The 288,358-nt window shown below is 43.1% G+C and overlaps 1 protein-coding gene across 1 annotated transcript; it reads left to right on the forward strand.

Annotated features, from left to right (window-relative positions):
• Positions 1-3,083: 3,083 nt before the first annotated feature.
• CEP192 (centrosomal protein 192) lies at positions 3,084-222,485 on the forward strand. Its single transcript, XM_077808693.1, has 56 exons — positions 3,084-3,418; positions 5,716-5,766; positions 7,656-7,802; positions 9,454-9,665; positions 11,886-11,984; positions 13,387-13,527; positions 13,893-14,050; positions 14,859-15,009; positions 18,268-18,454; positions 24,644-24,782; positions 25,930-26,005; positions 27,993-28,178; positions 35,047-35,172; positions 42,923-43,080; positions 51,636-51,685; positions 52,779-52,911; positions 60,214-60,368; positions 72,710-72,844; positions 73,136-73,280; positions 84,979-85,169; positions 88,548-88,905; positions 89,564-89,728; positions 92,732-92,796; positions 92,890-93,093; positions 94,379-94,499; positions 105,836-105,951; positions 110,986-112,075; positions 112,174-112,300; positions 113,775-113,949; positions 117,263-118,163; positions 120,830-120,978; positions 123,288-123,518; positions 126,528-126,653; positions 127,098-127,241; positions 127,830-127,893; positions 128,253-128,392; positions 128,504-128,596; positions 141,618-141,736; positions 145,764-145,940; positions 150,773-150,863; positions 151,357-151,533; positions 152,758-153,018; positions 153,276-153,397; positions 157,868-157,977; positions 167,335-167,485; positions 181,787-181,959; positions 182,340-182,463; positions 190,285-190,390; positions 197,115-197,316; positions 200,169-200,248; positions 200,907-201,002; positions 204,117-204,236; positions 211,188-211,309; positions 212,676-212,799; positions 213,376-213,434; positions 221,982-222,485. The coding sequence occupies exons 1-56, from the start codon at positions 3,308-3,310 to the stop codon at positions 222,118-222,120; spliced, it is 9,573 nt and encodes a 3,190-aa protein (XP_077664819.1). The 5' UTR covers positions 3,084-3,307; the 3' UTR covers positions 222,121-222,485.
• The last annotated feature ends 65,873 nt before the right edge of the window (positions 222,486-288,358 follow it).

Here is a 288,358-nt window from a genome sequence, read left to right on the forward strand (position 1 = left end):
CAGTGAGGGTAATTAACCATTTGAACAACTTACTGAGGGTCATGGTGGAATCTCCATTACAGGAAATTTTGAAATTAAGATTGTATGTTTTTCTAAATTGATGTGTGTACGAATTCTTTTGGGATAGTTACAGCTTGTGTTACATAGGTCAGGCCAGATGATTACAATTGTCACTTCTGGTCTTGGACTATAGGAACATCATTCACCCCAAGCTCCATGTGCCACCCTCCCATCCTCCTTTATTTTGGGGGCTCTCTGCAACTTGTCCCACCCCCTTCCTCAAGACTTGGGCTTTGTGTGGCCCCCATTTTTCCCTCCCCTTATAGCAGAATCCCCCATTCTTCCCATCCTATCAATAAAAGAAAAGGAGTACTTGTGGCACCTTAGAGACTAACCAATTTATTTGGTTAGTCTCTAAGGTGCCACAAGTACTCCTTTTCTTTTTGCGAATACAGACTAACACGGCTGTTACTCTGAAACCCATCCTATCAATGGTTGTGTGCATATCCACATTACTCCTAAACCATTATTCTGCTTTCTGTCAGGTGATAAATAATTCAGCATGTCAGCATATGAAACTCTGTTGTGAGGATGAGAAGATATGAGGAGTTATGCTAGAAAACAGTAACTGGTGTTCTCAACCTGTTCTTTGAGCTAGACTATTGCAAGTGCTTAAATCCTGTTGTGCTAATTCAGGGGTTCTCAAACTGGGGGTTGGGACCCCTCAGGGGTCACAAGGTTATTACATGTGGGGTCGTGAGCTGTCAGCCTCCACCCCAAACCCCACTTTGCCTCCAGCATTTATAATGGTGTTATTTATGTAAAGAAATGTTTTTAATTGAAAAGGGGAGTCACACTCAGAGGCTTGCTATGTGAAAGGAGTCACCAGTACAAAAGCTTGAGAACTACTGTGCTAATCATAGGGCAGGGGCTCCATGTGTCCACCACTTTTCCCCTTTCAGTTTTCCAGTGGCCCCCCAAATCAATGGGATTCTGACCATTGATACTTTGAACAATCCCTGACCATTTGGAATTGGTCAAATGTGGTGCTAAAAAGTCACCGCATTACAGACAATTACTGCGGAGTCTAAGGCCTTCGGGAGCTAGGCCACTTATATTAACAACAATAAGCTTTGAGATGGAAGATGCATCCTTGGGCTGGTGCCTGGGCAAGGGTCAGTGGCGACACAACCCTGGTGTGAATGTAATGGGCCACATCCACCCTGATTGAATTGGCCTCATTAGCCCTACAAAAAGCAATTTTCCCTCTATTGATATTCACCCCTTCTTGTCAGCTGTTGGGAATGGGCCACATCAACCCTGATTGAACTGGCCTCTTTAGCACTGACCCCCCCACACTGGCCTCTTTAGCACTGACCCCCTCCTATCTTTTCATGTGCTGTATATTTATACCTGCCTACTGTATTTTTCATTCCATGCATCTGATGAAGTGAGTTATAGCCAGTGGTGCAAGCAGAAATCATTTCTTGCTGGTACTGCACTCATGGGAGGAACACGGTGGGGGACACGTGACCCTCCATGTGACTGCTTCCCACCCCGGGGCCCTCACGCTCTCCCTGTCCCCTCCGACATGCCTTACCTGTCTAAAATTTTAACAGATGCAGTTGTAAAATGATGCTTTGGGCCCCTGGAGCCACCGGTACTTCCTGGATTTGATGGAAAAGAGGCATAGAACAGTGTGTGCCATATGCATCTTGACAGAACTTTAGCCAAATTGTTTTTTTATTTTCCTCAACATGATATACAGGAGGGGCAATCAAAATCAGCCTGGCAGAATGTGCATGAGAACTGTCTCTTCAGGACAAATCTTGTTCCAATTGAAATAAAAAAAAAGTTTTGCTGTTGAGTTCAATGGGAACAGGCTTTGACATTTGGAGAGGAAAGAACAAAACCACTCAAGCAAGGGCTATGTTGCTTATACCACAGATCTCAAAGGCTGCTGACTTATATGAGAAAATCAGACGATATCTGATCTTTGTCCATTGCAAGGGACGAATCAGCAATCAATGAGGCTAGAACAGTCTGTGTACCTATCAAACTCATAAGTCCATCTGCAAAGGATCAAGGAAATATGAAGGCTCCAGATTACCTTGAAGTCCTCAGTCCCTTGGTTAGAATGCTTCCATCAGTCTATGTTCATAGTCCCAAGCAGGTGTGGACAAGCTGTGGCTCCAGAACCACATGCGGCTCTTCAGAAGTTAATATGCGTCTCCTTGTACAGGCACCGACTCCAGGGCTAGAGCTACAGGCGCCAACTTTCCAATGTGCCGGGGGGGGGGGTGCTCACTGCTCAACCCCTAGCTCTGCCCCAGGCCCTGCCCCCACTCCACCCCTTCCCACCCCCTCCTCTGAGCCTGCCATGCCCTTGCTCCTCCCCCTCCGTGGCCCCCCCCAGCCTCCTGCACCCCAGGAAACAACTGATTGGGAGGCAGGGGGAGGCGCTGATTGGGGGGGCTGCCCTTGAGTGGGAAGCGCTGGGAGAGGGGTGGGGAGGGGAGCTGTTTGGGGGCTGCTGACATATTACTGTGGCTCTTCCGCAATGTACATTGGTAAATTCTGGCTCCTTCTCAGGCCCAGGTTGGCCACCCCTGGTCCAGAGGCTTGAGCAGGAATCAAAACCTGCCTTTTAAACACCTTCCGTCCCCGCACGGCTTCTCTCGAGGACTCCTGGCCACTTTAATAGCACAATACATACGCTAACAAACTTTAAAAAAGGGTTCAAGTTTGTTAGCATATGTAGTGTGCCGTGAAACCCATATAAAGAATGAATGCCCTCCCTAGCCACATTCTGCTCCTCTAAAGACTGAGTGCAGCTCCGGCCCCCCGCGGGGCTAGCCTCTCCAAATCCTTCCAGTACCCCATACCCGCTAAAACCCTCTTGCTGGTACTGCATACCGGAGGGTACCCCCCACCTGCACTCCTAGTGCTCGCCCACGAACGCTTGTGCCCAAATAAATGTGTTAGTCCCTAAAGTGCCACAAGGCCTCCTTGTGGTGTTCGCCTTAGACCCGCGCAGCCGCAGTAGGAGGCGGCGGGGCAGGGCCACGTTGCGCTCGCGCAGATTCCCAAGGGCTTGGCAACAGCCTTCCCTGCGCCGCGCGAGACGCCTCGGCTCGCCCCTGGTGGAGCGCGAGGGACGCTCCCTGGTGCGCACGCGCTGGGAGCAGATGCACGCGCGAGCCACCCTCGCTCTGGCGCGGGGCTGAGAGCGAGGCGCGCTTGCCCCGCGCCAGGGGAAGCCGTAGCGGCGCGCTCGGAGGGAAGCCGCTGCCGCCCAGGCCGGGGGATGTTCGTGGCGCGCAGCATCGCGGCCGATCACCGCGACCTCATCCACGATGTCTCCTTCGACTTCCACGGGCGGCGCATGGCGACCTGCTCCAGCGACCAGAGCGTCAAGGTGCGGGGGCCCCGCCGCTGCGTTCCTGCCGGGCGTCAGGGCGCGCCAGCCGCTCAGTCCCGGGGAGGGCGGGAAGCGGGGTCCCGGGCGGCGGGCGGGAAGCACCAGGCTCAGCCGTGCCGTGGGAGCTCCCGCTCCCCACCACCCGCCGTGTGCGGCCCTGAGGCGCGGCCAGGACTGGGCCGCCACGCGTTCCCAGTGCGGCGAGATCGCCTCTGCCGCCCTGGGCCGGGCCTGCCGCTCCCCGCCACGGCCTCCGCGGGGAGGTGCCCAGCGTTGATGTTTTGTTCGTCTCCGCCTGGCAGTTCCCTCAGAGCCACGGTGAGGGGGGCAGCCAGCCAGCCTTTAACCCCTGGCACGTGTGTCGCGCACCAACTAACTAGCGAGCCCTTAGTCCTGGTAAAAGCGTCAAAGGCAGCCGGTGTGAGAGTCTGCGGGCAAAAGAAAGGTAGTGTCCGAGCACCTTACTGCGTTATTACCAGAGCAGTGAGGAGGAAGCCACAATGAGGAAGGTCCGAGTTTTGTTGTAATTCCTGTAATAAGTAAACGTACGAATTGTCAATTGTTAAAACTAAGAAATCAAACACACAAGTCAAGAAATGGCAAGTAGTCAGGGTTCTCCTGCCCAGGTTTAACCACAGTGCACTATGATGCTGTATTCTATTTGCGATTTTCTACCTTGCCCTAATATATTATGAATGATACATATTATTACACATGCCATAAAAATATACACTATAAAAAGACTAAGTTTTACACTTTGCAGAGGAAACAAGAATAGAAAATATTTTGCATGTTGTTGTGTTCATATTGCTTTTGGAACTGTCAACTTTTGGCATTTCCTGACTTGCAAATACATGATTTTTCAGGCTTTCTTTTATATAGTTAAGATTAACATATTGCATTTACCTTTATTCTTTTTAAAGAAAAGAAAATGTTAACAGGTTCCTGTAGAGGATGGATGTGACAGTAAACTTAACTTTTCTATATTGTTTGGAAGATTTAATAGTACTACTATATGTGATGTAAAATTAAGCTGAGGTAACATAAAATAATGAGTTAAATGTTCTATCATGTATGCTCAGACAGGTACTTTTATAATTCCCACAATTTTAAAAAAATACTCAACTTTCACATTTAATTTGCTTTTTCCTCCCTAAGTGAGGATTAAAATCATGGCAAATTGGAAATGTATAGTATCAGTTGCTTTTAAGTTATGTGAAGTTAATGGAATGCTGGTCAAAGTCTTGAAGTCATATGCTTTTGCTGCTCAAAAATAACTTGACCAGTTTACCTCAAACTTAAAAAAACAACCAACCTTTGATCTGAGAACAAGTTTGTAAAACTTCTGCCTGAAGAAAATGCGCTTGAGGAAGTTACAGGTGATTGATAAAAGTGGGAAATATGCTTGAGAATAGAACAGGGTTCTCAAACTGTGGGTCGGGATCCCTCAGGGGTCGCAAGGGTTATTACATGGGGGGTCATGAGCTGTCAGCCTCCAACCCAAACCCCGCTTTGTCTCCAGCATTTATAATGGTGTTAAATATATTAAAAAATGTTTTTAATTTATTAAGCGGGGGGGTCGCACTCAGGCTTGCTATGTGAAAAGGATCACCAGTACAAAAGTTTGAGAACCACTGGAATAGAAGGTTTAGCTCTAGAGTTCATTGCGTGAACACTAAAATACTACTTTCCATTTATAATAGTACCTTTTTATCAATGTTAAGCTACAACTTTCAGCACTGTATTTGGAATGCTAAGATTTTGCCATTTTAAAGTTTTGTTTACAGTTATGTAGTTATCTTTCTGCTTGGACACAGTGGAACATTTTGGATTTTTCTTTGCACAAAGTAGCCTTACAGTAGTAACCTTTAATTATAATATTTTACACACATGAAGGCAGTCATAATTTCACATCTTAGTTATTATAAGCTTTTTACCCTGTGTGTAACAGAGTGTGAAACTAAGATTTTTTGGAATTCTCATGCTCTTCTCAGATTAAGATGAAGTGAGCAGGCTGTGTACCTTTATTAATAAACTCTTTTATACAAAAATAAATAAGGCTCCTATTTTTCAAATGGCTTTTATGACCTTAGTCCTGCAACTGCCTCCATGTAGATACAAGGGTATGTAGGAATGGGCAGGGTTTTCAGGGGGAAAAGGTTACTACCTGGTATATGTGGATTGTGCCTCTGTGTACAAGGACTGTCTTGTAAGCTTTGCTTACCTTCCATTTCTTGCAGGAAGAAAATGCTTAGATTAACAAAGTATATGTTTGCATTTTGGTTTCTTAATAGGTTTGGGACAAAAGTGAAAATGGGGATTGGCACTGTACTGCCAGCTGGAAGGTAAGCATTATTATTTCAGTATAACTATGAATGGTTATGCCAGTATTTTGTCAGTAAATCATTTTACTGAAGTATTTGCTGGCTCATAGTTTTGTACAGTAGAAACTCCCTGATTATCATCTTGCTAATCTGCAAATCCAGTTGTTCTCATTTTAAAAAGTCCACCAGTCTCACCTCACTTCTCAAAGTTTTAAAGAGCAGAAGCTGTAGTGAGGTCTTTTACTATAGACTTTATTACATTTACAGATATGTTTAGTAAATGTGCAGTAACTTCAGGAGCCAGAAGGGAGAAAATACAATAGAGAGTTTTGGTTATTGTTGCTCAGACTTTGCAGTGTGTCGCTGGAACTGTTTTCTAGCTCAGGGGAGGGCAAACTATGGCCTGCGGGCCGGATTGCCAGTCCTGTGGCGCAGCAGGGCTCAGGGAGGCTCCCTGGCCCCACACCGCTCCTGGAAGCGGCCGGCACCATGTCCCTGTGGTCCCTGGGGGCAGAGGGTTCAGCGCGCTGCCCTCGCCTGCAGGTACCGCCCCCTGCAGCTCCCATTGGCTGGGAACGGGGAACCGTGGCCACTGGGAGCTTTGGGGGAGGTACCTGCAGGTGAGGGCAGTGCATGGAGCCCTCTGGCCACCTGCCCGGGCTGTAGGGATGTGGTGCTGGCCACTTCTGGGAGCGGCGGGGAGCTAAGGCAGGCAGGGAGCCTGCCTTAGCCCTGTTGTGCGCTGCTGCCACCCTGCAGCTGCTCAGGGTAAGTGGTGCTGGGCCGGAGGCCACACCCTGTACCCCACCGCACCTCTCCTGCACCCTGAGCCCTCTGTCACACCCTGCACCCCTCCTGCATCCCAACCCCCTGCCCTGAGCCCCCACCTGGACCCCCTCCCGCATCTCTACCCCAGCCCTATATTCATGGCCCTGCATGCAATTTTCCCACCCAGATGTGGCCCTTAGGCCAAAAAGTTTGCCTACCCCTGTTCTAGTCTCATTATGGGACATGAAAATGAAAGTGGCAAAAAGTCATTTTATCAACTCTTATCTCTTATAGGTAGAGAGCCCTGCGGAGATACAAAATTTATCTCCGCATCCAATCTGCAAAAATGGTCTGCGGGTGTCCGCATCCACAGATGTATTGCAGATATCCATGGATTTGAAGGAGTCTAGTATTAGGACATGACTTTTCCGTATTTTTTTTCTGAGAAGAGCTTCTCAGTGAGGCCAATCCACATAGTTACAAAAGAGTACTGAGGTGGTCAACTTTTGAGTTGTACTGTAGTTTGTATTATAGGAATTAGTGCATCAAAATCTTGTAATTCTAAAGTTGGAAATCCAAGTGAAGCTTTTGGAGTCCTTTCCTCTTAAGAAAAGAAGTAGGCAGTCTGAGAGACTTGAAAAAGGAGCAGCAGGCAGGAAGTAAAATCAGCTGTATTCAGTATGGACTTTGGAGAAGTGCCCATGAAGTCAGAGATGATGGCAGCAGCATATGGCAGTTTAAAATATAGCTTTAATTTCTATGTTAAGACATATTCTTTAGCTTTTTAACCACTTCTTCAAATTTAGGGGTATAGTAGTAATTTCTAAACTGGAGAAATAAACCCATATACCTTATTGGTTAACTTATAGTAGTTAATCTTTCCAGGTATTAAGGAATTTTGAACATGGTTTTCAATAAGTAGTGTAGCTGATGTAGAATTTGGAGCCTTGTCAGTGAGGATTCACTTCAAAGAAGTACTCTAAAAGCCTTTTAGATTTGTTACTTTTTGCTTTTATAGCTGTAATTTCTTACTTCCCTAGAAAACTTGATATACTTAAAAATAAGATATTAACTTTAAATTTCCCATGATTGCAAGTGAAATATGCATTCTGTAGGCTACAATGTTTTTTTTTATTTCCCAGACACACAGTGGGTCCGTGTGGCGTGTGACATGGGCTCATCCTGAGTTTGGACAGGTCCTGGCCTCCTGCTCTTTTGACAGAACTGCTGTAGTGTGGGAAGAGATAGTGGGAGAGTCGAATGATAAACTTCGAGGGCAGAGTCACTGGGTGAGACCTGAAATGTTGTTGTTAGTTTTGAGACGCACATACTTTAATTCTCCTATATTTTATGCCTCATCTATTGATAGTTAAGTATTAAGGACCACAGATTTCAGCTGCTAAAACTCCAGAATTAAATAGAGGACTGAACTTGGCTAAATTAGAAATTGTTCCAAACTGCAAGTTATTGTAATCTGGTGGGAGTTCTCTTTTCTTCAACCCATTTTCGATTCCCAAATAGAGCTAGAGAGAGTTTGTCCTTTTCTATGGAGCTTTTCTGTTAATATAAAATAATAGTCATTTATTTGACAGTTTCCCTTGTTAATTTAGGATTGTACTTTGTCTAGGCTCGTTTTAAATGACTGGCATGGTTTTCAGCGTGCAACCTGACAAATAGATGTCGCTATTAAGTGTTTCCTAACATCAAGCGAAAATGTTTCCTTTTGTCAACTTCGTTATAGAGTGATGTCTGCAGCTATAAATTTGGAATCTTTTATATTATACATTTTACTTTGGTATCCCCTCTCTCTGTTCAAAAAATATCCACTGAGGAAAAAGTGTTTACCTCAAAATTCTAATGTTCCGTATTGCACAGTAGACCCTTTCTATGCAGCAGGAATCCCAGAATTATGTAGGACTGTTCCCACCTACCCCCACAGACAGTGCAGCATGTAACAATAAGTATGGTATCCTTTATTATGATATTCAGCCCATTTTAGGCTGTTACCAATTTTATCGTGCAAAATTTTTGTATTGAAAATGTATAATTACACTAAATATGATGGGCGGGGATAAAGTTGAAGGTTTGACTTCTGCATAGGGGATATTTATGGCTTTTGGCCCTCAAAAACAGGGGTGGAAGCTGATTTTGGTGGTTTTTTGGTGCACAGGAAACAGGCTTTGATACAGGTGAGGAAATGTATCTCTGTGTGCATGCATATGCGCTCTCACCTTTTTGGCAGAAGGGGTGATTACTCTAAATATGGGGGAAGGAATTGAAATTTCTCATCCCAATAAACCTTAACAAATTATCTGCCCCACTGTAGCTACCTGAAACTATCTCCAAGAACAAAGTAGTATATTATCTTGATGTTTCTGCTGAAATGATCAACAGTGAAATAGTTAACAATATTGATATTTGAAAGCATCGTCATTAGACCTCAGAGTCAACATATGAACAGAGCATTTCACGTCTCCCGGACACATGGTTTCAAGATGTCTGCAAATTCAGGCATATATACTTGTCAGTGCACATTTGTTCCACATTTTCAAGATTGTTTCCAAACTTAGAGCTTGACGGTATTTGCTGGCCTTCATACATAGTTTGTACACTGATTTAACTATTTGGTTAGAAACTGGTTTTGGTAAACTTGCCAAATCAAGCTATATCAGTATTAACACTTTTATATGGATATAACTGTGCCCACAATAGATTGGACTAATTTAACTGTATATGTTTCTTAACCAGTATAGTTACACTGGTGCTGAAGGTGTCTGTAGGCAAGCCATTAGGGATTTTTAAGATTAAACTCTAGACCTTGGAGCACTAGTATATGACAATTTATATGGCCACATAATTGCATCCTAAACTGGTGACTAAATAATTGATGGACGCTCAGAAGCGTTTTTTTTCTTTAACGATTACTGCCTTTACTTTCAGGTAAAAAGGACCACTCTGGTAGACAGTAGGACATCTGTTACAGATGTGAAGTTTGCTCCCAAGCATATGGGTCTTATGTTAGCAACCTGTTCGGCAGATGGCGTAGTGAGAATATATGAAGCTCCAGATGTTATGAATCTCAGTCAGTGGTCACTGCAGCATGAAATCTCATGTAAGCTAAGCTGCAGTTGCATTTCTTGGAATCCATCAAGGTAAATTATACAGTATCACTTAAACAGGTTTAAAGAATGAATGGAAGAAAAGTCCAAAGATTAGTTTGTCTAAAACTTATTAATGCAGAAAAAATACAAAAGATTTTGTCAGGTCTAGAAGAAAACTTTACTAAAGACTTTGATCTAGTTTGGTTGGATCAAATCATAAGTGTCTGAGTGTTTGAGAATGAATGATAATTGTGGGGTTGGGGGAGTAGTGACCTCTACATTAAGCTTGCCTAATTTTGTTATAAAGGATTCTTGAGAGCTTTCTTTGAGAAACTCTCCTTTTTTGTTTTCAGCAGGCTGTTGATATTTAACAGGAGGAATCTGTTTGGGCTACACAAGTCTTTTCTTTGTTTCATGAAACAGCATTCAGATTTACCTGAGATACAGTGTTAAATATTACCATTTCCTTTCTGTCACTTGTATTCTTCAGGAAAATGTTATAAGACTTCCCAAGTCACTGAACATTGAGGCCAGGTTGATGCTACTGCTAAAGCAGTAACACATGCTGAACAGGGAATACCCAGTGACCTGTCAAAGCCGCCTTTGGGGAACGAGGGGAACTTAAAAGAGACGTGGTTTGGGCTCACTCCGTAAACCCTATATGGCCCCATGGGGGAAGCGGCTCCTCCATCTCTTAGGGAGGGACGGAATGGAAGACAGGATGGGTCCCTAGCAGGCTACCCCTAGACCCAGTGCATGACACCAGTCTCCTCTATGGGGGGGAAACACTTGGGACAAGAGTTCCCCCAACACCAGGATTGGGGCAAGGGCACACAGACAGGGCTACAGTTCCTTGGATTTTTCACCTTTGGACCTGGCAACCCACCCCTTCTTTTGAAACAATAGTCTTCTCCTGGAGACAGCGAATGTGTTTAGCTCACATAGTAGTAATCTGTGCTTCAGTACTGAAGGTTCAGGTTCAGACATTCCTGATTCATTATGTGAGGTGGAAGCTGTTAAAAGTTATACAGTTTATTTTACCTTTGACTTTACTTAAAAACACTAAGAAATTACACATCAAATTAGTAGTTAAAAATGTTATTTAGGTTGCAAAGACAAACACTTGCAAGTTAGGAAATGCCCAATTTATGATTACAACCCCAATTCTATCTCCATGTTTATATGCATTTGTCATAAATATAAAGGGAAGGGTAACCACCTTTCTGTATACAGTGCTATAAAATCCCTCCTGGCCAGACGCAAAACCCTTTCACCTGTAAAGGGTTAAGAAGCTAAGGTAACCTCACTGGCACCTGACCCAAAATGACCAATGAGGGGACAAGATACTTTCAAATCTTGAGTGGGGGGTGGAACAAAGGATCTATCTGGTGATGCTTTTGCCTGGAACAGATTAGAAATGCAGCCTTTCAACTCCTGTTTAGTAAGTAAGTAATCTAGCTAGAACATGCCTTAGATTTCCTTTCGTTTAATGGCTGGTAAAATAAGCTGTGCTGGATGGAATGTATATTCCTGTTTGTGTCTTTTTGTAACTTAAGGTTTTGCCTAGAGGGATTCTCTATGTTTTGAATCTGATTACTGCCTTTTTCTTTATTTCTGTATTTACCATCCTGATTTTACAGAGGTGATTCTTTTATCTTTTTTTTAATTAAAATTCTTCTTTTAAGAACCTGATTGATTTTTTGTTGTTCTTAAGATCCAAGGGTTTGGGTCTGCGTTCACCTGTACAAATTGGTGAGGATTCTTATCAAGCGTTCCCCAGGAAGGGGAGTGTAGGGCTTGGGGGTATATTTTGCGGGAAGACGTCTCCAAGTGGGCTCTTTCCCTGTTCTTTGTTTAAAACGCTTGGTGGTAGCAGCATACGGTTCAAGCACAGGGCAAAGTTTGTACCTTGGGGAAGCTATTTAACCTAAGCTGTTAAGAATAAGCTTAGGGGGTCTTTCATGCAGGTCCCCACATCTGTACCCTAGAGTTCAGGGTGGGGAAGGAACCTTGACAGCATTATATGATAGTCTTCAGTTTCATGCTGTTTTTTCCACAGTCTCATTCACTGAGGAGGATGGTCATTCTGGAGGACAGAATGATGGTTGCACGGCCAGCTGAAAATCTGCCATTTCTTAACTTTCGAGTGCTTGACTTTGCAATCTAATTAACATTTTTAATTTTTTAAATCTGTAATACTTAAAATAGCTTAAATTGTGTTACACATGATAGTAATTTGTAAATGTAATGGCACTTATTTTTCACTTGTAGCTCTCGAGCTCATTCTCCGATGATAGCTGTAGGAAGTGATGACAACAGTCCAAATATACTGGCTAAGGTTCAGATTTATGAATACAATGAAAACACCAGGTAAACTAAGGAATTAACCAATACAGTAGAACTTCAGAGTTACAAACTGACCATTCAACCACACACGTCCTTTGGAACCAGAGGTACAGGATCAGGCAGCAGCAGAAACCAAAAGAGGAAAAAAAGCAAATACAGTACTGTTAAAAGTAAACTACTAATAAAATGGAAAGCTTTTTTCTTCTGTATTGTAGAGTTTCAAAGCTGTATTAAGTTAATGTTCAGTTGCAAACTTTTGAAAGAACGACCATAACGCTTTGTTTAGAGTTACAACACATTTATGAACGGCCTCCATTCCCAAGATGTTCGTAACTCTGAGGTTGTCCTGTATAATCTTTATAATGGGTTTAGAATGGCTATTTGCTGGTTTATAACAACATGGTGATTAAATAATTCTTACTGTTGTGCATGGATAGAAGTATAAAACATACTTGTGAGTAATAAAACATGTACATTGTGAGAAGTTTGAAATGATGTTTGAAATACTGCCTCATTGTAGTTGCTGCATATATTCCTGTATCATGGAATGGGTAGAAGGAGAAGAATCTCAGAATGTTGGCTGATGTTGCATATCATGGTTATGGACCATGGCTAGTGGTGCCATTCCGAACACACAAACCCAATGAGTGTCGCTAGGATTTTCACGCAGAGATCTGAGGCCCCAGTCCCATGGCCCCAGTCCTGCAAAGATTTACTTAATGTGCTTAAAGTTAAGCATATATATATATATAACTCTTAGCAGGATTGGGGCCAAGGTTGGTACAGTCCAATGTTCATTGTGCTTGAATACCATTTTTTAAATGCTAATATGAACAATGATTGTTACTCCATGACCTTTTAAAAAATTTATTTACCTGTAAAATATTTTCAAAGTTGATGGTAGAAAATCCTGTGAATCATCAGCATTCTTTGAAATCTATTAAGAAAGCATTAGATTTGTTAAATTTATGCACTCCAGTAAGAAAATGCACAGATGTGCATATGAAACCTTAATTTTATGATAAACTATTTATGTGATCACATTAGAATCCTGCTTTATTCAGTGTGCCTGTTGAATAGTGCATGAGGCAGGAAAATCCTGGGGATTCATACCTCATTCTGGGCCAGATTCTGTCTGCAATGACAGTAGAGCAAATCTAATATAATTTACTCTGATAAAGCAGAATTGGACCATAGTACAAAAGATGCTTATTATATAGCAAATGAGGCAGACAATTGAACACAGATTACATTAATTAAAAGATATTATTTTGTAACTATAAAATTAATAATTTTTCTTTTTAATTTATATTTGATTGCTGGACCCTTCTCTGTACAGTAATTCCCTCTGTCTACTCCATTTATTTGCATCACTGGCTATGATGTCAGCACTCATCAAACGAATAACCTGTCTGTTGCTCCTCAGGAAGTATGCAAAAGCAGAAACTCTTATGACAGTCACTGATCCTGTACATGATATTGCATTTGCTCCGAATCTGGGAAGATCCTTCCATATTTTAGCTGTAGCTACCAAAGATGTACGAATTTTCACACTGAAACCCGTAAGGTGAGCTTTTGAAGCAGATTTCTTAACATGAAACCATATAGTTGTGTAGTCTAACGCTAATATGCTCTGGAGATAAAACAAAACATTATCAGTGCTTACTACTTTAATAAGCCTATCCAGAAAGGGTTGCTCTTAGCAGTCTATTAAAGGCAACCAATGAACTAGCACAACAAAATTTTCTTTCACCATCATTTACTATTAGTTGTTTGAGAAAATATTGTCACAAACCTTCTTGGAAAACATAGCTCCCCTTTGTTGTTGCACATTCAAGACAATTTGTATTTTCTTTGGTCAGAATTAGTAATGTTTGTTGTCTTAAAATACAGATGCATGTAGAAATTTTACCTGCTTTTTTTTCTTAACAGGAAAGAATTGACTTCTTCTGGAGGACTAACAAAATTTGAAATTCAGATAGTAGCTCAGTTTGATAATCACAATTCCCAGGTCTGGCGAGTGAGTTGGAACATTACAGGCACAGTGCTTGCATCATCTGGTGATGATGGCTGTGTTAGACTATGGAAAGGTAAGAGTTCTGTGGGGCACACATTAAGCTATTTTAGGTTGCTCTGTCAATGCTGAAAGATTAAAGATTGACCTGTACTTATGGGAAAACTTAATTGTTTTCTGGAATGCAAGTTCCTTTGAACTGGTTCGTGGACTGTAAGACTTTCTGTTGCTGCATGCATTTGGAAAAGAAAATAAATCTTTTGTTTGCTGGCCCTCAGAGGGCACTTGCTTTGTTTGGTTTAGAATACAGTAATAGCCAACAGAACTTGTCTTCTGAATTGCTCAGTTTGTTCTAACTAAGGTAGTAGAAGTTAATGTGACCTTTTCTCATGAACATGTCTACTGCAGTCAGGAATAAATGTGAGATGTACACAAAACTCTAAAATACCAAAGTTACAATTTCTGTCTTCGCCTCATGGCAGAAGAGTGAAAAATCTACAATCCCCAGATCCTGCTCAGGGAACAGTACAGATACTTAATCTTTAATGTGTCCAACTAATACTTGGTAATGTTATCAGTACTAACATTTTTGTACGTAATTACTTACAGGAAGGTTGAACTTTACAACTTTGTATTTTACTGATTTACTGTACAGTGAAGTTTTCAAGCTTAATAAAGAGGAAATTGCAAAAAATAGTGTGGGAAGAGAATGTCAACAGTTAAAGAGCAAGATCCTCAGCTGTCTTAAATTGTCTCCTTTGACTTTGGTGGCACTTCACTGACTTACACCAGCTGAGAATCTGTCCAAAATGTTGTAACCTTATCAAATGTTCTTGGAGATTAGGGATGGAAATAAAAACTATTTTTTTTTGGTAATTTTGCAGCTAATTACATGGACAACTGGAAGTGTACTGGTATACTGAAAGGTAATGGGAGTCCAGTCAATGGTAGTGCTCAGCAGGGAATGTTTAATGCTTCTCTAGGTTCAGCCAATACAAGCCTACAGAATTCATTAAATGGATCAGCTGTTGGCAGGTAGGCTAATTTATACATAGTGTATTCAAAATTCCTAGAGTCTATCTTTTGTGTACCTATTTCACTCTTAGTTTCACTCAGTTCTGATGCGTCTCTTATGGTTTTTAGGTGTGGTAATATTTGTTTTTTATTATTGCACTAGTGTTTTTTCCTGTTATGCTAAAATTTAGAAAAGTGCTTACTAAATTCTTTAATTTTGCATTTGTAAGGCAATCATAGATTCCAGCATATAGCAGGTACCCTTTTTCAGGGCTCTGTGTACTCTGCAGCACAATGGGACCAAATTCCACAGCAGAAATTTCCAAATTCTTCAGCAAACATTATTTTATACTATCATTGTGAAATAACCTTCATTTCCATTCTTAAGCAAATACAACTGTGGTTCATAGTTCAAAATATTCATTCACATAAAATTCAGTAATTATTTTTATGGCGATTATTTTTGAGGATGGGTATCTTTCCTGTGCTCTCCAGGTGGCCTGGCTCCACAACCCAAGCCTTGGCTCCCGCGATGTTGTCCAGGAGGCCCAGCTCAGAAGCTCCTTCCCTTGTGTGTACGAGGGAAGGGGGAAGCTTGTAGCCGGCTTCAGCCGGTTATCTCCCTGATTTCCCAAGTGTCGGCTGCTACTCTGCTATCCTGGCAGCCCAGCTGGCCAGCCTATGCTTCTGGCTCCTCCTTCTCTTGGCTGTAAGCTGAACTCCAGCTCTGGCCCTCAATGGAACAGTGCAGGGATCATGCACTATAACCTAATTAACTCTCCTTTGTGGGGAAAGCTAGAGAGCCAAGAGGCAGCTGCAGACCAAATCCCAGGAGGACAGGAAGACAAAAGTCAGCTGGTTGCAGCAAAAATGTTGAACTCGATATCATCTTGCAAAAATGCTGTATTCTACAGCTGTGGAATTGTAGACGCCACAGGGCCCTGACTGTGATGGATGGGACAGTTTACACCTCTTAGAGCTATTGTTTCAGGCTCTCGGCAGACTCAGGCAGCCACCACTTCATTGATGTATGTTTCCAAGGTTATCTCCACAATTCTAAGGACTAGAAACATACTTTTAAAAAAAGAGAAATGTAAGATTCTTGTTCACAATTCTGCAGCGGGGTGAATTCCACTGTGAAGTCTTCGGCCATGGAATCTCTGACTATACTGGGTCCTGTCCTTTATGATAGAGCCTTACTGTGTGAGAAAGTATTTACCTACCTATTTTGCTTTGTGATTACATTGGTTTGAAAGTTAGTGTAAAAATCATAGCTATAATGTGCTTTAGTGAATTTTAAGTTTAAAACAAAGCTTATATTAACTATTGACCAAATTGGATTGGACCACCATTAGATTGCTTTTTAGGCTGATGTTCAATGCATTGTACATTTAAGCAGCTAAGGGACAGTTAAACTATAATAAGATTTCAATCTTTGGAAAATCAAATTTATCAGAATAAGTACATCATACCACTTATGCTTTCCAAACTGTGGGTTAGTGATAAAAATAGTTTTGGAATGATTGAAACATGAAAATAAATAACTAGAAACACTCAGTAGTGCTGTGTTCTTATTGTGTTGATAACCACGTGTGCCTAGATTTGTGATGCATTTTCCCTTCTCCATTTGTATTATGTCCTTTTTAACAGAAAACAGAGCTGATATCAACCTAACTGGAGTAACTTTGCTGTTTTGCTGCTTGTTGCATGCACACAGGAATGGAAAGAGAACTTTTTTCCCCTCCCCAACGCCGTTTGACCTCTCCCAAGACACCAGCAGCTTGATAACTACTAAACGCAATTCAAAAGGCCTTTTAAAAAATACACTGTATACCTTTTTGTACTAGCCATTGCAGTTCGACACTGTTGGAACTTCTGAAAGAAGGATAACTGGAGAGGGTTCTTGTTGAGACAGATTTCCACAAAAATAGGTTCTCTCCCTCCCCTCCCTCCCAGAAAGCTCATGAAACTAATGGACTAGTATATGGGTTAAGAGGATTTGTTGTCCTTAGCTGGGGTGTGAGGAGGGAAAAGACTGCTTAATGACCATTAAAGTCAATTAATTTTCATTAAAATTGTTTTGAGTGTTGATTTGTTTTCCATTTTGTAGTGTTCAAATATATAATTGATTCCTAAACATTACAGCTTTGTAATTACTTTGTAATATACTGAAACTGTTAATCTTAAAGGAATAAGAGAACAGTGTGATTTGACAACTGTACAGATAATAGCTTAACTTAGTGTGGTGTTACAAAACATTTCTTTGAAATGAAGCAAATGCTGTCATTCTTTCTTTTGATATGTGCTTGTATGTTCCTGTGGTGTAATTCCAGGGAGTAGTTATGATTCCCTCTGAGCACAACATTCTGAAATTGACAGTAATCTAGAAAACACACAAATTTAGATCAACATGCATCTTTAAATATGGATTGTCCCAGGATTTTATTAATTACTTGGCCATGCCATTCTGTAAATATTCTCAGAGCAAAAAGTAAGATAGATAATGTCTACAAATATTTTAATAGTTCTAGTAAAATGCATAAATGTTACGGGTAAGTCTTAATAGAAGTTGGCAAAACAATTACATGAAATGGCATACTCTGAGCATTGTGTTGAACAGAAATCTTAAGCTTGTTCTGAGGTTTCTGCAGAAATATGTAAATACATATAAAGATTGTATTTAATTGAAAAGAGTAGTCCTTCCTTGTAAATGTGTATTGTGATATCTAAATATTATAAAAACAATCTCATGTTTTTACATCTGATCTAGAAACTTGCAGTAAAATTGATCTGAGTTGGATGCAAATGCAGCATGTGTACTTGCATAATATTTAATGTCTGCCTGGTGTTGCAAATGAAGCATTATTAAAGTCTCTGTTAATAAGTTGCATGAAATTCTAGGAGAACTGTGTGCATCAAAGATGTTGATAGCTGTGTTAGAAAATCCTTTTAATTTACAAAGTAACTTGTTTCTGTGTAAAATGCATATTAGGAATGTATTTATAATCTTTTTTATGAGGCTTTCAGTGGAAAAGAGTATACTTTTTTTCCTTAAAGAACAGTTTCCAGACTTGTTCAATCAATCTTGTTTTGAATGAGGGCCTTGATTTCTGCTGTTATGTTTCATTGGTTTTGGCATGGATATACTGAAGCTTTTTTTTTCCAGCATGTCTTTTCTCCCCTTTGGTTCTCCTTGTATTTACTACTTTTCTCTTTTTCTTCTGTTTTTTTTGTTTTGTTTTTTGTTTTGGTGTTTTGTTCCTGTCTTAATTGTTTCAGGTATTTCTTTCCCCCTCTGGATTCCCCACGGGCTGGATCGAGATGGTCCAGTTATGCCCAGCTCCTACCTCCTCCTCCTCTGATAGAGCACTCTTGCGATGCTGACACTGCCAACCACCAGTATCCTCACCCAAGCAGACGATATATCTCTCAGCCTCTTAACCTTTTACCTGAGAACGAAGGGGTTTAATATACGTATTTAAAATAAATCCTAAAGGGCCTTACTCAGATGCTTGTAAATGCTTCAGTTTTTGGCTGCTTTCATTTTTCACTTTTCCTCCAAAAGATTTTCAAAAATCAGGGCTTTCTTGCATGTTTTGCAAACATCACAGTATTTGGAACCTAATGTTTGTGCTTGTGCATCAAAGGGATATTAGCTCTATTGTTTTGTATCCTTTGATGAACTGTGACTACACACAAGCAGCATTAACTGTGAGCTCTATATATATATAGAGAGAGAGGGTTGACTTTAAAGTGCCTATCTAAAAGTTGGGTTTTTTTTGTATTCTGTTTATTTTGGTGGTGAGTTTGTTATACAATATATCACATCGATAAATGTGTCATCAAAGTTCAACATGCCTTCAAGAAACTGTTCTAGAGCTTTAACAGATAATTGGAATTGACATCTAAAATAAAAGAAAATATTCCTGTATATACTACAGTAGAAGTTTAATTAGGCATGTTTGGTCACTTAGAATTTTCCATCTCATTGCATAAAATAAATTTTATAATTAGGTAGATCAATTAAACTTATTTTAAAAGATTTGTATTTGCTTTTTTTATCAAAGGAATACTATTATGATAAAAGAGCCTTTCTGATGCAAATATCTAATCTAATACACACTTACAGTGGGGCACATGTGGGTGAATTAAGCAACTTTTTCTTCAGAAGGCTTAAAACTCAAATTTAGTGTATTGTTTCCTTTGAATACATACTAACAGCCAAATCTTGTTTAAAAATAAGACAGCTTGCTGATTGTGACTACTATAGTTGAGTGACCACGAAAAGTCTTATCTGGTACACTTTTACTGGCTTATGATATATAAAGAACTGAAAGTAAGTTTTTTTTCCCCCCTCATTTTTAAATTGGAAATACAGGTTTTGTATGAAATTACATTAAAAGGGGCCAAATGTTTGAAAGGTAAGGAAGTGAGAGGGGAACTTTTTAAAATGATTGTCACTGACTTTTGTATACTCAGTGATAAGCATTTTACATCACAGATGTCTTAAGATTCAATGCCTCCTGCCCTTTCAGTTGAGGTGCAAGGCACTGATACACATCCTCAGAGCCCCTGCTGTGTTCACGAGCAAAAGAACAGCGGAGCCTGGTGTTGCCATTCCCAATATCGAAAATTTTTTAAAAAGCAGAAAAAAAAGTTTGACCTTTGTGCTAAATACCAAAAATGGTCCAAGCCCAATTGCTCAAAAATCAATAACAGATTATCTTTAAGACTGCGAAACAGTTGCTGTTCTACCCCTTATTTTAACATACTACAACTTTACACAAGATTTGAATTGAAATTTCCCAATATTCTGCAACACTCAAGCACATGCTTTAACAGTGTGAGAGTATTCCCATTCACTTCAGCGGGTCTGCTCCCCTTTTAAAGTTAACCACGTGCAGAAGTGTTGGTAGAATTGAGAACTGCTTGAAGTTGACTGGTTTCTGTTCTATTTTAAGTTACAGCTTCTGGTTAGTGGCCTGAGAGTGAGGAGTAAAAAGCTTGTGCAGTGTGCAGTTGGGAAAAACAAACAAAACCCCAAAGCACTTCTCTTTGCCTAACCAGTATTCAGTGTTACATCTTCATGATAACTGAAATGCCTGAATGTCAGAGTTTAAAGTGTGGTATGTAAATTAACCTTTATGATTATTTTTAAAATAAAGTATAAACATTTGAAACTGCAGGACTAAAAATATGCACTAGCATAACATTTTCTGTTATCTCATACTTTCACTGTAGATGTGTATGCACAGGTGCTTGTGCAGCTATTTGGTATAAGGAATTTACAAGCTCAGCTGCTGAAGCAAGAGAAGATTGTTCCACATGGCATGGGTTGTTTAAAAAAATTTCTGCACAAACAAATGCAGAATAACTGTAGTGAAAGAGTGAATCCAGATGATTTGTGGTGGTTGTGGATCATTGTATCCACCCAACTCTGGGTATTTTTTAAATACCTATACATCATTTTGGGCAGATAGCCCATTGTGAAGTGGCTCCAATCCAAATGCATTTATGGAGAAGGGACACTGCCACTTTTCCCCTATGCAGCAGCAGGAAGCCATATTGTAGCAGGACAGTCCCCTCCAAGTGGAAGGTTTATGCTTAGGGGAATTTTGTGCCCTACAATGAAAAATTCTACACACAATATTTAAAAATTAGTACACTATAACCATGGCAGCTTGTTATTTTGGGAATTTATTTCAAAATACTTGTCAGCAAGTATATAACAATACAAAGTCAATGACGGTTTTCTGACAAATAAGGTTTCTTACTAGGCATACTAATGCAGAACTCTGCATAATTCATTTAAACTACGCTACAGAAACTTATTTCCGTTACCCCTCAGAAGCAGTGCAAAGGCTTGGGGGAGTTGGGGATAATGGAGTAGCTGAGGAAGAGGGAAGTTATTTCTAGGAAAGAGCCTGGGAGTGAACCTGGAGGGCTGTTAGGTGTGGACAGGAGAACCAGGGAACTGGGTTTTTTGGGGGGAGAAGGCTTGTTAAGGACGGGAGGAGCCTCCCCTAGGCCGTGCCCCTGGCTGACCCCTAGTCTCTCCCATTCAGTCAGGCACATCTGCCTGTGTCCCCATGTGCCCCTACTCCCCCACTCAACCACCTCTCCTTCCTGTCCCAGTGTGTCCCTGCACCTCCCTCTCCCCATGTGTTTGTGCGCCCGCACTTAGCCACCCTTCTCCCCCTATCCTCATGTGTTGCTGCACCCCATGTACCTGCCCATCTTCCTGTATCCTTGCAGTCCTACACCTGTGGCTTAATGCTGTCATCCTTCTAGCTGCTGTGCCCCCACCGCAGACCGTGACCACCCAGCAGACCTGTGTGCCCCATCTTCCTGGTAACCCATGCCTCCTAACCTGGCCCCAAAAGCAGGGCGCAGTGAGGAAAGCAGCCTCTCCATGGCTGGCTGCTCGGGCCCAGAGCAGACTGCCGTCTTTTCTGGTATCACAGCAGCCCGTGGTGGTCAAAAGGTGTAATTGCAGCACATCCGAGGCAGAATGTATTTCCAGGGGGCCTTAATTCTCTGTGTGTGCAGTGTCCAGGAGTAAAGTTGCTACTGCTATCAGCATAGGTGCAATGGCCACATCACATCAATGCTACAGTATGGGGCTGTGGCTATGGCCTCTAGCAGGGGTGGGCAAACTTTTTGGCCCAAGGGCCACATCAGGGTATGGAAATTGTGTGGTGGGCCATGAATGCTCATGAAATTGGGGGTTGGGGTGCGGGAGGGGGTGAGGGTACTGGGGATGAAGGGTTGGGGAAGCAGGAGCATGTTCTGGGCTGGGACCGAGGGGTTTAGAGGGCAGGAGGGGGATCAGAGCTGGGGCAGGGGTGCAGGCTCTGGGCGGTGCTTACCTCCAGCAGCTGCCAGGAGCAGCAGCATGTTTCCTCTCTGGCTCTGAAGCGGAGGCACAGCCAGGCAGCTGTGCTTGCTGTCCCCTCCGCTGGCACTGCCCCTACAGCTCCCATTGGCTGCAGTTCCTGGCCAATGGGAGCTGCGCGGGTGGTGCTTCGGGCAGGGGCAGCATGCAGAGTCCCCTGGCTGCCCCTACGCGTAGGAGCTGGAGGGGGGGACATGCTTCTGCTTCCAGGAGCCGTGCGGAGCGGAGCAAGTCCCCGGCTGGTGCATCGGAGGGAGCAAGCCCTGGTCCCTTCTCCCCAACGGGATCTTGAGGGCTGGATTAATATGTCTGGAGGGACGGATGCGGCCCCTGGGCCGTAGTTTGCCCACCCTGACTTATAGTGTCTAAGAGCAGAAGGGGTGAGTGTGAGTAAGGTAGTCGATAGCGGAGACTGTGCTCTTCCAAAACTATAGTAACTTCCAAGGATAAGCTTTTTTTTTCTGTTGTCCTAAATAGTATTTTGCTTGCTCTTCATACGTAATGGCTGCAGACGCTGCTTCTTATGTGCGTTGCACCTTCTCTTCTCAGTTCTCTTAGTGTTGCTTAATTTTTGAGTGTTTTCTATTAATTTAGTCCTAAAAATACAATATTCAGGTTACTAATCTAGTCCAAGAAGCACTTTCTGGTGGTACACAGAAAGTTGGCTGCTCACAGGGTGCTGGCTCTTATTTTCAGCTAAGAGAAATTAAAGTAGAAGGAGGGGGAAATGAAATGACCAAAAGTAAACAGTGAGGTTTATTTTCTTTAAAAAAAAGACAAAACACATGGAACTGAGACAAATAAAAATATGGTAAGTACTTTTGAAATACTATTTTTCTATGTAATTGCTGTAGCAGCCAACCAGACGTTATGTCCTTATGAAGAGGGGGGAAATGTCCGGGAATGGAAAACTAGAGTCAAAGTGTTCGTGAAAAAATTGGTCTAGTAACATAGGGCGTGCATTATGAAAAAGTTGGGGAACCACTCAACTAATAGCATCTACCTACCTAGCAGCTCCATGATCTGTTATTCTAGTATAGATTCTCAACCTGTTCCAGACTGTAACCCCAAGAACATTTGGAATTACCCTCCCTTCTAGCCCTCAAGAAAAGGACAGGGGATGGGACATCCCATGCCCCCCAATTCAGTTTTGTAAATGTGTTCTTGTATGTTTGTACTATTACTGCCCAGTACTGGAGGGAAGGCCAGGCTTATGATTGTACAGTCATGTTGCCCATTAAAGCATGTGGCTTATGGAAGATAAGCTCTAACTATAGTACTACCACACAAACATAAATCAGTCATGGCAAAATAGGTGCTCAGAGGAACCTACAAAACAGAATTCAAAACCTGACATGAAATTTTCCTTTAAAATATAACTTTGGGAAGAGAAAAGCCTTAATCTAAAACAGGAATGCTAAAGGAAAGACTTCAACTAGTATTTTTCTGACAAAAAAGAGAACGTGTTGACGATTGTGCTTCTGGGATTCACTACCTATATGTGGTAGCCACTGAACTAGTAGCAATTTTTCATTATCTTGGGTATTTTTTAGAGCTTCTATGGTTTTATTTAGGCACTTGTCCAAAAGTCATCTTATTTTCCTACCTATAGGAGGAAGTACTGCTATTCCGTATTTTCCATTAACAATCCACCAGTCACACTTTTTCCTCAAAAGAAGCTGTATTTATAGCTCTCCAGCATGAAAGTCACTATTCTATCCAGTGAATAATGTATGTTAGAAATATCTCCTTTAAAAGCCTTGGAAGTTTAATATCTGTATTTTGATAGTAATGAAAAGTTTATGTGTACACAATAAGATATTTGAAACATTTATCCCATAACTTTTTTTTACTGTTAATTCAGTGTTAATGCAAAATAAACGTATTGCAGGCTCAGGGTCTCAGATAAGATGTTTTTGCGTGGTTGTTCTATGCATATTGTTGAATTGTGTGTGGAAATTTTTTTAACTTTTTTAACTTTTAGATAACAATCAGGTATGCCAGTTAGCCATCTGCAGTGTGTGTGAATTCTGGCCCATCTCATGATTCACACTGTATCTATGACAGGTTTCAGAGTAGCAGCCGTGTTAGTCTGTGTCCGCAAAAAGAAAAGGAGTATTTGTGGCACCTTAGAGACTAACAAATTTATCTGACCATAAGTGTGCTCAGGAAAGCTTATGCTCAAATAAATTTGTTAGTCTCTAAGGTGCCACAAGTCCTCCTTGTTGCTGTATCTGTGGTATCCCAAAACAGCTATTTCACACAACTGGGTCACTAATGCAGCAGGTGCAGCTAGACAGCTCTAGAAGTGTATTTAATTAAGTACCATGTGTCATAACAACTGCTCCCAGCAGGAACTCAGAGGCTGTCCATAGGGCAACCTGCCTTATGCTTCGCATGCTAGGCTCTCAGGGAACGCAGTGTGGTAGGGCCCCCTGCTTGACCTCAGCCTTCATAGGAAGGCGCACATTGCTTCTGAGGAGCCCTTGCGAGCGAAGGTGGGTGGGCCCAAGTCTCCCCCTCCCTCCCACCGCCCCGACGGGCTGGGCTGGGTGTCACTCATAGCAGCCGGGGGAGGGGTTAGTGACGTCATGCCTCTTTCCCCCCAATCACAAACCCAGTCCCGGCTTTTATTTTTATCCTGAGCGGCCTAATACTGCTGGCCAGCTCCCGCTTTTTTTTTTTATTTTCCCGGTTCCTTTGGCCTAGCCCCCAGACTAGCACGCGCAGCCTTGCGCTGCGAATGCGCGCCCCCCGAAGGGAGAGAAAGAGTCGCAGGGCTTGGTGGGAGCGTGCGCGCGCAGGTGCGCGCGCGCCCTGGGCGGGTCTCGCGCTACAGCCATTCTCGCGCACAAATCCGGCGGAGCGGTTGTCGCCCCCGCGTTCTGCTCTGGGGCTGGTGAGTGAACTAGAGAGCGCGGCGCCTGCGGGAGGAGGCGGAGGGAAGCGGAGCGACGGTTTGAAGTTGTGGCGGTTGGGTGGCCGGGCTGCTCCTGTCTCCGTTTCTGTCCGTGCGGGGGGAGGTGCCGGTGCTGGGTCCCGGCTGTTTCCTGCTCCCCCGCCCCAGGCAGACGCGGCAGGGCCAGGCACTCAGGTGCGTGGGAGGAGGAGGGGGAGTGAGGCTCGCTCTCTGCCCCGCTCCCCAGCCGTCCGGGGGAAGCTGTGCCCCGGGCCCCGCGAGGCGCCCCCGCAGGGAGGCTCCCGTCCTAGCTCCGCAGAACTCCGTGTCCCTGCCCACTGCCCCTGCCCCGCTGCCCGGGGCTGTCTCTGGGGCTGGCGGACTCGGTTGTAGCTTGTGGCTGGCTGTTGAATGGGCAAAGTGATACGAACTAACCCAGGAAAGGGCGCCCTTATTCTGGAGTGAGCGTGTCCGCACGGGGAGCGGTACCGGTGTGAGCCTCCTGGGGTCATTAGGCTGGACAGATGAGCCCTCACTCTAGCTCAAAGGTAGGCAAACATTTTGGCTCAAGGGCCACATCTGGGTATGGAAATTGTATGGCCGTGAACGCTCATGACATTGGGGTTGGGGTGCAGGAGGGGGTGAGGGCTCTGGCGGGGGGGTGCAGGCTCTGGGTGGCATTTACCTCAAGCAGCTCCTGGAAGCAGCAGCATGTTCTGGCTTTGGCTCCTATGCAGAGGTGTGGCCAGGTGGCTCTGTGCACTGTCTTGCCTGCAGGTGCTGCCCTTGCAGCTTCCATTGGCCAGGAACTGCAGGCAATGGGAGCTGCAGCAGTGTTCTGCAGAGCCAGTTGGCTGTGCCTCTGTGTAGGAGCAGGATGGGGGGACATGCCACTGATTCTGGGAGCTGTGTGGAGTGGCCCCTGACCCCACTCCCCAGCTGGAGTGCAGCAAGCCCCAGTACCCAGTGGGAACTTGAGGGCTTGATTAAATAGGCTGGCAGGCTGAATGTGGCCTGCGGCTGTAGTTCGCCCTCCCCTGCTCCGTACCCTTCCCCGTCCCCTGTGCAAGGAGCCTCTGATTCAGCCAGTTTAATGACGCCTAATGAAGGTGATGCTTTACATAGGTTTTTTTTTTTTTTTTTTTAGGCTCCATCGAGTGCTTGAGGCCTGTAGAAACAGGAAGATGCTGTCTGCTCCAAGCAACTTTACAAGCTAAATACAGGTCAGGCACTTGAGGGCTCTAACTTGTAGGAGTTAATGTCTCTTTTAAGAAAAAAAAAAAGTCTTGATCTGTGCCTTCTTGCTCAAAATACTGAGGAAGAAGTTTAAATGAGTTTGTAGATATAGTTGTGCTTATGTCAGTAAAGGATATGGTCAGTGTATTGTCTATTTTTTTTATCGGAAACAAACAGGGAGCTGTAACAAATTACTTATGTTATTGTAAATGCAGTTGATTTGCTCTTGTATTCAGATGTTCCTTTATCAGGATGAGTTCTGCTGTCAAACAGTCTCTTCTGTGGCACCTGTCACAGTCAAGTAAATTTACTATCTGTTGCTCTTGACGTTTTGAGATCATCCTACTTGGAAAGTACAAGATGACTTCTTGTCCCACCGTGATGCTTTTTGGTAGTAGTAAAATTGATGTTTAGTGGCTTCCCAGTTAAACTTCAGTACCTATTCCAGTGCCAGAATGTGATCCTGTTGGGCGATAGTTATTTTCTTACCTTAAATAACAGGGGCTGGTTGTACAACTGAGGGTGTTTTCTCTGTGCACCTTGAAAAAAATCACCAGTCTTACACTCTTCTATTGATTTTTTTTTTTTTAAAGACTTTATTAATATGGTGTTGAAGATCTTGGATGGAGTGCGGTGAACAGTGAAGGAGATAGAAGCACAAGGAAACTAGCTTTTTACTTTAATTGGGTATTCTAAATTTTTTTTTAGTGGATGTGAATCTGAAAATTTTTGAAATTGAGTTTAAATCTCCCAAACGCTTAGATAAAGCACACTTTAAATAACATGCCGTAAACTTGAAGGTGAATGTTTACAGCTCCCTTGTTGAATTTTTATGAGGGGCTTTTCCGCATAGGAGACATTGATTATAAAAAGTAATAGTGAAACTGATTATATTCAGAGCTGTGAAATGCATGTTCTCACTAGCATTCTGTAACTCCTTTCAGTTCTGACATTGCTGTGTATTAACGACAGTAGGTATAAAATTTAAACAAATGTGACTTTTTAAAAACAGTGGTTTTATTTGGATTTGGAAGTAAATTGGCTTGAAGACTAACAAATGGATAAAATGTCAGTTGCTTTTTTTGGTGAAAGCCAAAGAAGGAAGCATACTGTCAGCTCTTAGACTTTTCTGATTTTATTTTGAGTGAGTGTTAGAACATTTGGACTCAACTACTGGTTTAAAGAATACATTTTTTTGCTATACATGCAATATTTTAGCCAACTGTATATCTATGCTAGATTTTTTAAAAAATATATGAAGAGTACTGTTGCAGTTGGCAGTCAGCAAAACCACCTCTAGACCTTGTGTGTACTGGTGATTTTAGGGAAATCTAGCACTGTTTAGCCCCCAGTGGTGCTAGTAATAGTGTGGTCTGGTTACCAGTGATTTTGTCATTATTTAACTTTGTGGTATAGATGACATTTTGGAGTAACACTGCTGACTTGATAAGCTTAAGCTAATGCTGTTAAAGTAACTACTGTTAGTAGTAAGAAAAGGAGTACTTGTGGCACCTTAGAGACTAACCAATTTATTTGAGCATGAGCTTTTGTGAGCTACAGCTCTGCTCAAATAAATTGGTTAGTCTCTAAGGTGCCACAAGTACTCCCTTTTCTTTTTGCGAATACAGACTAACACGGCTGTTACTCTGAATACTGTTAGTAGTGCTGGTGAAGCTTCAGTGCTAGTACAATGGAGGTAGATGGCTCTAAAATTGTTGCTTTTTAGGTCATGCATAATTATGAACTGTAGTACATAATTCAGAATGAGGACTACTTTTGTGAAAGTCATGTAACTGGACTTGGAGTCCTTCCATCCTGGTCTGTGAAAATAAAATCTTTCTATATCTGCAGTGTGAAGCATCTGGCTATGTTGTTTCCAATGGGAGTTTACGTGACTTTAGTGACCAGTGAATTCTTTGAGTATCATCTTGTTTGTTATGCTGAAATGACTTATTTCAATTCATTTTTAAGCAGTGTTCTGTTGTATGGCAGCATGGAAGACTTTCGAAATATTGCAGATGAGACGTTTCCCAGCTTTTTGGCTAACTCACTGAACAGTAATACCAGTGGGATTTTGGAAAATGTCACCATTTCATCAAACCTTGGCTTACCTGTTGCAGCTTCAACTGTTGCCAGGAATAAAACCAGTTGTGACAACAGGTAAGACTGTCCTCATAATAGTCTTTCATAGCCTAAAATACACTTGCATTATGGGGAAGAGTGGAGGTGTCTGATCTCCTCCAGAAGGATTCCTCTTACATGCTGTATGCTCAGAAAGCTGAAACTGGTTATTCGGATACGTCTGTAACGTGGTGTGAATTCGTGATGTGCTGAAAAATGTCAGTGTGTTGCTGAATGATCTTCTGATGATTGCTACAAAATGAGTGACAAGGTAGATGAGGTAATACCTTTTCTTGGACCAACTTCTGATGGTGAAAGAGACAAGTTTTAAAGCTACACAGAGCTCTTCTTCCATCTGGGGAAAGGTATTCAGTGTGTCAAGTGGGAAGTTAACACCTCTGCAGTCATAGGACAAAAAAGGGGGGTTTTTAAGGTTACAGATTGTTGTAATAATAAGCCATACATCCGGTGTCTTAAAGACCAATATTAAGTCTCTAATGAAGTTATGGATTTAAGCTCCTTGGCTTGTCCTTTGAAGGCGTTTTGTACTTTTCCCAGACTTAAGAGCTCTGTGTATCCCAAAAGCTTGTCTCTTTCACAACAGAAGTTAGTTCCATAAAAGATATTACCTCATCTACCTTGTGCCTCTAATATCCAGGAAGTAACACAGGTACAACACTGCATGCTATAAAATAAAGCATTTTGTCAAAGAAAACTTAAGTTGCCACGCTTCGTTACAAAATGTTAACTTGGGATTTAGACTAGAGTTTTAAAAGTATACTGAGTCAATATCCTTTGACATGAACAGTAATCTAATTGGAGCATCCTATATTTCTTGCACATAACATCAATAGTTACTAAATTTAGTAGTTATTCAGAGAATAATGGTTCTGTAGTACTTTTCTTGAAACCAGAAAGATTAATTATGTACAATTAACTTACAGTAGTTTGAACCGATACTATAGTGGGAAAACAGTTAGGAGATACTTAAGCTACTGTTGTATTTTTGGTCACAATTATTGTTTTTTGTTCAAGGTGACTATTACACTATACTGACTCAGTGGTTGGAACAAATTTTGGTACCAAAGATAAAACCTGTGTAGTTGTGAATAAAGCATATGATCCAACCTTAAAATTTAGCCAAATGGCACATAGTATCTGTTGCCCCCTCTATGGATGTAAAGTCAAACTGAGTTTGGGATCATTGGGCATTACTGCTTCCAGGAGAGTGTGATGTAGAGTCTGCAGAGTTAAATTGTGTCGTTTTCCCATAATTCTCTTCTCCTGGAGTCTTTGTGTTGGTCTATAATATCGTACTCCAGCCCAGTCTTGTCTGGCTCTTGGCTTCTGGCACCATCTGTTTTTTTTTTTTTTTTTTTTTTACCAGTGGGTTTATCTGAGATGTCAGACATTTGAGCTACATTACATTCCTTAAAAAGAAAAGGAGTACTTGTGGCACCTTAGAGACTAACCAATTTATTTGAGCATAAGCTTTCGTGAGCTACAGCTCACTTCATCGGATGCATTCAGTGGAAAATACAGTGGGGAGATTTATATACACGCAGAACATGAAAAAATGGGTGTTGTCATACACACTGTAACGAGAGTGATCACTTAAGGTGAAAGAAAAGGAGTACTTGTGGCACCTTAGAGACTAACGAATTTATTTGAGCATGAGCTTTCGTGAGCTACAGCTCACTTCATCAGATGCATACCGTGGAAACTGCAGCAGACTCTATATATACACAGAGAATATGAAACAATACCTCCTCCCACCCCACTGTCCTGCTGGTAATAGCTTATCTAAAAGCCATTTCCAGCACAAATCCAGGTTTTCTCACCCTCCACCCCCCCACACAAATTCACTCTCCTGCTGGTGATAGCCCATCCAAAGTGACAACTCTTTACACAATGTGCATGATAATGAAGTTAGGCCATTTCCTGCACAAATCCAGGTTCTCTCACTCCCTCACCCCCCTCCAAAAACCCACCCCCATACACACACAAACTCACTCTCCTGCTGGTAATAGCTCATCCAAACTGGCCACTCTCCAAGTTTAAATCCAAGTTAAACCAGAACATCGGGGGGGGGGGTAGGAAAAAACAAGAGGAAATAGGCTACCTTGCATAATGACTTAGCCACTCCCAGTCTCTATTTAAGCCTAAATTAATAGTATCCAATTTGCAAATGAATTCCAATTCAGCAGTTTCTCGCTGGAGTCTGGATTTGAAGTTTTTTTGTTTTAAGATAGCGACCTTCATGTCTGTGATTGCGTGACCAGAGAGATTGAAGTGTTCTCCGACTGGTTTATGAATGTTATAATTCTTGACATCTGATTTGTGTCCATTTATTCTTTTACGTAGAGACTGTCCAGTTTGACCAATGTACATGGCAGAGGGGCATTGCTGGCACATGATGGCATAAATCACATTGGTGGATGTGCAGGTGAACGAGCCTCTGATAGTGTGGCTGATGTTATTAGGCCCTGTGATGGTGTCCCCTGAATAGATATGTGGGCACAATTGGCAACGGGCTTTGTTGCAAGGATAAGTTCCTGGGTTAGTGGTTCTGTTGTGTGGTATGTGGTTGTTGGTGAGTATTTGCTTCAGGTTGCGGGGCTGTCTGTAGGCAAGGACTGGCCTGTCTCCCAAGATTTGTGAGAGTGTTGGGTCATCCTTTAGGATAGGTTGTAGATCCTTAATAATGCGTTGGAGGGGTTTTAGTTGGGGGCTGAAGGTGACGGCTAGTGGCGTTCTGTTATTTTCTTTGTTAGGCCTGTCCTGTAGTAGGTAACTTCTGGGAACTCTTCTGGCTCTATCAATCTGTTTCTTTACTTCCGCAGGTGGGTATTGTAGTTGTAAGAAAGCTTGACAGAGATCTTGTAGGTGTTTGTCTCTGTCTAAACTACTACATGCTACAAGGGGCCACAGCAATGGTTCCCTCAACCCACCTAGCAATATTGTTAACCTATCCAACTATACTCTCAGCCCAGCAGAAGCAGCTGTTCTATCCCGGGGCCTCTCCTTCTGCCCCTCCACCCCTACGAACATGATACAGTTCTGTGGTGACCTAGAATCCTATTTTCGACGTCTCCGACTCAAGGAATATTTCCAAAATACCTCTGAACAACATACTAATCCACAGAGGTCTCCCTACCAACACTACAGAAAGAAGGATTCTAGGTGGACTCCTCCTGAAGGTCGAAACAGCAGACTGGACTTCTACATAGAGTGCTTCCGCCGACGTGCACGGGCTGAAATTGTGGAAAAGCAGCATCACTTGCCCCATAATCTCAGCCATGCGGAACGCAATGCCATCCACAGCCTCAGAAACAACTCTGACATCATAATCAAAAAGGCTGACAAAGGAGGTGCTGTTGTCATCATGAATAGGTCGGAATATGAACAAGAGGCTGCTCGGCAGCTCTCCAACACGAGTTTCTACAAGCCATTACCCTCTGATCCCACTGAGAGTTACCACAAGCAACTACAGCATTTGCTCAAGAAACTTCCTGAAAAAGCACAGGATCAAATCCGCACAGACACACCCCTGGAACCCCGACCTGGGATATTCTATCTACTACCCAAGATCCATAAACCTGGAACTCCTGGGCACCCCATCATTTCAGGCATTGGCACCCTGACAGCAGGATTGTCTGGCTATGTAGACTCCCTCCTCAGGCCCTACGCTACCAGCACTCCCAGCTACCTTCGAGACACCACTGACTTCCTGAGGAAACTTCAATCCATCGGTGATCTTCCTGATAACACCATCCTGGCCACTATGGATGTAGAAGCCCTCTACACCAACATTCCACACAAAGATGGACTACAAGCCGTCAGGAACACTATCCCCGATAATGTCACGGCTAACCTGGTGGCTGAACTTTGTGACTTTGTCCTTACCCATAACTATTTCACATTTGGGGACAATGTATACCTTCAGATCAGCGGCACTGCTATGGGTACCCGCATGGCCCCACAGTATGCCAACATTTTTATGGCTGATTTAGAACAACGCTTCCTCAGCTCTCGTCCCCTAAAGCCCCTACTCTACTTGCGCTATATTGATGACATCTTCATCATCTGGACCCATGGAAAAGAAGCCCTTGAGGAATTCCACCATGATTTCAACAATTTCCATCCCACCACCAACCTCAGCCTGGTCCAGTCCACACAAGAGATCCACTTCCTGGACACTACAGTGCTAATAAACAATGGTCACATAAACACCACCCTATACCGGAAACCTACTGACCGCTATTCCTACCTGCATGCCTCCAGCTTTCACCCTGACCACACCACACGATCCATCGTCTACAGCCAAGCTCTGCGATACAACCGCATTTGCTCCAACCCCTCAGACAGAGACAAACACCTACAAGATCTCTGTCAAGCTTTCTTACAACTACAATACCCACCTGCGGAAGTAAAGAAACAGATTGATAGAGCCAGAAGAGTTCCCAGAAGTTACCTACTACAGGACAGGCCTAACAAAGAAAATAACAGAACGCCACTAGCCGTCACCTTCAGCCCCCAACTAAAACCCCTCCAACGCATTATTAAGGATCTACAACCTATCCTAAAGGATGACCCAACACTCTCACAAATCTTGGGAGACAGGCCAGTCCTTGCCTACAGACAGCCCCGCAACCTGAAGCAAATACTCACCAACAACCACATACCACACAACAGAACCACTAACCCAGGAACTTATCCTTGCAACAAAGCCCGTTGCCAATTGTGCCCACATATCTATTCAGGGGACACCATCACAGGGCCTAATAACATCAGCCACACTATCAGAGGCTCGTTCACCTGCACATCCACCAATGTGATTTATGCCATCATGTGCCAGCAATGCCCCTCTGCCATGTACATTGGTCAAACTGGACAGTCTCTACGTAAAAGAATAAATGGACACAAATCAGATGTCAAGAATTATAACATTCATAAACCAGTCGGAGAACACTTCAATCTCTCTGGTCACGCAATCACAGACATGAAGGTCGCTATCTTAAAACAAAAAAACTTCAAATCCAGACTCCAGCGAGAAACTGCTGAATTGGAATTCATTTGCAAATTGGATACTATTAATTTAGGCTTAAATAGAGACTGGGAGTGGCTAAGTCATTATGCAAGGTAGCCTATTTCCTCTTGTTTTTTCCTACCCCCCCCCCGATGTTCTGGTTTAACTTGGATTTAAACTTGGAGAGTGGCCAGTTTGGATGAGCTATTACCAGCAGGAGAGTGAGTTTGTGTGTGTATGGGGGTGGGTTTTTGGAGGGGGGTGAGGGAGTGAGAGAACCTGGATTTGTGCAGGAAATGGCCTAACTTCATTATCATGCACATTGTGTAAAGAGTTGTCACTTTGGATGGGCTATCACCAGCAGGAGAGTGAATTTGTGTGGGGGGGTGGAGGGTGAGAAAACCTGGATTTGTGCTGGAAATGGCTTTTAGATAAGCTATTACCAGCAGGACAGTGGGGTGGGAGGAGGTATTGTTTCATATTCTCTGTGTATATATAGAGTCTGCTGCAGTTTCCACGGTATGCATCTGATGAAGTGAGCTGTAGCTCACGAAAGCTCATGCTCAAATAAATTCGTTAGTCTCTAAGGTGCCACAAGTACTCCTTTTCTTTCTGCGAATACAGACTAACACGGCTGTTACTCTGAAACCTGTCACTTAAGGTGAGCTATTGCCAGCGGGGGGGTGGGGGGGGAACCTTTTATAGTGATAGTCAAGTTGGGCCATTTCCAGCAGTTGACAAGAACCTCTGAGGAATGGGGGTTGGGTGTGTGTGTAAACATGGGGAAATAGTTTTACTTTGTGTAATGACCCATCCACTCCCAGTCTTTATTCAAGCCTAAGGTATTTGTATCCAGTTTGCAAGTGTCTCATTGGAGTCTGTTTTTGCAGTTTTTTTGTTGAAGAATTGCAACTTTTAGGTCTGTAATAGAGTGACCAAAGAGATTGAACTGTTCTCCGGCTGGTTTTTGAGTGTTATAATTCTTGACGTCTGATTTGTGTCCATTTATTCTTTTATTTAGAGACTGTCCAGTTTGACCAATGTACATGGCAGAGGGGCATTGCAATGTATATAAATCTCCCCACTGTATTTTCCACTGAATTCATCCGATGAAGTGAGCTGTACCTCATGAAAGCTTGTGCTCAGATAAACTGGTTAGTCTCTAAGGTGCCACAAGTACTCCTTTTGTTTTTGCGAATACAGACTAACACGATTGCTACTCTGAAACCTAACATTACATTCCTTGCAACTATATGTGATAGCTTATGGACAGAATGTAAGTTCCTGTAGTATATTGACCCATTCCACCAGCTGTTCATTGGCTGTGCAGCTGGCCATAATGATGGAGTATAAGAATTGTTAGTCTAGTGACTGAGAATTATCTGTAACTGGTTAATTGATTCCTATATCAGCCAGATATCTAGGTTGGCTCAAGAAGGTTATTTGAGAACACTTCTATCGCAGTTTTATTTTCTTTAAACTACCAGAGTTGCTCATAGTTGCTTATAGTGAACAGTTCTTTGATCATTACAAGCCAATAACCGTCTAATAAAATTAATTTTTTTGAGTTTAAATTTATAAAATGCAAAAATAAAAACTAAAAGTCTACACAGCATGAATTATGGATGGACTTGTATTAAATTAAACCACTTGTTTTTCTTGCCAAATAAGTACTCAGAGAAAATCAGAGTAGCCATTTAGCCTGATGAACCCCTGACTAAGCTGGAAATCCCTTTGCCATCCCTTTTTATATGGGATTGAATTCCTACAATCCTTTTGTGGTACTCAGGTAGTATTCAGATACTCTACAAAAAACAAGTTACGAGTTGAAAAGATGCAAATTTGAGCAGTTAAAATGATTGGGCTTTTTTCCAACAGGCTTTCTGATATTCAAGCTTCTTATCTAGAAGAAGGGAGATTTTCACCGCCATCAGCATCTTGTCATAGTGGTCAGTCTGCTTCGGAGCCAAGGGGGAAGTTAGCTCTTAGCTTTCAGGGTGACTTGTAAGTGATATTGCTGTTTAATCCTTTAAAAAAGATTGGAAAAATTACTTATAGCAAATTCTGTGTTATAATTGTACATATCAATGACTTTACTCTGAATTTTTTCTTTATGAAATAACGGGATTGGCTGCCGTTAAATGCTTTATTTTGCTCCCACCTACTTGTCAATAAAATTTGTAGAGTTTTTGATGATTCATTAGAATTTGTTGCTTAAATCCAAGATCTGAAGAATATATTTCCTTTAAAAGGAATGTCTGAAGACAGTGAAGTTATTAGAGCTTAATTCTAGCTCAGTGGTTCTTTAAACTTTTTTCATTTGCTGGATAACTTCATAAGGAGAACGAGGAGTTCCTCCAGTTTTGTCACTTGTGCCCATTTCAAAACAGTTTTTGCTCTGGAGATATTTCCTTCCTTATAGTTTGTGCAAATATTTCAATTTATTCTTCTGTAGTCTTGCTACAGGATTCTATAAGCTTTCTAGGTAGAGCTCCAGTGCCATGCATGTGAGGTTCATAGAGTAGTTTGTGAATTGGTAATCACAATTAAGTCATAAGTGCAAGCACATATAGCTTTTACAGGTTTTCAAACTGTGTGAAGTGACTTCAGAAGAAATAGCTTACGAGTATCTTATCTAACGGTCAATATTCTGCAGAACACAGGGAAGTGGGAGATCACTGCTTTTTGATATCTTAACAAGAATTTACATGGGTTGTGAGCAGATTATAAAAGCCTCAATAGCAACTCCATGGTTGAGATGGAGTTTTTCACTTAAAGCAGGGATTCAACCTCTTAAGTGTGAAGAGTGTAATTTTGAAGAATACATAATTTACTTTGAATACAGAATAAATTTTCTGAGAATTCCAAGTAAATCTCTTATTTAGTTTAAGAAATAAAATTAAAAATAGGCCTCTTGAGAAATCTGGTACTTTTGTGTCAGACCTCTTTTTGCCCCGAATAATTGCAGTAACAGAATAATACAAATGCTATAGCAGCACAGCTGTAGTGTAGACGCTTTTCATAGCGATGGAAAAAAGTCTTGCATCACCATAATTAATCCACTCCTCCAACAGGTGGTAGTTAGGTTGGCTTTACCTTCTCTGACAGATGTGAAATTTTCACATCTCTGAGTGATGGAGCTAGATTAACTTAAATTTTAGGTGTAGATCAGGCATGAATTCTCTAAAATCCATATAGTTACTCAGATTGCCTTGAAATGTGGTGTGTCTCCTGGGGAGGTAGGGTTTGATTTATGACCCAAATTTGAGGCTGTTTGATCAAGGGGTTCCTCAGAGACAGCCTCATGGGGGGGAAAAACACCTAGCTTTTCTTTAAAGTTGATATATTTTGGCAACTCTTGGATGTACAGGGATCGCACTAGGGTGTCGGTTGCTTGAGAGTTACGCCACCACTAGCTCTTTGGGGGAAATCAAATTAAAATATTGTTAGCAAAAGTTTGGTCCCCCAGTCCTAAAGCTCTTGCCCCAAACCAATTAGACTGTACATGTGCAGAGAGGCTAAGGGTAAATCTAGTTATGATTTACAGGAGCTGAGTAGCTCCAGGAGGAATGTTTCCCCCATGGAACCTCAGCAACATCCAGGCACTGAGAGTTCAAATCCAACCCTATGTGTAGAAATCTGAAGGGTGGGGAAAAATCAGAGGCAGATTGTAGCAATATGGGATTTTTGTATTTTGGGGAATTGTATTCTGAGGACAGCAGAATATATAGAAGGAGCTGAAACTGCTTTTGAAAAGAACAATTTGCACATGCAAATGCTTGTTGGAAGAGGACAGTGATTGGAGGTGGAAGAGTAAGTGGGAATAGGAGGAGATGGGTTTAGGGTACAGTGCAGGGATGGGGGATAAATGGTGATGGGTGGATAGGAGAGGCTTGCGGGGGGTCAGGTGATGGAGGGGATGGGGCTAAGTGAAGTGGGAGGACACCTGAGGAGAGGAAAAGAGGGTGAGTTTTAGGGGGACTGGGAGAATAGAGGCAGGGGTCCCTGACAGCAAACATTACAGTCCTCTCCCATTTTGTGCTGGGATCTGGAAGTGGGGAGGAGAGCAAGGGGACTGCCTATCTCTCTGTCTTTGTGCATGTGCCAGGCCCTGGGGGGCTGGGTGTCTAATCCCCCCATTGGCTTTCCCTCTCAAATGAGCTGATATATGGGGGACTCTCCCTTCCAGGGGTATCTGATCCCCTTTCCTTGCCTTGTGTATGGCAGGATTTTTAGAGGCCCCTGCCCATCTACAGGTGTCTGACCCCCTGGCAACTAGGGTCCTTACCTGCCATATGGGCCTGGGTCAGGAGAAGCCCTGCCATTTGGATGTGAAGCTGAGAACTGGCATAAGTACCAAGAACACACTGCTGACACTGAGGCAAAGAGTTGAGAATAGGCATGCTTGATCCATATCACAGGCTCTGCAGCATTGGGTGAGGAGGGAATGGGAACACCTACTGACATGAATAGAACACTTTACACATATTAGGGCTGTTGTTTCAGGTGTATCCATCTACATCCAATGGTCTCACTCAGCTGAGATTAGCTTATTGAGATGAATGGGCCACTTAACACGGCTCAGAGCTTCTTATATTTTCAGGATTATCCTTTGCTGGGGAATCTGCACACAGCAAAGCAGTTATTAATAATTAATTTTAATATATGTTATGGCTAAGGCCCTACTTAATTTGTAATACTGTGGAAATTACAGATCCCGCAATATTAAGCATCCTCTACAATTTTGTCAGCTGGGTGGCTGGTGGCCCGAGTCCCGCTGCTGGACTCGGGCGGCTGGTGTCACGAATCCTGCTGCTGACCCCAGGCATTAATGACTGTAATATAGTTGCAGCAAAATGTCTGGGTATCTCCCCCCCCCCCCCCCCCAAAAATAAAAAAAATTAGCAGGCATAACATGATGCTTGAGTGTTTAAATTGTTCCAGCAAGTTTTTCGTAAGCAAATAGGTCTTCTCTGGCTTTTCCACATTTCTGTAGAACCTCAGAATTATGAACACTTCGGGATAGTTCCTAACTCTAAAATGTTTGTAATTGAACAAAATATTATGGTTGTGCTTTCAGAAGTTTACAACTGAATATTGACTTAATACAGCTTTGAAACTTCACTATGCAGAAGAATAATGCTGCTTTTAACTGTCTTAATTTAAATGAAACAGACACAGAAACATTTTCCTTACCATGTCAAATCTTTTTTTAAATTTTCCCTTCCTTTTTTATTAGTTTACATTTAACACAGTACTGTACTGTATCTGCTTTTTGGGGGGTGGGGGTGGGTCGTCTCTGCTGCTGCTTGATTGCGTACTTCCGGTTCCAAATTAAGTGTGTGATTGACTGGTCAGTTCATAATATTGGTAAGTGTCACTCTGAAGTTCTACTGTAATAAATAACTGTTATTACTTTTCCATGATTTTCCATGTCTTGTCTGCAACTCAGCTACAATTATTTGACAATCATCCCACAATTCAAGTAGTGCCATAGTTATGGTAGAATGCCAGCTCTGCTACTCTTAAGATTGAGAAGTTTTTTTTCTGTTGAAAGGACAACGTTTCTAAATATTCCAAAATTCTAAGATGTATCCGAGTTGTCTTGAAATTTGCTGTGCCTTTGTTAGTTAGTGATGCAAATTTGGGATCATTTGAGCAAGAGGTTCCTGAGATGCAGGAACAGTGTTTTTTGTTTGTTTTTTGTTTTTAAGTTCACAGATTCTCCAGACTTGCTTTGTGAATACCTGGCTTCTAAGATGCTAATTACTTAATGAGACAGGAACAGGAGGATGAGCTGGAAATGAAGTTGGTGTGTGTTTTGAGGGAAATAGTGGGAGGAGAGACCAGTCTTCCTTAGTATACTTAGTTGCTGTAACCATGAGGTAATAAAACTGTCCCGTTCTTGGGATGTAGACTATGTCTGAGACTTCTCTTATTGGCTCTGTTAGCAGTTACAGACTCCAAAAATTTTAAAGCCTGACTGTTACCTCCATTTCAGTACAACAGAGCATACAGAGATAGGGGGAATCACATAACAGGGTGGCCTACTGAAGAGAACAATCAAAGAAACCTGGGCTCTATTCCTGGCTCTGCCATTGTACTTCTGGGTAACTTTAGCCAAGTCATTTCACCTCTGTGCCTCAGTTTCCCCATCTCTAAGGGGAAAGTTTCCTTTTTTTGAGATCTACTGATGAAAGACTGCGTTGTAAGAACTAGATATTATCATTACTTGTCCACAGGACCATCTGATCTGCACACCTAGGTGATAATTATAACTGCCTAGATTACCACCAACTACTCCCAATAACCGTTCTTCCTGTTTTGTTTTTTTTGTTTTTTGTTTTTAACATAACCAAACCTTAGTAATTCACCCTTATGGTTGCCTGGTGATAGCTCATTCCTTTCCCGAACATAAAATTCAGCAAGACTCAAAAGTTGTGAAAAACAGGGAATATAAAGTTAATGTATGCTCCCACAAAACTTTAACTGCCTTCTTTTGAGCAGTGTCCTAATATGTCTATAACACATACTTGCTCTCTGCCTTTTTTCTCTCCTGAGCAGGAGCCCCTTACACTCATACCTCCTTGCAGTCCTACACATCTATTGCATTTTACAATTCCATCAATCCCTCTTACAACCATATGATTCCCAGTGGCTATTGCTAGTTGCGAGAGGGGGCATAGCCTGGGCATGTTCTGTAACTCTGTATTTCCTTGGTTTCACAAGTTTATTTTGCTGAACTCTGCAAAGAGCACAAGCTATCACCAGTCAACTTTAACTTGGCATTCACAAATGTTTTTGCCATTTAATAAAAACTTGCTCAGATCTTGTGCAATATAGGTTACGTTTGAGTAGTTTTCTACAAGGTGTTAATGGTCGTTTTCTCCCCTCACCCCTTCAGGTTTTAACTGAAGAATTAACTCTGCTCTGTAGTGACACCATGCCAAAACAAATGATGATGATTAAAGCATTTTAGTGTTTGTGGAGTCAAAATAGATGAAGTAGGTTTTCAAAGACAAAGCAGACACCAACATTTTTTGATTCATGGTTTTGTGGTACGGCAGAATTAAGCTTTCTGCTGAAGGAAAAAAGACCATTAATCCTTGTAAAGAAAAGAAAATCAAATGTATCCTATTCATAAGATTTTCAGTGAGTTTTAAGAGTATATGGGAAGCTTGAAGAATGTGACATGGTGGAGTTTTGGGTGCCCTAATTGCATTTTCATACATTAACATGTTTGGATTTCTTTTAAGTTTCCTGATTTTTATAATGGTTTGCTTTGTGAGAACTACAATATCCCTGTTTATGTAGCATCACATAAGTTATTAACTCTCCAACCTTAACTCCATTTTAGCAATGATTGACTGAGACTATTAATAGTACCTTAAATAAGGTCACAAACGTAAGCGTGGTGTAAACAGTTGTACCAATTTAACTAAACTTGTGTCTTAAGCTAGTTCAGAACCTTGTGTTGATTTGAATTTGGCTTCTATTGGTTTAACTCACATTGGTTCAGAGTTAAACTGCTGTAAATCAGGCTCACACAGGTAGAAGGATTTGCACTGGTTTAAAATCTATCTGTAGAGAAGGCCATACATTGTTACAATTTTCAGTTTCATCGTAAGTACAGTTAATTGCCTAGGAAGTACCTCAAATAGGTTTTTCTATACTCTGACAAAAATAATGCGTATAATGTTTCATCAGTACAACAAGTGTAGTGCCATTACTGGTAGAAATAGCGGAAGCAGTAGCATAGGTGGGTATCGTATATGTACCAACTCATTTTATAATCTTGCTCAGAGTATTATTAAATACAACTGTGGTAAAAATGCAGAGACCTATCTGTGCTACAGCTTCTACTGTTTACTCCTGGGGGAAATTCTGAGTGACTGCGTCTGTAGAATATGCCCACCTCCCCCACAAACTTACTGTGATTCTGTGCAGAAAATGGCAGGGAAGCAAAGGGAAACTGCATGGGTGGGGGGCCAGAGCGGGACGACCACGGACACAGTTTTTTGGGGCGGATTGTTCCCCCAAACAGAGGTGAGGCATGGGCGGGGGCTCATGGGGTTATGTGCCGCTGGCCTCCCACTCCCCGCCCATTTCTGCAAGCGCAGAGCTGCCCAGCTGAAGGAGGCTGTGTCTGGGTTCCACTGACTCTGCAGCTGAACACCGCCTCCTGGGTCGTAGTGCCAGTCCAGTTCCCCTTCTGTGTGCTGGGAGCCTTCCTGTTTTCTGTGCAAACGTGAGTGCCCGCAGTGGGAGAAATGAGGAAAGGAGATGTGGGGGGAAGAGGCAGTGGGGAAGGAAGTGGGGTGGAACAGGGCAAGGGGAGGGGAAAGTTGGGAGTAAACGGAGGGGGATGGACATGAAAAGGGAATAGGGGAATCGCAGGGAGGAAGCGGGAGCTCAGCATGCAATGTCATTTGGCAGCAGCTGGAGCTCCCCCATTAAGCAGGTCTATCAAGCCTTCACCCTGACAAGCTCTATCCCCTATACCTGGACCCCTCTGAGCCCCCCCCCAAGACCCCTATCCCACTGATCCCCCAATCAGCTGCACCCAGACCTCCATCCCATCAAACCCCACTCCCCCAGCACCCTGACCCCCAACTGAGCCCCCCAAACCCATACCTCCCCACTGAGCCCATCTTCCCACACCCAGAACCCCTTGCTGAGTACCAACCACCTTCACCTGGATCCCCCTGCAGAGTCCCATTGCGTCTGCACCTGGAACCCCCAACGAGCCCCTATGCATTCAGAGCCACCTGCACTGAGCCGCCCGCACCCAGATTGCACCACACAGAAACCTCTCACTCCATACCTGGATCCCCCCACACTTGGATCCTGCTGGGCTGAGCCTGCCCACCCACACCTGGTGTGCCTGGCGCAGAGGGGCAGGGCCCTGGTGTGTTTCTGGGGCAGGCCCAGCCTTTGCACAGGGTCAGGTGCAGCCTCACTGCCAAGTCCCTGTACTGGAGGGAAGTGGGGGCTTGAGGGTGATCGCCCACATCAATACAGCCAGTGGCCTATGCTCCCCACTGCCATGTTGGAGCCACATTTATTTGACAAACAAAATTTGCAGAACTTTAAAATGTGCGCATGTTTTTTATTGTTTTGCGTATAATTTTTAGTGTTTTGGTGCAGAATTCCCTCAGGAGTAACCGTTGATGCCACTGGTGGAGGTGCAGTAGTGGTGATTTGTGTGCACTTTGACTGGTGTAGACAAGACCTAGGCCTAAAGGCTTCTACCTGACAACCAGAAGCAAGAGGGTAATTTGAAACTGGGGTAGGAGAATGTTATTTAAACCTTAGATTAAAACCTAATACTATATCTGAAAGACTAAAGGAATAAATACCTCTTTATTTTAATTATTTTAAGCATTTAACAGTGTTTTGTATAGCCAGTCTTTTCACACAGCTACAGTAAAGAGAAACACTTGTAATACATTTTCCTATTTGTCAAAACCACAGATGATTAGCGGGAACTCGGTGACAAGTAGTACCTTGAACTACTTCTTTGGAAGTGATTAGATTTTTAAAGTTGAGTATTCTTTTAATAGGTAGCAGATATTTCTTGCCATTTTAGAATAATCTGTAAATCTATCAGGACTAGGATAGTCAGCAGTGTTTGTACTCGGGGTACAAAGGAAATAAAGACATACTTATATGTCCACAAAGTAAGAGAAATTGTATACTGATTGTGATCAAACTTTGGCTTAAGCAAAGTGTCACTAAAATTATTTTTTTCTAGGGGAGTTACTACACTAATTACAGAAGCTCATCCTGTTTCTGATGGCTTGAAAGAGTCCAACTTAATACAGAGAGGGCACAACCAGAATGCCATCGCTGAGTGTTCAAGTCTCAGTCAAGATACTTCGTTTGACATATTACCAATTGAATACTTGGAAGGTATTAACTTTTAGAAACTCTTGTACTTAGTGGTCCAGTGTACTTGCATCTTTGTTATGGTGTATTTTGTTTTGGTATGACGTAAATAAGAATAGCTCTTCTCTACTGGCAATCTTTAAGTGACTTGTAGAGAATGGAAATTGAAGTAGTCTTTGGTCTGGGACTTGTTATATTAAGTCTAAATCTGTGGTAAAAAGACAAAGTAACTCTAGGGAGCCAGTGACAAATCTAAGGTCTGATGTCTTACAAACAATGAACTAGAAACAAATCCTGAACACTACGGGGGAAAATTGTGGGTTTCAGTATTCCAGTGGTATAGGTCATTTATTTATCAGGTATGAAACCACAAAATTATATATTTTTATTAGCATGTTTCCTTTTTCCTCTTCCACTCTGACCTGAATTCAGTGACCGTTACCTTCAGTTGCACTGACTTTGGGATCTTGCTTTATATCGTCTAAAAACATTTAGTGTAGTTCTTCTTTGAGTGATTGCTCATGTGTATTCTACAATAGGTGTGTGTGCTCACCATGTGCACCGGTGCTGGAAGTTTTCCCCCTAGCAGTACCTGTATGGGGAGCACCCCAGCGACCCCTGGAGTGGCGCTGGCCTGGCACGCTATAGGGGGAGCTGCGTGCTCCCCTCCCCCTCAGTTCCTTCTTGCCGCCAGTGACGGTGCGTCAGAACTACTCTGCTCCAGCTTTGCTGTAGCTCATCCCCAGAACTGTTCGTTCATTCAGAGTTAGTACCTGTAGTTAGTTAGCTGTTTAGTTAGTCAGTGAGCCCAGGCCGGGGCATGCCCCGCGCCCCAGGGTTTAAGTCATGTGGCTCTTGTAGGCATTCTATGCCAAGAAGTGACCCGCACGCAGACTGTGCTGTTCGGGAGAAACCCATATCAGCGAAAGGTGCAAGATTTGCAAGTCGTTTAAGCCTCTGACCAAAACAGAAAGGGACATTAGGCTCTGGGCCATCCTGATGGAGTCGGCGCTGACCCCGACTCCGGCATGCTGCTCCGAACTGGTACCCAGCTCTGCAGCGTCGGTACACAGTGACCCTCTGATGCCATCAACCAGTCAGCCCTGCTCCCCGTCCACAGGGCACACCAAGAGGGCCAGGAAGACTCCCTCTTTGCAGTGGCACTGAGGGAAGTCTGGGACAGAGGCTAGGCCCATATTGGGCAGTCCTTGATCCCCACCAGGCCCCAGACCTCCGACTCACGTTGAGTGGAGTAGCCCAGCCCCTTCAGAACAGGCCTCTCCAGATGTCTGGACACCATCCACGCCTGAAGCCTCCCAGGCGGCCTGGGACGTTATGTTCATGCCGGTGCCCGGAGCGCTGCCGATGTTGGCCCCACGCTCCAGAGGCAAGCCGCCGCTGGGATCTACGCAGTTGCCTCCGGCCCAGTACCGGCCTCGGTCGAGGGTTCCTGACGCCGTTCACCGCCCAGCGACCGTTTGGGGCAGAGTCCGTGTGGATTGCCCTCGATGCCGACCAGACTGTCTGTCTGGGTTCCATCCATCCGGCACTCTCGGCATCGATCGTCCTCAAAAAGCGAATATTGACGGGACCACAGCAGGCGTCGCCAATGGTCCTAGCCTCAGAGAGGGTACCGCAGTCAGTCTCGGCAGTTGTCAATGCCATTCCTGCTCGGATTCCCGCCCCAAGTCTCCACCAAGACATCACAGCCCTCGGTGTCAATTGCCAGCATCTCGCTGTTGCGGGTCCGCCCATCAAGGCCATATGCGGAGCAGTGGTTACCGTAGGTACTGGTCCTCCATGTCGAGATTACGGTCCCATGGCCCATGTGGATCCTGGCACCGCCGCTCCTCCTGGTCCAGAAACAGCAGCAGATCTTACGCCAGCCCAACTTCCATTCGTAGCTGTCCTTCAATTGGCCAGGCCAGCCAACCAGAACAGCTGGCCCTGCTGGTGCCAAGGCAGGTGCAGTGGCACCGACCATTGTGGCTGGCCCAATGGTACCAGTGGGCACCGTGGCCACCGGCGCAGCCCCCAGCGGGAGCTTGCTCGGCGGCCGGAGCTTCAGAAGCACCGTCGGCCTCCCTCTCCAGACCCCTGAGAAAGGAGTCGGTGGGACGTACGTCCTCTGCACCGTGCTTGGAGTCTGACCAGGTGGTGGACTCTCCAGTGCTGGCCGATACCCAGAGCACAGCATTGACCTCCTTGCTCCATCCGAAGGAGGTGATTGCAGCTCCACCCCCTCTGCCCCGCAGGAGGAGTTCAGGGCCCATCAAGAACTCTTAAAGAGGGTGGCAGCAAGGCTCCACCTCCAGGCAGTGGAGATGGAGGAGCCTTCAGACTTCCTGTTCAATGTGCTATCCCCATCAGCACTGGGTAGGGTGGCCTTGCCTCCCCATGAGGGGGTGGCTAAGATTTCAAATGCCCTGTGGCAAATACCAGCCTCGTTGGCCCCCATCTCTAAGAAGGCGCAATGCAAGTACTTTATATCCACTAAGGGGCATGAGTACTTGTATACCCACCCGGCACCCAACTCCCTTGTGGTTGAGTTGGTCAACCACAGGGAATGGCAGGGTCAGCCATCCCTGACCCCAAGCACAAAGACTCTCGGAGACTGGACTCTTTCAGAAGGAAAATTTATTTGGCTTCGAGCTTCCAGTTATGAATGGCAAACCATCAGGCTCTCCTGGGCTGGTATGAATTCAATCTGTGGGGCTCCCTGCCCAAGTTTGAGGACTCCCTCCAGGAGCATGGTAGGAAGGAATTCAAGGTGCTAGGGCGTCCCTGCAGGCAGCCTTGGATGCTGCGGGCACAGCCGCTCGATCCATGGCCTCCGCGGTGTGCATGAGATGGGCATCATGGCTCCTGCTCTCTGGACTGTCGAGTGAGGCGCAGTCTTCCATGCAGGATCTCCCGTTTGATGGGAAAGCTCTGTTTGCAGCAGAAACGGATACAAGGCTGCATGGCATGAAAGACTCCCGCACGACCCTCCAGACTCTGGGCCTCTCTGTCCCGGCTCTGGCAAAACCTAAGTTCAAGCCGCAGCAGACTCCCGCCCAGGCCACCCTCCCGAAGTACGAGGCCTCCCATAAGAAGCTGCGGGACTACAAGAGACGCTCTCAGAGGCAGTCTTGGTCTGACCCCCAGCCTGGGTCCCCCAAGGGCAAGCAGGAGGGGAAAAGGCGCTTTTGATGGGACGTTTGTGGGCACCACGGTGGTCCTCATCAGGGATCCACCCCCAATAAAAACTCCCCTTCTCCAACTGGTTGTGTGCTTTCCTCCCAGATTGGTCACAACTAATCTCAGACCGATGGGTCCTCAACACCATTTCCTGGGGTTACATTCTCCATTTTACTTCCTCCCTGCCCAACTATCCTCGTCTCTCTTGGGGGACCCCTCGCACGAAGCTCTGCTCGAGCAGGAGGTGGGGCAGCTCCTAGGACTAGGAGCGGTAGAAGCGGTGCCTGAGGTTCATGGGCAAGGGGTATTACTCCAGTTATTTCCTTATCCCGAAGGCCAAAGGGAGGCCCAGGCCCATCCTGGACCTGTGAGGTCTGAACCAGTACATGGTGAAACTCAAGTTCCGCATGGTTTCCCTGGCCTCCATCATCCCCTCCCTGGATCCTGGGGACTGGTATGCTACCCTCGATCTACAGGATGCATACTTCCACATCCATATATTCGAGGGGCCCAGGTGCTTCCTCCATTTTGTGGCGGGATAGAATCACTACCAATTCACAGTCCTCCCGTTAGGTCTGTCCCCTGCCCCAGGGTGTTTACAAAATGCCTGTCAGTGGTAGTGGCCTACCTCAGCGCGGCGGTTCCAGATATTTCCCTATCTGGACGATTGGCTTGTCAAGGGCACCTCCTAGTTGCAGGTGAGGGATCATGTAGCGCTCATCCTGTCCACGTGCACCTCCTTGGCCTGTTGGTAAACAACACCAAGTCCATGTTAGTCCCGGTCCAAAGCATAGACTTTATCGGGGCGCTCCTGGACACAGCGTTGGCCAGGGCCTCTCTCCAGACAGATTTGAGACCCTGAAAGGTCTCATCGACTCGATCACAAGGTTCCCTGTGACAACTGCCAGGGTTTTTCTGCAGCTCTTGGGTCACATGTCGGCGTGCATGTACGTGGTCTGTCATGCCAGACTCAGGATGAGGCCCCTCCAGCTCTGGTTGGCCTCGAAGTTTTCCCAGGCCACGGACAGGATGGACAAGGGCCTCACCATGCCGGACTCTGTGATCACCTCCATATGGTGGTGGTCCGCCCCAAACAACATGCTCCAAAGGGTCCTGTTCAGGGATAGGGCCCCGTCGTTGGAGTTGGTGGCTGATGCGTTGGACCTAGCTTGGGGGGCCCATGTGGCGAACTTTCAGACCCAAGGCCTGTGGTTGGCTCAAGACCTGACCCTACATATAAATGTCAAGGAGCTCAGGGTGGTGCGGCTGGCGTGTATGGCCTTCCGCTAGCACCTGGAAGGCAAGGTAGTCAGGGTCCTCACGGGCAACATGGCCTTGATGTTATATATCAACAGGCAAGGTGGGGCCTGATCCTCTGCCCTCTGCCACGAAGCCCTGAGGCTGTGGGACTTCTGTATAGCCCACAACATCCACCTGAAGGCCTTCCACCTGCTGGGCACCCGGAACAAGAGGGCGGATGCTTGAGCAGGAACTTTTCCTTGCAACACGAGTGGTCCCTCCACCTGGAAGTGTCCCACCAGCTCTTGCGAAGGTGGGGAACTCCCCAGCTGGACCTATTTGCGACTCGGCAGAACCAGCGATGCCCCTGATTCTGCTCCAGGTGGGACCTGGGGAGGGGAGCTATCTCTGATTCCTTTATCCTGTCCTGGTCAGGCTGGCTTTTCTACACCTTTCCCCTGTTCCCTCTAATCAGCAGAGTCCTGGAGAAGATAAAGACGGACAAGGCCCGGGTCCTCCTGATTGCCCTGGTGTGGCCCAGGCAGCATTGGTATGGGACCCTAATGGGCCTGGCGGTAGCTCTGTCATGGCCGTTGCCGCTCTGCGTGGACCTTCTTTCTCAGGACCAGGGCTGCCTCCTCCATCCCAACCTAGCGGCTCTTCACCTCACGGTGTGGCTGCTTAGTGGTTAGGTGGAGAGGAAAGGATGTGCTCAGAACAGGTTCAGCACCTCCTCCTCGATAGTAGACGGCCCTCCACTCACCGTGCTTATTTGGCAAAGTGGTCCCGGTTTTCTAGGTGGGCAGCGGACCAGGGTATCTCCCCTGTGGCCACCCCGATCCAGCTTATCCTTGATTACCTCCTCCACCTGAGGGCCCAGGGCCTGGTGCCCTCGTCACTCAAGATGCACTTGGCAGCCATATCTGCCTTCCATCTGCCGGTGCAAGGGCACGCAGTATTTTCCCATGCTATGACTGGCCAGTTCCTTAAGGGTTTGGTCTGTCTTTTTCTGTATTCTAGACTCGCGGTCCCACAGTAGGACCTAAACCTGGTGTTGGCTCGTCTCATGGGGCCCCCGTTTGAACCACTGGCCACATGCTCCTAGTCTCACCTCTCGTGGAAGGTGGCCTTCCTGGTTGCAATCACGTCGGCCAGGCGAGTCTTGGAGCTCAGGGCCCTGATCTCCGAGCCGCCGTACACGGCCTTTCATAAGGACAAGGTCCAGCTCCGCCCACACCCTGCGTTCCTACTGAAGGTGGTCTCCGCCTACCACATGGGTCGGGACATTTTTCTACTGTTCCTCTGCCCCAAGCCTCCTGTGTCCAGTGCGGAGCGCTGTCTCCACACGCTCGATGTGCAGTGCGCTCTGGCTTTCTACCTCGAGCAGACTAAGCCATTCAGAAAGTCCTTGCAACTGTTTGTCGTCTCGGCTGAGCGCGCAAGGGGCCAGCCGATTTCCACTCAGTGGCTTTCCAGTTGGATCATTTCGTGCATCCGTTCCTGTTATGAGCAGGCGGGTGTTCCCTCGCCACCCATTGTGAGGGCACACTCGACTCAGGTGCTGGCCTCTTCGGCTGCCTTCGTGGCCCACGTCCCCATCCAGGACATTTGTAGGGCTGCCAAGTGGTCTTTGGTTCACACGTTCACCTAGCACTGTGTGATTGTCCCTCAAACCAGGGATGATGCCAGGTTTGGTAGGGCTGTCCTCTGTGCTGGAAACTTGTGAACACCTACCCACCTTCAACAGATATAGCTTGGAATCACCTATTGTGGAATACACATGAGCAATCACTTGAAGAAAAGACAGTTACCTTTTCCGTAACTGGTGTTCTTTGAGATGTGTTGCTCATGTCTATTCCACACCCCGCCCTCCTTCCCCTCTGTCGGAGTTGTCTGGCAAGAAGGAACTGAGGGTGGGGGTAGCGTGCAGCTCTCCTTATACCGTGCCAGGCAGGCGCCACTCCAGGGGTCGCCGGGGGTGCTCCCCCCACTATGTGTACGTGCTAGGGGAAAAATTTCCAGCACCAGTGCACGTGGCGAGCATGCACACCTATTGTGGAATAGACATGAGCAACACATTTCGAAAAACACCAGTTACGGAAAAGGTAACTCTCTTTTTTTTTTTTCAAATGACATGATACATTAATACCTAAATCCTGTGGTTTGAAATACCAGCTGCTAAAATCATGCTGCCTTGAAATAAGAATAGAGAGTTAAGGGAAGTAAGATAGTAATAAGTAACCTGATCTTAAACTGTTGTCAGTATTTTATTAAACTAGCTTTCCAGTAGTTGAGTGCAAATATTAGGAAACCCCAGGGACTCCATAAAATGCTCTATTTGTACTTTGGTTCCCCGTCCAAATACCCCCCCGCCCCAACCAAACAAAAACCCACCGAAAAAACTGCAAGGAAATTTGCATTCCTCATAGCTGCTGAAGTTCTGTGGGGTAGAAGGGGTAAGTTTAAATTGTTAGAAGTAAGGTAATTTTATTTTATAAACTACTAAAAATATTTAGTTTAGAACAGCAAGAAATGGTAAGCCAGCTCTTACTAGGAGCACTTTATCCCTATATTTTATGGTTTGATAGGGAGCTTCAGTGTTACTTCTCTTTGAAGTCCTTTTTGTGATTTCAGTTGGTCTTTACAGTTAAAACTCCCATCAAATATTCTATATAAAGCAACTGTTACAACAACCAAGCTTACATCCATTTTTCAATACCTAGTGTAAAAGAAATTGGCCCAAAAGTTAAAAGCAAGATAGTTTAAACTACAGACTTTTTTGAATTTATATAAACCCTTTTAGAGGTAAGTAGGGAAATTTTAGGGAAATCTTAGAGAAATTTGCTTGTTCTTGGACAGAAAGGAGAAACCTCCTGCAATTTCTTTAATCAGTCTGAATGTTTTCTAACGTAACTAGAATATACACAGATATTGTTATATTTTCAGTAGGGCTGTCAAATGATTAAAAAAATTAATCATGATTAATTGCACTGTAAAACAATATTAATATTTTTAATAAATATTATTTTATGCATCAATAGTGAGATCTCGCTCCTATATTCCTGTTTCTCCATTCAATGGGAAATAGTAGCTAGTTGCTGTTCAAAAGAATATCAGACTGGAAAAGATGCATCCACTTTAGTGGCCTAATGAAATTAGAAAATAGTTCCTCTTGAACATAAAACACATTTCTTGAGATTTCAGCAGTAGTTGTGGACTAAAATACCCATTCGTATTTTATAGGGAGACGTAACCATTGCAAAAATGCCAAGACAAATTGAGCTTGTGTGGTTTTTTGTTTTTGGAACCGGGAAGCTTGCAAAGTTAACTGTCCAGTATTCTTGAATTATTATATTAGGTGATACTAATGCTTTCCGGTAGCATCTCATGATCCACTAGGGCTTGAAACATTTTTGTAGACCAATAAGAATAAATTCTGGATTAGTGAATTTCATGTCAAGTTGTTGGTGGGTGGTTTTTGTTTTTGTTTTTGTTTTCTATTGCAGTGGTACCTAGAGAGCCCACTTGGGGTTCAGGGCTCTAATGTGCTAGGTACTGTACAAAGACAAAAAGAAAGGACCCTCTGCTCACTAAGAGCTTAAAATACAGCAATTGAAACAATGTGCGGGTAACGTATGGAGGAAACACAAGGTAATTGTAAGTGATGAAAGAAACAGTGTGGCTCAGTGGCTAGAACACAGCACTAAGACTCAGAAGACCTGTTATTTCAGTGTCTGCCACTGACAGACTCTGTGATCTTCAGCACGTCACTTCAGCCCTCTGTTTCCCTCCCATCCTATCTTGTCTAAGTAGATTCTAAGACCTTGGAACAGACATTCTCTTGTTCACTTTGTGCACTGCCACCCACTATGAAGCCCCAATTTCTACTGGGGTATCTTGATATTGGTGTAATAAGAATAATGATCAGAAATACATAATCCCATAAATGTGGATTTTGTCTTTACAGTACCATAAAATAAGCTACTTTAAGTGTGCATAATACTTGACAAACTAAATAACAAGTCCTTGGCCAAAGAAGCTTAGTCTGTTGTAGTTATAATTATTCCTTGTTCGCAAGGAAAGTGTGAATATACAAATTAAGTAGCCTAATATAGGAACAAATTCAAGGTGCTGTTAAATAACACACTTCTTTGTTACAGACTTGTCCACTGGAATATGTTCACTGCCACAAAGTAAAAAGGAAAACCAGGTAAATCTGTTCCACGTGCTGGGAAACAAAAGAACTGATTTTATAAAAAACAAACAAAAAAACACCCCCAAAAAACTGTATTAACATAAATAAGGGGATAAGTTTTCTGTAGAGCGAAACAAACTCTACTGGCTGAGTGTTTTACCTTCTGTGTCCCTTAAATTTGTAACATCCTCCACATTGCAACATAATGCAGAGTACGAAAGGCGGAAATAACTTGCTACTGTCATTTTGCAGCTTTGCCAAATAATGGCTTGATGGCTTTCCCCTTGACCCCTGGAAAAAGGGATATTGATCTTGCAATGAGTTACCCAGATAATTTTATTTTTGTCCTAGGTGGTTTAATCTTTCATTTTAGAGGGGACTACTAATTGCCTTTAAACTCCTAAAAATTGATTCCTTATTCATAAGGCCCTATTTGAATTGCATCCAAGAAGTTTTGTCATTTCTGTGTGTGTTGATAGTCTTACAAGTGAAATTAGAATGAATCATCTGCTTGTTATGGTGGTGTTGATATCATGTAAATGTATGTGTGTATGTAGATCTCAAAGGTATAGAATTTTTAAAATACTTTATTTTTAGTTAACTGGATTCAGCTGAAACAAAATTTCAAAACTAACATTTCAATAATTGTGTGAAGTTCCTCACATGCAACAATTTCAATTGGGTTGGTGTATGAGGCCCACAGGGGCTGGAGTTTTGCTTTAACAGGTCATGAGCCTTGTTCAAGCGAGTCCTTCTGCATGCTTCAATGTAGGATATGGGAGTAACGGATCTTTTTCACATGGAAAACTTCAAGTGCTTAGCTTTCCCTCTAAAAATCTTTAAATATGGTTGAGTCAGCCTTTTCCTCTCTACTTTCCAAGCTCCTGTCTTCCTTGTACCTATCTCTATTACTCTTTCTGGGAATGGCTGCAAGGAGAACACATAGTGCCTCACAACCAGAACTCATGGTGAGGGAATGCAAAGAGAAGGAAGAGTTGTGGTCAAATTACTAAAGAAAGTGACTAACATATGAAGAAGCTGTTTTCACTATTGATTTATACAGTAGTTGGAAACTCTTAAGCACTTACATGTGTTAATTTTTTCATAGATTGGTGCACCTGAACCTGGAGAAAAAATTTCACCTTCCACCAACTTAAGTGACCATTTCAGCACAAGTCTTTCAGGTTTCTTAGAAAATGAGAAACTGCTCTCTCTTGCAAGCCTAGAAGGAAACTCAACTGGTACAGTATATTTAACTTGTAGCATGTTTTCATGTATATTGGTTCCAGCAGAACTTTTTTAATGACATGAATCCACTATCACTACTAATCCTGCATGAGAGGAGCATAAACTTGGATGGAAATGAAGTACCTCTAAAATTTAGAAGGCTAGATTTTTCTGAAGTCGTGCTTAAAATGAGTAACTAAACTTCTACAATTAAAGGTATCTTCCCCGAGACACCCTATGGTTGTTAAAATATTGGTGCATAGAGAATTCAATGCTGAACTTGGTATTAATTGACATGATCTTAGCTAGTTAGAAATTAAAAGCTGAACTGAACTCTGTCGGTGCTGTGAAACAAATAGAAGTTTAAGGAGAAAAGCAGTCAACTTACGTAGAGACTAGCAACTCTGGGTAGGGAATACAACTAAAATTAGTTGTCTGTCGTGACAGAACAACTGAGCATTTAAGCCTGAGTTGTAGACTTAGAAGTGTACACTTGAAACCTTCTAGTTCTTTATTTCTGTTTGTGTGACTTCTAACCTTATTTGTATATTGCATTAAAAAAAAAGTTAAAAGAAAGTTACTTAAATTGCAGTGTCAGGAGTTTTAAATTTGCAAAAGTTCAGTCAACCTTAATTCTATCGTCTGTTCTGATATGCAATTAAAGACTTTCTTCATCTCAGCATCTCCCACAGTTCTTGAGGTGTGGGCTGGTCTCCTCTCTCTGAAGTTCATGGAGGCAAATCAGAGTTTTGGAGTCGTATCGTCTGGCCACAGCTCCTGCTTGCTTCCAGTTTCTCTGCCTCTGGCAGCGTGCAGAAGGTGATTTTTACAGCTTTCATCTTCATATCTGCTGGCTCCCCTGCACTTCCAGGTATGGCAGAGCAGCCTAAAAAGCACTAAGTGAAATCCAAACAGTGCTCCATTTGTAAGACTGCCCTCCCAGACTTGGCAGATGGTGAGTTGTGCCCAGCCTACACCCAGCATTCTGTCCCTGACTCTGTTCGGTCCCTTGCCTATTAGTCAGACTGGCACACGGGATCCTGTAAATGTAGAAGCAGCCACAACTCTGACACAGGAAAAACGGACCGGAAGTCTAGAGCCTCTCCCTGCTCTGGCCAAGGATGAGGAGGACCATGGTCTGCCAGCTCAAGAGGAAAGTTCCAAGGAGCCACTGGAGAACACAGATGGCACGTATAAGGGGTCACAATCCCCCTTTCCTCTCTCCCCCCGCCCAGTCCTAAAATGGTTCCTGAGCGCTCTTCTTGAAAAGCAGGGTTCATCAGCTCTCCTCTCCTTCCCAATTTGGCCAGGAGGGTTCTGGAAGTGTTTCCCTCCCTCCCTGGGAATTGGGCAAATGGTTGCCTGCGGCAGATATTCTTCACATTAACCTCCTTGAACTCAGAACAGTCAGAAATGCTTGCGCTCACTTCCTTCCATTGATCAGAGGTATACAAACAAAAGTCATGACAGACAACACCATGTGCACGTGCTACATAAATTGTTGGGAGCGCCAGATCATCTGCCCTCTGTGCAGAAGTGCTAAAGCTTTGGAACGGATGTATTTCCCAAATGTTCTAATATCAGTGACCTATCTACCAGGAGTGCAGAACACAACAACAGTCCATCTGAGTCACAAGTTCTCATACAACCACAGGTGGGAAATGAACCTAGCAGTACTTGACAACATATTCTGTCAATGGGGGATACAGATGATAGGCTTGTTTGCCACTTACCTGAACAAGAAATGCCTATGCTACTGTTCCAGGGCAGGCCTTTGACAGCACTCATTTGGGGATGCTCTCCTCCTTCCATGGAACGAGGTCCTTCTACATGCCTTTCCCCCGTTCCCTCTGCTGTTGAAGGACCTGTTAAAAATAAAAAGAGAAAAAGCAAATGTCATACTGACTGCGTCCACCTGGCACAGCTGGCGGTGTCCACGGATCCCTTTTCAACCCACTCCTTACCTCCTCTTGCGGAACGAAGAACCCACTCTTCATCCCAACCTGCAGATACTCCGGCTCAAGGCCTGATTCCAACACAGCTCCTGCTCTGAGGAGGTACAAGAAGTGTTACTACACAGTAGGAAATCAGCTACCTGTCAAATTTACCGACAAAAGTGGACCAGGTTTCAAGTTTGGTGCAATTCCCAGTCAAATTACCCTGGCATCTGCTACTCTCCCCATGGTTTTAGACAACAAACTGACTCACGAAATCAGGATTATCTCTCCATTCACTCAGTGTACATCTGATAGCCATCTACAAATAAAGAGATACTATGTTTTCTCACACTCAACTACAAAGAGGTTGCTCAAGAGCATAGCAAACCTCTTTCCCCAACCCAGACATCCTACTCTAACATGGGACCTGAACTTAATTTTAAAAAGCCTGACTAGATCCTCCTTTGAACCTATGATCACTTGTTCACTCACACCCCTGTCAATGAAAACAGCATTTCTGGTCGCCATCACCTTGGTGAGGAGAATAGGGGAGATAGCGGCACTTATTGTGCACCCCCGTTTTAGTTTTCTTTAATGACAAGGTTACTCTCAGGCCACACCCAAAGTTCATATCCTAGATGACCTCATCTTTTCACATAAACTAACCAGTTCACCTCCTGACCTTTTATCCTAAAGCTCACCGTGATAAGAAGCCATACTACGCTCGGTGTTAGGAGAGCCCTGGCCTTCTGGATAAAAGGCTTTTAGGAAATCTCCTAAGCTCTTCCTTTCCATTGCAGATCCGACTAAAAGTACGGCAATATCAGCCAGAGGCTTTCCAAATGGGTCTCTTAGCGTATTAAACACTGCTATCAGGTTCGCAGTGTAGTATCTCCATCTGGAACTGCACACACTCAAGGAGATTGGTTGCCTCCTCGGTTGCCTTCCTCAAGAATGTCCCAACTTGAAAATCTGCAGAGCAGCCACTTGGGTGTCCATGCAGACCTTTGCATAACATAATGCAATTACTGGGAACTCTGCTTCTTACACTAGTTTTAGCTGTTTAGTATTATCCAAACAGTCTCAACTCTGAAGCCCCAAACTCCTATCTGGGTACTGCTCATAGAATCATAGAATATCAGGGTTGGAAGGGACCCGTGAAGGTCATCTAGTCCAACCCCCTGCTCGAAGCAGGACCAATTCCCAGTTAAATCATCCCAGCCAGGGCTTTGTCAAGCCTGACCTTAAAAACCTCTAAGGAAGGAGATTCTACCACCATCAGGAGTCACCTACACTGGAGCACCCATAGGTATGTGTACCACTGGTTGAGAACTACTGGTGTACATCACCATGGTCTCCAAAGCTTGCAAACATTCGCTTATCTTGATGGTTACCTTGTGAGATAGATCATTATTCCCAAATGTGTACCAATAGGGAATTGAGACTTAGGGAGACCGAGGCCAGATTATGCGAATGTAACCACTAATTGGAGGTCCTAAGTTGAGACACCTAGTGCCTGACTTTTCAAAGTACTTCAGCACTATATAGCACTAATGTTCAAAGTACTATACAAATATTAATTAATGGGTTAGTACAGGGTTCAGCAACCTATGGCATGCATGCCAAAGACTGCATGCAAACCTATTTTTAATGGCACGCTGCTGCCTGCTGGGTCCCAACCACCAGCCCTGCTCAGCCCACTGCCGAACCCAGGCCAGGACCCCGGCAGGCAGCAGTGTTCCATTAAAAATCTTTCCTGCCCCAGCCTGCTCTTCTCCATGCCTCTGCCCCCTCCCCCTCGCAGGATGAAGAAGCTTGCTCCTGCCGGCTGCTGCTGCAGGGTAAGCAAGCTTCCCCCTCCCCCGCCTCTTCCCCCAGCGTGCTGGGTTCCTGCTCCTCCTCCTCTTCCTCCCTGCTACCGATCAGCTGATGGCCCTTACATAGGAGGGAGAGAAGCGGAGCCGCAGCGTGCTTGCTGCTCTGGGGAGGAGGCAGAGAAGAGGTTGGGACGGGATCTTGGGGAAGCGGGGTGGAATCAGGGCATATTTCCTCCAGTCCCCTGCTGTGAGCCGCTCTGGGCAGGGGGTTGGGAGCACCTCCACAACTATAGCCTCCCAGCCCCCTGCCCTGACCCCTGCATCTCCCCCACACTCCCAGCCCTCTACCCTGACCCTTGCACCCCCCCCCACTCCATGCCCTGACTCCTGCACCCTCCTCACACACCCGCAGCCCCCTGCCCTGACTCTTGCACTCCCCACATTCCCACCCCCTCCCTGAGCACCAAATGGGAGCTCCTGCACCCCCCCCCCCATAAATTCCCATCTGCACTGCTCGCACCAAATGGGAGCTGCCCAGGTAAGCACTCCACACCCAAATCTTTTGCCCCAACCCTGAGCCCTCTCCCTCATTCTAGCTCCTGACCAGATCCTGCACCCTAACCCTCAGCCTGCTCCTTCACCCACAGCCCTGTGCTCAGTGCACTCCCACCCTTAGCTCAGTGCAGAGAGAGGAAGAGAATGGGCTAGAACCAGGGAGATGGTAGGTACCTGCTCTATGTGGGCAGGGCCGGGATCCCAGACAGGCAGCAGGCTGAGAGGGGCCGGCAGAGAGGACTGCAGGCTGAGAGGGGCCAGCAGCTGGCTGGCCGGAGCCAGCGTATGGAACTCCAGACCGGCAGCGGGCTGAGCCACTCAGCCCACTGCCAGTCTGGGGTTCTGGTTGCCAGCCCCTTGCCAGCTGGGGTACCAGCCACAGGCCTTGCTCAGCCTCCTGGTGGCCTAGGTGAATGGAACCCCAGGCTGGCAGCGGGCTGAGCGGGCCAGCGGCGTAAGATCAGCATTTTAATTTAATTTTAAATGAAGCTTCTTAAACATTTTGAAAACGTTGTTTACTTTACATACAACAATAGTTTAGTTATATAGACTTTTAGAGAGACCTTCTAAAAAAGGTTAAAATGTATTACTGGCATGCGAAACCTTAAATTAAAGTGAATAAATGAAGACTCGGCACACCAATTCTGAAAGGTTGCCGACCCCTGGGTTAGTATATCCCCATTTTACAGATTGAGCGGGAATTGACAAAGGCAGTATGAACTTGCCCAGAGTCACACAGGAGAGTCTGTGGCAGAGTGATTATTAGGACTTTGGACCTCTTGGCTCTCAACTCTAGGCTCATTCGTCTAGGCAATGTTGCTTTACTACCAAAGTTGCTGAGCATTCACATTTTGCATTTGACTTCATTTGCTGGTGTTTAGTGCTCAGCATTTCTGTGGATCAGGCCCCAGGTGTCTCAAGTTGGCCATCCAGAAACAGAGAATTAGAGGCCAACTGTGAAAAGCTTGGTTTAAGTGACTTGTCCAGCTTTTTAGAAGTAAGGATAGAATACAGTTCTCCAGGGAGGCATTCTACTGCTTATACATGAGACCATACTTTATTATCCTGCAATCCTTTGTCTTATTCACGGCACACTTTCCAACTTCTGCAGCAGATAAAACGGGGGTCCACAGGCCAAGGCCTCCTTTGACCAAAAGAGCTAATATGGTCTTTGGATATATAAATAGGGAAATGTTGAGTAGGAATAGAGAGGTTATTTTACCTCAGTATTTGGCACTGCTGCTGGAATACTGTGTCCAATTCGGTGTCCACAATTCAAGAAGGATATTGATAAAATGGAGATGGCCCAGAGAAGAGCCACGAGAATGACTGAAGGGTTAGAAAACATAACTTTTAGTGACAAACAGATTGAGCTCTTTCAGCCTAATTTAACTAAGAAGGTTGAGGTGATTATGATTAGTCTTCAAGCATATACATGGGGAATAAATATTTGATAATGGGCTCTTCAATAAACTGTTGTGATGGTCTCCATCGCTGACTACTTTTAAATCAAGATTGGATGCCTTTCTAAAAGATATGCTTTAGAAATTATTTTGTAAGTTCTGTGGCCTGTTATACAGGAGGTCAAACAAATCATAATGACTCTTCTGACCTCAGAATCTATTAAGCTGTGTGACTACCCTGAGGACTGTCCATTCTGTTCACTGAACGAGAATGGCTCTGTGGGGAGTTTGGGGTGGGTGTGGAATGTAAGTAATGAGTAAAGACTAATGCATACCCACAAAGGGGCAGAGTTGGTTTTACGGCATTCCTAACTGTTTCCATTGTGAAGATAATTTTGCCAGAAAATCTCCAAAGTGTCCAAATCAATTTGAAGACAAACTTTCTTTCGTCTGAACACAAACTCTTTGCTTAATATCTGTATGCAACTCCTTTAGGAGACTATCTTCTTACGCATTTTTAGAAAAAATATAGTGTAGCATAAAATGTTCTCATGACTGCAATGAAATAAGAGCAAATCTTAGTGTTAATTTAATACTTAAAATATATTTTGCAGCAGTTCTGAAAGTTGTACCTTTGTCATGCCTTAAGATACTGAGTTGCAGTTAGAGTAGCAGACTATATTATCAGCTTTCTAGTAGGAGACCACCCAAGTGTAAAGGGCGTGGGTCTCTTAAGGTATGTCTGCACTGCAATTACACACGTATGGCTGGCCTGTGCCAGCTGACTCAGGCTGTTTAATTGCAATGTAGCCATTCAGGCTCGGGCTGCAGCCCAAGTTCTGAGACCCTTCCATCTTGCAGGGTCCTAGAGCCCAGGTTCTAGCTCAAGCCCAAACATCTATACTGGAACTAAACAACTCCTTAGCATAGGCTTTTTGGTTTGTGAGAGCATTTGAAATTTTAATTTTTCATCCTGATTCAGGAATAGGAAGAATTTCCAAAATTTTTATGAGATAGGAAAACAGTCTCTTAAATTGACAGATGTGCGGCTGTTGATCAACTTTACTAGGTTTCAATTTTGACCATTTTTATTTAAAAAAAGGCTTTGTACTATAATTAGCTTACGTTTCAAAATACTGTAAAAGTTTATAATTCATTTTGTTTAGAAAATGTTAAAACATCTTGTTGAAACAACTTTGAAACTTTTTTCAAATTTTTTGAGTTGAGAATCTGATAACCAATCCCTTCCTGCAAAATTTTTGTTTTGAGTAATTGGCATTTTTCAATGAGAAGACATTTTATAAAAAAAAAAAAGAAATCCTGATTAGCTGTACTTTGCAGATCCAGGTCCAGTTGCTTGCTTCACCAGTTTTCTTGTGTAACATTTGGGTAAGTCATAATCTCTTTGCCTCAGTTCTCTGTTGATAACATAGGGACAATAATAATTCCCTGCCTCATTATGGTGTTGTGATTTTCAGTACATTGGGTATTATGAGGTGCACCGATGCTATGGTAACAGGGATAATTTTTATCGCGTGCGCGCGCTCTCCTTTAATATATCTATAGCAATGCAAACTTTAAATGCATTTTCTCTATATCAATAGATGACGATATTGATGATGAAGAGTTCTATGACAACCAACTGGAAGCCTATTTCAAGCAGCTGGTGCCACCAGAAGTGCCAAGAGGTGATTGTGAAAGACAGCAACTTTCAGAATATAGTACAGCATTGAAGCTGTCTGAAAATAGATTAAAACAGGTAAGCCAAAGGCATAATTCCAGGCTCCATATGCTTAAAGGCTTTTTAAATCTGTGTGGTAATTGACTGTTAGTGCTCTTTTTAGCACATGTTAGGTTTTCACCTCTTCCAGCAGTCCAGACTTTTTCAGAAATAGTCCTTCAGTAAAAGGAGGATTTGTCTTCAGTATATTAATGTAAAGGCCTAATACAAAAATATAAATTAATAGTTTTGTTCTAAATTTATGTCTTGTTTCCGCCTCCATTTAGGTTTCCCTTCAAGACAAAAAGATACAAAAGGGGCAAGCAGCCTGCTAGTCAGACTCTCCTGCTTCGCTTGCTTGCTTTCTCTTCCTAGTGCATAGAGCTAAGAGCAGATGCAGTAGTCAGTTATACTAGTTCCTCTATGTACAGGATTGTGGCAGGGAAGAGGAGTTCACTCAGGCTATGGCTACACTAGAGAGCTTACAGCAGCACAGCTGTACCAATGCAGCTGTGCCACTGTAGTTCTCTAGTGTAGCTGCTGAGTCAATGGGAGAAGCTCTCCTGCTGACATAGCGCTGTCCACTCTGGAGCTTGTGTGATAAATGAAGTGTGGGGAGGGGAGGGGTGGGGTAGCTCCCTTTGATGGACAGCCAGCCAGTTAGCTGAGAGATCTTTCTTGGTAGCTGTTCTCTACTTGCTTTACCTGTAAAGGGTTAAAAATTCCCGCAGGTTTAAAAAAAAAAAAAAAAAAAAGCATGGGCACCTGACCAAAAGAGCCAATGGGAAGGCTAGAACTTCTTAAAATTGGGAAAGAAACTTTTCCCTTTGTCTGTTGTTCTCTCTGGGCTGAAGAGACAGGGTAGCAGGAATGCTGTGTAAAGTTTAAACCAGATATGAAAATAATCAGATCATATCTAGAACTAATTTTAACAACCCAAATATGTAAGTAAATTAGGAATGTTTCGGAAGACGCGATTAGGTTTATTTCGGTTTGTTTTTTAAGGATTGTGAACTCCTTTGTGCTAACCCCAAGTGTTTTTGTTTGCTTGTAACGTTTAAGCTAACTCCAAAGAAAGCTATTTTGGGTGCTTAATTTTTGGAATTGCTCTTTTAAAATAGAGCAAAAGCCTAAGTTCCAGATGTATTTTCTTCCTTTTTGTTTTTAATAAAATTTACCTTTTTTAAGAACAGGATTGGATTTTCCTAAGAGGCTTGTGCATGTTGTTTGATTTGCTGGTAGCAACAGCTAATTCTTCTTTGAATGCTTGCTCATCTCAATTCCAGTTGTGTGTGTGAGTGCGCCGCGTGCACGGCTGTCGGAAGTTTTTGCCTTGCAGCTACCTGTTGGGCCGGCTATGGACCCCCCTGAAGTGGTGCCAGTATGGCGCTCTATGTACAACCTGCCGGCCCGAACCCCCCCCCTTCAGTTCCTTCTTACCGCCGGTGACGGTTGTTGGAACAGTGGCTTCTTGCTTTGCAAGTGTCCGACTAATCCCTAGCTCCTCTGTTATCTTCTGTAAATAGTTCTCTTTAATTGTTAATCGTTAGTGGTTAGTCTTGCTATTTAGCAGGTTGGCATATTTAGCATCCAGCACACGCCCCACTGGGGATTCAGGGCATGCGTCTCAGGGCTTCAAACTCTGTAGTTGCTGTGCGAAGCCTATGCCCATGGGTGACCCCCACGACTCCTATCTGTGTTATCTGGGAGAAGCCCACCGGTTGGACAAGTGTAAGATCTGCAAGGCTTTCAAACCTTGCACCAGGAAGGAGAGGGGCATTCCTCTGAAGCAACTCCTAATGGAGTCAGTCCTCCATCCTCAGCAGGACCTGACCCTGAGTGCCTCGGTGAAGAGCACTCCCCCTTCAGTCCCATCTATGGTGCTGAGAAAGGACCCGGCGCGCCAACCCAGGAGCCGCCGCTTCCCCCAGGCTCCAGAAGCGTTCTCGCTGGCACCGCTTTCATTCCCCGGCTGCCTGCAAGAAACAGGCAAAGAAGAAATACTCCCCTCGGGTTGTTACCACAACTGTACCCCTGGAAGCGAACAGTGCAGGGGACAGGCCTATGGCTGGCAGACCATCGGGCCGCATACAGCCAACGCGGGTCCCATCTCTCCAGAGGGTCCTATTTTCCTGGACTCCCAATGGCTGCATGTGGGGGAAGTTACGATGCCTTCCACCCTGGAAACCTTTGAAGCCACTAGGGACCTCATTGAGATGGCAGCACCTAAGTCTCCAACTATGAGGGACAAGCCTCCACTCGCTCGGAGCATGGCACCATCCAGAGGCAAGCCTGCCATGTTCATAGAATCATAGACATTGAGGTCAGAAGGGACCATTATGATCATCTAGTCTGATCTCCTGTGCAACCCAGGCCACAGAATCTCACCCACCCACTCCTGTAACAAACCTCTAACCTATGTCTGAGCTATTGAAGTCCTCAAATCGTGGTTTAAAGACTTCAGGGTGCAGAGAATCCTCCAGCAAGTGACCCGTGCCTTACGCTGCAGAGGAAGACGAAAACCCCCCCCAGGGCCTCTGCCAATCTGCCCTGGAGGAAAATTCCTTCCCGACCTCAAATATGGCAATCAGCTAAACCCTGAGCATGTGGGCAAGACTCACCAGCCAGACACCCTGGAAAGAATTCTCTATAATAACTCTGATCCCACCACATTGAACGTCCCATCACAGGCCATTGGGCATATCCACTGCTAATAGTCGAAGATCAGTTTAATTGCCAACATTAGGCTATCCCATCGTATGGTCCCTTCCATAAACTTATCAACTTTTCTCTTGAAGCCAGATATGTCTTTTGCCCCACTGCTTCCCTTGAAAGGCTGTTCCAGAACTCTACTCCTCTGACGGTTAGAAACCTTCGTCTAATTTGAAGTGTAAACTTCCTGATGGCCAGTTGATATCCGTTTGTTCTCATGTCTACGTTGCTACTGAGCTTAAATAATTCTTCTCCCTCCGTGGTATTTATTCCTCTGATATATTTATAGAGAGCAATCCTGTCTCCTCTCAGCCTTCTTTGGGTTAGGCTAAAGAAGCCAAGCTCTTTGAGTCTCCTTTCATAAGACAGGTTTTCCATTCCTCGGATCATCCTAGTAGCCCTTCTCTGTGCCTGTTCCGGTTTGAATTCATCTTTCTTAAACATGGGAGACCAGAACTGCACCCACTATTCTAGATGAGGTCTTACCAGTGCCTTGTATAACGGTACTGACACCTCCTTATCTCTACTGGAAATACCTCGCCTGATGCATCCCAAAATCGCATTAGGTTTTTGCACGGCCATATCGCATTGGCGGCTCAGTCATCCTGTGATCAACCAATACTCGGAGGTCCTTCTCATCCTCTGTTACTTCCAAGTTATGCGTCCCCAGTTTATAACAGAAATTCTTGTTGTTAATCCCTAAATGCATGACCTTGCACTTTTCACTATTAAATTTCATCCTATTACTATTACTCCAGTTTACAAGGTCATCCAGATCTTCCTGTATGATATCCCGATCCTTCTCTGTATTGGCAATACCTCCCAGCTTTGTGTTATCCGCAAACTTTATTAGCACATTCCCACTTTTTGTGCCAAGGTCAGTAATAAAAAGATTGGTCCCAAAGCCGATCCCTGAGGAACTCCACTAGTAACCTCCTTCCAGTCTGACAGTTCACCTTTCGGTGTGACCCGTTGTAGTCTCCCCTTTAACCAATTCCTTATCCACCTTTCAATTTTCATATTGATCCCCATCTTTTCCAATTTAGCTAATAATTCCCCATGTGGAACCATATCAAATGCCTTACTGAAATTGAGGTAAATTAGATCCACTTCGTTTCCTTTGTCTAAAAAATCTGTTACTTTCTCAAAGAAGGAGATCAGGTTGGTTTGACACGATCTACCTTTTGTAAAACCATGTTGTATTTTGTCCCAATTACCATTGACCTCAATGTCCTTAACTACTTTCTCCTTCAAAATTTTTTCCAAGACCTTGCATCCTACAGCTGTCAAACTAACAGGCCTGTAGTTAGCCGGGTCACTTTTTTTACCTTTCTTAAAAATAGGAACAATGTTAGCAATTCTCCAGTCATATGGTACAACCCCTGAGTTTAAAGAGTGATTAAAATTTTTTTGCTAATGGACTTGCAATTTCATGTGCCAGTTCTTTTAATATTCTTGGATGAAGATTATCTGGGCCCCCAATTTAGTCCCGTTAAGATGTTCTGATATCAATAAGGTAGCTTTCCTTGCTAATCCCTCCCGTCTTCCACTCCTTGTAGGCTTTCTGCTTTTTCTTAATCACCTTTCTAAGGTGCTTGCTCATCCATCTTGGTCTACAATTCCTGCCTATGAATTTTTTCCTCTTTCTTGAGTTGCAGGCTTCTGATAGTTTCTGCAACTTTGACCTGAAGTAATTCCAGGTCTCCTCCGCCTTTAGATCTACAAGTTCTTCAGTCCAATCCACTTCCCTAATTAATTTCCTTAATTTTTAAAGTTAGCTCTTTTGAAATCAAAAACCCTAGTCACAGATCTATTTTTGTTTATCCTTCCATTTAGTTTAAACTGAATTAGCTCATGATCGCTCGAACCAAGGTTGTCCCCTACAACTATTTCTTCTGTGAGGTTCTCACTACTCACCAAAACCAAATCTAAAATGACATCCCCTCTTGTCGGTTCAGCAACTACGTGGTGAAGGAATCCATCAGCTGTTGCATCCAGGAAAATCTGAGCCCTATTATTATTACTAGCACTCGTCCTCTAGTCTATATCTGGGAAGTTATTCTCCCATGATCACACAATTCCCATTAGTATTTGCTTAATTCAAAAACATTAAAGAGGGCTCTATCCATATCCAGATAGGATCCCGGCAGTCTATAGCACACCCCAAGCACTTTCCCAGGGGAGGCTTTAGTATCTTTTTCTTCCCCAATGTGATTTTTGCCCAGACAGACTTTCTTATCCATTCCATCACTTTTATTTCTTTACAGTCTACCTCATCATTGATATACAGTGCTACTCCACCACCTTTGCCTTTATTTCTGTGTTTCCTGAACAGCACATACCCTTCAATACCTGTGTCTAGTCATAACTACTATTCCACCATGTTTCTGTTATCCCTATAATATCTGGTTTCGCTTCCTGCACCAGTAGCTCTAGTTCCTCCATTTTGTTACCTAAGCTCCTCACATTAGTGTACAAACACCTTAATTTTTGCTGTTTGGCCTCGCTCACATTCTTCACCCAATTAGACACAGACATTCTACTGCCAGCATCACCTATTAGACTGGTATGTACACTACCCTTCCTCCTTATATACATTCTCCTACCCATGGCTGTATCCTTTCTTTCTTCATTTTCTTCTCTCTCGATGTTAAAATCTGGCTTGGAGATGACCTGGACATCTCCCAACCATCGCCCCATCAGCCATACGCTCTGAGTCCTGGCGCCGGTCGAGTTGGTCGTCAGCATACAGGTCATGGTCCCATTTGAGATCCAGGTCTTGTTCTGTGACCTCGCAGCACCACTCCTGGCACCGGCCCCAGTCTGCACGCCGCTCAGCTTCCAGGCATCGCATGGCTGACTGGCACCGCTGTACATTGTGGCGCCATTCTTGATCGCAGCATTGTTCCACACTGCGGCACCACTCTACATAGTGGCATGACTACGGCTCACGGCACGCATCCCGTCCATCGGACAGCCGCCACTCGCCCTCTCAGGAGGGTGCATCTCCGGTGCAGTCTTGCGCCGCTCCCCCTTGGCTGTCCCACTCAAGGTTGTCCTTTTGCTCAGGCAGGACATCGGGGGCATCTGAGGCACCCAGATCAGCGGGGAGTTTAAGGCAGGACCCCAGTGGAGGACTTCAGCACCCCAATGGCCACCACAATGGCAGTTTTGGATCCCATGGATGTACCATCAGTCCCAGGGCGTCCCACCCGGAATCCTTCCACCACCCCAATCAGGACCTTGCCTCCCAGAGGCAACTCTGAGCTGCCCACCCCAGGATCTTTTGCAAAACCCGGCTCCAGCACCACATTCACCGACCACGGCTGCACCCAGTACCCATGAGGACCCAACCCTTAAGGAACAAGTGGTCACTATGGAAGCGACCCTGCTGGCGGTTTCCTCATCGTCGTCCCCTGATGAGGCAGTGGCAGGCACCTCAACATCTGGGTCACCACCCATGGATTATAGGGTGCTGCAGGACCTCCTCTGTCAAGTATCCCTAAATATGAACCTTTAGGTGGAGGAAGTGGTAGAACAGGAGGATCCAGTGGTGGACATCTTGGCACCAGAGGGTCCCTCTAGGGTAGCTTTACGCCTCATAAAGACCATCCAGTCCAATGCAAAGTCCATACGGCAAACTCCCGATACTTCCTCGTTCCCAAAGCGAAGGGGGCCTCAGGCCCATTCTGGACCTGCGAAAACTCAACAAGTTCATAGTCAGCTTGAAGTTCTGCATGGTCTCCCTGAGCACAATCATCCTTTCCCTAGACCCGGGAGACTGGTACACCACCCTCGATATGAAGGATGCCTATTTTCACATATCCATCACGCCCGCTCACAGACGGTTCCTTCGCTTCGTAGCGAACAAGGTGCACTGCCAGTTCACAGTCCTTCCACAGCACCTTGTGTCTTCACCAAGTGCATGGCAGTTGTAGCAGCTTTTCTCTGTCGCCGCCACAGACATGACTGGCTCCTCTGTGGCTGCTCCTGTCAGCAGGTGGAGAAACAGGTGAATATATTCAGAGACACATTCTCCCAACTAGGTCTCATAATCGGTATCAGCAAATCTGTGCTCACTCCAACTCAAAGAATAGAGTTCATTTGAGCTGTCCTGGACATGACTCAAGCGAGAGCATTCCTGCCAGAGTTGCACCACCTGTCCCCCTCACAAATAATCAGCCTTTCCAGCTTTCCCACCACTACAGCGAGGCAGTCTCAGCCTGCTAAGCCATATGGCGGCCTGTACATACGTGGTTCAACACGCCAGGCTGTCACTCAGACCCTTGCAAGTATGGCTCGCGTTGGTGAATCGCCTGGGCTGCAACAGTCTGGACACAGTGTTAATTATCCCTCGGCATACCCTCGATTGGCTACAGTGGTGGCTGAATCCTCACACAGTAGGCGCTGGAGTTTTTTCCACCCCCCAACCCACCCTGACCTGAGTTACAGAAGCTTCCGTGTTGGGCTGGGGAGTGCATTTCGGGAGCTTAACAACTTGGGGCTTGTGGCAAGTAGAGGAACTGGCCCTAAATATCAACATCAAAGAACTCGGGGTGATCTGCCTACCCTGCCAGGCATTCTTGCCTCATTTGCAGGGCCACTGCATAGCGGTGATGATGGACAACACCACAGCTATGTTTTATAATAAACAAGCAAGGTGGAGCCCGCTAGTCTCCTCTCTGTCAGAAAACCTTCCTACTATGGGAATTTTGCTTAGCCAACTCTATTCTCCTCCAGGTTTCCTAGCTGCTAGGCACTCAGAACATGCTGGTGGACAGACTGAGCAGATGCTTCTTCACACATGAGTGGTCGATCTGCCATTTCATCTTCTGCAGTTAGGGGTTTCCCCAAATTGACCTGTTCGCCCCATGGGCCAACAGGAAGTGCCCAACCGTTTGCTCCTTCAGGAGTCTCAGTCCAGGCTCGATAGCAAATGCATTCATGATCCCATGGAATGGGCAGCTGCTGTATGCCTTCCCGCCATTTCCACTGATCCACAAAGTGCTCCTCAAAATCCGCAGGGACAAGGCAGACATTATTTTGGTGGCCCCAGCTTGGCCTTGCCAGTAGTGGTACCCCACCCTCATGGACTTATCGGTCCAACCGCCGATACGGCTACCACTCCTTTCCGACCTCATTACGCAGGACCATGGTCTCCTGCTTCACCCAAACCTTCAGTCCCTCCATCTCACGGCCTGGAGAATCCGTGGCTAAATCAGGCAGAGCTTGCCTGCTCGGATCAGGCAGGTACTTCTGGAAAGCTGCACACCGTCTACTAGGGCCACATACAGGGTGAAACAGAAAAGATTCTCCAGCTCATAGGTGTGCTCGTAGGCAGGTTCTCCCATCCCAGTCCAGTATAGAAGGAACGGGGGCTTATCTCATGTACCTAAAGGACCAGCGTCTTGTATTTTGGTTCTGTCAAAAGTCCACTTCTCGGCCTCTCATCCAGGCGATTCTGGTTGTTCAGTGTTCGCTAATCCCATTGTGGGATGTTTCTTGATACATCCCCCGATAAAGCACCCCATCCCGGCTTGGGACCTTAACCTAGTCCTCTCCCACTCATGGATCCTCCCTTTGAGCCCATAGCTTCCTGTCCACTCCTTTACCTCTATTGGAAAAGAGCTTTTCTGGTGGCTATCACCTCGGTCCAACATGTGTCTGAGCTGCGGGCCCTCATCTCAGAGCCCCCGTACATGATTTTTCATAAAGACAAGGTGCAACTTAGACCTCATCCAGCTTTCCTTCCCAAGGTGGTGTCCCGTTTTCATATTAGCCAGGACATATTCCTGCCTGTCTTTTACCCAAAGCTGCACAACAGATCTCAGGAACAAAAACTGCACTCGCTGGATGTCAGGAGAGCGCTCACTTTCTACATCGAGTGAACAAGGCCGTTCCGAAAGACAACTCAGTTGTTTGTTTGCAATAGCAGAACAGATGAAGGGATTACCGTTCTCTTCCCAGCAGATCTCCTCCTGGATCACCTGTTATGACTTGGCAGAAGTTCCTCCACTTGCTATTACAGCTCATTCCACGAGGGCACAGGCCTCGTCGGCAGCCTTTCTAGCCCAAGTACCTCGCCAGGAAATCTGCAGGGCTGCAACATGGTCTTCTGTGTGTACTTTCACGTCTCACTACGCCATCGTTCACCAATTCAGAAATGATGCAGTCTTCGGTAGAGCGGTACTACGGTCAGCAATTTCTCGATTCTGACCCCACCTCCTAGGTAAGTCTTGGAAGTCACCTAACTGGAATCGATATGAGCAAGCACTCGAAGAAGAAGAAAAGGCGGTTACTTGCCTTTGTAACTGTTGTTCTTCAAGATGTGTTTCTCATACCTATTCCATTCCCCACACCTTCCCCTCTGTCGGAGTAGCCGGCAAGAAGAAACTGAAGGGGAGTCGGGTTGTATATAGAGCACCATACTGGTGCCACTCCAGGGCTCCATCGCCAGCCCGATGGGTAGCTGCTAGGGAAGAAACTTCTGACAGCTGTGCACGCAGTGCGCGTGCATACCTGACTGGAATAGATATGAGCAACACATTTCAAAGAACAACAGTTACAAAGGTGAGTAGCCGTCTTTTTCCTTTGTTTTCTTTCTCAGCTCTTCCTCAGAGGGAGTGTGTGAGAAAGGGCTTGAGGGTACCCCATAAGGAGGAATTCCCAAGTGCTGCTTCCTGGATCCAAGTGGGTTTTTTGCGTTTGGGTGGTGGCAGAGTTACCAAGCCAAGGTCAGAGAAAAGCTGTAACCTTGGGAGTTTAATACAAGCCTGGAGTGGCAAGTATTAATTTTTAAAATTTTTGCAGGCCTCCACCTTCTGTACTCAAAGTGACAGAGTGGGGATTCAGCCTTGGCAACTTAGGTCAGTGTAACTTTTATGTCGCTTGGGGGGTGGCTTATTCACACCCCTGAGTGACATAAGTTATACTGACATAAGTGACAGTGGTGTAGACACAGCCTTTCAGGGTTATGGGAAATAGGTTGGGATAACTGGTGAGACATAAGCATGTCATTTCCAACAGGGTAGGGCACTGTCTTGGAGTGTAGGCTTTGCTTTGTTCACATTTTTTTTCTTTTATATCATTCCTTCCTCTCTCTCCTTTTGTGCATTTTCCTAGCATTCTTCTTACCACTGGTGGGCACTAGTGGCAGAGAAGCCTGTGGGTTCAGTTCTGTTACTGCTGCTGTGTCTCCTAAAGAACAAAACTATAAGCATCCATGTCTAGGTCTTTTTTTCTCCTGTGGGATGGCTTGGAGCTTATAATTAGGGAAGGGGTTGTTCTCTGACTTTTGCAAAAAAAAGTGATGTTAGTAGAAGATAAACCTTTCCACCAGACTGTCTGAGCCTTCTAAATTTGCCTTTGCAATATGGACCAAGAATTAAGACTTCCTCAAAACAAAGTCCTTTGCTTAAATGAAAGGACTACATTTCTGAACAGCCCAGGACGAAGTCCTTAAAGGCTTAATTTTTATACTAGGATTTGAATATATGAAATTGGATCATCTTGGTTAGCTTGATCTAATGCATTCTGAAATGTTACGGAGAACAGGGCAAGTTTTTAATTTAGCTAAACTGGACAAATTGAAGCCAACTTGCCAGTTCGGCATGTGCAGAAGTACAACTTGCGTTGGCTATAGCAGTGTTTTAAATAGATTTTTAGATTGACCAAGCTAGCTAAGGTGATCTAACATCATACCTTTTTGAGGCATTGTCTTGACTAGGATTTAGAGACTTAGTTTAGAGAGAGGTGTAACCATTTTTCTGTCTATTATAGTCTTCTCTACAAATTCCTCATTCCATCCCAAATGCCTGTTTCAAGATAGTGAGATATTTTTCAGGCTAAGGGTTCAGGGTCCTCTGAAGACTTCTGGAAGGAGCTCTTCAACTGTGACTAAGCAAATTTATAGTGGACTGCCAACTCTACTGTAGTTAAGGTTCAGACCAGCTTTCTGTTTAAAGCTCAATTCCTAGGTCCTTTAAAATCTACATGGTTGCTTGAATTGCCTTGAAATTTGATGTGCCCCATGGGGCCTGCAGGATAGAGGTAATGATCCAAATAATTTCATCAGGGGATTCCGAAGATACAGCCTCCCGAGAAAAAAAAAAAGGCTTTTTTGAAGGCTCATGGTTTTTACCAACATATTTTTTTAACAAGATAAGATTCAAACCAGAGCTGTGATCATTGCATCAGAGTCTCAGTTGCTTGAGAGTTGCCCCCTAAGACTGCATGCCACCTAGTAGCCCTTTGGAGAAGCAAAATTCACATGATTAGCAAAAGTTTAAGCACACCTAACACTTTTGAACTAAACTGAGTATGTTGAGCATGCATAGAGGCACAAGAGTGTTTGTAGCCTTGAAAGCTTCACAGAAGCTGGGGAGAGCTCAAGGGTCCTTTGTGTCAATAGTGTGGCACAGAGCTGGCCTTGCTAATGGGATTGTCAGCAGTGAGGTGTGGCATGAGAGCAGTCTGTGAATGACAGGTTAGTGGAAGTATAATGTTAAATGGAATCCTGTAAGGGTGGGGGGCTGTAAGATTTAACAAGTGTGCAGTTGTTTCTGGGGAGAAAGCTTAGTGTTTTGAGTGTAGAACAGGTGTAGGCAGCTCCTGTTCAGTACAGCTTACCTAAAAATGGTAAAATAACTATCACTTTTAATCCCAGGAGTCTCTGGGGACTGTATGCCATTCAAACTAACATTGGGGAAATCAATCGGGGTTTGTCTGATTTTTCTGAATGCAGAGGAAAATTTCCCTTACAGGAAGCGATCCTTCCTCTGAAACTACCTATTACCCACGAATTACTTGCCTTTATGACCTTAGTTTTGAATTTAACAGTCCCTACAACGTCTCTTGTCTCATAGTAGTGGTTAAGCCTGTTTCCTATTCTTTCCATTTTCATCTTGGACATAGTCTCCCATTCCATTTTTCCACATTTACCTTGGCTTGATATTTAAAGGTCTTTGAAGTAACTTAAGAACATTTTCATATTCTAAAGGGCTTTGAATCATTTGTTCAGTATATTGGGGGGCACAGGAAGGCCATTACAGTCTCCAAGTGCACATCTTCGTGTTGTTTAAGGCAGTATTTTGGACATCTCTCTACCCCCAGAAAGAGAGATCCCTTCTTGGGGGAATTAAAGGCTGCTCCAGGGAAGGGTCTGCACACTACCTTACAGTAACTACAGAACAGTCAACTGGCCCTATTTCATGTTTCATTATGTTGAATGTTGCTGCACTTGCTGATTCAGCATTTAGAATGACATTACTGTTAAATAGCTCTACTTAGGGTTCTGTGAGGATGGAATGAGAATATTTGAAGAAACTCAATTAGCAGACAAGCAAAAACCTTGCTGATCTACCAAGCCTTGTTCCACTGCTTTTCTAAAGTTTAAGGAAATGCATGTTTGTTTGTTTTTTGCACAGTATTTTCATAATATTTACCACATTAATCTGCAAGACCCTTAGCTAAAGAATCTTGTAATATTTGTCTGCAGAAACTATTGTAGTTGTAATATCAGATTATCGGGGATTATAACACGAAAGTGAACAGTGTACTTCTGGTCAAAGGAGGTACTTTGCTTCACACAATTCAATATTATGGAGGCAGTGACTGTTTAAGAATAATCAAATGTTACTAGAGCTGAATTCTAAATGTTAATGTGTTAGGAGAATTTCCAAGTGCCTCACATTCACCAAGCTGCCTCAGGAATGGATTCTGCAACTGCTAGTGATGAAGATTCACATGAATTGGAGGAAGCTGGATATCATGTACAAAGAGAACCATTCTTCTTGCCAAAAATGGTAAGACAACTGGTATGTATGACTGTTTGATGACTAAATCTTATTAAACTGTCTTCTTTGGTATCTAAATAACCTCCTTTGGAACCGAAGTCTGAAAGTAAGTTTGAAAGCTGATAAGTGACTAAGCTAACAGAGGGATAGTACTTTTCCTCATCAGAAAGTTTATTAAAATTGAATAACTCTTAATCTTAAATATTTGCACAACAGATGTTGTTTTGTAAATGGTTTACTGTTAACTTGAACAACTCTGTAGATGTACCTGTTGTAGCTCTGCACCTATTTCTTCAACAGATAAGCGAAACTGACAAGCCAAGTTTTAGACCTGGACTAGAAGGCAGTAGTTCTGATGAGACTTCTGTTGGAACAGTCGCCAATAATTCCAAAATAGAATACAGTCAGTCTGCAGAGGATCAGGTTGTTGGTTTACCGGTAACAGGTATGTGTTGTGTACTTCTTTTTGGTAAGTTTGGAGCTTATGTTCATAAATTGCTAATGTGCACTACTTGAAAACTTTGTCACAGGGAAGACACTAGAATATAGTTGAGATTGCACTTCCTTTTCAACCTCCTTTTTAAAAAAAAAAGGCTAGGCAACTCTCCCCGAAAAATGAATACAGAAAATTAGTGTGACTACCTAAATCAAAATAAAAATGGATTGACCTCAATGTTACTCCATGTGTCTTGTAATTTAGACTCTTCCCAAAACAGTATTTTTACTAATTTAAAATGATACAGTTATGGTTCCAGAACTTCTCTGGTGACTAAGTACTCAGCTGTGTCCATCCACTTTTTGAGGCTGGGGAAAACAAAGCCCACAATGAGTAAACTTAGCAAACTGGGACAGTGATAGAGCACTCTTAAAGGTTGTTCATCCAAGAAATCAAGTTATATAGAAGGTTTTGGAATTCAATTGGTGCTGGGCATTCTTGCTGGGAAGGAGATGGGGGTAAAAAAGCACAAAATACACATTTTCTTAAGGTTAGCTCTCAATAGTTCAGTTCCTATCCCTCACCTCAATCTTGTCTGGCAAAGTTTTTAGTTAGCAATTTAAGAACATTCAGATCCTGAATCTGAGGAATTATATCCCTTCCATAACTCTCTTGTTTTAGGGCCTGATTCAAAACACTCCTGTTAACTTAATGGGCTTTGGATCAGAACAGAGTCCATTCATGGGTGGAGCAGCCATTTCTGCTGAGCTAATCCACTAAATCATTTTGGATGCCTGATAAGTGAAGGACTATTAGGCTGATCCGATGAAGGATACAATGTTCATCTGGCCAAAGATGTCCGGTTTGATGCTGCTGTCAAGACAGTGGACTGATTTTTGGGGATCATTTCCTTTTCTTTCGTCCTTTTGGCAACTCCTTTCTTTTTTTGAGGCTGCACAGAGTGCAGTTACTACTGACCAATGAGTCTTAAAAGTTATCTAGAAGGGACATGCAAGTCAACTCCTCTGCCGTCTCCTGTCTCTCTTCAGGGACCCCTCTCAGAATTGCCTGCTGCGTTCAGCGGGACTCTTTTTTTTCTGTTGAGTGCAGAGGAGATGATGCCTCAAGTTCTGCAGCAAGGGATTCTATTCCCATTACTTCATTATTCAGAAGAAGAAAGGAGGATGTTATCCTGTTCATTTGTCACTTCAGGCGTCCGATGTTCATCCTTTCTTCTATAATCCCCACTTTAGATCCCATGAATTTTCATGAATTTTCAGTTTGTAGATACTTCCATGTGTGCATTCGTTCAGCGAACAAATATCTGTTCTTCATGGTCAATGACCTTCACTATCCGTTCAGAATCTGACCATTTGGACTGTCAACATCTCCAAGGGTTTTTACCAAATCTCTCTTGGTGGTAGCAACTCACCTGAGGAGACAAGGCCTTTACTTGTACCCATATCTTGATAACAGGTTGATTCGGGGGCCACTGATCGCAGCAGGTCACAAAAGGAGGTTCAAATAGTTGTCCATCTATTCTCCTGGCTAGGCCTGAGGCTTAATACAGCCAAAATCCACCTTCACCCCAACCATTTTATAGTTTATATGGGTAGTGGTGGATGCCATAGCTGTAAAAGCGTACCTTCCTCAAGGAAAGTTTTGCGCATTGTCATTTCACTTCACACCACTCTTCTCTGCCAAAAATCTCAGTGAAGAGTCTGCCTCAGTTTGCTGTGACACATGTTTTTGTGACTCTGTGTGCAAGGAGGAGTCTCTACCCTCTTTAAGGATGGGTGAAATCTGTTTACCAGCTGATCAGGCACAGCATGGACTTACCTGTAGAGGTCCCACAAAAGTGCTGGAATCTCTGCTGTGGTGGACAGACCTTTAAAATGTCTGCTATGGTGTAATGTTTTAATTCTCTCCCCCGCCCCTCAAACCCTTCTTACAGACTCATTCAAACAGGGCTGAGGCATCTAGACAACCTTTAAGTATAGGTCCTGTGGTCCCGGGAGGAGCACGTTGCACATAATCATACTAGAATTCAGGGTTATCCCTCATGCAGGGCATCACAACCCAAATCCTGATGAACAGTAGTGTGTTACAGAAACAGATGGAGTGAGATTGTCTCCCTTAAATCAGGAAGTGGTATTGGTCCATCCTTCTTCATCTTCATCCTAATGGTCTTTCACTTACCAGGCATCCAAAACGATTTAGTGGATTAGCTCAGCAGAAATGGCTGCGCCACCTATAAATGGAATCTTGGAACTCCATCCTTGATCAGAACTTCCTAGAGTGGTGGGTCCCCACCACCACAGATCTTTTTGTGTTGACTTCGGTAGCATAGTGTCCTATATTTTTGCTTCTGGGGAGAAGTCTGAGTTCTCTGGCAAATACATTCCTGATTCAGTCGGAGGAGAACTCCTATATGTTTCCTCCCATCTTGTTAAATCCCAGAATCCTGAGGAAAGTATGACAGGACAGGGGCCAGCTGATAGTTCTGGCATTGGTGCATCAGTTCCGGTACTCCAGTGGGATGCTCCTGACATTCTCCCCCACTTCCAAACTTTCCAGGCATCATTTCTCAGAACCAGGGTTGTATTTGGACCAGGCAACTCAGTATCTAACAGCATGAAGACTAGCTGGCTAGCTGTTGACAGGAGCTGTTCCAAGCCAGTAAAGGACATTTTGACACAGTACAGGAAGGGTTCTAAAAGACTGACACAGAGCTAAGTGGAGGTTTTTTTCAGTGTGGTCAATTAAAAGATCTCTTCAACCCATGGATTCCTCTTTCCTTGTTACCTTGGACAATCTACTGTCTTTGAAGCACTCAGGTCTGTCTGTTAGCTCTGTTGCAGTGCACTTACTGTCACCACATCATCCACCTTTTGAGGGTCATTCAGTTTTTGCTGCCCCACTGTATTAGGGTTTCAGGTGGGTCTGCTTCATATGTTTCCACCAGTCAGTGGGTCCTTTCTTATCTAAGACTTGAATGTGGTGCTTCTATCATTGATATAACCTCTTTATTTAACCTATGTCATGTTCATTGTACCACCTTTCCATTAAGGCAGTGTTTTTGGTGGCTATTAATTTGGCTCACTGTGTATGAAATCCAGCTGTTGGTAGGAGGCCCTGTATACACCATATTTCCCAAGGACAGTGTTGTTGTTATACTGTATCTGAAACTTTTACCAGAAGTGGTTTCAGATTTTTCTTATTAAGCAATTTATATACTTACCTGTGTTTTTGTTCCTAATTCTCATAGTTGTTCTGCATTGGCTATGTTCGGACACTGAACGTTCTTAGATTGTCTTTTTGACTGTGAACAGCACAGACATTTTGTAAATAGGCGCTTTGTGACTTTTGAAAATCAATCTGAGGCAAACTGTTTCCTCTCAGACTCTTGAAGTGGGTCTCAAACAGTAGTAGGGTCTCCAATGTGTTGAACAAACAACCTCCTCTCATGTTAGGTTGTCGTCTGTGAAGGAACACTAATCCACACCATGTAGAGTCGAGCACAGGAGTTTATTACACACAGCGCTGGCGGAGTGTCACTTTCCTTATTAGGCTCAGAGACACTGCAGAACAGTTAATTACAATAGATTATATTGGGTGCTCGTTGGGAGGAGAGAAGCGACAGCTATGGGTTTTCCCAAGCCCCTGGATTGGTTCTAGCAGCAAGACAAGATAAGCACAATAAGCCAATGGTCTAAAAGATTACATAATGGCTCCACCCTAGACTCAAATTAACATATTGCTGACACGTAAGTAATTACCCCAAACTATGTCTATTAAAGTGTATGGGTTAAATCAAAATTTTGGGGTCCAGGGGAATGAGGTAGCAGCTCTCCTGGTTGACCAACAGGTACATTCCTGGAGATTCAAAGCACAAAAGCAGTAATTAGTACTTAACAATAACAATTGTTTATAAGTTTATCCTTGCATTTCTGTGGGCTAGGATTGGCATACATCTGAGAGAGAGGAGGGTATCATAACTCGTGTCAGTCATATTAGGCCTCTCCCCGAACTCTGTCTGGGATCTGAGGGGTGTTGTACCACTATCTCCTCCCTGCATTAGGGAGTAACCATGAGGCCTTTCTCAGCGCTTCATGTGTCTTTACCTCGTGGTAAGGACGCCCAGTTACACTCTGAGTTATGCTGACTTCGCATACTGACTTGAAACACAGAAGGTTATATGTTTACCCCAGCTTTCTCTTAGCCATGTATTGCTCTCTGTTAGCCAGCCCCCATGGCCCAGGCCAAGCTGTGGACTCCGGGTCTGTATGAAAAGTTCTGAGCAGAAACTGTAGTTAAGATCTTACATCCACAGCAAATGGATTTTGGCCCTTCAGTCTGCTAAAGGTCAGGTAACCTCAGTAGTAGCATGCTTCCATGGGATTCCCTCTTTCAGAAATTTATAGGTAAGCTACTTGGGGTTTGTCATACGTTCACTAATCGTTACTTCATTGTTCAGCCTGTAGAAGAGACCCAGTTTGGCAAGCTGCCGTACAGTTATTTAGATAGGACTCCTATCACTTTCCTCCTCTAGGAGGTAAATTGATGGGATCCATGTAGAAAATACTAAAAGAGCAGACCATTATTTATGTTACAGCAGCTGTTTCTTCAAGATGCTTTTGGCCAGATAGATCCCACAACCTATCCTCCTCCTCTGTTGACACAGAGCACGGTATAGTTTTGGTGAGGGTCCTGACTGGTGGTTGGGATACTCTGCCCTGTATATCTTCGCTAGAAGTGGCGCAAATGTGGATGTGCAGCTACTGCAAATGCTGCTGGCCAAAAGGATTCTATGTCCATGTGCATAGGATGTATACACTGCAGTAGGATACGTGTGGACAAGAGCATCCTGAACAACAGTTACTGTAAGGTAACTATTTATTTTTTCTTTTTTCTTACGTCCTAAAACTAAGTTGGGGAAAAAATGGATTGTCTCCCTTTGCTTTATTTAGTATTAAATATCTTTCCTTCTGTGAAAAATCAATTAGTATCACTACTGTCAGTACTTAAATGTTTATCTTTTATATTGTCCTCATAGGAATTTTGTAGCTCCTTTCTGTGTAAATGGATCTAATGTCCAGCTCTTTGAGTGCCTGCACGTCGATTGCACTTCAGTTGTATGCACACCCAAAGCCACAGAGTCAAAGATTTTTTTTCCCTTAGCTGTAGCTGTCAGTGTGGTACACATGTCCTCTATTGCCTTCTGCTGCTGTATGATGGTTTAAAGGGCGGAGCAGCCCCAGACCTCACCTCAGTTCTTTCTTACTGCCCTGATCAGTAGTCGGAGTGCTTTGTCTTGCTTTTGAGAGTTTTTCCCCTTACAGGGAATTTTATATTCTTTCAGTAAATAGTTTGTGGTATTTATTAAATTAGTATAGGTTTTCTTTATTTTTCTTTATTTCTCGCAGTGTTGGTTCTCTCATTTACCAGGTGACCGATGCCTGGTACCAGGTTATGCCTTTGTCTCCAGGGTTTAAGCCTTGTGTAGGATGCAAGAAATCTGTGCTGGTGAGTGACCCTCATTCCAGCTGCTTAAAGTACCTCAGCATGGGTAGCATTAGAGACCACTGCCAAATTTGCAGGGATTTCAAGTCCCAAACAAAAAAGGACAGAGGTGAAACTGACACCTCCTCATAGAGCCCACTCTGTGTCCATCTTCTGAACCTTCTCACTTGGGGCACACACTGAGTTCTTCAGTATCGATGAGTAGTGTCCCTCCAGACACAGCGTCAGAATCTCGGCAATAATCCCCTTTCCTGGTGCCAAGAAAGAAGCACCAACCTCTTTGCATCAGGAGTTGTTGACTCCAGTACTGGTGCCCTGGCTGTTGAGACCAACTTCCACACATGGTACTGTCTGTTTCCATGCAACATCATCTGCACCAGAAAAATCTCTTGGTACCAATGCTGCTGGAGGCCTATGCAGCAGGAAAAGACCTACTTTGCCTTTTGGTGCTGGACTCCCCAATGGTACCAACACAGCTTGGGCAGTACTGGTGTATCCTCAGGCTCCAGTTATGGACTTAACCTCTGGGTCTTGATCAGGCCTTGGTACAATGGGCGGCTAAAGCCTCAGGGCATCTGGTGTCGTCTTGAATGGTGCAGTCCAGGGGTAAATCCATCATCATGTCCCTAGTAGCGATATCTCTAGTGTGATGTCCCCAGACCTTGGCACCACCTGGCACAGTACCACAGTGGTTGGGCTATTCAGGGTTCATCTGGGAGTGTGAGCTGGGCTCATATGCCTCTCCTTCCTGAGACAGACAGCGGCACTCCCATTCTTCTTTATTGAGGGTGTTTTGTTATTGGTACCCACTGGATGTCTAGAGACAGGAACCTTTGTTTCCAGTAAAGCCCAGGGTATGGCATAACTGCTGCAATCTTCCCGGGTTCCTCAGACTTTTAGATCTCCTAGCAGGAGGGATGCTAGTTCACATGAGGAGGTCCAGGACGCTTTTGTTGCTACCGATGTCAGTTCCAAGCAAAACCCTCATGGCTTGCAAATTTCAGAACCTCCATCCTGTGCAGTGCAGGAGTATCAGCCTCTGTCTCCTTTGTGTTCTTCCTCGTCACCAAATGATACCATAGGTCCTTGGGATACCGCAACTGTCCACGGTGGCTACAGGGCTTACCAAGATCTTTTAAAGAGAGTAGCTACGTATCTTGATATCCCTGTTAAGGTGGTCCAGGAGATTTCTCATAGACTTGTGGACGTTCTGGGTTCGGCAGGCAGAACTATGCTAGAAGGCCATATTAATGACAACATACTAGAGCCTGCCAAATCCTCGTGGCAGATGCCATCTTCTCTGCCTCCGACAGCTAAAAGAACAGAGAGGATGTACCATGTCTGTTTTCAAGGATATGAGCATTTATATACCCATCCTTCTCAAGGTTCTGTAGTTATTTCAGCAGTGGATGAAAGAGTGCGTCAGGGTTGTCCCTCTTCTGTCCCAAAGGACAAAGAGGTAACGAAGTTAGACCTGTTTGGTAGAAAAATTTATTCTGCATCTTGTCTACAATTCCACATTGCTAATCCACAAGCATTATTGAATAGATACATCTCCCTCTCGGACAATATGCTTAAGTTCTCAGACCAGTTGCCAGAGGATGACAGACAGGAATTCCAGGCTCAGTTAGATGAGTGCAAGATGATTGCTCGCACCTCTCTGCAATCATCCTTAGGTGGGGCAGATTCAGGGGCCGGAGCCCTGGCATCTGCAATATGTGCAGATGTTCATGGCTTCAATCCTCAGGCTGTCAGCGGGAGGTCTAGCAGCCTGTGCATGATCTCCTTTTTGAAGGTTCTATCTTTTTTCGCAGAAATTGGATGAGATGTTCCACGGTCTCAAAGATTCAAAAGCCTTGTTGAAATTGTTGAGAATTGGCACGCCTTTCCCTAAAAGAAAGCAATTCTGGCTTAATCTCTGCAGAGATACCTACCTTTCCCACTGAGACAGCCTGATTAATATAGAAAACAAGATGAAACTGGAGAAGATGAACTCTTTCACTTCAGCTGGTTCTCCCAGACTGTTAGGAAATCCCCAATAGTCTGTGTGCCTGCTTTGTCAAAGTACCAGATTGCAATGTACCAGTTTCTCAATCCCTTTTTCTTTTGTAGAAGATTACCCATTTCCTATGTGCTTGGTCCCATATTACCACAGTTTGATAAATCCTAAGTACTGTGAAACAGGGATACACCTTGCAGTTTTTCTTCTCCACACACCATGTTCCTCTTTAGGGACCACTCATGAAGATGTCTTCATCTGAAAAGTGCGGTCTCTTCTCAGTTTGAGAGCTACTGAAGAGGTTCCCACTCTTAAGCGAAAGAAAGGTTTCTATTCACGCTATTTCCTGATTCCAAAGGCAAAAAGAGGTCTTGGCACCAGCCTTGACTGGAAAAATTTGAACAGATGTTTTGCATGGTCACCCTAGACTTCGTTATCCCCCTCACTGGGTCCCGGCAAATGGTACGCTACCCTCAACTTGAAGGATGGTTATTTTCATGTGGCAATCCATCAAAGCTGCAGGAGAGTCCTAAGATTTCTGGTCATCAGCACCCATTATCAGTTTACCTTTGGCCTGTCTGCTGCCCCACAAGTGTTTACAAAATGCATGGTGGTAGCTGTGTTCCTAAGGAAAGCAGGGGTGCAAGTATTTCCTTACCTAGATGACTGGCTGATACAAGGTCAATCCAAGCTCCAAGGAGTAGACAGTGTGTTCAGGATCCAACACAAGTCAGTGTTCTGGGGCTGATTAATGAAGATAAGTCAGCCTTCTACCCAGTTCAGAAATTAGAATTTATAGGAGTGATCCTGGATTCTATAGTAACCAGAGTGTTTGTACATCAAGCCAGATTCTAGACCTTGTTAAACATTTCTATAGATCTCCAAGCCCATCTATTTACAACAATAAGAAACTGCCTCACTGGCACGTGGCCTACTTACATGTATGTGGTTTGGTATGCCAGACTTCGTCTCAAAGTTGCAGTTGCAAGGCTGGTGAAGTTATGTACTTTCTGGCTAGTCACCCATTGGGCATGCTGATTTGAGTGTCTGCAGGAGTGCTGTACACCTTGCACTGGCGGCTGGATCTGGCCAAAATATGTATGGGATTTATTTACACTGTATGGGAGTTCCATCTGCCCTGCCCTTTTATCCATGTTGACTCTGTTCACAGATGCTTTTCTAGGTTGGAGAGCTCACTAGGAAACCTACCAACTCAGGGTCTATGGTTTCATCAAAGTTTGGCTCTCCACATAAATGTGCGGGAGTTGCAGGCAATGCATCTGGCTTGTCAGGATTTTCGTCCTCACAGGTTGAAGTTCTGTGTGAACAGAGGGAGGGGCCACATCAGACCACGTTTGTCAGAAGGCAATACATCTTTGGAAGTTTTGTATGTCCAAAGTAAATCTCGTAAAGGCTTCCTACCTTTCTGGTGTTCAGAACAGCTTGGTGGATCACCTGAGCAGATCACTCGGACTGGGGGGAAATCATGAATGGTCCCTTAGCTCAGATATTGTGAGATTCACTTTTCAAAGATGGGGTATTCCTCACTTAGACTTGTTTTTGCTCCTTGGTTGGTTAACCTTTTAAAAAATAAATAAATAAATTGAGGAATCAATTCCTTGAAGCTAGACAGGTCATTGGGTTCTCTTCTTAGGGATTCCTACCACTTGAACATTCCTTGATCTCATCTAATTCTTCTAGGTTTTTTCTGTCTGTAAAGACAGTTTTTGAGGTTAGTGTCACTGTTTTGTTTTTACAACTTCTGTGTGATCTATTGCTAACTCTAATCTCATATTTATTAGATATGGTCTCTGTTACCTAATCATAATTTAGATTTTTGTAATGAACATACTTCATGATACAGTTATAAATCAAAAGAATCCAATACATTTTTATTTGCTTCCCGTGCTTTATGCCCTTCTATTTTAAGATGGTTTAGGCATATTTTGCTATAGCCTTGAGACAATGACTTAAAGAAATGTCCCTCTACTTTCTCTCTTCCCTTTCTAAGTAACTAACTTTTATGTGTATTTGTAACACTTTTTTGTTTGACAAATTTTCAATTTTCTATAGCATATTAGGATTTTTCTCTTTTTGGCTGGGCACTTAATTGGGTAGTTCTAATGTGTCCTTTTCTCAGTGCTAGGGCCTTTCTTAGTTTCTAATTTTTAATTGCTTAACTTTGTCAGATTACTTTGCATGAAACTTATCAAGGGTTTTGACCCAGAAGTAGCTTTTTATAGAAATCTTTGTGACTGAGATACTCATGTAACTTTAATTCAACCACTTCCTGATTAGAGTGTTTAAGTGTGTAGCTGTTGGTGTGGTTATAAACATGACTTCAAAAATTTACCCAACACCTACTAGCCCAAGTAATAAGTCTGCTTGCTATGTCAAAGTATGTGGGTGCCTTGAGTTACACCTCTTCTGCTTAGTCTTTTGTTGACTAGGTTGGGCCTGAACAGTAGTCTCCTGGTAACTTAAGTCTTGACGCGTTCCCCCAGTAATGTTGCCCCCTCCATATACCGATCAGTTAATGGTGGGCCACCCTAATAACTAATCCTGGGCTGCCTCCCCTCAATAGGGCTAACTTTGGTAGGCTCTGCCCAGAGCCTTCCTCTGGATGGGGAAGGGCAGAGGTGTCTCCTTCTTGGAACATACCCCCAGCCTGCCCAAATACAGGGAACAACAGACTGAGGAACAGAATCCACAGCCATCCAAAAACCAGCAGTGGTGGGTACCCTGCCTTTCATTGTAGCAGGGCCCTCTTTTCTAAGGAGTTGGCCCTGTTAACAGCACCCTAATAGGCAGAAGAGTCTTAAGGTTTAAGGGAGTCCCTACCATACTAGCTAAGATTTCTGCATGTGGGGCTCTGAGGGAGGCAGAAGTAAGTGCAGTGAGATACAGTCATCTGCTGGGGTGGTGGTGGTGTCATTAAGGGGCTCCCACATGCACACAGACCTTGGATGGGGTAGGTTGGATCCCTAAGGCCCTCTACTACAATGGTGAGCATCCACCTAGTACACCTTACTCTGGCTGCTCTACCCTTAGCTCCTCTAATAGTGGCAGTACTGGCTGTCTCTGCATACTTAGTAAGACATTACTGCATTAGTTGCATTCAGTTCATGTTCCATAACCGCATAAAGCTTGAGCAGTTTTTTAAATAAATTAAACTGCAGAAGGTGATGATGCTTGCCTGGCAAAAATGTCTACTTGTCAGTTCTGCTTATAATGCATGCTTTAGACTCATTTACAGACTGTAAATTTTAATAGAATCACTTGATGATTTGCACCTGCAAATAGCTTGTTTGAGCAACTTGCCTAGTAACCTAACCTTCAAAAATCATACTCTTGCAAATAGTTCCAACTTCAGGATTATTTCCTTAGTAGACAGAATGGACAGAGAAACGGCAACCATTGTTCAGACTGAGACTCAAAAGCAGTAAACTAAAAGGCAAATTGCCATTCCCTACTGATATTCAGATAGCACTGAAACAGATAAATTATGGCATACAGAGAAAAATGGGAAACATCAGAGAGGAGGCCTTGAAATGGCTTATGGACCTACAACTACATCCGTAGGATGTTGCTCTGCAGATGCCATAAGCGAGAGAGAGATGGCATGTTGTATTCACAATGATCTCTCCATCAAGGAGAGAATTCCAGTAGAAAGTAATTATACAATTTTGGACTGTTCATTAGCTGCTAATGAATTGAACATAATCAGACCTAACTTCTGTTAGAAAGAATATGAGAAAGTAACTCATGGCACATTTTCTGGAACCGCTGTTACACAAATGTTTTAATGTGTCATGTACATAAAATATTAGAGAAATCCTTTGACATATATTGATTTTTTTTATTCCATGTCACAATCCCTAATCTATTGACTCCTCTTTTGTAATATTAATACCAGCAAGGAGCAAACCATCACCTGTCCATATCGGTCAAGTAAAAACCCTACACTTCTATGTTTTGCTTAGCAACGTAAGATATAACACTCCAGTTCAGATTAGACCATTCAAAGATCAGTTTTTAAAATCATTGGACGTTAGTCAGTGAGTTACAAGAGAGCCAAAATTACCTCATGGTAAGTCTTTCCAAAGTGAACTACTTTGTGGGTGTTCTCACAGCAGAAAACTTAAATTAATACTAGTAAACCACTTTATTTCTCTCATGCTGCAGGAAATGGTTGTGGCTTTGGAGATCTTGGTAGTGGAAATGAAGAAGCAGCTTTGGTACCATTATTTCCCCCTAACATGCAGAGTTTTGATACAGGGGGAATTGGAAGAAATATAACTGGAGAAAAAAATGAAGTCTTAGTCCAGGCTTCTTCCAAATATATAACTCTTGATGATATTCCTACTCACAATGAGGTAATAAAAGTTTGAGGAACTGCTTGTTGTACAACAAAGAAAAAATTCAAACTTTTTTGTGGTTGAATGCTTCCAATAAGTCTGTATTAAAATTTCGGTCTTAATTTTCTGAGGACTTACGTATTACCGATGTGTGGGGTCTTTTGCAATGCGTCTGTAACTCCAGGTGTCAATAAACATAGTGACAGGTTTCAGAGTAACAGCCGTGTTAGTCTGTATTTGCAAAAAGAAAAGGAGTACTGGTGGCACCTTAGAGACTAACCAATTTATTTGAGCATGAGCTTTCGTGAACTACAGCTCACTTCATCAGATGCATACCGTGGAAACTGCAGCAGACTTTGCTCTGTAGTGGGATGTGAAGCAGAAGGGCTATTGCTCCTCTAGCGACGAGCAGGGAGGAGATCTATACGAAGTCTATAAGAACTCTTTCTTTCCCCCTCCTCCAAGACAGTGCTGAATGGGCTGATGTGTACAGATTTCTGAAACTGTACTTCTGGAGTCTTCTCTCTGCTGTAAGGACTGACGCAGAAGAGGGGAAGCAGAGTTGGTTGAGATGGGTCCTCTTTTGGTGGCCATATAATAGACTAGTATATCTCCTACTCCTGAGGGCATTCTGTGCCAAAAAATTAAAAATCTGCACAGAAAAAATAAAAAGTTATGCGCACAATATTTTAAAATTCTGCAAATGTTGTTTGTCCAATAAATGTGGAGGCTCCAGTGTGGCATTGGGGAGCACAGGCCACTGCCTGCACAGAGGTGGAAGATGTCTGTGCAGTTCCCCAGCACGTGAACTCAGTGGTGAGGCTGCATCCAACCCTGACACAGTGCAATAAATGGGCCTGCCCCAGAAACACCCAGGACCCTCCCCCTCTGTGCCAGGTGCACCAGGGTGGGCTGGCAAGGTCAGCAAGGAAGGATCAAAGTATGGAGGGGCTTAGTGTGGAGGGATCCAGATGTGGGTTGAGAGAGTTCTGTGTGGGGCAGTTTGGTGCGTGTGGCTCAGTGGGGAATCTGGGTGCAGTGGGTGGGTCTGGATGCACAGGAGCTTGTTGGGGGGTTCTAGGTGCAACTGTAATGGGACTCCGTAGAGGGGTCCAGGTGAAGGTGGTTGGCGCTCAGTGGTGGGTAGGGAGAATCTGGTGTGTGGGAGGATAGAGCTTGGCGGAGGTGAGGGGGGTTGGGTGTGGAGTGCTCATGGGATGGGGGGTTTCAGGTCCTGGGGGAGTGGGGCTCAGTGGTGTGGTGATCCAGGTGCAGCTGGTTGGGGCTTGGTGGGGTGGGATGGGGATCCTGGTGCGGGTGGCTTGTCGGGGTGGTTCAGGTACAAGGGGAGTGGTGCTCATCAGGGAGGGTTCTGAGTGCATGGGTGGGGTGAGGCTCAGTGAGAGGGTCTCAGTATGAGGGGGTCGGATGCCTCGGGGTTGGGTAAATGGGGGAGCAGCTCCCTGTACAGGGATCCTTCCCCTGAAGCTGAGGAGTGATGGGTTCAGGAAGCAGGGGGCAGATGTGTGTGTTTTTGCAGAGCTTCCTGTAGCTGGGGGAGAAATCTGGGGGTGGGTCTGACCCGGCCCCAGGTGCCCTGCAGGGGAAGAGGAAGTCCCATCCTCCCCAGCCCAGTTGGGACTAGCAGTTGAGCCCGTCACAGGGTCGGAGCCATCAACTGGGTCTTCCCCAGTCCCACCCCCTGCCCCATAGCGATTTACCTCTCTGCTGGCTGCCCTGGGCACCCGAAACATACTGGTGGGGCGGGTCGTATGACCACTCTTGTGGGTTCCCTTTGCTTCCCTGTCAGTCATGTTTCTGCAGGGAAGCAAAGAGGTCTGCAGGGACATAAATTCTGTGCATGCGCAGTGGTGCAAAATTCCCCCAGGAGTAATCTTCCTTGAGTATTTCAGGGTGGTTTCAAAATAGCTTTCCTAGAGTTTTCGTGGGCTCAAGCCCATTTCATCAAATGCATGTACTGGAAAACACAGAAGAGACACACACACACACACACACACACACACACACACACCATGAAAAAATGGGGGTTGCCATACCAACTCTTAACGAGACCAATCAATTAAGGTGGGCTATTAGCAGGAGAAAAAAAACTTGTAGTGATAATCAGGATGGCCCATTTCAAACAGTTTACAGGAAGGTGTGAGTAACAGTAGGGGGAAAATTAGCATGGGGAAATAGTTTTTAGTTGGTGTAATGACTCATCCATTTCAGTCTTTATTCAAGCCTAATTTAATGGTGTCCAGTTTGCAAATTAATTCCAATTCTTCAGTTTCTCATTGGAGTCTATTTTTGAAGTTTTTTTGTTGAATAATTCCGACTTTTAGGTCTGTAATTGAGTGTCCAGGGAGGCTGAAGTGTTCTCTGACTGGTTTTTGAATGTTATAATTTTTGATGTCTGATTTGTGTCCATTTATTTTTTTAAGTAGAGATTGTCCAGTTGGGCCAATGTACGTGGCACAGGGGCATTGTTGGCACATGATGGCATATATCACATTGGTAGAAGTGCAGGTAAACGAGCCTCTGATGGTGTGGCTGATGTGATTAGGTCCTATGATGGTGTCCCTTGAATAGATATGTGGATATAGTTGGCAGCGGGCTTTATTGCAAGGATAGGTTCCTGGGTTAGTGTTTTTGTTGTTTGGTGTGTGGTTGCTGGTGAGTATTTGCTTCAGGTTGGGGGGCTGTCTGTAAGTGAGGACTGGCCTGTCTCACAAGATCTGTGAGAGTGAGGGATCGTCCTTCAGGATTGGTTGTAGATCTTTGATGTTGCGCTGGAGAGGTTTTAGTTGGGGGCTAAGGGTTGGCTAGTGGCGTTCTGTTACTTTCTTTGTTGGGCCTCTTCTGGCTCTGTCCACCTGTTTCTTCACTTCAGCAGGTGGGTAGTCTTGAATAAAGACTGGGTGTGGATGAGTCATTACACTACACTAACTAAAAACTATTTCCCCATGGTAATTTTCCCCCTACTGTTACTTGCACCTTCTTGTCAGCTGTTTGAAATGGGCCATCCTGATTATCACTACAAAAGTTATTTTTTCTCCTGCTGATAATAATCCACCTTAATGGATTGGCAACCCCATTTTTTCATGTTCTATGTGTGTGTGTGTGCGTGTACATATATCTATCTTCCTATTGTATTTTCCACTGCATGCATCTGATGAAGTGGGCTTTAGCCCACGAAAGCTTATGCTCAAATAAATTTGTTAGTCTCTAAGGTGCCACAAGTACTTCTCGCTTTCTGCTGATACAGACTAACACAGCTACTACTCTGAGACCTAATCTGTGTAAACTGGACTAGAATCTAACTAGAAACACTTGCTAGTTTTGTTTGTGTACAAAGTGCGAACTACTTAGTTAATTTTTTTTTTTGTTCTTAAGGATGCCATAAATGGTGAAGATGTACTAGATTCCATCAGTCTTGCTGAATTCAAACTAGATTCATTATACCTTCAGCACATGGGCATCAATAAGACGGTGGCTGATCTCTCCGATGCCATTTTAGAGCAGAGAACACAATCCTCTAACTTGTGTCATGCTTTTTCATCTGAGGCTGAAGTATTGCACTTGACAGATGGAGTATTTGTGTATGGCACAGGTCCTCAAAGTCCTGTTAATGAAAATGCAGTTGTGACTGATACAAATCCAGCTGATGATTGTGAACTTGGTCTGGCTGATACTTACCTGTCTCCAACTGCTGGTGGTAGAGCAAATGAATATCAAGATACAACAGAGGAAGGTCAGTTGCTGTAGAAATAGCCCATTAGGGCAAATGAGACAAGATTAGTTTGTGTGGCGAGGGAACTAAAATTGCAAGTTAAGCTTTTTTCTAAATATACCAGAAGCTTATAAGAAAAGATCTAAGGGTACGTCTACACGGGCGGGTAGTGATCCATCTATCAGGGATCAATTTTATCGTGTCCAGTGTAAATAAATCGCGATAAATCGATCCCTGATCGCTCTGCCGTCGACTCCTGTACTCCTCTGCAGTGACAGACGGAAGTAGAGTTGATGGGGGAGCGGCGGCAGTCAATCCCATGCTGTGAGGTAAGTCAACCTAAGATACGTCGACTTCAGGTACGCTATTCTTGTAGCTGAAGTTGCATATCTTAGGTCGCTCTCCCTCCGCCCAGCCCCCAGTGTAGACCAGGCCTAAGTCTAACTTAACTAGAAGAAATTTCTAGTTCAGTTTTGAATACCGTTGTTTATTGATATTTAATATATTAAATCACACAGTAAAGCTTAAATTGTGGAGTGTCTGTACAGTTCATAAAAATGTTATTTCAATGAAGGTAACTAATATAAATTACAAGTCAGAAAATGTAGCTAACCAGCAAACAAATTGCTAAAATTTAAGAGACTACTTTTTTTTTGTACCCCTTTATCTTGATCTAAAGTAAATTCAGTATTTTATGGCCTGGATGACCCACCACACAGTGTTGTCTATCAAAATGAAGAGGGAAAATGGGTGACTGATCTGGCATATTATACCTCATTTGATAAAGAGCAAGACTTAAATCTGCCTGCAGACAATAAAATAAGTGAAGACTTCATAACCGCATGTAAGTAACCTTTTTTTCTTCTTCTATTGACGACTCAGTTGCTTATAATTAAGACTGCTTTCTTTCCTATACATGAACATGGGAATGATTGGTGCTAACATGACCCCTGGCGTCAAGTATAAGCCTCTGGTCCTGGGAATTTATGGATTTTCCAAGAATGGATCATATGGTTAAGACTATGTTTATGTCATGGAGGTCACGGAAGCCACAGAATCCGTGACTTCCAGAGACCTCCGTGACATTCTCTGCTTTAGTCCCAGGGGCTGGAGGACTCTGGAGGTAACAGTAGGGTGACCAAATAGTAAGTGTGGAAAATTGGGACGGGGTGGGGAGGGGTAATTGGCACCTATATAAGAAAAGCCCTAAATATCGGGACTGTCCCTATAAAATTGGGACATCTGGTCACCCTAGGTGACAGCCAGTGGGGCCATGGCTGGGGTCCGGTGACAGCAGCGACAAGTGACAGGGGCCCCCTGCAAAGTTTCAGAGACAGGTGACAGACGCCTGAAGGGGTACTCCTCAGGGTTCCAGTGATGGGTGACAGCCTCATGTGGAGGGAGGGGGATGCCTCAGCGATCAGCTGGGGTGTCCCGTTTTCTCTTTGGGAAATATGCTCATATATGTTTTCAAATATGTTTTCTCTTTGGGAAACCTGCAGCTCCCAGATGCCCTAGGTGGAAGGTGGAACCCCACAGATCCCAGCCACCATGGTGATGGGAGAAACTATGGAGTTGCAGCAGCAAAAGTCAGACAGGTCACGGCTTCCGTGAATTTTTGTTTGTTGCCTGTGACCTGGCCATGACTTCTACTAAAAATAACCAAGACAAAATCTTAGCCTTAGATATAGCTAATGGTTCTTTCCCATGTCTTCTCCCTCCATCCTCCAGTGAGGATTGTGGTTTAAAGGATCTGTTAACTCTCTCACAGATGTCTGATTACTGTTGTGTAAGTGAACTGAGACAGGATGTCCCAATGGTACAGGAGTGTAGAACAAAATTGCTTTTGGAAATTGGTCACTGCCACCCTATGATCCCACAGAGAGGCTATTATAGTCATTCTGTATCACCCTGTGGATATGGAAGTCTCCCAAAACTACAGGAAACTCCCTTGCAAAATGTTTCTTCTCCCTTTTAACGTCCATAGTTCTACGGGAAGCTGCATTTTCTGAACTGTATATATTCTAATTTCTTACTAAATGCTTTATTAAATATTTAAAGGTTGCAAAGTCAATTTCTAAGTTAGGAAAAAACCTTAATTGCTTTCCCTTTTGAGTGTGCGTGCATTCAGATGGTCTTAGTTCTATGAGTCCTTTTCCACAGGACACAACCCTTACTCACTTCATGGGATATATGGTGCTCAGCAAATGAGGCTGACATTCACTGCTGCATCCTTATTCAGTGGATGGTCATATTTACTACGTGCCAGTCAAATGTTGAACTGAATGTGGAATATTTTATTTCTGCACGGGTATTCTTATTTTGGTCACCAGCAGAGTGAATGTCTCACAAACCATTTATTTTTTTATCATCACTTTGGTAATTAATAGAAGTAATATCCTTATTTTGCAGCCAGGAACAGAGTACAAACAGACTTGGGCAGAATTGTAAGCATTCATTAACTTTGGGTGCACAACTTGACCTCTAGGGGATGCTTTTTCCAAAGGTACTGGGCATTTGCAACTTCTATAAACTTCAGGGCTGAATGCTTAGCATTTCCGAAAGCAAGGTCCTAGATGTCTAAGTGTTGCGCACAGAATTGTAGGAACACAAAACTAACTAGAATCTTCAAAAGTAGTTGCTATAGTGACTTAATTTTTAGAAGTCTGTGGCAGAGCAAGGATAGGAGTTATCCTAGTTGCCAGTTCTGTACTTAACCACCAGATCATCTCCCCGCCCCCCCCCCCCCCCCCGTACTACCTGGTGTTCCCCTTGTTCATTTACTAAACACCTTTCAACTTCTGCTTCAAATGAGTCAAGGGTCATGTGGAAAACAGCCTTACTTCACAACACAGCCCTGTAACATTCTCAATTCATTCTGTGCCCTGAATGAACAGGGTTGTTACAGTCTCTAATTCTATGATCACACAATGTATCATAATGCACATGTACTAGGAGACAAGTAAGCTTGCATGGTAACCTTACGATAGACCTATGTTCTCAGTCACAACTGCTTATTGTAGGGACCAACGCATTTATTATTTTGTAATAATAGTAATGCAGTGCAATTCAAGCATGTAAATCTGAAAAATAAAGCTGTTAAATTTACCATATTGGTTATTGTATATGGGTGTTGCAAAAACTGGTACACTACAACTCTGAAATCCTTTAATTCATGGGAGGCATTTTAAAAGTTTGAAAAATTTTCATGGAGGATACATGGGTTTGAAAGTCAAAAGCTAGTTCAGAGGTCTGTTTGAGATAGTCTTCAACACTGTAGGGCCTATTTCTACAGACACTGTACCAAAAAAGTATTCGCAAAAAGAAAAGGAGTACTTGTGGCTCCTTAAAGACTAACAAATTTATTTGAGCATAAGCTTTTGTGAGCTACAGCTCACTTCATTGGATGCTCAGGAAAGCTTATGCTCAAATTTGTTAGTCTCTAAGGTGCCACAAGTACTCTTTTTCTTTTTGCGAATACAGATCAACATGGCTGCTACTCTGAAACCTGTCAAAAAAAAGTATTGACAGCTATGGCTTTTTTAGCTGCCAGGACGACTAAATTACATCTAAAATGAAAGCTTAATTTTTTTACACTTAAGGAGTAGGGACTATATTTACAAAGGTATTCAAAGCAGGGGCTTTTGTAAATCCCGCACTTGCATCTTTGTGTGTCTATATACCTTTGTAAATCTGGCCCTTGCTGCCTTGTATGCATAGTTACACATGCTTTAGTATAAAGCATCTGTCATTGACTTGGAAAAATGCTGCAAACTTAGAAATTTTAATTTCAAATCAGTTTTATATCAATGGCTATGTTGTAGTTAATTATTTTCATTTTTTAAAGCTGAAGCAATAGCTAAGATTGCACAAGATCAAGAAGAATTTGAGAGGGATCACAGGTTTTTGCAGGTTAGTGACTTTATAAAAAGTTAACTTTCTGAGAACTGCAGAAGGGTGATCTACTTATTTTGAACAACTTTCAAAATGATTTTTTATTCACAGGAAGAGAAAATAGACACGCACAATACATCTGAAATAGAGGATACATCATGGAAATCTGCCAATAGCTATAACCTGCTGAGAGCGTCCCATACAACATCTGATCTTAGTAAAGATGCTAGCTACTTACGTTTGTCTTTGGGGGAGTTCTTTGGTCAGAGATCAGAAGCTCTTGGCTGTCTTGGCGGAGGCACTGATGTGAGAAGGGTATGTGGCTGACTAGCATTTTCATGCAAAGAACTGAAGGAAAGGACAAGAGGACCATAGCTGGAACTCTTGTTCTTCTGTTGCATTGGTAACTAATGCTTCCAGAAGAGTCTGATCTTCTAGATACTCTGTTCTAGCATGTGAGAGATATTGGATGAGTTTTGTTTCCCAGGTTGGGAGTTATTAGAGAGCGGGTATAGGGCATGCCTTGTGTTTATTTAAGGGGCCACTTTGACTACCAGTGAGTTTCAATTTCCACCTTTTGAAGAAGTGATATTGTACATCGGGCTATAGCAGCGGTGGGCAAAATACGTTCCCACGGTCCGCATCTGGCCCATCTAACATTTCTGTCCGGCCTCCTCTGCCCCCTCGCAATTTCAAAGTCTGGGCCACTAAAAGTCTCACTACGCAGCAGGGTGCTCAAGCAGGCTACCTGCTTGTCACGGCCTCACGCCGCTCCCAGAAGTGGCTGGCTCCTGCTGACATAACTCTGCATGTCCCTGGCGGGTGGGGAGGCGGCTCCAATCACTGCCCCTGCCCTCAGCACTGTCCTCACAGCTCCCATTGGCCAGAAACTGGCCAATGGGAGCTGTGAGGGTGGTGCTTGCGGGCATGGGCAGTGCATGGAGACCCGCTGCTCCACTTTCCCCCTGAGAGGTGTGCAGAAATGCTTCTGGGAGCGATGTGGGGCCACGGCATGCATGCAGCCTGCCTGAACCCTGCTATACCATAGGCTGGGAGCCTCCTGTGGTAAGTGCCTCCCAGCCAGAGCCTGCACCTTGCAACCCCTCCTGCACCCAAACTCCCTCCCAGACACTGCAACTCCTCCTGCACCCCAACCCCCAGCCTGGAGCCCCCTCCTGCACCCAACTCCCTCCGAGAACCCACACCCTTCACCGCAAAACTTTGTACCAGCCTGGAGCTCCCTCCTGCACCCAAACTCCCTCCCAGACCTGGCACCCCCTCCATTAATAAAGTAGAAATGTGCGGCCTCTGATAACTTCCCAAAATTTGTGGAGTGGTCCTCCTGTGAAAATTATTGCCCACCCCTGGGCTATAGTATGTAGTAAAAGTAGGCCAGATACAGAGGATTATTGGAGGTCTGTGGTGATTATCCTCTTTTGGGGTAGAGTGAGAAAAATCTGTTTAACTAAACAAAAATGTTTTAACGATGAGAAAAATTACGTAGTGTGTTTTTTTGGTATGCTACCTAAACACACTCTACAGACAATTTTTAGGGTGTTACAATACTTGAGGAAAAAAATCACTGACTTATTTTTTACAGCCATCTTTTGGTTACCATATTACATCTCCAGAGAAAAGGCAACCTGTAGCTTTGTTGAGGCAGTCTGATGCATCAAGAGGCAACTCTGAGCGTTCACAGACTTCTGATACGTTTTTTCCAGGTACTATAAAATGGGTAAAATAGCAGGATCAATTTAGAGAATTGGTAGCTATATGTGAATATTCCTAACCATTAAAATTAGTGAAGACTGTTATGAATGAATTGTCAGAGGGGGCAATCACTGAAATGTTTTTCACCAATAGTTATTTTCTTTTCTAAGATTAAAGAACATAAAATCTTTATAAGGACTACATAAGGTTCTAATGCCTGAGAGAAAATTGATTTGTTCTGGCCATCTCAGCATCTGTCATGAACACTGGAAAATTGCAGGAAATTACATTTTCAAGTCTTGCGGATCACTTTGGGACACTTAGCACTTATTTAGCCTATTACTAGTTAAATACTATTTACACAACAACATCTAGATGTCTACTTTTGTACAGGAATACAAGACTAGGTCCCTACCTGGAGAGACAGTAGACATTGAGTGGGCAAGGTAAGGGTGAGGGTCATAACCTAGAACTTGCAGTAATTTGTTTACTTCAATTTTTTGAAGTGGTGGGAAGAACAAGCTTTTGCTTGTGAGTAGAGGGTAAGTGTTGTGGGGGTGGGACATTTCTGTGAACCTACTCTGGACATCACCCTTAAAGGAAAAAATCCCATAATTCAGTTATCTAATAAAATAGATTATTGTCTGGGGAGCAGAGTGGGGAGTCAGGCATCCTGAGGTTCCCTCCTCACTGCAGAATTAAGGTCCCAGAGACCTACGCTGTTAGAGCTCAGGGGAGGAAAAGCCTCCAGAATCTTCAAGAAGTTTCATACTCTTTTTTGTCATGGTGCAGCACTCAAACTTCCTCTTAATACTTCCCTCTGCAGCCCCTTTCACCAGGAGCAGCACAATGTCAGCCAAAAACATATCTCCTCTCAGGAAGACAATACCCTTTTGGAATCCCACCATAAAGGTGAGGAACCCAATAAACAACACGCCCACACTCTCCAAAATTGCTTGAGAAAATGACCAGGAGAATCATAGTAGCTATTGAAATGATGAAAGTGAATCAAAACTAAAGAAAACTATTGTGGACTTCATTATTCCCTTCCATGCTTCATTGGAATAAGTCTTATAGGAAGAGAGGAAAATTCGAAGTGAAGGAAAGAGACTGCCAAAAAGCCCTGAAATTTGAACGTATCCAGGAATAAACTCCATGTTGTTGGTGGCATCTGTTTTTGTCATTCACAAGATATGGCAGTCTCCCATGCAGCAGTTACTAACCCAAAGAACCTCTGACCAAAAGATCAAGAGCACACTATAAAAGGACTTGAAAGCATCCTCTATCTCTCTCGAAGCAGTGCTGGCTACAGTACTCTTTGGGAGGTCCACTAACAGGGCCTCTGTTCTGGTGCATTGACCTCAAAACCCACGGACGTGTACACCAATGAAAAGCTCCAATATCAGACTTTTCGACAACATGAATTTTTTTTGATGATGGTTCTAAGGATGTCATGCTCTCCGCAACAAGAGCTGTGGTCCCCAGTACCATCATCAAGTGACAGCTCTGGCTTCCACCTTGGAGAGCAAACAACTATTCTAAACTAATTCTGTACCTCATATAGGAGGGCCGTTTGAGGGAAAACTGGCAAAAGTACACATCTAGAGTCCACCAGCTTGAATTAATAAATTTCAACTGCCCTAAATTACCAGGTTCAGAAACCTACCACTGACTTCTTTAAAGTGCCCTTATGGGGATTTAGCATGTGTGTTATAATGAAGTAAACTTTGTAGCAATTAGGCCTACTTTACGGCAACACATCCTGTTACTTGCTGTTTAGGGTTTGAAATAAATTAAGTACCATACATTAATATCTCCACCCCCAAACAACTCTGATTTCCTCTTAATCCACAAGGCCTAGTACTGTGAGCTGTCAGCCAGCGAACATGAGTAACAACATGATTCACTAATCTAAAACCTTCATCACTTCTCTTTTTTCAGTGATACTTACTTTCTGTTGCACAGTTTCTCTCATTCATTCATTCATTGTGCTAATGCTGTGACCTGTAGAATTGTGGTCCAGTGTTGTTTTTGGAGGCTTCAGGACTAAGTTCTGCCCTTCAGTTCAGGAACCCAGATTTTCTGTTCTGGCAGTGGAACAAGTTGGTCAGTTTCTCCTGACCATTTTGTTCTAAAATTTTTATTTTTGTTTCATGAAGTTGTGATTTACAATCTTCCTTCTCCTCCTCCTTTTTCTGGATTGGATAAATAGTACGTGCATCGGATCTGCTGCTGCGGTGCCTCCCTGCTGGACTCCTTTGTGCTCATTCAGGCATGGCAGCGCTGTCCTGCAAACACCTGGCTTAAATTCAAGTGGTATTCCTATGTGAAACAGCATTTACAGGTTCTACAATGGGTGAATTATGCCCTGCCTGTTCCCTGCCAGCCAAACACTGGTATAGGGCTAAGTTGGACTGGCACATTGTGGGCCCACCCTGGCCTGAAGAACTGCAACTCCAACACAAAAAAGGTGTTCCCTGACTGGATGAAGTTCTTGCTTCAAGTTCTACAGGTACAGTGTGGATTCTTGGGTATCTAGCAAGCACAAAACACCTTCTGGGCCAGTGGAGAACTAGGAGGAGGACTTGAACTCCTTCTTTTTTGTATCCTTTATGTGAACTGTCTTGAAAGTTAGTCTTCTCTACCCAGGACTTTATTTCCATGGTCACAGAAAAGTTTTGACTTGCTATTTCTTGCTTTTGGAAGGGATATAAATACTTAAGCCTCAATTATAAGCCAACCTCCAATGGGAGATAGAAGGAGTCTTCCTCTGTGAGTATTGTAATTTCTCACTCTGATTTCTTGCACCTTCTACTGATGCAGTTAGTACTGATCACTGTCAGACAGAACAATGGACTTGATGAACCACTAGCCATGTTTGTGGGTTTTGCTTTTATTTTAAATTTTTTTAAGTGAGAGACTGTGTTGAAATGAACTAAAATGATGTATACTATGAATCTGAGCCTCGGTGACTTTTCAGGAATTAGTGAGGCAGGTTGTGCCTTCTCTTTTTCCTCCTTCCTTGTTGATGGCAGGAGAGGAAGTAGCCTGGTCCAGGCCCAACATACACACCTTCTCAATCAAAGGACTATTGGGTCAGATATCAACACGTTCTTAAACACCAATACGGACAATGATTGAAGCCCCAGTTGGCTACTGCCCAGAAGGCTCTTCAACAGCAGGAAAAGTAGCTAAAATTCTCACTCTTTTCAAATGCAAAGGCTAAAACCAAGCTTCCTTTTTTCCTGGACAGTAGCAGGATTTTTAATATGCTTTCCTGGCTATACATCTAGGTGAAAGGATCATCAGGAAGATCTGACAAGACAAAGCTCATGGGACATTAATAGCTTTAACTTGAATGTCCTTTTTAATTCTCCCTTTGTCATGGTTTCAGTACCTCCAGTTTGGCTTCCAATTCTACCAGATGATTTTGCTCTTAGAAACAATTTATTCTGTGGTTCGATCTGAAACCACTGTAGTGGCATGCACAGTGATTTGAGTTTAGGCACTGAGTCACCTTAGGAAGTTCAAGATAATTCTTTTGCATAGTTAAAAGCCTTCAATAACAAAAATCTTGAGGTGCAACTTTTTTATTGCAGATGTTCTGTTGATTTCCATAGTTCCTTTCATTTTGGTTTTACTCAGTTTGGTTGTCTTTCAATGCTGTTTCAAGCATGTCTGAATATTGGCTTTTCAGTTGGAGCTGTACCCGTCTCTCTCCAGTGCATGGTTCTTCCATCTTTTTACTACTCCTTTTATGAAGAGAGATTTTTGAATGATCTTTTCTTGTGAACCAGCACCTTCTTGGGACACAGACTTGGAAACCAAACAACTGCCTTTGAGCTGTTAGCTAATAAAAGTGTTTTCCTATGCTTTTAAAAAAATTGTATTCTTAGAGCAGAGGTTTGAGAAGGAATTTGAAGGTAGATAATGTAGCTTTGTGGATGTTTACAGGACGTACCTCCCAAGCGTGTGGGGTAGCATGGGGAGAAAGCAGGAAGCTGCTTGTTTGTAGGAGGCTGCATCATGGACTGATCAGAAGCGAGCATTGACAGTTTGATAGCAAATGAGAGAGATGGTGGGGATTGACTGTGAAGGGCCTAGAAAATGAATACAAGTAGCTTGTGTTTGATGTGATATGGAAATAAGGGAAGGGAGTGGAGGGATTCAAGAGGGGTGGAATAGTCAAAGCACCAGGTTAGGAAAATGATCTTTGTTGCAGCGTTCTGAATGGATATGAGATGGGTAAGATTGGATTTGTCATGTTCATGGAGAAGGACATTTTAGTAATCAAGATGCAAGATAAGAATTTGGGTAAGATCTATTTACTTGTGTAGATAGATAGGAAAGGCCATGTCTAAAGGATTTTACTCAGAATTGGCAAGTTACAGAAAGGACATAGGACCTAGAGAGACGTCAGTTGAAGATGGCAATGTCTGAGTAATAGGCAGGATGATGGTGTCCACAATGATCGAGTGGAGGTAACAGGCAGGGTTTTGGGGACAAGATTAGGAGCTGTTTTAGCGCAATGTTGAGGTTAAGCTGGCAGTTAGGAATCCAGGAGGAGATGTCTGAGAGACCGACCAAGAATTATATTGTGCAGAAGGTGACGGATCTGAAGCAGTGAGTCAGATCAGTGAATTGTCCACACAGGAATGGTAATTGAACTTGTGGTTGCAATATTACTCAAAGGTAAGATGTAGAGTAAGAAGAGAAGGTGACCGTGGACAGAGTCCTGTGAAACCTCCAAGGAAAGCTGGAGCATGAGGAGGGTCATCCAAAGCACATGCTAAGGAGCGATTGGAGAGAGGGAGAACCAGGACAAAGATTTCAAGAAGAGTATGATCAGTGTTGTTGAAGGCAGCTGACAGGTCAGCGAGGATGAAGAACTGGTTCTGAGCTTTAGCGAGGAAGAGGTCATTAGTGATTTTTGGTAAGTGGTTTCTGTGGAGTGCAGGAAGTGGAGGCTGGATTGGAGAACGTCTAGGATGGAACTGCAAGAGAGCAGCTCCAGATAGTGATTGTAGATTCCATATTCAATGAGCTTAGATATCAAAGGAAGATGTGGTGGTAGTTGGAGAGGCAAGTGGAGTCCAAGGTGGGATTTTAAGATGAGAGAGACTAGAACATGCCTGTATTATGAGGGGAAAGAGCCAGGGGAAAACAAGAGCTTAAGGAGAACAGTAAGGGAGTGGATATGAGAGGGCACAAGGGAGATCTAGAGATGGGGTGAGGTCACTGCAGGAAGTGAAGGGGTTAGGATAGGGGAGCAGACTGACTTCTGCATCCATGATGGGAGAAGAGAGAGTTGGAGGAGGAGAAGGAAAGGCAAGCTGAGGAGAGGGAGGAACGTTTTTTGTCAGTTTTCTTTTGGAAGATATACGTGAGATCCTGTTAGGAGAGAAAAGTGCAAGCAGGAGGAGTAGAGGGTCTGAAGAGGGAGTCAAAAGGTGGCTGCGTGTGCTGTTTCTCAAGGTACCAAAGAGTGAGATTCACTTTGTTGCCACCTGCCTACAGTGTGAGGTGTTGTTTCTGTAACACAACCAGACTGTCAGCCACTCAAGCACTCTCCTCTGGGCTATAAGAGCCCTGCCTTTACCCTGCAGATTAAGAATAGATGCACCCTTGTGGACACTACTTAAGTGTTCCTCTGTGATATTCAGCCCCGATCACTGGATAGTCACAGAAATCCCATATCTTCCATTCCTAAAGTCCCTTAGTCCAGTGCTGCTTGGTCTCACACACCAGTTGAGTTCAATTTTAGTAAAACAAAAAAACAGTTACTTGAGAAAGAATAGAGATTCAAGTGAAAGCAAGTGTGAATGATGGAAACACAGTTATGTACAAAACAAAATCATAAAACTAGGGCCTATACTTACTAATAGTTACCTTTCCTATCTCCTAAAGTAGATTCTCACCCCAAAGTTCAGTCTTTTGCAATGTTTGCTAGCTCAAAGGAGCTAGGAGCACAGCTTCTTTCATGCACACTGGCGTTAGCAAGATACCTTCTCGGTGAGTGGCTCCAGGGGGTCTTTCTCCATCCTATGATATATTGAGTCAGTGTTCTGTCTTCATTCACAGACAGGGCAGTCCCCTTGCTGTCATATCACTTCCATGTCATTTTCATTTCCAAGTGGTTTTGATGTTTATGGTTTGTCTTTGATGGTTTTCCATTGACTTTTCTGGGTTGGTGAAAAGGTAAACAATTGAACACCACATTATGTAATCAGCTAGTCAGGAAGGGTTGACAATTCCCTCCTACCTGAATGGGCCCTCAACAAGACTTATTCCCTGATGACTTACTTTCACTCAGTATTATAGGGCGTAACTTTCAACATAGTTATATTATTGTATACATATCTCACAATGATGAGTATCAGTAAGTTACAAAACTTCAGTAGAGACCTCACATGCTGCCCTTTATAAATGAATACCATGACAGTGGTGCTTTGGATGTAGTGAGTTTGTCAGGTCTGAGATAGGAGTTACTTCCAAAGAACAGTGAACCCTTTGCCAGTTGGCACCAATGGGCCTCTGTGCCAAACTGGTATTGTGTGGTAAGATTCAATTAAATTGGAGAAATAGAGTTGTTTAGCAGGGAAGATAGCAGAACTGAGGGAGGAGAGAACAAATTTGTAGTGTAAGTCAGTTGGATGTTGGGATGCTCTGCAGTGTGAGAGCAGGATCATAGGAAGCAGATGGGGGTGAGCTAGTATTGGGGATTGGCAGGTTTGCATCTTGTGATGCGGGAGAGGGGCAAGAGTCAGGGGTGGAGGAGAGAAGCATACAGAGACTCAACAATCGTGTTAAGGGAGGAGAGAGCTGAGAGCAGACACAAGAAAGTAATCAATACTGGTGGACTGGAAATCATGGAAAGGCCGAGTGACAGGTTGTGAGGAGGGGATGGGGCTGATGAGCAATGCTGAACGAGACCAAGTGATGGTCAGAAAAGGTAAATTCTGTAGCAGAGAGAGAGCACACAATGGTTCGTGAAGAACCAGCCAAGTGAACAGCCTTCTTAGTGAGCATGGGAATTGAATGAGGATTGCAGGTTGAATGGAGAGATGAGGGTGAGAAAGTGAGTAGCGAAGGGGTTGAATGGAAGTTGGTGTCCCTGAGGGTTACTATGGGAGATCGGAGAGGAAAAGAGAGCCAGGTGTTAATCAGAGGATGGATGATGTGGAGAAGTTGGATGGATGGTAGATGAGAGCAAAATGGAGGGTGAGAGGAGTTGTACTTTTTCAAAAGAGGAGAAAGAATGAGAAGGGAAAGGAGTTGGGGGGAGGTGTTGGACTTGGATTGGAAGAGAAGCCCAGCACCCCCACCACAGCCTGATCTGGGGTGCGAGGGGGAGAGAAAGGAATGTGGTGCTTCCCAGGAGTATCTAGGGTTGTGAGGCATCTCGCCACCAGCCACAGGCAATACAAGCAGCCCCTCTAGGTCTATGCAGGCCCTGCTCTCTCTCTCTCGCCAGGTTAGTGATAGGCACACTCTAACCACCAAGCTCTCCAAGTATTTCCCTAGAGCAGGGGTCCCCAACGCAGTGCCCGCGGGCGCCATGGCACCTGCTGGAGCATTGTTGTGCACCCGCAGGACACCCTGCTGCCAAAATGCCACCAAGAAGCGTTGCTGTTTCTTGGCGGCATTTTGGTGGCGATGCTTCTTATCGCTGCTGCTTGCTTGTGGCAGCATTTCAGCAGCGGGATGTTTGGTGCCTGCCAGAGTCTTTTGGGAATAGCAATATGCTATTGCTATTGCTATATGCAAGAAAGGTTGGGGACCACTGCCCAAGAGTGTCTGGCCCCTGTTCCACTGGATACTCTCAATATTTGCCAATTCACTGCTTCCAAAGAAGCTGTAAAAACCAGTTTACAGGTTACACCTCAGATCACAGCTCCACAAAACTTTGATGTGTTTGTAGTGAAAACAAATAAGCTTATTAACAAAGTATAGAGATTCCTGTGATGGCAAGTAGAAAGGGTTACATGTAAAATGGAAACAAAGGGTTACATGTAAAATGAAATCACTCTCATTCTGGTGCCTAGACTGTATTAGACATGAGAGTATCTTATTAATTAAGTAATGCTCATCAGTGCTTTTCAGCCAGGCAGGCTGTGTGATCTTTTTTTTATGAAACAAGGCATAGAATCAGAAGTGTAGGACTGGAAGGGACCTCAATAGGTCATCTAGTCTGGCTCCCTGCACTCAAAGCAGGACTACATAATAACTAGACCATTCCTGATAGGTGTTTGTCTAACCTCTGTTCTTAAAAACCCCCCAGTGACAGAGATTCTACAATGTCCCTAGGCAATTTGTTCCAGTTCTTAACTACCCTTACAGTTAGCAAGCTTTTCCTAATGTCCAAACTAACCCTCCCTGCTGCAATTTAAGCCAATTGCTTCTTGTCCTATCTTCAGAGGTTAACAAGAACTATTTTTCACCCTCTTCCTTGTTACAACCTTTTATATTACTAAAACTGTTATGTCCTCAGTCTTCTCCATACCAAACAAACCCAATTTTTTTTATCTTTCCTCATATGTCATGTTTTCTAGACCTTTAATTATTTTTGTTGCTGTCCTTTGGACTTTGTCGTATTTGTCCATATCTTTCCTGAATTGTAGCACCCAGAGGTGGACACAGTACTCCAGCTGAGGCTTTATCAGCATGGAGAAGAGCGAAAGAATTACTTCTCGGGTCTTGCTTACAACACTCCTGCTAATACATCCCAGAATATTTGCTTTTTTTTTTTTTTTTTTTTTTTTTTTGCAACTGTTGACTCATATTTAGCTTGTGGTCCAGTACGACCCCCAGATCCCTTTCCGCAGTACTCCTTCCTAGGCAATCATTTCCCATTTTGTATGTGTGCAACCGATTGTTCCATCCTAAGTAGATTACTTTGCATTTGTCCTTTGTGAATTTCATCCTGTTTACTTCAGACCATTTCTTCAATTTGTCCAGATCATTTTGAATTTTAATGCTATCTTCCAAAGCACTTGCAACGCCACTCCCCTTGGTATTGTCCGCAAACTTTATAAGTGTACTCTCTGCCATTATTATTATTACTCTCTGAATCATTTATTAAAATATTGAGCAGAACCAGGATCGATCCCAGTGGGACTGCACTTGATATGTCCTCCTAGCTTGAGTGTGAGCCACTAGTATCTAGTCTCTGGAAATGGTTTTCCAACCAGTTATGCTCCCAGTTTTATAGTAGCACCATCTAGGCTGTATTTCCCTAGTTTTGTTTGTGAGATGGTCATGTGAGACGATATCAAAAACCTTACTAAAGTCAAGATATACTTCAACTACCGCTTCCCCCCACCCAAAAGGCTTGTTATCCTGTCAAAAAACGCTTAGGTTGGTTTGATATTTCTTCTTGATAAATCCATGTTGACTGTTACGTATCTTATTATCTTCTAGGTATTTGCAAATTGATTGCTTGATTATTTGCTCCATTATCTTTCCGGGTACTGAAGTTAAGCGGACTGGTCTGTAATTCTCTGGGTTGTCCTTATTCCCCTTATGATAGATGGGCACTGTATTTGCCCTCTTGTAGTCCTCTGGAATCTCTTCTGTATTCCATGAGTTTTTGAAGATAATTCCTAATGGCTCAGATATCTTCTCGGTCGGTTCCTTGAGTATTCTAGGATGTATTTCATCAGGCCTTGCTGGCTTGAAGACATCTAATTTGTCTAGGTAATTTTTAACTTGTTCTTTCCCTATTTTAGCCTCAGATCCTACCTCATTTTCACTGGTGTTCAGTAGGTTAGCTGTCCAGTCATTACTAACCTTTTTGGTGAAAACTGAAACAAAAAAGTCATTTAGCATTTCTGCCACTTCCACATTTTTCTGTTATTGTTTCCCCTTCCAATTGCGTAAATGGCCTGTCCTGTCGTTGGTTTTCCTCTTGCTTCTAATGTTTCTAGAATGTTTCCTTGTTACCCTTTGTCTTTAGCAAGTTTAATCTCATTTTGTGCCTTGGTCTTTCCAATTTTGTCCCTACATGCTTGTGGTGTTTATATTCATCCTTCATAATTTGATCTCGTTTCTACTTTCTGTATGACTTTCTTTTGAGTTTCAAATTGAACATCTCCTGGTTAAGCCAGGGTGGTCTCTTGCCATACTTCCTGTCTTTCATACACAGTGGGATAGTTTGCTCTTGTGCCATTAATAATGTCTCTTTAAAAAACTGCTTGAGCTTGAGCTGTTTTTTCCCTTAGACTTGCTTCCCATGGGATCTTACCTACCAACTCCCCAAGTTTGCTGAAGTCTGCTTTCTTGAAATCCATTATCTGCATCGTTCTGTTTTTCTTTGTACCATTCATTAGAATCATGAACTCTGTCATTTCATGATCACTTTGACCCAAGCTGCCTTCCACTTTCAAGTTCTCGGCCAGCTCCTCCTATTTGTCAAAATCAAATCTAAAAGAGCCTCCCCCACCCCCTCCCAGTTGCTTTCTGCACCTTCTGAAATAAAAAAATTTCCAGTGGACTCCAAGAACTTGTTGGATAATCTGTGTCCTGCCGTCAGCTTGTTTCCTAGGTGAAAGAAGCTGTTTCCTTGTGTTACCTGATATACCAGACCAATCCTTTGATCTTACCCATAAAGAGAATACCCTTGTGCTGATTTTCCTATAGGTTTCCTTGTAGATTTCACCATCTGGCACCTGGTATCTGGCTTGGTATGCAAATAGGCATCTATTGTATGTCATACAGTACACACCTGACCAGACAAATAACTGCAAAAGAAGTGTAGAGGGATGGGTGTGAAGCTAGGGATGGTGGCACTGGAGGGGTGGAGGTTTTGGTGAGAATGGTTGTGGCAGGGCGAGAGGATGGGGATGGAGGGAAGGGCGGGGTTGGGACAAATGGCTCCAAAGGTGAGGAGAAGGCAGAAGAGGAGTGTGGATGTAAGCTCTGGATTAATGCTGGTGGAAGGAAGGGTTGATGCTATGGGGGGAGTGGCAAATGGGTGAGAGGAAAAAAATAAATTTGATAAATGCTGTGTAAGTTATGTTTTTGTAACCCCCATCAGGAAGTTTGGTGCCTTTCCCTTCTGAGGAGGAGGAAGAGTGAGCAGCAGAGTTCTGGCATTGGTACATTGTGGGCGGGGGGGGCCCAGGAGTGCTTTTGCAGCCCCCCCTAATGAAACTGGAGTTTGTAAAAAGGGCTGTTGCCCCAACAGGCCTCACTGTTTGGATTTGCAAAGGAAGACACAAGATCCTAATGATCACTGCTTTTAGCAGAACTTGAGGGGTGGGGTGGGGTGGGCACATCCCAAGAATATGGGTATTTAAACAGTTTATCAGTAACTGCTACTTAACCCTCTTTTTCTCTGTTTTTATAGAAGTCATAGAAGTGCACACAAAGGAACACCCAGACTCTGTGTCAGCCACATTCACTGTTGATGAAATGGAGACTACAGCGGGAATAAATAAAAGCATAAATATGCAAACTGCTACTGTAAGTAAAATAGAGGTATCTCCATGTATTTATAATATGAAAGTATAAGAAAAACTCAATTCATCTGAGGTGTGACTATTAATTAAAATTAATAAGGTATCAAATGTGAGCTTTCACAACGAGCCATTGCATTTTTTCTTTCTGTAAAGTAGATCATGTCAGATGATGCTGATCTGCTCTAGAACAGCAACGATCTCTGACTCTGTTCAGGATCCTTTCATACTAAAGAAGCTGCCTCTTGATCGCCATCTTATTTTTCTCCCACTCCCGAACTATCTGAGATTTCTTAATATGTTGACTCTTTGGTGGATGGGGAAACAGTCTTTAGTCTCTGCTATCTGGAGCTTGAGTTTCAAAATTGAAAGGCATGTCTTGCCTCAAATACATTTTCTAAAGAAAACTTTGGTCGTTAGCAGCTCAACAAAGTTGTTTTGGCGTTTAGCAATGAAAAACCAAAATAAGTTTGATCTTGAAAATAGCTAACTTTGTATTTCTTAATCTCGGGGCTCTTACCTTTTAATCTGGTGAGGCAAGATTTATCCCCCCTGTACATAGAAACGGTCACTCGGTGGAATTGGTGTATTAGGAATTAAATCGTCCTGTTGGCAACTTACCTTCCGAGAGTTCAGGGTGTGTTGGCGGACACTTTCAGCAGGCATTTCACCATTGATCATGAGTGGGAGCTGCATGATTTGGTAGGGACCTCCCTTTGCTAAGTAGGGACCTCCCTTCTGGGTTCTGTTAGTCTCCCAAATGAATAGGAAATGCAACAACTACTGTTCCAGGGAAGCTCTAGGTCTAAACTCTCAAGGCAATGCTCTCCTTCTTCCCTGGTCAGGACAGCTGAAATAGGCCTCTCTTCCCTTACTGCTCCTATTGTGAGTTCTATAGAAATTTGGCAGAACAGGGACAAGTCATCCTCATCACTCAGTTGTCCCAGACAATCTTGATTCCCAGTTCTCCTTTTAATATCATTTCATCCTTCAATCAGTATCCAGTCCTTTTGCAATCTCTTGATGCGGGGAAGGACAGGATCAGACAGCCTGACCCTAGAACGTTTAATCTCATGGCTTGGTTTTTGAATGGGTATAAACCTTAGAATATTCTGGCTCTGAAGCTGTATAAAGGTAGAAAAGATTCCAATAGGAAATGCTGTTCAGCTGAGTGGAAATGGGCACAGCTGAAACGTGTATCTCCTGAGTCAGCAGATAGCACAAAGTAAGGTGAATATGTTCTTTCTCTCAAGATGACTGGGCTGTCCTTCAGTTCTGTATGAGTCCACCTGGCAGCAATCAGGGTGTGCTGCCCACCATGTAATGGAGTTGCACCCAGTCCAGTAAGGGGTTGTCACTGACTGCCCTGTAATGATGAGTGCTTCTGTGCTATGCAGATTTGGCGTAGATCCCTGGCACCAGCAGTCTGCTGACCGTACAGTGACCTCACTTCGGCTTCCATCAGGCTTTTTATTTCTTGCAGAGTGACACCAATAGTCCTTTCAGTCCTGATTCTCGCCAAAATCATCTCCCCTTTAGTATCCAGTCCTTCACTGGACCCTCACAGAAGTTATCCAGTTTACTGTTTCCAAAGAGACAGAATGTATTATGCATCCATTCCTGTAAATTTGGCTGCAGACCCACAATTTGGTTTAATACACAGCACTGAGATGGCTTTATAATAAAACAAAAATAAGTGTATTAACAAAGAACGTAGGTTTAAGGGATTACAAGGAAGAGTGAAAGAGGGAGGAAAGGTTACAAGTGAAACAAAACAAGTTTTCTAGTGACTAAATCTTAATTCTAGCAAGTTACAATACTTAAGCAGTTTCCTTACTTATATTGTTATCAGCATCCCTCCTACTCTAGACCAGAGGACCCAACTTTCATTGATATGAAGGATGCTGCACCCTTCATCCCCTCAGTGATGGATGACAAAATGGCTTTTTGCCTTTGCTGATACCTTCCCAGATCATTGACCCTGTTTCAAGAGATAAGAAGGCTTCCTGGGGGTGCAGTCTCCATCCCCCATTGATATTAAGTGGTCATCTTCCCCCACTTGTTTACCTGGTGGCTTTGTTGACCTTGCATGTAAATCTGCTTTTCATAGTCTCTGGTCACACTTTGCTTTATTTACATTGGAGACAGTCAAACCTGCCAAACAACATTCCTTTGTCTGGGATAGGCTAGACTTAGGCATTGCCTGTCAAATACTTTAAGACCATATTTCCAGCTCACAGCTATAATTCTTTATACACTGCCTATATATACATAACACAGTATTAATAATGACTAGCATATTATCAGTTTGCATATGAAACATTACATGACACCTTTTTAGGTACAGATTATGAGAGCAGTGAGTTGGGGCAATGAGTGTATCAGGCCTGCTTCAAGTTATGTTGTGGTGTGCCCTTTGCCAGTTTGCAGAGGGGCTACCTGCGTCACATACTTATCAATGAAAGTTGCATTCCTTTTGGCCTCAGCACAGCCAGAAGTGTAGGTGAGCTTGGAACTCTAATGATGGATTCACCATCCATTCGATTAGGACAAAATCTCATTATGACTGCATCTGAATTTCACCCCCAATCTACTTTCGGAGTTCTGCTTAAACCAGTCAGTCCACTTACCTGTGTCTTTTTTCTGAAACCAGATGGATCTGAGGAGGAGAAGACTTTCATTTCCTCCTGAAGTAATGTAATGAGCATTGACTTTTTACCTAAACAGGTCAGAATCAATCAGAAAATCACCTAGACAGTTTTGTGCCATAGCAGAACAACTCTAAGGTCAAGCTGTATCTTCCCAGAGGCTATTTAAATGGATATCTGGCTATTTCTTACTTTGCTGCCAGCTGTAACATCTTTCTCCCCTTATCTGGTAAGGGCTCATTCTATAAGAGCAGAAGCAACATCAGGGCCGTTGCTTCAGGATATAGCTTCTTGATGATTTCAAGGCAGCTATGTGGAGTTCCATCCACACATTCATAAGACATTATGCTCTTGTACTGGACTTCTATATTGACTCCTCCTTTGGGACAGCAGTCTGTCAAAAAGTTCTGCTGCCTGCATCCTGCCACCCTTCTGCTACTTTAATACTGCTTCAGCCACCCACAGTGTAATTATACATAGGAAACAGCACTCAAAGAAGAGAAAGGTACTTACCTTATAGTAACTGGAGATTCTTCGAGATGTGTGGTCCCTGTCTGTATTCCACTACCCACCCTCCTTCCCCTATGCCTCCAATCATTCCTGAATTCACTGTAGAGAAGGTACTGGAGGAGGCAGTTGGTCTACTCTGCCCTTTATACTTTGTTTGAAGCATGAGGAGAGCAAGGGTGCACCTGTGGACCAATGGACACTGCTTGCAAGAATTCTGTTTCCAGGTACTTGAAGTGAATATGCACCTACAATCAAATACAGACAATGATCACCCACTTCCCAAGAACCTCCAGTTACTATAAGGTAAGTAACTTTCTTTCAGGCAGGACAAGAGGTATAAAGAGGCCTGATGGTGAGCAGTATGTATTCAGAAATTGGCTTCAGTTAGGGCTCTCTCTTTATCCAGAGATTATCTCTCTTTATCATGTCTGTAGCCTCTCCTCTCTTCCTTGTAAACTGGCATGTTTGTGTCCCAGTCTCCATTATCTTAGTACCGGTTTCTTATGTTGAATTCATAGGAGGCACAGAGAGGATGTTCTTCAACTGTGGTGGCTTCTGTACTAATTCTTATAAAATTTGCCGGCTTGTTGCTTTCATTAGCTCTTTTCTAGACACTTTCTGAAACTCTTGTGAAGTATGGATCTAACTTCTTATGGTATTGATTTTTATAAACAAACTAAATGATGTTTGTGCCTTATAATATATTCCAAGTCATTTACAAGTCACTTGCAAAATTTATAACACTCCTGTAGGCAGTGATGAGCTTCCAAAATCTTAACGGGTTCCCTCCTCACCCCACGAGAGGGCTGTTGCCCACCCCTGTCCCCCAGGATCCCTGCCCCATCCACCCCCCTCCCCTGTCCCCTGACTGCCCCCAGAACTGGGCAGGAGGGTCTTGCGGGCCACCGTAGTGGGTGCCCACCCCTAAGAGCCAGAGGCACCTGCTGGGGGGCGAGGTGGGGAGTCCCGGAGGTGCAAACCTGGGGCAGCTCCCAGAAAGCATCCGGCAGGTCACTCTGGCTCCTAGGGGTGGGGGAGCATAGCTGGGGGGGAGCAGGGGGAGTGGCCACTCCCCCACTGATCATATCAAAAGTGGCGCCTTAGGCACCGACTCCATGGGTGCTCCAGCCCTGGAGCACCCAAGGGGAAAATTTGGTGGGTACAGAGCACCCCGCTCCCAGCTCCAGCTCACTTACACTCTGCCTCCCCTGAATGCACCACCCTGCTCTGCTTCTCCCCCCTCCCCCCATTCCCGCAAATCAGCTGCTCGGCGGGAAGCCGGGGAGGGCTGAGAAGCAGGTGGCGGCTTCCTGCTGAGGCTGGCGGAGGTGAGCTGGGGTGGGGAGTGGTTCCCCTGCCTCCCTCTCCCCCCCCCCCCCGCCCCGGTTACCTGCTGCGGTGCTGGCGGCCCTCCTCCCGCCCCCCTGCCCCAGCTCATCTCTGCCTCCCTGGGCCTGAGCTGGAAGCCGCGACCTGCTTCTCAGCCTGCCCTGACTTTGTGTGCGAACAACTGATTTGCGAGAAGCCTGGCGGGGGCGGAGAAGCAGAGTGGGGCAGCGTGTTCAGGAGAGCAGGCGGAGGCGGGCTGGGGGTAGGGTGGGGAGCTGCTGGTGGGTGCTCTGCACCCACCAAATTTTCCCCTTGGGTGCTCCATGGCTGGAGCACCCATGGAGTCGACGCCTAAGGCGCCACTTTTGGCCGGTTAAATTTAGAAGCCCTTTTAGAACCGGTTGCCCCTCGTGGAACAACCGGTTCTAAAAGGGCTTCTAAATTTAACAACCAGTTCTAACTAACCGGTGCGACTGTGCCTGTAGGAGGCTAAGGCTGAGTTATTTTTAACTAAAATTTGGGTTAAGCTTGTATTTAACTTTATTTCATTTTAGGAAAGACTTGATAAGAGCAAATTTGAAGACAAGCTGCCTGATTACGCAGATCCTATCCTGAGCATAAGCACAATTGCTTCAGCTATTGCTAATGCATCTGCTAGTGCTGATCCTTTCCAATTAGCTGCTATGATAATGGCGCTTTCAAATAAAAGTAGAGAGAAACCCTTCCTTCCTGAAGCTGATAAAGATACAGACCTCTCCTTTATTAATCAGCCTTTATCCAGCAATAAAGAAAAGCATAATGCTTTTAATATAGAGAAATATCTTAAAAAGACTGAAGCGACTGGGCATGAAAGTGAGCCTGAAAACTTTACAAGATCTGATGTATCTGTCCATGACCTTATTTGGGATAGCTCTTTACCGTATACACATAAAAGTCAAGATACTCAGGCAGCAGACTTGCTAAATAGTAATCTTCTTATGAAGCAACAAGGAGGGAAATGGTTTCTGGACTTTACAGAAAGCTTTTATGAAGAAAATGGCACCCAGGATTCCTCTTGTGCATCTAACTTTCCTGAGAATAGGAAGAAAACTGTAAACAGGGCTGAGGATTCAGAAAAATCATCTGATTTGATAACTGGTAAACATCCACAGCCAAAGAGAACTAGCCTTACTTCAAATGTACTAGATACAGAAAAGATATCTAGTGAAAATGAGACACAAGGATTTTTGAAAGTTCCTGCAACAGAAAAGGAGGTGGTGTATATAGGCAAGGGTGCTTCATTAAAGCAATTTGCTAACCAAACAAATAGCCTCACAAACTCACATATTAACTATTCCAGTGAAAATAAAGAAACAGCTCATCTGGTGATGAACAACATTGTTCCTAGATCAAGTAATGATTCAGTGAAGAGAGCAACTACAGAAAGCACAGTGTCAACCAACAGCTTAAAACTTGTCCAGCAGCCTACTATGCCATTACCTATAAGTCATATCAAAGCAAAATCTACACAGAAACTGAGCAAAGATGAAGAGAGACAAGGTGGAAACATGCAAAAAAGAATCAGGGAGGCTAGTGCTACTTGCAATAATTTTGTAAAACACGTGACTTTTGAAAAGCCTTCTGTGACTTCCCCGAAAAGTATTGGTAAGTAAATGTATAGCTTCAATCCATTTCCTGAATGGCCTGTTTTGAAAATAATCTTGTTATTTTAATTGTGCTTAAAGGGATTATTCTGTTAACAGATCAGAAACCCACGTCTTCTGAATGTGATTTACAATCTTCAGAGGATGAACAATATAGCTTCAGACCCTCCACTTCACCACTAATTCATTCTTCTCCCAGCGAAGCTTCTGGAACAACTCTTTCAGGGTAAACTTTTTTGATGGGGGAGTGGAGAACTAACATTTCTATATACCCCTATTTATGCTATATTTTGAGATGCCTACCTGAAAAGGTAATGCCTGAACTCAGTTTATTGTAGGCTCTTGTTTCAGTAATGTCTAACTCTAGTATCCCTCAGTTATAAGTATCGGTACTTTTTTTTTTCAAATATGCAAGTGACAGGAGCCTTGAGCAATAGTTGGCTTCATGTATTTCCCTGCTGGTTTGAGCAGAAGATCTCTGCTTCAGATACCAGCTTTAATTGTTTTGTGGCATTGAAATGAATGTGGCAGTTCACACTTCTCACAGGTATTTTTTTCCAGGCTAACTCAAGCAGACATCACTGGATTGGTTGTAGTTTGTGGGCTTTTAAAGTTTTATTTGCAACCATAAGGGCTGGAAGTTTTTTTTTTTAAAATGACAGCTCAGGTTCTAACAATTGTGAAATTTAATTGGGATTGTAGGCCTGGACCTGTAATACCGATGTTTAATTTGGCCCTGGTGAATATATAGTCGTAAATTAATATCCTGACTCATACCTCATGATGATAAATGGAACATGGCCCCCTCAACAAAACAAGTATGACACCCTTTCCCTAATTTTCATGTTTTCAGTTACTCTTAAACAGTAACTTTTGTTTAGAATTAAAATGTTGTACATGCTGTTAATTTTCAGAATTATGGGGCACGCAGCTTTCTTCCAGAAGCTAGTACACAATTTTGGATGAATAATCTATTTTATGCTGCTTATGTATTACAAGATGTAAAATGTATAGCTTTGGGGTATCTTGATAAATAATAGTATGATAAAATTATAGGTGACTCCTTTATATAAAAGCTTTCATAGTTGCCCCTCCCTTGAACTCTGGAAGGGTGTTCTCCATGCAGAAAATGTACATTTTGGGTGTGAAGTAAAAAGAGATGTTGGATGCTCTTTGGGAAGAATATCTACTCCTGTTGATCTGGATGTTGAGAAACGCCATATGGTGTTAAACATAACTGAAGAAATACAAACCTGCTTACAGTGAAGCCCTCTTCATGCCATAGCAGTTTACTTTTTAGTTTTAGATTCTTAGACCATTTCCATAACCATAGTATCAGTGCGCCCAAGCTTCAGTTTTATGGCTCAAGATGTGTCCTTGGCACCCCAAATGTAGATCCTATTGAAATTGGGGAATTGTGCATGCATATCCAGGGACAGATTTTGGTCTGTTAACAGAAATAATAAGAAACAGAAGTTTTACTATTTAGAATCCTAGTGTTGATTTAGGTATCTTTTGGTGGTTGACCTATCCAGTTATTTTTCAACAGTAAATAGTCTACAGATTGAATTGAACAAAGCAGCTAATTAAGATAATTGAATACCTAAAAAAGTGGTTTCTAACATTTAAATTTTGATTTTGGTGGGGATGAAGTGTGAACATACAAGTTAGTATTGACATACTTTGCATTTCCTCCTCAGATCTGAAGCGGATTCTCCTTGCACAGCACCTTCTTTTCAGACATCTGCCTGTAATGATAGTACCTTAACTCAGTCAGTATGCTCAAATCCTAGCATGAGTCGACTGACGTATGTCTCTGCAACTGACAATACCCTTAAGAATATAGCCATCATACCTAGTGCAGCGAGATGTGAGGTAAGATAGTCTTGATCTCTATCATGTATGTACAATGATTTCTAAAAAAAATCATTAAATTGTCTTTGAAATACTGAACGTTTTTATGACTGTCTGAAGTTTAACGTTTGACAGGGGCTTTAAAATATAACTTGAATGAAAAGTTTGTGGCAATTTTTATTTAAGTGAGTAGTTACCTTTTCCGGAATCAATTTATCTTTAAAATTGACTTGTTGAAAGAGTTACCCTTTTTTTGCCTCTACATTCATTAAAGGAAGCATGAGGCTTTTCCAGTTTTTTTTTTTTTTTTACACTGGGGAAATATCAGGTCTTGACTTACCTGTTGGGTGCCCTTCTGAGAGTGGAAAACATGAGAAGAGCTCAAAAGACTAAAACCTGAGCAGTTAAATGCGGAAGGTATTTTAGTTATTGTCTGAAATTGTTTTTGCTAATATCTATTTAATTCAAACTCTTACAAACACTTCGGGTAGATGGACACTGCGTCTCTGAGCCCAGGTCAGATGATTCAGACACCTGGGGCTCAGGCTGCAGGGCTAGACAATTACAGTGTAGACATTTGGGCTTGGGCTGCAGCCTGGGCTCTGAAACCCTACCCCCTCGTGGGGTCTCCAGAGCCCAGACTCTAGCTTGAGCCTGAAAGTCTACACTGTAATTTTACAGCCACCATGAGCCTCTCTCAGCTGATCTGGGCCAGCTGTGGCCATGCTGCTGGGCCTTGATTGTAGTGTAAACATACCTATAGAAGAGAAGTTCAGAGATTTAACACCCCGGATTTTTCAGTTGAAGACTGAGGATGCTCCAACTATAGTTTTCCAATCCTTTGAAAAAAAATCTGTCAAAACCAGAAGAAAATTCTTGTTTTTTAAAGTTAAAAAACATTAAACAGCTTTTTAAAAATAAAACCAAAACACAACAAAAAATCAGATTTTCATATGAGTTATAAAGGCAAAACACACTTCCCCATTTGCCGGTTAACTTTGATACAGTTTCTTATTTCTTGAGTCTTTGAGCCTCTGTATGTGGGAACTACATTGAGCAAACGATGCATTGGCAGTGTTTCACAGCACAGTTTTGATTTATGTTAGACAATTTTTCTCTTAAACGTAAACTCTCTTCCATGTGTTTCCATAATTCTATTCCTTAAACCACTGTTCGGTAAAATCAGCTCATCTTGTCTGTGAGCAAGCATGCTTTTCAAGTGACTGCCCCAACAAAATATGAGTTATTTTGGTCCTTACCTCCTGGACTCCTGAAAGTATCAAAGTATTCAGTCAACACTGTGGTGTGAGAAACATTGATTTTGGTTGTAATTATGAATTTTTATCTAGTGTTCATCATGCTAAAGTCCACAGATATGCAACAATGGGTACTTCACCCTGTTCATAGCATGGGAGCAGAACCAGCCAGACATCAGAGGAATGCCTCACCTCCTGAAATTTTTGCCACTTTTATTTGTCTCCAAGGCAGGCTTATCCAATCCTCTCAGCTATAGAGTGTTTCTGATAGATGCCAGACGTTGACTTCAAATTTCTAGCTAACAATTCAGCTAATTTGTAATCATGTCCCAGGCCTGTACTTGGCTCTTAGGAAGTTTTTCCTCCCTGCTCAGTTCTCTCTTCTCAGGTCCTTCCCTGGCTGGTGCTGCTTCAGGGTGAGAGCTAAGCTGAGAGCCACAGATAAAAGGAAAAGTCTGTGTCCCCTTGCTCTTCCTCTTCTTAAGTGTCTCATTGAAGCTTGGCCTTCTCTGTGGGCAAAATATAGTTTCCATTTAGAAGCCTGGTTTAGGCAGGGTCACTCTAACCCCATCTCCTGGCCAAGAAGGGAGTTGGGCAGGGTTAGAAAAGCCAACTTCAGTGCAAGCAGCGCCTTCGCCCCATCTTTGAAGGGATTGATGCCAAAGGGCAGCACACCAGATGGAAGATTGCAAAATCCCTGGAGCCCACACCAGCAGTCATGCTCATGATTGCAAAGCTCAATTGCCTCCTCCCCTCTCTTATCAGGCTGCGGTGGACAACAGTGGACGCAGCATGAGCACTGCCAGCACCAGAAAGTACAGTAAGGGATTTTTGGGTCCAGCTATCTACTTGCTGATACTCTGTCAGAAGTCTCCCAAGGGTCCCTACTCATATTCCAAGATGGGGGCTTAATATTCAGTTAAGGTGGAAGTGGCCTATACTCAACAGTTGACAAAAAGGGGAGAAGAACTTGAATATTCACCCCTTCTTATCAACTGTTGAGAATAGGCCACTTCCACCTTAATTGAATTGGCCTTGATAGCACTGACCCCACCGCACCACTTAGTAAGGCAACTCCCATCTTTTCATGTGCTATAATATTTATACTGCTTACTGTTAGTGTCTAAGGTGCCACAAGGAACGAGTTGTTTTTGCTGATACAGATTAACATGGGCTACCCCTCTGAAAAGTGATCATCCAGAGTCAGATAAAAAACTGACATTTAAAGATTCAGGTTTATTTAGTTAGGGGAACCTATCCCTTGCTCTACAGTAGAAGAAACTTTGGGATATTTATTTATTTTTATTTAATTAATTTAGAAATGCAGTTAGCTCAATATATATTTGAGGAAAGTGGGATGGAGTTACACTAACCATGGAAGCTAACTTAACTGGTGGGAACTTGAGGAAGTGGGGCATTCCTCAGCAACTTACAGGTGTAGTTTTGTCCCCAAGTTCGAAGCAGGTGGAAGCACCTACTATAATTGATCTGTGGACCTTATTACTAGAAGAAAGGGAACTTTCAGAAATTTGGTTAAACCTTATTATGTCAAATGGCCCTGTAGATCCTTCCAAGCGAAGATTCCTGATCCACTTTTTGGTATGTACCAATGTAAATCCTAATTGTTTTCCTATAATTAGGTTAGGCAGAATTCAGTGTTTACTTTTTATAATTTTGATAGTTAATATTAATGGTTACTTTAAGCTTTTCCTCTCCCCCTCAATTTTTATCTATTTTTAAATTTTCATAGTGGCAGGAAATTATGGTGAGGATATCAGACAACTATTTAATAACAGTAGATGATGATATTCAAAGTCAGCTTTATAACTGTTAAAACAGTGTCAACATCATATGTCAAAATATATAAAGTAAATATCCTTATACTCTAGTTTTCAAGCAGCATTTTTCTTTCTATGCCTATCCGTAAATTTTGATTTAGGGATGGAAATATTTTTTTTCATCAGTTTATGTACAGTGAAATTGACATTTACTGACCTTTACGGATAAAAATCTCATCCTTCCAAGCCTGCCTATAACTTGTAATATTAATGTGTGATATTTAACAACTTCTGTTCTAGAGTAATAATGCTAGTGAGTTGAGCACAACAATAATTCGAGCCAGTCCAACTCCATTAGTAGAACACACTACTGAAAAACCTGAAGACTTCTCATGGCAAAGAAATAGAAGAGGAACATCATTAAACACTAGTCAGAGAAACGTGAATAAGAAATCAGAAGCAAGTGATTCTACAGGTACTAGCAACAAACTTGAAGATTCAGTACCTAACCATAAATTGTCCAGAGAGTGTTTGCCAAGAAGTGAAAATGAGTTTACATCTAGTCTTCCAAACACAACATCCAGTCAGAACGAAATGGGACATGTTAATCCAGCTTTACCAAGCAAGTCATGTGTCCTTCAGCCATTATCTGTTAATGTCGATACACCTGTAGCTTGGCAGGATCATACAAACAAAACAAAGAAGCCAGGATTATCCTCTTTAAATATGGTACCCGCATACAGTGCATTAGGTGTTTATATTCCATTAAATCAAAACACGTGTGGTGAACAGTATATTCCTATTTCAAGTTTCAAATCCCATGGATCTGCCTCCGAGACTCAGACAGTGTCTTCTGCAATTCCCACACTACTTACTGGACGCTCACTTACAACAACAGCATTTGCTCAACAATACCTGGGAAACATGCAATCAAGTGGAAGTGTTGCTTTGCCTCAGTATGGTGGCAGCTGCACCGGTTGTTGTCTTCCAGCAGGACTTCCTTTTTCTAGCATCCCAGCAGGACACATTCAGAATTCAGTTACAGTAGGAATTCCTTTAGGTCCGAGTGTTGGGCCTGGATTGTTGGGTACATCTTCCCTTTGTAATCCACACTCTGGTTCCTGGAACCCGAATATTTTAAGTACAGAATCGTATATTGGGCAATCTAATGGAAGTAAACGGTGGGAGCCATGTGGGTTTGGTAAGTTTTTTTTTTCTTTTCTAAATGTCATAATTTTGTTTAAAATACTGTTACTGATCAAAACAGTTTAAAATGGTAAATCAAACTTAATTTACCCCAAGAAATAGAAACTTTCTTCTGTGTTTCACTGGTATACAGCTACAGCTGTCATCTGGTTTGTTTCATATACACTGGTTTTATTCTTTCCATCTTTATTTAATTTTTGTATTAAATCAACATTTACTTAAATAGTATCTTTGAGACTCATACATTGTTTTAGTCATTAGAAATACTAGGTCCTAGCATTCTTCTTTCTAGAGGATTTGGTAGGATCTTTAGGGAATGTGAGTAGTGACATGATGCAAGAACCCTATACTGCAGTTCTTCCTGTTTCCAGTTGAGTGATTCGGAGATGGTAAGTCACACGCCACCTAAAATCCAAGACTCTGCATCCTGTTCTACTCCCACAGGACATTAAAAGTGCTGTAGCTCTTAGTTTTACCCTCGCTTGCTGTCACTGCTCACCTCAGCCAAATATTTTCCTCTCCCTCAAGCAAAAAGTAATTAAGTCCTGACATCCCCTTTGAAGAAGAAAAAACTTTTGTCTTTCACTGTACTTTTCTCCTTTGCTATTGAAAGCAGGAAATGGGAGCTCCTGACTGTTTTTGCATACCTTCTGTTGTTTCTTGTTTCTGACCTGGCTCCTCTCTTAAAGAGCATTAGAGGCACATGAACACTCAACACTGAGGGTATTTTAATCTCAAGCTCTTCCATTGTTTCTGTACGTCTTTTTCTGGTTATGTGCTTTCTGAGATGAGATGACCGAAACTAAACCCAGTACTCAAGGTCAGGATGTGCCATTGATTTACCTCTGGCTCTGCAACCCTTGCAGTATTGTTTACTTTAATACAGGCTAACAGTGACACTTTTGACTGTTGCTCCTGAATTGAGTAAATATCTTAATTGAGCGTGTTCACAATCCCTTGGTCACCTTCCTGAATAGTTAGTTAAACTTACTAGCCATTGATATAACTAGTTCAGTCCATTCCTTCCAAAGTCCATTATGTAAGTCTTAGGCAGATGCACAAAGTGTTGATACATTCTGTTGTCCAGATTCCTGTCATTGTGAGGCTCTTCTAAAGCTATTCTAACTCTGGTATGGAATTGGCTCACCTAAATTTTAACATCTCCGTAGTCACTCCCTTTTTCCATGAATTTAATTCATTTATACTGATCTTAGTATAGATCTCTACCTTAATGTTACATTAATGGTGCTCATTTAATTTAATTTTCCTTTTAAGAATGGGAGAATAAGATTAGATGGCTTCTAAATACAAGCATGTATTTCAGCTAAGGTAGCTCTAAAATAAAATTTATGGTTGTTGCAGGCATACAAAAAATGGCGATTTCAAACTATTTCAAACCTACTCGACTCGTAAACAGCTTTAGTGTTAAGTTCTGTTGTAATAGGAGAGGTTTTTCAATTTAATGACACAAACCAGTTTTTAATTTATGTAGTATTCTAGAACTTAGTTTAAAGAGTAGAAACCTAAAGTCAGCAGTCAGTTTTGTAATAAGTTATGACTTAAAGTAAATGAGCCTGTAAAGGAGCGGACTCACCCCTGCGGTGCCTCCTGCTGGTCGTTGGGAATTAGCTCTTTTTTCCAACCTGGAGCTCCCTCTACAGGCCGGTGATCCACCCAGCTCTGGCCCTCGTGTCCTTCACAGACCCTAGTGCCCCTTTCTCTGGGGTTCTGCCCCCTGGCAGTACTCCCACACTCTGCCTCTGGGTCTCCCCTTCCTGGGGAACCCCAACCCACTATCCCCACCTTGCCTAAGTCTGGGCTACTGTCAGTCATCACCAAGCCCCCGCTCCCTGGGGCAGACTGCAGTATAAAGGCCACTCATCATAGGCAAGGGGGTTGGGACCTGTTGCCTTCCTCTGCCTCCCAGTACCTCTATGGGCCTTGGACCAGGCCCTACAGCCTGGGGAGTTGCCAACCTGGAGCGCCCCGCTCAGCCTGCTCCTTCCCCAACACTGCACCACCCTCAGTACCCTGTCAGGCAAGCAGCCAGGCCCTGCTCTCTCCCAGCCTGGAGAGAGACTGCTTGGGCCTCTGGCTCACAGCCTTTTTATACAGGCCAGTGGGGGCCTGATTGGGGCGTGGCCCAGCTGCTGCTTCCCCAATCAGCCAGCCACAGCCCTCTCTAGGGCTGCTTTTAACCCCTTTTATTTTAGTAGCAGGGTAGCCACCATGCTACAGAGCCTAATGAGTATTGTGGTGCTGGATGCTTACAGAAACACCGCATTTCCTGTAAGGTGTAGATAATGAACCCCATAGTTACTATTTGATGGGAAACCTTAAACTGCATAGAGTTCAGCTAGTACTGTTTTTTTTGTTGGCTCAAATAACTGTATTTGGCGCAGTTCTCTTAAACATCCTCATTTTTAAGAACACTAGAATCTTGAACGCTTAACTAAAATGCTCAAATTCGAGTTTATGGGGAAACATTCCCAGGAAATATCAGACTAGTGTTAGTAATGCTTGAAATGAGGATGTATTTGTCAAGCCAGGTTATGAACTATTTTAACTCCATGACCAATTTGATAGTCTGGTTTAGTTTTATCAGGGTGCTCATGATAAAAATTGTAGATACATATATTAATAGATAGTTTTCTTTCATAGGACATGTGAGAGTACCAGAAGAGCTGAAGTTCCCTAATGCTTGTTGTGTAGGAATTGCATCACAAACTAATCTTGGTATTTTTAATCCAACTGAACGATGGTTGCAGGTCAGCATTGGAATATTCAGTATTTCAATTAATGGAGAAAAGGTAAGCTTTTTCAGTATAGCTTTTAGTGTACAGTACAATATTTAAAGTGCTAGGGACAGTGACTATAGAGTCCTATGAACTCTTAAACTCTTTCTAAACTCGTCCCCTCCTGCAGTTTTAATGCATCAAAAAGTTAAACTCCATTCCTTTCCTGCTATTATGACACAAATTCCAGTGGAAAAAAAATTTTGTGGTTGGCTTCTTCCACACTAGTTGGTGCTTATTTTTTTTTCCTTCTCTTAGCATGTAGCCTCTACTACCTTAGTAGCTTCTTATCAGCTATGAACTCATGATCCCAACTTAAATCCCTGCGTGGTAGGTGGTGCAAACATCTACCTACCAAACTCACCAGAAATTTGTTATTGCCACGTCTACAAATGTTGATATCTCTGGGGTGAAACTTCCAAAACATCTCACTGATGCATACTTTAAGAAGAGGCTGCGTAAGCTCAAACATCAAGAAGGTGAGATCTTTGACACCGAGAAAGAAAAATGTGAGATAACAACAACGCAAGGCAAATCAGAAGACAGTGGACTCGCAAATCCTGCCAATAATCAAGAAGGTGCCTCAGCTCCATGGCTACCTGCATTCTGTATTTTCTCTCTCCAATGGAGTTTAGCCTCACAAATTGGTGTTCTAAATTTTCTGAAAACACATTAAAATTGGGGGAAAAACTGGAGGGCGAAAGAAAACAAAACAAAAAACAAAAGCTGGCTGATACTTAGTACAGCTTTAGCATTTGAAACCAGAACTGGTAAATATTTACATTGAGTTTTATGTAGCAGCTTACTCTTCTTGTGTACTCTGCTCTGGAACAGCCTTAAGATTTTTTACTGTGTAAGCTATATTACTTCATTTTGTAAAACTAGTTCTTCATATACAAAGTCTATAGGAGTAGTGGAGAACAAACACAAATATGTTCATGTTGCAGGAAACTGAGGATGTAAAACATTCCTTCTTCTACAGTAACTCCTCTCTTAATGTTGTAGTTATGTTCCTGAAAAATGTGACTTTAAGCGAAACAATGTTAAACGAATCCAGTTTCCCTATAAGAATTAATGTAAATAGGGGGGTTAGGTTCCAGGGAAATTTTTTTCACCAGACAAAAAACGATATTTTTTTATATATATAATACACATACACAGTATAAGTTTCAAACTGTTTAATACTATACACAGCAATGATTGTGAAGCTTGGTTGAGGTGGTGAAGTAAGAGGGTAGAATATTTCCCAGGTAAGACCTTACTGCTAAATGATGAACTGGCATTCGGCTGAGCCCTCAAGGGTTAACACGTTGTTAATGTAGCCTCACACTCTACAAGGCAGCACAAATGGAGGGAGGGGAGACAGCATGGCAGACAGACACACACCCTATGTGTGTGGGGGGGGGCGGGGGAATGTGCATTGCCCTTTTAAGTACGCTGACACAACATTCTAAGTACATTGCCTTTAAAAAGATCAGGAAGGTGAGATAGCAGCTGCGGCCAGCTCTCTCTGTCCTGAGCTCTGTTGTGTCTCCCTCCTGCTCTATATGGAGAAGGGGTAAGCGGGGGGGGAGCAGTAGGGGGGAGGAGGGACACCCTCACATTAGTCCCCCTCTTCCCCCCTCCCCTGTACAGCAAGCAGGAGGCTCCCAGGAGCAGCTCCAAGGCAGAGGGCAGGAGCAGCACATGGCCGTATGGGGAGGAACAGCTGAACTGCTGGCAATTGGTAGCCTGCTGGGCGGCTGCTGCACAGGCAACTTAGGGGCACGGGGAGCTGATGCAGGGCTGCCGGTCCACCCTGGTTCCAAGCCCCCACCAGCTAGCTCCAACGGGCTGCTCTTCCTGCAAGCAGTGGACAAAGCAGGTGGCTGCCAAACAACATAAGGGAGCATTGCACAACTTTAAATGAGCATGTTCCCTAATTGATCAGCAACGTAACAATGAAACAACTTTAACTGGGACGACTTTAAGTGAGGAGTTACTGTACTTGTTCTGTACAGTCTTGTGTATATTACAATAAGCTACAGGCCCTGAGCAGGCCGGTGATCTTGGTTCTGTACAAACTGGGGGAAGGATTTTTCCAAAAACTGAAAATATAAAATTCAAATGATGCAACAGTTGGATGAGACAGACACATGCGGAAACGGGCAGGAGAAGGTAACATTAAAACCATTAAGCAAAAACATGATCAACAAGTATCAGTTTACCGCCTACCAAGCCGTTGTTAGATAGCTTTGTGGGCATCATCTTAGAGGTAAGTCTTAAGGGTGGAATACTTTGCCTTCTTTTACTTTTGCAGAAACTAAAAAGGCTTATTTTTTTAGATGGATCCTCTGAAATATCAGTGTCTAGTGTTCAAGAACAAAACCATCATAGGACCTCATTCTACAGAAGAGCTGAAAATACTTTTCTTACCTTGTCATCCTGGAATCTTCCAGTGTGTCCTCAGTATTTCATCTTGGCCAGTTTCTGCAGATACTGAGACAATAGTCCAGGCAGAAGCTTTGGCAACTAGGGTAGTTTTGACAGCAGTTGCTGAAAATCCTAATCTCAAGGTAAGAAGCAGTTTGTTATATTGAACTGGTATATTCTTATGTGTTTGCTTTTTCTAAATAGTTAAAAACTATTTGGAGAGCTCAAGATTACTTTATTTTGAAAGGAGATGAGGATACTTCATGTAAATGACAAGGTACTCGAGGTATAAACTTTAACACAAAATACTTAGCAAAATTTATTTGCGGAAGGGCCCCTATATGGGGCATTGGAGACTACTGCTTCATGGGTAATTGGCATTTTGCCTCTGCTAAGGGATGGTGCACAGTTGCTCATTTCATTTAGTCTTAATAGTTGGGTGGCTAAAATATGAGGAATAAGTAAGTTTTCTTATTTGAGTAACTGTCCACAGAGATCCTCCTTTGGTGCACATACTCTTTTTGTGAGATTGGATTTTTTTGGCCATGTGTGTGAGAGAGAGAAAGAGAACCATTCTTATGCCGTAGATGCTCATATGTTCCCTCACTTGGGCCCTTTACCCTTCATCAAGCTGGTGGGTGGTTTCTCCTAACTTCTGAAGAAAACACTTGATCTAACCATTCATTCCTGTCTGTTTAATGCTGGTTAAAACAAGGAGGCAAGCCTGGTTTTGAAAACAGAAAAACCTATTCTGAAGTCTCAATTGTGGCAAATTCTTGCTGTCTCAGGAGCTGATCAGTTTGTTCTCGGTTCTACGCTGTCACTGAAGTGTTCCTGTTGGAGTCTTTGTGAATTTGAGTGAGCAAGTCAGTTCCTTGACCCAGTTAAATTGTCACAAAATGGGTGACGTTTCTGGTTCTGTGATTCCAGTCCTAATGCCACGGGCATGCTTTCAAATATAGCTGCTCCAGCTTCGTATACTTGCCAGTTGGTCATGCTGCTCAAAGCTCTTTTGCCTGTCTCTGGAGTTACTAGTTCTCTTTTCCTCACCTGTTGCTTGGAAAGTAAGTTTGTAACCAGGAGTAGTCTTTGGTTGCCACTATCACTCAGATTGGAGGGTAGTCATGACTAATTTGTTGCTTGGGGTACAATTCCAATGTGGCATAACTATGCTGATCAGGAGAACGTTCTGCTGCTTACTAGGAGTCATTTGTTAGTATACAACTTGCATCTTAAACTACGGAGAAGCCAAACACTGTCATATATTAATCAGGAACCAAAGAGCAGGGGATAGCAACAGAGGCTTGTTTAGTACTTTGTAAGCAAAGATCTGTTTTTTGTTTCTCTGAGCCAACTTTTCTGCCGAGGTTTTGAAATCCAGGATACAAGCAGCTGAGCTGTGGCTAGTACCACCTGGAAAAATGTGAAAAGACACAACTTCAGCACTTTCCTGTCTTTCTGCAGTGGGGAACTTCAAGGTGGATAAAAGCTTTCAAGTAAAATGTGGAGAGGATGGGGTGAGAATGAGAGGCAAGCTGCAGACTTTGCTGGCCCCTGAAAAACCTCTAATTCCCTCCTTGACTTTGACTTCCTGTGTTTGCCTTCAAAGATAAAGTGTGAATAGAATCATCCTGTGCTAACCCTAGATACCCACAAAGGGCCTTGCTTTGCTGGAAATGCTAAATCTCTATGGATACAAACTTACCCTTTCTGGTTTTTCCATCCTCTCCAGCTATACCTTTTTTATGTCATCAAAAAGATAGAAATCACTTAAGCAAAAAGATAATTCTAGATGTTGAGAAATTTTGAGCAGGTTTTTACTGTGCTCATAGATAGGAAGTCTAAAACTGCATATTTCATTCTTGGTAACCTTCAGAATCTGGTGAATAGATTCAAGTACCACATTGAAGATTATTGTTTTACAGGATTGTATGGATAAAGGCTTATGTCCAAGTGGCAGTGCACGTTCCTCAAAGGGCCTGAAGCAGAGCTTTATGTTCTGAGTCCTCATTCAGAAATGACTTATCTTGCGAAGTGTACACTCTGGTCTCCTTTGGTCATGCATTCTAGTTCTTAAATCATCCTGTCATGTTCTCTTTGAACTCTTGAGAGATTATCCGATGTCTGCTTCATTCATGTCTATTTGCTTAATCAGAGTGGGGAGTTACAAACACTCTACCTATGCCATCAAGATGGGGAACATGTTTGATCACTATTTCATTTCCAGGCAGTACTTTTCAAAATATTCACAAATGTGAGCATTGTCAGTCTCATTCATTAGAGAGCTTTTCTTTATCCTGTCTGCACCTGCTGATTGGAAGACTTCTTACCATGATCTGTACTGCACAGAATGACTCTAAGGAATTCTGTTGAAATAGCAATTATTTCTTATGTATCTCTTCAGCTTCTCAGAGATGGATAGCATCTCTTTATTGAAATAAAGGTTTTAAGGTCACTAATGGGTAGCTATTCAAAATGTAAGATTACATTAATAAGTTAACAAAAATCAAAATTTGCTCTTCTGTGAATACCTCAGTGCAGCATGTAACTTGGTTCAGTTCTTGATATTACCAGTACGTGAACATTATACATATCCTTTCATTCCTGTTTAACAATCTTTTTAGCAGCCTATGAACAAATGTTCTTAGTGTAGTTCTCAGAAGGTTCAATTTTTGTTTCTTCCCTCAAACTGTCCTCCTGAGATCTCAACTGTAAATCAAGTGAGTCTTGAAGAAAGGATAATACTAAGTTTTTGATTATTTAAAGCTGATTTCATGAAGTGTTTATATCAAACAAAACACACTTCTAAAATTAAACATCAGATTTGTGTTCTCCGTGAGATGTGAATTCTGCATTTTTACTGAGCTGCTTCCACAATGCTGCTGTTAAATTCCTGTGTCCTGATGCCCAGCCTGTTCCACTACTGCTGGCCTTGTGTGCTTTACCCTGCCTACCCCATAGAAATAGATTCAGGCTCAAAGTGTGGGAGACAGTCCATCGGATGGTGCTGCTTGTTGGTGTCAAAGCCAACTTCTCACTTCTGACAGCAGGGGAACTGCACTGTATTGCTGGGTGCAGGGAAGCAGAGAGGTTACGTAGAAAAGCATGGTCCTTCCCTCAAATTTATAAAGGCTATATCTGTCTAATACCAGGTGGAAACAGGAAAGACAGATGGTCTAGATTTTGGTGACCTGTCATCTGGTAGCTGGAAGGCTCTCCCACTAAAACTAATCAACAAGACACATGCTTCTGTGCCCATCAGACTTATTATCAAAGCAGTAAGTACATTAAGTTATATATATCTAAAGGTGGAATCAGAGGACTGGAAGGGACCTCGAGAGGTCATCTAGTCCAATCCCCTGCACTCATGGCAGGACTAAGTGTTATCTAGACCATCCCTGACCGGTGTTTGTCTAACCTGCTCTTAAAAATCTCCAATGATGGAATAAACTTTTCTGTAACACTGATTCTAGTAATCAATGTTGATAAGGATGAACTTGTCATGGGAGAATCATATTTTTAATGTATCTGTTATGGCTTTTTTCCTGTATTGCTAGGATATGTTTTCACAGAAGGGTAATTTTGAATGATCAATTCTGTGACACCCTCAAAGGCTATACCCATACCTAGAGATGTATCCTCAAAACTTCCATGTCTATAAATTACTTTTGAAAATATGGATCTTAATATTTTATTTTTAAAAAGCGGTTTCATTATGACAGAATGCTGTAGCGTGGCGTTGCTTCACATTTTCCAAGGAACCAGTTAATACTTCTATTGAATGTTCACCTCAAACTGATGCAATCTCTCAGCTAGCAGCTCCATCAGTTGTAAACCATGTGATACATGCAAGTTATGATGGACAAGTAAGTAGCTCATAGCAATATTAGTTTTTGCAATTGTTTCTCTAAAATGATTCTGGTTACAGATAACTGAATTCACACTAACTGTTTGTAAGAAGGGATCAATATTGTTTTCTTGTTGAGTTCATTTTGGTTTTGGTAGTGGGAGTGATCAGCTGGTAGTTTAACTGTAAGAGTGTTTTTGGGTGGTGGAGAGGGTAGGTAACTTTTATCTTCATAATTTAAAATATTAACTAAAAATCAAACTACTGGGATTTTCCGAGAAAGCAGATTCAAGATTATTCAGAGGTTTTACTTTACTGTTTAATTCCCTCTTACACTCCAGGTATACTAAGGGAAACCTGGATAGCTTCTCTGTATATTAGCTCACTTTAACTAAGAAACTATTTTTTTTGTAACCTATAAAAGGAGCCTTCATAGTAAAACGCTCTTTGGTTGTTTTGTCTTAGAAACACTGCTTTTCCGGATTTGAGTCTAGACATTTAAAGCTTCAGTATAATGAATGTCTTGTTCACACTGTCTATTGGACAGCTTAAAAGTTGAAATTTTCAGTAGATGTGTATAAAGTATCAAATATATTCCTTTTTTCAGGATCCTGAAAGCTTAGTAGTGTGGGTCCTGTTCCATGCACCAAAGAAACAAATCTCTCTTTCAGGTATAGTAGTTTGACTTCCATTGTAACTACTTTTGTGTGTTACAAGTTTCCTTTAGGACTAAAAGGATAAGTCACTAATGTAGATGAAACATTTCAGTAGCTTTTTTGCTTTGGTGCCCTAATCTGTGTACGTCCATCCTGGCATTGGCAGATCCGTTTTAATACTTGAATATTGTGAAATTAAATACTCAAAATAAAAGTACAGTTCTAACTTAAGTAATTAAGGCCCCTATTACCATAATAACCACTTCAAAATAAAATACTGAGCTTCAAGTTGGTTTTTAGTGCAGGCATCAAACTTTAAGAATTTTGCAGGTAAAAAATGCTTGACACTCTTGTTGAATTTAAAATCCTTCTAGATATCTTGGGTCCGGCAGATGAGTTCTTAGCAAGAGTTGATGTAGAGGTTGACAGTCCAGGGCCTACTAGTGTGATAAAAAGTATTCCCCTCAGAGCAAGAGCTGGAACAGCTAGGATACATGCTCCGAAGGACTTACAGGTATGCTACAAAAAATTATAAATTAAGTATACTTTAGCTTCTTTGCTTTTGGTAGTTCTGCATTCTTTGTTGTAAAATGCAACCACTTTTTTTGTTTGTTTGTTTTTTAAGGCCATGTGTTTGTCTGCTAGTGTGGGTTCTTCAGCCAAGCAGCAACTGCCTTTAAAGAATGCTGGAAATATTGAAGTCTATTTAAAAATTAAGGTAGGGAGACTTCTTACTTTTCTAAATAGTGGTCTTAAAATCATTGGTTTTGTGCTGCCCACATTGCACTGAAATTAGAGCTGGCCTCTGGAAGCCCCACAAACCTTGCAGTCCGGCTGTCTCTCTGGTTTTTTGGAGGGACTGTAGCTGGCAAGGGTGTCCTCCATACTATTATTTTTTTAAGTAAAGTTTCCTGCCGCTTTGTTAGAAGAAGCCTTGAAAATTAAATCAGTCACTAGGGTTGGAAGTTTATTGTAGTGGTTTTTGTTCCCTGAAAGTCATAGGCTATTCAGTCACTTCTATAATTGCGTATGTGTGGCTTTGTGAGTATGTCAGTACTAAATAGCAAATTTTGTGAGTTTGCAGCTGTAGGTGGTACAGAGGCTCTGCGTGTCCAGTGTAGGGTTGATTCACTGCATCACACAATCAGGACTCTGAGTTGGGCCAGGCAATGACCATTAGGGACTCCGGCCCTCTGCTTGGAGCGGAGCAAGTGAAAAGTCTGTAGCTCTTAGCCTCCTGACTGGGGCTGACAATAATATGGCCCTCGGGCGAGGCAGAGCAAACAAAAACTTATATCAGCGATCCCTGACGGTAATGCGTAGTGGCAAGTGCAGGGTGGGGATAAGGGCAGGGCAACCTGGTCCAACCCAGGGCCCTAAGAAGCCGATGATCACCTTATTAAGGGTCAAGTGGCAGCTCCCAATGTGTTCCCTGCATCACTTCCTACCCTTAAGTCTCCTGCAGGGTTGTCCTCCACAGGCCGTGGCTTGGCATCTCTGTTTGCCTCTGTCAATAGGGGATCTCCCATAGTGTAGTCAGGGATACCCTACTTTGCAGTCTGGAGATCTGACAGTACTTCAGAAGGAGTTGGCAGTGCATGTCCATTCTCCTCCTCAGCCAGCTCAGACTGGAGAGAGCTGCTTCCTTTTTATACACTCCCTCCACCAGAATCATGTGCAGCAATGTTGAGGGTCATGGCCCCTTGGGCCTACAGTGAGTGATGAACTCCTGCTTGCCCAGTCCAGGATTGATACATTCTGTCATACCACTCACACTATGCTTCAAGTTTCTTGCCCAGTTAATTTCTGCAAGTGAGTCTGCTTTTTGTGCTCAGCACCCAGTATAGTCTCTCAGTATAGAAGGTGGGTTATCTACAGGAGTTGCATGAAACAGTGTGGAGTAAATGTGGGATTGAACAAAGGTTTCCTTCATTCTAATTCATATTCAAATATTGACTTTTATGGTGTCAAGGTTCCTCCCCCACTCTGAACTCTAGGGTACAGATGTGGGGACCTGCATGAAAACCTCCTAAGCTTACTTTTACCAGCTTAGGTTAAAACTTCCCCAAGGTACAAATTAATTTTATCCTTTGTTCTTGGAATAACCACTGCCACCACCAAACTCTAACTGGGTTTACTGGGAAACGCAGTTTGGACACGTCTTTCCCCCCAAAATCCTCCCAACCCTTGCACCCCACTTCCTGGGAAAGGTTTGGTAAAAATCCTCACCAATTTGCATAGGTGACCACAGACCCAAACCCTTGGATCTGAGAACAATGAAAAAGCATTCAGTTTTCTTACAAGAAGACTTTTAATAGAAATAGAAGTAGATAGAAGTAAAGGAATCACCCTTGTAAAATCAGGATGATAGATACCTTACAGGGTCATTAGATTCAAAACATAGAGAATCCCTCTAGGCAAAACCTTAAGTTACAAAAAAGACACACAGAAATAGTCATTCTATTCAGTACAGTTCTTTTCTCAGCCATTTAAAGAAATCCTAATCTAACACATACGTAGCTAGATTACTTACTAAAGTTCTAAGACTCCATTCCTGGTCTATCCCCAGCAAAAGCAGCATACCGACAGACACAGACCCTTTGTTTCTCTCCCTCCTCCCAGCTTTTGAAAGTATCTTGTCTCCTCATTGGTCATTTTGGTCAGGTGCCAGCGTGGTTACCTTTAGCTTCTTAACCCTTTACAGGTGAGAGGATTTTCCCTCTGGCCAGGAGGGATTTTTAAAGGGGTTTACCCTTCCCTTTATATTTATGACATATGGCTTTGATCAAATCATTTAAGTTTTCTCTATCTCAAGTACAAGGGATAATAGCTTTATTGGAGAGTTATTTGGATGACTAGTTAATGTGGAGTGGATATCTCTTTGGAGATGAGAGCTTGGGGAGAAAACATAAGGGCAGAACGAAAGTGGATTCAGGAAAGGAAAAACAGTAATACTAGAGCAAGCTAAGAGTTGGACCATCTAGTATGGGATGAATATGAAAGAATAAGGGAATGGGGATGTTGATCTAAAAGAGAATAGAAGCAATAGGCAATGGAATATTGACAGAGAGGCAGAATGAGTGACATGGAAGAGAGAATTTAAATAAAAAACAACAAAACCCACCATAAAATTGTTTGTGCTTTCCTGGTAGATGTCCAATATCTCCTTTCTGAAAGAAAGGGGTGGAATGTCTATCTTGAGCACACTACTATTTTTATTTCAGTTTATGTACATTAACACACGTATTTAAATATCCCAAGGTGGTATTATAGCAAGAGATGGCTACCTTCATATGATCCAAAGATAATCAGACCTTCATGTAGATCCAGAGATAATCAGACCTCTTTAAAGCCGATGTGTGCCAAGTAATCTTTCAGGCTCAACAGAAGGATTGAATAAGACCACTTTTTGTAGTAAGAACAGCTGTATGCTATGGAGCTACCACTCAAGGCACTAGGCAACATAGCAGGTCAGAGCTAAGCTATATGGAGTGAGTCGTTTTCTCAGTTAGACATGGTCTAGAAGATTTAATTGCACTGCATATGTTTTGGAGTCAGAAAAGCACGTAGAAGGAGTTGAGCATGATGCTGAGAGGAATTAGAGAGAGAGAGCTTTGTGGGTGCAGAACTTGCTGGAGCGGTAGACTTGGATTACTGAGCAAGAAAGCTGCCTGCTAGGTTTTTTTCCTACTTCACTGAAGGAGACCGAACTTTGTATATATTTTTTGTAAATGAGCAAGATTGCAGTAAGAATATATCTGTCTCATATCACTGACATATTCTTATAATGGAAATAATCCTAAATATTAGCCAGTTTTGGGGGTCGAAAAGGCAACACACTACTAGATTGTTAAATTAGTTGTCACGTTAAAATTGTTAATATTACTAGCTACACAAGATTATAGTTAAACTGCAGAAAGACTTGATAAATAGCCCAAAATAAGCCTGCACACATCTCTCCAGAAAACAGGAATTCTGTAGCCCTCAGACTATGAGCTTACTTGGAGAATTACTCTTTGAAATGCTTTCAGCATTTTGGCAATTATCTATAAACTATAGGGTTCCAATTCTACACTAAACACCCACTGGCAGCAAAAAGTCAGTCTTCCCTTCTTTCCTGTTAAAGTCAGTTGATGATGCATTTGGATGTACCTCAAATAATTACTTCAGATTTTTTATTAAAATCCTGAGGCGGTCCTGGACAGGCATTGGTGGTTTTGTGTGGGGAAAGTTTTTATAGACCAATCCTACATATCAAGACCACTGGACCTAGTAGAAATGTTGCTGGAATACAGATTTTTAGTGTTCCCAGCGTGCTAAAGCCCAGGCTGAAAAAGGTTACAAACAAAGCCTTGTGTTCTCTGTAGCAAGCTGTTACGAGGTTTTTAGGTTCTGTGACATGGTCTTGCAGAAGACAGAAAATTTTCATTTAATTGCAGGAAAAATAGTAAAAATGTAACTGAATAATCATCCCCCTATTTGTTATAGCTTTCAGCTGAACAGTCCTTTAAGATTAATGGAGTGGGTTCATGTCTTTTACAGCTATTTTTTCAGGCAGTCTACAAACTCAAGAAGACAGCACTGCATTAACTTAAATTTGGTTCAGGTTTTCTTCAGCAATGGTTAGAAACATTTTTTTTTCTTTTTAAATGGAAACATGATTTCTGGAGCACAGCTTTGTGATGAGGTAGTTCTGTGGCAAATTCTGTGGCCCTGGAACTTCAGAATGCATGGGTCTCTGATTAGAACACTTGCTGTCAACTGTTGATAAATAACTTTTAAAACAAATCTGCCAAGAAATAGAATACTTGACTAGTTAATATACTGATCAATCTAGAGAGAAAAGCTAAAATGAAGGCCCAGAGAAATTAATCACTACTTAACCTAACATTTCTAACTTGTAGATATTCTTCCAACTCAGTACAATTGAGTTGTCTTTGATATACACTGGAGGCAGCTGAAAATGTATCTATGGGGGTATAAGTTTGGCTGTGCCTCAAACTGTCTCAGACCATATTCCCTGCCTCCAACCAGCTAAACAAAGCAGTGTCTCTGCTCTCTTACTTGCACTCGTCCTGGTTCTTAAAGCCATTCTAAAGCTGTAGTAATGAATCCAGTTCTCTTCTCCTAGCCTTCCTTTCCTTGGTTCTCTGGAGACCAATTTAAAACAACAAAGATCTTTCCCAGAATAAGACATCTATTATGTTCCCTGTTTTTCGTGCTTTCCTATCCCATGGCAGAGCTGGTCAAATAGAGCAGGCAAATGGCCAGAGGAGTCTCTCCATGTGATAAAGATCCTCTGAGGAGCCACAAAAGGGGAGCTGTGCCACATCTGCTCCTAGCCTGTGAACCCTGGCTCTGCCAGGTGAAGGGTTTAGAGCCTATACAATTTTGGGGGCTCCTACATTTCCCCATATTGGTTGTTCCAGCAGGACTTCTGCAATGATAGATTGGTTCTTCTCAACAGACAGCCAGGACCATGTTTCTAAATTAGGGATTCATCAGAGGTGAATGTTCCCCTTCTCTGAGCAGTACTGGCTTCATCACGTCACAAGGGTTCCTTTTCAAATCTTGGAGAGTAATAGTCTCTTGACAAAAAGACTAGAATCCCTGATGACTCCCATTCCTCCCAGAGGATGGTTTGGACTCCCTCAGGGATGTGCTCCTTGCATGTAATTTTTAGAAAACTCATCGGACAAGGAGCATAGGCATTTAAGGCCCCTCTACATAGGCTAAAACTCAAAAATAGCACTATCTAGGAAGAGGGACTGAATCTCAGCTGGGAGACAGAATCTTCCCTTTAACTCACATAAGGCTGGAAATCGAAGAAGGAGAAGTTATTTCAGATCTTCATCCTCTATAATTAGCTTCAATTCTTTCCCGAAAAAGTTTTCAGATTACAATAACCCTAAACTTGACAAGTATCATAGAATATCAGGGTTGGAAGGGACCTCAGGAGGTCATCTAGTCCAACTCCCTGCTCAAAGCAGGACCAATCCCCAACTAAATCATCCCAGCCAGGGCTTTGTCAAGCCTGACCTTAAAAATATCTAAGGAAGGAGATTCCACCACTTCCCTAGGTAACGCATTCCAGTGTTTCACCACCCTCCCAGTGAAAAAGTTTTTCCTAATATCCAACCTAAACCTCCCCCGCTGCAACTTGAGACCATTACTCCTTTTTCTGTCATCTGCTACCACTGAGAAGATTCTAGATCCATCCTCTTTGGAACCCCCTTTCAGGTAGTTGAAAGCAGCTATCAAATCCCTCCTCATTCTTCTCTTCCATAGACTAAACAATCCCAGTTCCCTCAGCCTCTCCTCATAACTCATGTGTTCCAGTCCCCTAATCATTTTTGTTGCCCTCCGCTGGACTCTTTCCAATTTTTCCACATCCTTCTGGTAGTGTGGGGCCCAAAACTGGACACAGTACTCCAGATGAGGCCTCGCCAGTGTCAGATAGAGGGGAACGATCACGTCCCTCGATTTGCTGGCAATGCCCCTACTTATACATCCCAAAATGCCATTGGCCTTCTTGGCAGCAAGGGCACACTGTTGACTTCTATCCAGCTTCTCGTCCACTGTAACGCCTAGGTCCTTTTCTGCCGAACTGCTGCCAAGCCATTCGGTCCCTAGTCTGTAGCGGTGCATGGGATTCTTCCGTCCGAAGTGCAGGACTCTGCACTTGTCCTTGTTGAACCTCATCAGATTGCTTTTGGCCCAATCCTCTAATTTGTGTAGGGCCCTCTGTATCCTATCCCTACCCTCCAGCGTATCTACCTCTCCTCCCAGTTTAGTGTCATCTGCAAACTTGCTGAGGGTCCACACCATCCTCCAGATCATTAATGAAGTTATTGAAGAAAACCGGCCCGAGGACCGACCCTTGGGGCACTCCACTTGATACCGGCTGCCAACTAGACATGGAGCCATTGATCACTACCTGTTGAGCCTGATAATCTAGACAACTTTCTATCCACCTTGTAGTGCATCCATCCAGCCCATACTTCTTTAACTTGCTGGCAAGAATACTGTGGGAGACCGTGTCAAAAGCTTTGCTAAAGTCAAGGAACAAACACGTCCACTGCTTTTCCCTCATCCACAGAGCCAGTTATCTCATCATAGAAGGCAATTAGATTAGTCAGGCATGATTTGCCCTTGGTGAATCCATGCTAACTGTTCCTGATCACTTTCTTCTCCTCTAAGTGCTTCAGAATTGATTCCTTGAGGACCTGCTCCATGATTTTTCCAGGGACTGAGTTGAGGCTGACTGCCCTGAAGTTCCACGGATCCTCCTCCTTCCCTTTTTTAAAGATGGGCACTACATTAGCCTTTTTCCAGTCGTCCGGGACTTCTCCCGATCGCCATGAGTTTTCAAAGATAATGGCCAATGGCTATGCAATCACATCCGCCAACTCCTTTAGCACTCTCGGATGCAGCGCATCCGGCCCCATGGACTTGTGCTCACCCAGCTTTTCTAAATAGTCCCGAACCACTTCTTTCTCCACAGAGGGCTGGTCATCTCCTCCCCATGCTGTGCTGCCCAGTGCCGTAGTCTGAGAGCTGACCTTGTTTGTGAAGACAGAGGCAAAAAAAGCATTGAGTACATGAGCTTTTTCCACATCCTCTGTCACTAGGTTGCCTCCCTCATTCAGTAAGGGGCCCACACTTTCCTTGACTTTCTTCTTGTTGCTAACATACCTGAAGAAACCCTTCTTGTTACTCTTAACGTCTGTTGCTAGCTGCAACTCCAGGTGTGATTTGGCCTTCCTAATTTCACTTGTGAATGTTTGAACAATATTTTTATACTCTTTCCTGGTCATTTGTCCAATCTTCCACTTCTTGTAAGCTTCTTTTTGTGTTTAAGATCAGCAAGGATTTTGCTGTTAAGCCAAGCTGGTCGCCTGCCATATTTACTATTCTTTCTACACATCGGGATGGTTTGTCCCTGTAACCTCAATAAGGATTCTTTAAAAAGAAGAGAGGTGGTTCTTTGAGTGATTGCTCATATCAGTTCCAGTTAGGTGTGTGTGTACTGCATGCATACTGGAAGGTTTTTCGCCAACAGTACCTGTTGGGTTGGTCTGGGCGCCCCCTGGGGTCACACCTTCATGGTGCTGAATATAAGGCCCTGCCAACCTGCCACCACTTCAGTTCCTTCTTACAGCCTGTGATGGTTAGCGGAAATGCTCGTAGCTCTTGCTTTGCAAGCGCAACTTCTCCAGTAGTTCGAACTTTTATCCTGTAAATAGGTAGGTTTATAGCAGTATAGTTTAGAATAGTGCTAGATAAGTTTCAGTTGGGGGTAACCCCCCCCCTTTACCCCTTTTTCCCTGGTACTGGGGAATGCCTCGATTCGCAGTGTGTGGCAAGTCTATGTCAAGAAGTGACCCCCCCACTTCCTGCTTTAAGTGTTTGTGGGAAAGCCACCAGAAAGAATGCTGCAAGATCTGCAGAGGATTTCGTCTGAGAGGGATCAGTGCCTCAAGATCCTGCTAATGGAGGCTGCTCTATATCCTCACTTGGACCCTAGCTGAGTGGAGCTGACGCCGAGCACCTCAGCATCTGTGCACAGTGTGCCAGCACTGACCAGGCATGATTCGGTGCCGAGGAAGGACTCTGCCAGAGACCTTTGGCACCGGCAGAGTTCCACACAGGGCAGTGGGCAGCACCATTCTCAATCCCCTGTGCCCCACAGGAAGAGGACACCCAAAAGGGGCTGCTCCCTCAAGCCCAGACTAGTGCAGGAGCCCACCACCATGAGATCTGTGTTGGGCCACGGGCGTTCGGCTCCACTGACTAAGGTCACATCGACTCCTGCCCCAGCACAGGAACAGTCGAGTCCAGGCTCCCAGCACTCCCCTCTCTGGGAGGACCACGATCTCCAGCTGCCTTCCACGCCGGAGGCAGTCGAGGCCGCCAACAACCTCATTGCCTCTTCAGCACCACCTTCCCCTCCTAGATGAGACAGGACACTGAACTTGGTTTCAGCGGCACCCATGAGATCCTCTGTGCTGTCCAGAAGCAAACCTGCAATGGTACTGCACCAGTTGCCATCTCCTTGGTACCAGTCACCTGTACAATCCACCAGTGGATCAATAGGGGAGTGGCACTAGTCTCAAAGTTCCAGGCACCACTCCCCGGCACTGCAGGGCATCGCTCCTCCGTGATCCTTGTATAGTGAGTGCTTGGAGTTGGAAGCAGACTCCCACAGGTCCAGGAGGAGCAGTTGATCCAGGTCTGACAGATGCGAGCAACAGGAGTCTCATCCAGTGTCACGGCCTGTCAGTGGCAGGCCCCTAATAAGTGGCCATTCTGGACCGCCTGGACATTCCACCAGGGCTGGAGCCAGAGGTCCTACTCTAGGTCAGTGTCGGTGGCCTTAGCTTTATAGGTGCCTCTGGCACCTATCCAGGGGCAGGACCTAGCATTGGCTGCACCAACACCTCCGGCACCCACTGCACCACTACCAACATCAAGCGCGCCGGAATACAAGGTGCTGCATGATCCCCTTGGTGCCATGGGCAGGGAACAGGACCTGGAGGAGGGTGGCGCAGAACCTGGGGATCCAGGTGGAGGTCATCATTGAGACATCAGACCCCATGGTGGACATTCTTGCCCCTTCTGGTCCCTCCTGAATTGCCTTGCCATTTATCAAAACAATTCAAGGTACCACCAAGTCGCTGTGGCAAACCCCTGCTTCTTTACCACCATTAGCAAAGAGGAACAAACAGAAATACTTCCTTCCCTCTAAGGGGTTCGAGCACCTTATCACATGTCTCCCGCTAGACACCTTAGTCGTGTCAGTGGCTAATTAACGGGAGCGCCAAGGCTATCAGAGACCCTTCCTGAAAAACCAGGAGGCCGAAAAGCTGGACTTCTTTGGAAGAAAATCTATTCAACGGGGAGACTCCAACTCCGAATTTCTATTCACCAGGCTGTTCTCAGTAGGTAACAGCTACAAGTCCTGTGGAGCAATGGCAAAATTTATGGAGCTGTTGCCGCAAGACTCCAGGGCAGAGCTCTCCTCCTTGGTAGAGGAGGGCAAGCTCATTGCCTGGGCTTCGCTGCATGGGCTTCGCTCGATGTGGTGGATTCGTCCACTCACGCTATGGCCTCTGGGGTAGCTATGAGAAGGAACTCCTGGCTGCAGGTCTCAGGTGTACCATTTGAGGTCCAACAAACCATCCAGGACCTCCATTTTGGGAGCTCGACCCTCTTTTTCAGAAAAAAACTGACTTGCAGCTTCACAGCCTCAAGGATTCGAGGGCCACCTTCAAATCCGTTGGCCTGCACGCTCCTGCTACCTAATGGAGGCATTTGAAGCCGTAGCCCCCACCTTGTTTTTACCACCCTCAGAACAGGTAGGACTTTTCTTGGAGGCAGAATAGAAAGAACAGGAAAAGACCTCACTCTTCCTCAGCCCAGGGCTGTGGGCAGGTGAAACAATCCTCTGGTCAGAAGAAGAACTTTTGAAGGTGCGACTGGGGGCGACCCACCAGTCCGAACTGCAGATCCATCCCACCTCTCCTTTTTGTGCCGACTGTCCCGTTTCTGCCCTACCTGGGCCTGTATTACATCAGATCGCTGGGTACTTCGCACGGTAGAAAGGGGGTACGCCCTCCAGTTCTCCCTGCCTTCCAACCCCTTCCCTGTCCCTCTTCAGGGACCTTTCTCACGAGCAACTCCTTGTGCAGAAGGTGCACTTGCTCCTAACTGGAGGCAGCGGAAAAGGTTCCTCAGGAGCTGAAGGGGAAGGGTTTCTTTTCACGGTATTTCCTAATACCAAAAGCCAAAGGCGGCCTAAGGCCCATCCTAGACCTGTGAAATCTCAACAAGTTCATGAAGAAACTGAAGTTCTGCATGGTCTCTTTGGCCTCCATTATCCCTTTCTTGGATCTGGGGGGACTGGTATGCCACCCTCGATTTGAAGGACGCTTACACAGAAACTACCTCAGGTTCACGGTGAATCACACTCATCAGTTCATTGTCCTACTGTTCGGCCTGTCAGTGGCTCCTTGAGTGTTTACCAAGTGCATTGCAGTCATGGCTGTGTTCCTACGCAAGTGCCACGGGCAGGTGTTCCCATACCTCTACAACTGGCTAATCAAGGGCTGCTACAGGGTGCAAGTGGAGACACAAGTGAGCATCATGCGGTCTACTTTCGATGACCGGGGCCTTCTACTGAAGGTACAGAAGTCAATTCTGTCGCCCGTTCAGCGGATGGTTTATAGGGGCGGTATTGGACTCTAAACAGGGGAGAGCGTATCTCCCAGAGTCGCACTTCCGGTCCCTGTGCAACATACGAAGTCTCAGGTAGTTCCTCATTAGAAATTACTTGTTTTTCCAAGGCCACAGAATCTTGAGAGACAAGGATTTGTTGTGACTTATTTGCTGTCCATCTTCAACCTCCTCAAAATATTTAACAACTTAAGTCATGACTGAAGAAAGTGTCTTTAACCATTGTTTATGAAATCCAGGAGGCTGTTGGTAAGAGCCATGGTAGCAAATTCAGTGGCTAGTTTTAAATCAAATCCTGGGCAGAGCATAATTAAAACAAATCCGTGTCTGAGAAGGCTGTAGGCAAATCTTATTAATGAGGAAGTTTCATAGGTAGTAGTTGAAAATATGGACAAGACAAAGTATTTGCTCGCTACTCCTGACAAGCTTAAAAATTAAAAGCCCTCATACAGGAGCGAAAGATTAATACTCACAGCAATAGGTGCATGAGAGATGAGATGTAAGCATGGAACTCCAGAGGGAAACAGATCATGAAATGAGCCCAATTTTGTCAGTAAGTGTATACAGTCAGTCTAACAGCAATCAAGCTTGCCCCCACCCGGAAATAGATCTAGCCTACAATTCATAGACTGTACCAAACTCAGCAAGTAGGTACAGGAGAGTGTAGTGGGATTATTCTGGAATTTCAGGCTCCTCCACGTCTGATCTTAATTTCCCTTCCAAACTTTAGGTATTCAGAGAAGCATGAAACTATTGTGAAATAAGTTACACACCACCAGGAATGAGGGAAATACAGACTGCCCTTCAATGTGAAAGATACTCAGGACTGTATCGCTAGCATTACCAAAAATCTCAGTTAGGAATTGGCTCCATATACTGGCCACTGAAAAAGCACCAGAAAGACACAATCCCTGATTTGAAGGGTTTAAAATCTCAAGACTCCATATTTTTCATAAAATAAAGATCTGAGGAATGCAAGCGGTCATACCCTAAATAGGTCAAAGGCAACAAAATGTAAGGAGACTGTAGCTTCCAGAACTATTACAATCTCTCCAGGAGACTTCCTGATATTAGATCTGGTAGAAACTTCTCCATATACCCGCCATATTTTACTACCAGAAGTTACTTCAGTTTGTCTTTGGAAGTAGCTACTAGCAATACAAAATGCTGCTCTTCAGCCTGTCTGCTTCCCTCTTTTCCCTCAGTGTTCATGAAGGTATTGGTAATAGGCTGAAGAGTATAGGGAATTCTAAATGCTCATTCCTATCTTACATTCTATCAAGCATCACTAGAAATGTTAGATGAGGTGACTTGAAAGACACTTTCTGTGCTTTAAGCACAGGGGATTATGGTGAATTTTAAAAAGTTCCAGAGCAAATCGTACTTTACAGGTAAAACAGAGGGAGGGTCAATCTTCCTGAAACAACAGAAATTTGTTAAGATCTGGACAGTAATTTCCATGATGTCTGTCCTCCATCCAGTCCTGGCTGTAGTTCCGAGATAACTTCTGTAAGATTACTCCGTGGACGGGGGGCCTCCTAGATATTTCTTGAAGGCTCAGAACTGCGCTGTAAAAGATGCTGAAGAAAGAGAGGGCAATTTCCACTGTCTAGTCACCTGGTTGGTTGAAGCATGAAGCCAACCTTCTAGTAGATCTTCCCTTTACAGACTGGTTTCCAAAAAATACTGACCATAAATGCTTAGCTTTCTGGGTTGGAAATGTACTTGGTGCACCATAAGTTACAGGGAATGTGATCAGGGTCAGAGATTTCAGCACACTGCTGTCTGAGATGAGCAGTCAGACCGGCTTTTCTGGTCTTTCAGGATCACCTGAGAGGATTATGATTCTGGTCCAACTGGGAAAACAAATTGGAAGGAGGCACAAGAAGCTCAAGTCGAAACAGAGCAATGCATTCTCTCCTAGCTTCTATCTGGGTAATCCATATTAAAGTGCCACTGAAAATGAGAGCAGCCTAGTTGAGCTTTCAGACACCTTGGAATGGTCCCTGAACCAGGAGTTTTTCTGGCTGATATCACAGGAACTAAGCCACTCTATCTGCAACTAATCAAAATGCTCACTTTTCCCCCACTGCTTATGTTTCCATATTGCTTGCTATGTTCCAATCCTATATGAGTGGACAGAAGTCTGGATCCGTGAAGTAAAACTTACCTGACGTCATTTTGTGGAGTTACTTCTTCCCAATCAACTCCACCCAAAATGTTCTCTGGGTTCCTCTACAGTGACCTCTTCATTGTCTGTGTATGTCATTAGCGTAGTTGAATAAGAAATTTCTATTTAAGAAGTTTATATTTAGTTCGCTAACGTAGGGTTTCTGCACAGTGTTGGAACTATTATTTAGTGCAGGATTGTTGGCCGTTTTGGGAATTTCCCACGTATGTGTCTAGGCTGCCTCTGATATATGTACTGAAAGAGAGGCATAACACATCATATCAGACTGGAGGGGATTACTCCTAAAAAAGTAAATTTGGTTTTGTATCTTTAGACATCAGGTCAAGACAACTGCATTTCTGTTGAACCTGAGGATCTCTTCCTTATGCCTGGAGAAGAGCAAGAAGTGGCAGTCCTGTTTTCTCCAAAGGATTTAAAAACCAGTAGTGAAAGGTAAGGTATAATCTGCTTGATGATCAGTTATTTAAAAAAGAGGTTCTCAATCTGGGGGTTGTGAACAGATGTTAAAGGGTCCCACATAATTTCATACAATTCAGAGTAAGGGATTTTTATCAGGATTTGCCAGCCTCCCAAGTATCTTGTATTTATTGCAATTTTTTTTTTTTTGTCATTTAGCTTCTTAGGTGTTCAAGGATTGATTCTAAGCATTTTAAATGTGTCGTCTAGACTGGGAGCAGAGGGTGGGGGAGAAATAGTGTGATCCTCTTTTCTCCTGGTTTTATTTCCTGAATGCAGAGATCTTTGCTCTTGAGTTAGTTCTCCAGTTCCTTTGGAAAGTTTGATTCCTGGTAATTTTTCTACAAGTGTCCACTGTATATACCCACTGCTGGGCACGTCAACTGGTGCAGTGTGGATGGTGGAATCTTCTGGTGGCAGCGCTTGTTGGAGCGTTCATGCACCCCTTCCACTCTTTCCTGTCAGCGTTGTAGCATGTTTTGAGGGCACGGCCAAAGAAGGGGGCATGGCACCAGTTGCCTCCTCGGTGACTTGCAGCCACCACAACAAAAGGAAATGTTCCCCTCCAAATTACAAGGATTGATAGCTAAAACTAGTGCCTTCTATTTTTGTAGATTAGTTTTAGGATGTTAGTTTAGCTAAGATAGTTAGTTAGATATTTACCTGGCATAATATTGTGGCAGAACTGAACTTGAAAAAGCCTGGATTTAAAAGGTGTACATCATGCTCAGCGGTCTTCCCAACATCCTATAATCATGTCCAGTGCCTGAAATCTTAGAAGAAAAACATTCTCCTTCACATTATGCTATTTACAGCATATTTACTTCTCGGGCCCATAAAGAGAGACAGAAAAGACTTCCATGTGCTTTTGTTATAAGAGGCTTTGTCAGCCAAACCTCTGGGGCCATATATAGCTATAGAATGCGAGGGTAAGGCTAGGACATTTGTAGGGACAAAATCAGGAAAGCCAAGGCAAAGCATGAGTTACAGTTGGCAAAGAAATGCTAGAGACAACAGGAAGGGGTTCTTCAAATATGTCAGACAAAAAAGAAAGATCAGGGACATTGTGGGTCCACTGCTCAATGGAGGTGAGCTGGTAACGGAAGATGATAGTAAGGCAGAGCGGCTCAATGAATGTCTACTTTGCTTCAGTCTTCTTTTAAAAAAAAAAAAAAAAAAAGTAACCAGATGACTAGCAATATTACCATAGACAGTAAAGGAGAAGAGATGCAGATTGGGATAAGTAAAGAACACATCAGAGATCTTCTGACCAATCTAAATTAATTCAGATCAGTGGGCCAGATGCTATTCACCTGAGGGTACTGAAGGAATTAGTTGAGGAAATCTCAGAGCCACTGGTAATAACTTGTACAAACTCATGCAGGACAGGAGAGATCCTGGAAGATGAGAAGGGCTAACTTTAAAAAGGGGAAAAAGGAGGAGCTGGGAAACTATAGGTCAGCCTAACTTTGATACCTGGGAAGCTACTAGAGCAGAGGTGGGCAAACTACGGCCTGCGGGACTGTTCTGCCCAGCCCCTGAGCTCCTGGCCTGGGAGGAACATGTCCTCTTAGAGGGGTGCGCCCCACTTTTTTGGCAAAACTGGGCCTTGATCATCAGTTGGCAAGAGCAATCCAGACAAATGCCAGTTTTGCCAAAAAAACTCAGGATGACCAGGACAGGGCATAAAAAGGGGACTGTCCTGGCCAAATGGGACATATGATAACCGTACTCAGCAGGTAAACAATAGGTATGCTACAATCTATGAGTGCTTTGAGCTTCCCCCTTGAGTGTCCAGCCCCTGTTACACTGGACACTTGCAGAATTCACAGATAAGGTGTTCCCAAAAGAACATAATTTTTAGTATGTATACATGACTCTTTACGTATTATCCATACATACATTTCACAATGGTTGATATTCACTTGGACATAAGCTTTCATTAGAGATCCTACATGACATCTTTTGACAAACTGTTATGTAGGGTCCAAACCCAAGAGATCCCTCTAAACCCTCTTTGCGCCTGTGCAGTGTGCTAGTTGGCACCAACAGGTCCCTGGATCACGATGGCTTATTTCGTATCACCTAAAAAATCTGTGGCAGAGGAAGTTATACAATCTACTTCTTCAGTGGAGAATTCAGCTGTCTTAACCATAAAACCATCTTTTCTCTTTCTGCACTTCGCTGCCCTGTTCACTACACACCTTCCAATTTCAGCAACAAATGAGGCAGGTGTCCTACCGACAACAGCCTACTTCACAACACAGCCCTCATTTCATCCCTGGACTACTGTTCATCTTGTTCATAGAATGAAGCAGAGGTCCAGGAGGGAAGGGGGGGGAAGTATGTGGTCATGGAGTTAGACTGTATAATAATTCATATGCACAAGAGAGCTGAATTAAGGTAGCCTAGACAACCATAATTTTAACACTTCCAAAGTGCTTGACTTTGCAATCTTACAGTTCTTTGAATGTAGGGTTTTGTGTGTAATTTCCATGGTGTTTAAAAAAGCAAACATAATAACTACATTTCATCATGTGATATATTGAGACCCACATGGTTCATCAGCAGGGTTGGATTTAGATCCGTGCTATAGACTCCTGCCACTTGAGCTAATGGAATTAATTATAGGAATAGTAAATTGTGATTTTCTGTGGACCAACACTAGAGGGAGATGGGACACTGTGCCAGTGTGTTTCCCAGATGCTATTTGCTGACAGCAGAGGAATGGTGAGACTGGGGAATCTTGAGTTTCATTCCAGGCTTTGGATGGGAGTGTGCTCTAGTAGTCACAGACACCTTCTGTGTCGTCCCCCCAGTCCCCGTAGTTCTTCCCCCCCCCCCCCCCAAAAAAAAAAAAAAAAAGAGCTTGACCCTTCTGCCCATGTCCTTCACTGTGCCCCTGATCCAGTCCTTTCTGTTCCCTATCTCTGGCTCTTCCTCCCAGTCTCAACTGAGGCTTCCTATCCAAGTAATTCATAGTCTACTCCTCTGGACTCCTCACTAGTCTCACCATCCCCCAGCTCCTTGTTCCCAGTATTGGTTAGGATGTCGGGGGAGAACTGGCATTGCCTGCTGTTTATGTAATCTGTCTTCCCCCCACCAATTGGTTCCCAATCCCAGTTTATTTGCCCAACTAGTCCAAGGCTTCCCCCAGCTCCTTGTCCTATATCTTCCCCCCCATGGCTCCCACTCCTTGTTTCCTTGACCAGCTAGTTCCAGTTCCTTCACCCCAACCAGTTTTAAATGCTTCTCTCTTCGGTCCCAGATCCTTGTCCCAGTCTACTACCTCTACTGTGCTCAGCCCAACGTCCAGGTCTTGTCATTTTTATATTCAAATAAGGCAGTTTTCTCCTCCATGCTGCCTGGGCCAAAGTGCGTGGACGGTTAGTGAGAGCACAGGAGAGAAAGGGTCTCAGTTCTAGTGCCTTGGCCCACAGCAGTAATTTCTGGGAAAGTCCTGCTCAGCCCTGGGCTTTCCAAACATGGACAGAATCTTAGGGAAATCTAACTGTGGAGCTCTAGCAGGTCTTTACTGGGTATGTGCAAGTTAGTTTTTTTTTGTTTTTTGAAGGCTTGTAACTTGGCCGAATTTGAGTGGATTTTCACGTGGATGATACAAAGCGTATCCCTAACATGCTGTACACCCCCTGGATAAATTTGAAGTCTGATTCAAAGCATGGGGTACTAGTGTCTCTCAAAGAAAAGGCTGCCAAAAATTTTAGATGCACAAAACAGTATTTTCCCCAACATTGTTTTTGGAAATGGCACATTTGTTTGAAATTTTCCATAATGAGGGTGTCTCAAACAATTTAAAGTTTGGTGATTGAAAATAGGGTCTTAAATTGGGAGTTGTTACCCAACACTTTTTGGATGGAGCAACTTGCCTTGCCTTGCCTAAAATAAATACTGTGGGTAATGTTATATACAACTAATTTACTTGACCGTTTGCATGATGAAATCCCATGCTTATCAGCTGACTTTCAGGATTTTCTACTTGTAGTATCTTGAAAATCCTTGTGTTGCCATCTGGACCTCAGTATGAAGTGGTGATAAAAGGTGAGGTGAATATTTTGGGAAACAGACCACTGGCAACGACTTCCTGCTACTCAGACGTTCCACCCATTCTCTCCAATAAGCAGTTCATGGCATGGGGAGGGGTTACACTCGGAAGAACAGTGTAAGTACCAGCAGTTCAGTTCTTCACGTTTAATGTCCCATTAGTATTGAAATGCACTTCTTTGCAGAATAAATTTTTTTGCTATGCTTTCATTTAGAGACTGAAAATAGATTCATAGATATTTAGGTCAGAAGGGACCATTATGATCATCTAGTCTGACCTCCTGCACAACGCAGGCCACAGAATTTCACCCACCACTCCTACAAAAAAAACCTCACACCTATATCTGTGCTATTGAAGTCCTCAAATTGTAGTTTAAAGACCTCAAGGAGCAGAGAATCCTCCAGCAAGTGACCCGTGCCCCATGCTACAGAGGAAGGCGAAAAACCTCCAGGGCCTCTTCCAATCTGCCCTGGAGGAAAATTCCTTCCCGACCCCAAATATGGCGATCAGCTAAACCCTGAGCATATGGGCAAGATTCATCAGCCAGATACTACAGAATGCAATGTTAGACTGGTTTTATTAAATGTCTTCCTAAGTTCATGTACCTAATGTTGAGCGTACATTACATATATAAACCTTTCCCTTTTTGTGCAGGAAATCTTTGGAGACTCGAACTGTAATCTTAACTTTCTGATGGCAGTGACTGGAAAAATATATTCTTTTCTCTAAAACTAGTTCAGGAAACTAGTTCAAACAGTTCTATAGTATTAGGAACACATCCAAAGTATCTTGTTGGAAAATTGTGAATGTATACATTGTTTTGATATCAAGCAGCCACCAGTAGTAATAGTTTGCTATAAATATGGATCACTTTAAAAGCCCTGTTTTTTAGATTTTAAGACCAGAAGGAACTACTGTGAATGTCTAGTATGATCTGTATGACACAAGCCATAGGAACTAACCTGAATCAATTCCAATCTTGACTTTAAAATTTCTATTGATGGTGAATCCATCACAACCTTTAGGAAGTTGTTCCAATGGCTAATTACTCTTATTATTAAAAACTTGTGCCTTATTTCTAATTTGAATTTGTGTAGCTTCAAATTCCAGCCATTAGATCTTATTATACCTATGTCTTCTAGTTTTGAAGAGCCCTCCGTTTCCAAATTTCTTTTCCCCACTTAGATACTTATAGACTGTGATCAAATCACACCATGACATTCTGTTTAGGCTTGCTGGGTGAGATCTACTCCAATTCAGGATTAAACGTTTCTTTTAGCTTTTATTATGCTTGTTTTATCACCTATTAATTATACATACATGCAATAACAGATTCAGCAGGAAAAGTAAATGATCAAGTTACTTTCCTGAGGGACAGGGCAACTCTTTTCACATCTCTGATCTCTGCAGTGTTCCGTTATTCTTCCCCTATATCTTCTCCACTCTTATTGTCAATCCTCTACCTTTTATCCTCTGTTCTGTACCTTTATGCAGCTACCTCATCTGTGTTCTAATGAAAACATTTTCATGCATAAATTCCAATAACTAACCTAACCTACAACATTTTTGCTTATCCTGCTAAATTTTACTTTGTTCTCTCTGGTTCCCAAAAGTTTGTCCTTGCTATCACCCCCATTGGCTCCATCCAGTTCTTATCTTACAATAGTTGTTTTTACTGGTCTGTTTTTGTGGCCTGGGATTTTTACTTGTTAGCTTTTCTTGTTGGGAAAGTGTGTGCACACATGATTTATTGCAAAGCTAATAACTCTCTCTTGACTCTCTGCTTTACCTTGCTATCTGCATAGCCAAGATTTTACAAATAAGGCACACAAACCACTTTTCTGATTTAAAAACACTCTTAGCAAAATCTGAAATGCTATGTCAGTAGAAACATTCAAAAAGCAAAAAAATTTTATTTACAAATTCATTTCTCTAACATTGAATATATATTTGACTAACATGATTCATTACACAGTTCTCTAACGAGCTAATAAGATTGATATCCTTGAGTCTGTTACTATAAGGCTTGTCTTCCGATCCTTTAATCAGTCTCATGGCTCTTCTCTGAGCTCTCCCTCTAGTTTTTTGATACCCTTGAATTTTGGACCCCAGAACTGGACACCCATTGCTGAATACAAAGGTAAAGTAACTTTCCTACTAGATATTGTCCTGTTAATACATCCCTGGATCACATTAGTCCTATAGCTACGGTGTCACACTGGGAACTCATGGTCAGCTGATTATCCACCATGACGCCCAACTTCTCTTCAGTGCCACCACTTACTAGGATATTCTCCCAACGTGTAAATATGGCCTATGTTCTTTGTTCTTAGATGTATGACTACATTTGGCTATATTGAAGCGCATATTGCTTCCATGTACCCTGCTTATCAAGCAGTCCAAAGCACTCTATATCAGTGACTTGTCCTTTTCATTATTTACTGCTCCCCTAGTCTGTATCAGCTCCAAAGTTTATCCATGACTTTTATTTTCTTCCTGGTGCAATGATAAAAATGTTAAGTAGATGTAGGACCAAGAGCCAGTCCCTCCAGGACCACAGTAGAAACACCCACTTAATTTCAATTTCCAATTACGTTTTGAGACTATCAGGCAATTGTTAATCCATGTAATGTGTGCCAGATTGATTTTATATCGTTGTTTTCTTAATCAAAGTGTTGGTACAGTATCAAGTCAGAGAACTTAGAGGTTGAAGTATATTACATAACCATACTTGTAATCTCATTTTTAAAAAAGGCAAGTTAATTTGTTAAGGTCTATTTTCTATAACAACATGCCGGATTGGCATAATGTTAGCCTCTTTTAGCTCTCTATTAATATAGAGTTATGTATCAGCTGACACTTTTGCATGGGATCAATGTCAGGCGTATAATTTCCTGTATCATCCCGTTTTCGTTTTTTTTTAATATTGGTACAACATTAGCTTTCTTCCAGTATTCCCAGATTGATTGAAAATTGACATTAATGGTCCATCTAGCTCTTTTAAAACGCTCTGAAAGTTATCCACGCCTGATGATTGTAAAACTATCTGTCTTCAATAGCTGATGTTCAATATCATCCCGAATTATCGTTTAAATGGAAAGTATTTCATCACTATATGATATGAAAACATCATCTGCCTTTTTTCCAAATATAGAACAAAAACTTACCAAACTCTTATGCCTTCTTTGAATTATTGACCATTCTGCAGTTTCCATCTAGACCAACATCGTTAGGATTCCTTTTGTTCCTAATAAACTTAAATTGCTGTTGGCCAAAGATTTCTCAGTGTCGTCTTTGGCTTCCCTTATCATTTTTTTATATTTCCTAGCTTCTAGTTTATATTCATTGCTATCAACTTCCTGTTTTTTCTATTTGTTAATATATTGCTTTTTTAACTTTTATAGCTGCTTTCACTATCCTTCAAAATCAGACTGATTTTTTGAAACCAGGGTAGCCCTCTTTCTCTATTGTGGGATCGTAGCTTTATGAGCATCTAGTAAAATGTTCTTAAATAGTTTCCAATTATCATTTTAAAGTGATCCATATCTATTGCAAAATATTAATGCTGATGGCTTTTTTCCTAGAAAAAATATTTTATTTTGCTTTTTTGTTTTAATTTCCAGTTAGGGTAACTTTTAAATATATTAGTTGGTGAATATGTATAGTTCTTTTTAGAAAAGTCTGTTTTCAGGTTCTTCATTGCTGATGTTTATACACACACACACACACACACACTCTAAACTACTGTATTACCCTGATGTGAATCAAGTAAAAAACTTTATTTATAATGTCTTAAAAAAATGAGCTTTATGAAAGGAGTCATGTGGTCGGCTATGAAATATTGCAGTTGTGCAGGTATCTAGTGCTGATTCACAGGCTAGAAATATAGTTCACCATTTAAAGTTTTATAATTGCCTCTTTCAAGTATTAGACACTAACATGGTGATTCTTATATAAAATGTTTCATTAGATGAAAGGTAAAACTAGTAAAGAGCTCTTTTGAAGGTTATTACAGCATATGTTAGCATAGGTTTTAAGCTCTCATAACTTAAAAAGCAACCCTTCTCGTATTCCTTCTTGAAATTTTTGGCAATGTGTAGTCTAGGATTTAAAAGTGTGATGTTAATATATATTGTGATGGAGATAGCCTTGTAATATAGATCTTGTATTCTACTCAAGGCAGGTTCTTGGACGGACTCCTTGTGTTCAATCACTCAACTTCATTTTCTGGGAAATATCACAAATCCTGTGAAATAATATCACAAATGCAATGGACATGTTAAGAACATAAGAATGGCCATACTTGGTCAGACCAATTGCTCATTTAGGCCAGTATCCTGTATTCCAGCAGTGGCCAGTGCCAAGTTCTTGTGGAGGAATGAACAGAACAGGGCAGTTATTGAATGATTCATCCTCTATCATCCAGGTCCTGCTTCTGGGAGTCACAGGTTTTGAGGACGGACCATTCCTCCAATGTTAACTGCTAATTGTCTAATCTGAGGCCTTGAAAAAGCTGCACCAGGTCAATTTAAATTGGTTGTTTAACTGATGCATAAAATGTGTGTTTTAAATTTACATAAGCCTGGTTTAAGGTGAAGGTGTCCGTTCAGCCTCTTGCACCCCATTTCACTTCAATCTGTTTAAATAACACCTTTTGTTAAAGAGGTAAAGACACCAGCCCCCAATTATGCCCTTTGGAGAGGAAGCAGTAAAGTAACAACTTTCTCCAAAAGAATGTAGCAGGGTATAAATAAAAAGTGTAACAAAGAGGAATGCTATTTGCATCTAATTGGCATGCAGGTAGCAATCACTTCTGCAGCAGGTAGAACTTCAGTCCCTCTTGCTTGGTTTGAGGGGTGAGGGTCAGAACCACTATTATCCCTTTAACACGAATAAACATGTATTTAAATAAATCCTGTGTCACTGAAACTATCCTAAATATTTTTCAGTCAACAGAAACTAACTCTAAGAAATAACTCTCCATCTGCAACTCAGCATTTACGACTTTTGATAAGAGGTCAAGATCAGAACTGCTTTCAGGTTAGCGTAATGCAAACTTCTTTAACACTTTTTTAATCGACTTCGTAAGAAAAGTCTTTATTTTAGTAAAACTCCAAAACTCTGTTTGTCTAATATTTAAGCTTGATATGGCATTTTATCTAAAAATGTTTGCTCACACAGGTAGCCTCATTAGAGAATCTGAATTTACATTAAGGGATCATATTTCAAGAGTCATATGTGAATCAGTTTCAGTACAAACAGTAATATTCTTGAGTTCATTCTAAAACAGCAGGCTGATCCATCTCCATTTTAGAGGATGGTTAAGTCCTTTCAATTCTCTTTAGTGCCGGTCTCTCTGAAATAGTCAGTTTGACATACTGTAAGACAGATGTTAGAGGCTGCAATCTCAAGTGTCTGCCTTCCACTGTCAATTTCAGGTTTAGTCAGGTTTAACTTCATAAACTTTTTTGAATTAATAGTGAAATATTGTTGCTGGTTTTTATTGCACTCAATCATTTTATTTTTTTTATAGCTGAGAAATACGTTTGGTACGGAAGAGCGGTTGACTAGTAATCAGGAGCTCAAAATCCGCCCAAGAGACGATACCAATATCTTCTTGATGTTTTCACCCACACATGTAGCTTGCATGTTAGCAAAACTTGAAATCAAACAGTTGGGGATTCAGTCACAACCAGGAGTTAAATTTACTGTAAGAGTCCTGACTTAATTTCTGATATTTCTAGTGAGTGAGCTCCTGGCTTCTCCCTTCCTGGGGAGGCAGAGGGTGGCAGGCAGCAGCAGTGGGTGTGTGGGAGGCTTCTGTGCGGGAGTGCTGCGGGGAGGCCGAGGAGGTGAGTGGGCTCCTGTCACCCCTTCCTCACCTCTTAGGGAGTGTAACGGGCCTCACTCACCCTTCTATGTGAACCCCTGAGAGGCGGGGGGTGCGGGCAAGCACTCTTCCCAGGTGTGTGGGGAGACAGCATGGAGCTAGCAGGAGCTGGTGTGGAGAAGGGAGAGTGTGTGGGGGGAGGCTGCATGGGGGTGCGGGAGGCTGAATGCTGAAAGGAAGGGTACATGGCCAAAGGGAGTGTGGGTGGGGGGGGTTGGGGTGACTTGCCTCTTGCCTCCTTGAAGTCCAGGTGAAGTGGTGTTTTTTTATGATTTTAGCGGCTGGAGTCTGGGCTCTAGGACCCTGCAGGACCTGGGACCCTCCTATCCTGCAGGGTCCTGAAGCTCGGGCTCTAGCCCAAGCCCAGAGGTCTACACAGCAATGAAACATCTCCGCAAGCCCGAGTTAACTGGCCAGCCACAGGTTTTTCTTTGATGTGTAGACATCAAAAGGCCTGAGAGCTCACAATATACAACTGAAAAGGCGATCCGTGTTGTCCCCACTTATCTATATGGTAGGGTAACGTGCACCATAGGGGTGTAATTTCTGAAGCATGCTAATGTGTTGTGTAGGTATTGTTCTGTGTAGACCCTACCAGTGTTCCTTAAAAGTTCCTTAATGGGCTTTAACATAGTTTTCTGCTATATTAAAATGCACCAGGAAACACTCAGTTTTAGCAGGGTTTACACAGACTGCTGGATATGCTTTACACAGGTTTATATTGTACCAACATGTTAGTGCACTTCAGAAATCACATCCCCATACTGCACATTACCCCACCATGTAGGCAAGCCCTCAGATGTTCTTGCAACTGTTAGAAGGGTGTTAACAGAATTTTAAACAGTCTGAGGTAAAATACAATAAAATTAATTTAAACTTAATGTCACTTTGAAAAGGTCTGTTTTCAGTGTATCACATTTAAAGCTTTTTCATGGGTCCGTCCCTTAACTATTTGGATTCTTTGCACACCTTTGTCTCTAACAAAACAGTTTTATGAAAGCTACTTTCTTAAAATGTTAACTGAATTACTATTTTTATTTTCAGATACCTTTGTCTGGATATGGGGGAACAAGCAATGTAATTTTAGAAAACGTTAAAAAACTGTCTGAGAGTTACATGGTAACACTGAATGAATTATTGCCTGATAAATTTAGAGAAGTTTCTTTCCTCATAAGAAATATGGGCTCTCGAGCTGCCTATGTTAAAGCACTATGCTTTAGGGACCTTCAGTCAAAAGCTGTCATGGATCCTAAAGTGATGATAGTTTCTCCAGAGAAATTTGTACTTAAGGAAGGAACACAAGAGGTAAGTGTAAAAGCACAATTCAACACAAGTTGTATTCATGTAAATGAAGCTGACATATCCAGCTAATGTATATGATCTATAAAATGTGTGTAAATTCTCCAATTGAACTGTATTCAAGTTTATGAAATCCAGAAGACTAAACTAACTTGGTGTTACAGTACGTTTTATTGACCCTCACTTTATTTTACCAAACTTAATACTAATTTCAAGGAAAAAACTTTGAAAATTCAAGTATTTAAAGACTTTCTTTCAATCAGGTGGTTACAGTAACATGTAATTGTGTGGAAAGGGAAGAAATGTTACATAAAACAAGCACATCGTTATTATCTACAATATGCTTCTTTTGTGGAGATGAAGTTTCCAGGCAACAGTATCGCAGGTAGAGTTGAATTTACTACTCTGAAATAGTCAGCTGTTTTATTACAAGTATGTGAAAAGTCAAATGTAAAGTACCACATGGTTTCTACAGCTGCTAGAAGGATAACATTATTATCCTTGCTGATAGAACAGAAGAATGAAATGTTCTCTTCGGCAACTTACACTTTCTAAAATTATGAAGGCTCATTAAGTCTTCCACTAGCATACTTTGAATTTGTGTTACTCTAGTATCAGAAAAGAGATTCTACCTTTTTATTCCTAATATGCTTTGCTCTTAATTTTATGTAGCTTTTACTTAAATTTAAAAAAAATTAAGAACTCTTGAGAGGAAGAGTCTAGATGTTACATTTTTTTATATTAGTCTTCAATGAGATGCTCACCTTGGCTTGCTCATGTGTACTCTTATGTGTGGAAAGGGTTAGGGATGTGTGCATATGCACAAATGAAATCCTCTAGGATATTTAGGCATTCACACTTCAGAGGTTATTCAAGTGTGCGCAATGGATCTGAGGTATAAATATTTAATTGTAATAAGATGAAAAATTAACCAGCCACTCTACTTTTAATAAGCTAAGTTTAAGGAGCACTTTTGCTGTATCTAGCACAAGTGATCTGATCATATATTGAAGTTGCAAAATAAGTATCAAAACACCAAACCATTTGTCACTCAGAACATTCAGTCCAACTTTTCCAAAAATGGATTCCAAAATTAGTGAGTATAGACTTCTTATGGGGGAGTTGGCTGGGCTTTAGGTTGACTGACTGATATTCACCCACGCCTTGCAAAGTTCTGGAAGACATAGCTCATTGAAATAAATGATCCTTACGTAAATCAACTTTGTTTCAAAAGCTGAGTTTTCCTGTTTGTGCACCAGCTATTGGAGGCCATAGGGCAGTTCTATGGAACACCACTACACAGGTCAGAGTTGCTGCTTACATTTACCCCAAGACTCATCAGGTCTGGGACCCTGACCTGGAGGGAGGAAATATACAAAGCAAACAGTTTTTCCAATTTTAATATTTTATTAATGAAACTAAGTAAACATCATAAAATAAAATACATATAAACTTTTGATTAAGTTTATATCAAACCAATCAAACAGTACCAAATAAACCAGCAGTTTCTTGTAAGTTTCTATGTAATAACTTAGCTTATCAAGACTGCCCCCAAAGTAACAGGGCATGATCAGTCTCACTGCCACTCAATTATATTTAGGTTCCAGCCAACTAGTTGATACAGTCATAGAGCATCAAATCGCTTCCAGGTTGAAGCTAATGTTGAGACTACAGCTCTGATGCCAGTTAATGTAGCCTTCCCAAATTATATAGATGGTTAGGTAACGATTAATATACTCTCTTCCCCCAAACATAGAGGGTTACATGCAACGTTCCAATACAATTTAAAATGACACAGCAGGTTATATTTGGAAATTCAAATAAATTTAGGTGAAAACATGATTTTTCCTGATTGAACATACACCATCTAACCCATGAAATAGATGCATGTGTGATCTTTTAGACAGCAAGGCAGTTTAACTTAGGAACTATTTGATGAATTCTGTTGGTTCTAGGCATCCACATGCGCTCACTACCAGCCATCTGCCAGAGTTAAAAACAAGTGCAGGAATGTTGAAGTAGAGGCGTCCCTCTACTGATACTTAGAAAACAAAATAAATTTGAAAAGTTGATACTTAGAAAGGATGGTTTTTTACACTAGTGGCTACATTCAGCTTCAGGAAACTGGTACATGGTTGAAAAGATTAGTTGGCACTTTCGTTGGCTTAGATGTTGTAATGTGAATGGACTTACCGGCTAGCTGGAGGCTGCTTGCTTGTAGATGTCAAACCTCAAATGTTGCCTGTTGATAGTCTAATCCCTTGGTAGCCAGCCAGCAGGGTGGCGGAAGCACAGGGTCTCTGTTGTGCATGGTGGCATTGCTTAGCCAGAGGCCGGAAGTCAGTGACTGCAGCAGTAGCCACTGGAGGCATGTAAGCAAGCCAACAAGTAAAGTAGTCTTCCTTTCATTCAGTTTTTGAAGATGGTGGCCTAACTTGGTTCTCATGCTTGGAGCTACTCCTCAGGAGTCCCGTAGCGAATCAGAATGGGGGACTCCCTTGATGTCATTGACATGGGGGCTTCATTAATTCACATGTATGTAAACCAAGAACTTTCCCATTCCAGTAATTTCATGCTCAAAGTCCATGAATCCAAAAATATATCCAGTCAGCAGGTCTTTAGTTTTTTGTGACATTTGAGTTTTAGGTCAATCAGCCTACCAAAGTCCTGAATTAAAATAATTAAAAAATTTAAAACTAGTAAATATTCCTAAGCCATGCTGATATAGGTACATTTACTAGTCTATAGACAGGTAACTTCCCCATGTGTTTTGGTACTCAGTGACTCAACTTTAAATAATATTTTTGACGCACAAAGGTTGGGTGAAAGGTTAGACTTTTAACTCAGAGCAAAATCTCTCTTCCTCCTAAAATCACAGTTTTGGGGTTCAGTTTTTATATGCAAGCCTAAATCCATATTGGTATCCCTAGATAACTAAATAGGTGGCCTAACTTTCAAAAGTGACTTCAGAAGGACTTGTTAGCACTTGTCAAAATCAGATTGAATCAGTTAAGCCTCATGGCTACAGCACTTGCCGATGAAGGACTGCCACTGGAAACACCTTCAGAGAATGGGGCGATAAATGGCCACACCACACTAACATTACATCTACTTTGAAGACACTATTTGTGAAACTCTGACTCTGTAGAAATCCAGGGAAAAATTAACATTTTAGAATAGACTTATAAATTCCTGAAGCCCAGATTGTAACAACCATGTGAATCCCCTTCAAACTTCAGATTTTTGGAGTGATAACATCATACTCACTCTGAAGATGAAAACGTTGTGTGGTACCATAGACTACTTATTTAAAATTAAAACAGTGTGGGAGTGGGCAAGTTGTTCAGAAATTCATTTAACTGAACCAGCAGTGAAAATAAAAAATATCAGACTGTCTCAGTGCACTAATTCCTACATCATGGAGCAGTAGAACAGATATTTCTTGGATGAGGTATGCTCATAAAAACTGTCACATCACTGAAGAAAGTTACAGGTTTGGTGTATTCAAGAAAGAGAGTCAAGGTTGTTTTGGTGGTAGACTTCTTTTTTCCATCCCACTGAGGTGTACTTTTTGTGACTGGTTGGGTCACAGAGACCCCTTTGGGACTGCCACCTGATGTGCTGAGACTACCTCTGAGCCCGTTTTCCCTGGCAGCTTGGGACTTCAGTACCCTTTCTTGTTGAGCTAGACATGCTAGCCTGCTGCAAACACAGACCCAGGTCTGAACCAAGTCCCCCAAAAGCTGCAGACTTCATTGAAAACAGCTTAAGAAGTGCTCCTGTCTCCAACACCCAAACACCCAGCTCCCAGTCATGTCCAAACCCCAAATAAATCCGTTTTACTCTGTATAAAGCTTATGCAGGGTAAAGTCATAAATTGTGTGATCTCTGTAACACTGATAGAGAGGTGCACAGCTCTTTGCTCTCCCAGGAATTAATTACTTACTCTGGGTTAATTTATAAGCAAAAAGTCGTTTTATTAAGTATAAAAAGTAGGATTTAAGTGGTTCCAAGTAATAAGAGATAGAACAAAGTAAATTACCAAGCAAAATAAAACAAAAACACGCAAGTCTAAGCCAAATACAGTAGGAAACCAAATGCAGGTAAATCTCACCCTCAGGGATGTTCCAATAAGCTTCTTTGATAGACTAGACTCCTCCCTAGTCTGGGTTCAGCAGTCACTCGTTCCCCTGTAGTTACTGTCCTTTGTTCCAGTTTCTTCCAGGCATCTCTTTGGGGTGGAGAAGCTGTCTTTTTGAGCCATCTGAAGACAAAATGGAGGGGTTTCCAGGGCCTTATATAGTCTTTCTCTTGTGGCTGGAAACCCCTTTGTTCTCCTGTGTAAAATCCCCTCAACAAGATGGAGTTTTCAGTCACCTGAGCAAGTCACATGCCTATGAATGATTCAGCTTTTTGCAGGCTGATGCCATTGTTTACATGTTAGTTTGAACGTTCCCAGAAAAGCTCAGATGTGGATTGGCGTCTCCCAAAGTCCATTATCAATTAAGTATGTGTTGACGGGCACTTACTGAGAATAGTCCTTTTTTCAAGAAGCCCACCAAACGCTTCACTGATGCTACTTAGAATCAAACAAATACATAGCCAATATTCATAACTTCAAATACAAAAATGATACACACATACAGACAGCATAATCATAACCAGCAAACTATAACCTTCCCATAGACACTCCACTTGGACTCCTCTGTATAAGAACTGGTGCAACCATAGGACCCTGGTGGCAACAATGATCTGTACGGTCACAGTTTGTCAATAACGTCACACTTTTGTCTTAGCCTAAGTGGTAAAAATGACTGGGATCCCAAATATGTTTTTCTGATATTTCTCTTAACAGAGCTGTGCTGTATAAACCAGAGGCAGCAAAACAAATACTCCCTGAAAACAGCATGCTGAGAAACATTACATTTGATGAAGAATTTCAAGGGGAACAGCTAGTGACTGAAGGTAAACATGTAACTTCTGAGAAAGTACCATTACAAATATTTATTCCTTAAAAGTTTGTTCTAGACATCACTCCTAATAAAAATATTGCTGTGCCATATTTGGTAAATACAGAATAGAAATCCTGATTTGCACAAAATTTACCTCCTGTTATTCCTACCCAGACCTGCTTATTTTTGTGTACCCATTATGTGGGTTTTTTGGTTGCAAGCTCTTTGGGGCAAGGACTGTTATTTGTTGAGCTTGTACAGTAAGCTTATGGCAAAACAGGACTCTGACTTGGTTGACCATGAGGCAGTATTGCATTATAAATGTTAAATAATTGTTTCAGTAGCTTCTTCCTCTCATTGCTGCTTCAAAAATATTATGTTCAGACACTTCTTCAATGCAAATTTGTCAGTTAATTTTACTGACAGAATAAAGATCAGAATAAATTCACTTTAAGAAGTGACCATTTTATAGTTTCTAAGGAACATCTTTTTGAAGTAGTGCAAAAATTACTTTTCCCAAACAAGAAGTATTTCAAGCAGTGCCTTTTCTTCCTCTCCTTTGTACCATGAAGGAATTTATTATCTAGATTATTAAGTAAGTCTACTTCTGCCTCTGAGGCTGTCCTTTTTTTGTGAGTTGGTGAAAACCCTCAATATCTCATATGAACAAAGAAAAATTTCATATTGAACGCCAAAAACTTACTTATTTACTTACTGAGCACTGAAAGTGTTAAATAGTATTCAGGCACACAAAGAAATTATGTTGCTTAAGGATTTACAAGTGAATATAATCTAGACTGATTCTTTCCCCGTGTATTCTTTTCTATAAAATGTTTGCTTTGTCTTTACAACAACAAAAGATGTGAGGCTTGAAAGCTTGTCTCTCTCACCCCAACAGTGGTTAGTCCAATACAGATATTACCTCACCCACCTTGTTTCTCTAATATCCTGGGACCAACAAGCCAAAAACAATGTAATATTGGTGAAGCATTCATAGTATGTTGAGCACCTTAGAAAAATTCATGACGAAATTAATTATTATTAAGGCTGTCAAGTGATTAAAAAAATTAATTGCGATTAATTGCTTGATTAAAAAAAATTAATTGCGATTAATTGTGCTGTTAATAGAATACCATTTATTTAAATATTTTTGGATGTTTTCTACGTTTTCAAATATATGGGTTTCAATTACAGCACAGAATACCAAGTGTATAATGCTCACTTTATTTTTTATTACAAGTATTTGCACTGTAGAAAAACCAAAAGAAATAGTACTTTTCATTCACCTAATACAAGTTCTGTAGTGCAGTCTCTTTATTGTGAAAGTTGAACTTACAGAAGTAGAATTATATACAAAAAAACTGCATTCAAAAATAAAACAATGTAAAACTTTAGAGCCTGCAAGTTCACTCTGTCCTACTTCTTATTCAGCCAGTCGCTCAGACAAACAAGTTTGTTTACATTTGCAGGAGATAACGCTGCCCACTTCTTATTTACAATGTCACGTGAAAGTGAGAACAGGCATTCACATGGCACTGTTGTAGCCGGCATTGCAAGATATTTATGTGCCAGATGCGCTAAAGATTCATATGTCCCTTCATGCTTCAACCACTGTTCCAGAGGACATGCATCATTGCTCATGATGGATTCTGCTTGATCAATCCAAAGCAGTGCAGACTTTTGTTTGTTTTCATTCTCTGAGTCAGATGCCACTAGCAGAAGGTTGATTTTCTTTTTTGGTGGTTCGGGTTCTGTAGTTTCTGCATCGGAGTGTTGCTCTTCTAAGACTACTGAAAGCATGCTCCACACCTTGTCCCTCTCAGTTTGGAAGGCATGTCAGATTCTTAAACCTTCGGTCGAGTGCTGTAGTTATCTTTAGAAATCTCATATTGGTACCTTCTTTGCGTTTTGTGAAATCTGCAGGGAAAGTATTCTTAAAATGAACAATGTGTGCTGGGTCATCATCCGAGACTGCTATAACATGAAATATATGGCACAATGTGGGTAAAACAGAACAGGGGATATATACAATTCTCCCCACAGGAGTTCAGTCACAAATTTAATTAACGCGTTCTTTTTTTGTAATGAGCGTCATCAGCATGGAAGCATGTCCTCTGGATTGGTGGCCGAAGCATGAAGGGGCAACGAATGTTGAGCATATCTGGCACATAAATACCTTACAATGCCAGCTTCAAAAGTGCCCTGCATGTGCCTGTTCTCACTTTCTGGTGATCTTGTAAATAAGAGGGCAGCATTATCTGCTGTAAATGTAAACAAACTTGTTTGCCTTAAAACTGGCTGGACAAGAAATAGGACTGAGTGAACTGATTGGCGTGAAGTTTTACGTTGTTTTGGTTTTGAGTGCAGTTATGTAACAAACAAAATCTACATTTATCAATTGCACTTTCATGACCGAGATTGCACTACAGTACTGTACTTTTATGAGGTGAATTGAAAAATACTATTCCTTTTATCATTTTTACAGTGCAAATATTTGTAATAAAAATAATATATACTTTGATTTCAATTACAACACAGAATACAATATATATGAAAATGTAGGAGAAACATCCAAAATATTTAATAAATTTCAATTGGTGTTCTGTTTAACATTGCAATTAAAACTGTGATTAATCGCAATTAATTTTTTTTTCACAATTACTTTTTTTAGTTAATTGCGTGAGTTAACTGCAGTTAATCGACAGCCCTAATTATTATATATTTAGTGCAGGGGTTGGATGGTGTGCAGTAAATAAAGCCAGTGGCTACATATTCAATGAGGAGAATAAAAACAAATTCTGAATAGCTAGTCATTTGGTAACTATAGTCCATTTATGCACTGAATGAGGCAGAGGTCCTGTGGAAAAAATAGTGTGATCATGTAATTAGAGAATGTGTCATTGTGCGGATGTACAATGGGAGCAAACTAAGGTTGCCTGGACATCCTTAGTTCTACCTTTTTCTAACTTTTTGATGCTTTACTAAACCTCTTCTAACATAGTTTTCTGTAAGTAATTATTACATACATGGACTTATTAAATCTGTAACTTCTCCAAGGTGCAATACTAGCACTTTTGAGACACTATCTAGTAGTCCCATTTAAATGGCATTTCTTGTTCCGAAAGATTCCCAACTGCTTTATGAAATGTGTACGTACTACATACTGGATCTTTAGAGGCATTAGGTGGCAAGGGAAGGCTGTGCTTCCTGACTGCTATAAATAGATATTTTAAAATTCAGTGGTTTTCAACTTGTGGTCCATGGAGTCTTAGGGGTCTGCAGACTGTCTAAGAGGTCCACAAAGTATTGTCGGTACCATAGAACAGTGGATTTCAACCTGTGGTCTGCAGACCCCAGGGGTCTTCAGACAAAGCTGAAGATTTCCAAAGGGGTCTGTACCTCCATTAAAAATTTTTTGGGGGTGAAATGAAAAAACATTGAAAACCATTGTTTTAGTTGGTTTCTGTGTGTCAGGTAAAATTGACATTTACCAACAACGAACAAATTAAATCAATACCTGCCAAGCCTAACACCACCAATTAAATATCAGCATTAACTAGTTAAGTGGTGATGACTTCAGCAAATAAAAATGGGGAAGAGTGAAGAAGTGACACCTACTGTATGGGAGGGATGGGTTTGGAACTGAGATTTTTGCAGGTAGAAAAATGCAGCAGGAGGGAGATGTCAGGAAAGAGTGAGAGAAATAAAAGGGAGAATAGGATGAAGGGGGGTAGAAATAGTGTTATTTCTAAGACTGACCATATTTTCTAGCTAAGTGGTGCTAAATATGCCAGCTGCAGAACAAATAGCACAATTCAGTTAGCATAAAAGCCACATTCTGCCCTTGATCGTTTTATAAACTTTCCGTTGACATCAGTGAGTTACATGATGAGCTGGAAATCCAAATTAAATTTGATACTCCACAGAATGTGTGGCACTCTTGATCCAAGTATTCTTAATCTGAAGCGTAGGTGCTATACAAACAGTAATAATCATCCTTTCTAGCTACTATGCAGCAGAGCCAATAATATACATTGACCTGTGTTGTTTATAGTAAGAAAGTACATATCCTGTGAGAAGTTTCTGTTCATTTTCTTCTTTGAGTGATGATCCCTATCTCCTACATGAATACCCGTGTGCACATTGTCCCTCCTTTTGGAGATTTTTAGTAAGCACTGTCCATTGGCGCAGACATGCGTTGTTGTCCTTGTGCTCCAAACAGAGGGTATGGACTGACGGCTCTCTGGTTTCCAGTCTTCCATGCCAGTTGATCCCTCATACTGCCGCTACTGGGGACCTTGGGATCCTACCCTAGGTATTTGGAATGGGTACATGAGCCTTATTTACCATCTCCTTGCCAACCCTGACTGGTCCCATCAGAGGATGAAGGTGAAATGGAGCTGATGGTTCTGACTGCTTTGGGAGAGGTTTCATCATCTTGCCCTGGATGAGGTGGTTACCCCTTCTTCACCTGACAATTTCAGGCGCTGTGTCAGAAACTCTTACATGGAGTGGTGCCTCAGCTGCAGATACAGTTTGAAGTTCAGGAGCTCCAACATAGATTGCTGGACATTTTGCAGCCCTCAGCCTTTTGGATCTAGCAAAAAAACTGTGGCACATTCCCACTTCTTGTGCTCCCACCCTGAAGAAGGCTGAGAAGCACTATTTTGCCCCATCCAAGGGGGGAGAGTTTCTATTCTCGCACCCACTGCCTAACTCCTTGGTGGTACAAGTGGCCACTGAGCGGTGAAGGCTGCAACACTCCAAAACTGTTTCCTCAGACGAAGGTCCAAATGGCTTGGTCTCCTGAGAAGAAAGGTCGTCTTCACCTCACTCCAATTCAGTATTTCAGATTACGTGACTCTTCTAGCTCAATATGATTTCACCAGTTATACTAAGTTTTTAAGTTTTAAAGACAAGCTTCCTCGGGAAAATAGACCCTGCTTCCATTTCTTAATTGATGAGGGCAAATTGGTGGCCAAGGCTTACCTTCAAGTGTTCTTCCATTTGGGCTAGCTACAGCACAGAGTCTTTACAAAAGTGTTGTTTTTTTTTCAGTGATGGCAGCTTGGATGGAAAGAAATGGGTTTACAGTCTTCCCATATCTTGATGACTGGCTTCTAATGAGCAGGTCATATGAGGAAGTCCAGTTGGCAATCTGTTTCTGATTTACCTCTTTACTTCTATAGGAGTTTAACCATGAGAAGTCTGCTTTGAGCCCCCACAAGGTCCATAAACTTCATAGGAGTGAACTTGGACTCAGCTACAGCAAGAGGCGAACTGTCTATGGACAGATTCCATGCCATGCAGGCTTTCATAAACCAGGTCACCCTCAGGCCCCAGACTTCAGTTAGAACATGCCTGTTTCTCCTAGGCCACATAGCCTCATGCACACATGTGATGCTGTTTGCCAGGCTCCATTTCCGTTGTCTGAAAACCTAGCTTCTGTCTGTCTACTCACCAGAGGAGTGCAATATCCATGCCATACTGATAGTTCAATCCAAGGTTCTGGACTCTTTCAGCTGGTGGACAAAGCCGAAGACTGTTTGAGTGGGGATCCTTTTCATCACATAGACACCCAAGGCAGGCATCTTTACTGATGTCTGCCTGTTAGGTTGAGTAGCTCATATGGATGATTGTTCTGCACAAGGCATCTGGACCCCCTCGGGAGTCCAGAATACATATCAATTTACTAGAAGTGAGCAGTCTGTTGGGCCTGCAATGGCTTCTTCCCACTTATCCAATCCTGGCATATCCAAATAGTGCTGTAAAAAATGACCACTGTCTTCAGTATAAAGGAGCAGGAGGGAACAAGATTCCTCCCTCTTTGTATGGAGTCAGTCAACCTTTGGACCTGTAGTATCCACCATGACATAAACCTTTCAGCAGCATGTTTACCAGGTGTGTAGAACTGCTTAGTAGACATTCTCAGTAGGCATTTTTCCACAGATCATGAATGGGAGATTGACAATTCAGTCCTGGATGAGGTCTTCACCCAGTCTTGGGACCTTTTTGCCTCACAGCTTAACAGGCAACTTCCTCTATACTGCTTGAGAGGAGCTCTAGACAAAGGCTCAAATGCCCTTCTGCTAACGTGGAAGGATCACCTCAGGTATGCCTTCCTTCCCATCCCATTAATAGCACAGGTCCTACAGAAAATTTATGACAGAGCTTGAGTCATCCTTACACCCAACTGGCCAAGACAGTTCTGGTTCATGTATTTACTGTAGTTCTTGAAGTGATTGCACATGTGTTTTCTGGTTATAGTATGAGTGTGCCCGTGCACAATCATCAGAAATTTTTCCCTTAGTAATATCTGTTGGGGTGAGGCTTGAGCACCTTCTGCTACTGCACATCCCTGTGTGCCAGTGTGACAAAGTGGGACTGTTCTTAATGTTCTCTCTGATTACTGTGTGAGTGCCTCAGTTTCCCTTATGCATTTCTTAAGTATCTCTGTGGTGGGATAAGGGTGTGAGAGTGTTGCAGGCCCTAGAGGGCCAGTGTCTGTACAGAGAATGGCCGACACCCTGTCTCCTGGCAACTGATGGTCTGGGCCCCTCCCCTGCAAGGTGCCAACTGACAGTGTTGGAGAACCAAGAGATCAGGTGGCCTCGTGGCCCAGGAAAGAGACAAAGGCCAGAGGACGGGTGGGAGAGTTTCAGTTTGGCACTGGCTGGGGAAATGGAGGGAGGCCCAACCTGTACCTAAAAGCTCTGCTTTAGACTGTGTTCCTGTCATCTAATAAACCTTTTGTTTAACTGGCTGGCTGAGAGTCACGTCTGACTGCGGAATTGAGAGCCCCGCTTGTGTGGACTCGCTTTGGGAAGCGCACGGTGGGCCAGGGGATGCTGAATGCTCTGAGGTCAGACCCAGGAAGGTCAAAGCTGTGGAAGCTTCTTGCCCTGGAGACAGTCTGCTCTGAGAGAGGAGGCTCCCCCAGTCCTGACTGGCTTTGTATTGAGTAGTTCCCGAGCATCGCCCGGTGACTCCATGACAGCCAGTATAAAGGGCTCCGCTGCCCCTAAACTCACTCAGTTCCTTCTTATCACCTGTGATGGTTGTTGAAATTTCTTGGCTTGCCTTAACAAGTGCTCTCTTTGTTCATATAAATGTTGTTTGAGATGTGTTGCACATGTCCATTCCACAGCCCTCCCTCCTACACCTCTGCATTGGAGTTGTCTGGCAAGAAGGAACTGAGGAGCCTTGGGGGGCTGGGCCCTTTATATCCATGCATGCGGCAACAGGGGTGCTCGAGCTGCCCAATATGTACCACTGAGAAAAATTTCCAATGACTGTGTGCCCTCATGCTCACACCAAAGGTGGAATGGACATGTGCAACACATTTCAAAGAAAACATTTAGGGAAAATTAGTAACTTTTTTCTCAGCTTGTCCGCCCATAAGCATTCACCCATTTCCAGACCACCCAACGCAAGCAAACCTTCAGACATCTCAGCCCAGAATCACTGCATCTCAGGAACTAGTATTTGGATGGGCATCAGATGTAGAGTGTTAATGTTCCAAAACGGTGCAATCCATTGTCAATCAAAGTAAGAAAGAGTCTACCAGAAGATGTTCTTCAGCTAAATGGAAGCATTTCTTCTCTTGGGCTCAATGACACCAGTTATTTCCAGAATCTGCTGGGATCCTTGCTATTCTGGAATATATACTTACTGTTAAGACACTGAGTCTCTTCCCTTTTGGGTTCATTTGGCAGCAGTCAGTGCTTTTCCTTCCCCCTGTTGACAACCACAGTATTTTTTACTCATCCTGCGACAACTAAATTTTTGAATGACCGCCTTCAATCCTTCCCACCTTTTGGTGGTGAAGCTCACATCCCAGTGTGACCTTCGTTCTTTTGTCTCATCAGACCTCCCTTCAAGCCTTCTGTACCCCGTATTTCAATGAAAGTTGCTTTCCTATTCACCATAACCTCAGAGGTTTATTGCAAGAGTGGGCGGATGAGATTCTGTGGCCTGCATTGTGCAGGAGGTCAGACAAGATGAACATAATGGTCCCTTCTGAACTTAATATCTAGGTACCTGTGTATCAGCCAGAAGAGCCAGTGAGCTGGGAACACTCATGACAGACCCCCCCCCCACATACCACCTTCCAAAAAGAAAAGGTTTCATTGTGCCCTGACCTGAAACTCATCTTTAAGGTACCTTTAGAGTTTCACATCCACTTACAATTTTTCTTCTGAAACTATACTTCTGATGAAGAGAGGAGGCTTCATTCTCTGGGCATCTGAAGGGCACTGGCCTTTTATTTACAGAACAAAGGTGATTAGAAAGACACCTAAACTGTTTGTTTCCATAGCAGCGAGGTCATGTGGTCAACCTATATCTGCGCAGAAACTTTTTGTAATGGATCTCTGGTGATATCTTTTGCTACCAGCTAGTTCACATCCCTCCACCAGAGCACAGGCAAGATCTACTGGAGATATGTACAGCAGCTGTCTAGAGCTCCTTGCATGCTTCAAGAGACATTACACTTGTGTCTAGCTGTCTTCTACATATATACCTGTGCAGACAGCAGTATTACAGTCAGCTATCACTTCTGTGTCTTTGTACTCATCTCCTGTTTGACAACTGCTTGCTAATCTCCATGTGGAATACACATAGGGTCCATCACTAAATGGAACTGGAGGTTCTTTGAGATGTGTGGTCTTTTATCTGTATTCCACTACCCTCCCTCCATACCCTCTGCTTCAGATTATAATCTGGATTTGCAGTAAAATAAGGAACTGAGAAGCGCTGGTATACATTGCCCTTTATACCCTTGGTTTGGAGCATGAGGAGAATAGTTGTGCAAGCGTGTACCAACAGACACAGCTTAGTAAAAATCTCCAGACTCAGGTTAATGGTGAGCGGGTGTAGCCTCGAGTGGAATACTAATAAGGACCTCACATCTCGAAGACCTCCAGTTATGAGTAAGTAACCTCTATTTCATACATCATTTTACCTTTTACCTGCCAAAACTATTTTATTGTGACTGTTGAGCCTAAAATCATAGCATTGTAGCATTTGCATAAAAATGTAGAAGAAACTTAAATATTCTTAATACAGCCTGTCAATCCAAATATGCAGAAGCACTAAACTTACTGTATGGTAAGGCTCTCATTAGGTCCTCAGTTCATGTTAGCTCATGTCTGCAAGTTGGAAGCCAACCAAGACTTATTTTCCAAAAAACGAGTCTATTTTAGGTTCAGTAATGCAAACTATATTAGGTTACACAATCCATTTATTAGTTTATTATGGATATCTTTTCTGAAACTTCTAGCCTATCAATTCACAGTTACAATGCGTTATTGTTGTATGTTATCCTTTTTAGATTTTTTTTTCCTTTTAATCCTTCAAAATATCTTTTTAGTGTATGACCTACCACAAAGGACAAATGACGTTGAGCTTTTTTATGGAAATATGCGTAAAGTTATTCTTTCTGTGGTTGGAGGTGCTGGAGAGTCCAGTTTTAAGAGGAATTGTCTTCAGCAGTCTCCAGGACATAGCTTGGAATCAGACAGGTAAAGTGAACATTAGGTTTAATACATATAAAAATAATTATGATTTACTGCTAATTGAAGGGGTCACGTTACCTTTCACATTAAAAGCTTGATAAGGCTTTTTAGAGGTAGTGGTGCTTGGGACAGTGACATTGTCAGTGACAAAAACTAGATCAAAAAGTTCAGCTGTCTTTTCTTTGTCCTTACACTCCCTCATTTCTCCATGTATTAGGAAGGGTTTCGGCAGGACTCTGAAAATGCTGTTTTCTGGGTTGACTATTACAATGAATCTTGTTTTTGCATTTTGATGTACATTCTGATAGAACTGTGATAACTAAAATTCTAAACTAATAAAAAGCTGATGATGCACCTCTGCCTGCAATTTATGGATCTCTTCTGCTGCATTCTGTCAGCTTGCAAAGAGAATGTATTTTTTCAAAATAAAGTATGCCCCTTATCTGAAAGATTAAGGCTTGTTTGGGGGTAGCAGGGAGAAGCTAGCTGAAGTTTTGATGCCTCTGTGAGTAGAATAAACTTATTACGCAGAACTGATCAGCTATTACACTGACCTATCCACCACACAAAGCCCTCAAAGATTGTGGAACCCATATTGCTTCCTTAAAGGAATAATAAGATCAATCCAGAAGTTAACTTTCCCTCAAACTGCTAGTGTTCCAGTTCAGGGATCAGTTCTGTGAGGACTATGGAGCAGTTCTGTGGAATGCTATTTTATATGTCAAAGTACATTTGTCCCTGTTTTCCTTCTCTCATGCCCAACAGTTGTGGCACCACCTACCAGAAGCAATGAGGCAAAATATTTATCAGTCAAGTCTGATATGTGTCAGTGTTCTCTTTGCTCTGCCTCCTAACCTGGAAGCATACCTTATACTTCAGTTCTCAACTGTTGTTCTGTCCTTCCTAACCTCCTGTTCCACCTTCTGAACTTAATAGGGAAGAAAAGGGAAAAATCCAGTGAGTGTAGGAGTCTTCTGCTGCTGAGATCTGCTTCAAAGTTTTCTAGCCAGACAGGAGCCCTACAGGAGAGGGCAGAATATCATCCACTCTCTTCCTCCCTGTCTTCCTCAAAGGCTCTGAACCCCTGGGGACGGAGTGCTCTTAAGATTCAGCTCTTGTCTCCAAGAAGTGATGCTTGTCTTGTCTTCATGGCCTGGAAGCCAACTTTAGAGCTCCTGGTGCAGGTAAAGCTACTTGGGAGTATCAGTCCAAATTTACAGACCCCTGGCAGGCTGCATTACACCAGGATAAACCCAATTGTTCAGGCCCTTCTTTACTTTCAGAAACTTTGTGCTTCATTGACCTGGGTCGATCTTATTGGGTAAAATCTACACCCTTCTTCTGCTAAATGTTTGTGCCCCATTCCCCCCCCCCCCCAAACCATCGCGCTAGTATCAAAAAGGCAGCCGCCACAAGGGATACTGGAACTGACTGCTGCGTACTTCAGACCCTCTCCATTTCTCCTCAGATCAGGTCCCTCTAGAGCTGCCACTGTCTAATATAATTCTGAAGCAGATTCTTCCTGTGTGTATGATATGCCACCTGCTACTGAAGTTCTGTGTCTCTACCTGTGAGGATTCTGGGAAGAGTGCTTCCTCTTTCTCAGGCTTGTCAGGTCCTTACTTTACCAATGATATCCATAAATGAAGTTGCAGAATGGCTTCTTTTTTCTGGCCTAAAGTAATTATTCCTTTATTATGTTATTGAGTAATGAAACAAAAGTTTGTCACGTGGTGAGGAGGGTCCTGCACCTGGCTGCAACTTTAGCCTCTGGGTATAAATTAGGTAGGATTTAAATTCTGCACCCCTCAGAAATGAGGTGGTCTTTCTCCCACTTGCTGCTGATTCCTCTCCAGATCAGGGCAGATTTGATACCTTCTAGACCCTGCTCCCTACTTTCTTCTGTGCAGAGTCCTAAAACATCCAGCACAGCCCTGGGGATTTAAACCCTCCCAGTCCAAATCAATAAAGATTACTAGGTTGTCTGCCAATTTTTTTTTTTTTTTTTTTTAGGGGCAATGTACTGGAGCTCTGGCCCCTATTCTGAATAATAGTACAAAGTCCTCCATCAGTGCTGTGTCTTTGAAATGTAGCAACAGGATGGCCATTGCCTGGGATACAAGGAGGAGTCCTCCATTCCAAAGCCTTGTTGCTGGTTTCCTGAGTGAAATCTCTGCTTCTTTGAGTGTTGATCCCTAAGTGTATTTCATTGTGGGTATGCATGTGCTCCATGTGCTTCAGACTGGAAGACTTCTGCTAATGATGTCTGTCTATGGTTGCAACCTCTCATGGTCTGAACTGAGGATTTAAGGAGTGGTATAGACTGAGTGCCCCTCCAGTTCCATTCTACTGCTGTGTGGTCTGAGAGGGACTCCTCCATTGTCCACAGAGCTGATCCTGTAACTTCAAACCTGTAAACATTTCACAAGAAATTTTATTACCTAGATATTAGTTCTGGTTAGTTTTGTTGGTTTTTAGGGACTTCTTCCACTCATGGGCTGCCCCAGCCTGGATGGGACTCACATTATGCCCAGGTTCCCAGGCTTTGTGATGCATCTGGGGCAGGAGACAGTTCTTGGTCAGCAACAACCATCAAAGGTGCCTGTACTGCCTTGGAGAAGCTCATATTTTTACTGGGTACAGTATCTGCCAGTCTTTTCCAAGCAGAACTAGGCAAGCATGGGAATTCAAACTTAGGATGCTCCACAAGAAGTATATTTTTATGAGGCCTCAGTCTGATCCAAAGTGGGCAGACCCCCTCTTCTCATCATGCAGAGGTGTTAAGGAATGTTCCATCTAGCACTGTCACCTCTGACACGTGGGTGAGCAAAGTTAGAACTAAGAAGACCTCTTCCCCAACTCACCATGAGGCTAGAAAGCCCTCTTAAAAAGCCTAAAGAAAAATCCGCTTCCAGAGCCACGTAAATGAAAAGGGGTACTTCCCTGATATCCTTCTCAGCTGAGTGACTCTTCATGCTCTGTTCTGAGGTTCAAGAGCCTATAAAGGACACAGTACCAACTCACAGGTTTTGAGGAGTCAGAGAGCCTTTGCATCGGCACCATTGACAGAGGAAGGACTGTCAATACCAAGAACGGAGTGTAACAAGCCAAGACCGGTACAACCACCCCTACCATCAAAGGATACATGAGAACTTCATGGACTGTTGGTACTGACACGAACGCATAAGGAAACACCAGTGTCCAAAGAACAGACAAATATACCACTCCTGAGGATATTTTTTGTCATTCTGAACCCAGAATCCCCCCTTCTAATGGACCTGGTCTTTACAAGGATAATTTTAACACTAGCAGTCTGCAAACGCTACAAGAGAAACTGATTCCTCATTCTAACTACTAGTTACATTAGTGCTACATAGACTGTACCAAGGGCACCACAAATGGAAGTGGAACTTTCATTTTCCTCTTCAGGGGAATCTCTGACATGGAGATGGGACTGACATCACCCCACCAACAGCTATAAGCCCAGACAGAGAAGTTAGAATATCCTGGGCTCTGCCACAGCCTCATAATATGGGGTTCCCTTCCCTCACCCCAGGACTGTTGGTATCCTCTATGCCAGGGGTTCTCAAACTTAATTGCACTGCAACCCCCTTCTTACAACAAAAATTATTTCATGCCCCCAGGCGGGGGGATGGAAGCCTGAGCCCACCCAAGTCCCACTGCCCTTGGTGGTCCCCCAAACCCCACAGCTCCAGGCAGGGGGGCCAAAGCTGAAGCTCAAGCGTTTCAACCTTGGGCAGGAGGCCTGCAACCTGAGTCCTGCCACCCAGGGATGAAGCCCTCATGCTTTGGCTTTGGCCCTGGGCAGTTGGATTCGGGCTTCAGCACTGGGCTCAGCAAGTCTAAGCCAGCGCTACTGACCTCAAACTATGGGTCGGGACCCTGAATGGGAACTGCTGCTTTATGCCTTGGGGCCCTTCTCAACCTATGTTGGATCCCTCTCATTGGCCGTACTGGGGACTGTGGATAATATTTTGCATTATCCGGAATTGGTACGTGCTCATCAAGAACCATCCATCCATCCTCTGCCCTTCCCACCCAAGAGATCAGCCAGAGCGCTCTCAGGAACTTGAGGAAAAGGTAGAGCCAGTTCCAGTGGTACTGCCAGTTCCAACAGGAGTATCTTCATCTCCTGATGAGGTGCTTGCCTCGTCGTCTCCGCCAGTTGACCATAAACAGTTTCAAGATTTATTGAGGAGACTTGCAGATGAGCTCTGGATTCCTCTGAAGGAAATTGAGGAGACACCCCACAAACTCCTGGATATGTTATAGAGTATGGGACCTAGTAGAGTCACACTCTGTTAACAAGGCCATCTTGAAGCCTGCCAAGATGAAGTGACATACTCCAGAGACATGTGCACTGAGCCACAAGAGGGCAGACAAGAGGAGCTTTGTTCCAGCCAAGGGAGCAAAGTTTATATTTACTCAACTTGCCGTGAAATCGTTTTGGTTCAGACAGCCGCTGACAGGATTAGGCAACCACTCCCAGGTCCATTCCTTCAGATGAAGAGGCCAAATGTGTACATACCTTCTTTGGAAGGAGAGTATTTGTGTCTTCCAGCCCTGCATTCTGAATAGCTAATTACCAGGTCTTGCTAATGAGAGATGATTTTGTCAACTCTTTGAAAATTTCGGAATTTCAGGCCCTTATTGATGAGAATAGTCTGGCCAGAACATCTTTACAATTTTCATTCAGCACAATCCATACAGCTGATGGCTTTTGGGATGCATTGTGAATCCTGGCTGTATTCTGCAGGATCCCTAGGGAGGTTCAATCAACTGTAGAGGGTATGCCCTTTGATGGAAAATAACTTATTTAATGAAAAAAGTGAGTCTTTACACTCATTAAAGGACTCAAGCAACCATATGCTCCCTAGGGTCATACACACTGTCACTGAAGAGGATGTAGCATAGCCATATAAACTGACACAATTACCACAAGTCGTCTGCCACCAGAGGGGCTATGATGCAACAAAGGGTGCAGACAGACTACCATAACGCTCCCCTTTCCTCTTTCTCCCTCATCTTCCTTTCAACCACAACCTCCAGCAAGAAGATTCTTTTGATGGGATTTCCAAGAGTTGCAAATCAGTTCAGATGCTATCTCATTGTAACCCAGACATCCAGTTTGGTGGCTGCCTAACCCAGTTTTCCCATATTTTATGGATGATAACTACGGACAAACGGGTCTTTGATATAATCCAGTTCAGCTACACCATACCATTCATTTCCCATTTATTTTTCAAGAAACATTCACAAGAAGATATTCATTCAAGAGGTAGACACCCTGCTTTAGTGGGAGCCATAGAACTGATGCCACCCTCACAAGACTTCAACTTTCCTGCCTAAAAGCTTGTCTCAGGATAGTATACATTATGACATTTTGGAGTTAACCAGCTTGTTGCCACCTGCCCCGCCAACGCTGTGTGCCTTACATGTTATGCTGCTGTGGCTCACAGCCCTGACCCCAATATCCAGAATACAAGCATGCAGGTCACACTCTGGCTTCCACTTTTTCCAGTTACTTTTTTCAGGATGACCCCAACTCCCACCAGTCCCGCATTTTCCCCATAACCATCTGCCCTGTAGTGTGCAGCCCTCTGCTGAAGGCTTACAGAAATTGTTTGCTGCTCCCTTAAAAAGACAGTGCCCCACGGCTCATTACCTTAACTACATTAACAAACACTATTTTAATTGAAGCACTGAATTGCTTTATAGTAAAAGTAACCGAACCAAAAAAAAAAGGCGATAGGTTTAAGTGATATCAAGTATAAGGAATAAAGATTGAAAGTGTTAAAGGAAACAAAAGTAAATATACAATTCTAAGACTAAAACTTGATTTCAGCAAGTTAGTCTTTGCCGAAGCATGTTTATCACCTATACTCAACTCCCAGAGACTTCAGTACCCTTGGTAGAAGGATCCAGCATTCTGTGATTTCAAGAGCTCTGACCCCTTCAGTCCATCAAGTGATGGATGCCAAAATGTCTTTTTCTCTCTCCTTATATCTTACCAAAGTCCACAGACCCTTCAAGAGACAGGAAGGCTTCCTGGTGGTGCAGTTTCCATCCCCCATTGAAATTTTTAAACAATTGTCTGTCTTCATTTGCTCTTCTGATGAGCTTTTTTTTAATCTTGCATGTAAATTTGTTTAATTTATATCGGAGACACATTCAGACAGGTGGAACCACATCCTTTTATCTGGAGCTAACATAGCTTAGGCATTGCTTGCCAAATACATTTTAAGAACATATTTCCAGACCATATCTATATAAAACCCTTTGTTTACTGGATATACATTCCCACAAGAATATTAGTGATCAATGATTTATTAGTTTTCTAGTGATATATTACATGCCACCTTTTGGGTATGTATCATGACAACAGCGTGCCAAATGGAACTAGTGTGTTCTTAGAGTTACAACATGCCAAATACACACACTATGGACAAGCTAATCACACTTCACCCTGGAGCGAGGGACTCCTTGGGTTGGTGGTAGTGCAGGGACAAGATGTGCATAGGAGTTCCCTTCATCCCACCCTCACCACAGAAGACATGGATTAGATGCCTCCCTCATAGTATGCCCACAAGGAACATGGACACCCTAAGAGCCCAGGATGCATATAAATTTCCTAGAAGTGAGAGCTGTTCAAGAGGCCTGTGTGCAATGCTTATTGCTTATACAATCCCAATATTTTCAGGTGATGTCAGACAAAATAAGTGTTTTACATTAGTAAGCGAGGGGGAGCAAGATCCATTCTCCTCTGCATAGAGTTGGTCAATCTGTGGAATCAAGGTGATTTGGTGATGAATACACCATCAGCGGTACACCACCTGGGGAATACAGAGTACATTATCAGACAGCCTCAGCAGACACTTGTTGAGCAACCACAAATGAGAGAGACCCTACTCTGTGGTAAAGACTATGTTCAGGCAATGTCACAAGAAAACAGGAAATCCAAGATATATTGTTCCAGAGGAGTGTAGGGCTGGGACTCCAAAAGGAATTCCTTCCTAATCTTAATGTTCACACACCACCACCCCCAAGTTCCTCTCTTAACTCATGTCCTCATGATGAGGCAATGATCATTATCCTCATTGCTCCCAGATGGCCTGAACAGTTCCTCAACCTTCTCCAGCTGTCAGAACAACCATACATCAGTCTCACACCTTTCCCAGATCTCTTGATACCAGACATGGGCCAAGATCAGACATCCCAATTCAGTGCCTCTTCATCTTGTGGGGTGATATTTGTATGGGCATTGAATGGGCACAGGCATGTTTTGTTAATGGTTCAGGTCATCCTTAGCAGCAAGAAGGAATCCACCAGAATATGCTATTCAGGTAAGTGGAAGCATTTTTCTGTTTTAGACCCAGAATCACCAGATGTCCCCCGAAGAATCAGACATTTCCAGTATCTTAGACTGCCTGCTCATTCTGAAGACTCTGGTCTTTTCCTTAACTCCCTTTGAGTGCACTTGGTGGCAATTAGCCCCTGCTCCCCTCTGCAATAGACAACCATTCTATTTTTACCCACATCAGAACTGTGTAGTGAAAACCTTTCCTCCAGTAAATAAACTTGGTCCAACATGGGACTTTCATTCGGTCCTCTCAGCATTAACCAAGCCACTGTTTGAACCTTTAGTGACATGCTTCATCTCCCATCTCTCTACAAAGGTCACCTTTTTGGTAGCTAGCACATCAACTAGAAAGGTCGGTGAATTGGGTGCCCTTATGAATGAACCACGATACGTTATTTTCTATGCTGACAAATGTATGTTGAGATTACCCCCGAAATTCACCCCCAAAATCCACTTGGATTTTCACCTAAACCAGGCTATATGTTATCATAGATCCAAAAGATCAGTACTGTGCTTCCAGCTTTGGAATAGTCTCTTAAAGGAATCCTTGTGATGTGCCAGATTCCCCAAGGGGAGCGGGTGGGGTCTCTCTTCCTTCAGGGTAGGCCATGCAGCCTTATTGCTTCTAATGACTGAACTGCTAAGTCTTCAACTCCTGCTTCACACTGTGAGCTCTGCTCAGTGAGCACAACTGAGAGACTCCTGGCAGAGATGTGTACATTCTTCAGGGACTAATGCACCCCAGCCAGTATTTGTAATGACTCCCCAAACAGTGTTTTCAAAACAGAATAGGATTTATTAGTCAAGAAGAACACAGCTTTGAAAATCCTTAGGTCAGCATAGAGAAATGAAAGTTAAAGCATTCTGGTCAGCTCAGAGTAATTCCCCAGCCAAGCTGTAGTGAGCTCCATTTTCAGGCTCTCTCTCACTGACACTCTGACTTCCTTCCTTAGTCAGATCCTAAGTGAGAGAGGTCCCAGCCTCTTCTAGAAGCCAGTACTTATTCCCTCCACCTCACACTTTGTCCTTTGTTCTCGAGCTGGAGTCTTTGCTCATCTTTTCTGCTGAGTGTTTCAATCCATGAGTCATTGGAGCTTGCACTGTCTCTCTGGACACAGTGTTGATCTGGATTGGTTTCTGCCAGGTCCTTAGACTATGTTTACACAAGCACTTTTGTTGGTATAATTTATGTTGCTCAGGGGTGTCAAAAAAAATCCCTCTAAGCGACATAAGTTACACCGACAGAAGCGCCGGTGTAGACAGTGCTACGTCGCCAGGACATGGGCTCTCCCGCTACTGCCATTCGGTGTGGTGGTTTAATTAGGTCAACAGAGAGCTCTCTCCTCGGCATAGAACAGCTAAATGATCAATCTTGTAGTAGCACAGCTGCATCGGTACAGCTGTGCTGCTGTAAGTTCGCTAGTGTAGACATGTCCTTAATAAGTCTGTTCATTCCACCCAAACTGGTGGTTTTCATTTTTTCCCTAGTCTAGGCCATTCTTTGGAATAAATTCAAAAAGAAATAATAATCATAGACTTTAAGGTCAGAAGGGACCATTATGATCGTCTAGTCTGACCTCCTGCACAATGCAGGGCACAGAATCTCACTCCACCCACTCCTGTAACAAACCTCTAACCTATGTCTGAGTATTTAAGTCCTCAAATCGTGGTTTAAAGACTTCGAGGTGCTGAGAATCCTCCAGCAAGTAACCCGTGCCCCATGCTGCAGAGGAAGGCGAAAACCTCCAGGGCCTCTGACAATCTGCCCTGGAGGAGAATTCCTTCCCAACCCCAGATATCGCGATCTGCTAAACCCTGAGCATGTGGGCAAGACTCACCAGCCAGACACCCAGGAAAGAATTCTCTATAGTAACTCAGATCCCATCCCATCACAGGCCATTGGGCATATCTACCGCTAATAGTCGAAGATCAATTAATTGCCAAAATTAGGCTATCCCATTATATCATCTCCTCCATAAACTTATCAAGTTTTCTCTTGAAGCCAGATATGTCTTTTGCCCCCACCACTTCCCTTGAAAGGCTGTTCCAGAACTTCACTCTTCTGATGGTTAAAACCTTTGTCTAATTTCAAGTGTAAACTTCCTTAAATAGAATAGAATATCAGGGTTGGAAGGGACCTCAGGAGGTCATCTAGTCCAACCCTCTGCTCAAAGCAGGACCAATCCCCAACTAAATCATCCCAGCCAGGGCTTTGTCAATCCTGACCTTAAAAATATCTAAGGAAGGAGATTCCACCACCTCCCTAGGTATGGCCGGTTGATATCTGTTTGTTCTTGTGTCCACATTGGTACTGAGCTTAAATAATTCTTCTCCCTCCGTGGTATTTATCCCTCTGATATATTTATAGAGAGCAATCATATCTCGTCTCAGCCTTATTTTGGTTAGGCTAAACAAGCTAAGCTCTTTGAGTCTCCTTTCATAAGACAGGTTTTCCATTCCTCGGATCATCCTAGTAGCCCTTCTCTGTACCTGTTCCAGTTTGAATTCATCTTTCTTAAACATGGGAGACCAGAACTGCACACGCTATTTGAGATGAGGTCTCACCAGTGCCTAGTATAACGGTACTGACACCTCTTTATCTCTACTGGAAATACCTCGCCTGATGCATCCCAAAACCGCATTAGCTTTTTTCATGGTCATATTGCATTGGCGGCTCATAGTCATCCTGTGATCAACCAATACTCCGAGGTCCTTCTCCTCTTCTGTTACTTCCAAGTGATGCATCCCCAGTTTATAACAAAAATTCTTGTTGTTAATCCCTAAATGCATGACCTTGCACTTTTCACTATTAAATTTCATCCTATTGCTATTACTCCAGTTTCGTCGTGTATGATATCCTGGTCCTCTGTATTGGCAATACCTCCCAGCTTTGTGTCATCCGCAAACTTTATTAGCACATTCCCGCTTTTTGTGCCAAGGTCAGTAATAAAAAGATTAATCCCAAAACCGATCCGTGAGGAGCTCCACTGGTAACCTCCTTCCAGCCTGACAGTTCACCTTTCAGTGTGACCAGTTGTAGTCTCCCCTTTAACCAGTTCCTTTTCTACCCTTGTTTTCATATTGATCCCCATCTTTTCCAATTTAGCTAATAATTCCCCATGTGGAACCATATCAAATGCCTTACTGAAATCAAGGTAAATTAGATCCACTGCATTTCCTTTGTCTAAAAAATCTGTTACTTTCTCAAAGAAGGAGATCAGGTTGGTTTGACACGATCTACCTTTTGTAAAACCATGTTGTATTTTGTCCCAATTACCATTGACCTCAATGTCCTTAACTACTTCCTCCTTCAAAATTTTTTCCAAGACCTTGCATCCTACAGCTGTCAAACTAACAGGCCTGTAGTTAGCCGGGTCACTTTTTTTACCTTTCTTAAAAATAGGAACTATGTTAGCAATTCTCCAGTCATACGGTACAACCCCTGAGTTTACAGATTCATGAAATTTTTTTGCTAATGGGCTTGCAATTTCATGTGCCAGTTCCTTTAATATTCTTGGATGAAGATTATCTGGGACCCACGATTGAGTCCCGTTAAGATGTTTAAGTTTGGCTTCTACCTCGGATGTGGTAATATCTACCTCCATATCCTCCTTCCCATTTGTCGTCCTACCATTATCCCTAAACTTCTCATTGCCTCAGTGTTTAATGAGGCTAAAGTATTTGTTTAGATATTGGGCCATGCCTAGATTATCCTTAACCTCCACTCCGTCCTCAATGTTTAGCAGTCTCACTTCTTCTTTTCTTCTTCTTTATATGGCTATAGAACCTTTTACTGTTGCTTTTAATTCCCTTTGCAAGGTCCAACTCTACATGGCTTTTGGCCTTTCTCACTTTATCCCTACATGTTCTGACCTCAATAAGGTAGCTTTCCTCGCTAATCCCTCCCATCTTCCACTCCTTGTAGGCTTTCTGCTTTTTTTTAATCACCTCTCTAAGGTGCTTGGTCATCCATCTTGGATAACAATTCCTAAGAATTTTTTCCCCTTTCTTGATGCAGGCTTCTGATAGTTTCTGCAACTTTGACTTGGAGTAATTCCAGGCCTCCTCCGCCTTTAGATCCACAAGTTCTTCAGTCCAATCCACTTCCCTAACTAATTTCCTTAATTTTTAAAGTTAGCTCTTTTGAAATCAAAAACCCTAGTCACAGATCTATTTTTGTTTATCCTTTCATTTAGTTTGAACTGAATTAGCTCATGATCGCTCCAACCAAGGTTTTCCCCTACAACCATTTCTTCTGTGAGGTCCTCACTGTTCACCAAAACCAAATCTAAAATGGCATCCCCTCTTGTCGGTTCAGCAACTACTTGGTGAAGGAATCCATCAGCTATTGCATCCAAGAAAATCTGAGCCCTATTATTATAATTACTAGCACTCGTCGTCCAGTCTATATCTGGGAAGTTATTCTCCCATGATCACACAATTCCCATTAGTATTTACTTAATTAAAAACATTAAAGAGGGCTGTATCCATATCCAGATCGGATCCCGGAAATCTATAGCACACCCCAAGCACTGTCCCAGGGGAGGCTCTAGTAGTTTTTTCCTCAATGTCATTTTTGCGGAGACACTTTCATTCCATCACTTCTTATTTCTTTACAGTCTACCACATCATTGATATACAATGCTACCCCACCACCTTTGCCTTTATTTCTTTATTGCCTTTATTGAAGCACATACCCTTCAATACCTGTGTCCAGTCATGACTACTATTCCACCATGTTTCTGTTATCCCTATAATATCTGGTTTCACTTTCTGCACCAGTAGCTCTAGTTCCTCCATTTTGTTACTAGGCTCCTCACATTAGTGTACAAACATCTTAATTTTTGCCGTTTGTCCTTGCTCACATTCTACCGCCAGTATCATCTATTAGACTGGTATGTACCCTACCCTTCCTCCTTATGTCCATTCTCCTACCCATGGCTGTATCCTTTCTTACTTCGTTTTCTTCCCTCTCAATGTTAAATCCGGTGTGGAGTTTACCTGGACATCTCCCCCGAATTCCTAGTTTAAAGCTCTCTTTATCAGTTGTGCCATCCGCAATCCTAGAAGTCTATTTCCCTCCTTACTCAGGTGAAGTCCATCCTGAGAGAACAGTCCTCTATCCTCCCAGTCGCCATACATCGCAAAGCCCTCCTTATAGCACCAGTGCCTGAGCCATCTGTTGAGCATCATAATCTTGTCACGCCTTTGTTGCTCTTCTCTAGGAACAGGCAGAATCCCACTGAAGATCACCTGAGCCTCAATTTCCTTAAGCGTCTTCCCCAGCCTGGCATAGTCTCCCTTGATACATTCCAGAATCTAGTCGTATCATTTGTTCCCACATGAAAGACAATCAGTGGATTCTTTCCCACTCCCGTTAGGATCCTCTTTAGCCTCAGGTCCACATCCTGTATCTTAGCACCCAGCAGACAGCACACCCTTCTGTTCTCTGGATCAGCTCTTGTTACAGGCCTGTCTATTCTTCTCAGTAAGGAGTCCTCAGTCACGTAGACCTGCCTTTTCCTGGCGATGGTGTGAATTCTCCAGTCTATCCCCTGTTCCCTCTGGCCACAAGTCCTCTCGATTCCTATTGTCCCTTGCAATCCTCTGCAACCCATCCCATATCCTGGGGCTCATATTTGGTGGTGTTATCTCCATTGACTCTTGCCCTCTTCCAATAGGACTAGCTGCTCTTCTCTTTTTCCTTGCCCTCTCACCTTCAGTGACCACCTGCTGTGCCCCTTCTTCATTTTCCAACTCCACAAACTGTTCCTGAGCTCTGTTTCTCCTTCACTAGCCTGTCTATTCCTCTGCCTGGCTCTTAGTCATATGCTTCCACTGACCACACAGTCTCCCCTGAGGATCTTTGAATCAAAGATGAGTTCTGTGTTAACTAGCCTGTTTTATCAGAGAAGGAATCTTTTTGGGAGTCAAGCAAACTATCTTACAGAAAGATTTAGAAGAGTTGTGGGTTTTTTTAAAGATCATAACAAGGGACAGATGACAATCAAATCCAAAATAATTAGGTGGTTTAAAAATTGCATCCAAAAGCAAGCTAATCAGCTGCATCCAAAATCGTTATACCTTTTTGTAATAGGCATGACAACTCTCTAGGACCAAAGGATAGAAGTATCTTTTTTTAAAATGTTTTAATCGCCTGATTACTTCCTCACACATTCATCTGGCAATGCCAACTATTTTTTTTTGTGAACCTCTCTGCTGACATTTGTTGACCATGCTCCAAGCACAACTTTGAAGTATGCCCAACTCATCTGGTTCCCTGCTTGCGACTTCTGCTATCAGAAATTTTTTCTGGGTGGGAAGTAAGATACATTAAGGGAAAATTACTTGCAAGTTGTATTTGTTTGTCGTTGTCCTCTTCTATCCTCTGTCTCTCTCTCCTGCCTTACCTCAGAGTGTTGCGTGGAGTTATGACCTATGATCTAATACTTTGCTCTGGAAACGTCAAACTAGGGCCAGGGGGAGAAGTAGTAAGTTCAAAAGTTGACTTACTTCTGGTAGGAAGAGCTATTATGCTGTCAACAATTTATGTTGCTGGGCAAGATGTCAGGAGACTACTATGAAATTTGGAATTACCAACAAGTAATTTTCCCTCACCAATTGCTAAAATGCAGCCTTCTCTCAGAATATCATTTGATACTTTTCATACTTTATGTAAACTAAACTACCCACTGTCATATGCCAATTATATATGGCTACTGAATGGTTTCCTATTAATGGAAACTTCAATTGAAATTGAGGCCCTGGTAAACTGAGAATATGTATTAGTTTCAGATGCTAAAATCAGAAAATCAAATTAGTGCTCAAAAGAAAAACAAAATGTTGCCATGGTTAACTAACTTTGCATAAAGAAATTACTTTTGTTTGCAGTAAAAGCTTTTTCTTATTTCATTATTTCATTTCAGACTTGGAAGCTCTGAGACACATACCAACACAACTTTGGATGTTCTTCCCGTTAAAGGACCTCAGGGTCCCCCATTATCTTTAAATATTGATGACCCTGTTCAGAATAAATTGATTTCTCGAGAGACATGGGCTGTTCAGCCTGAACACTTAATTTTGACATCTCCTTCTATTAGTGAGTATTTTTTTAAGTTTGGATAAGTAAAATAACTGGTCTAACTAGTGAATGTTCCTAACCTACTGTAGTATGTAAGTTTGGCTTTGGTGATATCTTTACTATAGTTCTATTGAATTTCCTTACCAAATAGTTTGAGCTGTGGTTTTGGTTTGTCAGTTGAAGTTGCTTTCAAAATACCTTGAGTTGCCAGAATGTGTCCTGAAACAGAGATTCTGAGATTAATTAATTTCTAAAATACACTCCATTGCCAGCAAGAAGAACCACCAAGGTGCGAAGCATGACAGAGGGGCGTTAAATAGCAAACAGTTTCCTTCTTAATCATGGAGCTGTCAGTTTTTGGTCTGCTGAACTAAAACATGTTTTGTATTGTACAATAGGTGGAACAGCAGAAACTGGACATATACAAATTATGAACAATTGTAATAGGTCATTGAAATTTGAACTTTCTTGGCCAGCTCATTGTCTTACAATAACACCTCAACATGGAGTAATTGAGCCAGAGTAAGTCTCTCTTTTCATTGTTCTTTTTCTACTATGAAAGGTAAGTGGATTTTTGCAGATAGTAGTGGATTTTTTGCTCTTCATTGAATCTGGTAAAAGTTTGATCTTTCATGAATATACACACCACATAGGCCCTAATATTAGATATTTTACTGTGATTTTTGGTGTTTGAACAATTATAATTGGAAATTAAAATTGGATATGATTTATCTAAAAGTCTTAGAGATCAGTTATATAATTTCTCACTAAGCACATATCGCTATAGCTATGCCAGTATAACTCCACATGTGAACACACTTCTCGAATAAATGTGACTTTTATTTCAAGTATAATTGTATGGAGTAATTATACTAGAGTAAAGTCACTTATTCCAGAACAGTGTCCACACAATAAGTTACACCAACATAGATATATTGGTATATTATATTGCTATAGTTCTGCTGGTCAGTTTTCCAGTGTAAAAAGCCTCTCATGAAGGATCTTATCACTGGGTAGGATTGGGAAAGAAGGGTGCCTACTCATTAATGAGGCCATTCTGGACCCAGCTAGAACCACTTGGCAAATCCCAGCATTGATATTACCTACCTACAAGCGGATGGATAAAAAATATTATGTCCCAGCATGGGAGAGTGTGATCATCTTCTGCCACCTTCCACCCAACTCCATCATGATGGATGCTGTTAATTCCTGCGGCTGACAACACCAGATGAGGTCCACCCCTTACAACAGGGACTAAAAGTGTTTGGACCTTTTCAGGAGGAAGGCGTACTCCTCGGCCATCCTTCAGTTTCAAATCGCCAACTACCAAGCCCTGATGACTAAATATGGCTACATAAACCATTAGAAACTGAGCAATTTTATTGAGAAGTCACCTGAATCACATTGCGACCAATTCAAGGCCATTGTTCAGGAGGGACAGTTAGTAGCAAAACAACGCTACAGTCTGCCCTTGACACAGCAGCCAGGTCCATCTCCGGCGGTGGTGATGCGACATGCATCATGGTTCCATCTCTTGGGCTTCATGAAGGAGGTACAGTCAACCGTCAAAGACATAACCTTTGAAAGCACTAATCTCTTTGTGGAAAAGACTGATGCCTCTCTTCACACACTGAAAGATTCTCAAGCCACTCTCCGTTCTCTTGGCATCCATACGCTGGGACAAAAGAGGAAGTTTAGTCCACAGCCCCAGCACAAACCATGCACCTCCCATTATCTGGCTCAATGCTAATATGACCCACAGGGGAAGAAGAAAAAATTTTTGAGGCGTAAACAATCTGGCCTGCAACCTTCCTCATCCCAGCCATCCACATCCAAGCACTAATTTTGATGTGTTGGTTGAGACATTGATAGACCACTCCCCCCCCGTTTGCTACAACCGACCACTGCCATCCACCCATTTGGCCTCCAGCCAGTAGAATTCTATGGCAGAATTCCACAGCACCTGGGAAAGCATAACATTGGACCAATGGGTCCTAGCGATCACTCGCAATGGGTACTGTATCCATTTTGCCTCCCTGTCACCTCCATAACACCTTTCCCATCCCTCTTCAAGGACCCTTATCATAAAAGTTTACTATGGCAAGAGGTAGGTAGTCTCCTCCAGTTAAGGAGCTATAGAACCAGTACCTCAACATCTATAGTGCAAAGGGTTCTATTCGCTATTTCCTAATACCCAAGAGGAAGGGAGGTTGGAGACCCATACTAGACCTCAGAGCTCTCAAGTTTGTCAAAGCTCAAAAATTCAAAATGGTCACTAGCAATGATCGTTCCAGCATTGGAATAGGGAGACTGGTTTTCAACCTTCAAGACACATACTTTCATGTTTCAGTCCAACCAACTCTCAGACGATTTCTCAGATTCTCTCTGGGACAAGACAACTACCAGTACTCCCCTTAGGGCTATCATTGGCCCCTAGAGTATTTTCAAGGTTCTTTCAGTAGTGGGGGCACACTTATGCTCCCAAGGGATCATGATTTACCCTTACCTGGATGATTACCTCCTTAGAGCCTGGTCTCTCCAGGAGGCTTACCGAGTCATCAAAGCTGCAAGATGCTTGTTTACAGACCTGGACTTACAGATCAATGACCAAAAATGAACCCTCATTCCAGTGCAACACTTGGAATTCATAGGAGCCGACCTCGACTCGTTACAGGCCAGAGCTCTCCTACCTCATCACAGATTTCTCTCCGGGGCCGCACTTGGAGACCATTCGAAGTAGCCTGCAAATATCAACGAGACAGTGCCTCCAACTCTTGGGGCATATGGCAGCAACCACAACAATAATACCACATGCCAGGCTTCACATTTGATGCCTCCAGATGTGGTTCAGCTCAGTTTGCAGACCAAAGAGGGACAGACTAGACAAACCCCTGTTACAACCCACCAGAATCAAGAACTCCTTAGACTGGTGGAAAGACCCAGCCACCATTTGCAAGGGGATCCCCTTCTCCCAAACCCCCCTGTCGTTGTTTCTCTGATAGGGTGGAGTGCACATCTAAACAACCTCAAGACACAAGACAAGTGGTCACCCACAGGCATCTCTTCACACCAATCTCCTCAAACTAAGGGCATCAGGAATGCCTCGCCCACTTCCTCACACTGACCAAAGGATCGCACACAAAAGTCCTAACAGACAATGTAGCCTGTATGTACTACATAAATCAACAAGGGGGAGTCAGGTCGCCCCTCCCTCGGTGAGGAGGTGATGAGACTATGGAACTGGTGTATCTCCCATGACATTACACTGTCAGCAGCCTAGCCCTCGAGCACACAAAATTCAATAGCAGACAGTCTCAGTTGCAAATTCCCACACGACCATGAGTGGGAGCTAGAACCAAGAGTACTACACTATCTATTCAGGTGATAGGGGATGCTGAACACAGACCTGTTTGCCACTTACCTGAACAAGAAATGTCCACACTACTGTTCCAGAGCAGAGATAGGACAACACTGCCTGGGCGATGCTCTCATCTCCACTGGGACAGAAACCTTCTCTGTCTTTCCTCCATTTCCCCTACTGTTGAAGTCCTGCTGAAAATAAGGAGATGGAGCATGTCATATACCCTTACCTGTCACAGCTCGCGATATGCCTGCCAATCTCTCCCAGCCACTCCGTACCTCTTCTTGCAGAACAAATGATGTCCTCTTCATCCCAACCTGAGGATTCTCTGCCTCAAAGCATTGTTTCTTCTTAATTTCCAACATCTAGAAAGCTGCTGTTTGAAGGAGGCATGAGGGGTTACTACACAGTAGAAAGTCCTCAACACAACACTTATCTGCAGAAATGGTCCAGGTTTTGGATTTGGTGTACTTCCCAACAAATCTCCCCGACCTCTGCAACTGTTCCACATATCTTAAATTATGCAGTGACCCTAAAAAGACTGGGGCTTTCTCTGAGTCCACCTAGCATCTATAGCAGCCTTCCACCAACCAGTAGAGGGATACTCAGTACTGTCGCACCCAACTTCTAAAAGATTCCTCGAGAATATAGTAAACCTTTTCCCACAACCTCGAGTGCCTTCTCCCACTTGAGACCTAAACGTGGTACAGTAACTCCTCACTTAAAGTCGTCCCGGTTAACGTTGTTACGTTGCTGATTTGTTAGGGAACATGCTCATTTAAAGTTGCACAGTGCTCCCTTATAACGTTGTTTGGCAGCCGCCTGCTTTGTCCACTGCTTGCAGGAAGAGCAGCCCATTGGAGCTAGATGGTGGGGGCTTGGAATCAGGGTGGACCGGCAGCCCGTCTATCAGCTCCCTGCTCCCCTAAGTTCCATGTGCAGCAGCCACCCAGCAGGCTATTAATTGTTGGCAGTTCAGCTGTCCCTCCCCTCACTGCTATGTGCTGCTCCTGCCCTCTGCCTTGGAGCTTCTCCCAGGAGCATTCTGCTTGCTGTGCATGGGGAGGGAGAGAGGGGCAGGAGGACACCCTGACATTAGCCCTCAACTTATGCCATTTCCATAGAGCAGGGGGGATATGACAGGGCTCAGGACGGAGAGAGCGTGCTGGCAGCAGGGGCTGTCTCAACTGGCTGATCTACTTAAAAAGGCACTGCACTTAGAGTGGAGTCAGCGTACTTAAAGGGGCAATGAACGTCTCTCTCTCACACACACAGGGTGTGTGTCTCTGTCTGCCATTCTGTCTCTCCTCCCTCCATTTGTGCTTCCTCATAGAGTGTGAGGCTACATTAACAATGTGTTAACCCTTGAGGGCTCAGCTGTTCTAGTTCATCATTTAACAGTAAGGAATTCCCTGGGAAATATTCCACTCTCTGCCTTCACCACCTCAACCAAGCTTCACAACCATCATTGCTGTGTACAGTATTAAATTGTTTAAAATGTATAGTTTGTGTGTGTGTGTGTGTGTGTGTGTGTGTGTGTGTGTGTGTGTATATATATATATATATATATATATATGCGTATATATATATAAAAAAACCTTGTCCCAAAATATAATTCTTTTGTCTGGTGAGAAAAATTTCCCGGGAACCTAAACCCCACTGTTTACATTAATTCTTAGTCACATTTTTCAGGAACATAACTACAACATTAAGCAAGGAGTTACTGTATTGAAAAGACTGACTTGGCCTCCCTTCAAACCCATGGCCACATGTTCATTTACATACATCTCAGTGAAAATGGCCTTCCTGATAGCAATCACCTTGGCAAGGAGAATAGAAGAAATACAGCTCCGATGGCACATTCCCTCCTACACCCCACTATTCTTTTGGGACAAGGTTACACTCAGACCACATCCAAAATTCATCCCTAAGGTAACCTCCCCATTCCACATGAACCCATTGATCACCTTCCAATCTTCTACCCAAAGCCGTACTGTGACAATAGGGAGGCTATATTACACACACTAGATGTCAGGAGAGCCCTAGCCTTTTACCTGGATAGAAGAAGGCTTTCCTGAAGTCACCTAAGCTTTTCCTTTTTGTTGTAGCAAGATCTAAGGGTTCAGCAACATCACCCCAGAAGCTCTCCAAATGGGTCTCAAACGGCATTAGACAATGTTATCAGGTTCACAACATGACCTCTCCAGATAGTATTTGCACGCACTCCACAAGGTCTATCTCCTGATATGTTGCCACCTTAGAAATCTGTTGAGCAGTGACATGGGCATCAGTCCACACCTTTGCAGAACAGTGTGCGATCACCTCCAATACCATCTTTGGCTCCACAGTACTGTCATCTGTAACTGACCTGACTCCCAAGTCCCAGCCCTCCGGTGAGCATACTGTTCAGGAGTCGCCTACTGTGGAGAGCCCATAGGGATACTACTCGAAGGAGTTACTCACCTTGCGCAATAGCCATAGTTCTTCGAGATTGTGTCCTCCTGTAGGTGCTCCACAACCCACATTCCTCCCCTCTACTTCAGAGTTCTTGTCAACGACTCTGAGATAGAGAAGGAATTGAGGGGGGTTAGCCTGCATGCGCTGACTAGCCTTGTGGCAGGGCAGAAGGAGAGGCAGCACATGTGTGGGCCTAGCAGACGCTGCTGCAGAAGTTCTTCAATCAGCAGCGCAGGGACGCAAGCACTCCTACAGTGGCGCAACCACAGGGGACACCTCTCTAAGAACCATTGTTACTGCATAAGGTGAATAACTTCTTCATCTTAGAGAGAGATTAAAAGATACAGATAGTAGAAAATAATATACTGGTGTTAGTGGGAGGCAACCAGAGGGTAGACAGTGTGTACATGGAAGAAATTAGGGAAAAGATGAATTTGGGACTTTCAGCAATAGGCTGGAGAGGATGTGTTTGAGGTGGGCTTGATGTGACAAGAATGGGAAAAGAATCGCCAGCACCAAAAGCATGGGAGGAAGAGGACTGCAACAAAGGATGTGGAAGACTGAGGATATGATGGAAAGGCTCTGTCAAGACAAGTTTGAAAAGAAAAGGACTGGAACCCATGCCATCAACTGGGAGTGACAAAGAATCATGGGCACCTTCAACTTCCTGTAAACAAGGTGAAGTACCTTTGAATTGAAGTTTCTCACATAAAAAGATCAAATTGTGGCAGACTTTAGTTTTAACTTTCAGACTCACATGACTGATTTGTTTCTATATTAAATTCTTCAAACATGAAAGACTGCTAGAGCATCCCAAAATTAATTTCTGTGGGTTGGGTTTGGGGTTGTCCCAAAATGAACCATTCTGCCAGTTTTTTTCTTAGTTCCATTTTTATCCCAACAAAGGCTTGCTCTACAAACTAGATGTCAAAGATCATAGACCCAAACTGGTGACAGACTTTAGACTGTCCACTCAGCTATTAGCTTAATACCAACAAAATCTGTCTTCAAGACAGATTGTATTTCTCTTTGTTTGTATTCTGGCAGGGGAGTAGCTCAAGGTCATACATCTCATGCAGGATATTTGTAAAACAGCCACAAGTAATTCTCCACATTCATTAATCAAGCATTTTGGCATTTGCCTTGGGTCTTGTGTTCTAGGTGTGTGAGATATTTCTGTATTACAAAATGTGATCAATTTCTTCAGGATCTAGGGAGGAAGGAAGACCAGCCACTCAGGCTCATCCATTTAATTGTGTTCTGCTGCATTGGCATGGCTTGAAATTGTCTGCTGTTTCATTCTCCTGGGAGTCAGCCACCAAATGCGGGGCGGTGCCTACCTACAAATGTCTCCTGAACACTTAAGATATGTGAGACTGCCTCCAAAGTCCTCCTTGAGACACTCTAGAAAGATTTCCATAAGTCCAAATCAAGACCAGCCTGGAGTGCTTCAAAGGGTAAACTCTAAAAGTAATGGCCTGATTTCACCGTGGCTACTGAGTCCCAAGACTCTGTCAGCACTGCAAGCATTGGAGCAAATCCAGAATTCCCTGTGTAATTTCATCTCCAAAATGCCTGATACACTCATGCTCAAAGTAGAAAGGTTCCTCAGATTTCAGATGCACTTGTAGCCTCAGCACTTTGTCAGTAGTACAGAGTTCTGGAGCATCTGATGAGGTGGAGTCTTCCAAAGAAGAGGTCAAGACTCAAAAGAACTGAAAAAGCGAGCACTTCTGACATATCGGTGCTCCTAACTTACTGCAGCTTTGTAACAAGATCTTTTTAATTCCAGTGTACTCCCTTTGTAACCTCTCTATGCATGTTCATAGTATAGAAAGTTAAATTGGAGTATCCGTGTGCTCTCTGATTTAGCCAAACTTTGTGTTGTTCTGAGGCCATGAAGTCCTCAATAGACTTCAAGGTATCTGGCCCTGCATTAGGATTGGTGGGAACCCTCCGTGCAATTGGAATGCTTTTATTTTCACCATAATCAGTGGCAACTGCAAGGAAAAGAAGAGGAAAGCCGGCTTTTATGTTGACTGGTTTAAAGGGTGCCTTAAATATTCCTTACCCAGGTCACTTTGCCCCAACAGTACAAACTAGAGCCCACAAGTCCTTAAGTCCTATTTTCAATGAGTATGACAAAACTATCTTTTCTAGGGATTCTGGAACATATAGCCAGCTTCCTGCTTTCTCCAAAGCAGAAAGGGACAACTTTTACAACCATTGGCACTTACATTTAAGTGGAGTGTACATATATGCAGTTATCAAGGTTTTGAAACATACAGAGACCATAAATTGCAGTAATACATAGGATATAAATTTAGTACTAGGAATTATGTTTACCCACTGCATTAAGATCTAGAACTTTAAAGTCCTATATCTAACGTTCGTTCTTACTTAGATAGCATTCAGTGATTTTGATATGTCATGAGTTATGATGTGCAAAGAGAATTAACGGTATAGATTTTCAGTTTTGTATGTAGATACTATAGTTTTTACTGGCTTTTTTATCCTTTGTTTAGGACCAGTATCTTAATTCTTGTGAGTCCTAATCCGTCACTTGCCACAAAGCCTTCAGTATTTCCTTGGAGTGGTCTAATTTATATACATTGTGACAATGGACAAAAGGTAAAAGTGGTTTTCTTAAAGATTCCATGAAATCTTAAGATAATTGTTGGTTATCATATTGCTAAAAGTCAGTTTAATTTTGGGACACTAATTCATTACTTTACCATTCCACTAAACTTACTTTTCCCATGAAAGTCTGTTCTATAAGCTTGTAAAGATAATTTTAAAACCCTTTGGGGATAAAACTATTAAAGTAGGAGTTCATTGAAATGTAAAAATAGGTTACTCATACTTAATGGGGAATATTTCATTTCATTGAATAGGTTAAAGCTATTGTTTTGGGATCGAAAGGTTCTCGGTTTGATAGGGGTTGTCAGTCTTTGAAGAAGAATGGTGGGCTCCTAAAATGGACTGAGTTATATCTAAAATTGCCACACACCTGTTAAGCACTTACACTTTTCTGTACTTTAATTTAGTATCTCAGTGAGTAGGAGATCTATAGTAGTTTGTTGCTAGACAAAGGTGGTGAGCACTTGCTTGTTTGGGGCCTGATTCAGCAAAACATATCTAGCTTTCTGAAGCCTGCAGAACTGTAAAAAGCAATAGACTAGGTGTATGGCAAGGAATATACAAACACCAGTCTTTTCTCGTCTACCTGCTTCTGTCCAAACATGTTTTTTTCTGGCAATATCTGTTTTGAATTAAGGCATTTAAATGCAGAAATATTACTAAGGGAACAAAGTTTGCATTCCACTGATTTGTTAGTCTCTAAGGTGCCACAAGTACTCCTTTTCTTTTTGCGGATACAGACTAACACGGCTGCTACTCTGAAACCTACCACTGATTTAGTGTATTTAAAAGGTGCAAGGTCTCTTGTGAATCTCAGTCAAAGATACTGACATCAGTCAGTACTACACCATTGAATTGGTTTGAGAGATTCCTGGAATATTTTATATAAATATGAAACAACACAAGAAAACTTCATGCGCTAATATTAATTAGGGAAGGCAAAAGTCCCTTGCATTATCCAGTTTATCCTCCTGCCAAATATAGGATGGGTCCCTGTATGGTGGTCTTTCTAGTGTTCTCCCAACTTGTTTAACAGTACCAAGTGTTGGGGGTTATGCTTCCTGTGGGAAGGTATTCCGCAATAGGAGTTCACTGTTTAGTGTTTACAATGCAGAGTTTGGTGTACAACAGATATGAACTCAAACCATTTAAAATTCTGATTATAACGTTACAATTTAATAAATCCGATCAATGACAATGTTTCCATAGAAATATCTTGTATATGCTAATTAAAACTCTATCACTCATAAAATGAACCAGTCTCTTCAGGTATTACCACCTTTAGCTAACAAAAGTAATCATATTTTGGATGTTTCTAAAAGCTTTGTCATGAGCTAGGGCCAGCTGATCACTAATGCCAAAACAATTTTTTTTTATATACTTCCAAAAACAATTCATGGGTGCCCATCAAGTGCTTTGGCACTAAACTAAATACACAACAGAGAGTTAAAGTACTTCCTCGGGAAGTCACTTCTCTAAGAAATCATATACTAATTGAATTGAATTGACAACCTGTACCTCAGATTCTGAATAAAAGTTTGTGAAATAAAGATTTGACTACATTCTCAGTGCCCAATATAATGTAGGACCTTTTATAATGTATTTGTCCAAAGAGGCAAGGTAAAGTTACTAAGATTAAACTAATGCAGTGCTGTCTCCTTAAAATCTGCAGACACACCGCTGACTGTAGCGTTTCTACAAGCTGCAAGAGAGCTTTGTCAGATTTCACTGCTGTCTTTCAAATCCCTGTGGTCAGCAGTAAAACTTGAAAGAATCAGTTAAATTTCATCATGCTACATCATGGGAAAGCTAGAAGGAACAGCAGAGACAGCTACTGGAACTGTTTGTTGCAGAAGGAGACTGAAAAATGAAGGCTGTGGAAAGAGTAGTAGCAGAAACTTCACCTTGCAGCAGCCCGTGGGCTCTGCAAAGGAAAACAGAATAATGTTGTTCTCCCTTCCAGCTGCCAGAGATGGCTAGCTAGGCAGAGCTTCAGATTCTTCCCCTACTAGCTGGAAACTGCTAGGAATTGTAGCAGCTGAAGGTGGGTTGGGTGTTGGCTTCTTGCTTTGGGCACTGCCTCTCAATGGCGGGGTACCCCATCTTTCATAGCTCTCTGTAGAGCTATGTCCTCCAGCTATTCAGTATCTAGTAAAATTTCCAAATCAGTATTTTGGGTCCCTGGCTGAGGATGGGCAAGAGAAAAGTACAATTTAGGGACATTTTGGGAGGAGAAGAAAGGTAGTCAGTGGGGTAAGATGAGGAAGTGGGTACCACAGAAATCAGCTCAAGATCTGCTATACTCTCCTGTCTTCACCTCAGTTTTTTCTACAGTGAAGTTATAACAGAAACAATGGATGTAGCAAATAGGGTTTGCCCGTTCAACTAACTTTAACTATATGGAAATTTGTTAATTTGCTTAAACACTATTTTGTGGCGTTTGACCTGCCAAACATGATTAAGCAAATAAATAATAGATTAATACTTGTGGAATTCAAATATAGTTTATGAATACTTTATTTGACCAGCACTTACTACTATAGTGGGCCCATTTGAAGTTCATTCCAATTTTAGAGGTATTACCATTTCCAGCTACATTCCCCATTTTAAGTGTAGAGAATATCACTGTAATCAGTAGAACCTCTAACCAGACTATACTTAAAGAATATTCAGAAGGCTGCATTGTTTGTTTGTTTGTTTGTTTTAAAAAAAAACTACTATTGGTTAGAGGAAGGGGCACAGTCTCTTTGAAGTGGCATCATGTTACCAGTATTTTTCATCTTGCCTGCTAAGCTTAGTTCTCAGGCTAGTAGGTTTGGGGTAAATGCTTCCATCCTTGTTTGCGAAACATTCAGTTTACAATGCATACACCATTTTAAACTTTAAAAATGAGACCACATATCTTCAGAATTGTTTCTGGGCATCTGAAAGTGTTTCTGTCTCAAGTAAAAGGGTCCTTGTTACTTTTAGGGGAGGAAGAATATAATCTGGTAAACTATGTAGGGAGCCACCTGATTGAAAATACTAGTATTTTGACACTGTAGTGGAATCATTTGTTTTCTAAAATAAACCTTTCTACAGTCAAAAATCAAATACACATTAGAATTATCTTTCCTTCAAACTATTTTTCTTTAATGATTTACTTAGAGAAGATTTTTGAAACCAAGGATAAAGGATAGGATGGCGTATTCACTGACATGGGAAATATAAAATCAAATTAACCAGATTAAAAAAAGTATAGCAGTGTCATCTCTAGAGAGAGAGAGGAAGAATAATGTGACTAAAAAGCTTTCCAAATTTATATTATTCTGCTCTTCTGACCGTGCTCACTCAAGAATTTTCAGTTGAGAGTTGACAATTTTAGTCCCTACATTAGTAGAAGAAACGTAATGATTCTGTGAGTGCTTGCATATGTCCATTACACAGTAGGTGTAGGTGTGTGTGTCTCATACATCAAAGTAGGAGAGTTTTCCCTAATAATACCCATAGACTCTTTGTCTCCTCTTGCTCTGTATCGAGTGTATAAAGGGTGGAGTCATTGCGCCCCGACTTCGATTCCTTCTTACTGTTTTTGGTCTGTAGTCAGGGTTCTGGGCTTACAGGTTGTTTAAAAGCTAAGTATCTTTCCTAATGGTTTCCTGGTCCTTCGGACATATATTTTTATTTTCTTAGAAATCTCATTTTTGTTTTGCTTAGTTTAGGCTCAGTTGGGCCTCTGGGCCTTGCTGGGTACCAGCTGACTTAGTCATAGTCCCTCAGCTTTAAATCTCATTCTGTTGCTGGAAACCCAGGCCATCAGTAACATTCATTCATGCTTTCTAAAATATTGGTGCAGGGCGCATTTGAGACAGGTGTTCCATCTGCAGGGGCATTAAAACCAGAAGAAAAAAACAGACAGAAATTACTTCAGTGTCTCTCATGGGGGCTGCCTTAAGACTTGCGTCTGAGCCCTGTCGTTGTTTAGAAGGGGCTTTGAAGACTTTTTCCCAAAGCACTCCCCCTACTTTGTCTACCACGAGAGGTAGAAGCTCACCATTGCTGGGTCTTTCTGAGAGACCCAGGGCTTCAGAGCAGTCTCACTCTTAAGAGGAAGTCAGAATCAGGTTAGTCAATGTCTCAAAGAATGCAATCCTCTGAAACCCACTCCAGTATCTATGCCAAAGTGCATCCTTCCGGCCGCTCCCCAGCGCGGGCTTATATGGTCTCTCCTGACCCTGAACCATTAACTCCAGTGCCCTCTCAAGGGGCCATCAAGTCTGGCTCTTGCTGCAGCTGTGGCACTGGATTGTTCTTTACTGATCTTAGCAGAACCATTACAGTTCTCAATACTGTGGTTAGAACCAATGCTGTGGTTAGAAATCTGTATCTCTCAGTGACAGTCCAGGATGTCCTGCTTAATAGCCTTTACAAAGGCTGCTTGCATGAGTAAGTGGAAACAGTTCTCTTTCTAGGCAGCTTCCTGGAATCTGTCATCTTCCCTACATTGATTTAAGACATTTTAGTCTCTCTCTCTCTCTCTCTCTCACATCAATCAATTTATTCTATCCTTCAGCTCTCTTAAAGTTCCTTTGGCCACAATTTCAGCATTTCATCCTAAAATCAGTGGTAAAACTGAGTTCACCAATCCTGTCATGGCCAGATTACTTAACAGTCTAGAAAGATCAGAGATGGGCAAACTACTGTCCGGCTGGCCCCGGCCCCTCCCCTGCTGTTCCCCCTCCCCCTGTAACCTCAGCTGACTGTGCCGCCAGCGCAATGCTCCAGGCAGCGGGGCTGCGAGCTCCTGGGGTTGCACAGCTGCAGAGCCTGGCCTGACTCGGTGCTCTGTGCTGCACAGTGGCATGGTTGGTTCCAGCCGGGCAGCGCGGCTGTAGCGCCACCATCCACCGGTGCTCCAGGCAGCGTGGTAAGGGGGCAGGGAATGGGGGGGGGTTGGATAGAGGGCAGGGGAGTTTGGGGGGAGGGGGCAGGGGAATGGTCAGGGGTCAGGGCAGTCAGAGGGTGGGGAACAGGGGTGTTGAATGGGGGCAGAGGTCCCGGGGAGGCAGTCAGGAAGGAGGGGGGGTTGGATGGGGTAGCCAGGGGGCAGTCAGGGGACAGGGAGAAGGGGTGGTTGGATGGGGCAGGAGTTCCGGGGGGGCAGTCAGGAATGAGAGGAGGGGTTGGATGGGGCAGCGGGGGGTAGTCAGGGCAGTCAGGCTACAGGGAGTGGGGGGGGGGTGGGGAAGGGGTCCTGGGGGCCGTCAGGGAACAGGGAGGGTTGGATGGGGCAGGTGTCCCAGGGGGTGGGTATCGGGGCGAGAAGCGGGAGCTGGGCCACGCCTGGTGAGGCACAGCCTCCCCTAACGGGCCCTCCATACAATTTCCAAAACCTGATGCGGCCCTCAGGCCAAAAAGTTTGCCCTCCCCGAGATAGATTATACCCTCCTGTTTGTGGCCCAGTGCCCATTTGAGACTTCACATTTAGTGTTGTCTGTTCTTATGAGTTCCCCATTTCAAACCCTTAGCATCTCTTTTTGTTTCTGCATCTTTCACTGAAGTAGGCTTTCTGGTGGTCATCGCTTCAGCCAGGAGAGAGAGGGAATTGCAGGCACTTGTCACGGATCCCCAGTACTGTTTTTTATATGGACAAAGTTCAGCTCAGACCTCATCCAAAATTTCTGTCAAAGGTGGTTTCAGATTTCCACCTTAATCTCTATGCTTACCTGTTTTTTTCCTTTCAAAGCCACATCTTCACAAGGATGAAGAAAAGCTGCACACCCTAAATGTGCATTGAGCTTTTGTCATTTTACCTGGACAGAACAAACCTTTCAGGGTCTACACCTAGTTGTTTGTTTCCTATGCAGAACACATGAAGGGACATCCAGTTACGATTCAGACTCTCAAAATGGATTACCAGTTGCATCTTTTTTACGTTGCAATGGACAGGATGCTACCTGAAAAGTTGATGGCACGCACTACCAGGACATATGCAGCCTTGGCAGCATTAGTGGTACATGTCCCTATTATGGATATTTGGAGACTAGTGATGTCGTCTTCTGTCCACACATTTATTGGTCACTGTGGTCTTAGGACTGCATCAGGAGGTGACACAAAGGTGGGAAAAGCAGTCTTGAAGTCCTTCCAATGAGCCTCTGAGACCCAACACGTTTGATAAGAGCTTCGTAATCACCTACAATGTAATGGATATAACCAAGCACTCAAAGAAGAAAAGTTTACTCACCTTCTCATAACTTCTTCAAAATGTGTTGCATATGTCCATTACATGACCCACTCTCCTTCCCCAACACACTGGAGTCTACCTTCGGTTTTCGGTGCTAAGAAACTGAAGGGTGGGGTATGATAACATCACCCTTATAACCTGGACATGGAGCACAAGGAGACAAGATAGGACAAAGCCACCCTGACAGACAGTGCGAGGGAATACTCGCTGTTGATGCATGAGACGCATGCACAACTGCAGAGTAATGGACATGTGCAATATATATCTCTAAGAACAACAGTTCTGAGAAGGTGAGTAACCATTTTTTCTATTTGTTAAAGTCATTGATACATGGTTACTGCTTTTGTACCATTGAGACATGGTTTTGAGACGAAGGGCATGAGCAGAGCCTGTTGTTGGGATGTGTGTGGCTCACAGTAAATAAGAACTAGCCATTTGGATTGACTTGTAATATAACATTGTTCTTTTTTTTACCTCAAAATTGTGCAAAAGTTCATTAAAGTTCAGATTCGAGAAGACATTGCCCAGGATGTATCTTCAACCGGCTCAATATCTAAAAAACTTGATGTCCTTACGCCAGCATCTGAGTCGGTCATTCATATGATAAAACCACTTCCAAAGCTACCTTCAACAAACGTTGAAATAAAGAACAGAACTATTATTTTTCCTGAAACAGGATTTGGTGAAAGCTCAGGTAATATCAATTATTCATAAAATTACCACTTCCACTAGCGTCAAGTGTTCAGCCTTTAAGTTTGCTACGTTGCAAGAATGAAAATAACTTATTTATCATTTTTATTCCTTTAGTTACTAGTATGACTAGTCAAACCCACTCTTTTGATGTAATTTCATGTAATGACAGTTTTTTGTCTGCAGAGCTCTTAATTTTTTTGAACACAATATAGCCACATAAATTTCTGATAGATTGTGTACAAACACCCCAATGTTGAGAAGTTTTGTAGATAATGTTTCTCTAAGAGGGCATTTGTGATAAATGAAGGGATGGGAGGGGGATAGCTCCCTTTTATGGACGCCCAGCCAGCCAATTAGCTATAAAATTCCTCTAAGTACCTGTTCTCTACTTGCTTTACCTGTAAAGGGTTAACAAGCCCACAGGTAAAAGGAAAGGAGTGGGCACCTGACCAAAAGAGCCAGTGGGTTCCCTTTGTCTGTGTGTTGTGGTTCTCTGGGGAAGAGCGGAACAGGGCAACAGTTATGCTGTGAGAAGCTTTAAGCCAGGTATGAAAAACCATCAGATCATACCTAGAGATTGCTTATCTGAAACCCCAGATATGTAAGTAAATTAGGGAATGTCTAGGAAGATGGGATTAGGTTTATTTCTTATTGGCTTGTGGACTCCTCTATGGTAACCCCAAATGCTTTTTGTTTTGCTTGTAACCTTTGAGCTGGACCTCAAGAAGGTTATTCTTGATGTTTAATTTTTGTAAGTGGGTTTTTTAAATCTAGCAAAAGCCTAAATTCCAGATGTATTTTTTTTCTTTTAGTTTTTAATAAAATTTACTATTTTTAAGAAGAGGATTGGATTTTTGGTATTCTAAGAGGTTTGTGCATATGTTGTTTAATAAGCTGGTGGCAACAGCTGATTTCCTCTTTCTTTCTCAGCTCTTCCCTGGAGGGGGACACGGGGGGTGAAAGGGCTTGAGGGTACCCCACAGGGAGGAATTCCCAAATGTGCCTTCCTGGGTCCCAATGGTGTCTTTTGGGGTTTGTTGTTTTTTTGTTTTGTTTTTTGTTCTGTGGTTTTTTTGTTTTTGTTTTTTTTGCACTTGGGTGGTGGCAGCATCTACCCATCCAAGGTCAGAGAGAAACTGTGACCATGGGAGTTTAATATCAGCCTGGAGTGGCCAGTATTAATTTTTAGAATCCTTGTGGGCCCCCACCTTCTGCACTTGAAGTACCAGAGTGGGGAATCAGCCTTGACAATATTGTTGGTAATAAAGTAGATCTGTGAACCCTCAGTCCATTTCTGTAAGTCCAAGAATGCTCAAAACTACTGTATTAAATTGCCTCACCATAGGTATCTACTGAATTTTCATCAGTATCAGCCATTTGTTACAGCTAATAGATCAGGAGTTACATAGTGATGCATTAGCTTTATAGTTTACTGAATCATAATATTCCAAGAATTTTTTAGGCTTATTTGATCAATTCATTTTTTCCTATTATATTATTTTGAGGGAAAGCTATGTTGTTTGTGAAACTGAGATAGATGTTCTCTTCCCATTCCTCCCCCTGTAATGTCTGCCTAGTTTAATATAAGCAGTTTAACTCCTTAAAGTGCTACCTGACGCAGAAGTGATTTTGAAGGTATTGTTATGAGCAATAGGTTTATTTGCCTGGGAAAGGTTCATGATATTTCAAGATATGAAATGTGTTCCAAGATGTAACTTTGACCCGTCAGCTCCTGAGAATACCATCAGGTGATTATTCTTGACCTACTTCAGGTCAAAGCTAATGTTATTGTTTAATGGTCCACATTGAGTTTTCACCATGTTTGGCATTAGGGCTGTGTTGGAGACTTGGATACAGGTTTCACTCAGCCCCAAAGTGAAGCTTCAGCAGTCACTATGTGCAGTGAGCATCAAAGCTTCAATAGTTAAAATGCCAGTGCTGGAAGTTTTGATTCTGTTTTTCCCATGGTCTGGATTTTCTAGAAAAGGCATCAGATGTCCAGGAGAAAATGGTAGGGTCAGACCTGACAAAGATATAGAGAATGAGTTTGTAGTATTTATCACCAACTATGGCGGTGTCGTACCTTGGACAGTCAAATGCCATTGTTTGGGAAGGGGTCAGAAGTGCTTCTGTACTTGTGGGTTTTTTGGATCAGCGTATCCAGTAATATGTGGAGACATCTGCCCAGGTCTCAGTGCACTGAGTTTGGATTGTCTACATCTTGGTGAGCTGGTAAACCTAGCTGCCATTCACCATGCTGAGTTCTGTCTATAGCTACAGGTTTTCTAGCACAAACTAGCCACTGACTTACCTAGCATCAGCCAAGTCTTGCATCAGCCAAGGTGCAAAGTCTGTAGATGCCAGATCTTCTTCATCTGATGAGCTAGATGCTTGAGTTGTCCCTTGCCAATGATTTATACTCTGAAGTTGGAGCTCATTAATTTACCATGAGAGGGTAGCTTGTACCATTCAGATTCAATTGAGAAACGCTAGGGATGTCAAGGACAACTTTAGTTTGAGGCTTTAGGTCTTGTAGATGTGTCCATATGATCCTTCATTAGATGAAGAATAATAGGCTTAAATCCACATTCCAGGTTAAACACAGCAGGCTGTTCAACCCCCAAGAATTTTGTAATAGAGGTTGATAAAATGTACAAAGCGGAAGCGAGCAAAGCACTTTATTTGGCACTGAGATGTGAAGATTGTTCATGAGTTGTTACTACTCTTGTCAACAACACAAATATTTACTCTTCATCACTCTTTATTTAAAGATATAAAGACTCAAAAAGAGTTATAAAACACATATACTAAATTTCTCACTTCATATTTACTAATCTGAGGCTTTTCTTTTAGAAAACTACCTAGAGATTGAAAATCATGGGAATGAAGATGTGAAGTGGCACTTATCATCTTTTGCCCCACCATATGTCAAGGTGAGTAAACATTTGTATTGGAAATAGTGTGTGTGTGTGTGTGATTTTCAACAGGTGCATTTTTAAAGGAGGTGATACCTATTAACTTACTCTTCAGATAATATTTCTCCTAGCTTAAAAAATCTCTGTGTTAGGAAATATTTGTACTTGGGTAGCTAGATGACTTATTCATTGCTGTTCTTCTCTAGTTCAGTGGTCCCCAAACTCTGTGTGTGGTTAGTGGACAAGAAGTTGTCCATGGGACACTACTGGATTTGTAGAGAGCTGGATGGTCACATGATGTTGACTCTCATAGTCTCCCGCAGCTAGATTGCATTAAGAAATCAAACATATGTTATTTTCCTAATATTTTCTATGGTCAATTGCTGTGGATGTGGGGGATAACATTTGATTGCCAGTGCATGGGGGCTAGACCCATGCAATCATGAACTGGAGAGAAGGTGGTCCATGAGGCAATCTGAGATGTGACCCACACTGAAAATACTTGAGAACCCCTACTTCTAGCTAATGTACCACTTTTTCTATTATAAGTCATTAGACCATGATAGTTTTGTAAATATTTATAGAATGTTCTTCATTTGCTTGGATGCTTCTAGAACACTTTTTATGAAGCAGATTATTATATTTGATTTATGAAAACTTAATTACCCATTTGTAGGGCGTAGATGAAAGTGGAGATGTTTACAGGGCTACCTACACAGCTTTCAGATGTTCCCGTGTGTCTGGTACACTTGGAGCTCACGGAAAAGAAAAAGTAAGCTTTTTTTAGTGTTATGATGAATTTAAGCAGATGAATGCTGTCTTAACTGTAATGTAACTACTTACATGAAGCATACGCACTCTATGAAATATGACCTCTTTTCAGCTGGACTTCTTCAAAGTTGGAAATAGTTTAAACTGATCTAAACATCTATTTAAATGGTAATGATAAAACACTGGCCATCCAAAATAGGGCCAGATGTACTTCATTTTCAGATGTATGAGAAAGGTCATTAGCATCCACTCATCAATATGTCTCTTCATGTAAACTCAATTGACAATACTAGAAAAATCCCTACAATACATACATTATATTTTGCATCTATGAAGCTATTTTCTTAGGAGAGCAAATTTTTTTAACACTTTTTGAAGATGAAACATGTATAAGGACAGGTTTCAGAGTAACAGCCTTGTTAGTCTGTATTCGCAAAAAGAAAAGGAGTACTTGTGGCACCTTAGAGACTAACCAATTTATTTGAGCATGAGCTTTCGTGAGCTACAGCTCACTTCATCCGATGAAGTGAGCTGTAGCTCACGAAAGCTCATGTATAAGGAATCACTGAATATTTGTAAATTATTTTTTTTTAGCTTTAGACCTACTCATCAGTTGTAGTTTGTGGAGCTTTTTGAATAACGTGTGCAGTGATGCAGTTTTATAAAGCCTATGCTAAAAATCATTTTGATCTTTAAGTGTTGCAACTGTTAATATAATGGAATAGAGCAGTGGTTTTCAACCAGGGGTCCAGGACCCCCTCGGGGGGCTGTGAGCAGGTTGTAGGGGGTCTGCCGTGCATGGACCCCCGTTGCGCAGGACTACAACCCGGGGCCCCAAGCCACCACCCGGGGCTAAAGTCGAAGCCTGAGCAATTTAACTTCGCCCCTGTGTGGAATGGGGCACTGAGCAGTTGCCCTGCTTACTACCCCCTAACACCAATCCTAGCTTTTCTATGCAGAAAAACAGTTGTGGCACAGCTGGGCCATGGAGTTTTTATAGCATATTGTGGTGGCCTCAGAAAGAAAAAGGTTGAGAACGCTTCAAAGAAAGAATACTTTCAGGCTTCCCGATGATAGAAGCTATTGCAAATGTATGTGGTGAACTTAAAAGAATATATGCTTTGTACTGCTGGAAAGCTTATTGCTAGTCTGCTAGCGCTGAAAGCTAACATTTCAGGGGAATACCATTCTAAATGCAGAAGTTTCACCAGTTCAGCCTGAGCTTCATTTTAAATAGACTTCATAAAACTCATGCAGAAGACTGTGTGGATGCTTGCTTCAGTTAAAACCAGACTTATTTTGGTTTTACTTAAGTTAAATTGACTTGTGCACCAGTTTAACAAATTCGCGTTAAAATGATTGTCAAACTAGTTCACTTTTGACCTTGTCTTCACACAAACTTCCACCGATTTAGTTAAACCAAAATGAATGTCTACACAGTTGTTTACAGTTTAAATGTCTTATTTTGGTTCAGCTTTAACTTGTTTGACTTAAGCTAAACTAAAACAAGTTACACTTACAGTGCACTAGGAACTTCTAGTTCTCAGTAGCCGAGTCTATGCAGTCCGTTAGTATTTGCAGGCTAGTGCATTTTACCTTCATACCCCAGTTTGCTGTGTACACAAGTCCTTAGACTACGAGTACTCATACAGGGGTTTGCACCAGGTTAACTAAGTCTGTTTTAAATTAATGCTTTAGTTAAACTGATGCACTCTTCCACAGAGACTAGCCCTTTCTCATGTAGACAAGGTCTAAGGCTGTTCAAATGAAGTTGACTCGTACCCAATTCATTGTAATGCAGATTTAAATTACCTCTAACAAGTGTAGCACATTCACTCACAAGCAAGTTTAGAATTTAGGGAAGCTGAGCCAGTGTAACTTGGTGTGACAGGGTCCCTGGGTGCAACCTGGACTGCTGAGCCCTCTGTCCCACCAACCTGGGGTATCCTTCTCACACTGTGATGCTGTGGCAAGCCGCAAATCTCTGATAGGTACTGCACTTACGCACAGATGTCCACGGGTAGGAACACTACCCAACTGAGTTACATGAATGCTTTCCCAGCCTTACATGAACCATCAATAGCTCCAGCCAATTTTCTCCAGCTCCCCAGTACTATACCATCTTGCACTGGTCAGAAGCCTGGCCAGTTCAAATTCATTACCCACTCTGCCCTTCCCTTGATGTGGTGAGGACACACACTAGCCTTTGTAAACTGAGCTGAGATTTCCCAAGTACTTCAACCAAAACACACTGTTTTAGGTAAAATAAAAAACAGATTAACTACAGAAAGCTAGATTTTAAGTGATTATAAGTAGCAGGCATAGAGATCAGAGTTTGTAACTTAAGGAACAAAAATAAATTCACAGTTTAAATTCTATAAACTATACAGGATTTGAATCAATAAATGTCTCACCTTGGCAGATGGTACAAACAGGTCACAGATCCTCAATACACAGACTGCGATTCTCTCAGCCTGGGACCACCCTCCACCAGTTCCAAGTCTTTGTCCTCCAGATGTGTTTCCAGGTTTTGAGTTGTGGCAGGGAGTGACTCTAAGTGATGATGTCACTTCCCCTCTTTTTATAGTTTCTTCCAGCTTGCTGGAAAGATCTTTGCTGTGAGGTGGGTAGTCTGCCCTCATTGGTCAAGCAGTCTCCATTGTCTGTGTTCTCTCTGAGATAGTGGATTCTTTCCTTGATGGGTGTTGATGAGCCATTAACTGCTGTCTGGCTACTCCATTGTTGTACGTGAAAGGCTAGTTGTGGGTGTTCCCAACCTCAAAACATATTTCAGTCACACACGCATAGCAAGACTTCATAATTTCACATACAGTGATAGGACATACAATCCAACAGGATAATAATCTTCAACAGATCAAGACTTCTAAAATGATACAAGGCATACTTCGTCGGAAACATATCATTACATGACGACGGTAAGTATGGAAGTTCCAGGGTGCTGCTTTGAGGTACAGTGTGTCACACTTAGTTTGTGAATTTAAACTGATATAGTTAAACCAGTACAAAATACTGCAATTTTTTCATGTAGACAAGGTTGTAGTGGTATATAAACGTCTAAGTAAACTTTCACTAACACTTTACCCTACCCTGGTAGGTTGCTATCATCTTTTTACCTAGGGATAGAGGAGACTATGCTCAATTTTGGGACCTTGAGTGTCACCCACTTGCAGAACCTCACATGAAACATAAACTAAGATTTCAACTTTCTGGAGTGGTAAGTATCTGAACACCATAAGCTAATGTTCAGTATTTGTCCACATCACTTGCTAAAGTGGGATAAAATATATACATATATATCACACTTCAAGACTGTGCTATTTGTCCAAAACATATTATTAAGCACATAATTAAATTTTAGAGTAAATCTTTAATTGCAGGTAGTCTCAATTCTATTTTTCATAATCATTATTTTAAAAAGATATTACACACTTCTTGATCAACATAGCAATTTGAAGGTTTATATAACCAAAATGTTACCTTACCCTAACTCTAGCATCTTATTTTGCATTTACTGTTTTGAAGGGAATTATGAAATACTTATCCCTTCTGGTAACTACCTGTTTAGTGACAGATTTACCTCTTTTGTGGGGCTTTAAATCCATGGACTTGTATTAAATCAGTCATAACTCCTGCAAAATAAGATTGTCTTAAAAAAAAAAAAAAAAGTAATGATACACGTAAAAAATTGCATTAATTCAATATTATGGTTAATATTTAAAGATTCTAAGATCAGGAAAATGTGCGGCAGGCTAGTGCGCTATACATTCACACCCTAGTTTGCGCCACCTTTTGTGCATGCATACTTTGTTGTCTGTGATAATCCCCATAACATTAAGCAAAATGACAACACAGATTCTTAAATTTTCCAACTACAGTATTATAGCTGTGGAAGAAAAGTAGGGGTATGTGCTAAATGCATCGCATGGTCAGATCATAAACATAATTTGATGTTTCATAATTTTCTGTTAATCCCACTCTAGCATTGGTGCTCTGTTCTTGTTAGCCTTGGAAACATAACAAAGCAGTAAAATATTTAGGGGCACTTGCCAGTTGACCCGTGGATCCAAATATTCTAACTCTGATTTACATAAAGGTCCAATCCTTCCGTCAAATTTAAGTTCTTATCCACTTGCCCATGAAGTGAGTCATGGACTAGTTCATCTGTCAGCATTTTTTTGACACATTTGGTTTACTTAATTTAACTTGGTGAAAAAAATGTATTTAAATTATTTAAATTTTAGACCTCTTTGATCTGTTTCCAGTATGAATGGTATGGAGAGGGTCAGGATTTAAGAGATGTACAGTCTGTGACCATAAGCTTTAGATTCAACTGTATGTATAGAGATTTAATCATTTTTCTGAACCAATAGCGTCTGGATCTGAGGGTCACCTATCTGACTCCAACTACAGGGCAAGCCTTTTATATTGGAGGCTGCTTTGTTCTTCTGTGAGAAAACGGAGAATCATCAGCTCAGTTTCTTTCTGGAACCGTATATTTCTCTGAGCAATAGACTCAATTCTCTGGTAGTGTAAGGTGTAAGTTAGAGCTATTGCTCAATTCGAATATGCTGGGATTCGGGCAGTGTGAGATCGGGAAGCTGCAAACAGCATTCTTATGGCCTGTCCATCCCCCGGTTTGAGCTCATTCTACTGCATCCAATTGGACTTTGGGTAGGGTGGAGGATCCTACCTGTGGGTTCAGTTGCAAAGGAGAAGGGTGTAGCCAGAGAACAGCTTGATACTTTAAACGTGTCATGTATATATATAAAAAATATGTAGCATTGGCTGTTGTACTTAAAAGGTTCTATGCTTTGGACCTTTTCTAGGACATGTAAACAAAGTTTTGGGACCTTCCTTTTAAGGGACAGGACTGCTTCAGTGCTAAGATACCTTTCCTAGAAAAAGTTATGGCAATGCAAACCAAGTCAGCAATCTGGATTTCTCCTAGCTTATATTAAAAGGTGGACCCATTAATTCCAGAGAAATGCAGTTCAGCCTAATACTGCTTTGTGCTGAAAAGATATTCAGACTCAGTCACCATAAATAATTAAGTGCCATAGACTTTTCCCTGAAGTACTCATGGACTGATTCAGAGCTCTCAACCTTCAAGATATCCTACATCCATATCTCCAGAAGGAAATCGTGTGACTGTAGAAACAAGTTGGGCGCGTACCTTTATCAATGCAAGGACTTGATGCGTAATTTAACTGGATCTCATGGATTTTAACTACTGTGCAGCTACCACAGCCAGTGTTCATTGTCTGGGGCTAGTATCTGTACTTGGTACATTTGTTCATAAAGGCCCCTAATTTGTTCATTAGGATCTTTCATGTTTTCTATTCCCTTCTGAAATATCTGTGTCTCAAGTGGACAAATTAAACTTCATTTTTCAGGCTATATGAGCTGACTTTAGTAGGGTGTAACTTTAGGCTCAAAGGGTAGTTCAGCTTTTCTTCAAGATAAATCTGCATTTACAAATTTATATCATGATTGTCATACATCACCAAGAAAATCCAGTTAAGAATTGTTTTAGAATACCGTGATGGTGTATATACGTACCACTGTTTCTTGTGCTAGGCATAAGACAAGCACAGTGTCACTGGTAAGCAGTTATTGTCCAGTTGTTCATTCTAAATATACTAGCTCTTCCCCAAGTAGTTTGGGAAACATTGATGCAATTGCTGATTCCATCCATCATTTGAAGAATTCCTTTATAAGGTGCCCCTGCCCCCAAACTTCTGTGATATAAAGATGCCATTACAGAAAAATAAACACGTCTAGTTCAAAGCTTGTAGAAATCAAGAAAAGCCAAATTCCATAGAAGTGATCTAGAGCCTTGAGCAATTCCTTCAACTCTCAGAACATTATTAGTGGTCAATAAAGCTGTTAGCCTTTATGAGCAACATAGCAGCCATGTATTATTACTGCTTATAAAGCAGTAAGGTGGGGCTTGTTCCCCTCAGTTTTCAAAGCAATCTGCCTCTGGGAAATAGTGTATTCACAACCAGATCTTTCCATTAATTCTCCACCTCGCTCGGAAAGAACATTCTTAGCAGAAAACATGAGGTGTGTCAAGACCACTTTGAAAAGATCTATGAAAGAGCTTAAAGTAGAATGGCTGTTTAATCAAATAGGGTCATTAGCCGTACATCTGTTTGCACCACGGTCAACACAATTTCTGCTTCAGCTATTGAAGATCTTCCTTTTCTAGCAGATGTCTTTTTAATTAGGAAGAGAAGGCAAATGCAAGGTCATATCTAGGAAAATAGAACACAGGTCACTTTTAAGATGAGGACTGTATCCTGAAATACAGTGACTCTGAAAAGGGCTTAGGGGCTATGGTAGATATACAGCTAAATGTGAGTTCACAGCACAGTGCAATGACCAAGAGGGCTAAAGCGATCCTTGGATATATGAAGGGGGGAATAAAAGGTGGAAGTACAGAGTACATCTCTGCATAGGGCATTAGTGGGACCATTACGGAAATAGTGTTCAGTTCAGATATCAGCACTTCAAAAACGTTGAAAAAACATATATAAATGTAAACCTACCCAAATGTATACCCATTCTTGGACAACATCCCAATCAGAGCCAGCACCGCTTCCAGCAGCTCTCATTGGCCTGGAGCAGCGAACCGTGGCCAGTGGGAGCAGCGAACCGTGGCCAGTGGGAGCCGCGATCGGCCAAACCTGCGGACGCAGCAGGTAAACAAACCAGCCGGCCCGCCAGGGGCTTTCCCTGCACAAGCGGCGGAACAAGTTTGGGAACCACTGTTCTAGAACAAACATTATATGTATACCTTTATTTAGATGCCAGGCCATAAATGTACATTATGGTTTTAGAAATTAAAAGACATGGTCCTTGCCCCAAACACCTTACAACTTAAACTGAGTAGGCAAACATACAGAAACATACAGAAATCACAAGGGAGTGGAGAAAGGAGATGATAATTCAGATATTTAAACCTTCTCCCCCAACACAAAGAGAAAAGGTGTACAGCCATTTAGATGCCTGCTGCCTACCTAGCATAAGTGCATTAAAAATATTTTTTTTCTTTTTAGAATTGCCATGTGTTCGTGTAATTTCATTTTTCTTTTCTTTAGTAACTGTTCAGTCTTGAATAATATTCACAGTTAAATGTTACCCTAACATTGCTAAAAAAGTAATGTACTTTTCATTTTTTAAAACTACATTTCAATGTTTTGCATTTTTGAGAAAAAATAACTCAGTTAAGTAATGTTTTTTTTGTAACTAGCCATAAGTATTTAAGGCTATTGGGGACTTTAAAGTCTCTTTTTATTATTATTATTATTTTATTACTACTCTTGTCCTAATAAATTAGTGCTTTAAAATAGTTGACCAGTCAATTGACCAATTACTTTTTAGACCCATTAGAGGTAAGCTCTGTGGGGCAGGGACAGTGCCTTGGTTCATTTGGTCAGGTTTTTTGGCTTTCATTTCTGATTGGATGGTAAATAAAAATCCCAAAGATTAGTGATTTCAGCTACACTAGAGTTTCTCTAGGATGGTTTGGAGGGACAGTCTTATCACTAAGTACCCCAAAAAAATTGTTACCAGTCTCTAGTGTCACTTGTTATGCAGATACATCAGATTCCTTGGACTGACTATCCCCAAGATTTAGCAGAATGCCTGGATTAGACAAACCTGTGGTGAATCCTACCTCCTTGCAATATTTACCAGTGCCCTTGTGGCACATTTCAAAATGACTGCACATAATTCTTTTTTTATTTGTCAGTCACGTCCTGCTTTTCTGGTAGTTACTTCTGAAAGACTGATGAGCAACTATATTAACAGAAGTCAGTTCTGCTTCTATGAGGACAATTTTGTCCTCACGTCTTGAGAAACACTTCTGCCAAAGGTGTATGCATCTTTTTAATCTTCCCAGGAGATGAATACCATCATTTTTTCTATCTTCAGTATCCTTAGAAAAATTGTCATAACAGGATGGTCGTAGAACTCTAGAAGATGTATTGATCATATGGAGTACATGCATCTATCATATTACTCCTGGGGGAATTCTGCACCACTGCGGATGCACAGAATTTGTCCCGTGCAGATTTCTTTGTTTCCCCGCAGAAAAATGACTTTGACAGGGAAGCAAAGGGAAGCCAAAAGAGCCGTCATGCGACCCTCCCCAGCAGTATGTTTCGGGTGCCCAGGGCAGCTGGCAGAGAGGTAAATTACTGTGGGGCAGGGGGTGGGACTGAGGAAGACCCAACTGGTGGGTCCTACCCTGCGCCAGGCTCAGCTGCTAGTCTTGGGTGGGCTGGGGAGGACGGGACTTCCTCTTCCCCTGTGCAACATCCGGGGTCAGACCCACTCCCAGATTTCTCCTCCAGCTTCAGGAAGCTCTGCAAACCTCCAGCCCATGCGCTTCCTGTACCCATCGCTCCTCAGCTGCAGGGGAAGGGATCCCTGTACAGGGAGCTGTTCTCCCATCCATCCAGACCCTCTTGCCAAGCCACTCCTCTTACCCCCGATAAACTCCCCCTGCACCTGGACCACCCTGATGAGACACCTGCACTCAGATCCTCACCCCACCAAGCTCCAGCTAACTGGATCCCCAACCCACTGAGCACCATTCCCCCAGCATCTGGACCACCCATTGAGCCCTCCACACCGGGACCCCCTGACAAGCTCCATCTCTCCACACCCAGGCCCCCCGTGCTGAGCCCCAACCACCTTCACCTGGACCCCCCTGAAGAATCCCATTACTGTTGCACCCAGAACCCCCCAACAAGCCCCTGTGCATCCAGTTCCCCCTGCACCCTGATCCACCACTGAGGTGCCTGCACCCAGATTGCCCCACACAGAACCCTCTCAACCCACATCTGGATCCCTCCACACTAAGCCCCTCTACATTTGGATCCTGCCTTGCTGAGCCTGCCAGATGCAGGCAAGCACACAGAGACAGAAGCCTGGGGTGTTTCTGAAGCAGGCCCAGTCTTTGGGCTTCAGAGTAGCTGCTGACAAGGTATATGCCAAGCAATGCAGAATTTAACATCCGGAAAACCATTCCTTTGAGGGAGTCTAGGCTCCACATGCAAGGTCCCAGGAGGAATTGTGGGCCAGAAATATTTTTATGTCAGAGAATTTTCATAACCATGCCGTGATCCTCATACAGTTCATTATCAGACTCTGCAAAATAGGTTTCTGTTCCTCTATGAAGACGACCTCTTACTGGAAAATGCTATATGGTTATGGCTTGCTTTCCAAATTAGAAATCTCTCACGTTATGTAAGAATGCATATTTCTATCTATCCTACTGTAATGTTGGCTTTATCCTTTCCATCCCTGCTGCTTTGTTTCATTGATCACTGTTTGCCATTTGTAGAGTATGAGGGGAGAAACTGCAGCAGAATAGAAAATTCTTAGCACAATCTCCTCTGTTAGCAGCTTCTCTCTTCATTCTAACCACGCAGGTGGCTTGTTGCAGGACCAGAATGATAACTTGTAATATTTGGAAATTTTTGCTCTAAAGGGCAAATCATACACATGTTGCGTTAACGTTAATACAATTTCAGGTTCTTGGTTTTGTATTAACCAACTGTTCTTTCAATGCTGTAAAGACACTAACTTTTCTGGTGGCCAGACTTGAGGGGTGGGACTTCATGGAACAACTTCTGAATTCCATAGGGAAAAGTCATGGCCTGTTTATAGCGAATGAGGAAAGTTGCTCACAAAGAATTAATGTTAAGAAATCCATTCATTTACCGCAACCCTCATAATTTGTCTGGAGAGGTAAAATTTCATGTCGTGGCTAAGATGATAAATAGTTCGAGAGGCTGAAGCTTCTTAAGAAGTAATCTCATTTGTACTCCATGATGAGACGTTCCACAGGGAAACCTACTGTCTAAATGGATCCGTTACCGACAATCTTGGAATAGTTTACTGCTGTGAAGTAGTTTAAGAGGCATGCAAGCATGGAATATGATTCCCGCAGAGGCAATGTATTTCAAAGAACAATAAATAAATTCCCTTCTTCTAAAATATTGTAAAACTGCGGCACAAACCATGAGCTAATATTTTCAATAAAGCAAAAACACTATTCAGGTTGAGCAATATTTTGGGAACGATGTAAATGTTGTCACCTAATGTTTAACTTTATTCCAAATATTAACTGTAGGGTTTTTCTTACCAATAGGGTGCTAAAACAGAAAATGAAGCTGTAAATGCAAAACTTTCCACATGTGCCCTAATAAAAACTGAAATTCCAGTTATGCCGAGAAGAAGAGCTGGCTCTGAAGCTTCTGCGCTTAAAACTGGGTAAGTATATTTTTAGTTTAAAAAAAAAAAAGTAAATAGTTGAGAACACTTGTGTGGCAGACCTTTTCTGTGATTCTTAGCCTTTCACCACTCATAAGCAAACTTGCCATATTTTCATTAGTTCAAAACTAGTTATATGTGTGGTTGTGATTTGCTACTATGGGACAACTGGTGCAGGCATTTGAACCGCTTTGAAGTGTGAAACCTTTTAATGCACTCTTTGCATTATCTAGTGATTTCTAATAAGATGAGTTTTCGCAATATTTGTCTAGCTTTCTCCTTTGTTTCTTTCCCTTTTTGCCAATTGGGGCTTGTCTACATGGTGCATTAATCCTAACTAGATGGGTGTAAATTATAGTGGGCACTAATGTATTGCATGCTAAGTGGCTCGTATGGGCCTTGCTGGCACACACTAAATGTTCCCTAGTGCACATTAATGTACTACTGTTTGAAATGGACCACACGGGCCAGTTAGCGCACAACGTGCTAGTGCATGCTACCATTTATATCCCTCTATTTTGGATTAATTCACCATGTTGATGAGCCCTCTGTGTTTGTTCTCCCTCTTTAGTTTTCCCAGGCTCTTGGAAGTATTGCTGTTCCTGTTCTCATCTGGAGTTAGTTACAAGAGCCCAGGATGTTTCCAAAACCCTTCACATATTTAGATAAGTGCAAATCTTCACCAATGGAATCCAGTTGCCCTTGGTTTGCTGTTCCAGAGCAGTCCCTCCATTTGTGATCTGCATGTCTGGTTTGAGCTTGGTGCAGTTTTGCTGCTTTTCTCAGTCAATTACCCAGAGTTGAAAGTAGCATTTGACCCCTAATTGGGTTTTAGGCCTGGGCGTATTTCTCACACAGGCCTTTCCCTCAAAAATATAATTTTCCCCAAGATCACTGTACTAATTTTTCCCTGTCATCGTCCAACCTTCAAAGATTGAAATGTAGATGTGAAACACTTCCTTTTTATGGGAGTGAACTGAGCCCTGGTGCACATATGGAAATGTTCATCTCCTAGGTCTCCAGTGAAGCATATGGGCACAACTCAAGGCTGTGAAAGTATAAAGTAAATTATTCTGATTACTACTTCACCACAGTACTCCTCTAAATTGTAATCTCTTAATTAACTGAAAGTGCCAAATAGTAGCCCAAAAAGCCCTTAGAGTGGCACAGTACTGCTTTAAAACTGACAGAATCTTACAGCCCAATATCTTATAAGAACAAATTACCTTTGACTTTCCAGTGGTTCTGAATGTATTTCTATTTTGGAACTGCTTTTCAAACCATTTGATAGGAAACTGTCGGTACATCCAGACCATGTAATATAAATAGGGAACTTAATGATTTAAACCTGTTGTTTGAAAAACAGGCAAAATGAAGTAATTCGAGGAGTGTATGCCCGAGAAGATCAATATACGTTTCTACCAACCAGAGTTGGGGAATCAAGCACCTTAAAAGTCAATTTGCGAAATAATACTTTTATTACTCATATGGTAAGTTTTTGACACTTTAACTTTAAATGTTTTGAATTTTGTAAATGAAGTTTAAAAATTGCACTTAATTGCTTGAACAATATCTAACCATTTTCTTTTCTGATGTTTTCGTTAACCTTTGATACTAACAATTTTGTTTTAAGATGGTCTAATGCTCGGTGCATTAATAGAAACTATTGGTTCCAAACTTCATACTCTAAATCTTTAAATATTCAAAGAAAGTCACTTTTATAGGCTTCTTACAACTTTAGTTTTTCTTTTGCTTGTTGACTCTTAATTATCAAGAGTTTTAAGGATCAAGAGTTTTCTGAATAGCATACTTAAACTATCACCTCTTTCAGCTGTTTTATAGGCTTGTGGTTGTAGTCTAATTTTTAAAACTAATTTAATCTCTTAAGTCCTGCAGTGTGATTTTTAACTTATTCATTATATATAAACCTGGATATATTCCATTCTTAAATCTTGGTTTTTTCTTTAAAGTTATATCTAAGTCATGAGTTGTATTGAAGTATGTGCTAAAATTATGATAGTAGTGCTTGCCTGTTGTTTTTTAAAGTGTTTCGTATTAAATTGCAGCTGAAGTTTGTAAATCCCAGAGAGCCTTTCTACATCAAGCACTCAAAATATTCTTTGAGGTGAGTTAAGTGTGTACTAAAATTTTACTCAGAAACATTAGAGGTTTCAAAATAAATCTAAGCTATTTTGTTAGGTAAAGCTCTATAATTAGTAAGGATATATCATGCTGAAATATAGACTTACAGTCCACTTTCGGACTTTAGAGTAACTTCAACATTTTGACCTTCTAGTTAAAATGTATATTTTTGCACAAATCTTAACCAGTCTCCCCAGCTTAAAGATGAGAAAAGTGAGGCATAAAGCAACATCAGAGACAGTGGAACAGCCTAATTAAACCCAGGTCTCCTGACACCTAGTCCAACGTCCTGTCCTCTGATCCATGCTATAACACCAGATTGTACACCACCTTGTTTTTTTTCTTGGCGGTCTTTTATCAAAATAGTGACCAGGACCAAACCTGTATAGCTAATGAGATCTGACAAGCTCAGTCTGAAGTGGTAAAACTGCAGGCAAAAAAAAGGATGATTTAATAGCTCTTCAGAAAGACGACCATGACCACCTCAGAGATCTACTTAAGTAGCTCAGAAACACCATAAAGTACATTGTCAGAAAGCTATTCATTGTATTTGCTGTAATATACTGAGGATCAGATGCACTCTTACTTAAAGCAAAGATATAGACATGGTGTTTAAAGGTGGTAGAAAAACTTTTAACTCATGAATTGCATTTATTTTATTCTTTTGTTCAATAACCTCCTAGAAGCTTAGTTTTCCAACCAATTTTGATGCTTTTCCATTTGCAAATATTGTCTTTTTGTCTGAGTTTCTAGTTTTTCTTATTTACAGCATAAGTCAGCATAACTCTTTGGAAGAACCCTGCAGTTTCTGAGCAAAAGCATTGCAGAACTTATTCTGGCTTAGGGTATGTCTACACTACAAAATTAGGTCGATTTTATAGAAGTCAATTTTTAGAAATCGATTTTATACAGTCCATGGTGTATGTTCCCCCTAAGTGCATTAAGTCGGCAGAGTGCATCCTCACTACCGTGGCTAGCATCGACTCATGGAGCGGTGTACTGTGGGAAGCTATCCCACAGTTCCCACAGTCTCCGCTGCCCATTGGAATTCTGGGTTAAGCTCCCAATCCCTGATGGGGCAAAAACATTGTAGCGGGTGGTTTTGGGTACATGTCGTCAGTCTCCCCTGCCTCCCTGAAAGCAACTGCAGACAATTATTTCATGCCTTTTTTCCTGGGTTACCCACGCAGACACCATAGCACGGCAAGCATGGAGCCTGCTCAGCTCACTGCTGCTGTTGCGAGCATTGTAAACATCTCGCACTTTATACTGCAGTATGTGCAGAATCTGGCTAAGAGACAGCAGCACGAGGACAATTGTGAGGAGGACATGGACAAAGACGTTCCTGAAAGCACGGGAGGTGGCAGTTGAGACATCATGGCGGCAGTGGGGCTGATTCTGGGCCTGGCAAACAAGCACAGCCTGGTGGGACCGCATAGTCTTGCAGGTGTGGGGTGATTCCCAGTGGCTGCGAAAGTTTCACATGCGTAAGGCCACTTTCCTGGAACTCTGAGTAGCTTTCCCCTGCCGTGAAGTGCAGGAATACCAAGATGAGAGCTGCCCTGACAGTTGAGAAGCGATTGGTGATAGCCCTGTGGACGCTTGCAACACCTGCCTGCTACCGGTCAGTCGGAAATCAATTTGGAGTGGGCAAATCTACTGTGGGGACTGCTGTGATTCAAGCAGCCAATGCAATCACTGATGATCTGCTATCAAGGGAGTGACTCTGGGAAATGTGCAAGTCATAGTGGATGGCTTTGCTGCAGTGGGTTCTCCTAACTGTGGTGGGGCGATAGACGGAACGCATATCCCTATCTTGGCACCGGACCACCTTGCCAACCAGTACATAAACCGCAAGGGGTACTTCTCAATGGGGCTGCAAGCACTGGTGGATCACAAGCGATATTTCACCGACATCAACGTGGGATGGCCGGGTAAGGTGCATAGGGCTTGCATCTTCAGGAACTCCAGGCTGTTTGAGTAGCTGCAAGAAGGGACTTACTTTCCAGACCAGAAAATTACTGTTTGGGATGTTGAAATGCCAATAGTTATCCCTGGAGATCCAGCCTACCCCTTGCTCCCATGGCTCATGAAGCTATACACAGGCAGCCTGGACAGTAGTAAGGAGCAGTTCAACTATAGGCTGAGCAAGTGCAGAATGGTGGTAGAATGTGTCTTTGGACATTTAAAAGCTCGTTGACGCTGTTTGCTGACTAGATTAGACCTCCGCGCAACCAATATTCCCATTGTTATTTACTGCTTGCTGTGTGCTTTATAATATCTGTGAGAGTAAGGGGAAGACGTTTATGGCAGGGTGGGAGGTTGAGGCAAATTGCCTGACTGCCAATTTTGAACAGCCAGACACCAGGGCGATTAGAAGACCACAGGTAGGCGCGCTGCACATCAGAGAGGCTTTGAAAACCAGTTTTATGACTGGCCAGGCTACGGTGTGACAGTTGTGTGTGTTTCTCCTTGATGCAAACCCGCCCCCTTTGTTGATTTTAATTCCCTGTAAGCCAACCACCCTCTCCCCTTCTATCACAGCTGGCAAAGGAAATAAAGTCACTATTGTTTTGAAACCATGCATTCTTTATTAATTAAAAAAAAAAAGGAGATAGCAGATAAGGTAGCCCAGGTGGGGTACGGTGGGGTGGGGGAGGAGGGAAGGACAAGGGCACATTGCTTATTGTAGCCACACTACAAATCAAAACTGTTTGAATGACAGCCTTCTGTTGCTTGGATCATCCTCTGGAGTGGAGTGGCTGGGTGCCCAGAGCCTCCCCCTCCTCACGTTCTTGGGTGTCTGGGTGAGGAGGATATAGAACTTGGGGAGGAGGGTAGGCGGTTGTACAATGAATGCAGCAGCAGTCCTGTGCTCTTGTTGCCTGTCAGATGCCTGAGCATGTCCATTTGCTCCCCCGTTAGCCTCAGCATTGCATCCTGCCTCTTCTCATCGCACTCACTTAATGCTTTCCTGGACTCTGCCGCTGACAGCCTCAATGCATTCAGCTGTACACTATCAGTGCAGGAGGACTGCATGAGCTCAGAAAACACATCACAAGTGCATTTTTTTCACCTTCTAATCTGCGAAAACCTCAGGGACAAAGATGATGGGGGAGCATAGAAACATTTGCACCTGCAGGGGGATAAAAAGGGAAAGTAAAATTTAAGATGATACATTTCTGAGAACAAAAGGGAGACTCTTTCACAGTAAATCAAGCAATTCACAGCAGACAGCACATGTGCTTTAGGTACAAGGTTGCATTTTGCCTTTTATATTGAGCGCCTGCCAGTATTGTGACACATCACACTCGGCTGGGCAACAGAATTTGGTTTCCAGGCGGCCATGGTAAGCCAAAGGGTAGATGGGTTTGGCTTCTAATGCCTTCATAACATGTGGGAATGTTTTCAAACTGCAGCGTCGTCCTTTCCCATAGCAAGCAATGCCGGTTGGGTTTGCCATTTAAAAGGAGGGGCTGTGGTTTTTGGGTGGATGTGCAGCACACACGTCCCCCCACTTCTCCACATGGCTGTTTGGGATGATCCCTTCACCCCTCACCCCGCTGCTTAGCCTTGGGATGATCCCTTTTAGCCAAGTGCAAACTGCCCAGCATGAACGGGGTCCTTTTACTGTTCCCTTACAAAAATTCCCCTGTTTCAACCAGGTGACCATGAATGATATCACTCTCTGCTGAGGCTAACACAGAAAGATAAAGACCAAAAGTTGCTTGAATGCGACCAAAACCCAGGACTATTTGCTACCATGCTTTGTGCTGCAATGATTCCAGACTACTGCTACTGGCTTGGCATGGTAAAGTGTCCTACCGTGGAGGACGAAATAAGGCAGCGCTCCCCAGAAACCTTCTGCAAAGGCTTTAAGTACTTCCAGGAGAGCTTCATGGAGATGTTCCGAGAGGATTCCCACTCCATCCCCAGTTAACAGACTTTCCAGTAGCTGTACTGGCCGCGAATGCATCCCAAGTCTCCACGGCAAATCAAACATTAAACACTATTGCTTTTAAACCCTGTACTGTAGTTACAAATGTGCACTCACCAGAGGTGCCTTTTCCACCTTCAGGGTTGGGGATCCCCCTTTGGGAGGGTATTGTCTCCAGGGTGATGAAAAGGTCCTGGCTGCCGGGGAGAACATATTCACCGCTTTCCTGCTGTGCATTCGCCGCCTCCTTCTCCTCGTCCACAAAATCCTCCTCCATGTTATCTGAGACTCCCCCCCCCCCCTTGCAGGTGTCCATGGACAGTGGTGGGGCAGTGGTAAGGTTCCCCCCCAGAATACCATGCAGCTGATCATAGAAGCAGCATGTATGGGGCTCTGACCCAGAGCGACCGTTTGCCTCCTTTGTCTTTTGGTAGGCTTGCCTGCGCGTGTGTCCCTGTTGTAGCCTCTGTCCATCATGCCCTGTGCAATTTTGGCATATGTATATATAATATTAACATTTCTTCTTTTTGATCGGAGTTCAGCCTGCACAAATTCTTCTCCCCATACAGCAATCAGATCCAGTGTCTCCTGTTAGCTCCATGCTGGAGCTTGTTTGTAATTCTGGGGGGACTGCATGGTCACCTGTGCTGCTGAGCTTGCCACACTGACCAAACAGGAAATGAAATTCAAAAGGTCCCAGGGCTTTTCCTGTGTACCTGGCTAGTGCATCGGAGTTGAAAGTGTTGTCCAGAGCGGTCACATTGGAGCACTCTGGGATAGCTCCTGGAGGCCAATAACATTGATTTGCATCCGCACTACCCCAAATTTGACCCAGCAAGGTAGATTTTAGCACTACTCTCCTCGCCGGGGGGAGTACAGAAGTCGATCTTAAGAGCCCTTTAGGTCGACGGAACGGGGTTGCTTGTGTAGATGCATCCATTATAAAATCGACCTAATGCAGCTAAATTTGACCTAATCCTGTAGTGTAGACCAGAGTATGGATGCCCTTTTTAAAAAAAAATACTTGTAGGAAACTCCTTAATTGTCCCATAAACCTTTTTTTAATAGAAAGCAAGTTAATATTTTATTTAGTGTTGGCTTATATGTTTTAAGTGCTTCTGTATGGAAGCTAGTCAGTTAAATTAGATTACTTCCCAGTACCATATCCAATTAATGTTAAATGGTAATTGCATAGCAAACTGCATTTGCTGAAAGTGGGATTGTAAGACTTGATTAAGAAAATATAATAGAATGTGTGTTCTTACATCTACTCTTCAGACCAAGAAGTGTCACACTGTGAAACAATCATACATTGTAGTGATATGATTTTTTTTTAAAGAACAATTTGTAGAAGCAACAGTGTATCCTACGTGAACAGTCTTTCAAATGTTAAATATGGCAACAAAATTTCAGGGTTTTGTTTAACGTACCAGTGTTTGATTTTTCCGGGTGCAGTTGTGAGCTTGGTTTTCTTCAACTGGCCATGTGTGTGCACATAGAAAAGTTCAGCTGTACTGATCTTTACTACACTCAGTCTAATTTAAGTTAGCTACCAATGTCATCCAAATGCAAAATCTTGGTATAAAACTGCAATGAGAAGAGAGACAACTTTTATTCTTTTCACCCAAACAAGGCAGAGCACAAATTTTTTTAATTGACTGTAGAGTATTCATTTGGCTAATAGAGGATGTAAGAACTGATGAGGAAAGGAATGAAGAACCTCTGACCAGAAATTAAATTCATAAGAAGAACTTTCAAGACGGGGCTCACAAATATCTTAGATCTATGCTGCAAAGTGAATATTTTGAAGATCCCCTTGAGGTCATCTTGTTAAACATTTGGATAGCATAGTAAAGCATTAACTTGACTCCTTTTATTGGTTAGATAATTCTCAAGTGTAAAATAACAAGGATCTTTTATTGTCCATGATTTTCACATTTGACCGTTGTATTTAAATTTTATTCCTAGAGGTATGGAGTATGATGGTTTGTGGGAGAGGAAGACACAAAGACCATTAAATATATATCAAATAGAATCTGCCAGCCAATCAAATTGCTGGGCAGTAGACACACATTTAATAGGAGAAACCAACTTATGCTCATAAACTAGTTTAATCCTTTATTTTTGTGTTCCAATGTTGCTTACTGTGAAAAGTGTCTGTATCAGTTATCACAATTACAACAACATTGCATAGTTATCACTCTTGGTATTCTGAGCAGAGTGTCACTATACCCTGCCATCTAGAACATTATTCCTCAATGTAAAGGGGTTCACAGGTGTACCTCCTGGTGGCCAGGTGTGGCATAGCAGCTGTCTTTCCCTCTGGCACCCCCTGCTGATAGTCCTTCTGGAGCTGCGGTGGTCACTCTTCCATAACTCCGTCCTTTGGCCAGGTCATGATATTTATGTCTGTCCCTTTCAATGTAACAAAGTTCAACAAACAAAAGTCCAATAGATAATTCCAAGACCTTGTGTCAGATCTCTGGCACCTGACTCTGGGCTCGTGCCACTTTGCCAGCTGCTGGTAGGGGGAACCTAGGCACTCCGTACACACTGGGTTCCAGCCCAGGGACCCTATAGTGAGCAGACAGGGTCTGCACAGTTCCACCCCTTACTGCTGTTTCCCTGGTCTTCCTCCTTTCCAGCCTCTCTTCCCTGCAACTTCTCTCGTTTGACCCTTGGGGGTAGGAAGCCAGGGCTTATTCACCCCTCTGGGTTTCCTCCTTTTCACCTCGCTGTTCCCAGAGAATGACTGCAGACTCTGTCCCTGTAGCCTTCTTATACTAACTAGCCTGCTCCTGCCCAGCTGGGCTTCTTGTTCCAATTGTTTCCTAACAAAAAAGGAGTCAGGAGCATGGAGACCCATCCCGGACCTGAGATCAACTGATTAGTCTCAAAATAAATTCCAAGTGATATCTGACTAATTCTACCTCTTTAGAAAAGTTGTGTGTGCAGGACCTTAAGGATGCTTGCATTCATTATGGTGCAGTAGTAGTATACCTGAATTTCATCAAACTTGCACTCTAACAAAAAAACCCTTAACATGATCTTGACCTTGGCAGAGTTGAGGCACAATAACTTTGCAAATGCATGAAATATGTGACAGATCTGCTTATAACGGATTTAAAAGCATGAGGTGTTACTGTTACGTTTTTTGAGTTAAAGCATGAGTTTGAAGTTGGGGTATCTATTCCTTTTGGATATCTGGAGATGAAAGTGAAAACCTTATGGAGGGTTGTAGTGTGTTACTGATAGTGTTGTAGGCAATGTGAAGGTGGAAAGAAATGCACAAGTCTTTCCCCTTATTTTCAGCCTTTTAAGGTTTTGTGTGTATGGAGTGTTTCCAGCTGCAATCTCAATCGTCAGTAAATGTAGTTGGTTGGCTAACATAAGACTAAATCACAGCTGTGAGAAGTAATACATAGTGCTAATACTCTTATCTGTAGATCTAAAAGCATTTTACAAATGCTGATGAAGTATCTTCACCTAGATCGGTAAACTGAAGCACAAAGGTTGACTTGCTGAAGGTTGTATAATAAATCTGTGTCAAAGGTGGGGAATAGAACCCAGATCTATGCTCTAATCACACAGTTCAGTGAATCAAGTGTTTTTTGTTTTGTTTGTAAACTGGGGTTATACCAAAACGTACTTGTAGCGGCAGATGTAGGCAGAAAGGGTATTTGGACTCTTTTAGGACAATTAACTGATGAACAGAGATTCTCTAGAGGGGATCAAAATATTTCAGCAATAGGATGCTAAAATCATTAGTGTTCTGTAGCATCCTAACTAGAGAGGGGGAAATATAGCTTGAACAAGAGCAGCATAAGAGCTTCCATGCAAAGGGAAAGATTGAATTGGTAGAGAAGAAGGTAGGTGAAAGGTGAGAATAAGGAAGAATTGGTTTAGACGGACATAGGATTAAGTGGATGAGAGCACAGACAGCTGTGGGGGTGTATGAGGGGAGAAAACTGCACAGGTGATAGAGATGAAACTCAAAAGAGAGTAAAGAATGGTCTATACTGCTAGATGGTGACTTTGTGAATTTAATCTTTTAAGAGTTTTACATCAAACTGCTACATTCAAGTTCTGATTCCTCATTTTTTTTCAAAATCCCTATTGCTTTGCTTATGTTATGTAGTAAACCAGGTCTTGATGATGATGCAAAATGTCTAATTATGTAAATTGCTTCTACATGATGCCTTTTAAATTAAATTTTCTGTTTTAGTGATCAATTGACGTACATATGAAGTTTCTTTGCAAAATTCTTTCTAAACTAAAAGCAGGCAATATTATTACTTTTTAATAAGGCTTCCAAACTGTCAATAATATAGCAGAGATAGAGAACAGTTTTTCTTCAGATAAGCCAGCAACAGTAGCTATCCAAGTATTGTAGCATTTTGACTGGCTGATAGGACAGCTGTAACTTCATATTTCTAACACTTAACACCAGGAGTGTGAACTTTAAAAAAGATAACTCAAGGCTATCTCCAGGTCTCTTCTCAGAAAGCATAATAAACTGGAAAAATATTTGTATGCCTAGCAAGATTTGGTTTGTAGCATTAATGACATTAATAACTAATCTCCTTTTTACAGATCCCAGCATTATATCAACCTGCCAGTCCAGTTCAAGCCAAAGTCAGCAGGCAGATTTGAAGGTCTGTTGGTTGTGCACATAGACAAATATGGCAGTCTTGGTATTCGATTACTTGGTGAAGCTCATGCAAAAGAGTAATTGGACAGCAGCTTTATTAATAATCCAGACTAAATTATTGAAGTATTGGTGTAATATTTTCCTTACTATTTACTAATTTTTTGTACATTATGATGCTACTTTTATGTCAAATCTTTTGTAAGTTAAACTGAGGTGCTTGTGAAAACAAAGATTCATTGTTAAACATTCTAAAATGAGGATAAATCACTTTGTATGCTTAAATTTATCATGTTCTAGCTTATATTTCTGCACCTTTTTATAAGGGAGAAAGATGTTCTATTTTTTTCATTAATTATGATTTGCTAAATACAGATTATTTTAAATTTAGTTAATTCAGAAATAAATTTGTAATTCATACTTTTTAATAAACTTATTTTTCACGTGAATTATGTTAATGTCTTGGGTTTTTTAGTGCCCATCACTGTAGTTTCCAAATATTATATAGCTTAAATCCAAAATTGCCATTAAACCCCAGAGCAATTTCACTTATATTGATATTGGATCCTTCATAAGATACTGACACAAACATACAAAATCTCAAATTGAGGGGGACTCCCATCTATATGCAGTTTAAGGGCGAGCAAATATCAACAATTGGGGACTAAAAATTTGGAATATGAAAAAAAACCTCTGAAGATATCTAGTACAGTGCCCCTTAACAGCTCTAGTGCAATTATATCCCAGGTATGCAGTTCCCTTAAGCATCATAAAGATATTATTAAACCTAAATACCCCTGCTGGGCTATACAGGATTAATTACATGGCACTCAAACTCAGGAATATAAATCTGTCAAAGGTTTTGATGTACTATCCTTCTGGGAGCTGTACTATAAAATCTGGAGGGAAAACCAAAACAAATTATTTGTTATGAAGGCTAGATTATTTTTTCCTGACCTGGTGGTGAGTCACTGTACAGCAATGTAATATTTCAGTTGCTTAGAACACTTACATAACAGTACATCAAAACAATCTGTATACATGTTTTATAAGGGTCCGGCTAAAATATTTACGAATAAATAAGACCTTGCTGCTTCGGTGCAATTTGGTTTTGCTATTGATGCTAAATTGGCACCCTATAGAATGAAGTTCTCTAGCCACAGAAATAGCATGGCATATGCAGTAATGTGTTCAAGTTTCTTCATGCTGCCCTTCAGCTGTGCCTCAACCTTGAGCTGAGTAGTTACCTCTTAAAGGCTTTGTTTACACCTTTTTTCCTCATAGAATTTCCCACCACTGCTACAACTAATTCAGCTCTGCCCACAGGAGTTTTAAGATGACATGGTGGCTACTGGTAACTTAATAGGGTGGAACAACAGTACTTAAAATGCCAGTAGGCCCTTGGAGCCCTGTTTATATAAGCAGTCCCTCTGGTTGATCTTCAGTGGTAGGAAGCTTTTATTTATGGAAAAACACTATTGTAGCCACAGCTTTGGGGTGCGAGGACAACTCACTCTTTTGTAGGTCCCTATGCCTGAAGAAATACGGCAACAGAATGTTGGCTTTGACCTTTTAGAGCTGGTGGCTGAACTCAACAGCAGTCCTGAGTTTTGCAAGCAGTCTTAAATGTTTTGATTGCAACCCTTGGATGAGGCGTTGAGATCCAGTCTGGCTGAACAGATTCCATCTACAAAAGTTACTTCCCATAAGCACTGCAGCTGCATTAGTTGAGCTGGGGGTCCTAACTCCATTTTATAATACAGTGCCTTATATTGGGATATCTCCCAAAAGCCCCTTCTCCAAGCATCTGTGATGGGCATCATGGGAAATGTGCGTGAGGGATTCAGAATACAATGCTGCAACCATATTTGTAAGACTTATCAAAATGGTTCTGTTCTTAAAGTACTTGCTTGAAGTGTTCGTTCCACTATAGGTGTGTGCTCGCCCCAAACACAGTCGCTGGAAATTTTTCCCTCATCGGTACTCATCAAGGCTGCTCGAATGCCATCTAGTGCTGTGCATTCATAGTGCCAGTATAAAAGCCCAGCCCAGCCCACCCCACAACCATCAGTTTTTTTCTTACTGCCCGTGACAGTCGCTGGAACTGTTCCCTTGCTACGGCAAGCTTCTCAATGGTCTTTGTTTTTCTCCATTGTTATAGTTAGTAGTTCTAAATAGATTTTTAGTTCTTTCAGTCAGTATAGTTTATATATCTCTCTGTTAATTAACAGAGTTTTGTCTGCCTCCAGTGCTGAGGCATGCTTTGGTCAGCAGGCTTCCATTCCTGTACCTCCTTCAACAAGGCCATGCTTCTGAGTGACCCACACTGCAGCTTCCTGAAGTGCTTGGATGAGGCTTACGTAAGGGACCACTGCCAGATTTGCAGGGATTTTAAGCCACATATGAAGAAGGACCGGGAGGCCAAGCTAAAGTTTTTGCTTATGGAGGCGGCACTGTGACCTTCCTCTGAGCTGAGCTGGTCGGACTCTACGAGCATGTCTCCTATTGTATGAGAATTCTGGCACTGTTTGCCATCCCCAGTGCCAAGGAAGCGGCACAAGAAGCAGTTGCCCAAGAGGGGATGTTCCCTGAATGCCAAAAAGAGCCAGGAATGGGGAGCAGAGTAGGGTGTGACCTAAGTCAGGCCACTCCTCTGCCTCGACATCGCAGCAATCAGCACCATTGACTCTGGCCCATACACAGGCACTGTTGAATCCAGTACCAGACGAACTGTTGGCCTGTGAGGGACAACATGGTACCAGTGATATTGCGGTGCCATCCACGTAAGAGGCGTTTGCTGCTGCTGGAGACCTGCTTTTGCTGTCGATCATTGGCAGTACAGGAGGCGGTGGCATTAGTGCCAGCAGGCAGGAGGGAGCACGTGGCCCCCTGTTACCGTTTGGTTTCAGGCTCCACGGTACCATTGAAGGGGAAACTGCCCATGCCACAAGCTTCCCACCTCAGCACCAGTCTCCGGCACTGGTGGGAAGCATGCCTCCATGGTCAACGGAGAGAGGCCTCCACATCTGAATTGGAGGTTGGGTGGTACTCTGTCATCTGAGGAGTTGACCCTGCTACTCCTCCAGTCATCCCTATCCAGCCGTGGACCCAGGCACAGGAATGGCATTGAGTGCTTGGCGTAATGGTCACTGGCCTATGCCAATGCAATGGCCCTTTTGGAACCAGTGAGGGTTTCCCCCAATTCCGGGGCCCCATTTTAGACGCTCCTATTAGTTGGCTTCTGAGAGAAGGGCACCTCTGTCTCATTGGGCAGCACCCAATCTGGACTTTGGTACAAAGCCCAGTGCCGAGTTTCAGGAACCAGCTCTGTGGGATCCTGTCGGCTCAGAAGGAGAGGAGGAGTTCCCTCAGCGGGTGCCAGCCTCCTCTTCCTCCCTGAACGAGGCTGTCCAAGGCAGGCGTGTCACACTTGTATATAAGCACTTATGCACGTTGTCAATATTTGGTTGCTTGCCTTCATATGTTATTTTTAAATGGGACCACTGTTTAGTTCAGGGGTTCTCGCAACAAATTTTTGGGTGGCCTCAGAGTGCAACCACCAACTCTTTCTGGTGGCTGCTCTGACAGTTTTTCCTAAAATACTTAATTAGCTTTAGGAAAAACCAATAAATATGCACATATCCATGTCCAAATCATTGTAATTTATTTATGTAGGGTTTTTTTGCAGACTCAATTAAAAATAATGTACAGCTGTCTCTATTCTTTACTGGACCTAAACAGAATAGAAACACAAATAAGGTGCTTTGCATGTTTTCCTTCAGTATCACTTTTCACAACAGAATTACTCAGCCCTGGCGAGTTGGGGGGCAAATTAAGCCTGGATGGGGAGGTGGCTGGGGGCCGAGGCGGCGAGGGGAGATGGGGGAGGGGAGCCTAGGGCCCTGGTGCACAGATGGGGACTGGAGGAGGTAGCGGGGGCCGGGGGCAACGTACAAGGGGGGGGGACTGGGCCCCTGTGGCAGGGGGATGGAGCCAGTTGCCGCACGACCAGAGCCTGGCAGGGCTGAAGCCTGAGCCCCGCTGGCCCCAGGAAGGTGGAGAACTCAAGTTGGCCACCTACTCTGACAGTGTTTGTAGCTCCAGAAGGGGACAGGGACCAGACCTGGCCATAGTGGAGGGTTACTTCCCACCCATCATCACCTAGGAGGCTCTGGCCACAAGAAAAGAGCCTGGTTCCCGCATTTGTGAAACACTGGTTTAGTTTGGCTGTTCCTCACTAGCTCTTATGTGTATTTTATCAATTTCTTTCTTGTCCTTTTTATTATGATATAGAGTTCCCCCTTTAATAAACTCATGCCTAAGGCACATCTCTGTCTGAACCGTGTGCTCCTCCACACGTGTTGGCTTTCCCCCAGTCCTTAGTTTAAAAAATCCTCTACAACCTTTTTAATTTTACATGCCAATAGTCTGGTTCTACTTTGGTTTAGATGAAGTTTATCCTTTATAGGCCACTCCTTCCACAAAGGTTCCCCAGTTCCTAATAAACCTAAATCCCTCCTCCCTATACCATTTCATCCACTTAGGGTGACCAGATGTCCCAATTTTATAGGGACAGTCCCGATTTTTGGGTCTTTTTCTTATATCGGCTCCTATTACCCCCCCACCCCTGTCCTGATTTTTCACACTTGCTGTCTGGTCACCCTACATCCACTCATTGTAGTTCTGCCTGCCTCACTGCTCCTACCCCCGGAACTGGAAGCACTTTCTGAGAATGCTACCATGGGGATCCTGGACTTTAATCTCTTACCTAGCAGCCTAAAGGTGGCCTCTGGGACCTCTCTCCTACTTTTCCATATGTCATTGGTACTTATGTGTTCCACATCATCAGCTCCACCCCAGCACTGCCTAGACATCTTGTGAGATCCATTACCTTTGTACCCAACAGGCAGTTTACTATATGCAATTCTACCAGTCATCACAAACTCCACTACCTATATTTCTAATAATTAAATCCCTCTCCCACTATTTCCTGTCTCTTCTGGGTACCTGCTCCCAGAGCACTAGCCTCAGTGCGAGGGGATATCATGACATTATTGGGAAGGTAGGTCCCAACTATGGGATCACTTTCCTCCACTCCAGTTTGATCTTCTCCTGTTCTGAGACTTTCATCCTCAACAGCTAAGGAGCTGTCGGACAGGAAGGGGGATCACTCCAGTATGTCCTTGAAAGTCTCTTCTATGTTCCCTTTGCTCTGCAAATTCCGCAGCTCTGGCCTCCAGATCCCATACTTTTGTCTCTGAGGGCCGAGAGTTGTTTGCACCATAAGGACACATGGCACCTATCCATGAAGCAAATAAGTACATATTACACTCAGTGCAACAAACTGGGTAGCTCCCACCCTGCTGCTGATCTTCTCCATGCATTTTTACTCTTGGGGCTTTTTTATTTAGCCTAAGTTTAGGGTATGTATATTTGGTGTACTGATTACTTGGGTTCTGGCGTCTCCAAGCTATTCTTTTCATCAAGGAGCATCACTAATGAGCGACACAGTGCCTAGCACCTCCAAAGGGATTTTAGTCACTGGTGCAGCCTCTCTGATGACCAGGCTTGGAAGTTAAGGTTTAGATCTGGATAAGCCTTTAGATTTTAAATGAAGACTTTAAAATGGTTGGCCTATAAGATAAGCTCCTACATATTTAATGTCATTTTTTTCTTTCCTTTATCTAAAGAATATTTTTCTTCCCTATTGCTGGGTGAAACTCAAACTGAGAAGACTGACTACACAAAGTGCTGTCAAACCATATCAAGTAGACACAGTGGATAAAATCTTTCCCCTCTAATCTCGTTATTTATAGTAACCTTGGTATTACTTGAAAAATATTAGGTGAAAAGTAAAGAAATGCATTTTTTTAAAGCTGACTACCTCACTAATTCTGAGGCTGTATCTTTGCTCTAGGTCCATCTAATCAGAACACTGGTATATCATCATTCAACATTGGAACATTTTCACATCATTGACTGCAAATCGATACAATACATTACACATACCTCCTTCAGTGTGTTTTGGAGATTGTGTTGCCCTGGCATCTGAAACCAATTAATGTTGAAGACATGGTAAAGATGCATATCAAGACCTGGATTTCCAGAAAACAGGTGTAATTTTATGGAGAATTAAATTACAGCTTTGTGTTTCTCTCTCTCTAGGTATCAGAGTAACAGCCGTGTTAGTCTGTATTCGCAAAAAGAAAAGGAGTACTTGTGGCACCTTAGAGACTAACCAATTTATTTGAGCATGAGCTTTCGTGAGCTACAGCTCACTTCATCGGATGCATAACCAGCAGGACAGTGGGGTGGGAGGAGGTATTGTTTCATATTCTCTGTGTATATATAAAGTCTGCTGCAGTTTCCACGGTATGCATCCGATGAAGTGAGCTGTAGCTCACGAAAGCTCATGCTCAAATAAATTGGTTAGTCTCTAAGGTGCCACAAGTACTCCTTTTCTTCTCTCTAGGTATAAATCTGGCAAATGAAATAGGTTGGTTCTTTGCCTCATAGTAGAGGCAGAGTACCATTTCTGAGCTGTGACGGGTTAGGATGTGAGAGGCTGATGCTTTGCTGTGAATGTTTGGGGAGACCTAAAAGAATGTTTGTGGCTCACATGAGGCAATCAGGAGATGGTTTTTATATCTCTACATGCAATATGTGAGGGGTTGTAGCAACTATTGTAGATGTAGGTAAGGTTTGAATTGAATAGTAGAGTTCTTTGAGTGCTTGCTCATGTCCATTCCACATTAGGGGTGTGTGCTCACCACATGTACCAGTGCTAGAAGTTTTTCCCTCAGCAGTATCCATAGGGGAGCAGCTCTGGCGCCCTCTGGAGTGGCACCTGCATGGCACGGTATAAGGGGAGCCGCCAGCTACCCCCACCCTCATTTCCTTCTTGCCGCCAGTGATGGTGCATGGAACGTTCGCTGCTCTTACTAGCATTGTTTAGGTTTCGTTCATACAAACTAGAGTTCTTGTAAAGTTAGTGTACGTAGTTAGTAATCGAGTTAGTTAGCCCTTAGCAGTAGTTAGAGTTTTGTTAGTCCCACTGGGGACTTAGCCAGGGGATGGGGCATGCCCCGGATCCCCAGGCTTTAAGCCCTGTGATCACTGCAAACAGCCTGTAGCAAATTGCTGACTCACTGGCGCAGTGCCTACTGCTGGTCGTCCGGGAATTGGCGCGCTCAGCCCTGGAGCGCCCTCTTTGGGTCAGTGTCTCGCCCTCTGTTGCCTACCCCTCTGCAGTCCCTTTATCTCCACCACATATAGGCCCCACATCCCCCCAGACCACGGTGCCCCTTACCTCGGGGTGTTCCCACTCCCCTGAGCTAACCTCGCCTCAGTGACCCACTGCCAGTCTTCAACTAACCCCTTTTACTCAGGGACAAACTGCACTCATTATTGGGTAGGGGGTTGGACCTGCTGCCTTTCCCTGCAGCCCCAGTACCTCCTTCAAGCTTCCTGTCAGGCCTCAGTCTGGGAGGTCGCCAAGCCTGAGCTCCTCAGCACTGCGCTGTTGAAGGTACCCTGTGCTTCCAGGCAGCCGGGTCCTTCCCGCCCCAAGGCTGGACTGAGACTCTGTCTCCTAGCTCACAGACCTTTTTATACCAGCCCTATTGGGCCTGGATTGGCTGCTATCTGCCTTCCCCTGATTGGCTTCTTGGGGCAGCCCTTTCTTCCCGCAGCGGGGTGCTCACCCCGCTACACGGCCCTTGCCTGTGAGCAATCGGCACAGCAGCTGTCTCAGGTGACTACGACTTTAATATGCGGCCGCGGCCAAGTTCGAGAATGCCCTGCCAGAAGGTTCCTGTAAAAAATTCTGGGCGATCCTCAACGAGGGCACGGCTGCTGCCAGAGCGGCCCTTAAAGCAGCATCGGATGCTGCAGACTCCACCGCCTGCACCATGGCATCCACCATCTCCATGCAGCAAGCGTCCTGGCTGCTCCTTCTGGGTTGTCCTCTGAGGCTCAGCAGTCGATTCAGGCCCGGTTTGTGGGCAGACTGACAAGAAGTTACGTGGGCTGAAGGACTCCCAAACCACCCTAAAAACGCTGGGGCTCTATGTTCTGGGCCCAGCACATAAGCAGTTCAAACTGCAACTTCCCCAGGGGCAAGGGAGCCAGCCCCAGCAGGACCAGCCGCACAAAAAGCCCAAGGGCTACAGATGGCGCACAAGACACCCGCCCCAACCCTCTGCCTAGTCGGACTCGACCCGCTCCAAGCAAAGAGCTAAAAAGTCATTCTGAAGGTGCAGCTGAGGGAGATCTACCAATCTGTGTCCTGGATCCAATTGTCCCACATTTTTGCAACTGCCTTTCCTTTTTCCTTGCAGCATGGTCGGCGATAACAGGACCGCTGGGTCGTCAGTACCATAGCGCATGGCTACACCCTCCAATTTATTTCCACTCCCCTCTCCCTATCCCTCTTCAGGGACCCTTCTCACAAGAAACTTCTCAAGCAGGAGGTTCAGGGGATCTTGCAGCTGGGAGGAGGTCCCAACTCCTTACTGGAACAAGTGTTTCTATTCCCGGTATTTTCTGATCCCAAAGGCCCAGGGTGGTCTGCGTCCCATCCTGGACCTGCGAGACCTCAACAGATATCTAAGGAAGCTAAACTTTCGCATGGTCTCCCTGGCCTCCATTATCCCCTCCCTGGATCCGGGAGACTGGTATGCCGCCCTCGACCTGAAAGATGCATACTTTCATGTAGCAATCTTCCCAGGACACAGATGCTTTCTCTGTTTTACGGTTGGCTCAGCCCACTACCAGTTTGCAGTCCTTCCATTTGGCCTGGCTACAGCACCCAGGGTGTTCACCAAGTGTATGGCGGTAGTCGCGGCCTACCTCAGGCATTGGGGTATCCAGATTTACCTGTACCTCGACGACTGACTGGTCAAAGGCAGCTCCAAGGCTCAGGTTCCAACACGACGTCACTATACTGCAAGCCACATGCCGCTCCTTGGAACTACTGATCAACCGAGAAAAGTCCACATTAGTTCCAGTTCAAAGGATGGAATTCATTGTGGCTGTGCTTGGCTTGAGCCGGGCGAGAGCATTTCTGCTGTTAGACAGGTTTCAGGCCCTCACAGACCTCATCGTAGAAGTGTTTGCGTTTCCCTTGACAATGGCCGGAGCATGCCTGCGCCTGCTGGGCCACATGGCAGCCTGTGCGTGTGTGGTCCGCCACGCCAGGCTCCACATACAGCCCCTGCAGCAATGGCTGGCATCGACCTATTCCCAATGCAGGGACCACTGGGAAAAGATAGTAACCATTCCTCCAGCAGTTCTCTCCTTGCTCTGGTGGTGGATCGATCGTGAGAATGTCCTGGAAGGCGTCCCGTTCGACAGTCCTGCTCCATCTGCCGAGCTAGTGTCAGATGCTTCAGACCTCGGTTGGAGGGGGTGCACCTCGGACATCTCCAGACCAGAGAATGTGGACCCCAGAGAAGACCATGTTACACATAAACATAAAGGAGCTCAGAACAGTCCGGTTGGCCTGCGGGGTCTTCCTGCCGTACCTGTTGGGCACAGTGGTGAGAGTCTTGACAGACAATACGGCCTCTATGTTCTACATCAACAGGGAAGGAGGAGCACACTCGTCAGCTCTCTGTCAAGAGGCACTCCATCTCTGGGACTTCTGCATTGACCACGGCATCCATCTGGAAGCTGGTCACCTCCCTGGCATCAGGAATGCCCTAGCAGATCATCTCAGCAGGGACTTCTTTCCCCACAAGTGGTCGCTCCATCCGGATGTAGCCTGCATGACCTTCCAGAGGTGGGGAAGTCCCCAGGTAGGTCTGTTTGCCACTAACCAAAACAGAAAGTGCCATCGGTTTTTCTCCCGGCAGAGCCTGAGCAAGGGCTCCCTCTCCAATGGCTTCCTCCTGTCGTGAGCCGAGGGTCTGATGTACGCGTTCCCTCTGATCCCCCTGGTCAGTCAGGCCCTCCTAGTAAAGATCAAGAGGGACAAGGCACACGTTATCGTAATCACTCCTTTGTGACCTCGTCAGCACTGGTTTGGCATGGTCATGAACATGCTGGTGGCCCCTCCCTGACCCCTTCTCTACCACCCGAACCTGCTGTCACAGGATCACAGTCAGCTCCTACAACTCAACTTCGAGTCTCTACCCCTCTCTGCGTGGATGCTTCATGGTTGAACCTGGAGGAGCATACCTGCTTGGAGGCAATCCAGATTTACGGAAAGGCTTGGTACGCTCCTCCTTGGAAGTAGGAAGCCATCCATGAGACTAACTTACCTGGCTAAGTGGACAAGGTTTTCCCATTGGGTGTCGGAGGGCAGCATTTCTCCCTCACGTTCTTCAGTGCAGTCCATCTTGGACTACTTACTACAGCTCAGGAACCAGGGTCTGGTGCATTCTTCCGTTAGAGTGCATCTTGCGGCCATCTCTGCATTCCACCAGCCGATCCAAGGTCAGACGGTCTTTTCTCACGACATGACTGTCAGGTTCCTGAAGGGCCTCAAGAGGCTTTACCCACAGGTAAGGGCCCCTGTCCCGCAGTGGGATCTTAACCCAGTCCTCTCCAGGCTCACCAGCCTGCCTTTTGAGCCGCTGGGCTCCTGCTCCCATTCCTACTTGTCCTGGAAGGTCGCTTTCCTGGTTGTTGTGACGTCAGCAAGATGAGTCTCAGAGATTAAGGCCTTGACATTGCATCTGCATTATACAAAGTTTTGTAAGGACAAGGTTCAGCGGCGGCCCCACCCAGCCTTCCTACCGAAGGTGGTATCTTCCTTCCATGTGAGCCAGGATGAATTCCTGACTGTATTCCAAGCCACACAAGAGTGCTGAGGAGAGGCGTCTGCACACACTGGATGTCTGGAGGGCCTTGGCTTTTTTATTTGGAGCGTACCAAGCCTTTCCGTAAATCGACCCAGCTCTTCATCGCTAGGGCGGATAGGACGAAGGGCCTTCTGGTTTCTTTGCAGAGGATTTCCAACTGGATCACCTCTTCCATAAAAACCTGTTATGAACTGGCAAAGGTCCTGCTCATCATCGGCCAGAGCACAGGCGTCTCCAGCAGCCGCCTTTGGCACACATTCCCATCAAGGACATCTGTAGAGCCTCAACATGGTCCTCTGTCCACACGTTCATGTCTCATTATACCGTCACTCAGCAGGCCAGAGAGGATGCTGGGTTTGGCAGAGCTGTATTACAATCCGCGTAGCTGTGAACTTCTACCTGCCTCCACGGGAACTGTTGGGAGTCACCTAATGTAGAATGGACATGAGCAAGGACTCTAAGAAAAGACAGTTACCTTTTCCATAACTGGTGTTCTTTGAGATGTGTTGCTTGAGTCCATTCCACAAACCGTCATCCTCCCCACTGTCGGAGTTTCCGGCAAGAAGGAACTGAGGGTGGGGGGAGCCAGTGGCGCCCCTTATACCACTCCCCTACGGATACTGCTGAGGGAAAAACTTCCGGCACCGGTGCATGTGGTGAGCACACACACCTAATGAGGGATGACATGAGCAACACATCTCGAAGATCACCAGTTATGGAAAGGTAACTGTCTTTTTCTGGTGGATATGAAAATGGTCAGACGTTTGATACAGAGTCAGAGCTGTTCCTGGAACCTTAACTGAATATTCTGGTTTTCAAAAACAGCTACGTTGTTCTAAAGTTTTAAATTAAACTCAAAGAGTAATAAGGCAGAGCACAGTTCATGGCCTACTTACTCCCCTGTCTGTGTAAATATGGTGTATGTCTTTAAATCTTTATGTAAGATGCTGAATATTTGGGAGTACTGCCCATTTGCTTATGGTGATGTCTAATATGTTTGGTGTAAAGTCCTGGTGAGGCAACAGTAAGTGACTAAAAATCTCATTGTGGAGGTCAGTGCTGGTCTTGCTGACTTCCAAACCACATTTGCAAGTTAACAAGTAAAGATATGTTTATTCTAGTTATCAGCCTGTAAACTCAGTTTGGGATTGAAAAGTAGGTCTGGGTTCTTCCAAGCTTTCACATCATCTTAATAAAGATTCTGATATCAGAATATAGCAACAAATCTGTTGATGCATGATCCACAACAGAGTGCAGTTCACTATTCCATAGCAGAGTTGGCTGTATAGTACTATATACATATATATATAAAATGTACATATTACTTGCAGCATGCACTAGGACTGCATAGAGTTAAAAGGAGAGAAAAGGTAGGTGAGGTAATATCTTTTATTGGACCAACTTCTGTTGGTGGAAGGTACAAGCTTTCAAGCTTCAAAGAGCCCTCCTTCAAGTCTGGGCAAGGAAATCAGTGTGTCCAAGAGCTTGTCTACATTTGGAACACTACAGTGATACAGTTTCAGCTGCACCGCTGTCACTCTTCAGTGTAGACATGACCTACACCAATGGGAGAAGTTCGTTTGTCAGTGGAGGCAATCCACCTTCTTGAGAAGCGGTAGCTAGGTTGACGGACGAAAATTAGTCAACCTAGCACACTCTGTGCAGGAATTGAGATTGGCTTTTTCACACCCCTGAATGAGGTAGCTGGGTTGATCTAATTTTCTATTGTAGACCAGCCCTAAGATAAATACAAGTTGAGGTACATGGTTAAACACAAGGGGTTTACAGAGCTGTAAGAGACCACTAAAAAAGGAGTTGGCAATTAAGGGTTAGCTGGCAGTGCAGTGAGTTACAAATCGTTGTAACAAGCCATAAAGCCAGTGTCTAAGTCAAGTCCATTGTTTTTAGCTTCTAGCAGAGTTATGAATGTAAGTTCCCAGGCTTGTCTTCTGAAGGTGTGCAGGTTCCCCTTAAGGATAAGGTGCATTTTTACACAGGCATTTTTTATTTTAACTATTCCTTAAGGATTTCACAAGCTTAATGTAATGCCGTGCTGAATTCCATAATATTAGCTTGAGCACCTTCAGTATTGCCAACCGCAAATGTTCAAAAATCATGAGATTGGCTTTAAAATCATGAGATTAAGTACATGTAATAATTTTCGTGGTCTTTTTGTTTGCCTTATATTTTTTGAGCCTTTAGGGTGCATTGGTGTCACATTTTGAAGCTTTCTCCACAGCTATGAGGGCTAGAAATTTACTTTTTCTTTAAGAATGAAGGCTGAAATCATTACATCTCCACTTGACTCTAGGACTTGGGGCTTTAAGGAAAACAATTCTCATGAGAAAATCATGAAACTTGACAACACTGCACCTTACATGCAGCAGAAGAATTTCAATAACATACAGTAGAACCTCAGAGTTAGGAACTGACCAGACAACCACACACCCCATTTGGAACCGGAAGCATGCAATCAGGCAGCAGCAGATACCCCTGCAAAAAAACAAATACTGTACAGTACCATGTTAAACATAAACAACTTAAAAAAAAAAAATAAAAAAAGATTTGACAAGGTGAGGAAACTGTTTCTGTGCTTGTTTCATTTAAATTAAGATAGTTAAAAGCAGCATTTTTCTTCTGTCTACTAAAGTTTCAAAGCTGTATTAAGTCAAAGTCCCAATGGTAGGTAAGTAAACCTAGGCCTGTCCTCTACTCTGGGTTCCAGCCCAGGGATCCTACAACATGCAGCCAAGGTCTGCTTAGTCCCCCACCCCAAACCTTGCTGCTTACTCCCTGGGCTGCTTCCTACTCTGGCCCTCCCCCATCTCTGGGGTTTGCTGGCCTCTGTACTCCCTTTTCGCAGGGAGCAACCATGGTCTGCTTCTCCCTATAGCCCTCAAAAATGCCTCTCTTCTCCCAGGCAAACTCCCTGCATCCCCCTTTCTGTTATCAGCTCCCTGGCTTTATTAGAAACCCCGACTCTTCCACTGAATGCATCCGATAAAGTGAGCTGTAGCTCACGAAAGCTTATGCTCAAATAAATTTGTTAGTCTCTAAGGTGCCACAAGTCCTCCTGTTCTTATTCCCACACAGGCAGGCTTCCCCTAATCAGGGCTTTCCTCTCAGTCTTCAGCCTAATAGGTTAATTGGCCCATCTGGCCTCCATTAACCCCTTCAGGGCAAGTATTGGGTGGACACCCGTAACAGAGGCAGAGACAGCAGAAACATGGTTTTTTTTTAAAAAAAATTGAACCTGTCTGGCTTCTGCTATGCTCCACAGTGCAGAGCAAGAAAAATTCCAGGATGCACACTGCTCAACAGGGAAGCAAAGGACCACAGGATCCTCTTAGCGAAGGCCACATGCTTAGTACACAGCAAACCCCTGCCATGTGTACATAATTATGTAAATTGAAAGAGGCACAGTTATCCCTTGTGTATGCTATTAGTGCGGCTTATATACTGCGAGTTAAATAATGTGCTTCTAATCAATCCAGTTTAAATCCCCATGTAAAAAAGCCCTTACTCACTTTTACTCTCTATAGGCTGAGTTGTGATATGCTGACTCATGTTGCATAACACCTTACTCCACCTGTAGTCCTGCTGATTTCAAGGAGACTTCTTGTGAAGCAAGTAGCTATGCAACATGAGTAAGGGTGTCAGTCTACCATTTAAGTAGTACCTTCTTCCATCAGTAGTCCCGCTCAAATCAGTGGGCCTATTCATGGAGTAAGGCACGACTCACAGTGAGTAAGGCTAGCAGAATCTGGCCTATAACTTGTTTTTCAGTATTTTTTTCCTCTCAAGATCTAATTTGAAGAAAAACTTTGCAAAGAAGCTTTCATAAGATGTGATTCAGTGTAGCACTAATATTCTTCTGGGGTTTTATAATCATTCCTAACACATTCCTGGCAGTACATTTAAACTTTCTGAAAAGGGTTGTATTCCACTGTAAATGGTTATCTGGTATTCACAACACAAAATAAGCATTTGAATATTTATTGTGAGCAGGTTGCATTTTGCAGAGAACACACAAAGATCTCTTACCACAATTATCTTGTTTCAGCTTTAATATATTAGCTGTCACCTCTTTAACGGATCTTGTGAGAAAGGAAAGTTTCTTTCTTTTACTCTTTTTCCCCCTGAACGCAATTACCACCTCATTCACAGCTCTTTGTGTCCACCTAATCTCTCTGATTGTGCCTCTGACACCATCACAATACTGCATGACTGACATACCTGACAGCTCTGACTAGCGACAGAACACTCACAATGAAAACCAGCTCTAGGCAGGATGAGTGTTACCTACCGCTAGCCTTGCAGAACAAACATGGAAGGAAGGTAAAAAAGGGGTGGAGGCATTTCAAGACTAGTCTAACCCCAACTGATTTTTTTTTTCCCTTTTAATGTTAGAGCCAAATAGCATTGACGAGAACAGTCTCTTTGTACATACCTACCTAATGAACACATTGTTGAATGAACACAAAGAATGCCCATTAGTATTTTAATTTTGAATTCATAGAGTGGAAAATGCTTGTTTGGAGATCTGACTTACAATTAGGCCTTGATGAACCATTTTGTCTTCCCCCTGGCCCTTTTACGTTCCTACATGACAACTCCCAGCTGGAGCTCAACTGCCAGGTTTAGGCAGGTGGTAACGCTTACAGCCTGTAAAGAATGCTGCACCTGAGTACACCATTCTGCGATAGCAGACTGTCCCGCCGTGCAGTTTCGGTTGAAAAGAACGGTTTCAGAATGCGGCCAATCTGAGTCATAAATAAATATAAAATGGCTGTAATAAAGAGCTCGCTAACAAAGTAACACATACTAATGAGGAACAAATATAAAGAGACAAAGCACAAAACACTTTGTAAAATATTCTAAACAAGTTTTGTCCTTTCTAATCCATCCACCGCTTGCGCCAGTAAAAGAAATTCAAACAAATCTGACTTAGTCAATGGTCAAAATTTTCAAATGTAGATATCTAAAGGTTAGTCTCCTACACCTATATTTAGGGCTCCAGGATTTAGAGATTCTCAGCACCTTTTAAAATCATGCTACATCTCAAATATAAATTTAAAAGCCTAACTTTTGACTCCCACATATAATAATTTACATACATGTTAAATTACAAATTTCACAACTGTCCATTTAAGAACTCCTCAGGCACTCAAAAACAAAATAAAATCCACAACCTTTAAAAAAAAATACCCCGATGACAACTCTGTGACTGAAATGTTGGCTACTGACAGCTCTCCTGCTCATGTATTACAGTAGAACCTCAGATTACGAACACCTCGGGAATGGAGGTGGTTTGTACCTCTGAAATATTTGTAACTCTGAACAAAACGTTATGGTTGTTCTTTCAAAAATTTACAAAAATTTTAGAAGTGCCACTGGTGGGGCAGTAAAAAGGAAGATTGCTAAGGTCACTGTGGGAGTGACAGAGAACGTGAAGGACTGTACCCTGGAAAGGGGGAACGCTGAGTGACCTGGTCAGAGGGCTGAGTCATGAAGAGGATGCTGCAGTTCCTGGAGTGAGAGACGGGCTGCAGACCCAAAGGAGAGAGGGAGTGAGGGCATGGGAAGAGGCGTTGACCTCGTGGATCTAATCCCTAGAGCGGCCAGGAGGAGACACCAGACTAGTGGCGAGTGGATCACCCCATCACAGCCCCAGGCTTCCTCTCTGGGCAGGCTAGCACCATTTGCAAATTGCTGTCGACCAACATGCATAGGTGACTACTCCGTGGGTGCTCTGCACCCACCGGCAGCCAAGCTCTCCTCCCTTTCCCCGCCCCGCTTCACCTCACTTCTGCCACCTCTCCTGAGCACGCTGTATCCCCGCTTCTCCGCCTAGCTCCAAGCGCTTGCTGCTGCTAAACAGCTGTTTTGTGGTGTAACAATATGGGGTGGGGAGGGAGGAGCGGGAACACAGTGCACCCAGGGGAGGAGGCAAGGCTGGGGCAGAGATTTGGGGAAGGAGTCCAATAAGGGCAGGGAGGAGGCGGAGTTGGGGCAGGGAATTTGGGGAAGGGGTTGGAATGGGGGCAGGGCGGAGCCGGGGGAAAAGGGGGTTCAGCATCCTCCAGCGCCAGCAGAAGTTGGCGCCTATGCCAACGTGAACACAACAATGCTCCGTGCCACTGGGTTGGCAATTGAAAATACACAGAGGCTGTTTGGGCTGTATTTCATCCCTCAAAGCTGGTCAATTTGGTTTTGGACTTTGCCTGCTGACCAGAGGATGTGGCAACAAAAGCAGCTCTTCCAGTGGCAGAAGGGTCTTCAGCCACAGGGCTGAAGCACAGATGGAAAAATATTGGTGTGTGCTAAGCACCCGCTGGCAGCCAGTTCCCCCCTCCCCCGCTGGTACCTTCTGTCTGCTGGCGGCCCCGCTGACCAACTCCTCCTCCTCCTCCCAGCGCCTCCCGCCCACTGCAGATCAGATGTTCTGCGGTGTGCAGTGGGGGAGGTGGAAGAGTGGGGATGGGGCACTCTGGGGGGAGGGGGCGGGATGAGGAGGGGGCGGGGCAGGGGTGTGGACTTGAGGGAAGGGGTGGAGCGGGAGTGGGGCCTTGGGGGAAGGGGTGGAGTGGGGTTGGGGCTGAGCAGGGGTTGAGCACCCCTGGGGCAAGGAGGAAGCCGGCATCTGTGTCTGCAGCAGTAGGAGAGGAAGTGGAACAAGGATAGGTAAGAGGACACTGAGAAACTGATAGTCGTAGAAGTGTCCTGCATCCCAGCATCTCCCACAGTTCCTGAAATCTGGACTGCTTTCCTCACACTGCAGCTCTTGGAGCTGGATCTGCATTTTGGTGCCATGGCTCTGGCCATATCTTCTCTGCTCCTTTTTTGCAGCCGAATTCTCTGCCTCCGCGGCAGCATGTGGTCGCTGGCTCTATTGCTCTCATCTACCTTCTGTCTCCAATGGCTTTTTTTTTAAATACATTTGGGGTAACAGTGAGCAATGTTCTCTTCTCTAGCCCTATCTTTCTCACTGTGTTGATTTTTAGTCTGGTGACTGGACCCACCTAGAGTTTCCACTGCAGTTGCTTTCCTGCTGGTTCTTCCGCACCTTTTCTGAATAGCAGAGCAGCCTGAAAAGCACCTTAATCTAAACAGTCCATCTGTGATGCAGCTTTCCTGGGCATAGCAATTGTGCCCAGCCTGCAATCCCTCACTCTGTAAGGTCTCAGGGTTATGCGTTGGACAGGCCTGTGGGATCTCCTGTACACCAGATCAGCGGCAATTTCAACATGCAGAAAAGGATCAGGAATCTCTGAGCAGAGAAGGGTGAGGCTCCAAAGATGAGAAGGACCCCAGGCAGCCAACTACAGGGACACAAATCCCCCGCCCCCCCAAAATCTTAAAGTGGGTCCAGATTGCACTGGAAAAAGAAGCAGGGCTCGTTAACTGTGCCTCTCCTTCCCAGATTGGGCCGGAGGGCTCTGGCAGCATATCCCCTCCCAGTCCCTGGGGGAATGGGACCTAGCAGCCAAGTACTCAGAGATCTCATGAGAGGACTTCGGGCCTTCAGGAAGGATAGCCACAAAAAGCCTCACCAGAACTCCTATGCTCTCAAAGCATGCCGAAAGGAAAAAAGGGAATCAAAAAGCATAGACAATCCAGGAGGTATGAGTCCTCTGACTTCTCTTCCTCTCCCTCCTCCGCTGAGGATGGTGAATTGTTGGACTCTGAATCTGAACAGGACCAGGGAAAAGCTAAACACAGATTTCCCCACACACACCCCAAGAAAGTTGAGGCCATGTGTGCAGCAAGGTGTTGTCTCCACTATTCAGATTCAACCCAAACAGACCCCTGAAAATAAGCTCCAGAGTAAATTCCTGCCCTCTGTGAGAGTGCGGGATCATCCTTCAAGATAGGTTGTAGATCTTTGATGATGCACTGGAGAGATTTTAGTTGGGGGCTGAAGGTGACGACTAGTGGTGTTCTGTATCAAGTGTTCTTAAAACTACAATACCCACCTGCTGAAGTGAAGAAACAGATTGACAAAGCCAGAAGAATACCCAGAAGTCACCTACTCCAGGACAGGCCCAACAAAGAAAATAACAGAACGCCACTAGCCATCACCTTCAGCACCCAACTAAAACCTCTCTAGCACATCATCAAATATCTACAACCTATCCTGAAGGACGATCCCGCACTCTCTCAGATCTTGGGAGACAGGCCAGTCCTCACTTACAGACAGCCCCCCAACCTGAAGCAAATACTCACCAGCAACCACATACCACACAACAAAAACGCTAACCCAGGAACCTATCCTTGCAACAAACCCCGTTGCCAACTCTGTCCACATATCTATTGAAGGGACACCATCACAGGACTGAATCACATCAGCCACACTGTAAGAGGCTCGTTCACTGCTCATCTACCAATGTGATATATGCCATCATGTGCCAACAACGCCCTTCTGCCATGTAAATTGGCCAGACTGGACAATCTCTACGCAAAAGAATAAATGGACACAAATCAGACGTCAAGAATTATAACATTCAAAAACCAAGACATCAAGAATTATAACATTTGGAGAACACTTAAACCTCCCTGGTCACTCAATTTCAGACCTAAAAGTCACAATTCTCCAATAAAAAAACTTCAAAAACAGACTCCAACAAGAAACTGAAGAATTGGAATTAATTTGCAAACTGGACACCATTAAATTAGGCTTGAATAAAGACTGGGAGTGCATGGGTCATTACACAAAGTAAAAACTATTTCCCCATGCTAATTTTTTCCCCCTACTATTACTCTCACCTTTTTGTCAACTGTTTGAAATGGGCCATCCTGATTATCACTACAAGTTTTTTTTTTCCTGCTAATAGCCCACCTTGATTGGTCTTGTTACAATTGGTTTGGCAACACCCATTTTTTCATGTTCTCTGTGTATATATATCTTCCTGCTGTATTTTCCACTGCATGCATCTGATGAAGTGGGTTTTAGGCCACGAAAACTTATGCCCAAATCAATTTGTTAGTCTCTAAGGTGCCACAAGTACTTCTTGTTTTGTTTTGTTTTTTGCATCACACTTTAGTTCACTTTGAAAGACGATTCCAGAGTTTGCGATAAATACAGAATTAGTGTGCTGTAATGAATTGTCATGTGTACACAAACATTTTCAAAACTGTTTAACTTGACTTCGGGCAATGAAAATGATTAGGGAGCTGGGGCACATGACTTATGAGGAGAGGCTTAGGGAACTGTGCTTATTCAGTCTGCAAAAGAGAAAAGTGAGAGGGGATTTGATAGCAGCCTTCAACTATCTGAACGGAGGTTCCAAAGAGGATGGAGCTAGGCTGTTCTCAGTGGTGGTAGATGACAGAACAAGGAGCAATGGTCTCAAGTTGCAGGGGGGGAGGTCTAGGCTGGATATTAGGAAACACTATTTCACTAGGAGCGTGGTGAAGCATTGGAATGGGTTACCTAGGGAGATGGTGGAATCTCCATCCCTAGAGGTTTTTATGGCCTATAGTTGGACAAAGCACTGGCTGGGATGATTTAGTTGGTGTTGGTCCTGCTTTGAGCAGCGGGTTGGACTAGATGACCTCCTGAGGTTTCTTCCAACCCTGATATTCTATGATTCTATATCTACATGTAAACCACTCCAGCAGCATGATTGTGTAGTTGTAGTGCTTCAGTGAAAACACCGCCTGCGCTGATAGGAGGGGTTCTCCCATCGGCATAAGTCATCCGCCTCTCCAAGAGGCGCTAGCTAGGCCGACAGGAGAATGCTCCTGTCAACGTAGCACTGTTTAGGTTAGGGGTTACGTCAGTTTAACTCCATCACTCGGGTATGGATTTTTCACACCCCTGAATGACGTAGTTATATCAATCTAATTTCCTAGTGGAGACCAGGCCTTAGTTTGGTTTTACGCCACTCTGTGCAGATAAGCCTTGTTAGGTGAGAATCTGTTCCTAAACATGTATTGCATCTCTTTTGCCCCATTTGCCGCTGGAAAATATTAATGAGCCAAATCCTGTTCAAATTCCATTAGCATCAGTGGAGCTACACCCAGCAGGGATAAATTTTGCACAGTGCCTTACTAGGATTTTAATATTGGCTCAAGCGAAAACAAAATAAAGACCCAGTCCTGCAGTTCGGGAAATTTGCAGAGTAAAGGCTTTTACTCAAGGTCCCACTGGTGTTGATGGGCGCTTTAGGTGCACAAGAATACAAATTGAGGCCCTGACATTTCATACCTTTGTTGTCTTTTCTAAACAAATTTTAAAAATTCCCTTTCTTCTCTACCTCCTTATCCTCAACATTCTGATCAGTATTCCTTTCCAGTGTAAAAAAGGTGGTCAGGGCTAGCAACATCAGATTTTAATATTGAAAATGCCTGCTGACTGTTTCACATATAAGAGGACATTTTGGGTATTTTCTTTTCAGTTTTCTCTGAATATTAAAGGTTGAAGTAGTGGTGTTCCATATCATCTACCTTGTCTTAGCTATACTGATTGATGCTGAAATGGTGTGAGAAATGTTTCCTCAAAGGCAGAGTGAGAGATTTGACAGGTTGCCATTGTAACAATTTTGTAAGCATTTTTTAGACAGCTGAGCCACCATGTGTTGGTTTGATTGATTGACCAGTTTGATCCTTTGATACAGGTAAAAGCATTTTGATGCAGATTAATTCATGCTGTGTTTACAGAGGTTACCCTTCCCTTTCTGAAGCTGCTCAGTATGGTTTTATAAAAAAATACAAAAGAAAGCCATGTTCCCGGCTATTCACAAAATAGTTTTTTTCTTCTAAACTGAGCCTTTGGGCACATTGAAGCTTGACAAATTCAGTTTCTTACATTTTCATCACAAAACCTTATCAGTCTTTTAAAAGTTTTCTTCTTTATTTTTGAAGTTGGCATTTTTTAAAAAAGTTCCTGGTCACTAGAGCCATGCGAGTTTCAAAACCACACACAGTTTCAATGGAGCTGTGTGAACCTGCTTCAAAATCTGTGCAAGTTTTCCAAGCTTTTATGCTCTCGTATGGTTTACAGACAAAAACCTACAGGGGTCCCATTTAAAGACTCCTAGCAGCTAAAAGATAGGGGGGAAAATGGCTTTTTCTAAACTGAAGTACCCTCTTATGAGTGCATTAAAAGCAATTTTGTTTGCTTTCCACTTTCAAAATGCTTCAAGCAGCCAAAGGTGCCATGTTAGAAAATGACTCATGGGCACGAGAGAAACTGATTCTTTGAAAATCTGTTCATAATATAGGATGATGGCCAGACAAGTGGGACTTCAGTGTTCAGAGAGAAATCTTTGTGTCCTCAGACTGAGGATTTTTCTTCTATTTATTCAATAATCTGTTGAGATGTTCTCCATCTTTACCCTGAAGGTTGTTTACAGCAATGGCATGAAAGCATTGTGAAAATCAGTTCAGAGTCTCAATATGTTTGCTCATATGGATACTGTCAGAGTGAGGAGACAACAAGGGCCTTCAAGGAAAGGAGAGAGAAGGGGACTCAGTGGGGATCAGATCTAATCAACCATTGCGTCTAAGTTCCAAGGGATGTAATGGCCTTTTCTCTCTTCAGATAACCACGAGTGCTGCTGTTTATCATTCTCTGCAGAGCACAGCTGCCTTTGGGCTGAGCACACTCCAAACCCTGCAATGTTGGGGCTTTCTATTTAATTTTTTAAGATTGATTTCAGTATCTAAATATATTGGACTGGTTCCTAAGCTTCAGATGAGGAACATTTGGTGTAAGACAGATTCTTTTCTTTATGTGCATTACTAGTTCCCAGGCAGTTTCTAAAAACAAAACATGATAGTTAGAGGCTCAAAACAACACTAGGTCTAAACATTCCTGAACTTTGGAAAAGTTTTAATTCTGTTCGAGGAGGAGCAGCTACCAGCGCAGAGAAGCAGCAGAATGCAGAGGGTACTTTCCTGCTCCCTACTTGCATGGAATTTTTGCAGAGTCCACCATCCTGGTTCCAGGCACCCATGTAAAAATACATAGATGTCGAGGGCAGGACCAAGCATCGCCAGGGCAAATTAGGATGGTCAGTACAGTTTTGGGAATGTTCAAGATATTTGCAAAGCTGATCAAATGAGGCATGCTTCAGCCACTCCCCAGAGATGAAGGATCTGTGTGAGATGATTTGAAGAACTTCAACCCTTAACATGGTGTTTAAGTGGCACAGATGATCTTATGCAGCCCTTTACTTGGGTGGATTTCACCTTGGGTTTAGAATTTAGAGTTTATGGATACAGAATAAAACAAGTGACTGAGTATAGTAAAATTCACGTCTTGAAGTGCTCATGATTATGTCTGGAACATGAAAAGAGCGTTCAAATGACTGTTAGTTTGAGTATGTATTCAGTGTTGTAGCCATGTCCTGGGATATTAGTGAGACAAGTGGATGAAGTAATATCTTTTATTGGACTAATTTACGTGAGAGAGACAAGCTTTTGAGCTTACACCCCCCACAATACACCTTTCAGGATCCCTGGGTCCTACACATGACTATCACCATATGTGGTGTACCTCATCCAGTGCACTAAATGCCCTAATAGCAACTATGTGGGTGAAACGAGACAATCGCTACGCTCTCGAATGAACTCACACAGGAACATGATAAAAGGTCATCTAGTCCAACCCCCTGCTAAAAGCAGGACCAATCCCCAACTAAATCATCCCAACCAGGGCTTTGTCAAGCCTGACTTAAAAACTTCAAAGGAAGGAGATTCCACCACCTCCCTAGGTAACACATTCCAGTGCTTGACCACCTGCCTAGTGAAAAAGTTTTTCCTAATATCCAACCTAAACCTTCCCCACTGCAACTTGAGACCTTTACTCCTCGTTCTATCATCTGCTACCACTGAGAACAGTCTAGATCCATCCTCTTTGGAACCCCCCTTCAGGTAGTTGAAAGCAGCTATCAAATCCCCCCTCATTCTTCTCTTCCGCAGACTAAACAATCCCAGTTCCCTCAGCCTCTCCTCATAACTCATGTGTTCCAGTCCCCTAATAATTTTTGTTGCCCTCTGCTGGACTCTTTCCAATTTTTCCACATCCTTCTGGTAGTGTGGGGCCCAAAACTGGACACAGTACTCCAGATGAGGCCTCACCAATGTTGAATAGAGGGGAACGATCACATCCCTCGATCTGCTGGCAATGCCCCTACTTATACATCACAAAATGCCATTGGCCTTCTTGGCAACAACGGCACACTTTTGACTCATATCCAGCTTCTCATCCACTGTAACCCCTATGTCCTTTTCTGCCGAACTGCTGCCGAGCCATTCGGTCCCTAGTCTGTAGCGGTGCATGGGATTCTTCCGTCCGAAGTGCAGGATTCTGCACTTGTCCTTGTTGAACCTCATCAGATTTCTTTTGGCCCAATCCTCTAATTTGTGTAGGGCCCTCTGTATCCTATCCCTACCCTCCAGCGTATCTACCACTCCTCCCAGTTTAGTGTCATCTGCAAACTTGCTGAGGGTGCAATCCACACCATCCTCCAGATCATTTATGAAGATATTGAACAAAACTGGACCCAGGACTGACCCTTGGGGCACTCCACTTGATACTGGCTGCCAACTAGACATGGAGCCATTGATCACAACCCGTTGAGCCCAACAATCTAGCCAGCTTTCTATCTACCTTATAGTCCATTCATCCAGCCCATACTTCTTTAACTTGCTGGCAAGAACACTGTGCGAGACTGTGTCAAAAGCTTTGCTAAAGTCAAGGAATAACATGTCCACTACTTTTCCCTCATCCACAGGGGAGCCAGTTATTTCATCATAGAAGGCAATTAGATTAGTCAGGCATGATTTGCCCTTGGTGAATCCATGCTGACTGTTCCTGATCACTTTCCTCTCCTCTAAGTGCTTCAGAATTGATTCCTTGAGGACCTGCTCCATGATTTTTCCAGGGACTGAGGTGAAGCTGACTGGCCTGTAGTTCCTGGATCCTCCTCCTTCCCTTTTTTTAAAGATGGACATTACATTAGCCTTTTTCCAGTCATCCAGGACCTCCCCCGATCACCATGAGTTTTCAAAGATAATGGTAAATGGCTCTGCAATCACATCCGCCAACTCCTTTAGCACTCTTGGATGCAGCGCATCCGGCCCCATGGACTTGTGCTCGTCCAGCTTTTCTAAATAGTCCCGAACCACTTCTTTCTCCACAGAGGGCTGGTCACCTCCTCCCCAGTGCAGTAATCTGGGAGCTGACCTTGTTTGTGAAGACAGAGGCAAAAAAAACACTGAGTACGTTAGCTTTTGTTAGGGGGCTTATTTCTTCACCCACTTACTTCCCTGGTCCTTCTCACATGAACAGAGAGCAACAATATCCGAAGTCCAAAGGTGCAAACAATTTGATGTTTACTGGGATGAACTTCCAGTAAGCATGATTCCAGTTTCCTTCCTTAGTGTCCCCCTTCCCAGCTCTGACACCACAGAGCCTGACCTGTGGCCCTGTTCCCATTCCTGCCTTTAGCTAAACATGATTCTAATTTCCCTACCCCCATTCCCTGTTCCCATTCCCCCCCCCCCACATGCACTTCCTGATTGACTGCAGACTATATAGTAAAACTTGAGTTCTGCTTAGCTATACCTTAACAAATCATTTTACTGAAATTTAACTAACCAATCCTAACATATTGTAACCTGATTATTTAACCAATTATATCCCATCACTTTAATTAGTTTACACCCAGCAAAATTAATTATACAGCAGACAGAAACAAACACAGAACCAGACAGCGATTATACAGACAAACAATAGGGAAATGGGTGATAGAACAAACACAGAAATGAGGATTTCACATCCCAGCTATTGATAAGTGAATTCTTGCAAGACAGGATGCTATCAAACTAAGTTTAGAGCCCAATAACACCTTATTTCAATGTGACTAGTTTGGAATGTGAGGATGTGACCGTTCGCTTCCCAGCTTATGGCTGCCTCTGTTGCTTAGCCAAAGGCCTTAGCCTAAGAACAGGGCCTCAGACTGTCACAGCAAGAGAAGGCTCTTACACCGGCAGACAGTGACTTTTGATTCTTTCTTTCATAGCTTTATAACTAGCTAAGTGATAAGAATACACCTAAATTCTTAGAGTATAGGCCTTTACAGACAGGCCTGAATATCTATATCCTAACAGCTTTTTCCACATCCTCTGTCACTAGGTTGCCTCCCTCATTCAGTAAAGGGCCCACACTTTCCTTGACTTTCTTCTTGTTGCTAACATACCTGAAGAAACCCTTCTTGTTACTCTTAACATCCCTTGCTAGCTGCAACTCCAGGTGTGATTTAGCCTTCCTGATTCCACTCCTGCATGCCCGAGCAATATTTATATACTCATCCCTGGTCATTTGTCCAATCTTCCACTTCTTGTAAGCTTCTTTTTTGTGTTTAAGATCAGCAAGGATTTCACTGTTAAGCCAAGCTGGTCGCCTGCCATATTTACTATTCTTTCTACACATCAGGATGCTTTGTCCCTGCAAACTCAATAAGGATTCTTAAAATACAGCCAGCTCTCCTGGACTCCTTTTCCCCTCATGTTATATCATGTGGGGATCCTGCCCACAGCATGAACTGTGTTGTGTCTCCATCATCCTTAACAGCCTCATTAACACTCACCGGTGTGCTCCTTGGTGGAGACCCAATGGAGACTCAGATTTCAGAGGTGCTTTCACATGAGTTCAGCTCCCAGGTGGGAGGCAAGAAGGAACCTTGCTCGTTCCTCCAGCTGGTCACTGTTCGCTCTGGCCACTGTTGTTTGTTGTGCCACTGTTCACTCCATCGCTCTGATGCCAATGGCCCTGCGCTGTCACCTTCTGCTGCCATGTGCCACTGTGACCCCTGCTAGTTTGTCTCTTGAGGTTCCACCCAGCTCTCAGTGATTTCAGCTGAGCTCTCAGTGGGGGAACCTCGCTGCTAGTGCAGACTGGGCCCTCTCTTCCACAGAAACACTCTCCCACAGCAGGTCTAAGCACTTAGACCTGATTTCAGCTGTAGGGGTCACTTAACAAAACAAAGACTATCTATGGAGCCTAATCAGCTCTGTCTTTAAACAGTGGAGAGGGGCAGGTCAAATAGTACTTGTGACTCAGGTAGACCATCAAGCAAAACACCTGTCCCCACCCTCTCTCTTGATGCCCTCAATCAGCCCAGGCTAAGTACAGTTCTACTACCCTTTGCTCATACAATAAGAATAACAACATTTCATTCCCCCCCCCCCCCCCCCCCGCATTGAAGTGATTTGTAACCCAACCCCAGCCAAAATCTATCACTTGGGCAAAGCAGCTCTGTTTGCTGAACACCTAGGTAGATTAGGTGTGAATGTAAATACAATCTGGTCCTGAAGTCTTTCCCCCCAGCTCATCACTAGCTATCAGGGAGAGCTCATTTAGATTTTGCTTACAAATCATAATTTGAAATTGTTAGGTTGGCCAATGTTACTGAAATGAATGCACTGACATTGTCATAAAAAACAGCTGTATAAGGAAGCTAGTCTATGTTGATACTTTTCAAATCTATTATACTTTTTCAGATACACATATTTTATCATACACTGTATATGCTTTTAAAGTGTGTATTAATGTTTCAATTTCAATTCAAATTTCCAAACAATCACTAAATTGGCAACATTGCATGTAACTAGTTCACAAAACTGGGGAGGGTAGGGAAATCCCTGCACGAAATATCATGAAATGAACAGACACTGGATTTATGGCTTATTACAACACTCTATAACCCACTAACAACTCCTCCCCAGCTGCTTCCCCCACACTTTCCTCCCTATGACTGTAGGGGTGTTAATGCAACACTTCACCTTGAGCGGTCCCTTGAAATATGTATTAACTACTTATGCTAAACAATCTGTTCCACCTTGGGTTTAGCTGTGACGCTCTAAGTTTCACAGACCTGAAGTAGAGCTCTGTGTAAGCTTGTCTTGCTCACCAACAGAAGTTGGTCCAATAAAAGATATTACCTCAACCACCTTGTGTCTGTTAGTTTTGGTGTAAGAGAGAATGAGACAGACGCTTGTAAGAGAGTTGAGAGGGTTACTAAGGCTCCGTCTACACTAACACTTTCATCTGTCGGGGGTGTGAAAAACATACACACCCCCGACCGACATAAGTTTCACCCACAGAAGCACCAGTGCGGACAGCACTACATCAGTGGGAGACCATAGCTACCGCCACTTGTTGGGGGTGGTTCAATTATGCCGGTGGCAGACAGCTCTCCCGCCTGCATAAAGTGGCTACACAGAAGACCTTACAGTGGCGCAGCTGGGGTGGTACAGCTGTGCCACTGTAAGGTCTGTAGTGTAGACATAGCCCTAGGTCGTCTTCATGTACTGAGAGAGTCCAAGTACCTTTTGAAAGAAAAAGTAATTTGGGAGGAGATTTTGCGTACTTGTACTTCATGCATCCGATGAAGTGAGCTGTAGCTCACGAAAGCTCATGCTCAAATAAATTGGTTAGTCTCTAAGGTGCCACAAGTCCTCCTTTTCTTTTTGCGAATACAGACTAACACGGCTGCTATTCTGAAACCTTGTACTTCTTGACCACTTAGCAGGGCAGGGAGAGTGATGGTGGTGGATTAAGCAGAAGATGCTTCCCCTGTTCCTTCTGCTTCTCAGTAGATGGCGTTAGCAGAACAGATATATAATTATACTAATATTGTTTTCTTAATGAGTTCTACACATTGTAGAAAATAACCTCTCTTTGATCATATTAAGGCCATGACTACACAAGAAAGTTATAGCCAAAGGTGTGATTTGAAACCAATTTAGTTAAATTGGTGCAAACACGCTGTGTGGACTCTTATTTCACTTTAGCTTCAGCTGATTAGAAATCTGTTTCAGATAAACCCAAATAAGCCACTCTGAAACTGAATTTGACTTAGTCATGAATGACATTGTGATTAAAAAATAGCATTATATAAAATCTATGTAGCCCATGTTAAATGGATTAGAAACTAGTTTACTAATAGATTTTGAAAATAATTGTAGATGGGACTTCTCAGCCAATGTTTCTAGTGGAGTTCTTCAGGCCCAATGTTGTTCAATATCTTTATGAAAAATCTGGAAGAAAATATAAAACCATTACTGGTAAAATTTGAAGATGACACAAAAATTGATGAAGTAGCAAACGATGACCAGCCAATCTGGATTGCTCGAAAAGTGGGTTGATTTGAATACTTTGCACATTAATGCAGCTAAATGGAAGTTGTTAATCTAGGATCAAAATATGTAGGTCATACTTATAAAATTGGGAGATTTGCTGGGAAATGACTGCATCCTGGAAAGCAGTGATTCCGAAACTACCTTACGGGTATAGCGATAGAGATAACCAATTGGCCATGAGCTCCCAGTTCAATGCTGTAGCTAAGAAGGCAAATGCAATCCTTTGACAGAGAAGCAAGGGAATATCAAGTAGAAGTAGGAAGGTGGTGTTATTTCTTTATACATAATTAATGAGACCATTACTGGAATACCATGACCAATTCTGGTTGTCTACACTTCAAAAAGGATTTTGACCAATTGAAAAGAACAGACCAGAGCTACAAGGACAATTAGTGATCTGGAAAATATAAAGATTAAAAGAGCTCAATCTATTTAGTTATCCAAGAGAACATTAAGAGGCGATTTGATCATGGTCTACAAGGTCCTCTGGGGGAAAGAGTTTTCTGATGGTAATCTTTCTCTTTTATCTAGTAACAAAAGGCATAACAATACCCCATAACTGGAAGTGGAAACTAGAGAAATTCATACTAGAAATAAGATGAAAAGTTTTAACAGTGAGGATAATTAACGGCTGGAACATTTTATCTAAGGATGTGGTGGATTCTCCATCACTTTTTAAATTCAACCCTGGATATATTTTTAAAAGCTATGCTATAGCTCAAACAAATTTTGGGTTTGATGCAGAAATTTATTGGATGAAGTTCTGTGGCCTGTGTTATGCAGAAGGTCAGACTGAATGATCATAATGATCCCTTCTGGCCTTAAAATTGATGAAGTTAAAGTGACGACGCAAAGGTTTGTGCCAATTTACCAACATCCGTTTAAAATCACACCTTTAACTGGTGCAGCTTTCTCATGTAGATCAGCCCTGAGTTCTGTGTATCACAATGGTAGCTCACAGGTATATATTTTTCTCTTTGCTCCCTCCTGGCTGGCTAGTCACAGTCACTTTTGCTCACAGAGTTTATACCCATAGAAATGAACGATGAATAGAATGTCTAGATGGAAAAATGTGAGTGTTCTATCTGACCTGGTCTTCTGTAAGATGGAAAAGACTAAGGACTTGATCCTGCATTTGTTTGCACAAGCATGGAGCTCTAACTAAAGTCACTGAGTGTGTGTTATTGGCACAAGGAATGCAGAATTTCCAGTGTTCGTAACTCACTGACAGAACATGGTGATGCAGTTTACACAGTGATGTAGATTAATTTAGGTTTCCTGAATTTCAGACTCTCAAAGAACTTAAGGTAACCACTATATTATAGGTTGCTGTTGTGATGATGATTCTGTTTTTAAAATGGTTCAGATTGTTAATGTCAATCCAAGAATGATAACTGGAAATCAACTTAAAACCAGTGGATGGAGAAAACTTCCTCTCTCTGCTGTATCCCATCTACTTATCTGCTCGTCCAGTGTTCATTTCTGTGGGTCAAATTCTAGGAGGAAAAAATGGCTGGAACTAGTGTTACCAGATTTTTTTTAAAAAAAGTGTATTAGGCAATTAGCCTAAATAGCTCCATATATTGTACCTCTTTTTCAGACCCTATTGAAGAGAACACAGCAGGAGGCTCAAACACAAGCCTTTAATATATACAATAAAGGAGGTTTTGTTTAGGTGCATTTCTGTTTGTGCCCACAGAAAATGAAGTCTGCAGTCCCTTTTTGAGAGGGAGTTCTGGGAGCCCATACAAGGCAAGCAGTAGGTTACCTGGCTTTAGAGGCTCCTGCACGGTTGGGCCTGGGGGATGGTTGAATGTTGTCTGCACAATCTGTTCAGCATTGGCCTAGTGCTGATTTTTGCTTTCTCTCTCATTGTTTGGGATTCAGTTAGCCCATCCCCTTCCTTTTTTCTATTGTTGAAGCAATTTAATAAACATCTTTTTGGACCCTTCAGCTCCACCTTCTGGAGTGATGTTTTTTCTAGTTGAGGCAGTGCAAAGCCCCAGCCTCCCTCTGACGATTAATGGGACAATTCTATCAGAATGAGGTCATGTCTTTTGCTCAAAATAATGGAGACCTTTCATGAACAAAGAGAGCTTTATTTCAATCATTTAAAATAAAGTATTATTTTACACAGTGGAGCTGGGTACTTGCTCAAATTTGGGCAGGCACAGATGAGAGATGAAGGAGACTTCAGGCAATGTATAGGAGCAGGGAGAGCTCTTACGGTGTCTGTCAAAACACAGTAAGCAAAACTTCCTGCTGACTGCCCTGAGGACCATCCATTGATTTATCAGACAAATTGGAGTTTAGACAAATCTAATACCCCATAGGAATCAAGAAATTTCAGCACATTATTTGCTAGTAACACAAAATGCCAGATCCTGCTTTCCCAACTTCCATGGGAGTTTAACCTGGGCAGAGTTTGCATATACAGTTCAAACTGTACAAATGGCCAGCCCTGCACTTTGCAAGCCTACTTCTAGTCCTAGATTAATTGTAAATTACAAATGATTGGCAGATAGCAACTTGGAAGTGTTTTGCTTTTGATTTAATGTGGAATATTCTAAATATTCTAAATATTGTACAGCTGTATACTGCTTTCCATTAAAAGATCTCAAAGCACACAATAAAATAAAAATTTAGTGCTGCCTCTGTTGATGGGTGGTTTGGATACACTGCTGTCTGGCAGCAGCTGTGCAGCCATTGGTTGGATATCCCATGCAACTGTTGAAGGGTTCTAAGCTATATTACTTCATGCTAAGATTTCCATGTGGTTGTCAGGGTGCGATGCTAGGAACAGCGAGCAGTCCCTTCCTTGCTCAATCCCTTCTTGCCCTCAATCCCCAGTTCAGGGGGGGCCGATGTGTAGGGGTGTGCCCACTTCCCTAATGAACCTCTGAGGTCCCTGCAGGAAGAGCCTCACTGCATGTGGAATGATTTAGGTTTTGATGTTCCTGCCTCTCATTGGTTCAGGATAATAAATGACTATACGTCCAATGGCAAACCAATAAGTGAGCTTCAATATAAAAACAAAAAGGATCAGGAAAATAAATAAAATCTAAAAATTAAAGTGACCTACGCACAAGGGCGGGGGAGATGATTAAAAGGCTCCTAGGACAGCAACATTGAGTGGGGGGAAAAAAGCAGTAAGAAAGGAATTCAGGATGAGTCAACAAGAGAGAAATAACATAATGATTTTGTTTTGAGGAGCTGTCTGAGCAACAGCAGAAACTGTCTTTTCAGCTATGGAATATATTTGGTCACAGCAACAATGACGCAAACTGAACTGCTGTAGCCAGCAGCCAGCTTCTTTTGCTTACATCTCTGGACAGTAGAGCAGCTGCCAGATACAGTCCTGGGCTGTGTTTAGGCCTGGTGGTGCCCAAACTTGGCTCCTAGACGTGAAAGGAAGTCAGCCACTATTCATGTGATAGCATATGTAAGTGGAACCTTCTTGTCGGTTGTGTAATGTATCCAACCTCTTCATCTCCATTTTAATTGGCTCCCTTGTAACAGCCTTCAAATCTGGAATGTTCAATTAAAGCAAAGGAAATAATTAAAAAGACTTGGTCTGGAAATAAAAAGGAACAAGAAGGGATTGGTCACTGGGCACTCTCTAGCTTTCTCTTTTGGCAGACCTTAGGGGCAGGACTCTGGGAAATTTCTTGATGTATGGTTCTAGATTACCGTGGTTATATTTATTTTTTTCAGCACTGATATGTGATCTATATTGCACAAGATACACAATAAAGATTATCTTTACCTCTTGAACAGTTTATATTCTGGTGGACAGAAATGAAGAAGAGGGGGAAAGCATTGTGAAAACCTGCAGAAGAATAACAGAGTAGCTTTAAAAAGAAAAAAAGATTGGAGAAGCAAATCATTAGGAGGGATTCGATAGCAGGAAGGGTGGCTGGCTGAACTGATCTGAAATGGGGGTTCCTTGAGTAGGAGGCAGCAGGGAAGAAAAAAAAAAGAGCACAAGGGAATGATAATCTTCTTGTTTGAAACACACCCTTTCACATGTAACTTTAGCGCCCTCATGGCCAAGCTGGTGTCTGCTCTGCAGGCAGCTCCAGCCAAGGAAAGGTGTGTGCAAGCATTCAGCAGGGAAAGTCCCTTCCACCCGAGGGGTACCTGTTCCAACCCCCCCAGAGTGAACACGCACAAACACCAGACAAGTACAATGAATATAGGAATGGGAAATATTTAGTTACAGAGGAATGAATGGAGAAAAACAAGAGTGGGAGTGGTAAAACAGGGTTACATTCAACACAAGGACCCACAGGCCCAGTGGTACCACAGTCTGAAAGTACAGACACAGAGCAATACGTCTGCACCCAGAGTTCAGGAATCCTGGGCAAAGTTCCAGTCTGGTGGTGAGTCTTGGATGCTCCTGGTCATCTTCAGCACCAGTGAACTTTCCCCACAAACCCTTCTGGTGCCATCTTCTGCCACTCTCTGCAAAGGCGCACATAGTGCCAACCTCCCGACTTAGCTAGCTAACAGCCTCCCTCTTATTCTCAATGCAAAATCACAAGGCCCAGCACTCACGGACCCATACAGCTCAGGGCAGACGGTGTACTAGGTCCAGCTCCGGTTTGTCCTTCTTGGGTGATTCCTCCTTGGCACCATGCTCCTCCTGGCTCCTGCCCAGGTTGGCCACTCTGTCCCTCCCTGGCTTTGGGCAGGTTCTCGGCTGCTTCACCATGTGAGGGCCTTCTCCAAAACAGCACTTCGTCTTCTGGAACAATCAGCACCTCCTCCCTTTAGGACAAAGATTTAAAGGGGCCAGGCTCTCTAAACCCCAAAGGGATTAGACGTGTAAGATTATCATAAAAGTTATGGACTCATGGCTTAATTTATGTGGAACAAGGGTAAAAACAATGCCCGTTATTAAATAATGACTGTCTATAGATAGATGGAAGAAAGGAATTTTCTTTGTAAAATGGGCCTGATCCTACTGTGATTGAAGTCAGTGGGAGTTTTGTCATGGACTTAGTAGAAGTAGGATCAGACCCAATGCTACTTACATCAATTTTCATCTTGAAAGTGCTTTACAAGTGTTAACTAATTCTTTCCTCTTCACTCAAGTTAAGACTGCATGACAGAATTTGTAACTAAAAACGTACTTCTGGCTAGCTCTTTTCTAGTTTAATACTTTATGGTGTATAGTGATTTATAGTTTAACACTTTAAAATAAAAACCTGAAAAATAATGAGCAAACCTGAATCTTCTGACATGGTGAATTATATTAACATTAACCCTAATTACATTAACTATTTTCTTGTCAGGTCACTTAATCATTAAAAATAACCAAGATTTGCCTCTATGACCAGATGACATTTACATTCCTGGCTGGACACAGTGGCACTGTAGTCATTCATAATAGTATCACAGTAGTGTCCCTGGATACATAATCATACACTGGGAGCTCTGTGCATTGCTCAGCTATTGCTGCCACATCTTGAATGGAAAGTACTTAAAGGCATTTCTGGGGCTGTTTCAATCTTCTAGTTTAATGTCAAAGCTCCATAAATATCAGAGGGAACTCGCCAGAACACAGCAATTCTTTGAACATCAATAGCGAGATATGTAGAAACAATCTTATTTATAGACTGGCTGTGTATGCTAATATTTGATGATTAATTTTAAGAATGCCCAAATTTGCACCATAGATAAGATGAAAGCCTAATTAATAGCAGTGACAACAGCTTCTGTGTGGTCCCGTGGATTGAGCACTGGGGTAGGAACTAGGAGAACTGGCTTAAATCCCTAGCTCTGTCCCCTGATATGCAGTGTACCATCAGGCAAGTCACATAACCTCTTTGTGATTCAGTTTCCTTGTTTGTCATATGGAGACAATAATATTTACGCTCTACATAAAGCAATATGAGATCTTTGGATGAAAAGCAGTATATAATATTTAAAAAAATTCTAAAATCTTGACTCTCTGACAGTAGAGGAAACCAAATTGGCTTTTTTTGCAGAACCGAAAGCAGGGCCATATTCCATTTGTAAAATGAGCAAAACAGAGTAACTGTCATTCTGTGTTGCTGTATGAAATTGTTAAGGCAGTGTCCAAAGCCTTGACTTAATGTAGAAGGTTGAGGAACAACATTTTATCATCATTATTTAAAATAGGTACTGGCCTAAAAAGAAACAAGTTTTGTGAGTTTATTTTGCTAATCAGAAAGACTATGCTGTCTGTTGTTATACAAAATAGGCTATATCTTGTCCTGGTCAACCCTCTTTCATGTGCATTTCCCCAAGCGGACAGTAGATTCTTAGCCCTGGTCTACACTAGGCGTTGAGGTCAAATTTAGCAGCATTAAATCGATTTAACCCTGCACCTGTCCACATGATGAAGCCCTTTTATTTGACTTAAAGGGCTCTTAAAATCGGTTTCCTTACTCCACCCCCGACAAGGGGATTAGTGCTGAAATCGGCCTTGCCGGGTCGAATTTGGGGTACTGTGGATGCAATTAGATGGTATTGGCCTCCGGGAGCTATCCCAGAGTGCTCTATTGTGACCGCTCTGGACAGCACTCTCAACTCAGATGCACTGGCCAAGTAGACAGGAAAAGGCCCGCAAACTTTTGAATTTCAATTTCCTGTTTGCATGGTCACCTGCAGCTTGCCATGCTGGCCAGCGCTCATCAGCAGAGGTGACCATGATGGAGTCCCAGACTCGCAAAAGAGCTCCAGAATGGACCGAACAGGAGGTACGGGATCTGATCGCTGTATGGGGAGAGGAACCCGTGCTATCAGAACTCCGTTCCAGTTTTCGAAATGCCAAAACATTTGTCAAAATCTCCCAGGTCATGAAGAACAGAGGCCATAACAGGGACTCGAAGCAGTGCTGATTGAAACTTAAGGAGCTGAGGCAAGCCTACCAGAAAACTAGAGAGGCAAACGGCCGCTCCGGGTCAGAGCCCCAAACATGCCACTTCTATGATGAGCTGCATGCCATTTTAGGGGGTTCAGCCACCACTACCCCAGGTGTGTTGTTTGACTCCTTCAATGGAGATGGAAGCAACACACAAGCAGGTTTTGGGGACGAGGAAGATGATGATGATGAAGTTGTAGATAGCTCACAGCAAGCAAGCAGAGAAACCGGGTTTCCCGACAGCCAGGAACTGTTTCTCACCCTGGACCTGGAACCAGTACCCCCCGAACCCAACCAAGGCTGCCTCCCTGACCCGTCAGGTGGAGAAGGGACCTCTGGTGAGTGTACCTTTTAAAATACTATACATGGTTTAAAAGCAAGCATGTTTAATGATTAATTTGCCCTGGCGTTTGTGGCTCTGCTGGATGTACTCCCAAAGCCTTTGCAAAAGGTTTCTGGGGAGGGCAACCTTATTCCGTCCACCATGGTAGGACACTTTACCACACCAGGCCAGTAGCATGTACTCGGGAAACATTGTAGAACAAAGCATTGCAGTGTATGTTTGCTGGCATTCAAACAACATCCGTTCTTTATCTCGCTGTGTTATCCTCAGGAGAGTGATATCATTCATGTTCACCTGGTTGAAATAGGGTGCTTTTCTTAAGGGGACATTCAGAGGTGCCCGTTCCTGCTGGGCTGTTTGCCTGTGGCTGAACAGAAATGTTCCCCGCTGTTAGCCACGGGGAGGGGGGAGGGGCTAGCCACGTGGTGGGGGGAGCCAAAATGCGACCTTGGAATGAAAGCACATGTACTGTGTATGTATGTTGACAGCAAGCTTTACCGTGAAAGAGTGTACCCATTGTTCTATAAAATATGTCTTTTTAAATACCACTGTCCCCTTTTTTTTCTCCACCAGCTGCATGTGTTTCAAGGATCACAGGATCTTCTCCTTCCCAGAGGCTAGTGAAGATTAGAAGGCAAAAAAAACGCACTCGTGATGAAATGTCCTCTGAGCTCATGCTGTCCTCCCACACTGACAGAGCACAGATGAATGCGTGGAGGCAGACAATGTCAGAGTGCAGGAAAGCACAAAAATGACCGGGAAGAGAGGTGGTGAGCTGAGGAGAGTAAGGGGCTGAAGAAAGGGCTGAAGCTAAAAGGTGGCGGCAGCGTGATGAGAGGAGGCAGGATTCAATGCTGAGGCTGCTGGAGGATCAAACTAATGCGTTCCAGTGTATGGCTGAGCTGCAGGAAAGGCAGCAGGAGCACAGACTGCCGCTACAACTGCCCTACAACTGTAACCAACTGCCCTCCTCCCCAAGTTCTATAGCCTCCTCACACAGATACCCAAGAATACGGTGGGAGGGGGGAGCCTCCGGCCACCCAGCCACTCCATCCCAGATGATTGCCCAAGCAATAAAAGGCTGGCATTCAATAAGTTTTAAACTTTTAAAGTGCTGTGTGGCCTTGTCCTTCCCACCTCCACCACCCCTCCCGGTACTTCTCTCCTCCACCACTCCTCCCAGGCTACCTTGGCAGTTATCCCCCATTTGTGTGATGAATTAATAAAGAATGCATGAATGTGAAGCAACGATGACTTTATTGCCTCTGCAAGTGGTGATCGAAGGGCAGAGGGGAGGGTGCTTAGCTTACAGGGAAGTAGAGTGAACCAAGGGGCTGGGGGTTTCATCACCGAGAAACAAACAGAACTTTCACACTATAGCCTGGCCAGTTCTGCAGAGAAGGACCTAGGGGTGACAGTGGACGAGAAGCTGGATATGAGTCAACAGTGTGTCAAAAGGCCAATGGCATTTTGGGGTGTATAAGTAGGGGTATTGCTAGCAGATTGAGGGAAGTGATCATTCCCCTCTATTCGACATTGGTGAGGCCTCATCTGGAGTACTGTGTCCAGTTTTGAGCCCCACACTACAAGAAGGATGTGGAAAAATTGGAGAGAGAGTCCAGCAAAGGGCAACAAAAATTATTAGGGGTCTGGAACACATGAGTTATGAGGGGAGGCTGAGGGAACTGGGATTGTTTAGTCTACGGAAGAGAAGAATGAGCAGGGATTTGATAGCTGCTTTCAACTACCTGAAAGGTAGATCCAAAGAGGATGAATCTAGACTGTTCTCAGTGATAGCAGATGACAGGACAAGGAGTAATGGTCTCAAGTTGCAGTGGGGGAGATTTAGATTGGATATTAGGAAAAACTTTTTCCACTAGGAAGGTGGTGAAACACTGGAATGCGTTACCTAGGGAGGTGGTGGAATCCCCTCCCTTAGAAGTTTTTAAGGTCAGGCTTGACAAAGCCCTGGTTGGGATGATTTAGTTGGGGATTGGTCCTGCTCTGGGCAGGGGGTTGGACTAGACGACCTCCAGAGGTCCCTTCCAACTCTGATATTCTATGATTCTATGAAACTGGTCTTCAAAGCTTCTCTGATGCACACCGTGCCCTCCTGTGCTCTTCTAACCGCCCTGGTGTCTGGCTGCGCGTAACCAGCGGCAAGGCAATTTGCCTCAACCTCCCACTCCCCATAAACGTCTCCCCCTTACTCTCACAGATATTGTGGAGCTCACAGCAAGCAGTAATAACAGTGGGAATATTGGTTTTGCTCAGGTCTAACCGAGTCAGTAAACTGCGCCAGCGTGCTTTTAAACGTCCAAATGCACATTCTACCACCATTCTGCACTTGCTCAGCCTGTAGTTGAACAGCTCCTGACTACTGTCCAGGCTGCCTGTGTACGGCTTCATGAGCCATGGCATTAAGGGGTAGGCTGGGTCCCCTAGGATAACTATAGGCATTTCAACATCCCCAACGGTTATTTTCTGGTCTGGGAATAAAGTCCCTTCCTGCAGCTTTTGAAACAGACCAGAGTTCCTGAAGATGCTAGCGTCATGTACCTTTCCTGGCCATCCCACGTTGATGTTGGTGAAATGTCCCTTATGATCCACCAGTGCTTGCAGCACTATCGAAAAGTACCCCTTGCGGTTTATGTACTCGGCGGCTTGGTGCTCCGGTGCCAAGATAGGGATATGGGTTCCGTCTATGGCCCCACCACAGTTAGGGAATCCCATTGCAGCAAAGCCATCCACTATGACCTGCACATTTCCCAGGGTCACTACCCTTGATATCAGCAGATCTTTGATTGCTTTGGCTACTTGCATCACAGCAGCCCCCACAGTCGATTTGCCCACTCCAAATTGATTCCTGACTGACCGGTAGCTGTCTGGCATTGCAAGCTTCCACAGGGCTATTGCCACTTGCTTCTCAACTGTGAGGGCTGCTCTCATCTTGGTATTCATGCACTTCAGGGCAGGGGGAAGCAAGTAACAAAGTTCCATGGAAGTGCCCTTATGCATGCGAAAGTTTCGCAGCCACTGGGAATCGTCCCAGACCTGCAACACTATGCGGTCCCACCAGTCTGTGCTTGTTTCCTGGGCCCAGAATCGGCGTTCCATGGCATGAACCTGCCCCATTAGTACCATGATGCCTGCATTGCCAGGGCCCATGCTTTGAGAGAAGTCTGTGTCCATAGCCTCATCACTCTCATCACCGCGCTGACGTCGCCTACTTGCTCGGTTTCACTTTGCCAGGTTCTGGTGCTGCATATACTGCTGGATAATGCGTGTGGTGTTTAGTGTGCTCGTAATTGCCAAAGTGATCTGAGCGGGCTCCATGTTTGCCGTCGTGTGGCATCTGCACAGAAAAAAGGTGCGGAATGATTGTCTGCCGTTGCTCTGACGGAGGGAGGGGCGACTGATGACATGGCTTACAGGGTTGGCTTACAGGGAATTAAAATCAACAAAGGGGGTGGCTTTACATCAAGGAGAAACAAAAACAACTGTCACACAGAATGGCCCCCTCAAGGATTGAACTCAAAACCCTGGGTTTAGCAGGCCAATGCTCAACCCACTAAGCTATCCCTCCCTCTTGTATTTCAGGCAGGATTTCATGGAGGGAATCAGGGATGGGGGAGCAAATGAATACAAAACAAATCTGGTCTATTTCTTGTTTTGATCCACTCCATCTATCTTTTACATCTTTGGCTGGCAGCAGATGGTGCAGAAGGACTGCAAGCCATCCACATCTCTTGGCTGCTCAGCAGAAGATGGTACAATAGGACTGCTAGCCATCCTCATCTCCTGCTTGCCCAGCAAAAGATGGTACAATAGGACTGCTAGCCATCCATATTTCCTGCCTGCTCACCATAAGATGGTACAATAGGACTGCCTGCAGGACTAAAGAGAATGACCTGGTCGAGTCACTCCTAATTTAGTCCCTGCACCCAAGTCTGCCCAGGCGCTCCTGACTGACGCGGCCAGGAGCACCTCGGACATGACGATGACGGCTACCAGTCCTATTGAACCGTCTGCTGCCACAAGACAATGGATTGCTGCTGCTGTGTAGCAATGCAGTACTGTGTCTGTCAGCACCCAGGAGACATACGGTGACAGTAAGCTGAGCGGGCTCCATGCTTGCCGTGGTATGGCGTCTGCACAGGTAACTCAGGAAAAAAGGCGCAAAACGATTGTTGGCCGTTGCTTTCACAGAGGGAGGGAGGGCCTGATGACATATACCCAGAACCACCCTTGACAATGTTTTTTGCCTCATCAGGCATTGGGATCTCAACCCAGAATTCCAATGGGCAGCGGAGACTGCAGGAACTGTGGGATAGCTACCCACAGTACAACACTCCGGAAGTCGACGCTAGCCTCAGTACTGTGGAAGCACTCCACCGAGTTAATGCACTTAGAGCATTTTGTGTGGGGACACACACAATCTACTATATAAAAACGATTTCTAAAAAAACGACTTCTATAAATTGGACCTAATTTCGTAGTGTAGACATACCCTTAGAGAGAGAACGTAGGTGAGCCAGTATCTTTTATTGGACCAACTTCTGATTCTTACCTATTTTGCAAAGTGGGATCTTTTTGCATACTGCAATGAAAAGTTTGCTGTCTAGCTTGTAAACTAGGCAACCAGTTGTTGGAATACCCTGGAGGATGTTGGTGGTGACTTTTTCTTTTTAATCCACTAGTATGTCTGAGTAATAAAATAATAATTAATTAATAAAATATCATTTGTTAAGTCTGACATTTCAAACATGTGCTAGTCAGGAAATTCAATCTGGAATTAAGGTTGAGCATTTAAAAAAAAAATATATAAAAACAGTGTCAAAGGAGTAAAAATTCTGTGTTAGATTTCTATTAGACCCAGACCCTATGCACAGTCCCATTGACTTCAAAGTGAAGGGGCCTGGCTCTGTGGGTTAGTACATAAAATCAGGGCCTATGTTTGGAGAACTAGCTACCTATCTTTGTAACAAAAACAGAGGGGATAGCTAAGCTGAGACTCACACATTTCAGCTTTGTTTCCTTATATCTGATAGTCAAAGAAACCTGAATATTGCCAAACCATTACATAAAAGTTCTGTATCCCTTTGCCATCATCCTAAGTCACAAAGGGACTTAGGATGATGGCAAAGGGATACAGAACTTTTCACTTTTGGTCACTGGTTGGAATCTAGCCTAGGTTGGTAGTGATTGAAAGTTTTCCTATATATGAAAGCTTTGTGACAGTTTGTGATCTGTCTGATTCCAGTCAGTTTCCCCTAGTTTCTAGCAGCAAGTTTCCACATCATAAAACGATCACAACTGGCATCTTTATTGGCTATCTTTTGAGAGGCCAAGTATTGACCCGACATACAGATGACTCCTCATTGCTAGTGGAGTTCCTTTCAGGTTAGCCTTGGGGCCCATATTGATGGTGTGGTGTGAGGAATCTTGCACTACTGCTGCCTATGCTGTAACAGTTCTTTGACTATCTGAAGACTTGTAATCAGGCACCTTTCACAAGTGCCAAATTCACTAACATTTTTACATTGTTTTATGAGAAATTTCACTCTGATTCGGAACATGATTGCAACCATAGGTACAGAATGACTGAGTGACAGATTACTACCATGTCTTTCCAAGGTGAAGGGCCATAGGGAATGCAATACTCCTATAACAGCTAGTTCAGGGATCGGCAACCTTTGGCACGCAGCCCGCCAGGGTAAGCCCCCTGGTGGGCTGGGCCAGTTTGTTTACCTGCCATGTCCGCAGGTTCGTCCGATTGCAGCTCCCACTGGCCGCGGTTTGCCACTCCGAGCCAATGGGGGCTGCGGGAAGCGGTGCAGAATGAGGGATGTGCTGGTCCCATTGGCCTGTGGGAGCTGTGATCGGCCGAACCTGCTGACGCGGCAGGTAAACACACCAGCCCGGCCCGCTAGTGGGCTTACCCTGGTGGGCTGAGTGCCAAAGGTTGCTGATCCCTGAGCTAGTTGTTAAGAGTTACATTCCTGATCCAGATGATTATCAGCTTCCCTAATTATGTTCTTTCCAATGTTTTTTTTTGTCTCTAAGCTTATTAAATCAAAAGAATTGGTGCTGTACATTGATATAAAATGTTAGCTCATTATTAAAAGTTGGGAATTCAATACTGATATTCACAGAGCTCTCACACCTAGTTTACATTCTCACTCTGCATTTTACTTGCTGTGAAAGCCTATGGTTTGTTTTTGTTACATCCTAACATGACACGACAACTAAAACATGTCTTGCAGATTTGTACGATTATCTAAAGCTGGGATTGACATCCAGTGGAGAAGTCTTCAGGTGTGTGGGTGAAATTGGCAGAGGAACTGCCCAGAAAAGAACGCATGTGTGAGTGACAATAGAAACAACAAACTAGTCACTGTAATTTCAGTGAATTAGCAAGGTTCCTCTATGGTGTGTTATAAAAAGGCGTGGGTCCCTAAATCTAATACATAGGAATGAGAAGGGACATTTAATTAAACACCAGAATATTATAGCTCATTTTTCTTATGCTCTCTAGTCTACATACACATTTACTTTTTCCCATTTTCCCATTTTGTGAAACTGATTGCCTGTTTTAATCAGACATATTAGATGGTGATTTTCAGTGTAATACTATGACAATTCCTTGTGACATAATGGAATACCATTCCAATAGCTTGATCCTGCAATCTGATCAACATGGGCAGACCCTTGTACCTGGATGGAACCCTGATGGGGTCAATGGAATGTGCATGAGTGCAGATGTCCACCCACGTGGATCAGATTGCAGGATTAGTGTGCAAGATAACAATTTAGGCCTTGATCCTGCAATGGAGGTCTGTGCATATTCAGAGGTCCACATAGCATTGCTACTTGCCAGGTTTCTAGTTTTTGACTGGAACGCCCGACTGAAAAGGGACCCTGGTCAGCACTGCTGACTAGGCCATTAAAAGTCCGGTTGGTGCTGGGCTGGCAGGCTCCCTACTTGGCTCCATGTGGCTCCCCAGAAGAGGCGCCACGTCCCTTGGCTCCTAGGTGGAGGGATGACTATGGGGGCTCCTTGAGTTGCCCCCGCCCCGAGCACCTGCTCCGCAACTCCCATTGGCCTGGGGCACTGCCTGCAGGCGGAGGTAGCGTGCACAGACGCCTGGCCGTACCTCTGCCTAGGAGCTGAGGGACATGTCGTTGTTTGCAGGGAGCTGTCTAGGGCCACACCCCAAAACCCCTCACACATCCCAGCTCCCTCGAGCCCTGACCCCATTCTGTGCCCCAAACCATAGCTCTGAGCCCCCTCCTGCACCCAAATTACCTCCCAGAGCCCACACCCTGAAATCCTCCTGTACCCCAACCCTCTGCCCCAGCTCAGAACTCCCTCCCACACTCCAAAACCCTCTACCCCAGCCTGGAGCCCCCTCCTGCACCCCAAACCCCTCATCCCCAGCCTCACCCCAGAGCCTGGAACCCTCACCGTCCCTGAACCCCAACCTCCTGCCCCAGCCTAGATCCCCCCTCCAGCACCCTGAACCCCTCATTTCTGGCTGCACTCCCAGCCCAGAGCCCATACCCCTTCCCACACTCCAACCCCCTGCCTCAGCCTGGAGGCTCCACCCACACTCCAAACCACTCAGCCCCAAACCCCCAGCCCAGAGCCCCCACCTGAACCCTAAACCCCTCATCCCAACCCCACTCCAGAGGCCACAGCCCCAGCTGACACCCTCACCCCCTCCCATACCTCAACCTCCTGCCCCAGCCGGTGAAAATGAGGGAGGGAGGGAGGGTGGGGGAGAGCAAGTGACAGAGGGAGGAGGGATGGAAGGGGGGCAGAGCCTCAGACAAGAGGCGGGGCCAGGGCCTGAGGGAAGGGGGCAGGACAAGGGTGTTTGGGTTTTGTGCCATTAGAAAGTTGGTCTACACAGCTGAGACTTGTTTGATTCATCCAGCTGCATATGGTATGGTCTCCCTGAACCATTCATTAAGGGGTGGGGGAAATAACTGTTTGCACCAGCAACAGGGAGCAGTTCTGTACTGCTTCCTCCTCTATTGTCAGTGGGGAGACTACGTATCTCCTTCTGCTGCAGAGACTATCCGGGTTTGAGGGTGTAGTTGGCCCTTCTTGGTGGCCTGTCAGGGTTCCTTCCCCACTCTGAACTCTAGGGTACAGATGTGGGGACCTGCATGAAAACCTCCTATGCTTACTTTTACCAGCTTAGGTTAAAACTTCCCCAAGGTACAAACTATTTTACCCTTTGCCCTTGGACTTCCACTGCCACCACCAAACGTTTATCTGGGTTTATTTTATTAGGAAAGCATTGTTTGGAAACATCTTTCCCCCAAAAATCCTCCCAACCCTTGCACCCCACTTCCTGGGGAAGGTTTGGTAAAAATCCTCACCAATTTGCATAGGTGACCACAGACCCAAACCCTTGGATCTTAAGAACAATGAAAAAAGTATTCAGGTCTTACAAGAAGAATTTTAATAGAAGAAACAGTAAATAAGAAGTAACAATAAAAAGAATCACCTCTGTAAAATCAGGATGGTACATACCTTACAGAGTAATTAGATTCAAAACATAGAGAATCCCTCTAGGCAAAACCTTAAGTTACAAAAAGACACACAGACAGGAATATCCATTCTATTCAGCACAACTTACTTTCTCAGCCATTTAAAGAAATCATAATCTAACGCATTATCTAGCTAGATTACTTACTAAGTTCTAAGACTCCATTCCTGTTCTGTCCCCGGCAAAAGCTTCACACAGACAGACTCTTTGTTTTTCCCTCCCTCCCCAGCTTTTGAAAGTATCTTGTCTCCTCATTGGTCATTTTGGTCAGGTGCCAGCGAGGTTATCCTAGCTTCTTAACCCTTTACAGGTGAGAGGATTTTTCCTCTGGCCAGGAGGGATTTTAAAGGGGTTTACCTTTCCCTTTATATTTATGACATGGCCTCTGGACAACATTAGGTGAAGAGTAATCCACCCACAGATGCCAGAAGGGGACAGCAGGCCAGCAGTCTTTTTCTGCAAGATAGCACCAGGAAAAGATGATCGGCAGTATTTGGGGGAAAGGTCTGTCATTATGGCCCTCCAGGCCGTAAGCCACATGCAGGGAGAAGAGGTTGTGTGGCCTGCTGGGGTAAAATAGTTAAGATGAGCACCCAAATTCCGAACCTAAAATTCTCCTAGTGATAGATTTAGATGTAGTTTTGTTATGGCTAGAGTGGTTTGCAACATGCTTTTACTTGTAGTTTAGCTGTAGTGAGACTGGTTTGGTATGTGCTCCTGTACATAATTTAGCTATGTTTGTGCTGTGGTTTCTGTGTTTTGAATTGGATCTCCCTTGAACTCGTAGTGTTACAGATCATAAGAATCAGTAATACTTAGAATATATTGCTTGTGGTTTCCTGGCTGGAAACAGGCCAAGTCATCTACTCCCACACCATAACAGTAACCAAAACCAACATCCATTATGTCCTCAGTCTCAAACTCACTCCTCTGACTCCAACTACCTGAAATACTAGCCTCCTTGATTGTCTCTCCTCACAGGAGCCTGTTGCATCCTTTGCCTTGTAGGGGCAAAAGGGTTTCAGTGGCAGGATCAGCACTGGGCCCAGAGGAGGTGCCTAACTAGTAGTGAGTACTAGCTGTTTTCTCTCCATACCTTAGACACATTGACCACCCACATCACCTTCCATAAGGCATCAGCAGGATGGGCCTATCTATTCCACACTGCAGCCAGAGCTCATGATCCTCCAGTGTATTTTTGCAGTGTGGGAACAGGGATTGACACAAAGAAGAGCAGTCTTCTTTTTTGTGTGAATCCCTGCTTCCACGCTGCAAAAATATCTAGTAACAGCTGTTCTCTTTCCAGGTGCTAACATCACAGTGTCTCAAGAATGGACTTCTGTTTTGCCTACCTCTCTGGGTATTCCATTCTCATTCTCCTGGCATATGCCAATGAAAACAACGTATTACCAGTGCATGTGTGACTGTCCCGGTATTGCTCCTTTCCCAATCTTCCTTGCAGAAGCCCAAATTGCCAAAAGAAGCCTGCCATCATACTTTCGTGTGAAATTTGAAATGCATATAAATCTTTGAGTCAAAAGTAGACTTTGGTCTGGTAAACCATCCTGGGTCCATAACATTTTTCAAATAGGAAAATCTCACTGGCTCAAAAGTTAACTCCAAAAAAAAAAAAAAAAAAGGATGAAAAATGTGTGACACTGTGAAAATGTATTTGCATATTTCTCTCAACCTCATACTCTAGACTTTTCTGTGGAAAGTTAGAAAGAAGGAAAAGGATGAAAGAAGTTAAAAACATTAGAAAAATACCAGTATTTTAAGTGTTCATTAGCTATAAATAATACTTATAAAGTGTGTGTTAGGGCTAAATGAGCAGTTTGGGTGATTGCTGAACCAAAGGAGTCATTTGACAACCTACTTGGCTTAACCAAATTGTGTGAGTTTGGCATGACAAAGATTCAGTAAAGTAGTGGCACAAATTCCCTCGAGTTGTAACAGTGGTAAAAGTCATTGCCAGAATATGGGGGGGGGGGGGGCACTGTTTCCATTCCTTTGTTGAATGTTGTGGTTATAGCATGAACTCAAACTTGTTTTCATTCATCCACCCCTAGATATTAATAAAATAGGGCCATATTGTACTCTTGGTTACACCGGTGCATCTGAGAGTGTAATCTGGCCCATTAGTGAATGTCTAGTAAATGACATCAGTTTATGCCTGCCCATACCTGCTAAAGATACATGAGAAGTGTTGCTATTCATTGTGTACTTATCAGGATGGAGATTGATTTTCTGTGTGATGGCAAGCAGAAATAGTCCACTTTTCCCTATATCCTGTCTCCTTTTTTAAGAAGCAAAATCCCTCAGCAATCTGACCTCTGCTCCAGAATCTGTACATGGGGATAATCTGTTAGAGGGTGGGTGATTTGTTATGTTTCAAGAATTTTTCTTTGGATTAAAGAAGTGCCTGTGGGGACTTGGTAAAATTCCGTGACAGAAGTGAAGGACTTTAAACACAATCTGCATTTCTTTTTCTTTGCAATGGCATTGAGGAGGTTAGGGCTGAGGATAGTCTGTGCCTGGGAGTGTAGAACTCTTGACCTTCAGCTCCAAAATACAGAGGCATCTATTTAGAGGACTTAAAACTGGAACTCAGCCAATTTGAGCCAGTAGGGGAAGCATTGAGTGAGCACGGTGTCTCAACCTTTTCCATAGGAAGGGCAGGGTCGTTGTGACCTTCTGGTTACTGTTTGAGACCTCCAGGTTGAAAATCCATGGTGATATCAGATTGATTGATGCAATCTACCTTCTCTGGGCTACCTAACACTCCTATTGCTCCTTGCTTTAGTTCATCCAGAATATGAATGTTAAAATTATCTTTCAGTGTCAATCTGACCCTGTATGCCCCTTTCTTGGATTCCCTCTACTAGTTCAGATTTTCCATCTAGTTCAAACTGCTTGCATTACTCTCAAGACATGCATAACTCTTATGTATCAGGCACTGTCTTTTCTGCATGGCAGCCAGGCCCCTTTACTTTATTTATAATTCCAGCCTGGATGCTCTGTTCATCTGCATCTCCCACAATAATTTGTGTGCCTCTTACCATTATGCTATGTAGGTATGGAAAGCCTTCTCAATTCTGATCTGCCAAATCACTATCCTTGGTGCATCCCACTCTAGCCTTACAACTCACATCTTAAACAATACCTACAAAAAGGGGAAGCAGAAAAATCAAGCAACAAAACAAAGCAAGCAAGCAAACACAAAACAAAAAAAGCAAAAGCAAAGCAAACAAAACACAGCCCCACAAATAAAAACAAACAAAAATTCCCCTAAACACATTTGAACCATCAGAAATGCACACAGTAATCTTACCCTTGTAACTCTTGTCATTCTTCACCATGTCCATTTGTTACTATTTGCTCCCCGCCCCACTCACTATGTCTTATCTAAAATTATCCAGTAGACTAATTGCAGGGAAGGAACTTGGGTAACTACACCCTGGGTGGGGAAGGGCAATTGAGTGGGTCATGTGCTTTGGCAAGAAAAGGGGATTTGGTATGGAGGGTGGCCTTTTTTTAGGGAGGAGAAACGTCATATTAAGCAACTAAGAGGATTTTTGTTGACAGGGGGAGGGTATCTATGAAAATTTCCATGCTTAACAAGCATAGGCACAAAGGACAGCAGCATTAGCTGCCCCTGGTACGTCAAGCATGCGATGACCCCACTTTATGGAAGTAGCGCACGATGGAGCAGAGGTACAAACAAGGGTGAATCAACATGTGAGCCCCTGTAGTGCTGGTCACTGCATTTGGGAGGTAAGGCGCCAAGAGGCTATCAGCAGAGCCGGGAAAGGGCCTGTGGGACCTTTGACAGCAGAGAGTTTCGAAGCTCTCCTTACAGGGTGTATGGCGACACCCATTGTTTCATGTTCTCTGTGTATATAAATCTCCCCACCGTATTTTCCACCGCATGCATCCGATGAAGTGAGCTGTAGCCCAGGAAAGCTTATGCGCTAATAAATGTGTTAGTCTCACAGGTGCCGCAAGGACGCCTGTTCTTTTTTCACAGTCTGTATCACCCTTCCAAGCACTGAGGCATGGACACCGGTTTGGACCCCCCGTGCAGCGCCAAGCCCTGGCCTGATGTGAGGGGGGTGGGGGGGGGCAGGTCCATCTAAATCCCCTCGACCGGATCGCAGCGCCCGGCCTGGAGGGTGGCCCCCGCCCGTGGCCCATCCCGCCCAGCAGATGTCAGTGTGGCCCGTGAATCCCGGCGGCGGGGCTGGGCAGGAAGCTTCCCCTCCCCCCGCAGCTTGCTTCCTTCCCCGTCTCTCTCCGGCTGCCTGTCACCGGGAGCCAGACAGGCAGCAGCCAGGGGAGGCGGGGGAAGGAGGCGAGCCTGGGAATGAGCTGGAGGCAGAGCCGGGCTGAGCGCACGCAGAGCCGCCGCTGGAGACAGGCAGCGGGAGGCGGCCGGCGCTGCCTGGGCTCTGCCTGAGACACCCCCCGCGCCGGGGCGGCAGGGCTCGGAGAGGCGGTGAGTGGCAGCGCCTGCCCGGGCATTTCTCCCCTTCGCTCGGCGGCCGTCTCGGGGGCTGGAGCCGGCGCTGCTGCTGCTCCCGGGGATGCAGCTCGGCGGGAGCCCCTGCGAGCCAGGGAGTTGCTGCAGCAGCCAGAAAGTGCCTGGGAAAGTGCGGGGAGGCCCACGTTTAAGGTCCGCGGCTCTTAAAGAGACAAGCCCCAGGTTGCTGTGGAAAGGTGGCTTCCCTGTGACCCGCGCGTGTGTGCCCCTGGGTGGGGGGCGCACCGCATGTGGGTGGGTAGCCTGCCGCTCCACCCGCCTGCAGACACACCTGGGTGTGCGCACGGCGAGAGAGGGCTGGGTTCCGGCTTTTTAGCCCGGGTGAGCGTGCAGGAGCTGCCGGTCGTTTGCACTGGCTCGGCGCTGCCTTCCCGGGGTTGCGGTGACCCAGCCTGCTGGGAGAGTGGGCTCTGGACGAGGTGTCTCTGGGGCTGGAGCGCACACGGCAAAGGGGACTGAACGGTTGCCCTGTGCGCCCCTTTGTTGTTCGTGTTACCTTGTCAGTGGGGGCTTAGTTTGCGTGGGAAGGAATGACCGGCTGTGAGGTGAACGTGGCTTTTAAATCAAAGGCGATGATGATGATGATCCACCTTTTAGTTGGATATTTTTTTTTGGGGGGGGTCATCCTTGCAAAACTCTGACACAGTTGTCTGGAGGGTTTTGTCTAGGCGTGTGGAATCACCGTCTTTCACTCCTCCCTCCAGCGTGTTTGTGTCCTTCATCCTTGAAGGGAAATCTGGAAATGTATCGTGCATCTGTTTGTCTTGCTTTGTGGGCTGAATGGATTGGTTTGGTTTGGGATGCTGTATGCAGATGGGGGGGGGACTTATTGGGGTGCTTCAGCATAGGTCACTATAAAGGTGGCTTCACTGAAGCTTTTCAGAGAAGAGAACAGGCTTCAAAACTAGAGTTATATTATCCAATCTGCTCTCTGTCAGCATGTTCCTTCAGGAGGGTACTTAAAATAGTCCTTACATTTTGTATGAATATTCATCTGTTGCTATGAAGAGTTAATTTTACCTAGCACAGTGAGGTAATATTAAATGGCAGGTCTGCTACATCAATCCTGTGCTGCCCTGAAGAAGAAAGATTATAACAGAGGTGTCTGTACTGTAAAGAAAACTGTTCAACAGACCCATGCAGACAACTTTTACAGGATGGAAGGGAGCAGATAAGCTTTTGCTTGAATCTGTTGAACTCATGGAAAATAGACTCCTATTGACTGAAATCTGTTTGTTTGTTTTCTCTTCCACCTATTAGCACATGTCTAATGAAGCCTTCTCTGTATCTCTGATCTACCTTGATGGCATTGAGTAGGGCAGTGGTTCTCCAACTTTTGTTCTGGTGACCCCTTTCACACAGCAAGCCTCTGAGTGCGATCCCCCTTATAAATTAAAAACACTTTTTTTATATTTAACACTAATATGAATGCTGGAGGCGAAGTGGGATTTGGGAATGGAGGCTGACCACTCATGACCCCCCATATAAAAACTGTGTGACCCTTTGAGGGGTCACAACCCCCAGATTGAGAACCTCTGGAGTAGGAACATCAGAAGTTTATGGCATGAACTGGGAAGCTAATTTTGCTGTTATATGTGAATGTATGTATAATATTCTTATAATAGTTGCTGAGAAATTTAGATGGATAAAATACATATTTTATTTATTTTTCTTTTGAACCTCACGATGGAATAAACAGGAAACAGGCAAAACCAGAAAAGAACTTCCCTTTGTTCAGTGGTCTTAAACTGTTCATCTATGATGACGTGTGGTGTAAATTGAGGATTTTTCTGTAATATTCAACGTTTAGCAAAATGTGTTTTTTATGTGTAACTGGTGGTGATTGTGCATGACAGTAAAATCAGGTAAGTAATTTTATATGATACTGAAAAGGGCATTTGGAATTATAAATGTATAATTTTAGAATGCCTAGAGTAATATTTTTTTCAATTAGGACGGAGTCATATTTAATTAGAAAGGATCGGTTTTAAAAAGACTTAATTTTTTTAAAGTGCTTATGCAAGGAAAAGGTGCATCGCATAAAGGTGTAGAGAAAAATATATGCAGGATCTCATTTCTCAGGTTAGCCAACAGGTCAGAAGTATTTCAGCAATAAGAAAGCAGAGGGACAATTACTGGTAGTTATACAGCAATCTAAAAAGAACAGACTTCAGGGAAAGTTGATGAACTAATATGATGGATAACTACAATAACATTTGCTGCTGGGAAATGTTTTTCTGCATTAGAGTTTTCAAACCCTAAGTGTCTTTAATTGGACAGAGTTTTGTTTTGCCCCCACTTGCTAATTTATTTCTAGGATAACATTCTAATGGCTTTGCATTTCATAGCAGTCCAAAATTGGTTTAAATAAAATGATATTCGTTTTGATGCACTGCTAAGTGGAGCTCTCTGGTGATGGTATAGGCTGCCACTAGCAAGCATGTAGACACTGTAGCTTCATCTTGTTGGAAATAAAAGAGACTCTTTTGCTGGAAAGACATTGAGGGGAGACAGTCTATTAACTGATGAATGTCCCCACTTCACTGCCAGCTGAAATAGTGACAAAATGTTCTCCACATCTATATCTGTACTGGTGTTGCAGCACTGAGTATTGAGTTACTCTGAGTATGCCACAAAGTCAGTAGTAAGAGAATTTTAACTGCAGTGTGTCAAATATATATCTACACATGTGTATATACAATAAATACATCTTTATATATTCTGTATTTTTGGCTATGTATTAAATTCTGCCATGTGAGTACGTGAAGATTGCTATTGCACGTACATAATGCGTCTCAGTGTGTTCTCTTTCAGCAACCTGAGGTGCCCATACAAAGCTAAATGATGATAAATGTAAGACACACAATGAGTTAACAATGTAAGATCAGTCCATTGGCTTGCATTAATTGAAACATTCCAGGCTCTGACACAATTTTTGATGGATGAAGTTGAGTCTATGTTTCAGTGTCTTGGACATACAAGAAAATTTGGGGAAACAAGAAGAAAATTGGATTCCAGGCTAAGATACAACTGTCCAAACTTTTTGGGAGGCTTAATGTTTATCAGTAAAAATATTACTGGAAAATCTTGAAGTAACTCATCCCTTCATCATTTTGAGGGAGATAAACAGAGTTATGTGCAGTTCCTTGTAGGTAAGATCTTTCAGATGAGACCTTAAAAGCTGAGTTGTTGTCTTTTGTGTGTGTAAATTAAAAGTGCCATGACATTCTTGGAAGAGGAGTTTTTTTGCCCCAGTTTGCTTGACCAGAATTTCATTCTTTCCTTTTCCTTAGCTGTTGTACAACATGCTCTGTTGTGTCTATCTGTCTGGCTCCTGCCCTTTACCCAAGAAGTGGCAGCACTCAAGTGGTGCTGTATATGAACAGGCCTTTGGTATCCCTTCAGGATGTAGAATGCTGTCTGAATGTAAAAAATTACTATGAAAATCGTCCTAGATTTTAAAAAACACTTCCTATTCAGTGTAAACTTTAAGAGAAATGCACAATTTTTAAGAGTTATGCACTTTTACATTCCATATGTTAACATGAAATGCTATTGCATTTTATTTTTTGCCCGATGATTAGCCTTGGAAAAGTTTTACACTAGCTGAAGTTGCTGTAATTCAGAACAACTTTATGCATATACATATGAGCATGCCTGTCAATAACAGAAAGGGACTCTATACACTTCTAGGAGATTTTAGTGCAGTCTTTTTGCAGGTTTGGTGTGCATAACTGCTGAATTCTTCAATGGCACCCTGCCAGCACCAGCTGTTTGTTAAAGGAACTTGTGCCAGTACATTGGTGCATCAGTTGTTGAGAATCCACTCCCTCAGTGTAAACATTCATACACATTTTTCTATTACCCAGCTGGTGACTGTTTCTAAAAATAGCTGTCTTGCCTGACACATTGAGACCTGGAAGCAGTCTGCTAAGGTAGTTACCCCTCTGGACACAATGGGAAATTCTGAGTTAATTTGGTTTGTAATTTTGTAGATCCTTGGGTGATCTGCTCACTGTAGAGGGGAGATTACATCTTGGAGTTCTGCCATTCATTCAGCAAACTCTTGCCCAAACCAGAATTATACAGAGAACAAAGTAATTGATGGCCAGTATATAGCAATGTCTTCAATGCTACTGAGGAGAGGTACCAAGGGACTTGCCCTGCAGCCCTTAGTTTAGTAGTCCCATTGAAGTTAATGGGACTCAGGTAAGTACCTCTGGCTTAGTAGGACTGCAGGATCTGGCTAAGAGCACAATGAAGCAGGAGAAATTAAAGTAAATGAGATAAATGTATGGTTCATGGATTTACTTTTTCCCGTATGTTGTACACAAAAAATTGAATGTTTCAATAAAGAACAGTTAAAATTTTTCAGTTGTGCTACACATATGAAAGAAAAATGTTGTCAACACTTTATTTTAGTGTCTTATTTGCTGACTGCCAAACCCTACAGACAATTGTATATGTATGTAGATTAAAGAAGATTATATGTTGAGTGCAAAATCATTAGTTTTTTGTGGCCTAAACATCTTTGTGTATAATATATATATATATGCATTTAATAAAATGCTTCACTAGTATAGGCACTGATTGGTGATACTGTAGGTAGTGTATTTTGTTAGTTACTTTTCGTGTCAATAACTTAGTTAGGCACAGGAAATATGCAGGCACCTGTAATATCTTTAATTACCGGAGTAATACTGTGTAAGTTTCTTCTTCCTAATTAAGATACGGAAATGAAAATTAATCTTTTTGTGTGTGCTATGATGGATCTCAATATTGTTCACATCTGGATTCCTTTTCTTTGAAATCCTATTAAAAATGGCATTTTGGCTTTTAAAATTGTATTTGTGAGGCACTTTCTTTCCACCGAGCTTGTTTTTCAGATGGAGGGCTTGGAAATGACAAAGAATCTAAATGTAATTTCTCTCAAGATTGGCAACTGAGAGCTTTCCCGGATGAAATAAGTTTGCACTGTGCCAAATGGTTGACTTTTCTAGAATAAAAGGGTAATGCGAAAAGTCCTCTGGTTAATATATTGGCATTCCCAGAACCCACTAAAACTCAGGCAGGTTGCCAGACACCACTTAATGAGGATGCAGAATGTCTGGCACAAATCCACATGAACAACAGCAAAGAAGTTTGGGGGTGGGAGTGTGTATGTGGTGGGAGGAGGGGCGGGGAAGCTGCGTGCCCACACCCATTATTAATTTTTAATTACTGTATTTTGCAGTTAAGCTTAACAGAAATCCTCTCCACCAGATTCTGAAAGCTTTGTATGCACAAAAATGTGGACGTGTAAAATTAAAATAACCCTGGTTTGTGGCAGAACTGTATAGGGATTATTTTGTGAGGGGTTTCTTATGTGGGTTTTTTTTTTTTTTTTTGGTCAGTGGGGAGGGCATAGAAGACGAATGGGAGATGATAGCTATTTTATGAAGTTTTGTTGTTTGCTAAAACAGAAAAGCATTTAAGAAACTCTGTCTGTCAGACAGTTTGTGACAGTGCAAGTCAGTGCTTGCCAAGAACCAGGCAGACAGACTGTTAAAGTTACATGACGGGGATAAATAAATTACTGCTGTCTGAAAGACACACAGTCACTGCAAACCTGTGATGTGCCTTTGCTTGCGGTGGTTGTGTTTGCTTATGTTTTGCCTCATGGCAAGTCTTCTGCTCTCTGATGAGAATTGTGTGACTTGGTTCAGAAATACATATAATTTGGTTGTAACAGTTCAGTAAATATATCCATCCTATATTTTGTAGCTGTTTTTTAGGATTCTGATCCCAAGTTTGAACCTTCCTCACATGCTTCACTCTGCCTTACGTAAAGCAGCACCCATTTCTATTTGTAGGCTTGTTCTGGATAAAACTAAATTATGTCCTCTTTACATCTTGAGCTCCTGGCATTTTTGACATGGTTATGTAATACAGATAGACCTGTGAGTGTTTAGGTGTATATGTCCCAGAATGAACCAATAGAGGGAGGGGGGAAATGCGTGGGGAGTACTGAGACAGTTGTGTGGAGCTCTTTGGTGGTGGTATAATGTACTTTGATCTCTGCCAATGTAGATTTCTAGTTGGCTATGTGACAGGTGCAGCAAGTACTCCTGGAGGAATTCTGTGCCAAAAAATTAAAAATTTTGCACACAATATTTTAAAATTTTGCATATTTTATTTGTCTAAATTATGCAATATAATCACACCAATTTCAATTATTCGGGTAATTTATTTAAACTACAATACAGTGGATGGAGAAAGGGAGTGGGGAGCACTGGAGAAAATCCCCAAACCCCCTTTGTCCGATAGTAATGTAGTTAGATTTGACCCTTTATTTCTAGTTATTAGTCAAGGAATATATGTAGCCATATGCTCATATTACATCATAGGCAACTGAAGAGCAAGTGAGGGATGGGGAATCACATCACAATTTATATTGGCTACTGACCATCTCCAGAAAGGTCAGTAATAAACAGTTCATGAAGCGCATTTTGATACGAAAATTTTTCAGTCAAAAAATTTAGACCAGTTCTTATCACTAAAGCATCATAAACATTTGTCAGGTCATATTGTCATTTACAATAAGGCTCCTTTACACCATTCTGGCGATGTAAAGGAGCCTTAACTCTTTTATACCTGTTTTATACTCCTGGGGGAATTCACTAAGAACAATGGAAACAATTCACTAAGCAGGCAGGCTGCTATATTCTGCTCTGCCGGAGGGTACAGAGCCTGCCCCACACCAGCCTCCTCAGAAACACCCTGAAGCCTTGTCCCTCCACGCCGGACATGCTGTAATAGTAAGTGAGAGGAACAAAGTCTCGTTCGCTCTCTCACATGCCCAGCCCCACCTCCCAGCAGTGATTGACATCTCCCCATGCATGCAAGCCTGCTTAGCCCTGCCCCCCAGTGGTAATTTACATCTCTGCAGGCTACTCCAAGTGCCCAAACCAATGTGCCTGCACTGCCAGGGAGGGGTGCATGACCGCTTTTGTGGCTTCCCTTTGCTTCCCTATCAGAAGTAATTTTTCTGCAGGGAAGCAAAGAAATCTGCCGGGAACATGAATTCTGTACGTGCACAGTGGTTCAGAATTCCCCCATGAGTAAACAAGCTTCATGGTCTCATCTTAGTAGTGGTGGACATTGTGCCCAAATTTCCAAATCAACCATTCATTTAGGACCAGTTCCAAATAAGAGGGCAATATATCATAGAAAAGAGACAGCAACAGAATGTTGCAGATGAGAATGAAGATGTATTGGGATAGTACTTGCAGTCCATTCATTATGGTTGGCACCAGCTAGTGACGTGTTTCTTTCATGTTAAATAGATTAATTTAATTTTAAATAAAAGAAGTGAAAATATCACAGTATTTTATAACATAGCCCAAAGTCGACCTTTCAAAAACAGTAAAGATGAAACCTTGAATTTGCTATTGTGTATGTAAAATACCAGGTGCAAGCATTACATCTTATACTTTTCCCATCTCCTGCATAATTTTCTGACATTAATATTTCACTTTGACTGTAATACTTTCTAGTCTGTATGTTGCTCTAAGGTTGTCTGTTTTTTAGTAAGGTTTGGTGTGGTCTGAACATTTGTGTCTGGCTGAAGATCCTTGCAGCTGAATAGTTCTATCACAATTCTAGGACTATGAACATGAAATCTATTTGGTTATGATCTTGGAGCAGAATATGAAGTTCTTATGAAGCGTTAGAATAATTGTGAACTTATAAATACAGTAAATGCCCTGAACTTTCCAGCAGGAGAACAAAATGTCCTCCTTATGACGAATTCTATATTTATTCATACCCCTAAAGTTAGCGATGTTTTACTGGTCTAGTGACTGTCTGAGCATCACATTGTTATATTCTGATATAAGGTTACCGTACCTTGTTTTTCATCTTCATTTGGTGTCCATCATTATGATACTTATTGTAACAACTTTTTAATTTTAAAAATAGAATTCCCACCCTGCTGGGTTCCAAAGGATGTTAGAATGAAAGTGTGTGTGTAGGGTGGAGGGGTATTAAGTAACCTCTTTTTATTGCCTAGCTGTGTTGAAATGGTTACAGTTTTGGTTTCTCATACCTAAAAACTATTTGCATTATTCTGTTTCATGAAGGGACGCTGTGTGACTGCTCTGCAATATCTTTCCTGTGTCTCAGTCTATTCAACACCTCTCCTCTACCAGTAAGACTGGAGTGAAACTGTTATAGTGTATGCATTAATTAAAGAATGAGCCATTTTGACTTATGACATGTAAACTCCTGTAAAAGTTGCCTGTCTTTTTTTCTGACACCTAGAGCAAGGATTAGTAAGTAAGTATGCATTTGTGCGCCCTCACCAGTAGGGTTAGGTAAAGCTATTCTGTGGAGTTTCCTGAATGTAGATGTTTTTGTTTAAAAGAGAGGACATGTTCAGATCTTAATGCTACTGTTACAGCTAGCACTTACTGCTCTCATTTAACCACAAGTTATTTTGTTCAATATGTTCACTTCCACAGTGAGGGAGAAGAATTCCTTCCATTGCAGAAAGTATTCTTCAGTGAAATTCTATGTCCCGTGCTATGCAGACTAGCAGATTGTAATGGTCCTTTTTGCTCTTAAAGTATCTTAAATCGATGAAACCTTTGTTGGCATTTTCAGCAGAGGCAATAGTCTGTCAAGAGTGACTTCACGGCCTCATCTCTTTTAGCTTAGAATTGAAGAACGTTTTGGGTAGTGGGTGGTGTGGCTTGTGCTGTGCCTGATTTGATTTCCAGAGTTGTCAAGCTGACACCTGTCAGGAGAATTGAAATTCACAAACGCTTTTTAAAAAACAAAGTTTTGTTTTGTTTTAGTTTTTGTGCTGCTCTTCCACACATCATCCTAACAGATGCCTGGCCTCCCAGGATTTGACTAGTGTTAAGCAAAATGAAACTGAATATTTGCAGAACTTAGGTGGAGGAGACATGCAGTTCTTTGCCACTCCAAACAAGTGACTATGGACATTTGTAGGAAGCTAATCCCAAATGTTTCTGGTCTGCCTCAGTGAGGAACAATTGCTGATGCACAGGTGTTCATATGAGAGCTTTTTTTCTTCAAAAGTTGCATGGGAGAAAATGTAATAGAGAAAAGAAAGAGTCTTTACCAACTGCTCTTCCCTCAGTGTCCAATGTATAATGTTGTGTGAGTGTGTGTGTGTAAGTGAGAGAGAGATGTATTGGGTTTTACCCTCAGTCCAATACCCAGCCAGCTGTAGAGTCTAGTAAAGTGGGGCCTGTGCCTCCTCCCTTTCCCACAGGCTCTGTGTTAACTTCTGACAAGACCTACAGGCAGAACATAAAGCTCCTGCCACTTCCCATACTACTCCCCCCAAGGAGCATCTCAGGTGAGTTCGTATGTTCCTATCAGGCTCTCATGGCTTCCTATTAGTGCTTTTTCTTCCCCATTGTTTTTTCAATCCAGAGTTAACCTAAACAAGACATTCAGTGAGTCAAAGCCTCCGCCACCTAGTGTCCCTTTCCACCCCTTCATTTACCCCTCACCCTGTCAGCCTAACTACAGTAAACCCAGGCATACATCCCTGTGGGATTCTGAGGAAGAAGGGAAAATGTCATAATCTTCTTTGGTGTTCAACTCTGAACTTGTCTTTCTGAGGAGTTTTTTTGAATGCAAAGGCCAGGGCATGAGCCACTTAGAGTAGCAGTCAAGGCATTACACTTGTCTGAGGATTCTGTAACACCTACTGCCTTCCCAAAAAGAAAAGAGATTTCGGTACTGTTTCCTATTAGAGGAAAGGATTGATGTTTTGGGCAAAATGCATATAAGCTCTGTAAGGAGGAAAAAGAACTGGGTCTCCTTGCCAAAAACCATCCCTATACTGCAGGGTGCTCTAAGATATGTTGTGTTTCCTTACATGGAGCATCTTCTTCTCTGTGTAACCATCTGACAAGAAGATAGCTTCTGTATTAACAAAATACATAATCTAAGGGTTTGGGAGCAGCTTTAATTTCAGTTTTTGTCACAAGAGCTCTTATCTCATTTAAGGATGTTGAGAAGGTGCTAGCCTCCCTTGAGAGGAGGAGAAAGAGACAAATTGGATCATGTCACTTTAGCTACTGCCTTTCTAGCTGACACCTCTTTATATTTGCTAAACCCATGGGCAGTGGAGCAGTAGCTGATAAACTTCCTTGGTCACTGAGTTTAGGAACAACCTAAATCTCCTCTCCCTACTACTACTACTGAGTAAGTATACTTTTTGGGGTAGCCTATATAAAATAGTTTTAAAGCAGGGAATTTTTTTTTTAAGTCTAGACAAGTTCAGATATTTCCAAGATTGGCCAGGCAATTTCTGCTTAAAAGTTGAAAAACTTCTTTAGAAGATCATACCAGCCTCATAGATCTTCCCAGTTTGTGACTTGGTGAGCTACAGTATATATTGAAGGGACAAGAGACGATGCTTGGGAGGTCCCCATTCCAGTATTTCCAGTTTCTGACTTCCTGCATTTGCTACACTCTGACTCCCCTAAACTTGTTCCGGTGTCACTGGATGGGTAGTTTTACTATTTTCTCAGAGTGGGGGAAAAAAACTATCCAACAAATGGGTTCTTGCTGTTTTTTTCAGAGAGTTACTACATAAAATTTACCTCAATTTTCCTCATTTCAATAAATGTGTCCCTGAACCCTGCCAAAAGACATGCTTATAAGCAAGTATGTCCCATTCCTCCTAGATATTTGTGCTAGTCTTCATGTCCCTTCTGAGAAGTTAGATGAAGACATTTACTCTCTAGTGCTGAAGGATATAGAAGCTTCAGAAGTCTTGCATTTGAAATGGTTAAACTGCTTTTTTAGAAATACAAGAAATTCCAGATAGAATCTCTTTGTTCTCAGTAGCAGCTGTACAACAGAGAACTTTTAGCATCTACAGATCTGAAAAGTGCCTCTCTTTCATAATACCTATTTCAGCATCTTATCATAAATATTTAAGATTCAAGATCACCCAGTCCTTTCAGTTTTCACCAAGCTCTTCTAGCACAACTCCATGAATGTTCCCCTAGAATCTGATTGTAGTAGCAGCCACCTCTAATAGGGAGGCTTTCTGTTCTGTCATTTTTATACAATTGCTAAAAGTGAAATTTATTTCATAGACCCGTGTTGTGATTCAAAAAAATGTGCTCCCTTCTTTCATCATAAGGGTTTATAATAAGACGTCAAGAAAGAACTAATCCACCTGGGAGCTTGCGTCAGTGCTTGGGAGAGCCATATGTGACTGCTTCAGACAAGGCTTCAGAAAATGGTTCCACTACCAACTAAGGTGCCCTCACAGACCCATCCATCTGCCAGACGGTCCTGCAACTCATTGGCTTAATGACTTTTGTCTTTGATTTGATGTCTCTTCACAGCAGAGCTCCACTTTCCTCCCTGTAAGTGGTCTCACAAATTTCACGCTTTGGAGAAGAAACTCTCCATTCTGGAGAACGTCAGGAAGTCTGTTCTCTGGTCAACCCAACCTGCTCATCTTCTCCAGGGAGCTGGGCTCCCCAGTCCTGATGAGACTACTGTTAATGATACTCTCGTCTTCTTGGATAGGGAGCTTGTGCAAACCAGGCGTCTGGGTAGAGAAAGGCTCAATAGATTGCACATGAAACAGGTCTGACCTCACAAGCAGGTAGAATCCAGTCAAGCTGCTACGACTTAAAGTTTTATTTTAGCACACAGAGCTGTACGAGGATTTGCTGTAACAGCAGTTGGAAATCTAATTTGCATAACGGTGTATAAACTAGATGCTTACAAATTTCACCTTATTGCTTAATGGAAATGCTTGTCAGACTATTGAGGTGTCCATGGCCTGCAGTATGTGTGTGTGTGTGTGTGTGTGTGTGTGTATATATATATATAGAGAGAGAGAGTATAGATATTTGTATTCTTAGATGACCCCGTAGAGTTAAGAGCTACAGGAATTATGTGCTGTGGGGAGATAAATCCTGTAAACTTCAGATGGTGCTTGTACTTTTTGTGGTAAAATTGTGCCCATTGGGACCAGCTGTCACAGGATCAATCAGTCCTTTTTTCCAGCCTCTCTCTCTCTTATTTTGTTTATTTTTAGGCTAAAGGGGCTAAGTCTCTGTTGCAAAGTCTAGGCTGATCTCTGATTTCTAATCCTTCCACCAGCCAAACAGTCGAGCTGAGAAGAGAGAAAAACTGCTCTCGGTAGCAGTACAGCTTGATTCTTTATTGTGATGATCAATATGTACGGGCTGTGCTGCCTCAACAAGTCTACTGGAAACATAGAAACCTGGAGGATAAAACATTTTATTTTATTAATGGTAATTATATGAGTAAATCTGTTCCTGTACTTTGAGCAGAGGTAATTCTGTCTCTAATACTTAAAAAAAAAAAAAAAATTGTACAGCAGAAGAATAGTAACATAAATCTGAAGGAAGATACAAGCAGTGAGTCAGTCCTGGAAAAGAATCGATGTGCAAGGACTCTTACTCCGGTGTAGTTTCATTGATTTCAGTGGGATTCTGTGTGGGAGTAAGAGCCCTCCCTGCTTGAATCAGTTTGCAGAATTCAGGGTTTAGGACAGTAACCTGCAGGGGGTGAGAGATAAGAAGCACAGAAAGTGAGTTTAGCTCTTCCCTGTGGGCTGGAGATAGTCTTAGGGCGATATTTTTAGGTAGAAGAAATGCGGGTTGTGGTGAATGCAGATTGCAGTAGGAGGGGGAACTCTCGTAGCATCAAGCATGGAAGAGGGGAGCTCTACTTAACAAAGCTAAAGAAGAGGAGGGGCAGTTGTTCTCCCCTCTCTCTTAGCTTAAAGTCTGATTATATGAAGGGGTGAGGGTGCTAAGGTCTTCCTAAAAGAACACTTTTGACCCTAATGTTTGGCTGTCAAAGTCTTCATTTCAAGACTTGAGCATGTTTTTTTTTCCTACTTTCTGAAAAGCTTCTATGTAGGCAGTAGCTTTGTCAAGCTGAAAAACCCCTAGCACTGTAGAGAGGGGATAGGATGAAAACATAGAATGGGTGCAGAGGGGAGTGACTAAAAGCCAGTTTACTAAAGGTTCAGAAGATGAGCGCTGAAAAAGAGAGAGGTTTATGGCAACTCCTGTGGTAGGTAGGAGGAAAGATTACCTACACTAGCGTGGCTGGAAGCTACTGTGGGTGTGCAATGAAGTTGGGACACTGTGTTTGAAGCAATCCCTGCTATTTTATTTCCTTAAGGTGTGTTCTTTTAAAGGGCGTCTATATGATTCTATAGTCTCTTGCCGTGTACTTCCTGTGAAGTTTTCCAGTTGGAGGAATACTTCAATGATATGTGCTAAATATATATAGTTATACACACATTTTCTTCATTGCTTTTAGCATAATAATACTATCTGGTGCCAAAGAACCACTGCCAATCCTCCTCCTCCATATTGTATAGCAGCATGGAGTATCTTGTTTTGCTTGGTCTCACCAGTATGCAACTTTGTGTAGCTGTACCTGGTCACCACTGATGAGGAGTTAAGATACCTTCACCGACAACTAGAGCTAAGGGGGAACTGGATTTTTCATTTCATGGGAAAATCCACATTTTTGAATTTTTTCCATTCCAAAATGGAACAAAACTTATTTTTTTAAAAATTACCCACAAAATTAAATTCTTAAACCAGTTTCATTTGGAGTTGATCTGATTTGACTCTTGTTTTCCATTTTATATTATAATTTATAATATAAAAAAGGTTGAAATAAAAAACAATTTGAAAACAAAAAATCAAAATGTTCCAATGTCGGAAATTTTGACCTTATCAAAACAAGGTTTTTCAGTTGTGTTGAAATGGACAAGGTTCCGTGAAACTTTTGACAAAATCCACTTTAGGTTCTAATGGAAAATTTCCAACCAGCTCTACCTAGAACTCTTGTGTTTTGTGGGCTTGTCTCAACCTCTGTTATTTTAACTTTATTTGTTTAAGATCTTTCACTTCCTTGCAGTCTTCCCTTCTAGCTCAATGCAACTTTACTTCAGTTATATCTGGTCTCCTCCATGGGAGTCAGTCACTAAGCCCCTTTATTTCTGATTAATTTCTTGACAACTTGCTTCCTTTTCACAGTTGTTTTACCACACAAGATCTTCTGTGGTCCTGCTAGTCTGTCTTCCTGATGAAATTCTCTGCTGTTGAATATGGTTACTCTGCCTTGGTTATCAGTTGTTTTAACCTCCTTGTTACTATTTTCAATTGCAGGTATATTTGACTATCCACACATCATATATTAGTTTACCTGCTGCAACAGACTCTCCTGTTTCATTTATCTACTACTAATTCTACATGGTTGGTTGTTTCCATAGTCTGGAGAAGACCTGGGTGAAACATAATCAATCTATTTGAATTTGTTCTCTTGTTTGTAAGGTGGGCTTAATTACAAGCTAAAACTACATTTAGTTTCTTAAGAGCATAGAACTGGAGATATCAAATCACTGATCCATTTAGCCAGGTGCCCTTCCACTAACAGTGGCCATTATCGGATGGTTCACATGTGAACTTCCGACCATATGATGCTCCTGTCCATTTACTCAAAGGTGCTGATTTAGGAGGGAAGATTACCTTCCTGAATCTCCTCTCCTTCCCCTTGCCATTTAGCATGTGATTTAATAATCCTTATCATTATTGAAGTTGATGTCAGCTAAACAAAATTTGTGACACACAGGATATGCAGACAGTGCTCTTATCTGGAGTGAATTTTCAGCATGAGGTATGCAGTTAAATCTTGAGGCACTAGTTGAAATTTTAGGTCACTCTCCTTAATTTATGACACTTCTAAGGAGAGAAAAAAGAGGTAATGCTATTTGCTAACATGGGAGAGTCATCAACCTTGCTGCTTAGCGTCTTTTTTGTTTGGTATTGTTTTGTATTACAACCTTCATGCAATTTAGGTGTAGTTTTTTTTTTAAAAAGTCATTGTCTTCTGCTTTGAAAGACAAAAATTCTTATATGAAAGTGTATACGCTTGTTTTGTGTATGCAATAGATTTGAATGGTTCTGTCAGAGCCAACTGGATTACTGTGTTATTGTACATTTGTACTGCATTAACTGTGCTAAATGTTTAACAGGCAATATGTTTAGGGCCTGTACTATGTTTGACATTAATAGTGAAACAGCCAATAGTGAATTACTGCACTAGGGTTCTGAACAACTGAAAAAGGGAGAATATAATATAAAGTGCACATAAAGTGTAACTACTGGCGGCATGAGTTGGCCAGAATAATCAGCTCACCTTTTTATGTCTGTTTAGCAGTCTACTGGCTGACACAGCATCATTTTTGTTTGAAGGTTTTTATAACAAAGTAAATGACGTGCTACAGGGCACAGTTGTTTTCTGAACATCACTTTTAGAGTTGGAACCGTAGGCTGCTGGATAAACAAGTCATGTTCTAATTAGGTATGTCTGTTTTCAGCAAAATGATGTCAGAATGTAAAACCATCAGATTAATTAGGGCTGGATTAAAGCAGCATAAGTGTGTCATTGTGCAATTTCCTCCGCAGTAATGGTTTATATGCTTGGTACTATGAACATGTTCTCTTTGTAGTGGATTCTAATATCTAAACTGTATCAGTAAATGTATTCACCTAAATTTAGGTTATTGCAGACTATGTACTATATGTATTTTATGATTTTTAAATCAGATTTTGTACTTTTTTGATCATCTAAGCACTACACCCAGATGGACAGACATTCTTTCCTTAACCTGTGTATTATATAATTTTAATATTAGCTTTAATAAAATTTTAATACCTGTTCTTATCAAAAGGTATCTCAAAGTTATCCAGGAGAAAATTAGTATATATTGTAAAATGTAGTTTGTTCAATAAAAACAATTAAATTCCCCAGGAGATGTTTCTATACATCTGTTTTCTCTTAAACATTTAGAAAAAGAGAGCGGCATAACCACGTATATTGGTAATTTTGGGTATCGTTTTTTGTCATTTTGAGTTTAAAGATGTTGTAGAGGGTAATAACAAATAGAAAACAAAATGAGTTTCTAACTTTCTTGGGGGCATGTTTCAAAAGTTCATGAATGTTTAGAATGTGATGTGAGCTAATTGCAAAAATAAATATGAAATTTGAAAGATTCTGAAGTCAGTTTTGTATAACTGTTGAGTTTTTTGCAAGTGTCAGTATGCTCTAAATTGTAGCTGTATATTCAAACATCTTTTCTCCTCACTCCCCACCCTTGCTTCTCAAGCATTCAATAGGAAACAGTGATTCTGTCTGGGGACTCCTCTATATTGCTGTTGCCAACTTTTCCCCATTCTCTACTACTCCAGCTTCCGTTCCTCAGTTCCGTCTTTCCAATAAAATTTTTGCACAAACATTAAGGGCAAAGTCATGAGTCTGCTTACACAATCACACAAGTGGTAAAGGGGCATGATGAGACCATTAGTTCTGTGACAGGGTGGACTAGGCCCTGTGGACCCCTGCTGGAGGCCTTGCAGCCCTGCCACATCCCAGAAAAGGGCAGTGGAGAGGATCCGCCAAGCTGCCTAGAGAGGCTGTCTGGGGCTCAGCTAATCAGGAAAGAGGCTGCAAGGAGCAGCCAATCAGGGCCCAACAGGTCAGTTTAAAAGGAACTGCAGGGAGAGAGAGAGAGTTCAGTCTGCTGGCAGGGCCTGTGGGAGTCTGAGAATTGCTCCTGGCTGGCTACTGGGACTAAGCAGGAAGTTACTTGTGGGGACTGGGGGCGTGAGGAAGGAGCTTCTGGCTGGCTGCTGGGACTCATCTAAGATGGCTAAGGGGAAGTGGCCCAGAGAAATGAAGAGCAGCAATTAGTAAAGGGACACAGCATGAGGGTGCTATAGAATCATAGGACTGGAAGGGACCTCGAGAGGTCATCTAGTCCAGTCCCCTGCACTCATGGCAGGATTATCAAAGACCGTCCCTGACGTGCTTGTCTAACCTTCTCTTAAAAATCTCCAGTGATGAAGATTCCGCAACCTCCCTAAGCAATTTATTCCAGCGCTTAACCACCCTGACGGTTAGGAAGTTTTTCCTAATGTCCAGCCTCAG

The sequence above is a fragment of the Eretmochelys imbricata genome, chromosome 2 (genome assembly GCF_965152235.1).
Source record: "Eretmochelys imbricata isolate rEreImb1 chromosome 2, rEreImb1.hap1, whole genome shotgun sequence".
In the NCBI taxonomy this organism is placed as follows: Eukaryota; Metazoa; Chordata; order Testudines; family Cheloniidae; genus Eretmochelys; species Eretmochelys imbricata.

Coding starts and splice junctions, on each gene's coding strand:
- CEP192 (XM_077808693.1), top strand. CDS start 3,308: ATGTTCGTGGCGCGCAGCATCGCGGCCGATCACCGCGACCTCATCCAC. Junction 123,519..126,527: donor CTGAAAATCCTAATCTCAAG/GTAAGAAGCAGT, acceptor GTCTAATACCAG/GTGGAAACAGGAAAGACAGA. Junction 128,597..141,617: donor AAGTCTATTTAAAAATTAAG/GTAGGGAGACTT, acceptor TTGTATCTTTAG/ACATCAGGTCAAGACAACTG.